Below are 280,549 nucleotides of genomic sequence, written 5' to 3'. Positions count from 1 at the left end.
TAAACTTCTGAACAGACATGTGACCAAGTCTGGTATGAAATAGTTCAAGAGAAACATCATGTTGAACAACATGAAAAGCATTGTTAATCAAACTAGAATGAGGTGTAATCATGAATTTATACAGTCCTCCATGTCTAGTTCCAGAAAGTTTAACAACAAGAGAATTCTTGTCTTTAAAGAAACAACAAGAAGGTTGAAAATCAGCAACCAAATCATGTTGATCTAAAAGTCTAGCAACAGACAACAAATTATGTTTAAACTCTGGAATGTAGAAAACCTTAGACAAAGTGATCTCAGAGTTTAGAAATACAGTACCAACAGTTTTAACCTGCTTAATAGTACCATCAGGTAAAGTAATATGCAAAGGTATAGCAAGCTGCTCAGTACTGAGAAACACATCCAGAGAAATTGCCATGTGATCACTTGCTCCTGTATCAATCACCCAAATACAACCATCTGAAGTGCTGCTGACAGAGTTAACTTGTGAATCAGACATAGTATCCACAAAATTCACATTAGAATCTGTAGAAGAATGTGATGCAGACTGATTCATCTGCATAAACCTCATAAAATCCTTGTATAATGCATAATGTGAATTATCAACTGGAAAGGAAGATTCCTGAACAGAAAAATCCAATGGAGATTCCTGGATATTTGCAGCAAAGCTCTGACTACTCTTATTGCCAGATGTGTTAGCAGATACATCACTTGTCTTGCCAGAGTTGCCTGTATTTCCTTTATACCATTCAGGATACCCTACCAGTTTGAAACATTGATCCTTCAAATGTCCTTTTATCTTACAATGCTCACAAAACCGATCAAGTTTATTTTTCTTAAGATCCTTCACATCTTTCTTAGAAGAAAACTTAGAATTCTGAGAATTGTTGTTACTGTTGACTACAGACATCAAGGCACTCATTTCTACAGATTGAGAAATAGCCAAAGCATTTTGCCTTTCAATCTGCTGTAGCATATGATATACTCGATTCACAGAAGGCAATGGATCCATACTCAAAATATTTATCTTAGCTTGATCATAAGACTTATTCAATCCAGCAATGAATTGAATCAATTGTTTCAATTGATCTCCTTCAACAATTTTCTTAAGAAATCCACAAGAACACTTAAGCAAAGCACCACAAGAACATTCAGGAATAGGATCTAAAACATGTAATTGATCCCAAACTTTCTTCAATTTGTTGTGATATTGAACAATTGAATCATCATTCTGTTTTACTGACATAAGATTCTTATGCAGATCATACAATTGAAGAGCATTAGAATGTCCGTACCTTTCAGCAAGTTCAAGCCACAATTCTCGAGCTGAAGCTGTAAAAATGAAGCTCTCTGCAATTGACTTGTCAATTGAATTAATCAACCAGCTGCACACCATATAATCATTTCTGATCCATTGTTGCAGTTCCTCAGAATCATCAGCCGGACGAACAAGAGATCCGTTCGTGAAACCGAGTTTGTTCTTGGCTCCAAGTGCGTTAGTTACACTGCGATGCCAATTAACATAGTTGTTTCCATTGAACAAAACATGACCTAATTGTGCGTTAGAATTATCATTCGATGATAGAAAATACGGATCATTGTAAACAAGAGCTGCGCTGACAGGCATTCCAGATAAAGCGGACTGTGAATTTGTTGTCATGACTCGATGTAGAAAAACTTGAAAACAAAGGTTAAATGGCGGAAATGATAGCGTGAAGAGGAGATAGCACCTGCGTGCTCTGATACCATTTGGAAATAATAGGAGAGCAACTCAGATTGTATTGCATAAAATGTATGTACAAAAACAGTATTTACAAGCATTAAAGTTGTCCACTACTTGCAGCATAACAGACTATATATAGACTTAAAGTCTAACTGATTTTCCCGCTCAAATTACTCTCAAAGAGTTGACTGAGTTGACTAAGACTATCCTTATAATCTTGATAGAAGCGATGAACTTAAATAACACGTAGATAGAGAAAACTTCAGGAACTGATATGGGATAGCTGATGCATCTTAAAAAGGATATGAATATATGTTCACACTTACCCAAAAAAACTTAATTAAGTCAAGCTACAGAACCTATTCAAATAGTAACAATAAAGAGATTAAAGAAGATGGTAAACGAAATTCTAAAGGATTAAAAACTCTGATCTATGTCCTTTCACTACACAAGAAGATGAAGCTGTCAGGACCTGTCCAGGACACCAGGCCTATTAAACACACACACACACACATATATGGGTCGCGCTCAAGAGAGAACTCATCCTTAAAACAGAACCATAGAACCACTCTGGTTCTGCTGCAGAACCCTAAATTTTAAATAGATTTTCAGAATCTAAATCTAAATAAATATTTTTTGCATCGTTGTATGTGTTCAAAAAAAAAATTAAAATAAAATACACAAAAACGACACTTTTTGCATGTGCAGTTCTGCTGCAGAACCCTTATTCATACCAGAAGGTTCTAAGGATTCTTAGCCTAAGGTTGTGTTCACTTGGAATGAATGGAATGGAGGGAGAATGGAATGAATTTTGTACTCTAAAATGGTGTTCATCAAACAAAATGTATATAATTTTCATTCCTTCAATTATTCCAACCTTACTATTTTAACTATAACTCTAACCCACATGTTTTAGAAGGAATGCTCATTCCATTTGAACATCATGTTTCTTCACAATCTTTCTCACAAACAAATTAACTACATTCATATTTTGTCATCATTATCTCATATTTTCTTCTTTCTTCTTAAAACTCCTATATAATTTTTCATTCCATTTTCCCCTCATTCCATTCCATGAAGTGAACACAGCCTAAGGGTTCTAAGAGGAACATGACCCATATATATAATCTAGTCATCTGAATTGATTTTTTTTAAATTTTAAGTATTATTTTTTTTCCCATTTTCTACTCCAATACTCCAATGTTTTTGTCTACTCTGTAGAACTTAACTCTCTCTCTCTCTATATATATATATATATTATATGTGTGTGTGTATATATATAAGCTGCCACAAGACTTTGTGGCTTTACTAACAAGAATAATTCTTTTATTGATGTATACACACACGCACCCGGTAATATTCGAGAGATCACCAACTCTCCACACATACACGTTGATACCTAATTCAAGCTACTCAATGTTAAGACCTTGTTTCTATTTATACTCATACTAAGATATTATTTTTCCCAACAAATCATCTCCTTGATTTGTAACTGATACAATGCACAAATAACTCGACCAAATTCTCCAAATATTCAAATTCAAGATATACTTCATCTTGAAATCTTTAATAAAGAGCTTTAATAAAGATATACTAGTCGTCGACTCAATAAGCATGAGCTTGATTATGTTTTACTTAAATGAAGGACCAAACATTACTGGCCCCCCAAACTCGAACCTTGTCCTCAAAGTTCAAATGAAGAAACTGTTCATAAATTCTTTCTTTTTTTTCTCTTTTCTTTATGATCAAAGTACCCCTGCATCTCCACCAATAGTATTCTAAATTCCTCCCAGTTGCAAAAACGTTGCCAACTTTCCCTGTGGCAGTACCAAAATACAGTATCATTTTTCAAGCTTGCTACAACAGACCAGACGTTGCTTTGTGGGGATGAGAGATTATTGAGTTCAACATAGTTTTCCGCAGACCAGCCTTCGGCGCTCTCACCTCTAAACGCAGACAATTCAAGTAGCCGCGGAACTGAATTCATAGATGTGCTTAATGGTGGCAATCTAGCAGACATTTTAGTCCTTTGTTCTTTATTTGTGCCACTGTGAAAGTCATCCGGAAGTTGCAAAATCCCAGAACTGCTTGTAGAGGGTCCTATAGTTTCACGAATACGGCTGTCTAATTTTTTGTAAGTATGAGAATCATACTTTCCTTGATGAAAGATATTACTGATTGAAACATTTCAATATCCAGCCTTCGAAAGTCTGAGCCTAGTCCCTCGATATCTGCTTGCATTGCTTCCACTTTCTTATCAAGATAATTGACTTGATTTTCAACCTGTTTCACGCCTTCCACTGGCCCAAGAACGGAGATGCTCTGATACAAATGTCAGGACCTGTCCAGGACACCAGGCATACTAAAGTCTAAACACATATAATATGTATGATAGTGTGTGTGTATATATATTAGCTGCCACAAGACTTTGTGCTTTACTAACAAAAATAATTTTTTTATTGGCGTACACACGCACGCACCAGGTGATTTTCGAGAGATCACCCTCTTTCCACACTCGATTAGGTGATACTCGAGATCACCCACTATCCACACAAACATTGATACCTAATTCAAGCCTACCTCAACCTTCGGACCTTGTTTCTATTTATACTTACACTAAAATATTATTTTTCCTAACAAATCCTCTCCTTGATATGTAACTGACAGAATGCACAAAAAACTCCACCAAATCCTCCAAATATTCAAATTCAAGATATACTTCATCTTGAAATCTAAAATCAAGAACTTTGATTATGTTTTACTTAAATGAAGGGCCTAAAAGAAGCTTAGCTTTTTTCCTATTTTTCTTCAGAAGCTTGGAATCCCAGAACATATTAAGCAGCTATCGACTTAGTATGCAATACACATACACTACATTTACAGGTTTTATTACGTTAACTGTATTAGGTCTTTCGGCTTATATTTCATTGAAAGAACATGTTGCAATTTAGAATCTTTAAAATCCAATACTCCATATGTAATTATCAACTTTGACGGGAACGTCTATATGACTTGTAAGTATTTAATCATATACTCGGTTTTTCTATCTTGGGCCACAATGGCACAGGTTAATTAGCAGTTACTCTCCAATTTTTGAAATGTTATTCAATAACTACCTTGTCCGTCCAACAATTAACAGTAAAATCGTATAAGGAAAATGTAAAGCTACTAGTTGGACTAATTTTGCTAAAATATTTTAAGAAAACTTCTTTAAAATACCTTTTCAGCAAAATTTAATTTTTATAAGTAAATACTTATTGTACATTACAAATATATTTTTTAAGAATAAGTCATAAATTATAGATAATATATATTTTACTGAAATCTGCATATGTTTCTTAGTAAATGAATGAAAAAAGAACTACACATTACAAAGAGCTAGACAAACACGATTTGGGGTAAATTTTAAAATCAAATACATAACAGATAGACTGACAGTAGTTAAATAACAACAAATCATTTAAGTAAGAACAATAAGTATCACTTAACCTTAAAAAAAGAGCGGTAACTACTTCTTCACCAGTTCACAGGATAGTCAAACCCTTAATTAATACATGTGATAGATTATAGTATACATTTTTGGTTCAGTATGTTATTTTGGAAAACCGAAACTTGATGAAAATTTTGGTTTCGGTTTTTCAAATTTTTTGATTTTGGCTCAGTACTAGTTTGGTCGCTCTCCCCTATCTGGTTATCTCTAGCTGAGGTATTAGTCTTCTACTAGGAGCAGATGACATACTATTTGTTTCTCATCGAGTGTCAAAACTAAAGATGTACCGAACTCATGATTTTAGATCATACACATCCAACAGTTCCCATATGAGCAACATCCATAGGTAAAAAAAAATCACAATAAACATGTAGCATTTGACTTCTTAAAGTGATTGGTAATATCAAGCACTTGTAATTGTAAGTGAAGAGTTAAACCAAGGAAGCTAAAATATATATGAAGCAAATTCAAGCTTTACGTTGGAGTCAGACTAACATTCATAATCATGATTATAGGAAGGCCTTCTATCATTATCACTAAGAAGTCGAGAAGTAAAAATATCATAAAACCTCCCTTTTTTACCCTTTTAATGTCTATTCGCTTCTCTCAATTCAAGTTTCTACTTCTCTTTCTCAATTCAATTTTCTACTTCTCATTCTCATCATCTAACTAGTTCCTACATAAATTTATTTTTGGACAACTTGCTTCTATGACAACAAACATAAACTTCCCAGCGCAAGAAATAAAACTCATCTTCAATAAGAAAAGTGACCACTTCCACTCACTCATTTCAGATTTCATGTACTCAAGACATGACCATACAAGTGAAAAACATTTCAGGATCAAATTGTAAACCGCATTAATCTTCAAAATCTAAGGTTGAGTCGAAGCAATTTCGAAAATTCAAGGGTAATGACATTTTCTTACAATGAGCTACTGGAATGTACTTCCTAATAGTTAAAGGCTGGTTTGTAATCTTACAGAAATCAAGGGACTGGCTTATACATTTTAGAAAGTAAGTTACAATTCGGATAAAAATTATAATGCTAAACTAACAGCAATCAGGGACAATAACATAGACATATAAGCTGAGCAAAGACTTAACCATACCTCCCTCTGGTGTCTTAATCACAATCGAAGCAACAATGCCCTGGCTCCGAGCAACTTCTTTCCATTCTTTGCTAGCGAGAGGGTATTTTAAAATTAATTTGGAGTTGAAATTAATCGAAGAAAGTAAAATTGGCATTACTAATATTACTGGCGACATGTTATTCTAAATCCCTGATAGGCTTCTCTTCCCTTTGGAATTTCCGGGTAATTGGGTGAAATTACAATTTGATATTACAGAATATCACTCCAATTGGAAAGGAGAGCCGGAAATTATATCAAAACTAATGAATGGTTTTGATGGGTTCAAGTATAATAGAGGGATGGGTTAATGGGAAATCAGGGTAGCTGGTGGTCAAGGAGAGTGAAAGCTAGTAGTAACTCTGGCGCCAAAGAAACACCGGAGCAGATGTGGCCGAGTGAGCGGGCCAGGCCCGGGTTAGAGTAATAAAGGAACTGAATTGTGAACAAATTTATACCGGAGAGAACACACCGTGTGTCACAAGAGCAACCCTGCCCACAAGAATGTCCTAAATTTTAAAATTTAAGACATTTCAAGCAAATGAGTACTCCAACAATGTTCTAGTGGTGCCTTAAAACACTAGGACACACTACATGTGCCTTATTTATAAGCCACTACCACACTTGTCCTAAACCATTTTAATCCATAAAATATTCACTTTCTCTCTCTTTCCACACCTTTTCATACTTGACTTATATATAGTTGTATTCAAATATATTAATATTTTAATATTAAGACATGAAGATAAGGCATATTGTTGGAGTAGATGTATGTGTATAGTGTCCTAAATCACTAGGACATTATATTTTATTATATATATAGGGCTTCTGCTAAGACACTGTTGGACTTGCTCTTAGTACCCTAAACTAAAATTCAAGGGCATTTTGTATAGATAAGTGCTCCAACAATGTCATAGTGGTGTCTTAAAACACCAAAACATCCGCCAAGTGCCTCATCTTTAGGGCATCACTAAGCATGCCCTATTTTACTCCTATCAATAAAAAATATATTTCCCTCACTTTTTACACATCTCTTCTCTCTCATCTTTTCTCTTCCCTCCAACTTTAATTCAAATATAATACTATTTTAATCATAAGACACACTTATAAGGCATACTGTTGGAGTGAATATACAAAAATCATGTCTCAAATCACTAGGACGCTATATTTTATTATATTTTTAAATCATCTAGTTGGACATTGTTGGACTTGCTCTTAAAACACGAGAATATCAAACAAGTGCCTTATTAACGAGGCACCATTGTGCATGCCCTGAACCATTTACTAGTTTCCTTTCATTTTTCTTCACCCTCATTTTCATTTCCCTTTAATAATGATTCAAATATATTATTATTATTTTAATAATAAAGCACAATAATGAGGCATATTGTTAGAGGTGATATATGAAGATGATGTCCTAAATCGCCAGGACACTATTTTTTATTATATCTATAAAACACACACTTATCATAATGTTATCCCTCGCAGATTGTATTTCTATTAAATCTGGTCTCATTATATTACATTAGATATTTTTTTTTTGTCAGGATTACATTAGATATTTTTAATCCAAAACAAATTAACAAATTATTTCCTTATTCCTTTTTTAGTTGTCAAATTTATATTTTTATTAGTCAAATTGACTAATTTTGCATCAAAGATTATAAGTCACTATATCATTATTTTAAAAATCCGAAAATTACATTTTAAAGTAGATTAAAAATTATTTCCAGTGATATATTTTTTTTATTTTATCAATTGATAAAAAATCAATAAATTTTTGGTCAAACTTTGTTCAATTTAACCGGTACAAAACCAAATGTGACAACTAAAAGGGACGGAGGAAGTATATTTTAATTGTAGAACCATATAAGTTTTCAGAAAAACAAATAAATTACATTAGATATTATAGTTCTAATATAAAACACATTTATAAATATAATCTGATAGAAATTTGTGTCAAATATATAAAATCATGTCATATGAATACTTTTTTTTTTTTGAAACTAACAGAGTCATTTTATTAACTCAAACAATCATAAGAAAGAGCCTCCAACAAACACGTAGGAGGAGATGTGAATAAATTGCGGGAATTTACTAAGCAAGGGATTCTAGCGATTTCATGTGCTACCCTGTTAGCATTCTTCCGGATAAAAACAACTGAAACTCTCTGCAAACTACTATTGCAATTATCGATGATAGTTCAAATTTTGACCGCAAATTGCATTGTCATATGAATACTTAAAATATAAATTCAGATGAGACGTGAAAAATAAAAATTGATATTACATATAAAACTATTTATATCACCTAGATCATTTCAATGAGACAAGAATTAATACAAATATATTCCTTAGATCATCAAAATGACTAGAAAATCCGTATAATGTTATCCCTCGCGGATTGTAACAGCTCTTCCCACTGCCGATAATAGCATGGTTGCCTTTTTCTTGTGCACGTACAGGAGTTTGTGTTGATGAATGCAAACATTAAAATGGCATTAATCATTTATCTAAAATGAATATTTGAGAAAGAGAAAATATCCGAAAATCCTGTGAATGCAGTTGCCGAGTGCCTCCATGAACCGGAACAAAAGTTGACCCGTGTACGTTTCAAGTAAACCTGCCGAAGCATACTTTCGAACAGCCTCACAATGACGCAAACATAACAAAATTGGGGTTAAATAATAAGGTAACTAAACATCTGTGAAGTCCTACTGGTAACAAGTACAATTAAACAACCTAGCTCTGCTGAAATATACATATTAAAACGATTGCAGAATTTATCCATAACCTATTTCCTTGCTCCCAAAATCAGTTAACACTCGTCTACATTTCAATGCATGCATCATTTTGCAGAAGCTCTGAGGTACACAGGAAGAGGAGGATTTCATAGGCTCAAAAGGGTTCTCGAAAAAACAAGGTTCATCAGGTTATCTGGATAGAAACAAAACAAAACTACAGATAGCTAACTTTTTCTTTGACAATTCAAATGAGTATCTGTTCTCATATTTCTCCGGTGGGTGAGAGTGGAACCCGGGTGTCCGGGGACAATACAACCTTCAGTTTTTGTGAACCTTTCATTAACGCACTTCAATATTGAACAGGGACTCTGGATTTCGTTTATATGTATTCAAGTGAATTACATCTTGTCATAAACAACAACGAAAAAGAAAGCCTCGTGCTAGTATGCAAACCATGCAAAGTGCTGAGACCTACATACTGCTATAGCAAAATAGAATGCTAATCATCACATAAATTCTCAACTCAAACACAAATTTCTTAAAAATAAAAATAAAAGAGGCCCTCTGTTTTCAAGGTGCATGATGATGAATGGGCAGATCAAGCAACAGCTTAATTGTTGATTTTTTCAACGATCTGGCGAGTTGCATACATTCCCACACGTCCCTGTCACAAGCAATTAAAACCCAATCCTCCTCGTCATCTTGGTATTTGATACTGAAACTTTTCCTCTCCAAGTGCAGCCTCTCAATCACATTGTTCTCTAATTCTGCCATTCCTGATGAACCAGGTAGTTTAAACCTTATGTTAATGCCATTATAAGTGACCTTTACGGTCATCTCATTCAACTCCTGGCCTGTACGAGCCACAATTGTATCCTGCACAGGAGTAGTGCCTGAATAAGAAAAGTTTCTTATACTTGGTTCCTCGTTCTTTAGTTTTGTTGTGAGCTTAGAAGATACGTCGCCATCCATCCTTCTCTTTCTATTTTGCCACCTCTTAATACCATAATCTCTACATAGGCGCTTGAATGTAGATCGACTAACTGCAAAAACTCATTAGAATAAGATACACTGCTATATACTTGTGTAATTATAGTTCAGCATTAGTTAAATTTTTACAAATAAATCCGAAATATAGAAGTGCAATAAGTTTATAGAATAAAAAATATAATATACCACCAAAGCTTGCTGCTGCGTCGTCTAGTGGTCTTCCAAAATGTTTACTAAGACTCTCAAAATTGATAGTTTTCTCGGATTTTCTCTCACTTTCTGATGTATGAGCCTCCATTGATGTTTTATTCTCGACATGGATGGTTGTATCGTCTTCCAACAATATAAATTTCTTTTTTGAGTTATCATCTGGTACTATAAATTCTTTTTGATGTTGAGCTAACAATTTCATGGTAGGCTGAGATGCGGTAGTCATGGCACGCCCAATGTGTTTGTTACTCATAGGTGATTCTTCTACCTGTTCGTTTACTGTAAAACAACCAGATAAATAAAAAGAAACAGCTTTCAATATGCTATCCTAAAAAACAAGGTACAAATTTTTATGCCAATATGTCATTCATCCTGTAAAACAAGTGGTAAGTAACCTCTATCAGCAGTCATAGCATGCTTTTTGAGCTTTGAAGCCTCTTCCAAAGTCATTTCCATAGCTGAAAGATCCATCTCTGCTGCATTCCAATTATGTTCCAAGATATTTTTAAGTTTCTTGTGTTGAGAAGAAAAAGATCGATGTTCAGTACACAAGATATCTGATTCTTGTTCTGATTCATCCACTGCAAAGTAACCAAAATAATAATCGGACAGATAATTTACCGTATGAAAAGAAGAAAAGAGGTTGAAATATGTTAAAAAAGACTAACAATGAACAATCTCTGGGACTTCACTCGGTGTTCTTTTCGACGTTTCCCCAGTGGCAGCTTCTTCATATGAAGTTAAGTTACTACTTTGTTCTGTACCATCTTTAAACAATTTCATAGTGTGAGTATACAGTAAGCCTTCATGCCGAGGAAGAGAGCTATCAGGTTGACCAATATCGAAAGACTTGGGGTTTTCAAGGGTCGAAATGTTGATAACTTTAACTGATGACACATGTACCAATTGTTCTCCTGAAGTGAGCATAAAATTTGGAAGATGTTCCTTCATTTCGACCAACAAAGAGTTCAACAAGGTTTGAGGGTGATAACTATCATTTCCTTGAGAGGGAAAAAGGAACTCAAGCACATAAGCTTTGGATGGCGGGTAAGGGCTATGCAGGCGTATTGTAAAAGAAGCAATTGACCCGCACTTTTGTGCATAGTGTTTGAAGGGGTAATCATCAATGCTGAGTTCTGTTATATCTCTGAAGAAACAGGATTCATGGGAGAAATATCTGGTGCCAACGAGACCTTCATACTTCTTCAAGGGCATGTGTAAACAAACATCTTTGAACTCCCACCAGGATGCTAAATTTTCAAACTCTCTACTGCTAAATTGATGTACCACTCTAAAGGTTTCAGACAGGTCACTGTAAATCCAGTATTGAGCGACAGGTACCTTGAATGTTTGAAATACCCTCTCCAACAAGTGATCTATTTCCGGGATTGCAAATGCTTGACTCTGATAGCAACATATAGATATGTTAGCAATTCGTTTTGTAGGAAAAAACAAATCATCTACAATCTTACATTCATTCTTCCACAAAATAGTAGGCTGCTCGACACATAGAATTTGTAACCCTGCAAGGAAACAATCGTATCGGCATATGTTGTAAACTCCATCTACTTATAACATAAACAGATAAAATGGATTAAATTACCTCGAGAGAGCGACAGTAACATGTAATTGTTTCAAGGTCTTGGTCAAGAGATGAGACAAATTCAACAACACCCTCTGGTAAGCCTAGACATCCAAAAGTATTATACCAAGGGAAACAGAAAGAAGTTCGAATGCCACAGCTTAGAGCAAAATCTCTTTGTGGGTATTCATCTGCAGAGTAATAAGATATATTAGGACTGATTTCAGCCCTGTTCTTCTTGAATACTCTGCTGATGACACCCTTCGGCTTCTCATCATATAATGAAATTCTACAACCGGCTGATTGAGTAGTGTAACGTAAAAGTTGTTCTCTATCGCCTTGTTCATTACAGCCAGTGATTTTACTTGGGTAGTTGGGATCAATCTTCAGCTCATAGAAACCGACCCCAGAAGTTGTCAAGCTTCTCTTCCAAACCTGGATCAGTGAGTTCCGTGGAACACGCTGCTCAATCTCTGCAACACATTCAGAATCTTCTGTTATAGTGTTGTCCTCCATTTCTATAGAATTCTACTGGGGATTCTGTTGCTTTTCTTGAGGTCATCTTTACATAAACCTGTGAACCTACTGTGGTCCATGCACCGAAAGCCCAAGAAATAAAGAAAGCCCAACAACACTAATGAGTCAGTCCAAGACCACCAATATGATTTTAATAGAAAGTGTATAAATATGAGAATGGATGACTCTTTTACCAAAACAATGGTAAAACAATTTAGGGCTGAAAGCTAAGCAAATTAATGTAAGTAGTTAGGCAAGAGAAAAAAAATAGACACAATACTGGTGACGCCGAAAACCTAACATAAGGTAAAAAATCACGGGGGCTGGTTACTCGGCCTAAAAAAAATTCCACTAAAAAAAAGTATCCGAATTGTGTTACAAAATTAGTTTGTAGAAGATAATTCTAGAGTGTGTAATTTTTCTCCCTTTGTTTAGTTGTGTTTATATATAACTCCACTGATAAGAGTCATATCCTCCTCTAACTCTTAGTAGGTTTTTCTCCTTTCTTTCTCCATGTGCATGTAACTTCCCCCACAACTGATGGCACTTCTCCAACTCTTATTTGAATTTTCCTCCTAAGAAGGTAGAATTGTTAGGACTTAGTCTCGATACTTATCTAATGTTAGACTACAATTGTTATCCTTAATTAATTGCACTCTTGTTCTGTCAGCTGGTCTTCAGTTGTGTCAAGATGGCGACCTTTTTCGTCATGTCAGCATTCTTCTCATCGTATCCCGACGACCCTGAAATCTGGACATAACAATAGTCCAGAAAGTATTGTACTTTTAGTAGGGGTGTTCGCGGTGCGGGCGGTGCGGTTTTTTCCTAAAACCGCAAACCAACCCGCGTATGCGGTTTGGGGAAATTCGTAAACCGCAACCGCACCGCGTAATATAAAAACCGCGTAAACCACACCACAAAATTGCGGTGCGGTGTGGTGCGGTTCATGCGGTTTGCGTGGTTTATACATTCAAAAAAATTATACTTTTGAATGACAATATAAATATAATTTTAAAATATATGTATTTAAAAATAATTTTTATAATACACACACACACAAATTTAGAGTTACGATACTCATTAAAAGAAATATAAACTAAAATATGAGTATGATAATGATGAAGATGAAAAGATTTCAACACTTACAAGTCATTTTATTGGAAAACAAATATAATTATAATATTTAATTTGTCGAATTAAAAATAACATTAATTTGTATTGTAAAAATATTAAAATTAAGTTAAGTAACTTGAACGTATATACACACATATAGGAGATAATATCATAATAAATAATCTATCTATATTCTATATAATATAAATATTTGTAATTATATATGATATATTTTTATATATTAGGCGGTGCGGTGCGGTTTGAACCGCGCATGTATAATGTCAAACCGCAACCCGCACCGCACCGCGCGGTTTGTTGAAATTTCAACCCGCAACCGCACCACGAAAAAGAAAAACCGCATTTTGCGGTGTGGTGCGGAGCGGTGCGGGCGGTTTATGCGGTGTGGGCGGTTTGATGAACACCCCTAACTTTTAGTGTAATAGATAGAGTTTGCTGTATAGTGAGAGAGAGAGAGAGTCAAATGTAGTATTCTTATATAATTATTAATAATATTTCGTGCCTTTTCTTTTTGCTAAAAATTTGACTTTATTACGGTTTTAAAAAATTATCAACGTCCCTAGTGAGAAATAGTCAAATTGTATGTAACAATCAGACGAGGTCACCTTCGCCCTTCCAGCCAAAGAGATAGAAACAGAAAAACAAGATGTCACAAGCACAAATCCTCAGAAATCCTACAACATCATGCCAACACGGCTATTTTAATTTCAAGACTGGAAATAAAGCCAACATCTAGTTGACCCTCTCGAGACCTTCTGAGGTCCCGACCTTTTAAGATTCCCAAGTTTCGTAGTAAACACATGTTCATTAACAACGCCTAGTTGCACTTCAAGAAAGTTTTTCTGTCATTTCTCAAACCCCTCTATTAAATCAGTAGTTCTTTAATATTTTTGTTGCTAGGATATTGTAACAATTATATTATTATTAATTAGATTTCCTATAAATAGAACATATTATGCAATACGGAAATAAATTGTATGAAATCTTATTAAAATTTCTAGATTTATTGAATGTAACTAATATGAAGGATTGCTAAACTTTAAGTAAAAGAAAATATATCCATCAAAATCTAGCAGATATGAAAAAATCAGCTAAATTTTAAGCTAAAAAAAATAGGGGTTTTTTTTTTTATAAATATCCAAGTCTAAATGAATTTTTGCAAAAATACAATCACTTTTTGAAACAAATTGCAAAATTACTATATTTCAGAAAATATTTGAAAAAACACGGAGGTTGCATATGCAACCATATCTGCAACTGTTAGCAACCATATATGTAATTTTTAAAAAAAATTGAAAATTATATTTAGTTGCATAATAAGTTGCAACTAGTTGTAAAATGTTAAAAATGAATTCTCGTGCGGAGTCAATAACAATAACACAAAAACAACCACAAAATTAACCAAAAAATCAACGATACTCGAATCTTAAACACCTGCAGCTCACCACCATCACCAACCCATAGCCTCAACTCTAATCTGCTTTTATCGCTCAAACTCAACACAACACAATCAATCATACTCTCTGCCCACCCCCAAATATCACAACACCATCCTCACCTCTTTCGAGCCATTCCTACAAACAATTATTCTCCCAGCCCCGCGCCATCTTTGACCGTCTGACTCCGACGAGCTCAACGTCCGAAAGTGCTGAGAAAGAATGTGAGAGAGAATTAACTTTAAAACGAGCATGATATAAATGAAAGAGATGAGAGAGAGACGGAGAGTGCGAGAGAGGTGATTGTGAGAGACAAAGTGAAAGGAAAGAAAGAGGGGACGGGAGTGAGAAGGAACGATGGAAATCGTATTTATGTAAAGTTTAAAGTTATGTTTTGAAGAAGATAGTAGGTTTGCAATGATTGAGGGGTTACCGTATTATTGGAATTTATATGCTAAAAAAGAGTATATTTCATAAATACTCAAAAAAAAAAAAAAATATCGTTGGACCAAGTTCTCTGAATTTTAGTTATTGATGTCACATAAAATTTTTAGTCATCATCCTCCTGGAGTCTATAAAGTTTATTGTTTCGGAACGGGACAGGGTATTAGTCATTGCAGGTGCTTGGCAAGAAATAAATTGCAAGGTCCAAAACTAATTTGCTAGCAATCACAATTAACATATGCGTAAAATAATATAATATACACATAAACTTATACATATCCCTCGTTAATTAAGCTTGCAACCTTTTTTTAGCCAGCTTTGAACTAATCCCACCCTCATAATCAAGTACATTTGCATAATTATTCCTACTTTGATTAATCCCCAGCTAATATTGCACATTGCAACTCTACTCTGCAAGACTATATAACCAAACCAACCCAATATATAAACAAAAATAATAACAAAGAAAACTCTAATTATACCAAGAGATCTCGTCGATTCTTCGTGCAAGCTTCTCCGTTTTCGGGTTTTTTAGATTTTTGACAAGCAATAGATGAAGATGATGTTTGATAATCCGGAGTGTGACGAGGAAATTCCGAGAGCATCTGAACCACCTCCCTCATTGTCGGCCTTTCGACACTGTTGTCTTGAATGCATAGTAGAGAGATGAAAAACAAGTGCATTGCTTCGTCATGAGGCACGGTCGTGAGCCTCGAGTCGAATATTTGGTTCACTTGTTCTTTGCGGAAATTTGTGGTTGTTTTCACCCACTGGACAATGTCGACCCCGTCCCCGAATTCTCCAACGGGACGACGTCCGGTGATGAGCTCAAGGAGAACCACTCCGAAGCTGTAGACATCACTTTTCTCGTCGACTCTTAAGGTGTACGCATACTCTGCAATACAAAATAATGAAATATTAGATCAACTTCCGACTTGTGTCATATTTTTTGTCATATTAGTAGAAAAAAAATACAATTGATTGGGACGGACGGAGTAGTAATTATCGGGTGAAGTGAAAAGAGGCACGTCAGTCGCCTTTCACGATACCCGACACAGCAACTTCCGACATTCATCCCATGTCAGATTCTGTCAGATCCACCCATCAGATTTTCTGATCATAAACAAATGAGTGGACCCCGCTGTTCAAGGGGGATGTGATCTGGTGTGCTTACCCATAAAATTCTATTATGTGATCCATCATTTCTCTCGAACCCGAAAAATGATGGGTGTTTGTTTGACCTGTCACTTTAGCTCAAAATAGAGTTGCCATCTATTCCTATAAATCAACCTGATAGCCTTACTGTGTGCTCCACTTGTGATGATCATGGATAGTCCACTGACTTCTCTTATTGTACTACTTTTGTCCTCGGAATATATCCGAGTGATAAGTAACTTATAAGTTGAAAAATACTCCGACTTCGGAGTCGGGTCTCATTCTCATGTGCATCTAATAGACTAATACGAGAGAGGCTAATATTCCTTAAATGAAACAACCTTAAATACACATGATCATACAAACCTAGCTATTCAATTATGTTGAAACAGTTGACTCATGAGAATCGTTTGTTTTTTTATAGTCACTAACAGCACAACTATACTCCACACTTGTGCAAAGACTATACTATCAAGTGGACAAAGTATTCGAGTGGTATAGAGCACTCATAAAACATAACTTGCATGCCTAACCCAACATTATCATTGCAGGCCGTTTCTTTTTCGCATTTTTGTATGGTGCGTTAAGTGATCTCCGCTGGCCTGAATCTGATACCATGTTAAGTGAAGAATTCTCGAGAACTCAAGATTAAGTGACCATATTAATTATGCATGATATCAAGTCCAAAAACCCAAGATTGTGATGCAAAACTGTAGAAACTAATTTAAGCAAGTTTGGAAGAAAAGAGGATGAGTTGTAAGATTTGGTATGTACCTGGAGCAATATAACCATAAGAACCAGCAATTGCAGACATGCACTGATCAGAAGCACCGCCATCGATTAAATACTTTGCTAATCCGAAATCTGCAACATGAGCTTCGTAGCTTGAATTCAGCAAAATATTGTTTGATTTCACATCGCGGTGGACGATTAATGGTGAACAATCATGGTGAAGATAACAGAGTCCTTTTGCAGCTTCGACCGCGACTTTGTACCTCAAATGCCAGCCCAAAATTGCGCTCTTTTTCCCATGCAAAGCCTCTCCTAAGCTCCCATTCCTCATGTACTCGTAGACAAGCAAATTCGTGTCCTTGTTTGAGCAAAAGGCTAGCAATTTGACGATGTTTCTGTGTCGAATGTTGCCTAAAGTACGAATTTCAGCTCTAAAGCCATGATCATGGCTGCTTGTACCAAATCCAACAAGCTTTTTTACTGCAATTTCGACCCCATTTGGCATTTTTCCGTGGTACACAATGCCAGCTCCTCCTCTTCCTATTACATTTCCATCTTTCATGCATTCCAGGACATCGAAAACTGTGAAATCGAGCTTTTGGAATGCTGTCATTTTCCAAGAATGAGAGCCATTTTTCTTGAATGACCTGGCCTTGAACATTGCTGCAACTGCAAAAACTAGAGAGCAGAACAACAGGCCTAACGCGAATATAAGCTTGAAGTTGCTGTGGGATTTTCCGGGCTGACTTGCCATATCACTGACATTACATGGATTGTTTAATAAGGATCCACAAAGTTGAGGATTACCCGCAAATGAGGTAGCATTGAAGAAAGAAAATTGGCCTAATTCGGGTAGCTTACCCGAGAGATCATTGAAAGAAAAATCAGCTGTTGTGAGGCTTTTCATAGAGCCTATTGATTTGGGAATGGTATCACTCAACTGATTTTTTGAGAGATTCAAGTAGTTGAGGATTCGAATATTGGAAACTTGAGGGGGAATTGGACCAGAAAGGTTGTTCTGGCTCAAGTCCAGGTAGGTCAAGTGAATACAATTTCCAATTTCTGGTGGGATCTGAAAAGACAGAGAATTTAACTTGAGGTCAAGCTTGGATAATTGTTGGAGTTCACCAATTGAGGAAGGAATTGGACCGGAGAATTTATTATCATCGAGTTGAAGTATTTGGAGGGATGAAAAGTTTGAGAAAGAAGCTGGTAAAGAACCTGAAAGCTGGTTGTTTGACAAATTCAGCTGTTCCATCTTTGATGGACTTGTCGAAAGATTTCCATTTTCAGACAATGTTCCAGACAAGTAGTTGTTTTGCAACTCAACTAAGTTGAGTTGAGGCAAGTAAATGAAGCCCCTTGGAATGCTACCATTCAAGTAATTATCCCCCAGTCTCACCCTTACGAGGGTTGAACAGGTGCCCAGGTCCTCCGGTATTGATCCAAAAAGAAAGTTTCGAAGCAGAATCAAGACAGTGAGCTGATTTGAAGCACATAAATCTGGAGGAATTGTACCAGTGAGTTTGTTTGTGGATAAATCAATATTTTTTAGCTTCCTGTTCTGGCCTAAATTCCGCGGTATTATGCCTGTGAAGTTGTTCATCCACAGCCCAAGAACCTCCAAATTTGAGTAGTCTGCAACGAAATCTGGAATTGACCCATGTAATCTGTTCATGAAAAGATTCAAAAGTTTAAGCTTCTGGAGGCGAATGAGCTCGTATGGAATTTGGCCAGATAATGCATTGGCTGAAAGATCAAGATTAACCAAGTTTGTTAAATTTCCAAGTTGTTTAGGAATTGAACCTGACAGTGCATTAATGTGCAAAAATAGTGTGTCAAGTAACTTCAAGTTCCCCAACTGAGGAGGAATTGGACCATCCAATCCACAGGAGGAAATATCCATGTGGACTAGATTCACCAAGTTGCCAAACACCTTTGGAATCCCACCTTCAAACTCATTGTAATATCCCAAGTATATTTCTTTTAAGTTGGTTAGATTTCCCAACTCATTTGGAATTTTACCGCGGAGATCATTCCCTGCAAGAGATAAGTACTCAAGCCGAATCAAACTTCCATAACCCTCTGGGATTTTTCCGAAGAAAAAGTTTCCTCCCAAGTCTAAGTACTTGAGTTTCTTGAGACCTGAAATCTCAGTAGGCAGTGGAGAAGTAAAATTGTTGTTGTAAACATCAAGAACTTCCAAGTTTGCTAGGCTTGAGTAGTCCCAATCCAAGCTCCCACTAAACATATTATTCGATATTCTTAAAACTCGAAGGCTACTCAAATTCAATATCCTGATTTCTCCAGTGAAGTTGTTTCCATCAAGTGAGAGCTCACTCAGCATGTCAAGACTTGACACAACTGGAGACACAGAGCCACCAAGACTCATATTCGACAATTCGAGGGAAATGACTCTCCCTTGGGAGCATTTGACACCAGCCCATGAACATAATGAGCTTGGTTTTGAAGAATCCCAACTACTTAAAACTGGAGAAGTGAACTCAAAGCCTTGTTTGAGAGTGATTAAAGCATGAAGGTCACTGTTAGCAGAGGATGAAACAGAGGTACTTACAGTAGATAGGAGTGCAAGTACATAAAAAGGTATCATTTTTAGTTGAAAAAAATTCATGGGAAATGAGTTTGGATGGACTTTGAGAAGAAACTAAGAGATACAAGTGTTTGGATGGTAATGGGGTTTCTAAAAAAGGAATCAAAAGTTGAAAGAACTTGAGAAACTTCAAGTGTGTAGAGAGTTAAAGAATCAAACATCTTCAAGAACAAAAGAAGTCTTCAAGTTCAAGGAAGAAGCTAAGCCTCTCCTTTTAATCTTCTTTGCTGTGCTTTTCTTTTGTATTTTATTTTTCTTCTTTATTTGATGATTAGATGTAAGGTTAATGAAAACTGGTGTAGAATGCTCATGTATAATATCTGTCAAGAAAGAAAGGAAAAGAAGAAAAAAAAAGTGAAAGGCAAAGTGAGGGAAAAATAGAAGAAACAGCCGTTGGATGAAAAAACAGAAATTTAAAGTTCAGATGAGAGGAAAATAAAAAAAAAAAAGTAAAGGTGGCCTCTCTCTCTCTCTCTCTCTCTCTCTCTCTCTCTCTCTCTCTCTCTCTCTCTCTCACTTTTCTTTTCATTTGTGCATCTTTATTCATATGTCAAAAATACCCTTTATCTTTAACTAAAGGTTGCTCAATAGTTTGAGTGAAAGAGGAAGGAATTCAACTTTGAGTAATGGTGAGCCAAGATTGGAGGAATGAATTGTCTACATAGCTGGATATATGACAATCATTTCAGGACAATGGAGATAAATATGGACACACATTATACATACAAGAGGAAAAGAAAAGAAGCTACATATAATCAATGAATGCCAAGTAATGCAAAGTCATTTTCTGTCACTGACTCCAGATCTGATAATGACTCTATATGGGGATCAGATGAAAAATACAAATCTTGGCTTCTTAAAAACCAACATTAAAGGAATTACTCATTATACTGTTGCTATGAATTCGTTTGAGGATGTGAATATTACATCTTATGCACATTTTGTGTGTCAAGCACATAAGTCTTGGTGTATCAGGTCTGTCTTCTATTACCCTCGTCTCACTTTATATGAATCATTGCGTACTTCAAAGTAGAAGTAGAAGGGGTTTTATAAAATGGAACGGATGAAGTATCATTTATATTCAGGATATTTAAGTGCATCCCGTATCAATATCAATATATTTAAGGGATTTTTCAGTTCTTAAATTAAGAAATCTGTGATTAAGTGTGGAGTGTGGCCAGGTACATGCATCATGTTCCTACAGACCTGCAATTCAACCTCGGACTCATATATAGAAAAGAACAAGAGTTACGAGACGAAATATAATGAACCACTATGCTAGACATATAACTATCGACAGGGGTGGTTCCACAATTACATCTTCTGAATTAATTGTATATAGCCCCCATGTTTCATAGCAGAAGAAAAATCTAGTTAAAAAGCCTTCTGCCACAATACATAGCGCAAACAGGAGGAAATATAGCGAAAACTCTAAATTTTAGCTAAATCCGCGGACACATAACATTTGAATTATAAAACAGTAAAAGTGAACTAAAAAAAATCTACTGGCCAAAATTGTGGTGCAATGATTTCTGCCACTAGGCCAATATAGAAATGATCAGCTGGGATCAGTAGAGATAACTAAATCATGAATGATATGAATTTTATATGGCAATTCTTTTGGTCTGGGATATGATCAAATGGCTAGCTGGTGCAGTTTTCATGAGTAGACAACTAGCTAGAATTATTATCATTGTTCATGGTTCATCATACCTAGATACTCCACCATGTATTTAACAAATTTATCTTGCATAGTTGCATGGGCGACATCATGTTGTGGATCTCACCCCTTAATAGGTTAAGCAGCTGGTTAGGAACCCTCTTGAACTACACAATCATCTGTGGACTGTGGTACCAAGTGAGTCAGTAGATTTTTTAATTTAAAAGTTGTCGAAGAATCAGGTTTTACTTAGCACTTAGCCGTTTAAAGAAACCAACTAAGATCGCGGTGTCAGTCAATAAGGAATTAGGATTGCCTTGAAATTAGAGTTCCTTTCATTATTTTCTTAGATTTAGGACAGTTTGACGAGAGCTAAATAGCTAATATAACGCATGAGCATGAGCGCAGGTCAGTTTCTGCATGCCTGAGTGACAGGTTAATGGGGGTGTTTGGCCGGGCTTAAAAATCCGGCTTCTGAATTTACAAGTTAGAAGCACTTATTTGTACCGTTTGTGTAAAAAATCAAACAGTCTTATAAAAAGCTGAAAATACTAGCTTTTATTTCATGAGTTCTACTTCTTTCCCAAACACTTTAATCACTTATAACTTCTAACTTCTACTTCACTTCTTTACTTTAAACAAGAAGCACTTATTTTAAATTCACCCAAACGGCCCCAATATATACATGAGGCTCGGGGCCAAGCTACAGGGGCTAACCTAGGTAAAAGTCTCGTCTCGACTGGCTTATGAAAATTAATGTTGTTTATAAGCTTTGAGTTTTAGTAAAAAATCGGTATAAACTGATTTTGAGCCCGACTGAACTTCAAAATTCAGCGATATATCTTTTTAGTCCCCACTATTTCGGAATACCGATTCTTAGGATAATAACAAGACATGCACACTTGAGGGTAATTTTTTACTTGACACATATTTAAGTGATGCAGATTCATATCTTGGGTATGTAAACATGTGCCTGCAACTTCCTGTGGATGTGTAAGAAGCAAGAAAGAAGATGATTATTAATATATGATTACAATGTTTTTGGTCCAATGATCAATATATAATTACAGAATAGACTGTAGTATTTCGATACATGGCATGGAAGGTAGGAACCAAAGAAACTTTTTCCCCTCTGTTTTTCTGCTTTATTCCTTCTCCTCCTCAGTTGGCCTACAGCTCTGTGTGGACTGGGACCAATTCTCCATGCAGTTGCATTGTCTAATGTAGCATTTGGGCTTTACTTTATGATCCAGAGAGAAGATGGAATAGTCTTAAAGAGATGGCTGATTAAAAGATAAAGGTATCCAAATACATTTGCTTTTGTTGTCCCAATTGAGAAAAAAGAGAGATAATTTCCATAGGGCGGATCCGTGATAAGTGATTGATGCAACATACTATCAGCGCAGGTATTAAGCCTATTTTGGTGTGAATGCATGGGGCTATAATATCTATCCGTAAAAAAATGACTCATTTTAGGATTTTTCGTATCAGCGGAACCGTTATTAGTTTGTTGCCAATAATCGACAGTTGTGGACCGGCTACCATTTTCAAATACTGCAATCTCTTCACATGGAAAAGAGTGCTATTGTTATATTAGCTTCAAGAACCTGCCTTTCTTTTTCTCAGTAAAGAACCAAATAAAGAAGGAAATTAAAATCTATATATGAGCCCAAATGCATGGGAAAGTGTGCTGCTGTTTTTGATACAGTACTTGCTTGTTCCAGCCTCTCTGTGTAGTGTGTTAAACTTTATGTGTTTGTGGTGGGGGTACTGGGGTCCACAGCTCTTGTTAATTTGAAGAACATATGGGGGGAGAGACTGTGTATTTTCATTTTTGAAGGTTGGGGGGCTCATTTGAAGTGTCCTTGTCTATATAATGGCCAAGCTTCTGACCATTTGAAGGGTCACGGTCCAGATCTCTTATGGATGCTTATGTACAAACTAACAAACATTTGATCACAAGATCTTAGATTATGTAAAAAACAATTGAAACAATAACATGAAATTTAATTATTATATATGATGTCCGGATCTTGCAAATGATTAATATAATTATCTCTGAAAACTGACAAGTATTGATCCCAAATTTTTTTTATGTGAATGCACTGGACTACGTCATTTATGATTAGTATCTGTTAGAATATAATATGATACTGGTAACCCCTCCTCCTAACACCTTGAGGTTTTAGGAGAATTAGTCACTTAACATGATATATGTTATAGTGTTTTTGTCTTCTACCAATAGAAAACAGCTAGAAGATGGTTACAGTCAATCGCTAGTTAAACCTGATATAAGGGTACTTTCAAAGTTGAATTGTAGCTGAGTAGCTCTCATCCACCTCAAAGTTCATCAAAACAGACAACAACTTGTCTGTGTGTTGGTTACCAGGCATCAACATGTTAAACATGTAAACTGGAGTTGCAAGTACAGCTTAAGAGGATCTCTAAAAAGAATAGCCCTGGTACAAGAATGTCATTTCCCAGATTACTAGGACTTAAAATTTACTGTGTATTAAAAGAATGACTGTAATAACAGAATTAGGTACAATGTAACTATGAGATTTTGAACAGGAAAATCTGAGGTTGAGTTCGAAGACATATAGTAAAACCAATCAGTACTATCAGATTGTGCACTGCATTCAATCTATAGTGTCTGCCTAGTACCAGTATTTCGTATCAGCCACAAATTTACCTGTTATGTCGTAAAGCTTTGGTCTCATTTGTTGTTTAGCCTGTGCATCCCATTTCAAAGATTCTTGTAGAAAATAAGGCCAAAATTCGCGGAATCAAATCGCATGAAATCAGCTATACTTAAACATATTTCATTTCGGAATGCATCCGAGCGAATGAGCATCTCCAACCATCTAAAACTTTTGGCTAAAAAGTGAGGTGGCATACCTAAAATAAAAAAATTTAGCCAACAGCTCCAAAAACCCAACTCCAACCATGCTCAGCTGTTGTCTATAAATTTAGCCAACCTCCTATGGATGGCTAAATTTGTCGAACATCTGCAGGTCTGTAAGAAAATCTATAAGAAGATTGTACATCATTTATTACCATATTGAACTGATATATTCTATTTTAACAATTTAAAATATTAATAACATACTATTTTTAAATTATAGCCAACTAATATAGTTAGTACCATTGAAGCAAAATGTCTTACTGGTTCAGCAAATTTTACATAATGTCTTACAGGTCCAATTTAGCCAACGATTATAGCCAATGCCGTTGGAGATGCTCTAAGCATCTCCAACAGTATTGGCTATAATCGTTGGCTAAATTTTACATAATGTCAAATTTGCTGAACCTGTTTCAATGGTATTGGCTATATTGGTTGGCTATAATTTAAAAATAGTATGTTATTAATATTTATATTGTTATAAATAGAATATATCAGTTTAATATGATAATAATTTATATGCGGGAAGGAAGAAAATAAATTGCGGGAAGCATCTTCAACGGCATTGGCTATAATCGTTGGCTAAATTGGACCTGTAAGACATTATGTAAAATTTGCTGAACCTGTTTCAATGGTATTGGCTATATTGGTTGGCTGTAATTTAAAAATAGTATGTTATTAATATTTATATTGTTATAAATAAAATATATCAGTTTAATATGATAATAATTTATATGTAATCAGCGGGAATGAAGAAAATAAATTGCGGGAAATGACGTGGAATTCACTACCATAAGAGGATAGCTATAATTATAGACAAGAGCTTGCTGTGGTTAAAGTGGTGAATCCTGTGGGCATTGGCTAAAATTTTTAATTTTGAAATGCCACCTAAACTTTTAGCTAAGAGTTTCTCCTGGTTGGAGATGCTCTAAACAAATCATGACAGTATGATATTGTTTGTTTTGGATCGAGCCCGCACAAAAAACACCCTAACAATCTGCCTCGTGTGCAACACATGTGAAACAATTTCTAACACTAAATTCATTCCGATCACTGAGTCTAACTCCAAATTATTCAGCTTATTAAATTTGATGAAAACGAGAACGAATCAGAAATGCATCGATTTTGGAAGACTTTGTAGAATTGTATCCTTCCCTGCTGCATAGTTGATAATAATCGAGCTGATATGTAATCAAAACCAAAAATAAAATGCACACGTGACATCAGCAGCATTTTAAATGTCACGTTTTTAGTAGAGACGGGAATAAAACCGAAATATTGACCTCTGTGATTAGTCAAATCGAAAAAAAGAAAGGCAAACCGGTAAAGATTAAAATATGTATATATAATTAGTGCTAAACATGATTAAGGAAATGCATCATCATCTTTAGCTGACTTCTTCTCCAAATGAAATGATCAATCTTCCACTAATGTAAATAGTTACACCTAAGATTACATGGAAATGATCTAATAACTAGTAGTAAGAGCATCTCCAACGGCGTTGGTTATAATCGTTGGCTAAATTGGATCTGTAAGATATTATGTAAAATTTTTTGAACCTGTAAGACATTTTGCTTCAATGGTACTGGCTATATTGGTTGACTATAATTTAAAAATCGTATGTTATTAATATTTTAAATTGTTAAAATAGAATATATCAGTTCAATATGGTAATAAATGATGTACAATCTTCCTACAGATTTTCTTACAGACCTGTAGATGTTCGACAAATTTAGCCATTCGTAGGAGATTGGCTAAATTTATAGACAATAGCTGAGCATGGTTGGAGTTGAATTTTTGGAACTGTTGGCTAAATTTTTTTATTTTAAGTATGCCAACTCATCTTTTTAGATGGTCGGAGATGCTCTAATACAGTATTGGAGTATTATGAAAAGAACATGCATGATCTTTTTGACTGGAGAAGCATCCGATACTTTCCTGATCAAAATGAGCTAGCAATTAGCCGAGTGTTTAACAATATAAGATCCGGTCTTTCTGTAACAAATCGAGATTTTAAACGATAAATGATCATATGTATATCTTCTTTAAATACGAAATAAAAATAAAAAGTCTCTGACAGTTTCATACATGTCTTGAAACCTTTCGGGATGCCGAAACAATAATACAGAAGCTTTTTTTAAAGAATATGGCATATTTTGTTAAAGAATTTGGAAGAATCGTTTTTCAAAGGAAGGCAGAAAGAAAAGAAACAGACAAGAGGCCGGATTAGACTAAAGCATGGAAAACTAAAGGAAAAGCTCCAAAATAAATCGCTAATAATCAATCGTCTCTTGGTCCAACGATATCTCTCTGGTTCCAGAAATGTTGACGATTTAAGTAATCGAGCTAGAACCGCAACACTAATCATATATCAATGATATATTCCACATCCTTTTTTCACGCTCCACAAATCTGCATACATGTATAGTATGTGTAAATTTGAGTATCTGAATGAATTTGGAAAGTGCAGAGTCAAGTATAGTGTCACATTGGCTCTCTCTTTTTCACTAGAAAGCTCCTCCACTTGCTTATATCGTCGTAGGTACACTGCTCCTCCTCCACTTCCACTTCTCTTCGTTGCGTGGTTGGGGACCCAGAAATCACACAATATCTTGCTCACCAACTTTACCTATGTTATCAGTAGGATATATTCACACATGCACACACATTTTGTTCCCAAAATGAGTCAGCGGGGAAACCCTTAGCGATATGCCGATATCCAACTTATGCAGCAGTTTGATCACAACAAATTGAAATATGAAGAATAATTTGTTGTTCAAATTTGTGACCGGACTTTATCTGTTTCGATCGGTCGTAATTTCAAATATGCAACAGGAGGATATTATTTTTATTCATTATGTAAAAATCAGTTTTTTCTTAGAACAATGATTATTAAATATTTCCTTAAAACATTGTTGTTATTTATTTTTATTTTTTGGAGAGAAAAAACATTGTTGTTATTATTTGTTAAGAAAATGCGTAAGAACATCTCCAGCAGCATCTTAACTCATTCCTTAAATATAATATAAAATATTGGATCCTAGTGACTTAAGATAATAATAGCTATTCTCACCTCCAACAATATTCCTTATATTCATTCCTTATATATTATTTTATTATTAAAAGTTACCATTATTGCAATAGGTGAAGAGAGAGAACATGTTTGTATTCAAAATATATTATAAAATAAGATTTAGGAGAGAAGAGAGGTTACCTAAAGATAAGGCATGGCTAGTGGATCTTAGTGATTTAGGGAATCACTAAGATACTGTTGGAGTGGATTATTTTCCCATATTCCTCATATTTTGGTTTAAGACTCCAAATAGGGAAGCTGCTGGAGTTGCTGTAAACGGGGAACCCTTAACTAAATCCAACTTATAAGGCTTTTGATCAAAACAATATTCAAATGCGATTATGTGAATAATAATTTGAACAAATTGAATAAAGAATAAGGAAATAATTGGTTGTCCGAATTTTCCATTATTATATTTTGATAGCCAAAATTTTAAATATGTGTGATTGGATATTTTTTTTGTTTTTGATTTGGACTCCTTAGAGTCTTGTTATGTTGGTTGTTGGAGTACTTGAACACCACATCTTACATCATTAAAATAATACATAGATCAACGATAGATGTGAAGATAACTGGCAAATTTTTTAAAATAGAAAAAAATCTGAGCAATCCTGTCCCGTATACAAAACTTCATCTCGACAGTTACCACCAAATCAGAAAACAAAGATTCCGGGAATAAAATTGGCACCGCAAAGATCTTGTAAAACAACCACAGTAGTCGGACAGTTATATTCAAGACAGAAAATACTCGGAAACTGCTGGATATGAGTTGAGGTCATTTGTGGATTCATCACAAAACAAAAGTTTCAACCGATAAATATACCAGTAAACAATATACTGCAAAACAACGAGCGGATGAACGGGGGGACAATTTGTGGGTACAGCTTTCAATTGTGATGAAATTAGCAGAAAAAATTCCATCCGTTAAAATAGCAACTCCTATAACTGTTGACGGTTATCAAGGATAAGAGCGAAATATTATTTTTTTTGATTTATAGAGTGAAAGAATGGCTAAATATCTTTTTTTTATAGAAAAACTATTAATTTTTCTCAGAAAATGGTACTTAGCCATTTTCTTTAAATATAACAATAATTTATGATCGTTCTGTTGCAAATTTGTATGAACTATTAAAATATATAGTAGCTCACACTTGCATGTTCGAGCACTAAAATTGTTCCGAAGACCCTGCTTGAATATGATGTATGTTTAAAGTACTTGTTAACAGTGTACCATTCACTAGATTAATCCATCAATTGCGGTATTTGACAATATCAGAAACCTTAATGGAAAAGATGATATTAAATCCAAAGTATTTACTCCACTAGAATTAAGTAATGAGACAAAGTTTCACACTTTAAGAATTGATCAAAAGAATTTCTGTCACTAGCACACTAACTAAGCAACACTTATCCAAATAATGACAAAAAAGTTGAGAATTAAAAGCAAGAAAGGCATAAACATAGAAATCTACGAAACCGTTGTCTCTATTCGGTGATGTTTACCAAAAATTATTTAAATTAGAATTGAAGTCGCTTTCAAATTTAAACGATCGTAGATTATGTGTTGTTGTCAGTCTGATTTTCTTTAACTTTAAAGATATGTCCTTAATCTGATAAAGTAAAGGAAGGGAAGCCACGAACACGAAACCTTCTATAATCCATATCTTGAGCATGCTGTAAAATGATCCGGGTAGGGTATCAGATCATCACAAAATTTGAGTTTGGAATTATTTTATTTAAATGTTAATTAATTTTAAAATTTTGAAATCTGAATTTAAATAAATGATTTTTCTATGATGTGCCCATTAGCACATACTAAACACTAAATATCATGTATTTAACTTATTTGATTGGCTCAAAATTTTAATAATGATAGACCCCCTACATATATAACAACCACACCAATTAAAATGAGTCAAATGCTTAAAATTTTGTTCTTAGCATGTGCCCATAGGCACACAGAAGGCAAATCGTTAATAAAATATGATTGAGTACGGTATTTTTAGTTTTTCAACCGGATAATTTATTATTTATCAAATATAAATTGATTTGTTAATATAATATATATTTCTATTTTTATTATCCAAATAAATAAAGAGTAGTGATTAAATAGACAAACTTGAATGCAAATTTTAAATACAAAACAAGATAAACTAGATTATATAAGGCATCACACACTCGTAGATGACATTAGACATGTTCAAAGCTAAAGAGTCAGGGGTGTTGGGTTTTTAAGCCCAGGTTATGGGCTTACAAGTGTGACGGGACTTATTTGTATCATATGTGTAAAAGTATTATAAATCAATTTTCAACTTTTAAATCAGAATTTGAGAAGTTGAAGGGTCCATTTGACTTAACTCAAAAGAAATTATTTGTTATATAAAGTAAAGAATTGGATAAATTTTTATTATATATAATCATACTATAATTTTTATTTAAATTAAAGCTAAAAACTAACCTCTTTTTTAAGAAAGCTAAAAACTAACTTATTGTTAAAGGGATTAATAATCAAGTGAGTCAATAAAGTGAACTCGATATATCAAGTTAGTCACCGAACTCAAAACGATCTCAAATTGGTCGCTTAGGTAAGTTATAGATATCTCTAAATATGAGTTCAAGGAGTAAAAATATTAGTTATAGAGTTTTACACATTATTATTGAATGTTACCACAACTAATTATAAGGTTATAATTTCTGATATTTATGATAATATATTTGATTTTACCAGGTTTATTTACTATTTTTTATTAAAACAAATAAAATAACTATATAATAATAAATAAATAGTAAATAAACTTAATAAAAATCTAAATATTATCATAAATACCAAAAGTCATAACCTTGTACTTAATTGTGGTAACATTGAAGAATGATTTGTAAACATCTATGAATAATATTTTTACTTCTTGAACTCATATTTTTAGATACATGTAATTAACTTGAGTGACCAATTTGAGACCGTTTTGAATTCGGTGACCAAATTCATATATCGAGCCCATTTTGATTACTCACTTGATTATTTACTGAATTTAAGTTATTAAATAATTTACTTATATATTGAAAATAAGGTTTAAAGAAAGAGAAAAAAGGTGGTTGGACATATAAATTTAGGATCTCTGTCTCCAGCATATGTATGTCAGGAAGCCTCTTTGCCGTGGATGAATATGCAGTGGCCAAGATTATAACCTAGTCCGCGGGACGATGACTTCCCCATTTTGTAGTTAAAAACGTTGAATATATTAAATTTTTTATTATAATCCTGATCCATTGAATATTTATCGAAAAGTCAAGGAATAGATTGTTTAATTGTGCCATATGTAGTCCAGGGATCTGGACCCATAGATTTATATACATGGCGTATTCCCGATATACTCACAGAGTCACAGGAATTGACTTTGGGTGTGGGGTTGAAAAATCTGGAAGTGGTGGTGGAAATCCAGTCATACTCGAATAGGGTTTGTCTCCCTTTCTTTGCATATATGTACATCATAGGTCCCTTTATATGTAATTTAGTAAAAAAACAAAAGATTTATAATTTTCAAATATATTTAGTTATAAAAATTTTAACTTTTTTTTGAACAGGAAATTTGTGATTAAAATTTTAACATATAAATTTAAATAAAAATAATAATTATTATTTAAATTCAAAATATGTGTAAAAAGCAAAGAGGTATATAAAAAATATAATAAAATCTAATATATTTTAGATCGCAAAATAGCCTTTTACTTTTTATAATATAGTGTTTATGATTTTCATACATAATTTTCACAAAAATATATAACCAGAATTTTAATTCATAAAAATTTTAAAATATTTATTTTCATTATAGACTCAAAATGAACAAATATGCGTGGGAAATTTTTGAATGTGACTGAGGAAAATAATTTTTCCTTCAGGAACATAATCAAAATTTTGGATTCTGAATAAATTCTGTATCAATAACCAATATTTGAGTTCCTTTGTGCAACTGACTGGGCTCTGCCGCTCCGGCCTTCCTTGGCGAATACATGTACCAGGCCCGAGCCCAGTACTTTACTGGGCAAGCAAGTTACATTTTTTTGAGCGCCACCTTACCTAAAGTTTCAACTTCCAACCTAGCTACATTTTCTGGACTGTAAACAAAACATCAGGAAGGGCTCCCATCTTACCTAAAATCATCAAATCATCGAGATGACAAGATGTCCCGTTTTATGGGTTAAGTGGATCCCACAAACTGTTCGGGTCAGGTACTTTCAAATGCTAGGGGGTAACCACCCACAACAAAGATTTTACAAATTTGACCACCTGATTTTTCACTCTGTAAGCACTGACCACCCAAAATCAGCACACCTCAGACGGACGCAGCTACATTTTCCACCGCCCCATGCAAGGGCGGACACAATATTCAGATACTGTTGTGAACGCTCCTTCCATGGGCGGACACAGTGTGTGGTGGCCCCTGGTCGGGGCGGTCACACACATATATTTTTTTTAAAATAAAAAATTGAGTTTATTTTATTTATTAAAAATTTAAAAAACTAAAAAATTTGCTTATTTTATTTATTAAAAAATAAAAACACTATAAACTGATTTTGTTATTTTGTAAATATTCAATTGAGAATATTTTATTAATTAAAAATGTCCTGATTTGAATTGATAATTGAGAAGATTAAGAATTTATATGGATCAAAAAAATATTAAAATTGATACTATATTATAAAGTAAGACATCTAATATTAATTAATATGTGGCTTTTTCCGGTAATTTGAATATTTTATTTATATTAATTGACATCTAATTTGAATATTTTTTTATATTAATTCTGACGGAAACTATGTTTACATATAGTTTGATTGGTTCTGAGTGTTAGAATTAAGCACATACACATACTCGGACTTCTCATCTGCTCATACTAAAAAGATCTGTATGGACAAGCAGAAAAAATCTCGAAAGCTTGACGACGGGATGGAAGAATGGAGTTGTACAAAAACTAGAAGACTTGTTTCACTTACTATGGAAAGGGATGCGGAGAAGATGAAGTTTGCTGCAGAGATGCAGTTGTTGGAGTACTGAGAAGCGAGACATGGCAAACAATGGGTGCCGACCAAGGATGAGACCCGCATTGAAGTTCTTCATGGAGTCGGTCGTCCGCTACGTGAATATCACTACAGAATACACAGGGATATAAATGATGCCTTCTTGAAAGGAAAGATTACGGAGGAAAAGTTGGGTTTGCTGAGCGAAAGTTCGGCGGAATACGATGCAAAAGTGAAAGATATTGAGAAATCAAATTTTGATGCTTATGCAAGGCAGTTGTAATGATGTTTGTGCTAAGTTTTAAAATTTTTATGTTGTGAAATGAAATAATAAGAATGCATTTATTTGTACCTATATTTATTGGAATAAAATACAAATGATATTTGTTAGTCAGAATCATCGTCACTGGTTGACTCTTCGTCGGATATGTGGAAATCGGAAGTGTAATTTAGATTTTGAAGTAGTTGACATTCTTCTTCAAAAGACACTTCTCTTCCACTAGCAGTTGCCGAGTCTCTAGCCAACTGATACATGTACATACGACATCGGCGCATCAACATTCTGTTGTTCTCTTCCTTTATTTGGTCCACTGCTCTAATCACTTTCATTCGATATTCACCCTAACTACCCTGGAACCTATACTCCGGATAATTACTAACGAATCACGGACCGAGAGCTTAGCACTAGAGCTATCAGATCATTTCTCAACTAGTCGGATTTTTCAAGACAATATGTCCACTCGCGCCGAACACCAACAAAATACTCTTTCGGTTCGCTGTATTTTAAACTCTGGTAATCATCATTTCTTTCTTGTAGCAACCACTTTCTACTTGGTGAGTACATCGTGGGTGTAAATATAGATTGAAAGTTTGAAGGCGTCTCTATGTACATAATTTCAGAATGTGGAAGTAAATATAGAGTTCAAAAGCACTGTAGCCATGTCAAGACTGTTTGGGCATGGTTGAAGCTATAGACTTTAGGGGACTGTGGCCATGTGAACTTTTCTAGGCTATGCAATGAAATAATGGCAAGGTGCAGAGATTCTGCCGCTGCATGTGATAACTTGGTTCGAGGCATGTGAAATTATGAAGGCCATGTGGAGGTGCAGAGGTTTGGGTACTGTATCCATGTGAAGTGTTTTTGGTTTTTTGCATTAATAGTATGTTGCATATAGATTCGTCCACTATAACCATGTGAAGTGTTTTTGGCTTTTGCAATGATAGTATGCTGCATATAGATTCGTCCACTGTAGCCATGTGAAGTGTTTTTGACTTTTGCAATGATAGTATGTTGTAGAGATTATGTGAGCTTGTTACAAAATATTGGTTATATAAATAGTGGAAAGCTCGTGTACACATCTTATGACATATCTTAATTACATGGAGGGAGTAAATGAGGTTAGTGAGGGAAATACGTGCTACTGTGAAAGGCTTGCCGCTCATAGTACGTATCGAGGGATTGGGCGAAACGCTGGAAGAAAGATGTCACGATGTCCATTGTGGTCGGACGGGTGCGGTTACATGTTTTGGATTGATGATCCACTTGAACCACGTTCAACAGCTGTGCTGACTCAGATAACTCGAGAGATGAGTGACCTTATATGGGAGCATTATTTTGCAAAGGAAAAAATTAGAGAGAAGCATGAGAAAGAATTTGAACGCCTTGAGGGAAAAATTAAAGGGGAGGGTTCTTCAACCAAAAAATGCTAGATTGACCTATGTGCAGTTATTGTTGTATTCCTTATTAAGTTTATTAAGTTGTGTATGTCTCAAATATAAATATTGTTTTAAAAGTTGCTACATGGAAGCTGTTGTCATTGTGCTCATTTTTTCACCTATAAATAAGTCCCTCAACACCTTGGTTGTATTCACAACTGAAAAACATCTACACACTTATGGAGCTTGTTGCTGTAGAGAAGTGCTACTGTGACAAAGTCATAGTCATGAGAGTTTGTCGGGACAACCGTCCCGACGCTGGGAGGCGGATGGTGCAATGTCCTGACGGGTCCAATGGTTACGGTTACTTATTTTGGCCAGAGGACCGTCATGAGAGCCGTGCTACCGAGGTCATCAGTAAGCTTTTAAATGAAATAAGTGACCTCAAATGGTCACAGACGGTGGAAGTGACAAATATGGAGACTAAGCATGCTGAGAAAGTTTAAAAAAATGAAAAAGACCATTAGGGGACATGGATCTAGATGAGATGAGGATATGTGATGTTATTTCAATCATGTTGTGTTTTTGTGTGTGTGTTTGTGTGAGAAACTAATTCATCATGTTGTGTGTTTGTGTTTTACTGTTTATCAAGTTCAATGTCATGTTATTTATTATGTTATGTTAGGTTCCCATTTATTTTTTTCCCTTATGAATTTCAAAGTAATAAATGAAATGTGTTATGTTATCATGTAAACGGGTCGTGCTAACATTATACAACATTATGAGAGAATAAAATACATAATACATAAACATAATCTATCAAATGCATAATAACATCACAACCATTCTACCCGAATAAAAATACATAAACATAAACAAAGTACATACGAGGAAAAGCCTACTTCTTCATATGCCCGAAGATGTGGCTTCCAGTATGACATTTTCGACCCTTCCCCTTCCTAGCTCTAGGTGGCCGCTGGCTCTGCTCATGCTGAGATGGCTCCTCAGGCTCGGACACCTCCTCAACCTCCGACGGCTGTGCTGCTGCTCTCGGTGGACGCACCGGTGCGTATGCTCAGGGGCTACTATCACCTACATATTGTAATAATATATTATTTATTGTAATAATATAATATTGTAATAAATTAATTACAATATTGTAATATTGAAATATTTCCCATCCGAATATTATAAAAATATTGTATTATTTTATTTCAGATCCAAATTTTATTAATAATAAAATAATTATATTGTAATTCCAAATATTGTACTATATTTATTATTTTTTATTATATTTTAATTTTAAATTCGAAATATTGTGCTTTAACTATTTTTACAAATCCGAATTTTTTTATTTATTGTAATAATATAACATTGTAATAATTTTAATTTTTATTGTAATAATATAATATTTATTGTAATTCCAAATATTGTACTATATTTATTATTTTATATTATATTTTAATTTTAAATTTGAAATATTGTGCTTTAACTATTTTTAAAAATCCGAATTTTTTTATTTATTGTAATAATATAACATGAAATTGTAATAATTTTAATTTTTATTGTAAAAATATAATATTTATTGTAATTCCAAATATTGTACTGTATTTATTAGTTTTTAATATATTTTAATTTTAAATTCGAAATATTGTGATTTCATTATTATTATATATCTAAAATTATTGTATTATTGTAATAATTTAATATTATATTTTAATTAAATTGATGAATTATAAGTCAAAATCTTGTAATCTAATTCTAATTTCTATTAATATTTTTTATTAAATTCAAAATATGAGGTTGATTATTTATATTTTATTTTTTACGTAAAACATTAAAATTTAATTCTCTATATAAAACAAGCTAATTACTCATTTTACCACACTAATTTTCCAAATTTAAAAGTGATCTAACCTAATTTCCAAAATTAACAATACTACTACCAAATACCAACTAACAAGAATCATAATAAATCATCATAAAACATTATTAATCAAGCAAGTCATATAATTTGTATACTAGCAAATAAGAAGAATCATTATAAATCTATCATCAAAAATTAATCAAGCAACCCATATAATTTATACAAATACATGCATGCATTTTAATGAGATTGAGAATGGTGAAAAGACCTTGAAAATGGATTAAAATGATTAATTGATCCGGTGAAAGTAGCAAAGCAAGCACCCCCTTTCCCCCTTTTCTCTGTCTCGGACCTCCCCTTTCTTGCTCAAATTGAATTTTGAAATGGTGTGTTTGTAAAAGTGAAGAAGCTCGGCGAAAATGAAGAATGAGCACGCTACAGTTGCTTTTTGTGGAGTTAACGAGCACACGTGACCGCCCCGGATTGGGTCGGACACGTCACTGTCGTCCAACTGTGTCTGCCTGAGCCTGGGTCGGACACACTATCAGACTCCAAGTGTGTCCGCCTGCGTATGAGGCTCTAAAAAAATATTTTCTGCCTTTTGTGTCCGCCCGAGGGCTGCTTAATTAGGGTGGTTATGCTTGCAAAGTGAAAAATCAGGTGGTCAGATTTGTAAAAAGTGTGTTCCGGGTGGTTAGAAAAGTGAAGGAGCCAATGCTAGGGAGTGCCAACTTTTTCTAAAAAATTAGATGAATAGTAGGTAAAGTGGTGGGACCCATTTATTTTTAATAATAGATTTGAGATAGTAGAGGAAAGTAGTGGGTGTAATAGTGTTTTTATTATTATCGAACGGAGATAGTGGAAGAAAGTAGTGGATGTAATAGTGTTTTATATTATAAAAAGTTACTATTTTTAGAATGTATACAAATGATGGGACTCCCACAAAGAAAACTGTATACAAATGAGTGGGACAGATGGAGTAAACAATAACCATATGTGCTAGCTAACCTGTGGGCACAGGTTAAGGTGTATTTAATGCACCACATTTTTGTTGACAGCTCATATGACTCATGCTTATGACTACTTTTCATTTATTCAAAATCTATTAATTTTTTTCTTTTTCAACAGCTTTCAACACTTTTACGTTTACTTCTCTAATTTTAGTTTTTTTGAACCACCACATTTAGTTTTACTTGTTGTTGGTCCCTGAATGTATTGCAGCCCGGGGGGGGGGGGGGGTTGAATGCAGTAATGATAAGAACAAGCTAAGTTAAGAACACCGTAGAGAATAAAACTAATACAAGATTTAAGTTATCAGTAGAGAATGATGCAAACAAGTTAAGAACACCGTAGTTTAACTTTACAAAATAAATGGTTTATTTATTTTGTTATTTTGCTACAACCTCAAGAAAAAGTTTCTCGAGCTTCATTTCTCTCAAGGAATAATCTTGTGTTTTACTTCCTTGGTGTTCTCTATGTTTGATACTCAGTTCATCTTGTGTTATGTCTCCTATATACTTATCAGAGTTTTACATAACTTGGTCACCATGGATTCTGCAAATCTACAAGTAGTCTTTGGCTTTTGCGGCTACTTTGTAGATTGCAGCCCATGTGACTTTCCTAAAATACTAATCAAACAGTTGTTACATTGTATGAAAAGCAATCTAGGAACATTTCATTTCTTAAGTAGGCCTGTAATTCGAGTCGATCCGAGCTGGTTACTAGTTAAACGAGTTCGAGCTAAATTTTTTTTAAACGAGTCGAGCCGAGCGAGTATTATAAACATGCAGAAAAATGCGTCCGAACCCGACTTATTTATTTAACGAGTCGGACTGAGTATACTCGCGAGTTTAACGAGTCGGGTACATACGATTTGGGTCGGATAGCTCGGATAACGCGATTAACTAAATTATATTACATAAAGCCCAAATCTAATATGAAGGCCCGTTACATCTCTAATTACAAGCCTAGCCTAAACAAAACATTTTAATCCAGTTTCACAAATAAAGTCAGGCAACAACCAAAGTTGAAACTATACCATTATCGATTAAATCACTTTAGAAGAAAAAAAACCCTAATCTATTACAAATCTTGTGGCTCGCCTGGGTTCTGATCTTTCTAAAGCTCGCCCTCCGCACTTCTACTTTCAAATCACTTCGAATCTTCCATCTAGTTTCAAGTAAGTTTCAACTAGTTTCAACTATTTCAAGACTTTTTTTTCTTTAAATTTTCTCCTTATGGTCTTTTACTCTTTTTTGTATGTAAGATGTTTGATGGAATGTCTGAAAGAGTATTTTTCCCTTTTTGTAATATTTGATAATAACTTTATTGTTTAATTGATGCAGGAAATGGATTCATCAAAAAATTAAAAGAAAGGGAAAGTGCAGAATATTGAGATTATCCCAGAGAATGAACCATATACGGAGGATAATCATATCACAGTTAGAAGTATGACAGATGAATCTTTATCCGAAAAATATGTTGAACAGGAAGAGTTACCACAACAAAGAAAAAATCATAAAGATGTTGCTGCAGATATGGGTTCGAATGGACCGGAAGAAGATCTATCACCAGAAAGTATTAACAAGCCTTTTCAGAGAAAACCTCGGAAAAAGACCTCATCAGTTTGGAACTATATGGAAACTTTTAAAGCTAATGGTGCGGAAGGTTCAAGGTGCAAGTTATATTCTCAGCAATTTATGAAAAGTGAGAGTACTTCAACTTCTTCGATGAAAAGACATTTAGACAAGTGTTTAAAAGCTCACGGTGCAACTCTGCAACCACAACTTCAGCTTCATAAAGGTCCTGGGAATGAGGTACAACTCTCAGCTTTCAAATATGATCATGCCATAATGAGGGAAAAGGTATCTTATTACATTATGATAAATGAACTACCTTTTGTGCATGTTATAAGTTTTATGTGGAATGAGATAATGAACACTGCCACTCCTCTTTACCAAAAAATAACTCGAGGAACATTAAAAGGCGATTGCAGAACTACATATGAAATTGAAAAGAAAAAGGCTAGTAGAGTTATTTAAATCTGCCCAGAGAATTAATATTACTACTGATATGTGGACTTCAACTTGTCAAAAGCTGGGATACATGGTTGTGACTGCCCATTGGATTGATGAAAATTGGAAACTAAATTCAAAGGTCATTAACTTTTGCAATATCCCCCTCCTCATTCTGGTTATGTAATTTCAGATGATGTGAATAAGTGATTAGTTGATTGGAAAATTCAAGATAAAATTGGAACAGTTTCAGTGGATAATGCTAAGCCAAATGATGTAGCAATCAGAATTTTAAAAGAGCCTTTTAGCATTAGAAATCCATCGTTACCAGTTGACGGTAAATTATTTCATGTCGGTTGTTGTGCCCACATATTAAATTTGTGTTCTGGATGGTCTAAAACCTATTGATGCAATTGTTAGTAGAGTGAGGGATGGAATTAAATATGTTGGTCTTTCAGAAGGTCGTCGACTCAAATGGGGGTGAAATAGCTAGCTTGTTGCAATTGAAACCAAAAAAGGTTAGTTTTAGATGTTTCTACACGATGGAATACTACTTACCATATGTTGCATTGTGCTCTTCAATATAAACAAGTGTTTCCTAGATTTGCCCAATGGGATCGAGCTTTTAACGAATATGTTCCAAGTGAGGCTGACTGGGTGAAAGCAGCCAATGTATGTTCTTTGTTGAAACCTTTTGATGATGCTACTAGGGTAGTTTCAGGAAGTGAGTACCCTACCTCTAATTTGTTCCTTTCTGAAATCAAAATGGTCAAAGCATTGATTGATACAAAAGTGATTGATGTAAACCATTACATGAGAGAAATGGCAAGTACAATGAAAGAGAAGTTTGATAAATATTGGGGTGAGAGTAATTTAATGATGTCTATTGGGGTAGTGATGGATCCAAGATTCAAGATGAAACTCATTTCTTATTGTTTTCCAATTATTTATCCTCTTGACGGTCAAAGTGAGATGAATCTTGTGCATTTAAAAACTGTCTCGCGTGATCCATATCAAGAATATGTTGCTGAAGATTTGAGAATTAAAGGCATGAGCTTGGAATCAACCCATATTTCTTCTTCGGATAATAATCTTTTATCGGAAGACTTAGAAACTCCAGCAGGTATGAGTGAATATGAAGCTTTCATTCGTGATAGTGGGGCAGCAACTGAACCAGTGAAGTCAGAATTGGATGAATACTTGACTGAAAATATATATTTATTCCGAATGAAACTTCAATAAAGAATTTTGATGTCCTGGCCTAGTGGAAAGGAAACAGCGGCAAATATCCAGTTTTATCGCGAATGGCACGTGATATGTTAGTTGTTCCTATGAGCACAGTTGCATCGGAAGCAACATTCAGTGTTGGTGGTAGAGTTATTGAGCCTCACCGCTCAAGTTTAAAAAAAATGAAACTGTGGAAATGCTGATATGTGGTGTAGATTGGGCTCGAGCATTATATGGACTAAAAAAAGCATGTCAGGTACATATCAATTGTTAGGAATCAATAATTTTGATGATAACATAAACACTCTGTAACATGTTTTATTTAGAATCTTTATCAAAATTTCAGTTGTAATTGTTATATTTCTTGTCCTTAAGAATTATCAACAGATGGATAGAATATGATGGCTAATTGTAAATATTCAATGCCATGTAATTTTATCTAAGTGAAGGATATTCAACCGATGGGATGTAACTATTCAACAGATGAAGACTGGATCATGTTTCAACTGATGAAAGCCAAGCATTCAACTGAAGACAAATTGTTTAACTGATGATGCTGAGAAATTCAATTGATGAGACTGGAACAGCTTTCAACTGATGAAGTCTGTAATCCGTTCAACTAATGAGGGTACTTTCAACTAATGAAGCAAAGAGTAGTTTAAAGTGACTAGAGCTTAAGTCTGACAAATCACATGGATCGAATTACACTAAAATAGACATTGAAGCCTAATTAGGACAATAAAGAAGAACCAGAATCATTCTTATCTTATGTAATGCAATCTGGATCAAATCAAGATGATGGTCAAAGATGAAGACAACACAGAAAGCATGCACAAGACAAAGATGTGCAGCATTGTTTAGATTAGAGTGCATGATTTGTATTCTAGTTAAAAGCTTTGTAAAACTTGGAGTATATAACCAAGTTAGTAGCATCAGTTGAATTGTTCGAATACTTGGGAGAAAATCTGAGAGTTGGAAACTATTCAAGTGATGAACCTGCAGCTGTGCGAATTGTAATCAATCCACAGATTCTTCAATATAAAATCTTACGGGTGGATCATTCAATCCACCCGTATTTTTTAATACTTGGTGTTTTTCTGTTTTATTGTTTTAAGTGCTCTTGTTCTTGAATCTTTTATTTTGTAAAAGATTGTATTCAACCCCCCTTCCACAATCTTTCTTATAGTTGGTGTAAAATAACATCAATTATAAATTTTGTCTTTTAAGTTTGATAATTTGAATTAATTTTTTTGTTTTACTTAATTTTCACTAATTTAAATGTTGTTTAATTTTTCCAGAAGAAACAAATAAAGCATGTCGAGATTAATTTGTATGAATAAGGTATATTTGGAATGCCAAAAGGTATGGAATGTGATCTGCATAAAATTTCAGATTTCTAATATAATGGATTTTTCCATATTGTTATCTTGTTTTTAATTTTTTCATATTATTTCTTAAATAGGTTTGATTTTGCTGTTTGTTTTTGCTGATGGAACACTTTGCTTATGGTCTGGAACACTAGATGTTAATTTTGGAAGTGATCCTGACATAGTTAATATATTTGCACACATCACTACTTCCTGATCAGTTAATATTTTGTAATTTGTAGTGACTATTTATATTTTAAGTCAGAAGTCCTAGTATTAGTATTATTCAGAAGTCCATGCAAGTGATGTAACCTATTGAAATCTAACTAGATCAAGAAATCAAGATGTTGTTGATATATAATTTTTGATTTCTGAACTATATTTGTAATCGAGCCCGAATCGAGTTCGAGTCGGGCTGGAGTCGAGTCGAGTTTCAGTTATCGATTCGGGTTTAATTCACGTTCGGCACATACTCGGTCCGGCTCGTTTATCTTAACGGGTATAATATCTTGTCCGAGCTCGGCTCGTATACGAGCTAGAGCCGAGTCGGGTATTAATAAATGAGTTCGAGCTCGAGCTGCTCGCGAGCAACCTGGCTCAAATTACAGGCCCAATTTTAAGCTTAACAGATCTGAGTGAATAGTGACTTGTCTTCTTTTCAGGTAGCTATCCACGACTTTTGTGTATCCTTGAGCTTCAGCTGTAGACTTGGTAGGTCTGCTACAAAACAACCTTTCTGCAGCATCCCTGAGATGTTGAACATCTTTATCTGCCACAAGGTTGACTTGATGGGGAATCAAATCTAATCCTAGATCTCCGATGACAGTTACATGGAGACACCAGAACTTGCTGTCAAACAATGATTGAGATAATAGTGGCTTCCTGAGTACGATTTTTGTAGGAACACCAAGTTCTGTTGTCATGCGAATGGAAACTTGTTGTCTGCGGAGTTTCAACCAATGTTGCTGTCAAATACAAACTTGCTGTCGTGACGTTGCAACTGTCTGCCTTGTGCAGTACTGCTGTCAACCATCTGACAGTAGCGGTCCTTTATTCTTGTTGTCATTCCTTTTTACGTCTTGGGGCATGAACAATATGAATTGAATTTCTTCCAAGCATACTTAGATTACATTTTAATAGTAATGAAAAAGACTCTACAAAGACATACTCTGGTTGTGACAATATGTTCTACTTTGATAAATCTAAGTACATAAAAGCGTTAAGTTGATTGCAGTCTATCACCTATAAATCCCAACAATCTCCCCCCAATTTGTTTTTATGGACAATAACAACAAATTTACAATCTAATCATGCTGTCAACTTAACTAACATAGATCAGAATAGTTAAAACTTTGTTTCCGAAAAATGTTAAGGGGTACTGAATCATTTGATCATGAGATATTGCAGTTGATCGAACAAATGACACAGTAGATATTGAAATATGCTTCTTTAGAATAAGCAGATTGGAAAAATTTGTACTTAGCTCATATTCGAGCTCTCCTTTTTTTTTTTTAGCTTTCCGTTCTCTTTCCTTCAGTTCATCAACCAAGAGATTGAGATCAGCAACCAAATCAGCTTCTTCTGGAGTTTCTACAAAGTCTTCAATTTCTTCAAATCTTAGCATACGAGCATGAGAACTGAGTTGTCTTGCTCCATCAATATTAAACCATAGTATGTGTCCACTGTTATAGCATCTGAATTCTATTTCATTTCTAATCTTTCGAAATTTCTTTCCAGGAACACCATACAAGGTTTCTCTTTTTTTCTCATCCAACCTTGGATCTTCATTTTTTCTGCTTTCCAGAATAGCTTCACATTCTTCATCAAAATGAGCTTCCAAGTTGTTCAAAGACACGATCACTCTAATATAAATTTCTTTCACAACAATAGTCTTCAATTTCGATAGACTATTGATATGAATTTCTTGATCAGTGTCCTTGTACCTTACGGGATTATCCAGAATTCGAGAAATGTAATAAGGTCTCCTTGAGTGATCTCTATTCACTTCTCTGTAGAGATTTAATATTTCTTTTCTTTGTTCTGGATAGCTGGATGGAGTGTGTTGATACCTTTAAGTTTCAGGTGGATTTCTCTGTGGGGGTTGATGAGGTTGCTCATCTTCATCATCAGCGATCAAATCAATGACTTCTTCTGGTTTTTCACCAACTTGATTTTCTTCTTTAGGACTGAGATAGTCTGAGTCATCATGAAATCTCCGATCTCCATATACCTCCTCATACTGTTTTCTTTTAAGATCATAGTAATCAAGAATTGGTTTCATTGTCTTAGTGGAGACAATATGATCGTCCTGCAGAATATCAATTAATCTTTCGAGCTCGAAGAAGTAAATTGATCGAGTATCAGCATCTCTCTGATTCTTGAAATTCTTATCAAAGATAGTTTGACACATACGACCACTGATCAAAGGATGAAATAACCTGTATAATTTAGCATTTCTATCGCCATCATAATCAATCCCTACTTCAATAACACTTTCCACTAAAAATCCCTTCATACCAACAAAGCTATTTTCCTCAGGCATTTGAAGTGGAGTTATATTAGCCTTGGTGAGAAGATTTCTTATACGGATTTTAGCTGGATTTTTACTATAGCTAGACTTTGCTAATATTTAGTATTTTATTAAAAAACACAAAAGGAGTAAAAGTTGGGGAAAGATTTTCAAGAACCTTAATAAACTATCTGAAAAAGTACAAGGAACGAAATTTGTAAAAATATACAAATCAAGAAATCATGAAAACACACCCAAACTAATATATATTAGGAATATATCTATTGAACTCAAACAATAACAATATTGTGACTAGTCACGAAAGAACAAGAGAAATTAATGTACATTTTTTGTACAAAGACTATACATGCATCACGAGCAAATAGTCCAACATTTTAATTTCAATAAAATCATAACAATGCACCTCCACGCACACTAAATCAAGAATATATACATCAAAACGAAGAAACGATCCAAAACTAATTTATGAACAACAAAGATTCACAAGAATTTTAAAAAAGACGATTCATAAGAAAAATGATACATACTAAATACAAAGATAAGAAAAATATACAAGTTTGATGATAATCGAGAACAAATATAGGATTGGAAGAGGTTTTAAAATACAAGGATACATTTCACGAAGACTAACCTGATAAAGATCCCCCTTGATTTTGATGTGATTTTACAACTTCAGAAAGGTAAAAACTTACTTAATATATAACTCAACCGAACACGTCGTCGTGATCTCAAATTTGTTGGCTTTCAGATGATGTGATGTTTTAAGTTTCTAAGCTTCGCTATCTCTCTTACCCCGCCAGAACTCCCCTTCTCTTGATTATTTACTTGAACTGATATGTAGATGGGTAGTAGCCTCGTTAAGATCGTCTTACTCACACAAAAACACAAGTTCTAGAAAGGGAGAGGGGCACAAGTCTAGAGAGAGAAAATGGATAGGATTTGATCTTTTGTTCTTTAAAGCCTTTTAATATATTGTATGAATATAAAATTCATTTATTAATTACATTACTCATCAAATTTCTAATTAGCATATCAAAAAATAAAGTTTCATCGTCTTACTCCAACAGAATCATCGAAAATAAATCATAATACTTCAACATGTTCTGCTTTAAAATTATCTATGAAATTTTAATGTAGAATCAAATAGTTCTCCATGGGACTCCATATAAGATGGTTCTTTATGGAACAATGGCACACACACACACACACACACACACATATATTCAAAATATCATAAACATGTGTATATATAACAAAAAAATAAGCAAACTAATATCTATTAAAGCAACATTAAGAAAACTGAATAAAAAGATTATTGAACACCTATCAAGTAGAAAAGGTATACTAAAGTTTGAAACACTTACTTAATTAGCATTCATGAAATACTTTCATAATATAATAATATTTCTAAATTTTTAGTTCACATCAAAATCAAATAAACCAAGAAGTAAAGGCTAGTAGTCCACATATCATATGACCATAGCAATGGAGGGGAATCCCTGTCACTAGAAATTTAAGGATACGCAGAGGCATACCCTCGGTCTTTAGTCCTTGTGCCCCTACTCTTTCATACTTCATATACAGTTTTCATTGAATATAAAGTTGATTATGCAATTAACCATCGCCCAGTTTTTAAACATAAAGTGTATATGTAAACACAATTTAGAACCCTAAAACGTAAAAATCAAATAAGTTGAAGATAACCTAATCAGAATAATTGATCATAAATCGAATCAAATAAAATAGAACTGAAACCCCTTGAACATACACACACTTAGGGTTGAGCAAAAAACCGAAACCGAATCGAAACCAGTAAAAATCAAGCCGAAAAAACCTATCGGAAACTGAAAAATAAAAAATAGAACCGATGTTATGGGTTCGGTTCCAGTTATTGGTTAAAATCGAACCGGAAAAAACGGAACCGAACCGATAATAATATTTTAACTTTAATTTAGTGATTATGTATAGAGTTCAGGGTTATTAACAAGGAAGTCATTTGTATGTTTAGAGCACGTCCAATAGGTTATTAACTTGCGACGGAATATTTACGACGGAAAAAAAGCATTTTATTTTCCTTTTTTTCCCATTCTGAAATACATACATTTATCTATATAATTTAACTTACGACGGAATACTTACGACGGAATTCAAAAACATTTTATTTTTCATTTATTTTTCATTCCGGAAATACATATATCTCTCTGAAAAATTTAACTTGCGACGGAATATTTACGACGGAACTAAACGCATTTTATTTTCCTTTTTTTCCCATTCTGAAATACATACATTTATCTATATAATTTAACTTATGACGGAATACTTACGACGGAATTCAAAAACATTTTATTTTTCATTTATTTTTCATTCCGGAAATACATATATCTCTCTGAAAAATTTAACTTGCGACGGAATATTTACGACGGAACTAAACGCATTTTATTTTCCTTTTTTTCCCATTCTGAAATACATACATTTATCTATATAATTTAACTTATGACGGAATACTTACGACGGAATTCAAAACATTTTATTTTTCATTTATTTTTCATTCCGAAAATACATATATCTCTCTGAAAAATTTAACTTGCGACGGAATATTTACGACGGAACTAAACGCGGGAAGAATTTAATTGGCTGCGCCAAAAAATGACCATATCTTACGACGGACATAGCTTTTCCGTCGTAAGTTCTGCGCGGAACAAAAACCGTCGTAAGTAATCCGTCGTAAAAGCCCCTGTTTGTTGTAGTGCTATATGTGCTCCTAAACTCATATTTAACTAATGTGTTAAAAAAAAGCTACTCCAACACTATCCTAGTGATTACTTAAATCATTAACACATCCTCAAATATTCTAGCCATTACCCATTTTTAGGTAACCACTAGCCATAACCTATTTAATATATATCAATAAAATATTCATCAATAAAATATTCATCTTCCTTCTTCTTTCTGTATCTTTTCCCTCCTTTTATTCCTTCTCTCTCAAATTTATTATTAAAATAATAATAGGGGAACAAATATAGGGATTGCTACTGGAGTTGACAATAAAAATAGATAACCTAAATCACTAAGACTCACTAGGATTCATTATTTTATATTATTAATAGGTAATGAGATAAGTAACCTATTGAACTTGCTCTTAGGGGAAATGCTAGTGACAATCCTAGAACCTGAAAGGCTGAAATGCTGATCAGTATTTGTAGTTCTTGACATGAAGGCTCTCTGCTGGTTCAATATACCCAATTTCAGATAGCTTCACCATAACTCCGACCTTGAGAAAAACAGAAACACACATGAACCCGCAATATAATCTCTACATGTCTATTTGTTACTAAAAACCTTCTCTATCACTCTGTTATGTCATTTCCTTAGGATGCACAGTAGTCTGGTATGAATTCCAAAAAAAGTTATGGCATTGTCTATCTCTTGTGTTTTATTGATATTTAAGAAAATTTTAAAATATCCATTTGTTTCGGTTATTAAATATGTATTCGAAGGTAAATTGATAGATAACTCTGGCCAATTTACATAGCTGGATTTTTTTTGGCATGATTTCTAACTATATTCTAAAGCTTTGATCGGTCACAAGTACTAGTCACTCACTTGAATAAAAGTAATCTGACTTTACATAAAATGCATGTTGAAATTAATTCAGATTCATGCATTCACATGAAAAGTGTCTCACATATATTAAAATGATGGAGTGATTCATATCCGTAGTGAAGAACCTAATATATTTCCATTTCCTGCCTTAGTATGACTTGACTTGTTATGTGTTTGTCCAAACAATACCAACTTCTCAGTGTATTCCTACATAACCAAAGGTTATTACTGGGCAATTATCACGAAGTTTGAGCTACTTGTAACCAGACTTCCGTAGAAGTTCTATTTTTCTTTGGCCATATTCAAGTTGTATTAATTATTATGTCTAGATTACGCGCATCAATTTGTCTCGTTGACATGCTATTTTTCATTTGTATATTTGTCAGTTTTATAACCGATATCGAGCCAATTACAACCGAACCAAGGTTTTTTAAACCGAATCCGAGCCGGTGGTTGTGGTTTTCGATTTTAAAAACCGAAGATATATGGTTGCGGTTCCGGTTTTATTCGGAAACCAAGCGGAACCGGCCCATGCTCTCCCATACACACATTTATATGTACACAAATGTTAGAACAATACCTAATTTCTTTGATGAATGAATTTGATTCAGCAATTGTAGACACGGAGGAGGGAAACTACAAAAATGGTTTTAGAAGTGCTATACAAGTATTGATAATTTAAAAATATATAATATAATATTACTTAAAATATGTGTGCTTGAATAGCATTTCCTGAAACGCTATTCCACTTCACAATGTTTATAAAAATGCTATTGTAGTATCTATAATATTACTTAAAATATACATCCTTCTATAGCGTTTATAGAACTATTATTGTAGTAATATTCCTTTATTATTATTATTTTTAATTCTTTCAAATAGTAGCTTATATACCGTTTTTTGTAAAAACGCTATACAAGTAATATACTTGAATAACGTATAAAGCAAAACACTATCCAAGTACCATCGCATAAGTTTAAATTTGTAGAAGTGAATAGTATTTTATATTATTAAAAGTTATTATTTTTGGAATGTATGGAAATGATGAGACATCTCAAAAAGAAAACTGTGTAGAAATGAACGGGACAAAGGGAGTAGGGGTGAGCAGAACAAAACTAGAACCGACAAACCGAACCGAATCATGCAAATTGTTCGGTCCTAATTTTCTGGAAATTCGGTCTATTCGGTCCGGACGGAATATACCAAAATAAAATTCGGTTCGGACAGGTCTGGTCGTTAAAAAAAAATTTCGACCCGGACCGAATAGTCCAAAGAATATTATATATGTTTATAGTTATATAATATATATTATATATATATATATATATATATATATATATATCTTATATACTATAATAATAATATATAATTTGTAAATTTAATTAAATTTATCATCGATGAAGTGTTGGTGATTAATAAATATTAATTTTTAAAATATTTCATAACATTTAGAATTATTTATAATATAATTTTTACTTTAGTTTTAAAATTTCAGTTTTTTTGGGCCGGACCGGACCGAACCGAATTATATTGCTTCGGTCCGATTTGGTCCATAACAGAATTTTGGTCCGGAAAAAATTTGAAATTTTGGTCCTCGATCTATTCGATTCGGTTCCGTTTTGGACCGAACCGACCGAATGCTCATCACTAGGAGGGAGGATAAAGTAGTGGAAAATAGGGAAAAAAAGTGAAGTTGTGGGGTTCATTAATATTTAATACGGTGTATATAAAAAGGAGATAAAAGGAAGAAAAATAGGGAAGTGATGGGTCCAATGAGTAATTGTACCAACAAATCATGATCTTTTGGGGGCCTGTGGTGGGCTTGTGGATTACCCAAGTTGTTGCAATTGGGCCAGTATATTTGGGCTTATTTTCGGATTCGGATTTCGGGACTTGACCCGATTTTCGAAAAAGACTCGGGATTTGACCCGGGTTGTCACATATGGTATTCAGAGCAGGCTCTCGAAAGCTTGATTCGTCAAGTTGCCGGAGGTGGGGACACGAAGGCTGGTGGTATTATCCCGCAATGGACAGAGATCCGGAGGCGGGGACACGAAGCCAGCCGGTATTATCCCACAATGGCTAGAGAGGTTCGATCTGGGCCTATGGGCTATCCGTTTCGGCCTGACGAGGACGTCAGGAATTTAAGTGGGAGAGTTTGTAACACCCCAGTCCCACATCGAGAAGTGTGTGGACTTTAGTTCAGTTTATAAGCATAAGTACTACTACCAATTGTACCAACAAATCATGATCTTTTGGGGGCCTGTGGTGGGCTTGTGGATTACCCAAGTTGTTGCAATTGGGCCAGTATATTTGGGCTTATTTTCGGATTCGGATTTCGGGACTTGACCCGATTTTCGAAAAAGACTCGGGATTTGACCCGGGTTGTTTCAGATATATTCAATATCAATAACATACTATTTTGTTCAACAAATTTTATAAAGTTAATTGCAAATTGCACCCCTGAACTTGGGCCCAAACGCACTTTGGTCAACATACTTTTATAAATTGCATTTTTCATCCCCTTGGTATTTAGCGCGCTGCAATGTACAATCTTTCCGTCCAAGTCCGTTAAATCTCAGTGTTTAAACTTACTTAAGTAAGGGTAGAACAGGAAAAATCCATTTTCAACGATCTTCTTCCCCAATTTTCTATATATGCCCTAAATTTGTTTGTATTAGCCCTAATTTCTTGGCTTAGTCTCTTCTCTTCTTTATAAAAGATATATTTGATCATCAAGATCCAATACGTCATATGCGTATAGATCAATTAAGCAGACATATAGTGAAATATATGGGGAAAAAATCATTCCAAGAACCTTGATATAACTAGCGTAGAAGCCCGTGCAAGGCACGGGCCAACATTTATAAAATATATATATTGTTTATTTTAATTACTAATTTTGTTTGATTTTATAATATAATTGTGTTTTTATTAGAATTTTAAGTATAATTTTATTTTGAAATCAATTAATAATATCAATAATATCTAATTCAAGATATTAAATATATTTTTATTTACTCAGACTAACACGAAATAATATGTATATGAGATATTTTTACAATAAGTGAAGTCTGGTGGGCTATTCAATCCAATTATAATGACATACGTAGAATTTTTTAACGCAAATTATATATTACAATTAATTAAATAGGTAAATAGCTGAAATTGATTTAATATGTTCAAAATTTATGATCACCCTTAATAATATGATGGAATATTCAAGCACATGATCATGTAAAAGTTTAACTATACGAATCGATCAAAGTTTATATTCACGTAATAGTTGTGATCTCCCTTTGTCTCCCTTTCTTTCTCTCTCTCTCGATCTTCTTATAACCGGTCTACACATATTTATATGTTGAACAATATCATGATCATTAGTCAGTCGAACGATCATTTGCTACCCTATTACTATCTTATCATAAAGTTTATCAATATTTAATAAGTTGATCTATTTTTTATAAAATTTTATGTGACAATTTTTTTTTGAGTAAAATGTACTTGCTTATATGTGACTATTTATTTAATAGTCAATTGTCTAAAACTCGACTGATTTGAGTTAAATCGGTTGAGTACCTGCACGCGAACTCGTTTCCAAGCTAATTTTATATTGTTTGGATGATAACTTAATTTTGAGTGCCACTCGAGTAAAACTCAATTTTTGTTTGTTTTTTATAAGATAATTGTGTTTTTATTAGACTCGTAAATATAATTTTATTTTGAAACCAACTAATAACATCAATAATATCTAACTCAGAATAGTAAATATATTTTTATTTACTCAGACTAACACAATATAATTTGTATATAAGAGATTTTTACAATCAGTGAAGTCTAGTGGACTATTCAATCCAATTATAATGACACATGCAGAATTTTTAGACGCAAATTATATATTTTAATTTATAAAATATATAAATAGTTGAAATTGATTTAATATGTTCACAAGTTACGATCACCCGTAATGATATGACCGAATTCAAGCACATGCACATATAAAAGTTTAACTATACGAGTCGATCAAAGTTCAGATACGCATAATAGTTGTTATCTTCCTTTGTCTCTCTTTCTCCCCTCCTCTCTCTCAGTCTTCTTAAAAGTAGTCAACACATATTTATATGTTGAATAATACTATGATCATCAGTCGGTCGAACGATCATTTGCTACCCTATTACTATCTTATCATGAAAGTTTATCAATATTTAACAAGTTGATTTATTTTTTATAAAATTATATGTGATTATTTTATTTAATAATCAGTTGTCTAAAACTCGACTGATTTGAGTTGTAATTCGGTTGATTACTTGCACTCGAACTCTTTTCCAAGCTAATTTTATATTGTTTGGATGATAACTGAATTTTAAGTGACACTCGAATAAAACTCGATACAAGCTTGGGCCAACTTGAATTAGACGTTAAGTAATTTAATAAATGGAAAAAATTTAAAACTAAAAAAATTGAATATAATGTAATAATTATCCAAGACTCGTGAAATTGGATATAGTATTATAATATATAATATAAGTTATCGTATAATATACATATGTTAATAATTTAATCTCTAAAATTAATTTATAAATAAATCCAATTTTTTCCCCGTACTTTTATATTTACCCGAGTACTACTTGATATAATCACCGAGTCAAATCATAATTTGGTTTTTAAAACAGTGGTTACATAATTTAATTAAGTTTTCACTTGAGTCCATTACATGTAAATAATTTTTAGTTTTTAATAAAATGAGAATTACAATATCTTAATTTAAATTTATAATTAATAAATGATAGTTTGATTAATTGTTCCAAAATCAGTTCGAATTAATATTTTTTTTGTAAATTAACCAACTATTAGCATTTAATATTTTTTGTATGAATATATTAGTTAAAAAAAACTTTTGTAAACGAGGGGTCATAAATAAGTGAAAAGCTAGTGTAATTAACCTTAATCAATAATATTTAATATGTTGAATATAATAAATGAACTATATTGGTATTCTTGTAATTATAGGTTAAGTAGGGATATAATGGACATTTCACGCTTAATTCTTTTGCTCTTTTGGCCCTTGGTTGCAATTTAGTATATAGAAGTAGATTCTTTCACAGATTTATCCAACTCCAACGTCTCCTAATGCACCAACTGGATATGACTCGATGCCTAGCCCACCAACATTTGATAATACAGATCCTACAGGCTTCGGTGGAGAACCAACAGAATCTCCAGACTCGGCAAATTACCCGGCCGCCTGTAGCACTTCACAGAGTTCCATGTGGGCATCAGTCAATGAACAATGAGATATACTCCCTCCGTCCCTTTTTATCTGTCCATTTTGAAAAAAAAAACACATACCAAAAAATAATTGATTGTATAAACTTTTTCATTAAATACCTCTAATTAATATCTTGAAAATGGTGGAATACCACTACTTTATGTCTTGAAAACATGAATTCAACCAAGTTTTAAATAAGTCAAGTCTTGAAAATTGAAATTATAGAGATATATTTGAAAAACTATCATTAAATTAGTTTTGAAAGTATAAATGGACAGATAAATAGGGACAAATTTTTATTTCCAAAGTGGACAGATAAATAGGGATGGAGGGAGTACATCTCAAGCCCTTTCCTTGTATCATCATTGTAATTTTCATAATTTGTGGTTGAAAATAAATACGGAGGCTCGCTCCGATGACTAGTTCGTGCGCGTTCTGGTGGGGTGGTTATGATTTGCGCAGGGTTTTATTAGATTTAGATGTTAATTTTGTAATTAACTGATGATTAGTGGTTTAGTGTTTAAAATTTTTTTAATTACCGTAACTGCCCTTGATTTTTAAACGGCTCCGTTATCTTTTGACGGAAAAGTTGCACATTGCAGCGCACTAAATACCGAGGGGATGCAAAATACAATTTATAAAAATATGTTGACCGCAGTGCGTTTGGGCCCAAATTTAGGGATGCAATTTGCAATTAACTCAATTTTATATAAGGGCTTATAGGTCCATTTAGCCAACGAACACACATGTTCTTACCTACAATTTAGATTATTTCTGCAGAAATTATTTATTTATAAACTGTCGTCGTTGTGCTTTATATTTACCGGATCTGATTCTCCGTTTAAATTGTGATTGTATGCAGGTCTGTTGAATTTGTAGCGGTCGATTTACGATTAGATCAAGATGGTAATTCTCTAAATTTAACTGTTTTACTGCCGCCGAATTATTATATTATTATTTTTATGTGAATCACGTTGTTAATTTGTTATGGATTGAAATGTCGAATTGGTTTCTGTTTAGGTTGTTGTGGCAGCTTCGATCATCAGTAAATCTGGAAAAGGTTAGGGTTCATTTGGTTCCCTTTTGATATTGTTTGTAGATAGATTTGCTTATTTAATTATGTAACGGATTTACGGATTAATGCTGTTTGGGCATTGTATCATCTTTCGATTGAGCCTAGGGATTATTAAGTGTATTTTCTGGACATGATTTGGAACCGAATTGGTGTGATAAGTATTTGTTTTTACCAACTTGTACATGGACATTGTGCACTGTCTATTGCACACTATTTCCCTTATATATCCATTGAGCAAAGAAGGGCCTTGTGGTTTGAACAATTTTTTCTGTCTTTAAACTTTGCCTATACGAGTAAGCATATCTGTATCTGCTTCTATGGAGATTTGTTAATTTTGTTCTCTGATTGGCATGTTTGACACTCTATTTTTTTCGATAGTGTGCTTTGTTTCTAGGGTCAGTATGTTCCATATATCATGTCACTTGTACTTTGTTTCACAATATTGGTGCCTTTGTATCACAGACTTTATTTTCCTCTGATATTTTCTAATATTGAATTGTCACAGCCCTTGTTTCGAGGCATTTTGTTGATATGTCTCGCATTAGAATTGAGGGGCTCCTGGCAGCTTTCCCCAAGCTTGTTGGAACTGGAAAGCAGCATACTTACATTGAGACGGAAAATGTGCGCTATGTTTACCAGCCGATTGAGTCTCTTTTCTTGCTGGTCGTGACAAACAAACAAAGCAATATTCTCGAAGATCTTGAGACGCTCAGGCTTTTGTCCAAACTTGTATCCTTTTTGTTCATGCTTTATAAGATTATTACCGACTTGCGCTTTCGTTATATTTCTCCTTCATTCATATGCATCCTATATCTTCATGCAGCTTCTCTCTAGTATACTTGTAAAAAAAACCTGAAAGCTCTTCTAGCTTCTTAAAGAGCACCTGTGTAAATTGTTGATGCAAGCGTGTTCACATAATCATATAGTCAAATAAGGACTGATGCTTATCATGTAGGGTAGTCTATAAGAAGAGGTACATGATGTGCAAATGCATGGTTGATTTCTTAACATCTATTAGGTACCTGAATATGCTTACTCTCTAGATGAAGAAGGCATTGGCAAGACGGCTTTCGAGTCAATTTTTGCTTTCGATGAAGCCATCTCAATGGGACACAAGGAAAATGTCACTGTTACGCAAGTCAAACAGTACTGTGAGATGGAGAGTCATGAAGAGAAGCTGCACAAGTTGGTTTTGCAGAGCAAGATTAATGAAACTAAGGATGTCATGAAGCGCAAAGCTAGTGAAATTGACAAAAGCAAGGTAGATATATTATTTTGAGTGGGTTAAGTTCTCCAATATTTCTCGTTTTTATCAGATCTATACCATTTTACCTTTGAATATATATTCCAAGCGAATCTTGTTCTCTCTCTGTAGATTGAGAAGAACAGAGGCGAGAAAGGAGGGTTTATGTCTTTACAATCAATGGGTTCTGGAAGCTTTGGTAGTGATCTAAATATATCTAGCAGTGGTAGTGGTTTTGGAAGTGGTGCTGGATTTGGATTGACCACTGATGTCGAAACCTTTTCCAGCAAATCTAAAGGTGTGTGGTTTTCACAATCTAATATCCCCTCGTTTTTTTTATTACCGTTTGTGCTTTGAAATTACTTAATGGTCTATTTGGAAACTTGGATTTCATTTGAAATCCTGGATTTGATCAAATGACATGTTTGGATACACAAAAAAAGTTGGATTTTAATTTCATTTGAAATCCAGGACATTCAAATAGTAATATAAAGCTAACAATTTGAAATGACATCTCAAATCATGTCATTTGGAATCTAAAATTTGAAATGAAATACATGTTCCCAAACACAATCTAATGGTATATGTGGTAACTTTGATTTCATTTGAAATTATGGATTTGATCAAATTGCATGTTTATATAAACAAAGGAATTTGGATTTGGATTTCATTTGAAATCCTAAGACATTCAAATACTAGTATAAGCTTGAGAATTTGAAATGACAACTCAAATCATGTCATTAACATTTCAAATACCTCATTTAAAATTACTTACAAGTGCCCAAACACAATCTAGAAGTTACTTTCGCCTTCTGGGTAGAGGTCTTCGTGTATGTAAACTGAAATTATAAAATCATTATAAACTGTAATTACAAATTCACTGTTTTTTGTATTATGTTTCTTGTATGCTCAAATTAGTAGCTGCGGCAAATGTTTTCTGAACCCAGCCACTGTAGCGTAGTTTGGTGTATGTCAAGTAGGTGAAGTTCATGTTCAACATGTAGGTGAAGATGGGTTTTTTTCTCAACATAAACGAGATAAATACAGCTAATAACCCTTTCCTAATGAAAGAAGTTTTTTTGTAAACCAGAGGTAGCATATTCAATCATCTTTACCCATTTATCTCTATATTTGGGCTAATCATTGTTCTTTGCATTGATAATTTATTGTTAGGAATTTGTATTTCTTTAATTCAGCATTAGCTGGTTGTAGTCACCATACCTGTTCTGATGCTCAATCTTTCTTCGAATATTACAAGCTACTTGATTGTGAATGTTTTGACGTGAGTGTCTTAATATATAAATCAGCGGGCCGTCCTCCTTCCTCTGCAACTGCTCCACCAAAGGGTCTTGGAATGAAGCTGGGTAAATCACAAAGGGCCAACCAGTTCCTGGAGTCTCTTAAAGCTGAAGGTGAAGTTATTTTGGAAGATGTTCGGCCAAGTGCTGGACCTGCTAAAGCTGCTGTGGTACCTCTAACCGATCCAGTTACATTGATCGTGGAAGAGAAACTAAACGTGACACTTAAAAGAGATGGTGGAGTTAGCAACTTTGATGTTCAGGGAACCTTGTCTCTCCAAATTCTCAACCAGGATGATGGGCTTATCCAAGTACAGGTTCGTACAATAAAGTCAAACTAATAAGTTGACAGTTCGCTAGTATATATATTTCTCAAAATTCCAATGTTTTGCCCTTCTTGAGCTCTATACTCAGATTTGAAGTTTAAACCATAAAAAAGATGCTGATGGTTGGGGGTGTAACCGAGCCGAGCCGAGTCGAACACTGTCAGGCTCGGCTGGAGCTCGATTAAAAAGTTTGGGGTTCGAGCTTGAGCTTGAGCTCGAACTGTTTGGCTCATTTACACCCCTACTGATGGTGTATAGATTGTATGGAGAAACAAATACTTGAAGAACAATAGGATGTGCAAATACTTCTATCAACTAGACTTTCAGAGGAAAAATTCATTAGCATAATGTACAAACTTATTTTCTGTTATTAGGGTTTTATTTTTTTTAAGCTGACCTGTTTGTTGGGTGGGTATTAAACTGCTCTCGTGTTACGACTAATGCTGAATAAATCTTGCCTGGAGAAACAAATACTCGTGGGACAATATGATTTGCAAATACCTCCATTAACTAGACTTCAGAAGAAAAATGGTCAGAATAGTGTACAAACTTATTTTCTTTTATTAGGGTTTTATTCTTTCAAGCTGACCCGTTCTTTTTGGGTGTTAAATTAATATAACTGTGTTACGACTATATCTGAGTGGATAGCACCCAGTGTGAGATTTGGATTTATATCTGGGGTTGGGTTGGATGTGTGCTGTGTCTTACAGTTACCGAATCAATTGCGGATGTTGTATAATATAGATCTTAAAAGACTGGTGTTTACTTTTTGTTTCCTTTTAGAATTAAGACAATGTTATTAGATCTTAAAGTAGCTTTTGATGTTTGGATTATTGTTTTGTTGAATCCATATAATAAGATTTTGCAGTAATTTATAGAAGGGAAAGCTATAATCTGGATGAGATCCAGAAGATTTCAAATACCTAACAGAAGCTGGTTCTACCAGTATTGAAGGGTTTATTTAGCGATTTCATTTCAAAAGTTCTATTTTGTAGCATAAAAGTATGGATTCAATGATATTTATGTAGTAGGTTATATTTTTCATCTGTAGGCTGCTAGCTCTACGTGTCTAATTATTTTTATCGTAATTTATACGACTTCCAGATAGAGGCTGCTGGTAATCAAGGAGTTGTTTTTAAAACACATCCTAACATCAACAAGGAGTTATTCAACAATGAGAATGTTCTAGGACTCAAAGATCCTCAGAGGCCATTTCCCACTGGTCAACCTGGTGATGGTGTTAGTCTTCTGAAGTGGAGAATGCAAACTGTCGATGAAGCAGTTGTGCCATTGACAAGTGAGTTTGCAGCTTACAAGGTGTTTTATTTTTTACCTTGTGATCAGATTCTGATAATGGTTCCAACTGCTATATATTTCAGTTAACTGTTGGCCATCTGTTTCTGGGAATGAAACATATGTCAGCATAGAGTATGAAGCCACTTCAACATTTGATTTACAAAATGTCGTGGTCTCCGTGCCTCTTCCTGCTCTTAGAGAAGCACCAAATGTGAGGCAGATTGATGGAGAGTGGAGGTAAAATCCCAAACATGTATTTCATTATCTATGCTGCTAAATATAGTTGGAAAAAAGGTGGTAATGTTTTCTCTTTTTTTGGTTGTGAGTATTGTGACTATCTTGGTAAGTTTTACCTTAAATTCATTAATATTACTAATTATTTCTTTATTTTTTGAAAATCAATTGGGCATATTATATACATCAGAAACAAAATCAGAGGTTGTGTGTCTTGTATGCAGTAGATCTCAGGCTGGTACATAATAAACCATCACTCTCAAGTATATGAGTTTCATATGTTATACAAGTGTTCAGTTATCTGTAATGTTGATTGAGTTCGTCATTTTCTGTTTTCAATGAAGCCTTCTAATATTGCTCGGCTTTATGTGGGGATATTCTGGAATTGTCTTTTAACCTGTATAGGGCATGATACTTGATCATGGAAAACCATCTTTGTTAAAGACTCTTTAAAAATGATTTATCTTATATTGCTCTTATTTATCTTCTGTTGTACCCTGTATTTGATACACTATTTACATACATTTTCTTGATCAGCATTGACCAATCCATGTACTTGGATTCATAATTGTGGTGATGAAAGTTTAAACAATTTTTCCAATTTTTTTTTTATTTTTACATTGGTTTTGAACATTAAAATTATATCTGGCTGATATTTTCTTTAATATACTGAATCGAGCTATTAATCATATGCATGCGTACTTAATTTGCAGGTATGACTCCAGAAATTCTATTCTGGAGTGGTCTATACTTCTTATTGATAATTCCAACCGCAGGTAATATCATGCAGAGCATCTTCAATGTTGTTATTATTTCACTTGATCTTTATGAGAATGCTGATCTGGTTTATGGTTTTTTGAAACACTGAGCAGTGGATCAATTGAATTTGTTGTACCTCCAGCAGATTCTTCAGCCTTTTTCCCAATTTCTGTACGCTTTACAGCTGCTAATACTTTCAGTGACTTGAAGGTTTGTAACCCCTGTTATCTTATTGCTTCACATCATAATCTTGATCAATATATTCCGTTATGTGTTTATAGTATTTGTGCATTTTATCTTGAACATTTCCACTCGTATAAATTATTGGCTTCAATTATAGATATGTCTATCATCCGGGTTTCTTTCAGAACACATAGTTTCTTTGTAGAATATTTTGTCAACAGTACACAACCGTGACAACTGGCTAGTTATGGGCTTTTGTAGTACATTACTGTTATAGTAGCCTAAACAATTTACAACTCAATTGTTGTGGTGGGATGCTTTTCTTTGTTGATAATAGTAAGTTATGGACAGGGTATGTAGTGTTCATTTGTTTTAATAATTTGAGGATATATCTGAGTTTGGCAAGAGGAACTGAGGTAGTGATGATGCCCAAAAGTTTAATGCATTTAGACACTGATATATTCCTTAATTTTGCTGGTCTATAGAAATGAAAAGGTCCACATTGAAAGCTGTAATTTTTGGTGTTTCCACTTTGCCAGTTATCCCGTCAACTCTTCTTTCTGACAAGTGTATTCTTCTTTGCTTTGCAAAATTTGATAGTTAAGAGTTATTTATGTGCATAATGTAATTGTAAACATTTTTGTAGGTCCTCAATACAATACCATTGAAAGGCGGAGCTCCTCCCAAGTTCTCTCAGAGAACACAGCTATCCACAGAAAATTACCAAGTTGTATGAAATTAGTTTGTTTTTGCCAACACTACTTACAAGTCTTTTCCGTAATCAATTTTCAAGATAAACTATTATTGCTTTATTACCGCTTGGAATATCCATTAGCATGAAGCTTGTGTGTTCCTTTTGTTGAGTAGATTTGAACAAGAAGTTACTGAAGTTCTGTGATGTTCACTCAGTTGATTTCATCTATAATAGACCAGTACTTATACATTTCTAATTTGATACATACTTCACTAGTCTAGCTTGAACTACATGGTCATACTAGTACGAGGATTTTCTTGTGAATAAATGAAATGTATAAAATATGTACACAAACTTCAATTATGTTCCTTCAACCAAGAGAAACTACTGAAGGAGTTTCAGAAAAAATTTTGGTTTTTAGTTGGTCTGAAACAGTATTTTCGTTTGCTGTACCGAGGAGTCTCATACTTGCGGTTGCGGAAAACCCAACGTGGTGAGCTACACAGTGAATAATATGTTTGGATATGAGGGTTGCTGAATAATATGTTTGGATATGAGTGTTGCGACGAGCATTTGGTCGGTACGTTTCAAAACTGAATAGACCGAGAATCACATTTTATAATTTTCCCGAAATGGATCGAAATTTTATTATGGACTGAATCAGATTGAATCAAAATAATTCAGTTAGGTCCAGTCCGGTTCAGAAAACCAAAATTATTTAAAAATAAATTATTATATAACTAAAGCTAAATTCATGATTTATTAAAAATAATATTGTTAATTAATCACCACCAATTCATCAAAAGATAGATTTATTAAAATTTACAAATTAGTTTTTTGAGATTTAATTAAATTAACAAATTAGAAGTTATAACTTATAAATTAACTAGCTTATAAGAGAGATATATAATATTAATATAAATTAATATTATGTATTATTTGGACTATTTGGTCTATTCATTCTGAACTGAATAGACCGAATTTTTAGAAAATTAGGACCGAACCAAATTGAATTAGCACGGTTCAGTTCCATTGTTTTTCAGTTCTAATTCGGTTTTGCTCACCCCAAAGTGAGTTAGAGCATCTTCAACGGGGTTGCCTATAATGGTTGGCTATATTGGATCGGTAGGACAATATGTAAAATTTGCTGAACATGTAAGAAATTTTGCTTCGATGGTATTGACAATATTGGTTTTTCTATAATTTAAAAATAATATGTTATTAATATTTTAGATCGTTATAAATAGAATCTATCACTTTAATATGGTAATAAGTGATGTGTAATCTTCTTACAGATTTCTTACAGACATGTAGTGGATCGATAAATATAGTCATCCATAAGAGTTTGGCTATAATTATAGACAATGGGTGGGTATGATTGGAGTGCCGTTTTTTGGAGGCGTTGACTATAATTTTTATTTTTTGTATGCCAACTAAGCTTGGTTGGAGATGCTCTTATATGGAGGATTTGGTTACCCCAACACCGAGTATACTAATCGCGTTTACATTTTTAAAAAAAATATGAACAAAACAAAATTTGAAAATACAAAATTACTCTATCAATCCACTATTTGAGTTATACAAATTCATTCTTCTTGTTCTTGTTCATGGATTACTGACGCGTTCGATTCCGTTGCACTGTTCATTGTCTCCAAACATCTCCCTCTCCTTCCAAGTCATCTTTTTTCCTTGTATTTTTGTGACTTTGAACCTAATTTTTTTACAAATACATATCTTTACAGGTAATCGTTACATAACGGGCGAGAGGGTGCCGAGACGAGTAGGCGAGACGGACGATACGGTGCCCGAGCCGAAGCGGGCGAGTTCTCGAGGCGATGTGCGATCCAACCTACCTGAGTTCGTGTGCGTTTCGGCTTATTTAACGAAACGAGTCGATTCAAACTCGCTCGTGTTAGATCAAGCCCTAATAATAGATTTTCCATATTATGGGGCTGTTTGGCTGAGCTTAAAATAAGTGCTTCTTGCTTAAAATAAATAAGTGGAGTAGAAGTTAGAAGCCAGACAAGACTTATAAGTGATTAAAGTGTTTGGCAAATAAGCAGAAGTCCTGAAACAAAAGCTAGCATTCCTAGCTTTTTATAAGTGCTTCTTGACTTATTACACAAACAGTACGAAATAAATGCTTCCAACTTATAAGCCCAGAAGTCGGCTTAAAAGCCGTAGCCAAACACCACCTATGTGTGCTTTTGTCAAACTTTGGTTAAAAGATTTTTAGTTCATGGCTTAGTCCACTTAATTTCTTCAAACCGCGACATTTGTCACTAGGTGCGGGTTCCAAGTCGGAAGCTACCCGTATTGAATACATAATAAAATAAGCTCCGTGTAGAATTTGTCATTTTTTTTCTTTTCTTAAATTTTTTTTTGGGGGGATTGTTAAATATACTTTCAATATGTGATATCTTGAAAAAAAGTTCAATATATATATAATTTTACTTTGTGTTACCAAATATGCATATGCAATAAACCATACCAAATCATCATTATTTTTGTCTTAATTCATATATATCAGTTATAAGTTTTAGCCTATATAAAGAGGGCCTGTAAACTCTTTAGATACACACAACTGAAAAGAAAAACTCATACAGTGCAGACCTCCTCTCTGTTTCTTGTTCTCACTGCTACACAATACTTCAGTTAACTGCAAACTTTTACCGCAGTAGTGCATTGCATATCATTATACTTACTTATATACATAAATTTTTGGGCGTTATTTGGAGCATCGGAAAACTCTAGTTGACATCCTTGATCGTTCGTGCGCGATAAAGGGAGAACTGAATTGGGTGTTGTACCGCTAAGGATTTGCCGATAAACCTTGCACAAGAAGGGGCACGATTCCTTAGGGGCAATGTTTTCACACGCCTCACCAGGCCACTCTCGAAACCATCTAAATTTATATGATAGATCATAAATTATTACATGTAAAGTGTTTGTTAGTTTGCTTGTTAAACATTGTTGATATTGCATATAAATAGTTGTTGTGCTATAGTAGTCATAGTTGTGATAATTGTGTTTGATCAAAATTTATACAGCTTACACAATTTGTTTGATTACACAGTTTATTCATCAAGCCTGTTTTGTTATTTTACTTGTCGCTAAACTAATACATTCATCAGGATTTTTTTTTGTTACTTATTAGTTTGAGTATATGATTAACTAATTTAACAACAATCTAAGGAATCGTGGAACTAAACTATAGGTTTTGTTTGATTAAAATTTGCCAGCAACAATTTTATGTTATAGTCAGGTTGTGGTTAATTTCTTTTGTAAACATATTATACATACTTTGTACTTGGCATTTCTTATTTTTATTTACTACTAGTCATATTACTAGTTTTCTGATTTTTAGCAACTTTCTTAACTACAGTCGATATATTGGTATGGTGGATACAAAAGACAACCTTCGCTCGGCTAAACCCGAAAATTTAGTGGATTAAATTTTAAGCATTGGAAAAAACATATGAGGTTTTGGTTAACCAGCTTAGGCCTTATAAGTGTTTTGGAATATTAAAATACTAGTAAAGAGACTCCAACTTCAACTCCACAAACCGAAACTTCAACACCCACATCTCTTCTACTCTAACAAAACCCACTAAAGATCAAGATTATATTTGCTTAAATAGTATTCTTAGTGCCTTGTCAGATAGCTTATATGATATATATTGTGAGTTTGATTCAGCTAAAGAATTATGGGAAGTTTTAGAAATTGAGTATGGCTTGGATGATGTTGGTGCCCATAGGTTTAGTGCATTTACCGTTTAAAATTTTAAAATGGTAAATGATAAACCTATAGGAGATCAATTACACACTTTTCAAGATCATGTTAGATATCTCGAGTCCAAAGGTTCTACAATTTCCGAAGAATTCAAAGTCACAAATCTCATTGATAACCTTCCTTCTAGTTGGTCTGATTTTGCTAGAGAGCTTCGCCACAATCAATCTCACTCTTAATAATGCTATTGTGAAAGTCCGTATTGAAAATGAACATAGGCAAAACGAAAAGTCCAAAACTAAAATTTCCCCTAAAGTCAATCTCATCGAGGAATCCAAAAATCCAAATCACCAGAAGGTTTCTTTTAAACCCAAGAATAGAAATTTCAAAAATAGTGGAAATAAATTTCATAATAAAGGCCTTTTAAAATATATCCAAAATCAAAATCAAAATCCTTATAAGTCTAATGGTGGTTCCAATAATAATCAAAGACGTTGTTATGTCTGTGGAAAAACAAATCATCTTACTTCTCAGTGCTTCTACAAGAAAACTCAACCTGTTCAAGCCAATAATCATTTCAAAGCGGCTCCAAAACATCAAGTCAACATGATCGACGGAACTCCTCCTAATAATTCATTTAGATTAGAAAATTCAAAACAGTCTCCATTCTTAAACAAAATCACAGATTGAAAAAAAAATAAACAGGAACTCAAAGATGAAATAGGTGTCGAAGTTATCTGACTCCCTTTCATTTCTAACAAGTTTGAACTCGTTCTTTTATAAAACAACCAGTTTTTTTTCGACTTTTCAAAAGTAACCAGTCTAATTAATTGGAACTTGGGCGGACCTTATTGGAGTTTGGACAACGCATGGGTCGCCCCCGCCATGGGCGACCCCCTGTGTGTTTTTTTTGCTGCATGGGTCGCCCTCTACACGGGCGACCCTTACTGGTAGTTTTTAAAAATTGAATAATTCGAAAAGTGTGCATATTCTTGAATTATGTGTGTTTTGTCAAATTTTTCAAAATTTGCATATCTTACTTATTTAAATTTATTAATATAGTACGTATTAAACTACATGAAATTTAATTATATGGCGAATTAAATTTATATTATAAATTTCCCCTAGATGTCATATAATTTTGTTTTGGTTGATTAATGTTAGGAATCAATAAGGTTGATGATAACATAAACACCTTTGTAACATGTTCAGTTAGAATCTTTATCAGTTTATCAGTTGTAATTGTTATTTTATTTGTCTAGAGAATCATCAACGGATGGATTGAATAGGATGGCTAATTGTAAATATCCAATGCCATGTAATTTTGTCTAAGTGAAGGATGTTTGATGGATGAGTCATAGTAATTCAACTGATGAAGGCTGTACAACTTTCGATGGATGACGATCAAGTATTCAACTGCTAAAGCTGGTACAGTGTTCGATCAATAAAGTTTGTAAATCTTTCAAAGGATGAAGGAACTTTCAACGGATGAAGCTAAAAGCCGTTGAAAGTGACCGATGCTTAATTCTGACAAGTCACATGGATCGATTACACTAAAATGGACATGGAAGCCTGTTTAGGACAATAAAGAAGAAGCAGAATCGTACTTATCTTATGAAATGCAATCTAGATCAAATCAAGAAGATGGTCAAAGATGAAGACATCACAGACGACATGCATAAGACAAAGTTGTGCAGCATAGTTTAGTTTAGAGTGCAATTTTTGTATTCTAGTTAAACTTGTAAACTTGGAGTATATAACCGAGTTAGTAGCATCAGTTGAACTAGTTCAAGTATTCTAGCAAAAACCTGAGTGTTTGAAAAGTTTGAGTGTTGAACCTACAGCTGTGAGAATTGTAACCAATCCACAGATTCTTCAATATAAAATCTCGCGGGTGGATCATTCAATCCACCTGTATTTTTAATACTTGGTGTTTTTACTGTTTTGCTATTTTAAGTTTTGTTTTTCTTGAATCTTTTAATTTGTAAAAGATTGTATTCAACCCCCCCTCTACGATCTTTCTTATAGTCAGTGTAAAATAACAATTAATTGTAAATGAAAATCAGAATTGATTGAAAATACAAACAGTTGATTGAAATTGCGAACATGAAATAGTTTGTCATATTGTAATACAGATAGTTAATTTGTTCTAGAATACGGCTAAAATGTTTTAGTAGCCACCATGTAGCTCGAATACCATTTTAATTCCCCTTAATATTCCTAGACGCGGTGAAATTTCTCGACGGAGTGCAAATTGAGAGGTGATATGGTAGAGTAGCAATACATTCCCAACTTTAACCGTATTGTGAATGAGTGGATATTTAGCTCTATCCATTTCAAGGTGGCGCTCTATTTCCACCGTACCATCATCTATGGTTACGACTTGAAGACGTCCGTGATCATACCTCCTTGTAATCCACCCCTTGGCATACCTAATACGTTCACTTCCAGAAGGTGCAGTGTCCCTCAAATCTCGAAGATAATCAATGTCACGCAGCTCATCGCATAAACACGAAATCTTCATCAGCAGAGAGTGTTGCGCAGCAACCTCGTCGGCAGATGTGTAAAGTAAAGACATTACCATTTATTCATTTTAGTATTTAAAACGAAAAAAATGAACTTATACTAATACTCACCACCGCTATCGATATACAACAAACAATCAGTCCATTTTTTGCTATTATACCTAACAAGGGGATGTTTTGGGTGTGGGGGCCGAACTTGTGTCGAGAATATGTCACGTATATTCCTGATGGGTGGAGCTGCCTCGGGAGGCTGATTCTTTCAGTTGTTGGTCATCCCTCCTAACATGAGCTTCGGCTGCCTTTTTTCTTTGTTGCCTTCACGTTCCTCCTCACCGGGACTCATTGGCTTCTTTCCCTTATCCATTTGTTTAAAAAGTGAACTTGCATATGAAGACGTGTTGGATGCCCTACTGATCCTCTCTTTATAGTGCCTTAGTATGCTCTCTGGTTATTGGGACTTGTATATTTTGAGAATTGTCCAAGGCACGTCAAGTTCAAACAGTGTTCAAAAGTAGACACGACCTCTCATCTTTAACTTTTTGTTTTTTTCAAGATGACTCTGAAATTCCAGTCACAGTTCACATAGGTACAATGTATCATAAATATATATTACTTTTCATTTGAAGTGACAATTGCACATAGCTGAAAATAAAAATACATTGCATTAAAGCTTCAAACATTATATAAATCGAGATTAGTCCTTAATCCAGCGTGATGTCTACATAAAAGTCTTCGTCGTCATCTCCGTCGTCGTCTCCATCGTCACCTCCGTTGTCATCGTTCCCAGGGTTTGCTTCTGTGTAGCATGGTAGTTATAATAAAAATTTGGTTGATCCTCCCAAACTTACCAGTATGTAGCCTCGTCGCGTGCATCAAGTTTAGCCTGCATTCGGGCACATTCCCTTTCCACTTTAGCCATCTGCTAATTGTAGTGGTCATCAAATTAAAAATGGGACTCCACGCATTTGATGAAATCTATCATAGTAATGTTTAATAACTTCAGAATAACGGTCGTCCTCGTCATCCACCTCATGCTTCGTCGGCACCCAGTCTTTGCCCTTCTTGATTCTCCCCGTAGTAAACTTGCGCATCTTGTAATTGAAATAATTCCATTTTGCCTCCTGGTCACGCTCTTCAGCCTGGCGATGTTTCTCTTGCAAGATCTCGTCTCTCAGGCTCATTGGAGCCCCCCCCCCCCCGGGGTGCGGATTATTCTGATTCTTCCCCATCCCTCCAAACATTTGGCGACACTTTCCCTGTAAGATCTCATTTTTCATGGTCATTGGAGCTTCCTCGAGGTGTTGACTCTTCTAGTTCTTGGCCATCCCACCCAACATCAGCTTCGGTTGGTCTCTTCTCGTCTCTTTTTTTCTTTGAGAATTTCTCAAAGTCGGGGGTCATTGGCCTTTTACCTTTATCAATTTCGGTGGAGTTGAAGTGATGAATGAAATATGTGTTTGTTTAATGTATTTTCGTAGTTAAAATGCGGAAAATGAGTTCAATGTATGTGTATCACGCATAATGGGGGACCTGTTTATAGGTTAGTCCGCCAATGGATTATTGTTGTCTTCAATTATTTTTAGGATATCATTCGATTTCGGAATTGACAAGTCCTATAACTGTACTCATGTGAATCTTTTCTTTAAATGCATGCTATAATTTGACAGTGCGTAGTCTAATTTATAAAGGGCAGGATGAGAACGTGGCTTTTCCATGAACCATAATCTCATAAACAACATATTTGTCCCTAATTCCAATAACTTCAATAATGTACATGTAAGTTTTTATATTTAAAATTTAAATTTTTAAATGAATTACAAATATTATATTATATATATAATATATTTTAAAGATCGGATCGGTTTGGGTTTTTTCGGATCGGTTCCTAACTATAACCGGAACCGAATATTTGGTTTCGGGTTTGGTTTTTAAATTTTCGGTTTCGGTTTTGGTTCGGTTTTATACGGTTCGGTTTTAACGGTTTTTAGCGGTTTCGGTTTCGGATTTATTCTGATTTTTGCTCACCCCTAACAAGTATTGATAATTTAGAAATATATAATATAGTATTACTTAAAATATGTGTGCTTGCATAGCATTTCCTGAAACGTTATTCCAGTTTTCCTAATATTACTTAAAATATGTATACTTTCACAGTGTTTATAAAAATGCTATTGTAGTATCTATAATATTACTTAAAATATACACCCTTCTATAGTGTTTATAGAATTATTATTGTAGTAATATTCCTTTTTTATTATTATTTTTAATTCTTTTAAATAGTAGCTTATATACCATTTTTTGTAAAAACGCTATACAAGTAATATACTTGAATAACGTATAAAGAAATACACTATCCAAGAACCATCACATAAGTTTAAATTTGTAGAAGTGAATAGTACTTTATATTATTAAAAGTTATTATTTTTGGAATGTATAGAAATGATGAGAAATCTCAAAAAGAAAACTGTGTAGAAATGAACGGGAAGGAGGGAGTAGGGGTGAGCAAAACAAAACTAGAACCGAAAAAACCGAACCAAATCATGCAAATTGTTCGGTCCTAATTTTCTGGAAATTCGGTCTATTCGGTCCGGACGGAATATACCATAATAAAAATCGGTTCGGTCAGGTCAGGTCCTTAAAAAAACATTTCGATCCGGACCGAATAGTGCAAAGAATATTATATATGTTTATAGTTATATAATATTATATATATATATATATATATATATATATATATATATATATATATATCTTCTATACTATAATAATAATAATATATACTTTGTAAATTTAATTAAATCTATCTTCGATGAAGTGTTTGTGATTAATAAATATTATTTTTAAAATTTTTCATAACATTTATTTATAATATAATTTTTATTTTAGTTTTAAAATTTCAGTTTTTTTGGGCCGGCCGGACCGAACCGAATAATTTTCGATTCGGTTCCGTTTTAGATCGAACCGACCGAATGCTCATCACTAGGAAGGAGTATAAAGTAGTGGAAAATAGGGAAAAAAAAAGGTGAAGTTGTGGTATCCATTAATTTTTAATACGATTTATATAAAAAGGAGATAATAGGAAGAAAAATAGGGAAGTGATGGGTCCGATGAGTAATTTTAGTAAGTTTTGAAATGTAAAAGAATTGGACGTAAACCGCAGAAAGGTTGGGGCAGTAGCCAGAATCACCCATTTCACATCGATCTCAAAAATCTATTTATCTCATAGGAGTATTAAGTAATGTTTGAGAGCTGGTATTTCAGGTAGGGCTGTCAAAAAAATCCGAAAGATCCAATATCCGTCCGAATAATCCGTTACCGTATTCAGGAAAAAGCGGATATAATCCCTATCCGGAATAAAACGGATATTATCCGTATTCGAATTCGGGGTTTGCGGATACGGATATGGATATAGGCGTATCCGTATCCGAAATTATTATTATATGTATATAATAATACTTATATAAATTTATTATTTACTTATATTTTTTATTTTATCATATAAATTTTGAAAAAGAATTAATATTTAAAATAAAAAAGAAACATTAAATATCTTGCAAATGGAGAAAATGGAACTATCTTCATCAAGTTTTTTCTTTTTAAAATTGTTGTAGATAGTGTTGTTTTGTGATTTTAAGTTGTTAAAATTAATATTTTGTTCGAAATATTTGGCCTGAATGTCCAAACTTCTGTTAAAGTATGTTATTAATTTCTGATTGGGTACACATTTGCTGTTGAACGGTTCAAAATGTTGTTTTTAATTAATCTCAGAATGTATATTTGATTTTTGGTGATGTTTAAAAAAGCGGATACGGATATTATCCGTATCCGGATAATATCCGTATCCGGATAATATCCGGCCAGATACGGATACAGATCTTTTTATTCTAAAATTTGTGTATCTGTATCCGGATCCGGATTCGATTTTGAGTAGGCGGATACGGATATGGGCAAATCCGTATCTGTTTTATCCGTTTGACACCCCTAATTTCAGGGCTTAAAAGCCTAGAATTAGAAGCGAGCTTCCTCTTTTTTTTGCCCGTTTGACAAACTGTCTGCGGTGCTTAATCGAAGAAAAAAAAAGCTCAGAAAAAAAAGCTACGAAACGTAGCTTCTTTTAGAACTCAGCTTCTTTCTAATAGACCATTTGTCTTTCGTCCATAAACCTCCTCCTTCTTCTTATTTACTGTTAAATACGAATATCTCTTTGTGACCATATATGAATAATTGTAAAATTTATGATATTGTAAATATATATTTGGTAATAAATAATTAATATATTAATAACTAAATATTAAATAATATTTTAATATTAAACTACATCCGGTTTTTAATCCGATTAATCCCCGATTTCCGATTAATCCTAAATCGGTAGTTCAACCGATTAGGTCTGATTCTTGATTTCCGATTTCTATAACACTGTTTGTGACAAAAAAATACAAATTATGAATATCTCCCATATTAGAGCATCTCCAACGGGATTGCCTATAATTGTTGTCTAAATTGGATCTGTAAGACATTATGTAAAATTTGCTGAACTTGTAAGACAAGTTTCTTCAATGATATTGGCTATATCGGTTGACTATAGTTTAAAAATAGTATGTTATTAATATTTTAGATTGTTAAAATAGGATATATCAGTTCAATATGGTAATAAATGCTGTGTAATTTTCCTACAGATTTCTTACAGACCTGTAGAGGTTCGACAAATTTAATCATCCATAAGAGGATTGTTAGGAATCAATAATTTTTGATGATAACATAAACATTTTTGTAACATGTCTTACTTAGAATCTTTATCAAATTTCAGTTGTAATTGTTACATTTCTTGTCTTTGGGAATTATCAACGGATGGGTAGAATAGGATGGCTAATTGTAAATATCCAATGCCATGTAATTTTATCTAAGTGAAGGATATTCAACTGATGAGATGTAACTGTTCAACTGATAAAGACTGGATGATGTTTCAACTGATGAAAATCAAGCATTCAACTGAAGACAAAGTGTTCAACGGATAATGCTGAGGAATTCAACTGATGAGACTGAAACAGCATTCAACTGATGGAGTTTGTAATTCATTCAACTGATGAGCCAGGCATTCAACTGATAAAGTCAATAGCAGTTGAAAGCAACCAGAACCTTCAACTGATGAAGCAAAGAGCAGTTGAAAGTGACTAGAGCTTAAGTCTGACAAATCACATGGATCGAATTACACTAAAATAGACATGGAAGCCTAATTAGGAAAATAAAGAAGAAGCAGAAACATACTTATCTCATGCAGTGCAATCTGGATCAAATCAAGATGATGGTCAAAGATGAAGACATCTCAGAAAGCATGCATAAGACAAAGTTGTGCAGCATTGTTTTTAGATTAGAGTGCATTTTGTAATCTAGCTAAAAGCTTTGTAAAACTTGGAGTATATAACCAAGTTAGTAGCATCAGTTGAACTTGTTCAAATTACTTGAGAGAAAAATCTAAGAGTTAGAACTTGTTTGAGTGATGAACCAGCAGCTGTGCGAATTGTAAAACAATCCACAGATTCTTCTATATAAAATCTCACGGGTGGATCATTCAATCCACCCGTATTTTTAATACTTGGTGTTTTCTGTTTATTGTGTTCTTAGTGTATTGTTCTTGAATCTTTTAAATTTGTAAAAGATTGTATTCAACCCCCCCCCCTTCTACAATCTTTCTCATAGTTGGTGTAAAATAACAATTGGTATCAGAGCGAGGTTCCCAACAAACAGGGAAAAAGATCAACACTGCTAGAGAAAGATGGGAAAGAAGGATGCTGGAGTGAAGATTCCTGTTCTTGACAAAGACAACTATTTTCACTGGAAAGTGAGAATGCATCTGCATCTGTTGTCCATTGATGAAAGCTATGTGAACTGTATTGAAAAAGGACCTCATGTCCCCATGAAGGTCTGCACAAGTATGGGAGCTGATGGTGAAGACATGGTAGGTAAGATGATTCCAAAACCTATCCATGAATATTCTCAAGAAGATACTGAAGAAGTGCACAAGGACAAGAAAACCATGAATCTTCTGTTCAATGGTTTGGATCAAGAAATGATTGATAGTGTTATTAGCTGCACAAGTGCCAAAGAAGTTTGGAACACCATCAGGACCATCTGTGAAGGGAATGAGCAAGTGAGAGAGAACAAGATGCAGCTTCTGATTCAACAATATGAGTCATTCCATTTCAAGGCTGGTGAAAGTTTGAGTGATACATTTAACAGATTTCAAAAACTGTTAAATGGTCTAAAGCTCTTTGGAAGAGTATATCAAGTTAAGGATTCAAACTTGAAATTCTTAAGAGCTCTTCCTAAAGAATGGAAGCCCATGACAGTCTCTCTCAGAAATACACAAGAGTTTAAAGACTATACTCTAGAGAGACTGTATGGAACCTTAAAGACTTATGAGCTTGAAATGGAACAAGATGAAGAGATTGAGAAAAGCCAAAAGAAAGGGCATTCATCTGTGGCTCTAGTTGCATCTCTGGAGGATACTGTCAAGGACAAGGGAAAGTCTCAAGTTGAAGAAACTGAGAAGTTGGTCAAAGAGGAGAGCTCAGAGTCAAGCAAAGGAAGAAGAAAGGAGAAAGAAGTAGCTGATTCTGGTGAAGAAAGTGATGGAATTGATGAACATCTAGCCTTCCTGTCAAGAAGATTCTCCAAACTGAAATTCAAAAAGAATTTTAATTCTGCAAAATCTTTTAAAGGCAATCCCAAGTCTGATAGAAGCATGGTAGACAGATCAAAATTCAAGTGCTTCAACTGTGGGAATGCAGGTCACTTTGCAAATGAGTGCAGAAAGCCTAAAGTTGAGAAGAAGTCAAGTGAAAACATTGACTACAAAAAGAAATATTATGAACTTCTCAAACAAAAAGAAAGAGCATTCATCACAAAGGATGATTGGGCAGCTGGAGATGATTCTGATGAAGAGGAGGAGTTTGTCAATCTAGCTCTAATGGCCAACTCCACAGATCAAGAAGAAAACACTGGAAGCAGTAGTCAGGTATTCACTACAAACCTAGTTGAGTTAACTAAGGATGAATGCAATGCTACTATTAATGAAATGTCTACAGAATTATATCATTTGCATGTTTCTTTAAAATCTCTTACTAAGGAAAATAGTAGAATTAAGGAAGCTAACACCTTTCTAAGTGATAGAAACAGTGCCTTAGAAGCTCAATTTATTGAGTTTGAGAAGCTGAAAATTGAGTGTCAGACAGCCAAGGATGATCTCTTGGTTGTTCTGAAAAGAGAAGAGATCATAAGAAAGCAGCTTGATAAGGAACAAGAGATTATTGCCAAATGGAAATCTGGTAGGGATGTTTCCACCAATATCATCAACATGCAAGGTAGAGAGACCTTTGTAGAGAATGAGTGGAAGAGGAATAAGAAAGTGCTTGAGATATCTGGGAACAGTTCAGGTGATGAGAATACTGATGATGATCATCAGTTGAAGAACAAAGTCTCAACTGATGAGAGTCATCAGTTGAACAAAAACTCATCAGTTGACAAGAGTGTTCTCAAGAAGCTTAACAAGAAATATGGTCCTGTTAAAAAGAATTTTGTTAAAGGTGAGAATAGTTCTTCTGAGACCAGTGATAGTGTTAATAACACTCTTCATTCCAGTAACAAGAACAAGAAGAAGTTGGATACTAGTGAGCATAAATCTGAGGAGACTAAAAAGAAGAAAGGAAATAGAAATGGCAAAATAGGAGTTAACAAGCACACCAATTACACTCCCAATGCTAGTGCTCTTAGGAAAACCTGTAGTAAGTGTGGTAGTGTAAATCATTTATCTGCTAATTGTAAAACTGTGGTTGCTCCTAATTTATCCTTGCCTATTCCTATGACATCTGTTCCTCACATGAATTTATCTGCTATGAATATGATGCCTGGTTTATTGCCTCACAATCCTTATTCTCAGCCTAACATGCCATATATGTTCAATCCTTATTTCAATGCCTTTAACATGCCTCAATTTCATTCAAACTTGCATGGAATGAACAATTTATGCATGTCTCAAAGGCCTGTGTTTGAAAACAGAGTTGATGTTCCAATTTCTCAACCAAAACCAAAGATTGAACCAATTCAATCCAAGGAAAAGGTTGAGAAAGTGGAAAAGGCTGCTAAGACTAACAAATCTGGACCCAAAGCAATTTGGGTACCAAAATCAACTTGATCTATTTGTAAAATGTGTGCAGGGAAACCACAAGAAGAATTTGTGGTACTTGGATAGTGGATGCTCCAGGCACATGACTGGTGATTCCTCCCTGCTCACAAAGTTTGTGGAGAAAGCTGGCCCTAGCATTACCTTTGGAGATGACAGCAAAGGATATACTATGGGATATGGCTTGATTGCAAAAGAGAATGTCATCATTGATGAAGTTGCATTGGTGTCTGGTCTTAAGCACAATTTGCTTAGCATCAGTCAGCTCTGTGACAAAGGTTACAAAGTTAATTTCACTCCTGCAGCCTGTGTTGTCACCAAAGGAGATGACAACAATGTGGTTCTGATTGGACAAAGGAAAGGAAATGTGTATGTGGCTGACTTCAATTCTGTCAAGTCTGAATCTATCACTTGCCTTCTCAGCAAAGCAAGCTCAGATGACAGTTGGCTATGGCATAAGAGATTGTCACATCTAAATTTCAAAACCTTGAATGAGTTACTAAAGAAGGACTTGGTTAGAGGTCTACCAAAGCTGGAATTCTCAAAAGATGGACTTTGTGGAGCCTGTCAGCTAGGAAAGCAAAAGAGAAGCTCTTTCAAAAGCAAGACTCTTTCATCAATTGTGAAGCCCCTTCAGCTCTTGCATATGGATTTATTTGGACCAGTCAACATAATGTCCATTTCAAAGAAGAAATATTGCTTAGTGATTGTTGATGATTTTTCAAAATTTTCTTGGACTTTCTTCCTACATTCTAAGGATGAAGCTGGGAAAATCATCATCAATCATATCAAGGCATTAAACAACAATCCAGATGTCAAAGTTGGTAGGATAAGAAGTGACAATGGAACAGAATTCAAGAACTCTGTGATGAAAGAATTTTGTGAAGAAGAGGGAATTATTCATGAGTTCTCTGCACCAAGAACTCCACAACAAAATGGTGTTGTTGAAAGAAAGAATAGAACTCTTATTGAGGCTGCAAGAACCATGATTAATGAAGCTCAACTTCCAACCTATTTTTGGGCTGAAGCTGTGAACACTGCTTGTTTCACTCAAAACATCTCACTAATTACCAAACCTCATAATTTAACTCCCTTTCAACTCTTCAAAGGAAAGAAGCCAACAATTAGCTTTCTTCATGTATTTGGATGCAAGTGTTATGTTCTAAGAAATCAAGGTGAAAATCTTGGAAAATTTGAGGCCAAGGCAGATGAAGCTATTTTTGTTGGATACTCTGATGGAAAATCATTTAGAGTATATAATCTGAGAACCAACATTGTTATGGAATCAATCCATGTAGTTTTTGATGATAAGAAGATTCAAGGATTCTCAGATGAAGGATTTCATGATAATCTCAGATTTGAGAATGAAGGTGAAGGTGATCTGTATGACAGTGATGATGATGATGACATTATTCAAAATGTTGGAATCAATCCTGGAATTAATATTCCAACTGATGACTCTCTGGTGCAAGAAACAACTGCTATTGGAAACTCAACTGAAGCATCAGTTGAAACTACATTGGAAGGATCAGTTGAAACACCTCAAGGATCATCAGTTGAAAGAATGTCTCAAAGTTTCAATCAGTCTAGAAATAATGAGATGTCAAATTTAGGGGGAGCTTTCCAACATGGAAACCTGAACTTCAATAATGAAGCCACATCATCAAGACAATCACTTCCACCACAAAGAAAGTGGACAAGGGATCATCCTTTTGAGCTAATTATTGGAGATGCAAATGCATCTGTACAAACAAGAAGAGCAACTCAAGATGAGTGTCTGTATAGTGCATTCCTTTCACGGGATGAACCCAAAGTCATAGAAGATGCTCTCAAAGATGCTGATTGGGTTCTTGCTATGCAAGAAGAATTAAATCAATTTGAGAGAAACAATGTATGGAAGCTGGTACCCAAACCTAAAAACAGAACTATTGTAGGAACAAGGTGGGTATTCAGAAACAAGGTGGATGAGAATGGAGTTGTCACCAGAAACAAGGCAAGGCTTGTTGCTAAAGGGTACTCTCAATCTGAAGGAATTGATTTTGATGAGACCTTTGCACCAGTTGCAAGACTGGAAGCAATAAGAATCTTCCTGGCCTATGCTGCTCATGCAAATTTTAAAGTTTATCAAATGGATGTCAAGAGTGCTTTTCTAAATGGTGAACTGGAAGAGGAGGTATATGTCAGTCAGCCTCCTGGTTTTGAAGATCCAGAATTTCCAGAGTATGTTTACTTTTTATTAAAAGCACTCTATGGACTAAAGCAAGCACCAAGGGCATGGTATGACACTCTGTCTCAATTCTTGTTAGATAATCATTTTTCTAGAGGAACTGTGGATAAAACACTATTTTACAGGAATGTAAATGATGCCTTTATTCTGGTTCAAATTTATGTAGATGATATAATTTTTGGTTCTACAGATGAGAAACTTTGCAAAAAGTTTGCTAATCTAATGAAAAGTCAGTATGAAATGAGCATGATGGGAGAGCTCACCTACTTTCTTGGTTTACAAGTTAAACAAGTAAAGGAAGGTATATTCATAAATCAAACTAAGTACATTCATGATCTACTTAAAAAGTTTGATTTATTGGATTGCAAAGAAGCTAAGACTCCCATGCCAACAGCCACTAAATTAGAATTAAGTCCTAATGAGAAATCTGTGGACATCTCTAATTATAGAGGCATGGTTGGTTCTCTTTTATATTTGACAGCTAGTAGACCAGATATTATGTTTTCTACATGTCTCTGTGCTAGATTTCAATTTGATCCTAAAGAATCACATCTTATTGCTATAAAAAGAATATTCAGATATCTTAAGGGAACACCAAATCTTGGTATTTGGTACCCTAAAGACTCTGGATTTGATCTAATTGGATATTCAGATGCTGATTTTGCAGGATGCAAAATTGATAGAAAAAGTACAACAGGCACCTGTCAATTTCTTGGTGACAGATTGATTTCTTGGTTTAGCAAAAAGCAAAATTCTGTATCAACCTCTACAGCTGAGGCTGAGTACATTGCAGCTGGAAGCTGTTGTGCACAATTATTGTGGATGAGAAATCAATTACTTGATTATGGATTAAATCTCTCAAAAATCCCAATATTTTGTGACAACACCAGTGCTATTGCTATAACTGAAAATCCAGTACAACACTCAAGAACCAAGCACATTGACATCAAATACCACTTCATAAGAGAACATGTGATGGCTGGTACTGTTGAAATGCATTTTGTTCCAAGTGAGGAACAGATTGCAGATATTTTCACAAAGCCTCTTGATGAATCCACATTCACAAGGTTGGTAAGTAAATTAGGTATGTTAAATTTCTCCTAATTTAGAGTGAATTTTTCTGTAATTTGGCAGCCAGAATTTGATTAATTTTGATTTATCAAAATTAAATTAATCATAACTCTGGATAAAGTCTATAATATTTCAACTGATGAACTAGTGAAATTGTTTCAACTGATGCTTGAAACAATATCCTCTTGCGCTGTTTTTCATTCAACTGATGACACCAGTTGAAGACGCCTTCAACTGATCTTCATCAGTTGAATAGGAAGTTTAAAGAGGCGCTTATTTCATCCGTTGAAAGTATTATCAGATCTGAGCCGTTGAAATTTCTTTTGTCTCTCACTTACTTTATACACACGATCGTGTGTGTAATTTTTGTAGAGATAAATAAGAGTAATTTCTTCTCAACGGTAATTTCTCAGCCAATCACAGCAATTTTCTGAGAAAGTATTTAAGTGTTTTGATTTATTTTCACTTCCTTTCATCTCACTCTTTCGAATTCTTCAAGTTCTCTTCTCTCTCTGTGCAAAAGCAAACTCTAATTTTTCCTCAAGCTCTCTCTGTAACTACAATGGCACCAATGAAGAAGTATACTGCTCCAAGTGGGTTTATTTATGAGAAGAACAACTTCGCGTCATTTGTGGATACCAAGGCTGTGGAGGAGAAGGAGTATCACAGGATGATGGAGTTCATCAAGTCAAGCCAGCTCTCTTATGCTATGCTTGAAGCTCCTATCATCTACCATGAAATAGTAGAAGAGATGTGGACCTCTGCAGAGTTTAATAGTGAGCATGAAACTCTAACTTTCTCTGTCAATAATAAAACTCACTCTATCAATGCTGATGTTATGAAAGCATGCTTTAAGATTCCTGAAGATACTGTTTTATCTTTGTCTAGTGATAATCAGTTGGTTAATTTACTTTATGCCATGAATTATGTTTTGCCAACTGATGCCTTAGGTAAAATAGAAAGAAGGGGTCTTAGGAGAGAATGGAGTTATTTATGTGATGCTTTTATTAAGGCATTTTCTGGTAAGATTAGTAATTTCAATGCTCTCACTTCCCAGATTTTACAAATGCTTTACATGTACCTGACTAATGAATATTTCAACTTTGGTGGTTTGATGATCCAAGAAATTGGGGAGAAACTAGGTGATAAAATTGGTAGACCTAGGAATATTTATTATGTCAGATTTCTCATGATGCTAGCTAATCATCTCAACAAAAAGCTAGTTATTACTAACAAGGAAGCCAAGCTTCCCAGTTTTGTGCAGGAAAAGAGAGTCTTTAAAGACCTCTTTAGGATGAATTTATATCCCTCCTTGGAGGTGGTGTACCTGCCAACAATGGAGGCTGGAAAGCACAAAGAGGTACATGGCTTTCCTACTACTCTTTCTCAACCCTCACCTTCTTTGCTTTCTGCCATCAGGGCTGTTGAAGAGGCCCATCAACAGTCCACACAAGTGGCAAAACCTTCTAAAGACAAGTCTTCTAAACCAACCTCAGATGCCTCCCAAAAGACATCTGTTGTAAAATCCAAGAAACACAAACCTGAGGGGAGTGTGATTGGAGGATGTGAGGGGGAGGGAAAGGGTGAACATAAAAGAAGCCCTAAGAATAAGGATGGAAAGGTGTGTGCTGTCCAGCCTGGCCACTCTGCAGTCTCCCAAAAGACTGTAGAGGTTAATATGGAATTAAACTCATCCCTAGCAGCATCCTCCCAAAAGGATGTTACTATTGAAAATAGTCCTCAACCAGGGACACAGTTAAAGAGGGGGAGGGACACCACTTCTTCACCAATAAAAGCTTATGGGAGAAAGAAGCTAAGAAGTGAAAAACTGAAGCACTCTGCACACACACAGGCATCCATTCTGGATTTCATGCCTTTAACTTCTCAAAGTCAGATTGATGTGACTCCAATAAATGTGGAGTCACAGCCCCCTTCTTCATCTCAACCAATCACCCATATTTATGATCTTACCATCTCTACTACTCAAACACAATCCCCAACCTCTTCTGTGGATGTGGAATTAATTCACACCACACTTGTAAATTCTCCATCTTTGGATTTCATGGAGAAGCCCCCATCTGAGATTGATCATCATCATTTTGATGATTTGTTGGATCTTTCTCTTCCATTTCCTTCCTCTGTGACAATGTGTTCTGTGGATTTTCCTTTAAAATCAATCACTACAGACTCAACTGTCACAGCCTCTAAACCTATTTCTTCATCTTCTTCAACTGATCTCCCTCATCAGTTGACAAGTGTTTGTCCTTCAACTGATATGCTTAACAGCTCTCATCAGTTGAATGCATCCTCTACCCATGTTTCAACTGATGTCCCTCATCAGTTGACAACTGCTGCTACTTCAATTAATTTACCTTTTTCTACAGCAGTTGATCACATGGTAGCACAAACACTTCTAGGATTGAGTGGAGTGAGCTATGGAGTGGAGAGGCAGCCTTGTGAGCTGGCAAAAGGAGAGGGTGTGGAGAGTCTGGCATTTTCTTCTAGCCAGGAAAAAGGAGAGGATAAGAGTGACCCTTTAGTAAGGGTAAGTGAGGGAGAGGTGAGTGGTGTGGTGAGCCAAGGGGAGCCCTTGATGCAAGAAAAGAGAGAAATTGAGAGAAATGCAGGTGTCAATGAAGGGTTTAGTGAACAAGAGTTTCAAGCTGAATACAGATCCATATTGGATGGTGTTTCACTAGACCCTGAGACTTTTACTCATGGGATGTCTTCCATTCAAGATTTTGCCAGATTGGACAATCAAGCAGCTGAGAGGCACCTCAATCTGATTCACACTACATCTTCCATGCTTAGAGCAAAGGAGGCATTCACAGCTCTGCCTGCCAATGCTGGAGATGATTTTCATTATGATGATAGTGATGAAGACCTCAATGATGCTCTTGAGGAATCTCTTATTGAACAACCTACAACTTCTCTACCTTCATGGCTCTCCATGCAGTCTGCCAATGCAACTGTTGTTAGCATGGAGCTGGAAAGGCAAGCCTCCACCATTCTTCAATCACAACCTGGAAGCTCATCCTCTTCTCCAGTCATCTCTGCCACCATTGCCAGTCAAGCACTAGACAATCTCAAGCTTCACAAGTTTCAATCTCTCCATTTTCAGCATGAGATAGAGCATCTCAATTCTCTTATTGCCTCTGTTAAGACTGATCTGACCAAGCAAATTGATGAAAAGCTTCCAGCTCAGGTCAAATCAGCTCTTTCTGAATCTGCACAAAAACAACTCCAATTGGAAAAGCAAGTGGAAGCTCTGGAAGGAAATGTCTATATCTTAAACTCTAGAATGGATGAGATGTTGCAGCATCAAAGAATTCAGACTAGACTGCTTCAACATCTTCTTCTTGCCTCTGGTGTTTCACTTCCCAGTTCATCCCCTACACTTGCTGCTAACAAAAAGGGGGAGAAAGAATTACCAACTCCTGCAGAATTGATCAGTCAAATTCCTCCCCCTTTCCACACTGAAAGGGAAAAGCAGAAGATTGCAAGGATGAAAGAATTGGACTCCATTGCAAAGAGAGTGGCTCAACTGGGCAAGAAATCATCTACATCTTCTACAGCCACCACAGCTCAAATCTCTTTTCCAACCACAACCACAATTCTCAGGGTAATTACACCTGAGATTGTTATTCCCTCCAAGACAGGAAAGGGTGAGCCATCATTTCTGAATGAGTTCAAGCCAATTCTGTTTCCAAACAATTGTGGTTACTCCAGGCCTGGAAAAGACTCAAGCTCAATCTACTTTCCACTAGCCAGGCCTGACAAAAATGAATACAAGCTTTTGGGCCAAGAAATCAAAAGTTATAAAGATTGTGCAGATGTGGCCTTAAAGGCTCATTTTGCCATCATCTACAGAGAAGGCCAGAAGTTGTTTATTGGAACTGGCCATCCTCATTACTCATTTGCAAAAGCTGAAGAGGTGGCCAGAGAATGTGAAAAAGAGGAGTTTGAATCCCAACTCTCTTTGAACCAAATAGAGGTGGATGAAAGGTATGCTATTGAGCTGGAAGAGGAGTTGGCAGCTGAGCTTGTAAATGAGAAAGGATTGCCTCTTGAATCTTCTCCAAAGAAAAAGAGAGTCAAATCTAAAACTAAGATGCCTGAGGCAGCCAAGAGAAGAGAAGAAGTGCCAGAAAAGCCTATCTCAAAGCCTTCTTCTCCAATCAAGGATACCACAGTAGTACATCCAGATGTCAACTTCCATGATGAGCCAATAATGCCAAAGGAGGAGCCAATTGACTTGGAAGATATTCCAATTCCAGCTTTTCTTGTCCAAGAATCTTCCAAGCCAAAGAAGAAAGTCAAGTCTGTGGCTAAAAGGATGGCTAACCCTCCTAAACCTCCAAAAGAACCTGAGAACCCTGATGACTATCTCATCATTGCTAACATTGAAGAAATTTCTGAGTTGGATCTGGAGCTGGATGATCTTCAAGAAGTAAGAGGAATAGAAGCAACTTCAAAGTTACCTGAAAGATTGGTATTCTCTTACAAAAACATGGGTGATGTCATCTGGCCTCTTCACAGAGTTCTGAATTCTGAGGGATTCAGTTCTCTAACAAAAATATATGGATCTATGAAGAGGACTGGAGGATTTACACCACCTGCAAAGCAAATGGTACTAAAGAGAATCCTTGAGATCAGGAAGGAATGGAATTCAGATGCTAGTCTACAAAGAAGGCTGAAAATTCCCTACACTGGAAAGAAAATTCATCATGAACCTACTCCAGTCATGGAATTTAGGGACAATCAAGGTGTTAGGAGATTTTTCAGACCTAAAGATCAACTCAAGGTTGCTAGCTTGAATACTCTGAAGACTCTCCAATCCAAGCTCAACAGACAAGACAGTGATGAAGAATGGTTCTACAGGATCTTTCAGAAACAGATCAATATTCTTGAAGAAAAACTTAAGTCCAGAAGAAGAAGATCTTCTAGGAACAAGTAACTGCTCAGTCTAGAGGAGCATAATCATCTGTAATCTTTTCTAACTCTAGTATTTAAATTCTGCATTTTATTTTATTAATGTTTTGTTATCATCAAGTGTAGAATTTATGTCTGCATCTTCTCCAGTCATAAATTGGGGGAGATTGTTAGGAATCAATAATTTTTGATGATAACATAAACATTTTTGTAACATGTCTTACTTAGAATCTTTATCAAATTTCAGTTGTAATTGTTACATTTCTTGTCTTTGGGAATTATCAACGGATGGGTAGAATAGGATGGCTAATTGTAAATATCCAATGCCATGTAATTTTATCTAAGTGAAGGATATTCAACTGATGAGATGTAACTGTTCAACTGATAAAGACTGGATGATGTTTCAACTGATGAAAATCAAGCATTCAACTGAAGACAAAGTGTTCAACGGATAATGCTGAGGAATTCAACTGATGAGACTGAAACAGCATTCAACTGATGGAGTTTGTAATTCATTCAACTGATGAGCCAGGCATTCAACTGATAAAGTCAATAGCAGTTGAAAGCAACCAGAACCTTCAACTGATGAAGCAAAGAGCAGTTGAAAGTGACTAGAGCTTAAGTCTGACAAATCACATGGATCGAATTACACTAAAATAGACATGGAAGCCTAATTAGGAAAATAAAGAAGAAGCAGAAACATACTTATCTCATGCAGTGCAATCTGGATCAAATCAAGATGATGGTCAAAGATGAAGACATCTCAGAAAGCATGCATAAGACAAAGTTGTGCAGCATTGTTTTTAGATTAGAGTGCATTTTGTAATCTAGCTAAAAGCTTTGTAAAACTTGGAGTATATAACCAAGTTAGTAGCATCAGTTGAACTTGTTCAAATTACTTGAGAGAAAAATCTAAGAGTTAGAACTTGTTTGAGTGATGAACCAGCAGCTGTGCGAATTGTAAAACAATCCACAGATTCTTCTATATAAAATCTCACGGGTGGATCATTCAATCCACCCGTATTTTTAATACTTGGTGTTTTCTGTTTATTGTGTTCTTAGTGTATTGTTCTTGAATCTTTTAAATTTGTAAAAGATTGTATTCAACCCCCCCCTTCTACAATCTTTCTCATAGTTGGTGTAAAATAACAAGGTTGGCTAAAATTATAGACAATGGATGACTACGGTTGGAGTTTGATTTTTTGAAGAGGTTATATTTTTTATTTTTGGCATGACAACTCACCTTTTAGCTAAGGGCTTGGTTGAAGATGATCTTATGCAGAAGAAAACAAATCTCTTTCAAATTTAGATTATTCCTGCAAAATCATTTATTTATAAATTAATTGAAAATAATAATTCTCATGCTAACTTATAAGTTAAATATCCAAACACTTAAAAAACTCATAAATCACGGTATCTAAACACTTGTAAGAGCAAGTCCAATGCTAGATGCTATATATCTATTGCTATTGCTATAATATAGCATCAAAAAGTGTTTTTTGGTGCTAAAATAAAATTTGCACTCCAATGCTAAGTTCTGTAACTAGTTTCAAATTTAACCAACTCATCAATTTTTACCTAACTTCTATATAGAACCAACTCATTAACTTTTACCTAACTCATTAACTCATTAAGAGCAAGTCCAATGGAGGTGTTAAAGTAGGTGCTATTGCTATAATATAGCATCCAAGCACAAAACTCAACTCCAATGGGATGCTAAACTTGAATGTAAAATAGCAAAATGCTATATTTGGTTCTAAATATAGAACCAAGTATAGATGGTGCTATAATTGCCACATAAGCATGCAAGTGACAAAATACATTAATAAAGTAATAGTGACAAATATAGTTATGTACTTTAAGATTATGTAATGAGAATATAGCTTTATTTGGATATGTTTGGTTCTATTTTACATTTACCATTGGATCATAAGTTCTATTTTAGCATCAAAAATCACTTTTTAGTTTCAAATTATAAAAATAGCTACATCTATTATAACATCACCATTGGACTTGCTCTAACTAGTTTCCAATTTCTAGTTATTGATGATGTGGCAACATGGATGGATCCATCCTTGGTTTCAAATATAGAATCAAGGATGCATCTAAGCATGGATGCATCCAAATATAACACCCCTTTGGAGTTGAGTTTTTTTACTTTTGATGCTATAATATAGCAATAGGATCAAGTATAGCATTACATTGGAGCTGCCCTAAGAGCTTATAAGTCCAAACCAATCTCTCGCTTATAATGTGCTTTTTATTTTAAGTAATAAATCATTTTTTAAGTGTAAGTAAACAGCCCCTGAAATTAACCGATTTGGTCAATTAAAAACTTTTTTTGGAAAATAATTTGGTCCATGTCACTGCAAGTATATATACAGGCACAGCAGATACAGTATTACAGTTTTGTTTCACTCCGTCTCCTCTTCGCGATTTCTATTGAAGTACATATTTCTCTTTCTCTCTCTCTATCTCTCTTTGTTGTGTTGATTTCTGTAAATTAGAGCTCAGATCCAGCTTATGTGATCCGATCTACATTTAATTTTGTAATCAACCAATCATCTTCTTGCTAAGATCCCAACATTAACCTCTCTCTGTTTCGTTTCTATCAATTCGTCGTCGTTTTGTTATATATTTACCGGATCTGATTCTCCGTTTAAATTGTGAGTGTATGCAGGTCTGTTGAATTTGTAGCGGTCGATTTACGATTAGATCAAGATGGTAATTTTCTTAATGTTATTATTATTGTTATGTGAATTACATTGTTAATTTGTTATTGATTGAAATGTCGAATTGGTTTCTGTTTAGGTTGTTCTCGCAGCTTCGATTATCAGTAAATCTGGAAAAGGTTAGGTTTCATTTGGTTCCCTTTTACTGTTGTTTGTAGATAGATTTGCTTTTTTAATTATGGAACGGATTTACGGATCAATGCCGTTTGGGCATTGTTTCATCTTTCAATTGAGCCTAGGGATTATTAAGTGTATTTTCTGGACATGATTTGGAACCGAATTGGTGTGATAAGTATTGGTTTTTACCAACTTAAATGTGCAATTTGATTCTTACCATTTACTTGTACATGTACATTGTGCACTGTCTATTACTCACTATTTCCCTTAGAGCATCTCCAACGGTTGAAAACCGTTAGCCAAAAATCTATGTGCCATCCTATGTGTCATCTAGGTGGCCCTTTTAGATAATATGTAAAAAAAGTTGCACTCCAACCATCACCCTTTAGCAGAAAAATTATAGATAACAAAGTATCATTCAATAGAATTGTTGAACCAAAAAGGCTATTAGGTATAATTTTAGCTTATAATAATTATACATAACACCATTGGAGTGAAAACCTTCACTGTCAGCAAAAAATTTGTATATTCTATTTAAATAAGCATTATAGCTAATGAGTTTAGATAATAGTCTTGGAGATGCTCTTATATATTATGCTTGATGCTTGGTTGTGCTTTCCTTTGAATATCCATTGCGTGAAGAAGGGCCTTTTGGTTTGAACTTTGGAGCTGTTATTTAGAACTTAAAAATCTATTATTATACTTGTGCATTTTCTGTATGATGCAGGCTAGAACATTTTTTCTGTCTTTAAACTTTGCCTATACGAGTAAGCATCTCTGTATCTGCTTTTATGGAGATTTATTAAATTTGTTCTCTGAGTGGCATGTTTGACACACTATTTTTTTGGATGGTGTGCTTTGTTTCTAGGGTCAGTATGTTCCATATATCATATGTCACTTGTAGTTTGTTTCACATTATTGGTGCCTTTGTATCACAGACTTTATTTTCCTCTGATATTTTCCAAAATTGAATTGTCACAGCCCTTGTTTCGAGGCAGTTTGTTGATATGTCTCGCATTAGAATTGAGGGGCTCCTAGCAGCTTTCCCCAAGCTTGTTGGAACCGGAAAGCAGCATACTTACATTGAGACAGAAAATGTGCGCTATGTTTACCAGCCAATAGAGTCTCTTTTCTTGCTGGTCGTGACAAACAAACAAAGCAATATTCTCGAAGATCTTGAGACGCTCAGGCTTTTGTCCAAACTTGTATCCTTTTTGTTCGTGCTTTATATGATTACTACCGACTTGCGCTTTCGTTATATTTCTCCTTCATTCATAATTCATATGCATCCTATATCTTCATGCAGCTTCTCTCTAGTATACTTGTAAGGAAAAGCTGAAAGCTCTTCTAGCTTCTTAAAGAGCACCTGTGTAAATTGATGATGCAAGCGTGTTTACATAATCATATAGTCAAATAGGGACTGATGCTTATCATGTAGGGTAGTCTATAAGAAGAGTTACATGATGTGCAAATGCGGGGTTGATTTCTTAACATCTATTAGGTACCTGAATATGCTTACTCTCTAGATGAAGAAGGCATTGGCAAGACGGCTTTCGAGTTAATTTTTGCTTTTGATGAAGTCATCTCATTGGGACACAAGGAAAATGTCACTGTTACGCAAGTCAAACAGTACTGTGAGATGGAGAGTCATGAAGAGAAGCTGCACAAGTTGGTTTTGCAGAGCAAGATTAATGAAACTAAGGATGTCATGAAACGCAAAGCTAGTGAAATTGACAAAAGCAAGGTAGATATATTATTTTGAGTGGGTTAAGTTCTCTAATATTTCTCATGTTTATCAGATCTATATCTATACTATTTTACCTTTGCATATATATTCCAAGCGAATCTTGTTCTCTCTCTGTAGATTGAGAAGAACAGAGGCGAGAAAGGAGGGTTTATGTCTTTACAATCAATGGGTTCTGGAAGCTTTGGTAGTGATCTAAATATATCTAGCAGTGGTAGTGGTTTTGGAAGTGGTGCTGGATTTGGATTGACCACTGATGTCGAAACCTTTTCCAGCAAATCTAAAGGTGTGTGGTTTTCACAATCTAATATCCCCTCGTTGGTTTTTTTATTACCGCATGTGCTTTGAAATTACTTAATGGTCTATTTGGAAACTTGGATTTCATTTGAAATCATGGATTTGATCAAATGACATGTTTGGATACACAAAAACAAGATAAATACAGCTAATAACCCTTTCCTAATGACAGAAGTTTTTTTTTCTAAACCAGAGGTAGCATATTCAATCATCTTTACCTATTTATCTCTATATTTGGGCTAATCAAGTAGTTGGTTTTGGACGTGATCTAGAAACGCATTGTTCTTTGCATTGATAATTTATTGTTAGGAATTTGTATTTCTTTAATTCAGCATTAGATGGTTGTAGTCTCCATACCTGTTCTGATGCTCAATCTTTCTTCGAATATTACAAGCTACTTGATTGTGAATGTTTTGACGTGAGTGTCTTAATATATAAATCAGTGGGCCGTCCTCCTTCCTCTGCAACTGCTCCACCAAAGGGTCTTGGAATGAAGCTAGGTAAATCACAAAGGGCCAACCAGTTCCTGGAGTCTCTTAAAGCTGAAGGTGAAGTTATTTTGGAAGATGTTCGGCCAAGTGCTGGACCTGCTAAAGCTGCTGTGGTACCTCTAACTGATCCAGTTACATTGATCGTGGAAGAGAAACTAAACGTGACACTTAAAAGAGATGGTGGAGTTAGCAACTTTGATGTTCAGGGAACCTTGTCTCTCCAAATTCTCAACCAGGATGATGGGCTTATCCAAGTACAGGTTCGTACAATAAAGTCAAACTAATAAGTTGACAGTTCGCTAGTATATATATATTTCTCAAAATTCCAATGTTTTACCCTTCTTGAGCTCTATACTCAGATTTGAAGTTTAAACCATAAAAAAGATGCTGATGGTTAGGGGTGTAATCGAGCGGAGTCGAACACTTTCAGGCTCGGCTCGAGCTTGATTAAAAATTAAGGGTTCAAGCTCGAGCTTGAGCTCGAACTGTTTGGCTTATTTACACCTCTACTGATGGTGTATTGATTGCATGGAGAAACAAATACGTGAAGAACAATAGGATGTGCAAATACTTTTATCAACTAGACTTTCAGAGGAAAAAATCATTAGCATAATGTACAAACTTATTTTCTGTTATTAGGTTTTTTTTTTTTAAGCTGACCTGTATGTTGGGTGGGTATTAAACTGCTCTCGTTGTGTTACGACTAATGCTGAATAGATCTTGCCTGGAGAAACAAATACCTCCGTTTACTAGACTTCAGAAGAAAAATGGTCAGAATAGTGTACAAACCTATTTTCTTTTATTAGGGTTTTATTCTTTTAAGCTGACCTGTTCTTTTTGGATGTGTGCTGTCTCTTACAGTTACCGAATCAATTGCGGATGTTGTATAATATAGATCTTAAAAGACTGGTGTATACTTTTTGTTTCCTTTTAGAATTAAGACAATGTTATTAGATCTTAAAGTAACTTTTGATGTTTGGATTATTGTTTTGTTGAATCCATATAAATAAGATTTTGCAATAATCTATAAAAGGGAAAGCTATAATCTGGATGAGCTCCAGAAGATTTCAAATACATAACAGAAGCTGGTTCTATCAGTATTAAAGGGTTTATTTAGCGACTTCATTTCAAAAGTTCTATTTTGTAGCATAAAAGTATGGATTCCATGATATTTATGTAGTAGGTTATATTTTTCATCTGTAGGCTACTAGCTCTATGTGTCTAATTATTTTTATCGTAATTTATACGACTTCCAGATAGAGGCTGCTGGTAATCAAGGAGTTGTTTTTAAAACACATCCTAACATCAACAAGGAGTTATTCAACAATGAGAATGTTCTAGGACTCAAAGATCCTCAGAGGCCATTTCCCACTGGTCAATCTGGTGATGGTGTTAGTCTTCTGAAGTGGAGAATGCAAACTGTCGATGAAGCAGTTGTGCCATTGACAAGTGAGTTTGCAGCTTACAAGGTGTTTTATTTTTTACCTTGTGATCAGATTTCGATAATGGTTCCAACTGCTATATATTTCAGTTAACTGTTGGCCATCTGTTTCTGGGAATGAAACATATGTCAGCATAGAGTATGAAGCCACTTCAACATTTGATTTACAAAATGTCGTGGTCTCCGTGCCTCTTCCTGCTCTTAGAGAAGCACCAAATGTGAGGCAGATTGATGGAGAGTGGAGGTAAAATCCCAAACATGTATTTCATTATCTATGCTGCTAAATATTGTTGGAAAAAAGGTGGTAATGTTTTCTCTTTTTTTGGTTGTGAGTCTTGTGACTATCTTGGTGAGTTTTACCTTGAAGTCATTAATATTATTACTTATTTCTTTATTTTTTGAAAATCAATTGGGCATATTATATACATCAGAAACAAAATCAGAGGTTGTGTGTCTTGTATGCAGTAGATCTCAGGCTGGTACATAATAAACCATCACTCTCAAGTATATGAGTTTCATATGTTATACAAGTGTTCAGTTATCTGTAATGTTGATTGAGTTCGTCATTTTCTGTTTTCAATGAAGCCTTCTAATATTGCTCGGCTTTATGTGGGGATATTCTGGAATTGTCTTTTAACCTGTATAGTGCATGATACTTGATCATGGAAAACCATCTTTGTTAAAGACTCTTTAAAAATGATTTATCTTATATTGCTCTTATTTATCTTCTGTTGCACCCTGTATTTGATACACTATTTACATACATTTTCTTGATCAGCATTGACCAATCCATGTACTTGGATTCATAATTGTGGTGATGAAAGTTTAAACAATTTTTCCAATTTTTATTTATTTTTACATTGGTTTTGAACATTAAAATTATATCTGGCTGATATTTTCTTTAATATACTGAATTGAGCTATTAATCATATGCATGCGTACTTAATTTGCAGGTATGACTCCAGAAATTCTATTCTGGAGTGGTCTATACTTCTTATTGATAATTCCAACCGCAGGTAAGATCATGCAGAGCATCTTCAATGTTGTTATTATTTCACTTGATCTTTATGAGAATGCTGATCTGGTTTATGGTTTTTTGAAACAATGAGCAGTGGATCAATGGAATTTGTTGTACCTCCAGCAGATTCTTCAGCCTTTTTCCCAATTTCTGTACGCTTTACAGCTGCTAATACTTTCAGTGACTTGAAGGTTTGTAACCCCCTGTTATCTTATTGCTTCACATCATAATCTTGATCAATATATTCCGTTATGTCTTTATAGTATTTGTGCACTTTATCTTGAACACTTCCACTCGTTTAAATTATTGGCTTCAATATATATGTCTATTGTTCGGGTTTCTTTCAGAACACATAGTTTCTTTGTAGAATATTTTGTCAACAGTACACAACCGTGACTACTGGCTAGTTATGGGCTTTTGTAGTACATTACTGTTATAGTAGCCTAAACAATTTACAACTCAATTGTTGTGGTGGGATGCTTTTCTTTGTTGATAATAGTAAGTTATGGACAGGCTATGTAGTGTTCATTCGTTTTAATAATTTGAGGATATATCTGAGTTTGGCAAGAGGAACTGAGGTAGTGATGATGCCCAAACGTTTAATGCATTTAGACACTGATATATTCCTTAATATTGCTGGTCTATAGAAATGCAAAGGTCCACATTGAAAGCTGTAATTTTTGGTGTTTCCACTTTGCCAGTTACAAACTTAAAAGCATGGTTTAGTATTTAGTTGGATTCTTTCAATTTCTCCATTAGTCTGTAAGTATGTACACGTATGACGTCTCTCTGGTTGTTACTTGCAATACACAATGTTTTCATAGTTTATTTTTAAAATTCTGTGAAGTTGGTGACCACTGACCTCCAAGTGTATTCTTCTTTGCTTTGCAAGATTTGATAGTTAAGATTTTTTTATGTGCATAATGTAATTGTAAACATTTTTGTAGGTTCTCAATATAATACCATTGAAAGGCGGAGCTCCTCCCAAGTTTTCTCAGAGAACACAGCTATCCACAGAAAACTACCAAGTTGTATGAATTTAGTTGGTTTTTGCCAACACTACTTACAAGTCTTTTCTGTAATCAATTTTCAAGATAAACTATTTTTGCTTTATTACCGCTTGGAAAATCCATTAGCATGAAGCTTGTGTTCCTTTTGTTGAGTAGATTTGTACAAGTTACTGAAGTTCTGTGATGTTCGCTCAGTTGATTTCATCTATAATACCAGTACTTATTCATTTCTAATTTGATATACTTCACTAGTCTAGCTTGAACTGCCTTGTCATACTAGTACGAGGATTTTCTTGTGAATGAATGAAATGTATAAAATGTGTACACAAACTTCAATTATGTTCCTTCAACCAAGAGAAACTACTTGAGGAGTTCAGAAAAAATTTGTTTTTTTTTTTTGACAAAATTTGGTTTTTAGTTTGTCTGAAACAATATTTTGGTTTGATGTACCGAGGAGTCTCATACATGCGAAAAACCTAACGTGGGTGAGCAACGCAGTGAATAATATATTTGGATACGAGTGAGTTGCCATGAGCATTCGGTACGTTTCAAAATCGTGAATAGACTGAGATTCAAATTTTATAATTTTCCCGAACCGGATCGAAATTTTATTATGGACTGAATAATAATAAATTTATTATTTTAGAACAGCTTATCTATTTGCGGGTTCGGTGCAGTTTTTGGATAAAACTGCAATCGCATGCTCTCGGTTTTTAAAATCAAAAACCGCAACCTCATCATTGATTTTGGTTTGGATTCCAAAACCTCGGACTTGGTTTCTATCGGTTCGGTTTCCGTTAAAAACCCAAAAACAAAACACACATGAACATTAAAAAAAAGAAAAAGAGAGTCCAGCTATGGTCATGAAGTTTCTAGTGTTTATAGTGTGCATGCATTTTATCTTGAACACTTCCACTCGGCTTCAATTATAGATACGTCTATCATTCGCGGTTCTTTCAGAACACATAGTTTCTTAGTAGAATATTTTGTCAACAATACACACTCAATACTCATGGAAGTGAATATGTCTCCAGCCCTTCGTTCTTTAACTAACTCGTTACTACTGACTAGTCTACATTACCGTTATAGCAGCCGAAACAATTTACGACTCAATTGTTATATTGGGACGCTTTCTTTGTTGGTATATGTAAGTTCTGGACATGCTATGTAATGTTTATCCGTTAGTAATTTGAAGATACTTTGAAGAGATTTACGACTTGCTGGACATGCTGTGTTCTCTGAGAAAACTTGGGAGGAGCTCCGCCTTTCAATGGTATTATATTGAGAACCTGCAAAAATGTTTACAATAACATTATGCACATAAATAACCTTAACTAGCAACTCTTGCAAAGCAAAGAACACACTTGGAGGTCAATGGTCACCAACTTTACAGACTTTAAAAAATAAAATATAAAATTATGTGTATTGCAGATAACGACCAGAGAGACATGTACATAGTTACAGACTAATGGAAGTTAAAAGATTCCAACTACAGAATGCTTTTAAGTTTGTGGATAACTGTCAAAATGAAATACCAAAGATTACAGCTTTCAATGTGGACCTTCTCATTTCTATAGACCAGCAAAGTTAAGGAAAATATAAGTGTCTAGATGCATTAAACTTTTGGGCATCATCACTACCTCAGTTCCTCTTGCTATCCACAGAAAATTACCAAGTTGTATGAATGTCATTGGTTTTTGCCACACTTCTTACATTTACAAGTCTTTTCTGTTATCAATTTTCAAGATAAACTATTTTTGCCTTATTACCGCTCGGAATTTTCAAGATAAACTATTTTTGCCTTATTACCGCTCGGAATATCCATATAGCACGAAGCTTGTGTGTTCCTTTTGTTGAGTAGGTTTGGTTGGATAATGTTGAGTTTAGTTGAAATAACTAATATTGTGTTTGATTGGGATAATGTGGAGTTTAGTTGACATGAATAATGATTGGTATATATATGGCGTTTGGTTGAGATAATATTGTCGCCCGAAAAACATAATCATACGAATGGAATTGAAATTGAATAAAATGAGATGAAACCTGCCACCATTATTTTTCTTTTGTTCATGGCATCAGTGTTGATCAAATATGAAAAGGTACTTACATTTCTAGACTAACAGAACTACTGTATACTTGTATTGTTTGAATATGAACATATATTTTATCTTTGTAAAATTTGGTAGATGGGAAATGTCAATCTGCCCCCATATGTCTGTCTTTTAGTCATTGGATTCTCTTCTCTAACAGCTGGTGATGATCAACTTCAAAATGGAATGGTATGTATTCTCCCATTTGTTATAAATTCCAACTTCAGTGCATTTCAGTAATCACTTGCTTCACATTACAATATTCGCACATCAATATTAAGCAAAAACTACTCATACTAGCACGTACACTCCAATCATGGAAAATCCGCTAAAAAGTGAGCTGGCATCGCAAAATTAAAAATCATAGATAATCTCTCAGAAAATGTCACATTCAAACATATCCTTCCCTTATCTATAATATAGTCAAATTTTTATGGATGATTATATTTGTCGAACATCTGGAGGCTCGTCAGAAATCTGTAGGAAGATTACCTATTAGTTATAAATCTTCGAAGCGCAATATCTTACAGACTCAACAAATTTTACATAATATTCTACATGTCCAATTTAGCCAACAGGTTAGAGATGTTCTGACTATAATATCTATGGGACTTGGAAATTGGAACATGATGTTCACGCTCTAATGGTATCTTCTTCGCATCTTTTATTCCTTTCTTCGAAAACTTGAGTCTATAAATTGTTAACAAAACAAGTTCGAGTGTATCAATTATTCAGAAAAAAACAACCTAACGTGGGTGAGCAACGCAGTGAAGAATTGTTTGAATATATGTGTTAGTATGAGTGAGTTATATGGAGGATGTGGTTGCCTTGACACCAAGTATGAATTGCACTGACAAGTCCAGATGAAGCTCGCCAACACTTTGGCATGGCTTCTATATTATTGCCACCCTTTTGTACGGTCTATGGCCCGGCAGATGCATTCTAATTTCATGGCACGTTTCACGTAGAACACTGCAATTCAATGATATGTGGAGTGGATCTAATTTAATACTTCATCCGTCCCCATTTCACATGTTCATTTTGATTTTTAAGATTAGTCGAATTTATTAGGAAATATACTGTATCACACATATAATACTCTAACAAGAATTATTTAAAAATTTATTATATAATATTACACGCGTACACCCGAAAAGAATACTATTTTTATAAATTTTTGTATTTAAATCTCAAGTATAAATCTTGTAACACCAATATATTCCAAAGTCCACTTCCCTTCCCTTTTACACACTCATCAAAATATTCAATACAATATCTATTATTTATAGATAGGAAGGATACCTTGAGTCTTTAACCATCAACTCTTTTATCCCCTTGTATATGTAGTGCAATACAAACTCCATTCTCCACTCCAAAACAAAACCACAAATTAAGAAACAAAATGAGCAGGTACTCAAAGATGAAGCTGGTCAACAACAGCACCAAATCAAGATCCATGGATTTCTCAGATCTCCAGTCTTTCCCACTCGAAACCAAAATCCCCACTGAACCTCAACACACCAAGATCAAAACCCAAGAACCCAAAACACAGATCAACAACACCCTGCAGAAACTCAATGAAGAAGAACATAACAACAATAGTAGTGAAGGGAGCTTTGGGATGGCCAAGTTGAGCAGAAACAGGTCAGTGTCAGTGAACACATCTTCATTGAACATGTTCAAGATTGAGAAACAGGGTTCAAGTGCAGTGAAGAGAGTGTTTTCGATGAGAAGATCTTCATCAGTCTCGGAAAGGTACTGCAGAATTCATGACCAGGCTGTGACTGTGGCATCTCCTCTGCATGATGATGAAGATGCACACTCAACATCTGTCAAGAAGAAGAAAAAGTATAGCAGTTCAAGTATCCTGAAAGCCTGTAAGCGCCTTCTTGGCATTTAGGTATGAATACTTCAAATAATATAAATACAGTGTAACAGTAATACGACCAGACACACACTCGACTATCACGTCAAACAGAATATCTATATATGATTTGTATAGTCAAATACTATACACGGGTGAGTAATGAATCCACATTTGCATTTTTTGGTACTCAAGGCAAGCAAAGTTATCAGTATCCTTTTGTTGGAAGAAAAGTGTAATCTATAATTTTTGTACTCATGTTTTTGGATGTTGATTAATAATGCAATAATTGTAATTTTGAATAATGGTTACTATAATTCATTTTTAGTTCTCAAATCTCAGACAGTCAGACTTGCATAGGGTCTAGCAGCTCAAGGTATAGTATACCTTGCTCATTTCAAACTCTGTCGGTCAGTAACAGTATACAAAGTGGTTAACAATACACATCAATCACTGTCCTCTGTCCAATTTTTAACGGAATATGAGAGAATCAAAATAACTCATAAAAATTTGGTAATACCTCCGTTTCAAATTATATGTCCAATTTAAAAAAATCACACAGTTTAAGAAAAGTAAATGTTCACTAATTAATTGCATTAAATGATCAAAATATGTGGAGTGAACTTGATCTAAGAAATATAAATAAGAGATATGTGGAGTAAAATTGACTTTGGAAATATAATTTTGCATTGAAAGTTGAAGTGGACGAATAATTTGAAACAATTTTTTTTCTAAAAGTGGACATGTAGATTGAAACGAAGGGAGTACGTCATTTTTTGGAATCTGTTACATTATTTTTTTAATAATACATGATGTTTTAGCTTCTAACTGTAAAAATTAATATTCTTAAATTTACATATCTTGACATATATATAAGTAATTAAACTTTTCATTCGGACAAAATTTAATCATAGCTAAAAGTCAAATGTCGTGTATTAAAGAAGGGAAAAGTATTTGCAGCACTGATGGCAGCACTGACTAGAAAAGATTGAAGTTATAGCCATTACAACCTAATGCATGTTAATTTCACCAACTGTGTATAATAATCTTGTGTACAGTTAACAGTATGGTATGATTATAGTTACTATTTTGAGTGAATTTGAGAAAGCTGATAGTCTGATAGCATTCCACAAAATCTGGGGTCTCATGTGACTCAATAATTCAAACTGAATTAGTCCATCAGCCTTCAGATTTGTGTTAAACTATGCTTAAATTTCTCATCACCGACTCTGACTTGTTGACTCCACATCATTTTATTCATACTGAAAACTTTTATTGGGTTAGGACTGAACGCATTGGACCGTCAGGATCGTGCCGAAAACTCAAAATGTAATGCAGTTGAAACTCAAAAAATGTTTCTCTCAAACATTTGACTTGGATGTCAGGGAGGAAGAAATGTGAGAACCGAACGCTGCGCACTTATTTATGTCCACACCCTTAGTCAATTGCAGTATTCTTCCCACTTTTGTTTATTTCCCACTCTTAGTTTCGATTGCATATCTTTTACGAGACTCAGTCGGGAAATTGACCGAACAAATTTTCTTAATCCTTTTAAATAACATTTTTTGTTGGGATAATGAGGTTATTATCAAATGCTTCTTCCATCCCGATCTTCTATTTTTATTTTCTTTTTTCTTTGTCTCAAAAATATATTCGAAAAATGGATATAATTTATTGACTAATTTGTACAAAGCATTTTCATAATTTCGACTAAATGCACCTATATATAAATTTAAAGAAATTTGATTTGGTGAGGCAAAGAATCTAAAAAATATCTTCCTTTTGATAATTACACATCGAATCTCTTTACGTGTTTGATCGTTGCATATTGGACTCTTTTAAGTACTTCTGTTAATTATAATTATGACCATAACGTCAAAATAGTGAGGATAAACTTGATAATTTTATATTTTAATGGTCTTATCCATATTGTCCCATGTTCCTTACCTGTATTTACCTCAATTTGTGTATATAATCTATGTGGGTGTTTGTTTAGAACTTATAATCCAGCTTCTGGATTATAAGTTAAGAGCACCTATTCGTATTATTTATGTAATAAGTCAAGAAGCACTTATAAAAAACTAGGAATGCTAGTTTTTGTTTCAGGGTTTCTACTTATTTCCCAAACACTTTAATCACTTATAAGTCTTATCTTATTTCTAACTTCTACTCCACTTATTTATTTTAAGCAAGAAGCACTTATTTTAAGTTCATCCGAACAGCTCCTATATCATTCCTATTTCTTTCCTATATTCAAAAACACAACAGTTTGTGGGAGCACTGGACCCTACTAGATTTTATAGTTTTGTTTTAATCTGTAGAATTGAAAATCCTCTCGGGACAAAAACTCAATAAAACAGAGAGGGAGATTGAGAGTCGAGAGATTCATCATCAGTGGCGCCTCATCATCCACTTTTAATCTTATCCTGGGCTTAATTTTTGGTTGTTCATTATCATTGCTCTATTTTCTTTCTGTCCAAAAAAACATAACATGGATGATTTCCTCCTTTTCATCAATTTCAATATCTCAAAATTTGACATGGATATTTGAATTCATATGTGAAGTCATTGCTTCTCTGTTTTTATGCTATTGAATACTTAAATATTTGAATTTATTGTTGTTTTTATTTTCCACTTATGTAGTATAAAACCTAATTTTTGGATGATCTAAATTATTAAATCACTAATTAATGTACCTATGCATTACAGTAATAGACATGGATAAATTTGTATGAACAAAACGGGCACGAGTCAAAACTCAGTCTGGTAATGCTCAAGAAACACATCAAAATCGGAATCATACACATTCACCCACGGAAGTCATTGAAGAAGATATTCCAGTTGTTAATAATGATGTTGATTCTGATCAAATAATAGCAGACCCTGCATTACGACTTTCTATATCTGTAATTGGTTTTAATTTTGTGGAGTGTGAAAGAATTCGTAGAGCTTATTTATATAAAGTCTCTTGTCGAACGAGACTAACACATTATCTTGTTACTTTATTTTTGGGCAAGCTTCGCATGTTTAATCCGGATTGGTATGGAAAATTTCATGATTGGTTGGAGTATAGTGAAAGTAAAGATGTTGTCTTTTGTCTATTTTGTTACCATTTTAATATCGAATTAGGTGATCATAAATTTAATCATGACTCATGATGATATCATGATAGCCAGAATTTCAACTTAAGCTAAGGTTGACTACCGAATTCGGCTTAATGCATCAATAGAATGTGTAAGATTGCTTTTAATGCAAGCATTGCCACTTCCCGTGGTGCATAATTGAGCATATTCTGGGCATTGTACATGTTTAAGAAACCACTTCCCGGGTTCTTAAAAAGGCTATTGAGTCACTTTTTGCTACACATGGATTAAGTATCTCGAGAATTCGTGGGCAAGGCTATAATGACGCAACTAATATGTGTGGCAACATTTAGGGTTGAGCAAATGGTCGGTTTGGTCAAAAACTGAACCGAAATAACCGAAAATCGAAATTTTATATTTTCGTAAATCGAACCAAACCGAACTCGTCTCTCAAACTGAACCGAAACTACACTGAAATACTTTGGTTTTTTCGGTTCGATTGCATAAAAACTGAACTTTTTATATAAAAAAATGTATTATACACATCACTGGAGGAAGCAGCAAATCGACACATTGATCAAATCCATGAATTCTAGAATTCACAAACTAATAGTTATGAAAAAAGGAGAGATTATGGGTCAGGTTTGTAGTGTCAGAGTTATCTGAGGCCGGTTGAGTATAGAGCACTCCTAATCTTTCATCCATTGGATTCACATGCAAGAGCACATTTAACTGACTACTTGAATGAACTGGAGTTTGGATTTTGGAAGTGGAGCCATGAAAGTGTGGAGGCGCTGTTCGTATCTGATTAGGTCTAGAAATTAGAATTATGTATGTGTAATTGTTTTAACAGTTGACGATAACTTTAATTTTATTCTAATGTATTACTAATAGTATATATATAAATATAATTTAAAAATCATATGCATATAACTTTGATTATTTCGTTAAACTGGAATTATATGTTTAGAAACCGGACCGAACCGGAGTTTTTGTTCGGTTATAACCGAACTAACCGGAGTTTTAGAAAATATCAAACCAAAACTGACCGAAATTGTACGGTTCGATTCGATTTTTCAAATACGGTTCGGTTTTGCTCAGCCCTGGCAACATTGGAGGGCTTAAAACTTAAATCCTAGAAGATAAAAAAAAATGCTCAATATGTTATTATTTTGCTCATCAACTACAATTGACTCTTGTAGCGGTTGCAAGAAAGAATGATAAGCTTTCTTCATTCTTTGATTACTTGACATCTTTGACCAATTTTGCCGGTGCTTCATGTAAAAGAAAAGAAATTCTTCTAGTAAAATAAATTGAGAAAGTAGTTGAAGGAATTTCTCAAGGCACTTTGGAAATCAGAAGAGGCATGAATCAAGAAGTTACTTTAAAACGTCCGGGAGAAACACGTTGGAGTTCACACTATAATACTATTATTAGTGTGATTTCTCTTTTTACTTCTACACTTGAAGTGCTTGAAGAAATGAAAACATTGTCATCATTTACAATCCAAATAAGTCGTCTTATTGAAATTATGGTGAGTTTGAATCTGTATTCTTGCTCTTTTTTATGAAAAAGGTGTTGGCAATTACTAGTGATCTTTCACAAGTATTGCAAAGAAAGGATCAAGACCTTCCAAATACTATGGGTTTGGATAAAGGGGCTAAAAGAAGGTTACAAGAACTAAGAGAAAATGGTTGGGGAAATTGGATAGTAGATATAAGTAGTTTTTGTGAAAAGAATGAGATTGATATTCTTGACATGAATGAGCCTTATGTCCCTCGTGGAAGATCAAAGTGTAACATTCACAAGATTACAAATCATCACCATTACAAAACACAATTAATTGTTGCGGTAGTTGATTTTCAACTTAGGGAGATGGATGAACGTTTTGATAATATTAATATCGAACTACTTACATGTATATCATGTCTTGACCCAGGGGATTCATTCATAGCTTTTGATAAACAAAGATTAACCCATTTTGCTAGATTTTATCCTCTTAAATTTAATGAAAAAAATCTTTTGACACTTGAGGATCAACTTGAAAACTATATCGAAGACTTGAGATATAACAACCAGGTTTTTATTATTTAATTAGTTATTAATATTATAAAATAATATTAAAACAATCTTTGGTTTATATTCTAAATATTATTGTGGATATGCATAATCGACTAATTAGTTGGTTAAGGATTAGGATGAAACTGTAACTAAACTTTAGATGAGGCATAATATTTTGAATATTTTGATGCTAATCTTTAAAGCATACTTATCTTTATTTACTATAAATTTCGAGAACACATCTAAGTCATCCACAACAGAGTTAAATATAATTATTCTACTGGTGGCAAGCGTGAGAGAGTATGCATGCGGTAGTAAAACACAGTACATGATTGGATAGATTTTGGTGCAATATACAAGGTGTAGCATATTATTAAGGAAGGTGCGACGAGAAAGTTACATACTGGTAATTCTTGGTAAATGGTGGAGGTTTGATTCAAATCTTCATACCCAAATATATTTGTTACACTTATAAAATTATATTAATTGTGTTGAATTTATTTCAGGTTCATAATTAGTATACTAATTATACGCTGTGCTGCATTCATCATTTTGAGAGCATTCTATTTCGGTAAGCAAAATACCTCTTGTGTATCTAATTACCAATTAATTTATTCATTTAGTTTTGTATTTTTTTTTACATCAAAATACATTTGTACATATTCTTCCTTTATTTGGGTTTTATATTAATTTATTTATTTATATAATTGAAATCTGGGTACATATATTTATGATATTTTAATATGGTGATTATTAATGTGAATTTCCTACTGTTGGTTATTTTCTTAAAGGTTTATATGTGGCGTTACATGTATTGTTTTTTGAAATACTCTGGCAATATCCTATTTTATTGGAACTGTAACTTTGTTACGTTTGGTACTTGTTGATAATTCAGTGTGGTTATAAGGTGTCCAGACTCATGTGTCGAACCCTATTACGTAGATACGGGAGTTTGGGCAGTGTACTAGTGTTTGGAGGATTGATTGTTTATAAAGTAGAGTTTGCCTTATTATATATTGGTAAATTAGATTTTGATAATGTGTTTTGCTAGTTATTTTAATTAAAAATAATTGAGAGTCTGATTTCAAAATCACTGCATCCTTTTATTGTGTTTTAAAATAGAGAGTTACTGTATTTATTATTTTTATTTGTAATAATTATGACTTAAATCCTCACCAAATTTCTTGTTTCATAACCATGTTCTCGAGCTTGTGTTCCGTTACTAAAACTAGTACCATTCTTTAAAACAATAATATTTCTTATGTTTATTATTAAAGTGTGAGATTATTTTATTTTTATTAAATTAAAGGTAAGTAAGTATAAGCATATGTGTATATGTGCATGCATCTGAACTTCAAGATGATTGTGTGTAGTTTATTCTCTTGCTATATTATATATTATATATAGATTTAATAACAATATTATCGAGTACTAAATATGCTTATATGTTATTATTATTATACGTTGTTATTATTATTATTATTTGTAGTTGTACCCTTCCGGCTGACGTTACTAGTTAATGCAGTAATAAGTGTTGGTTAAATTGAAGTAGTTTGATGGCTTATAAAGTCTGGTGATAGAACCAGGTGCCGCGCTGTGCTGCTTGAGTGCCTAAACGATGATTATGCTTTTTATTTGTTTATAATATTATTTATAACTAGTTGTAGTAACCAGGTTCTAGTATTGGCTTCATTGTTATTGTTTTACTTTATTCTTTATGCAATATGTCGCTCCTGGAATAATAGTTGGAAGACACCTAAATTATTTTGGTTAGTTGTATTTTACGTGATATATATATACTATTTATAGTGACAAGATTGAACTTGGAAATGCATAAAACTGATATGTTTGAATTAATTTAAATTGATTATAGATTCATAAGGAGGAGTAGCTTCAGTTTTGATCACAACTAAATTAGTGTTGTTATATCAGGTACGGATTCTATTCTTTTCTCTCTTTTACTTAAATAATAAATATTTATGATATTTATTATTTTGACATTCTTAAAATCTCTTTTGTTATTGCACATCACTCTTTTCACTTGGCCTTCATATATTTGAATTATTGTTGCCTTGACTCCTATTGTTTCCTTTCGTTTTATGATTGTACCACTGTATATATTTTGTTCATTGAGTCGGCAACTTTTGTAATTGTTTGGGCTCTTAAACTTATCCGTGTGGGTAAATCACGGACAATGTTCACATGGAGTTCGTAGTAAAGGTGAACTAGACACCAACTCGTATCGGTGATTTAAGCATACGAGCACGTTTCTGGGGTATGAGACGTGAGAAGATCATGATCGTTATTGTTTTGTGGAATGTTTCATACATTCTTTATTTCTTCTTGTGGATAACCGAAGAAGAAATCATTGTTCTGTATTTGCTCGGTGATTGGAGTTGAGCAAGTACAGTTTTGTGTAAGAGACCCGTATTGTGTCATTTATTCATCATTGAGTCTTATTTATAGTTCATTGTTTATCTCGATTATTGTGACTTGAGGTACTTATTTGTACCAATTTATTGTAATCATTGTTTCGAGATTATTGATACTCTTTGCACCTACACTATTTTTATATTCGTACTGGGCATTGGCTCACTCTCGTTTGCTTTCTTTCCGCAGGTAATCAGGGGTAGCGGGGATCGTGATGAGTGACACCCACCTTTAGTTGCTTTCGTTGTTAGGGGCTATAATAAGACTTTAGAGCTTATATTTCTATTGATTTCAGACTTTGTTGGATTTATTATCATGGAGTTTCAGACTTTATTATCCATATTGACATTTTGGTTGTTAAATTATTATATTATTTCTGAATGAATTTAGAATTATTTAATCGTTTAGCCCCATTGTAAAAGTGGGGTGTTACATGAGAGGTGATGAAGGTTTTAAAGATTTAAAGGGGGTTGGAGAACTTGCTCAAAGAATGGTTCAAAAGAAGAAGAATATTGGGTTTCTTTTGATATACATGTTGGTTAAGAGTTTTTTCAGAAATGAATCTAATGATTATCTTGTGACATAGATTGAAAGGCACATTTTCGAGACTATAAGTAATGAAGCAATCATGTAGAGATTTCAAGACATGAAGAATAAAAGAATGCTACTGTGTATTGTAAGATATGTAAAGTGTACTACTACTTTTGATTATAAACTATTATCTATTTTAATGTCTTAGAAAAATATTTTGACCCCCTCTAAAGCTTATCGCTGGCTCCGCCACTGTTTGTGCGAATATCTTATTTACTTCATTGTCTATATTAGTCTAAAAAAATCTTTTTCCGTCTTCAAAAACATACTTTATGCAATTTAGATGGATGAGAAACATGTATGTAGAAATTAGGTTGTAGCGAAAATAACGTGTACTAAATTTAATGTTGGATATCATTTTTTTTTATCAGTTTTGTGTCTATTACATGTTCTTCCTCGGGCCGCTTCTCCATGTTACTAGTTGTTACTTCTAATAGGTTTACGATTCGACTTTGATCTTCGAAATAGGAGCCATGTTTGAAAAAGGATCTCAGAGTGTATTGGATTGGATCAGGAGGATCTCTTGTGACTTTTTTTTCTCGCTAGATGAAAGAACAAGTCTCTGGTTTGTTTTGCCATCCCGATCAATGAGTCTGCGCGCTTTGCATTATAAAGATGAAAGCTCAGATAAAAAAAGAATCAACAGTTCCAAGTATTCCAAATTGCTTCTGTTTTTCATTAAAGAATAGTAGGGGTGACAAGCTAGGATCAAGGTGTTTTTTGATTAAAGAATGATAAATATTATATATTTAAGGACTTAGGAGGTATAAGTCCATTATGTCTTTTGATTTTCAACGATAATGATGAAAATGGACAGAAGTTTGATCAACAAGTTCCAACATATAATGTCCAAACATATAAAGACTTTATCTGTAATATTCCAAAATTTAGGTATAAATCAAAGTTTATCCCTACCAAGAAATATGTTTTACAAATTAGTCTAATTTATTTATTATAATTAAATAAAATGAAAATTTTAATAATGAGACCATAAAAGGAGACGGAACCGGTACTAAAATAAGGGCGGTCTAGAAAGACAAAAATAGAATGTAGTTACCATGAAGTGAGGACCATGTACATTAGTCATGTCCCCTTCTAAAAATTGGTGGAGTCAATTTGAGTATAGTCTTCAAGTTTATGATCCACATCCTTTCCCAACCAACAAATCAGGCTTGCATGAAGAAGCTGTGGTGCATGTAATTACATAACCTAGGATTATTTTCCTTGTCAGAAAATACCCTTGTTCCAAATCAACCTACCTTCTGATCTTTCTCTGCAGACACCACATACATATAACAAACGGATGAACAATTTTACGCGGTCATCGGAGAGAATTATGCCTATGAATGGTATTCGTGCTGAGGAGAAATTGACAAAGATAGCAGGGGAATCAGGGCCTGCATCTCCAAAGCATAAGGTGAAGTTTTTGTGCAGCTATGGTGGCAAGATTCTGCCTAGACCTTTCGATAACCACCTCAAATATGTCGGTGGCGAGACTCGTGTCATCTCTATTTCGCATGACAGTAGCTTTTCCGGTATCCACCATCCTCATTATTTACCTGAATATACTACAGAATGCATGTCAAGAATCTAAAACATTTTACCGAAATTTATATAAATTTGGGCGAGATTATTAGGACAATATGAATTACGATGATGATGACGAATCCATTGAATGTTAGAAGCTTAAGAGCCCGTTTGGCTAAACTTATTGCTTATGACATAACATGACTTATGACTTAACTTAACGTGACTCATTTGATAAGCTGAGAGTTTAAAATATCTGTTTAGGTAATTTTGATTTATTAATGACTTATGGGTTATTAAAAGTATAATAATAATAATAAAAATGATTTATGGATAATTTATAACTTATGGTTAATTTTTATCAAAAAAAAAAAATTTCAAAAAATTTAAGTCACTAAATAAAGTACCTCAAACCTGGCTTTAAGTAAGTCTCTGGCTTATTCTTGAATTTAAACCGACTTCTGACTTATTACATAAACAGACATTTTTCGGTCTTCAACTTAAAATTGGAAACAGCTTTAAGCCCTAGCTATTAGTTAAAACAAACAGGCTTGCATAATTTCATACATTGCAGAATTTCATACATTGCAGAATTTCAATTGTCAAACTATCAAGGAATTTAGTAAAAATGCTTACATATCTTGTAACAGACTTGTAACTTATGAAACTCCCATCTGCGTTCTGCTTCAGAACTTATGAAGAAGCTTGCCAGCTTAGTCGAAGGTGACATGATTCTCAAGTACCAACTCCTCCCTGAAGAATTTGATATCCTGGTTTCTGTGAAATCTGATGAAGATATTCGCCACATGTTTGAAGAATGTGAGCGCCATTCTACTGGTGGAACGCCAAGGCTCCGAGCATTCTTGTTCCCTGCCAATCCAACCATCATTGAAAATCGCAGCATGGAGCCACAAGCACTGGAGCAACGCTACATTGATGCAATAAATGGCATCGTCCGTGCACCAACACCTGTAAAGCCTGTGCCACTGATAACAAACTTCTCATCATTCAGCATCGCCTCTCCTTGCTCTTCCCCGAGGTCACCTGACAGTTACACAACTGAAACTATCCGGCCAATGCCAGTGCCAAGTGGTAGGCCGCTAATGACTAGAGTCCATAGTTCTCCCAGCATTAGCAACATGTCCACTCTTAGCCAAAATCTAGTTAATCCTCGACAACCTACCCAAAACCAGCACCACCATCACTATAAGCCCACGGCAATGGCACCACAATTTTCACACCCGCATCTCCACCACCAGCAGTACAACCAGACAAGTTATTTGCAACCAACAAAACCTCCTGTAGATGCTCCACGAAGCGGTCAAGTCCCAGAAAGGTTCAGTAAAGTGAGATCAATGGGAAGAGCAGAAACATCAAGGTACCATATGGATAACGTGCAAAACCACTACTACTCTACGATCAGACAACATAGAGGAAATATGAATAGCAGCAAATACATATACGACGATTATGTTGGTGGTTACGGGGAAGGTAGAACTGATACTCTTTCTATAAGTCCACATTCAAGAAGCCCTAGCCAAGGCTTGCTTGGAACGAAGACATGGGATAGTGCTCTGTAAATAACAGGTTTGGTATTACTGAACTTCAAAAACTTGTATAGTTTCAGAGTCCCTGATCCACATAGTTGAGATTTGTAGAGCTACTACTGCATAAAACCTCAAGCACCTAAATCAATAGGCCTTCTGCTATGATATTTTGTTCTGCTGTCTTGTAACTATTGTGTAAGAACATGACAGAAGTATATATTCACACAGCTTGAACAATCTTAGAGAACAAGTGCAAATTCCATAAGATACTAACATCATCTTAGTGCGGTTATCATCAACTCAAAGTGACTAATAAGGCAGTACTCGACAAATACTCGACAAATCTTGATACATAAAGGACTCGCAGATCCTTCGCAAAAGCATATCACTGGCTTTTAATCAGTTTAACAATTCAATGTTTGCCATTATCTTACTATTTGAGATATAGAAATAAATACTTATATTGAATTGATGTGATTCGGTTGTAATCAGTTCGCCTTAGTATAAGAACCAGAACCAAACCAATCAAATGCAGTTTAAAAAATTAAAAACTGCAACCATAACCAATGGCACTTTGCTATTTCATGAGAGGAAATACATATAACAGAAGCAGGTGTTCACTGATCGAAGATGTTACACCATCCATTTGGACACCGGGTCAGGATCCTTTGGACCTATAGTAACTATAAATTTGTTTCACACTGAAGGACCAGCAAACAAATAATCAAGCCAATCATATTTTACCGAATCCAAAAAATAATGTTTAATAAATCTATCTTATGTTGTTGTCTCTTACTTGCTATCTGTAAAATCTGCATCGATAACATCTCCTTCAGGACCATTGTTTCCTGTCGATTCTGATGAACCATCTGCGCCATTAGGTGTTGGACCAGCACCAGGTGCTGCACCTGGCTGGTTGTATAGTGACTGGCCAAGTTGCATGACTTCCTGATTCAGTGCAGTCATGGCATCCTTTATTGGTTGGGTTGAACCTCCAGCTATGGCTTCTTTTAGCTCCCCAAGTTTTGCCTCAACCTTCTCCTTCACAGGTGCAGGAACCTTGTCTCCCAGTTCCTTCAACTGCTTCTCGGTCTGGTAAACTACAGAATCAGCCTGATTCTTTGTATCGATAGCATCTCTCTTTTCCTTGTCTTCCTTTGAAAACCGCTCCGCTTCTGAAACCATTCTCTCTACCTGTATCATTGTAATGACTTCTTTTCATTTTTGATCAATATATATTTCTAAAACTTATTAAGAAGCATATTAGCAAGTGTTTCTCAAAACTTGGGAGAAAATTCATCCATGCAAGATGGGAAGTAGTTTCCTTTCCATTTATGTTAGTCCAAATATAATGCGGCAAAAGTTTTCTATGTAAAAACAATTTTATAAGGACAGCAACATAATATAAGAAAAGTGTGCAACTTGTGATCGCAAGAATTATTCATAAAAAATCCCAGTTGTAACCAAAGACTATCTACTTTTTTTCTAAAGGTACAGAGTGAAACTAATCCATACATATCAGCACATGACAAATGTGTGAGGCAGTGCCATACAGGTAGCAAATAAATCAAGAAACAATTATATTGAAGTGTTCATGAAAACATACCTCATCAGTAGGCAAGGTGCTAGCACCAGTTATAGTAATATCTTGCTTCTTGCCAGAACCCTTGTCAAGAGCAGTGACAGAAAGGATACCATTTGCATCAATATCAAACTTTACTTCGATCTGAGGAACCCCACGTGGAGCAGGAGGGATTCCATCTAGCCGGAAGCTGCCAAGAGACTTGTTGTCCCTAACAAACTCCCTCTCGCCTTGAAGAACATTAATCTCCACGCTCGTCTGTCCTTCAGCAGCCGTTGAAAATACCTCAGATTTTGAAGTGGGTAAAGTTGTGTTCCGGGGAATAATCTTTGTCATAACACCGCCAAGAGTTTCTAACCCAATGGATAGAGGCGTTACATCCAAAAGAACAATATCACTAACATCTCCAGCCAAAACACCAGCCTGAAGTGGAAAGTTTATCAGATTATCAGCTGACACACAGCTGCAACTAAAATTCATATTTTGACTATAACAGGACTTGATTATAGGCATCTAGAAGAGTGCCACATAGAATGTTAATAACCATAACAAGAACAAGGAGAGTAGATATACCTGAACAGCAGCTCCAAGTGCAACAACTTCATCGGGATTGACAGTGACATTAGGTTCCTTTCCTGTCAAAGATTTTACAACTCCCTGAACAGCTGGAATACGAGTTGACCCCCCAACAAGAATCACTTCATCAATATCACTAAAAGAGAGCTTTGCATCTCTCAGAGAATTTTGAACAGGTGTTTTAAGCCTACAAAAATCAAATTAGTCAGAACAGATAAACAAGCCAACAACGATATATATGTCTCCTTAAATTTTTAGCTAGAACCTCAGTTTCAAGAGTACAATGTACCTGTCAAGTAGATCTGAGCATAATTCTTCAAATTTCGCCCGTGTAAGGGTAGTCTCTATGTGTTTAGGACCGTCTGCTGTGGCTGTGATAAAGGGCAAACTACGGGAAAGAGTAAAGAGTTAAAAAAGCACCACTGAGATAGCTGCAGAAAACAGTATTGTTAAACTGTAAGCTTTCTAAAGGTAAAAGTACCTAATATTGGCCTGAGTCAGAGATGAAAGCTCCATCTTTGCTTTCTCTGCTGTCTCAGTCAGACGCTGAAGGGCTTGTTTGTCCTTCAAGAGATCAATGCCCTCATCATTCTTAAAGGATGAAGCCAGCCAATCTACAACTCTCTGCAAGATGCATATAATGGTAAGAGAATCAGCAAATTTAAACATACAAGATTAAAAAGCAAAAATATATTATGTTTACCTTATCAAAGTCATCCCCACCTAACTGTGTATCTCCAGATGTAGAAAGCACTTCAAACACTCCATCACCAACTTCAAGGACTGCAATGAAGGTTTGAGAAAGAAAATTAATCAATAGCTGCTACAAAATTTAACTTCAGAAACAAGTATACCTATAAAAGAAAGTACGTCTGTCGGAGGATGGATACGGGAAAAAATTATACAAGTGATGATGTCGGGTAGGCTCATCCTATATCAAATTTAATTTGGTGAACCATATTATATTATTAACTTTATAATTACAGTTTTTTGGTATCTATATTCTATTTTATCAATTATTTGTATTTGACACTGGCTACCATTGGATAACTATTTTCCATATTGGAACTATTGTTCCACAATAGGAAGGCAAGAGAGGTTAAATATATTGCAAAAACGAAATTTGAGTATATATACTGTGGAGAGATTCAGTATGAAGATAAAGGCATTCAGTATGAAGATAAACGCACCCTAGCTGGCTAGATATTAAGGTTACTGTCAATTTGAGGAAAATCCACCAATTTTTACTGGTATATATTACAAGCTGTAACCACTTCTAGTGGTATATAATAACAGGTCACAGTTTTATGCCAGCACATATAAGAATTGTTAAAAGAGACACCGCACTACGGCAAGAGGTTATTGGAATGGAATAAAACACAAACTTGCTGGCTCAAGTGGTCAGCGCTTACCCAAAAGATAATTGCATCGCCAGTAAGTAATATCATAAGAAATTAAACAAAACAATCATTCATTAGACTGAAAAACGAACATTGTTGACAAAATAGTGTCTATAGAGAATAGACAATTTTTTGCCATATCACTCTCCTATACAAATATATGGTTATTTTGCAGTGCCTTGAAGGTAGATTAAGTTACTTCGTATAAATTACAGGGAACAACACTGGTTCTGCATATTTATTCGCACAGTATGAACATATGAATCCTGTGAGAGGGAAGTTCCAAGAACAAGGATCAAATGTATGACGGCTACTATTTAATAACATGTAGATTAGGTAAAGGAGCACCAGTCTGACAGTCATGATTCTTAATAGCCGAAACAAATGTGGCATAAAAAATAAAAAACCGTCATTAAAATCACTTAAAATACTGATAAGAAGAAATCCAACACATTTTAACAGGAAAGTATGCAGATGTGTATTAATCTTAGTACCTGAGACATCAAAGGTGCCTCCTCCGAGGTCAAAAACAAGAATAGTCTCGTTGTTCTTCCTCTCAAAACCATATGCTAAAGAGGCTGCAGTAGGTTCATTGATAATTCGAAGAACTTCAAGGCCAGCAATGCGACCAGCATCCTTCGTTGCTGTCCTTTGGGAATCATTAAAGTAAGCAGGAACTGTGACAACAGCTTTAGTGACCTTATCATTTAAGAACTTAGACGCATCATCCACAAGCTTTCTTAAAACCTAAGCCAAGTCGAGAACGTTCAATTATGATCTCATAACAAGAAAGATTCTTTAATATAAATCCAACTGCACCAATTTAGAATTAATCACCATCCTTATCACCACTGCATGACATCCACACCTTTTTCCTCCAAATTCAAACCATGAACAAATCTTTATATTAAGTACAATCAAAACATAATATTTGAGCGACCGAGCCCCGAAAATACAGGAGCCCCTGAATTTATAACTCCATGTATATATACATATTTAAATTTAACAAAAAAAAGTAGTACTTATATGTATTTAAAGTGTCGTGGATGTTTCTGTTACAAAGTAAGCTTTTTGTTTATAATGTGTTTTAATAGTCCATTTCACTTGGATAAAAATTATTTATATATATATATATATGAGTTAAGTTCTATGGAGTACATAAAAACATTGGAGTATTGGAGTACGAATCATAATTTTTTAGTTTGATCCTATATAATATCTTTGATTATCCAAATTTTGATATAATCTATCATTTATAAGTTGTCTTGCACATAATTGTCAATTAATCATTAATATCTTTCAACTTTAACAAGTATTAAGATTATTGTTCTGCTTATTAGTTATATTGCAGAACATAGGTCCTATGATTTATAAAAATAATTATTCTACCATTTGATCACGATGTTTATGTTGCAGAACATAATGTGCAGGTTGTCAAATATTTACAAATATTATTGGACAAAAAAAATTGAAATTTAGATGACTAGATTACATTTTATCAAACTTTGTACTCCAATACTCCAATTTTTTTTGTACTCCATAGAACTTAACTCTCTCTCTCTCTCTCTATATATATATATATATATATATATATATATATATATATTGAAGTAAAATCAAGGGCCTGATTTTAAATTTCTCAAAAACTCCCAATTATTTAACACAGCTTTCGCATGACATTCTTTTTCCTACTTGACTAATTAACTTATTTAATTAATGGTGACATCAATCCAATTAAAATGTCATTGCATAAATGAAACTAAAACCAATACCTACTAAGAAACTCGACAATCAATTAACACAAACAGTATACGAAACAATTTAAGAGATGACATCGGTATACCTGAGCAGAAATCTCCTCAGCAGCAAACTGCTTCCCAATAGCGGGACAATCGAGCTTAACATTCCCATTCTCATCCCTAACCACATTATAACTAACTTGCTTGGACTCGGCATTGACCTCAGACATCTTCCTCCCAATAAACCTCTTCACCGAAAAAAACGTGTTTTCGGGGTTCACCACCGCCTGCCTCTTGGCAATCTGGCCCACCAGTCTATCCCCATTCTTCGTATACGCCACCACAGACGGCGTCGTCCTCTGCCCCTCCACATTCGTCACAATTACCGGCTTGCCCCCCTCCATGGCCCCCACCGCAGAGTTCGTTGTGCCTAGGTCAATCCCAACCACCTTCTCCGCAAAAACCGTGAACGGCTTTCGGTTTCTGTAGCGCGGGGTTTCCAATTTGGGGAAAGAGGGCCTGGGGTTTAGGAAAGTGAGGGAGTGGGAGTTGAGGCCTCGGCCGAAGAAGATGGTTTTGGAGGGGCGGTGGATTGGGCCGGTGGGTCTCAGGCCGTGGGTTTGGGAAGCTGTGTGTGCCATTTGTGGTGAGATGAAACCCTAGGAAATGGAGGAGGAGGAGGAGGAGGAGAGGGGAAGATAAGAGAGGAGAGAGGGGGGGTTTTATAGAGAGTTGAAATTTAGGTGGGGGCGACGTGGCGGGATTGTATTGGCTGCGAGGGTTTGTTCTCGGTTTTGTTGTTTGTTGAACGAAGGAGGATGTACTGTTGGGCTGCTCTGGACTTCAGATTCTTTCTGCAAATTTTATTATGTTTATTTTTATAATAAACTAGTTCACAAGACGCGCAACAGCGGCCCATAAAAATTATATTAACGATTCAAAATTAGTGTTCGTAAGATAAAATAAATCTGTGGTAGTTGATAGAAATTATATTAATGATTCAAAATTAATATTTGTAAAATAAAATAAATTTTATATTATAAACATCTCGATGCAATATCAATATTAATATAAATATTATTATCTTTTATGTGGTATATATACCACATAAATATTATTTTCTTTTAAATTAATTTAAATTTTAAAATAAGAAAAACGTCTAAAAAACATACATTGTCTAAGTAGCATTTTATATTTTTGTCAAATAAATTAAATTTAAATATATTTTATATAACACAAAAAATAAATAATACTTATAATATATAATATGTGACAAGAATAAAAATTATATATTAATTATTCACAAAAAAAATTAGTCAATCAATAAAAAAACTTAAAAAATAACGATTAAATTTATAATAAAATACTAATATTAGAATGTATAGGTAATAATGATAATTTTAATAATAATCTACTAACTATTAAAAATATATAAACAAAGAATTCTAAACATACAATATAAAATAAAATTAATTGTTATCTATTCAAAACAAAATTAGTTTAATCATAATAATCATCTAAATCCATAAATTTAAAAAGAAGAGTATAATTTCATTTTTATGTAGAAGGAGAGACCTAGGTTGTGACATTTAATACATGTGTCTATGTTAAGAGCAGATATTCCAGTGTGTCCGCGTAAAAAACACGCGGAAAGACCTAGTGTCCGTGGTTATTTACAGCGGATACCCAAAAAGTTTTCTTTTTGTCCCAGCCGTTGTATCGTCGATCCAACGGCTGGGACACAGTGTGTTGTGTAAATGTTCCCTAACAATCAATTGTCAGGGAACAGGACCCAAAAATAAATGCATAAAAGTCAAAGAGATATTGAGATGCAACTCCAAAACCATCCCCGGTCATAAACATTATATTCTAGTTATATGAATATTAATCATGTCGGGACGTATGAATTTCAATCCATTCCGGTGTATATTAATAGTGACTACTTTTTTTCAATTTCTTTGGATTGGTTGTCCGCAAAACATCAATTTAAATTTATGAGATAGCAGTCTTTTCTCATATCCAACAAAGTCTTACTCTTGTCAATCAATATCTCTATTGCCATTCACTGTCTACTCCCACATCCGACAAACTCATACTCTTGTCAATCAATCATCTCTATCGTCATTCAATCAATCAAAACATTTGTCACAGTGTAACTTATTGTTGTATTAGATGGAGAAGATAAATAGGCAAAAAAAATTGTTTATAAAGCATATTCGCCCCCTCACCGTATGTGTAGGACGATAGCTTCCCAGGATAAAACGGGTTACGGCACCGCCAGCCCGTAGGGTTGTGGTATTGAGAGATAGAGTAGATTGTGTTTAGATGATCCAAAACCCTACAACCTATAGAGAGTATTTATGGGTGCATAGAGACTTGTGTGATAATCTTTCCATAATTAAATAATTTGAAACAAGATCAGATTAAAAAATTTGCAAGCTACTATATTCCATAAATAATTTGAAACAGAATCAGATTAATTTATGCCAAGATATATACCATATCAATATTTTTGATAATTTTCATTCAAAAATTTCAAAAAATTTGAAAAATCGAACGGAGCTATGTGCTACTCTTTTCCATTATTAAATAACTAGGTGTATAACCCGCGCTTCGCGCGGTTGGTGAGAATATTACAAGATAAAATCTAAAAAAATGTTGGGACATCTTTTAAAAAACTCTTCAAATATGATATCACTCCATGAGAATCAAGGTATATCAAAAATTTATACACATATATTCTTGATCATATCACTTGCGTTAGGTTATATAAATTTTTCACGCACAAACTATTTCTTCTTGTTGGTAGAGAAGTTGAATCTTTTCAATATATCCTTTTTATTTATTTATAACATTGCATAGGTTATTATTTTTTTAGTTATCAAATCATTTTGACCAACATAATTCTTTTAAAAAAAAATACTTTTTTGACCTTTTTATATTTTTCTAAAATTGTTAAATCTAAAATTTATGCAATAAACTTATTCTTTACCACTTGTGTAATATTATATAAATATCTCAGTATCTCACACATTAATTATTTTTTCTTCCATCCCTATTTTTTTGGTGGAGAGTTGGTAAAAATTATTTTTTCTTTCATCCCTAATTTCTTTTTGTGAAGAGGTAGAATCTTTTCAATATATATTTATTTTGAATTTTGTAACATTACAGTACCCCTAGCATGATCTGCAAGATGATGCCTTGCATGCCTTTCATCATTTTCTGCACCGTCGGCACGTGCTATATAGTTAAGCCCAAACTACAATATGAACGATACAACACAGCCTTCTGAGTTGTGAGCTACTGTATATAAACTAATGCTCATTACAAACTACAAAGACAATCCGGTCTTTGGAACACAGCTCACAAGTCACAACATTTTGTTGGCCGGCCAGGGAAAAATATAAGCATTCTGCTTATTACAAAAATTGTCTGAGCTTGCTACTTACAAGTTACAACATCAAGACTTCCACTTTCCGAAGTTTGCCTATGCTTGTGTGATTGCAAACTCCTGGCTCAGCCCGGCTATCATAATTCACAATGAATGACAATTTGTTTCCAAGTAGATCATAAACAAAAAAAATGATTTGAATGAAGTTTTGTTAAGCTCGGATATGGCCAGCATAGCCATAATGTCTTAAAAGTCCTGCATCCAGCCTCCAGAGCAAAGATACCAATAAAGAGATTAATGATTCAAGCACTCGCAGAGATTTGTGTGAGACAAAAAGCAGCAGGAAGTTACATTGCATGGCTAGAAATGACATCAGATAACAATAACACAATCTTGTATACCTGGAATCTCAATTTCACCAAGACTGCCCTCAGAAGAAGGAGGATCAGCTTTATATGCCGCCTCATTTAGGCTCCTGCACATTGTCAGTATAACTCTCATACTAAATATTACCTAAGAGGTAACAATTTTTGCAGACATCCCAGTTCCGATATATGTGCATACATCTGTATTTGTGAGTTGTTTTCAAGAATCATGACCCCCACACGGCATCTACAGGCCTTCCAAGACGTCGACATGTACGGTAATAAGAGGATTCAGTGCAAGGGTATATCGTATATATCAATATAATAGAAATGTATGTTTGATGATATGCATAATAACGCCTTACTTCTTAGTTCTTAACAGAAATGTATGTTTGATGATATGCATAATAACTCCTTACTTCTTAGTTCTTAACATAACAAACAAACACTTCATCAAAGTTAAAATCAAAGACATAACTTAATCATTCAACACAAAAAAGTTTGACCTGAATTTTCAATGGTAATTTCATGATAGAAACTACACATGAGTGGTAAGAAAAAATAAAACAGTTAATTCCTGAGAAATGGGATTAGAAACAGACCTTAACAGCAGCCCACCAATCAATCAGCCAAAAGAGTTCCAGCCACAACAACTCCTCAACCATCCTGTTAATCTTTTGGTAAGTAGTCTTCGAAAAAGTAAAATATACATGACAGACATAGACATGAGGAAAAGCCTAAAGATGTTTAGATTAGCAATACATAAGAAGCAAATAAGAATCAAACAACATCAAATAAGACTCCCCAATGGATCAGAGGTATCACAAGACTAAGTGTTCAATTTCTAAAATCACTGAATAGGCATCAAAAGACCAAGCCTTCAATTTCTAAAATCACTAAATACCGAATTCGTAGAGAAGCAGAGATAAAGAATGTTAGTAAAATATACATGACAGGCATAATATGAGCAAAACTTAAAGATGTTTAGATTAACATAAGAAGCAGATAAGAATCAAACAACATCTAATAAGACTCCCCAACGGAACAGAGGTATCAAAAGACCAAGGCTGCAGCTTCTAAAATCAATAAATAGATTTCAAGAGACCAAGGCCTCAACTTCTAAAATGACTAAATACCAAAATCGCAGAAAAGCAGGGATAAAGATTGAGAGGCTGAGAAGGAGGCATACTTATCACCTTTTCATAGCTGGTTCTGAAATAGCAAACCGATGTGGAAGGATTGCCCAAGGAAGGCCATTTATAAGAAACTCCGAGGAGGCACAGAGACTTCAGTTACGATTTGGGGAAATCTGCGGAGCCTGTCCAAGTTCCAGCCAGAAAATAACTGCAAGGCAAGCGAAGGGCCATCAGGTTTGATCAGCACTGCATACATCAATCAATTAAAGGAGAGCTGATTTAGCTGAGCGAAGTTCGCTCAGAGAGCAAAGATTTGAGTTTAAGAGTTTAGGGAGCGACACGTCAGCCGCCCGGGATTTTACTTTATATAGATATATAGATGCATAATAACTCCTTACTTCTTAGTTCTTAACATAACAAACAAACACTTCATCAAAGTTAAAATCAAAGACATAACTTAATCATTCAACACAAAAAAGTTTGACCTGAATTTTCAATGGTAATTTCATGATAGAAACTACACATGAGTGGTAAGAAAAAATAAAACAGTTAATTCCTGAGAAATGGGATTAGAAACAGACCTTAACAGCAGCCCACCAATCAATCAGCCAAAAGAGTTCCAGCCACAACAACTCCTCAACCATCCTGTTAATCTTTTGGTAAGTAGTCTTCGAAAAAGTAAAATATACATGACAGACATAGACATGAGGAAAAGCCTAAAGATGTTTAGATTAGCAATACATAAGAAGCAAATAAGAATCAAACAACATCAAATAAGACTCCCCAATGGATCAGAGGTATCACAAGACTAAGTGTTCAATTTCTAAAATCACTGAATAGGCATCAAAAGACCAAGCCTTCAATTTCTAAAATCACTAAATACCGAATTCGTAGAGAAGCAGAGATAAAGAATGTTAGTAAAATATACATGACAGGCATAATATGAGCAAAACTTAAAGATGTTTAGATTAACATAAGAAGCAGATAAGAATCAAACAACATCTAATAAGACTCCCCAACGGAACAGAGGTATCAAAAGACCAAGGCTGCAGCTTCTAAAATCAATAAATAGATTTCAAGAGACCAAGGCCTCAACTTCTAAAATGACTAAATACCAAAATCGCAGAAAAGCAGGGATAAAGATTGAGAGGCTGAGAAGGAGGCATACTTATCACCTTTTCATAGCTGGTTCTGAAATAGCAAACCGATGTGGAAGGATTGCCCAAGGAAGGCCATTTATAAGAAACTCCGAGGAGGCACAGAGACTTCAGTTACGATTTGGGGAAATCTGCGGAGCCTGTCCAAGTTCCAGCCAGAAAATAACTGCAAGGCAAGCGAAGGGCCATCAGGTTTGATCAGCACTGCATACATCAATCAATTAAAGGAGAGCTGATTTAGCTGAGCGAAGTTCGCTCAGAGAGCAAAGATTTGAGTTTAAGAGTTTAGGGAGCGACACGTCAGCCGCCCGGGATTTTACTTTATATAGATATATAGATGCATAATAACTCCTTACTTCTTAGTTCTTAACATAACAAACAAACACTTCATCAAAGTTAAAATCAAAGACATAACTTAATCATTCAACACAAAAAAGTTTGACCTGAATTTTCAATGGTAATTTCATGATAGAAACTACACATGAGTGGTAAGAAAAAATAAAACAGTTAATTCCTGAGAAATGGGATTAGAAACAGACCTTAACAGCAGCCCACCAATCAATCAGCCAAAAGAGTTCCAGCCACAACAACTCCTCAACCATCCTGTTAATCTTTTGGTAAGTAGTCTTCGAAAAAGTAAAATATACATGACAGACATAGACATGAGGAAAAGCCTAAAGATGTTTAGATTAGCAATACATAAGAAGCAAATAAGAATCAAACAACATCAAATAAGACTCCCCAATGGATCAGAGGTATCACAAGACTAAGTGTTCAATTTCTAAAATCACTGAATAGGCATCAAAAGACCAAGCCTTCAATTTCTAAAATCACTAAATACCGAATTCGTAGAGAAGCAGAGATAAAGAATGTTAGTAAAATATACATGACAGGCATAATATGAGCAAAACTTAAAGATGTTTAGATTAACATAAGAAGCAGATAAGAATCAAACAACATCTAATAAGACTCCCCAACGGAACAGAGGTATCAAAAGACCAAGGCTGCAGCTTCTAAAATCAATAAATAGATTTCAAGAGACCAAGGCCTCAACTTCTAAAATGACTAAATACCAAAATCGCAGAAAAGCAGGGATAAAGATTGAGAGGCTGAGAAGGAGGCATACTTATCACCTTTTCATAGCTGGTTCTGAAATAGCAAACCGATGTGGAAGGATTGCCCAAGGAAGGCCATTTATAAGAAACTCCGAGGAGGCACAGAGACTTCAGTTACGATTTGGGGAAATCTGCGGAGCCTGTCCAAGTTCCAGCCAGAAAATAACTGCAAGGCAAGCGAAGGGCCATCAGGTTTGATCAGCACTGCATACATCAATCAATTAAAGGAGAGCTGATTTAGCTGAGCGAAGTTCGCTCAGAGAGCAAAGATTTGAGTTTAAGAGTTTAGGGAGCGACACGTCAGCCGCCCGGGATTTTACTTTATATAGATATATAGATTTGAAACAGAATCAGATTAAAAAACTTGCAAGCTACTATATTCCATAAATAATCTGAAACAGAATCAGATTAATTTATGTCAAGGTATATACCATATCAATATTTTTTATATTTTTCATCCAAAAATAATAATTTGAAGCAGAATCAGATTAAAAAACTTGCAAACTATTATATTTCATAAATAATCTGAAATAGAATCAGATTAATTTGTGTCAAGATATATACCATATCAATATTTTTTATATTTTTCATCCAAAAATTTTAAAAAATTAGAAAAATAGAACGAAGCTATCTGAGAGGAGCCACCTACACGCCCCTTGCTTCTCCTTTATATAAGTATATTGAATTGAATGGATAGTAAAAATATGATAGTTGAAATTCTTTTTTTATTTAAAGCTTTTAAATTATCAGTATTATTGATAAATAGTCTTTTTGTCCCAATCATTTCTTTACAATTTTTCTTTTAGGTAACCTATCTAATTTTTTGAATTTCAAAATTTATTAAAAATAATTAATAAATTTTGAAATTGAAAAAATTAGATGGCACACCTAAAAGAAAAATCGTAAAGAAATGGTCGGGACAAAAAGAGTATTTATCAATAATACGGATAATTTAAAAAATGTGTGTCAAGCTCTGTTGTTCCCCAGAATAAAGAACCTTGTGAGACGGAAGGAGTACATATTAGATATTTCAAAGTAAGTTGTAAAATAATTATTGAAATTTATTCTTCATATATTTTAGTGGATAAAATTTAAACTTTATAACTAAATATATTTCTATGTTTTAAAAAAGGGGTAAATTAAATGTGAAAAAATACAATTTTTTTAATAAATTAAAATAATATACAATCATCTTGTTAGAGAGGAGTCCCATTCGGCCTCTGTTCAATTCTTTATTATGTTTATGTAATAATAATATTATTTCCTTTTTCTCCTTCGTTGACCAAATTCTCAAGCACTCGGGTGACAGCTTGCAGCATCAGTCTCACTACAAAAAATCGATGAAATTCCCCAGTCTTGGGAATCCTATTGGCAAGAGATGAAACAAGGAAGCTTTGCAGAACGGAGCAATGTCACTCACCGTCACTCACCCTTGTTTATAGTACTCGGGAAACATACCGGCACCGTTTGGATAAACTTAATAAAAATGTTTATGGTTTAAAGTAAGAAAATGGACTAAACGTGAAAAGTAAATTAAGACTTATAAATGATTAGACTGTTTGGAAAATAAGTAAAAGTCGTGAAATAAAAGTTAGCATTCTCGACTTCGCATAACTTTTTGTGATTTTTTACATAAACAGCTGAAGAAAAGTAGAAGTCGATTTTTTAGAAAAAAAGCAAGAAGCCTCGTTGCCCAAAGAGGCACATAAACTCAATACATGAATGATTCTTTCGCTACAACTTGAATAAAGCTTTACTATGATCATTTGACCTACACAGCTTGAAATGGTTTTACCTAATAAAACCCAACTGCAACAGGCACAATGATTAGTAATGCTGAAGCCTGATAACAAACACCTAAACTAAAGAATGCAGAATGCCCTGGTTTTTGCTGTTCTTTCAATCGAGTTTGTTCAAATTCCTTCTTATAGTACTAGATTTTCTGCAAAAAGCACTGGTCCAAATTGAAGGTGAAGGGGTCTACATACTTGAAGTTAAAATACAAGCTTAGAAACAACTTCAAGCTAAACTAAAGTTCATGTGACAGATACAGCCGTTTTACCAAAATAATTATGTTCATGATCCAAATTGAAGGTTAAAGTATTTGTTCTCCATACCGTACAATGTGTCGACTTGAGTACCCGAATAACAGAGATTACATATAGAACTCGAATGAATAGCACAGTGGAAGAGAAAAAGCTTTTACTAAACACATATAGTGCTCAAATTACTAATGAAAGCAAAAGAACACCAAGTGAGCATCTGTTTCAATTAACCAGCGGCTATAAAAGCAAAAATACGATTTCCTCATGCTGCTGTCGTGCCTCGTTCTTGTATATCTTTGATAGAAACCAGACTTTCCATGTATGCAAACACTCCTTCACACAAATTTTCCGTCTGAAACCTAAGATCCTGTGTTTCAAGAGTCTCGGGATCGAATAAGACTAGTCCATGATTAAATTGTAGTAAGAGCCATTTACCCTTCCAGTGACCGACAGGACACCAAACACCAGGAAGCGGTCCATAAGTAAATTTCTTAGTCCAACACCCCTCGCTCCAGGTCCAAATATCAAGATTATTTTCATTATCATGGAGAGACAGAAACACAAGAGAATCATCATATACCGCAAGACACTTAGAACTTGGCTGTGCATAGTCCGGAACATCAATCTCTTTGAATGAATCATTAGCCATATCAAAAGAAATGATCACTTCAGAGCCATATTCTAGTGATCCGAGCCAATAACAACATCCATTGACATATATGTAACACTTGTTCTGTTTCAAGCTATAAGCTTGAGCCAGATCTCCACAATACCTCCACGAATCAGTCTTTAATGAGTACACAAGGACTGACACAGGATGCTTGAGATGAATATCAGCATTAGCATTCCAATAACCTTTCATAACAACCACCTTATAATCGCCTGTAACATGATCAAACCCGAAACCAAAAACTTCATTCGTAGCATATATGAACTCAGCCGGAAAATCAGGCTTACAAATTATCTCAGGCAAAGTTTTGAACTCATTAATAGCCGGATTCCACAAAGCACGACCACTTCTATCGTAATGATACACATAATACAATCCATCACAGGGACCAGAAACATAAGAGCAATACATCGGCATATCATACAACACTTCAGAAGCTAATACTCGAGGAGTTTCATCTAAAAACAACTCATACAATACAATTTCAGCTTGTGAAACATAAGATTGAACAAGGAGACAACCGCGCCACTCGTCATTTGTTTTATAGTAATTATTCAGATGTTTTGATACAAAATTCGGGCTCGAAATAATCTCACACCATAATTTGCACACACTCTTAAACTGCAACAGATCTTTTACCGGCAGCCTTGACAAAATCTCAATAATCAGATTTTCAGGCAAATAATCAATCTTCTCTAATGCAATTAACATGGATCTCTCTTTTTCCTTCTCAATTCTGAAATAATAAATATAATGATTACCAAATCAAATCAGCGAAACAGATACTATCGAAAACATAAATTGAAAAAAAAAAAAAAGTGGATCAGGAAGCTCTTATTTGGCCATCAATTTCTTATCAAGTCCGAGACTAAAAATTTTGTTCCCCTAAAAAATTATCACGGGAAGGAAATATGTATTCTGATAGAAAAAGTTACTCGAAAGAGATATGTCTTCCGAAAAAAATTTATCATCAATCCGAGGACCCGGATCAGCCAAAAAAAAACAGAGAAATAGAGAAATGTTACCTTTGTTTCATGAATTGAGTGAAAGGGTCGGTCTCATGTGCCCAAGTGTAGCGTTGCAAGGAGAGAGCCATTGCTGCAACGGAAGTGAAATCTTAAAGAACAAATGTGAGTTAAATCAAAGGGGACTTCAAATCAGAAAACAGGCTGTACGAATAATATAAAACGAATTCTTAACGTCCCAATTGATGGGAAAAAGTGACCACAACGGCAACAACTAAGTGCGGAATTAACCTTCGTTGGACAATACTTATCCCTACTTGTATGAACTTTTGATGAAACAAACAAGTAAAGCAACAATAAACAATAAACAAGACACCAAGAATTATACGTGGAAACCCCCCTCAATGAAAGGAGTAAAAACCACGGGACCGTAGTCCACCCAAACAATTCACTATGACAAATTATATGGGTAATACACCAAGTTCTTCTCTAGAGAGAACTAGAGGAATACAATCACCTTCACACTCTTGGAATAACTCGTCAAGAAGTATGGAACCAAATAAGCAACAAAAGAACAAAGACCCACGGCTAGGTTCAGCCTCTCTACGGCTCTTTAGCTACTGCCCAGCCCCTCAAATACACCTCCGAATCCGATCTCCACCGTTCAGAATTTAGATATCGGTGTTAGGAAGACGCTGTCCGAAATTCAGGACGATCCGACCGTTGGAACTCCGGGAAACGCAAAAACAAGACAGGCAGCGCAACCAGAAAATTACCTACGAATTTTCACCCAATTTCTCTCCTTTGCCTATTTTCTCTCTTACTTATTTTCACAAATATCCTCCTATATTTATATATAGGGTTCCCTTTATTTTTATCTCCTTGTGGGCCAAAACAAGGGTAATCCTATTGGGCTTTTAATCTCATAGATAGAAACTAAAACCCAACAAATCTCCCCCTTTCTAACTATGAGAAAGAGTTCGCCATTCCGGCGATCGAACAACATACCTTTAGCTTCCCTTTAGCTAAAGACTTTGTCAACATATCAGAACCATTATCATCGGTGTGTACCTTTTCCACTTCAAACAACCCTTCTTCAAGAGCGTCTCTAATCCAATGATACCTCATATCGATATGTTTGGTCCTTGCATGAAATGTTGGATGCTTAGCTATATCGATAGCTGCTTGATTATCACAAAGAACAACATAGCGTTGTTGCGGGAAGCCAAGCTCCTGCATCAACCGCTTTAACCACAACAACTCTTTACAAGCTTCAGTTGTTGCTACATACTCTGCCTCCCCCGTAGAAAGTGAAACACCCTTTTGCAACCTAGATTGCCATGAGACTGCTCCCCCTGCAAAAGTCATCAAATATCCAGAAGTGGATTTCAATGTATCCTTATCACCTGCCAAGTCAGAATCTGTATATCCAATAAGCACTGGTTTATCATTCCCAAATGTAAGACCCAATTTGGAAGTACCTCTAAGATATCGCATAATCCACTTAACTGCTTCCCAATGCTTCTTACCCGGATTTGTAAGATAACGACTGACAACCCCAACTGCAAAGGCAATATCAGGTCTCGTAGATACCATAGCATACATCAAACTTCCTACTGCTGAGGCATATGGAACTCCATCCATCTCTGCAATTTCTTCCTTCGTAGAAGGAGAATCCTTTTCAGTTAACTTAAAGTTGGTAGTAAGAGGAGAACTAACAACTTTAGCTTTATCCATGTTGAACCTGCAAAGCACCTTCTCAATATATTGCTCTTGTGATATATGCAACTTCTTGGCCACTCTATCTCGATGAATACGAATGCCAAGAATCTGTTTCGCTGGCCCCAAGTCCTTCATGGCAAAGGACTTACTCAACTGTTGCTTCAGTTGGGAAATTCTTTCAGTATTTTTGCCAACAATAAGCATGTCATCCACATAAAGCAATAATATGATAAAATCATCATCTGAAAATCTCTGAACAAAAACACAATGGTCAGAAATAGTCTTACGGTAGCCTTGCTTCTTCATAAATGACTCGAACTTTTTATACCATCGCCTTGGTGCTTGCTTCAAACCATATAGACTTTTTAGAAGTCTACAAACATACCCCTCTTTACCTTTAACCTCAAAACCTTCAGGCTGCTCCATATAGATTTCTTTGTCCAATTCACCATGTAGAAAAGCTGTCTTGACATCCATTTGTTCAACCTCCAAATCAAGACTAGCTGTTAAACCAAGCACCGTACGAATTGATGTCATCTTAACAACGGGAGAAAAAATCTCATCAAAATCAATACCCTTTTTCTGACTGAATCCCTTGACGACCAACCTAGCTTTGTACCGTGGTTGTGAAGTATGCTCATCTTGCTTCACTCTGTAAACCCACCTGTTTTTCAAAGCTCGTTTTCCCTTAGGTAGCTTCACCAACTCAAAAGTATTATTCTCATGCAAGGATTTCATCTCATCTTGCATGGCATAAACCCACTCCTTCTTGTGCTCATCTTCCATAGCTTCTGCATAAGATTCAGGTTCACCACTATCAGTCAATAGAACATACTCATCAGCAGAATACCTGTTGGAGGGATGACGATCTCTGTTAGACCGCCTGAGTGGAACGAATGGTGGAACATTTTGTACCGGTGACTCCTCATGGGCATCATCATCCATGTCACTATTTTCTGGAGTATCGGTATTAGTGTCATGTTGGTCATTATCATGAGCATCGTCTCCAACCTGCGAGTCCACATGTCTTGGAGGAACTGGATCCAAATCAACCAGATCATTGTTATGTTGAGGAACTGACTCTGCCTTCCCAACATCTTTCAAACTCTGATCTTCAACAAAGATAACATCTCGGCTTCTCACAATCTTCTTTGAAACTGGATCATAGAGCCTATAACCGAACTCATCTTGGCTATAACCAAGGAATATACACTCTTTAGTCTTCACATCTAGTTTAGACCTTTCATCTTTGGGAATATGCACAAAAGCCTTGCATCCAAAGACACGCAAATGATCATAAGAAACATCTTTACCACTCCAAACTCTATCTGGAATATCAAACTGTAAAGGAACACAAGGTGAGAGATTTAATACATTTACCGCAGTATTCAGTGCCTCACCCCAGAAAGACATCGGCAACTCAGCATGTGAAAGTAAACATCTGACCCGCTCCACTAGTGTTCTGTTCATCCTCTCTGCCAAACCATTAAGCTGAGGTGTCTTTGGTGGAGTCTTTTGATGCCGAATACCCTGCTGTCTGCAATACACATCAAAGGGACCTGTATACTCCCCTCCATTATCTGTCCGGATACATTTCAGTTTCTTCCCAGTCTGTCTCTCAACTAAAGCCTGAAAATGCTTAAACACGTCTAATACTTGATCTTTAGTCTTCAAGGTATAAACCCACAACTTCCTTGAATGATCATCGATGAATGTAACAAAATATAATGAACCACCATTGGTTCGGGTTTTCATGGGACCACAAACATCGGAATGCACCAAGTCAAGTATATGCTCTCTACGAGTGGGAGGACGACTCTTAAAAGAAACTCTGTTTTGCTTGCCAGCAACACAGTGAGAACACCTTTTCAAATGTATATCAGTCAGACCAGATAGTACCTTTTTCTTCGACAGCATATTCATTCCTTTTTCAGTCATGTGAGCAAGTCTCTTATGCCATAAATCAATCATATCAACATTCTCCACAGCGTTAACAATGCCGGTAGAGACTTTAGGTTGTGTCATATATAATTTCGGACACCTCTTTCCTCTTGCAACAATTAAAGAACCCCGAGTGAGCTTCCATTGACCTTTACCAAAGCTGCTAACATACCCTTCATCATCAAGAAGGCCTGTTGAAATTAAATTCATTCGCATATCTGGAACGTGCTTCACATCATGAAGAAATAACTCCATGCCCGTGTCAAACTTCAGACATACCTCACCGACGCCAACAACTTTTGATATGTCACTATTACCCATTTTAACATCTCCATAATCACCAGAAGTATAAGATGTAAAGAAGTCCCTTCGTGACGTTACATGACACGAAGCACCACTATCAATAGCCCAACTCATATCATCTTGTGCAAGGTTAACAATGTCTCCATCACAACAGATCAGGTGCTCATCAGTAGTAGCAATCACCACAGAATTATCATTACTACTGTCAGTTTTCGTCTGATCGTTGTTTGAGCTCTTTTTATTTTCTCGCTTCAACTTTCTGCAGAACTTTTTCGTATGTCCCTTCTTACCACAATGATAGCACTCAACATTAGAATACTTACCTCTAGAACTACTCCGTTGATTACCTCTATTGGCTGGACCTCTGCTTTGAGCTCTCCCCTTCCTTTCGGTGACTAGGACTTCTGACTGTGAAGAGGAACCCTGTGACTTTCTTCTCATCTCTTCATTCAGAATACTGCTCTTAGCTAGTTCCATACTGATAATACCATCCGGAGCTGAGTTCGACAAAGACATCCTGAATGTCTCCCAAGAATCTGGTAAAGTACCCAAAAGACACAATCCCTGTATCTCATCTTCAAACTTGATACCCATTCCAGCAAGCTGATTCATAATTCCTTGGAATGCATTCAAGTGATCAGAAATTGTAGTGCCATCTTGATATCGTAGAGACATCAACTGTTTAATCAGATACAACTTATTATTTCCCGTCTTTCGAGCATAGAGTTGCTCGAGCTTGTTCCACAAAGTACGCGCATGTGTCTCTCCACTAATATGGTTCAAAACATTATCATCCACCCATTGCCGTATATACCCACAAACCTGTCGATGCAAAATAGTCCATTCTTGCTCGGTTTTATTTGCAGGCTTCTCCGTAGTAAACACGTGAAGATAATATTCCTTCACATAAAGAAGATCCTCCATCTTCCCTTTCCAAACATGATAATTAGAACCATTCAAATTAACCATTCTACTCGTATTCGTTTCCATCGTTCAAACAAGTTCAAAAACAATAACCTGGCTCTGATACCAATCTGATGGGAAAAAGTGACCACAACGGCAACAACTAAGTGCGGAATTAACCTTCGTTGGACAATACTTATCCCTACTTGTATGAACTTTTGATGAAACAAACAAGTAAAGCAACAATAAACAATAAACAAGACACCAAGAATTATACGTGGAAAACCCCCTCAATGAAAGGAGTAAAAACCACGGGACCGTAGTCCACTTAAACAATTCACTATGACAAATTATATGGGTAATACACCAAGTTCTTCTCTAGAGAGAACTAGAGGAATACAATCACCTTCACACTCTTGGAATAACTCGTCAAGAAGTATGGAACCAAATAAGCAACAAAAGAACAAAGACCCACGGCTAGGTTCAGCCTCTCTACGGCTCTTTAGCTACTGCCCAGCCCCTCAAATACACCTCCGAATCCGATCTCCACCGTTCAGAATTTAGATATCGGTGTTAGGAAGACGCTGTCCGAAATTCAGGACGATCCGACCGTTGGAACTCCGGGAAACGCAAAAACAAGACAGGCAGCGCAACCAGAAAATTACCTACGAATTTTCACCCAATTTCTCTCCTTTGCCTATTTTCTCTCTTACTTATTTTCACAAATATCCTCCTATATTTATATATAGGGTTCCCTTTATTTTTATCTCCTTGTGGGCCAAAACAAGGGTAATCCTATTGGGCTTTTAATCTCATAGATAGAAACTAAAACCCAACACCAATGGGAGAGTTGTGTGCACAACTATAATTCTACCAACTAACCTGCATCCCTGAGACTTGTTCCCCAAGTTTCAACAACTTGCTCAAATAAATTTCAAATAATTTGATGGCTATTCAGTTTTCGAATAATTTTAAAAAGGGCTGCTACATAGAAATCTGTAGCATACCATGTCTCAGATAACTGAACAGGCTTTGTCCCAATGCATTTGGAATTCAATGAAATTTTATTTGACGCAATTTAGAATTGAACCGAAACATATGTTAGAAAATATTAAGCGAATATCACAAAAATAATGCACAGAGCAGTTATATTATATAAACAAGAACCGGTTAACGAATTGATCAACAAAGCTAACATGAAGATCGTATACATAATAATCAATTACCGTGATGACAGAGATAAAAAGAAGAGCGCATAACCCCAAAATATTTGGGTTATACATTTTTGTTCCTTATATAACAAAAACATAACCCCAAAATATATGGATAATTAAAAATAATTTTTTTGATTAATTAATTTTAATACAGAATATTCATCCGTATCTGTTACGATCTTATGTAATGGAACAATTTTTGTATATATAATATCACAAAATTCTGATTAATATTAACATTAAAATAATATTAAATCAATAATTACTTTAATTCCATTTGATAATAAAATTTATCGACCATGTCGCCTCGCGTATATCATGCATGCACATTAACAGATGCACCTAGGGATGGCAGAAAAAACCGATCCGAATGGATACCCGACCGTTTCGACCCGAATGGATTTTACCGAACCCGATATTTTGGATTTGGATTTGATTTTTAGACCCGAACGAGTTTGGATTTGGATTTGGATACTAGGTATTCCGTATCGAAACCCGACCCGAAATCCGAATCCAATCCAAACCCGATCCAAACCCGAAACCCGAAAAAAAATCCATATATATATATATATATATATATATATATATATATATGTGTGTGTGTGTATGTATGTATATGTATATGTATATGTATATTAATATATTTTTTTTTCAATTTTAAATCTACTAAATTTTGTTTATATATATATATATATAGGTAGACTGTGAATGTGTATATTCTTAGGTTATAGTGACTTTTTTTGTTTAACTAATAAGTTACTTTAAAATTTCATACTCCATATAGTGAAGATTTGTGTTTAGAAATTATTAAATACGCTTCAAGATTTTATTAATGTGTAATACTTTATTATTAAAGTAGTTTAGCTTTAAATATAATGAAATTTAAGGGCGAAAAAATCAAAAATAATATTTTTACAATACTATATAAATTTCGGAATTCAGGTTTTGGATAAACCCGAACAAACCCGAACCCGATCCGAAACCCGTGGATTTGGATTTGGATTTGGATTTGATATGTGAAACCCGATTGGATTTGGATTTGGATTTTAAAAATAATTTGGATTTGGATTTGGATATCTCAAATATCCGAACCGATCCAACCCGTTGCCATCCCTAGATGCACCCTCACATATAGTTGTGCACTACACTTGCATGTGAGGTTATATAAAGCCACCAAACACGCATTATCAAATCCGTGAGATTCAAGTTTCTATATTTTGCATGTGAGGTTATATAAAGCCACCAAACACGCATTATCAAATCCACGTGAGATTCAAGTTTCTATATTTCAAGCAACTACATAACTCACATGAAGCAAGTCTTTTCAACTCAATTTATTTATGGATTACACAGAAAATGTCTTAACATGAAAGTTTAAGTCCTTATAACAAGTATAACTTCCAACTATTAGTTTTCGGATATTAGTTTTCGGAAATTACATGAAGAACAAATTAATAATATGCCTCAAACTTTTCTTTCTCTAACAACATATTTACGGACTCTCGATTTTCGGATATTTGTAAAGGGTTTATTAGACGAAAATTGTCAAAAATTGAAGCCGCTTTCTTGTGTAAAAGGGTAGCAAGTGGAATCAACTACTTACATAGAGGTTGTGACATTCAAATTTTGCATTTCGACATCAAACCTCACAATATTCTTCCTGATAAAATCTCGATCCAGTCATTTTCGATTTTGGACTTGCAAGATCGGTACTGATGACAACAGTGTGATTTTAACTGCAACAAGGGCAACAATGGGCTACATGGCTCCTTGGCTCCTGAGATGTTCAACAAAAACATCGGAGAAATTTCTTCGAACATCAAAAACATCGGAGAAATTTCATACGAAGATGTTTATGGTTTTGGAATGTTGCTGATGGAAATGGCTGGCGAAGGAAAATTTTGAATCCATTTGTCAATCATGTTAGCCAAATTCACTTCCCATCTTGGGTACAAGACCAGTTCAGTGAAGGAAAAGAGCTTGACATCGAAGATGTAACAGAGCAATAAAGGAAGTTGGTAAAGAAAATGATAATAGCAGCATCATGATGTATACAAATGAAGCCTAGCTAGTGTCCTTCAATGAACAAAATTATTGATGTTTGACAGAAATATTGAACAATTGGTAATGCATGCTAAGCCTTTTCTTTATCCACGGCATGGGGATCCAGATGAGAAAAACTACCTAACTCATTCTTCCCTGAATTTACTGCAAGCAGAGGAATAAACGCTTTAATCAAGTTTCATTTTTCAAAATGATGTTTGTGTGCCTAACCAATACCAGATATTAGTGATTCGTGGTACATAAAATTATCAGCGCTCTCGCCCCTGGAACATAACTTGGACAATACTTGAAGCAAGTCCGACAATGTGTAGTTTCTTTACAAATATTATTAAGAGCTCCGTGCAGTACCAGACATCAAATAAAATTCTGAATAAACATCATATTCCTATTTGCAAGGATTCATTATAGTAGCTGGGCCTGCAAACCCCCTCTTCATCCACAGGAATGCAACCCCTGCATCTGAGCTCATACCATTTTTCAATTTCATGAGAGTTAAACATAAGATTTTTGGTCTCAGTTGTCGTTTTTAATACCAAGGCGATGAGCAGGAGACTTTTAACAAGTCTGTTCTTCTACTACTTTTCTTGTGCTTATATGAATGCCTTACAAAAAAGTATTCTAACTGAGATATTCATGACCTATGTAGGCGCTGGCCATGATTTGAATGTCATAGCCGAGACATTGAAAAGTGAGTTTTCCAGTTTTCGCTTAATTAAACCTAGACATTGGAAGTGGCATCTTTATGTGTTTGTTAACTCTGTTTTTCTTCATGTTGCTAACAGGCACCCGGACCCAAGTATATGGTAAGACACCTCTCTTTCATTTCTTGTTTTTCTTTTTTCAACTCAAAGTTTTACGGATTACATGTAACTGCTGTCTGTCATACATGATTCAAATAAAGATTCAGTGGCCACAGACATTGCACCATGGAGAACATATTAGATTGTGCAATTGTTACTGACCACTGCAGGTGAAGAAGAGATAAAAAAAAATTCAATTTGAAAAGCATTTTTAGTATTGCCAACTTGAATCATCTGTTTTTTTTTTAACTCTCAAAATAATCTGTAAAAATTGCAGGAATATTTTTGCTGCAAGATTTTTGTTAGGGATACCAATTTTGCTCGCTTTGTTGGTTTATAGAGCTAGGAAAAGGCATCTGCCGATGTATGACACCATTGAGGATTTTCTGCAAGCACGAAACGACTTGATGCCTATAAGGCATGCGTACTCAGATATTAAGATCACCAATAATTTTAGAGATAAACTGGGGGAATTTCAATCCAGTCATTTCCGATTTTGGACTTGCAAAATCATACGACACTGATGACAACACTGTGACTCACTACAGCAAGAGGAACAATGGGCTACATACATGGCTCCTGAGATGTTCTGCAAAAGCATTGGAGGGATTTCGTACAGAGCAGATGTTTATAGTTTTGGAATGTTGCTAATGGAAATGGCTGGCCGAAGGAAAATTTTGAATCCATTTGGTGATCAGTTTAGCCAAGTTCACTTCCCGTCTTGGGTATACGACCAATTCAGTGAAGGAAAAGAGCTTGAGATTGAAGATGCAACGGAGGAAAAAAAGAAGTTGGTGAAGAAAATGATTATGGGAGCACTGTGTATACCAATGAAGCCTAGCTATGGAACAATTGGTAATGCCTCCTAAGCCTTTTCTTTATCCGCCGCAAGAGGATCCAGCTGAGGGAAACTACACAACTAATCCTTCTCTCAATAAACTGCAAGCTGAGGAATGAATGCTTCACTGAAGTTTTATTCGTTATATAATATGCAATACAAGACTATCGTCAAAATAAGCATGTAGATGTAGTGCATCTGTGCATGTCTTCGAGTAAACTCTAGTATTATTCTACCTTGTATGCAACTGCGTTTTGAGAAGATTAAACTTTGTTGTTTCTAAAAAGAAAACTTCAATAAAAAAATAAGGGTTTGCAGTTTTGAGAGTCGACTTCCAAAATTCTAGCCGCCACTTCTCCGCTCTTCATCCTTCATCCCTCTTTCTGATTAATCATCTTCGATCTTCCATCTTCTCTTATATTTATCAGTTTTTTCAATAAAACCAAGATCTAATCCTTTTGGGTGAGTTCTTGTTGAGTACCTTGTCATCAAGGTTGTGCCCATCTTTTTGGGATGTTTGTGTTTGTTTTGATGTTTTTGTGTGTCTTGTTATGGGTTTCGGTAACGTTTTCAAGAAGGTGTTACATGATATTTTGGGTGATCCGTATGGCTTGTATCAAATATGGCATGGTGGTAAATATCGCAAGAGCTCACCTTTCACGACATAATATTGTTCATGTTTTGGGGTCATTTTTTGATCCAATATCAGTGGATGTAACTGATAATTCTGAACATTGGGCTACAGATGCTGCTGCTTATGTGAAGGTCGATTGTGATGCTACTATGTTCACAACTGATGTAGGTTGGATTGTTCGAGATTTGATTGTAATTCTTATTGGTTCAAAGAATTTAAATATTCTACTTGTTAAACGATCTGAAAACAAAGCGGCTATATGTTTAGCTCGTTTTTTGTTTCTTAATCAGGTTGTAATTGACAGTTCGAGGGTTTGTCTCGGCTGGGTTTCAGTTATTTATTAAATTCTTCGCATTTCGTCAAAAAAAAAAAAAAAACTTTGTTGTTTCTAAATTGTGTGTGCGGCTTAGAGATAGTTTCCTCATAGATGCAATCATGCAAGTATCATCTCAAGCAATGACAAGTGAATCATTTAGTTTAATTTATACGACTAGACCAAATGCCCCCAACAGAGTTCTAAACCAACAGCAAAGGCATGAACAGAATTCTAAACTAACAGCCAAAGAAGGCATGAACAAAAAGAATATCTGTATATGTCAGTGGGGCATTCCGAGAATCGAACTCGGGACCTCTCGCACCCAAAGCGAGAATCATACCACTAGACCAAATGCCCGATGTTCAAAGTTTTGTTATGACGAATTTTATTCTAATACTTTTATGAGTTATACGTCTAAAATTTGTGCCAAAAGAAGAAATTATGGGGCATTCCGAGAATCGAACTCGGGACCTCTCGCACCCGAAGCGAGAATCATACCACTAGACCAAATGCCCAGTTCTTGAGAGTAATTTTCTCAACTAGTACATATTTGCAATTAGGTAATCCGTCTGGTTTGGTTGACTCTCCTCGCGGAAACCTTCTTCTGATCAGTACTGCTGCTGCATTTCTCTATGACGCAGATAGTTCAGAAACTTTACGTTTTTCTTACAACATCAAATTAAAGCCAAAGTGTGTGTTCTTTCTTCAGTATCTGTATGTAAATACTAGAACGTTGATGTCCCGAGTTCGATTGAGGCTAAAACCAAATGCCTAAATCTCATCACACAAAATCTTTCAACCCTCAGAAACATAATCTCATCACACAAAATCTTTCAACCCTCAGAAACATAGAGGCGAAATCCAACTTTCAACTTTCAATTCACTCGTGGGATCAGATCGGAACAAGTATAAAAGTAAACATTTGAACAATTGCTATAAAATTTTGACTTATAAGGAGGCAGCAATATCAAGCCATTACAAGTTACAACCCAGCATTTGATAAATTCTCAAACGTTCCAACTGTTACAAACATTCTTGACATTGAGTCACTGTCACCACCAGCTTCAACTCCATTAGTTCACATCACTGAACATGCTATCTACTCCATCAAGCAAACATATCTCAACAGACTTGGCCCATTCATAATATTCCTCAGCACTTGGTTTCAAGATGAAGCCAAAAACTAAGAACAAAGCTTTCAAGAGCTCAATGCTCCATTTAGCACAAAGGTATCAAGAAGGCTAAAACAAAAGCCTAAAGCTAAGCAGAGATCCGCTTGATATTAAGCTAGCCAATATTCGTTTCATATATTAGTCGTTAAAAATAACAAACAAAGCACAAGTCTTGTAGCCTTGGCACAACCGTAGCAAGGATCTGTTTTGGAAAAAAATTGTTGTCAAGAAAAGAAGAGTAACCTAAAAAAAAAAACTTTCTTTAGAAGAAGCATCGATCGATCAACATTCTTAAAATCAAACACTCAACAATAGGAATATAGAAATTGCAGCAAGTGCACTTCCATATTAAAAAAAGTAACCTTTGATCATTTACAAATCTATATCAATCCAAGGGAGAGACAACTCAAACTGAAAGCAGGTACCAACATACGAATTATATCACCGAGATACATTTTTGAAATCTAAGTCCAAATTATTTATCAAGATAAAGATCAAGACAGAGAGGCCACTGCCACACGAACAAATTTTCCGATCAATTAAAGCTTGCCCACTGCAGATTCCCATCAAAAGCAAGCATCGAGGAGACAGCAACAGCAAAGTGCAGCCAAACTGCATAATAGTTTATTAGGTTAATTAGAACAGAACATCAAAGCTTCATATAATGGCATATGCGAATACAACTATTAAATTCCAAAAGATCCTTGCAATGAACCTTTAGTTCACAAGGCAATGGTCCAAATCATTAAAGATGCTTTAACTGTGGCATAAAACAATTTACAAGAAATGAAACAATATATTTTTATAAAGGTTTAAATCAGATATACATTATTTAACACATTGACAATAAGATGTTGTCTATACCAAAGTAAAATTATAGTTTAACTCAATTTATACAAACAAGTTAAAGTGAACTGGCTTCTATATATGCAAATATCTGAAAAGACAACACTTTAATTATAAATAATCTAGAGTGAAGTGTAAGCTTGAGACTATAAAAACACCGACACTTGTGTAAAATCTAAAAAACCACATTGACAATCTTATTTAAGCTCTTCATACTATAACATCTTGAAAGTTAAAAGTACAAGGTACTATTGCAGTAATAATATCAGATAAAAGGAGCAGATATTCCAACATACTATTTGCATTCTAGTTATAAATTTATAAGTACATGAGACCTATTCTTAGTCAAAATACATGTATATGTATCATCAAAAAAGACCAAAGTGAGCTCTAAATCTTTGGGCTATGCAAGTGAGCGTTTTTCATATAGCTAGTGTCAGGAAAACCCACTTTTAGGGAAAACAAAAAAACCAAAACAAATCAAACATGCACAATTCCTCTGCGTATATCTCCCTTTTAGAGTCTTAGATATGGAGGATAAATTGTGTGCAACCCCTTAAGAGCAGAGATGAACATAACATAAACAAATCACATGACACGTCAATAAAATTATCAACAATGTACAATATTAGAATATTAATCAAAATCCATGAAAACTCAAGGCAAAACAATGAGACAGCAGTCAACATCTAGAAGACTTCAACACCTCATAGTCCACACCCACTCAGTATATAATTAATACATACTAACACAGCGTTTCAACTAAAATAAACTACTGTACACAATAAAGTAGTTGTCGTAAAGACCACAAAAGCACATCTGAGCACAAAATAACCAAGATTCCACTATGGCACTATCCACACAATATGCCATTAAAACAATAATTGAAATCCAACATGTAAACCAATGCACATCACTAATTACGCAAAAATAACACAAATCAAAAATTGCTATCATCAACAATCGAGTTCTTCAGTGAGCTAAATTGCCCACAACCAAGATCAGATCAGATCACTCATCATGCATTCATAAACACAGACATTAATAAAGGAGTGTAAAGAATCTCGAAAAGTACCATCCTTCCAAGCACCCACTGCTGGAATTCTGCTGCTGCTGCTGGTGAGTAGGTGGGGGAGCATACTGAGGTGGTGGGTATTGCTGGGGATAGCCCTGAGGAGGATACCCTCCTTGAGGATACCCCTGTGGTGGATACCCTGGTTGAGGGTATCCTTGTGGAGGGTACCCCTGTGGAGGATACCCCTGTGGTGGATACGCATCTTTAGCCTGATCTTGTGGAGGATAACCTACAAACACATTGACATATATCAAAATTCAAACAATACCCATTACAATTAATCACCCGAATCACAAGAAATCGAATCAATTTCAACAAAAAAACTCAAAATCAAGAAAACCCAGATCCAATACATAAGCAAGAATTGAAAAAGATGGTACCTTGAGGAGGAGGATTGCCAACAGGAGGGTAACTCATGATTTTCTTGGAAGATATTAGGTGGGTTTTGTTGGTTCTCAAAGGGTTGTGAGAAATATTTGTGTGTGTATATAACGGGGGTTGGGGTGGTTTATGCTTTAGTAGGGTGCGCAAGAATAGATAAAGAATGTAGTTGTATCCAACTCAGCAGGGTGTTATTTTTGTGAATTGCGTAGCACATTCTCGTTTTCAACTCTTTTACGGGAAAGGGGTACCAAATTTATTACTACTAGTTTTATTTTCTGGATTTTCCATAAATGTAACATGGTTAATTTTGGCTTATTTTTTATGGTCAAGAGTATATTTGGCGGATCAGTTTTTAATTTTTTATGTTTAAGAATGGATCCGGTGATATATATCAGTTTCAAATCACTTTACATCATTCATAAAGTATTATTTTGGATCGGATCACCTCAGATATAAACTACGAATAAGAGAAAGTAGGGGTATTCGATTGCGATTTTAAAGAATGTTCTCATTCATTTCATTCATGAAATCTGAGGATATTCAATTGTGATTGTTTAAAATTCATTAAAATCTTGGAATATTAAATTGAGATTTCAAATTATGCTACAAATATTGTGGTATTCAATCAGGATTTTATATTATATTTTAAAATCTGACGGCATTCAATTGGCATTGTTTAAAATCCATTAAAATCCAATGGTATTCAGATGCTGATGGATTTTTTTGGACTTCATGAAATGATAGATTTTGTGGTATTTTTTAGTGTATTTTAAGTTTTCTAAAATTCGTCAAAATCCATGAGATTTTGAAGCATTGTGCTTAATTCCTAAAGAATCTATATCAACTCGACGACATTTTATCAATAATCCGCACAAAATCAAAATCACATACAATCCATTAAATCATAGATAAAAACAATTTATTAATTTCAATCGATACACCCCTCAAGATCATGTCATCACTCAGCCTAAATATCTTCACCCACCCGGGGTCACGTCAGACACCACATAATCCACTTTAGGCCCATTAAAACCTCACTAAGGTTTGGGACAGGATCTAGAGGGGCTCCACACAAGTTGAAGAGCCAATACTTTACCCCCACCCCTTCCCACTAGGATCCATCCCCGTCCACTAGAGAGAGAGTGTGTTAAGTTCTATGGAGTAGTTTTAAAACGGAGTATTTGGAGTACATTGTTAGAGCCGTTGGATTGCTTTCCATCCTGCGGCTATCATCAATGACACGTCTCGAATCTAAAATGTATTATATTTAACAAAAAAATATACCGCAGGCTGTATGGACATATATAGTATACATATCCGTAGAGTACAAAGCATTCAAATTCCGTAAACAAAGCCCGAAAACTGCAGTTACTGTAACATCCCAGATTTTCAGAATTAGTTTATTAATATAGAAATAAGTTTTTGAATATTATTATTGGTTTTAATTGATTTTTTTCTGATGAGTTGAAGGGTCTTTGTAGTATGAGTATAATTGTGACGTGAATTATAAGGTTTAAACAGATTATGCATTCTTCTTCTGTGATTTCGTATATTTTAGCGACCCGGATTTTTCAAAATTCGTCTATTTTTATAAAAGTATTTTTCTTAGAAAGAAAGGAATAAAGTTTAATATTTCATTCCAGTCTAACGTGTTTTCAAAATTTCATATTTGAATTCCGGGTTATTGTATTATTGACACAGGGTCGTCTTTTCAAACTATATTTCATATAATTGATTTTAAAGATTTAAAAGATTGCTATGTGAGTATAATTGTTACATGGCTAAGTGTTGCATGTGAATTGCGAGTTTAATTAGTTATAATAAGTAAATGTGAATATTGCATGAATTTTGGTGTAAATGGATTTTCTGTAATTGTTATTTATACATGCCAGAACTGTATGTTTAATTATTGATATTATCAGAATGAGTCATATGTTATTTAGATATTTTCAAATAATTTATATATGGATATATGAATGTTCTTTCAAAAACTCATTTCAAATATTATTTCTGAAAATACAAAGATTTGTCATGCAAAAGTTAGATGGTTAATATGTGAATAAATGTATTACTTGATTAAGTGATACGTGTGTAATGGTCGCGTACTTAGTTATGGTTATTTCTGAATATTATATGAATATTTGGTAAATTATATGATAACTAGTTTTCCATTTTGATTGCTTATATATGTTGCAATCACGAGTTTTCAATTTTTATATTTTCAGAATAAAATATGGAACATTTGGGTATTTTCCTGATAATTTATGAATAGTATGTGATATTTATATAAATTGTTGTGAGATTTGTGTTATCTGGTTTATTGAATTGACTGCTCATATGTTCGGATTTGAGATATTTCAATTTCTATATGATCAGGATAAAATATAGTTTATTTAGATATGTTCATATCGATTTTTGGATTGCTACGTGATTTTATAGTCGATTTGTGAATTTAATTTTTGTTTAATTATTATTTATATTAAAATAGTTATTTAGCATTTTAAACCCGTGGGCGTTCGGGAAATTTCGCCATTAGGCTATTTGGGACATTCTGAGCATTTCTCGTGTTTTAACTTTTTCAATCTGGAGTACGGTTTGCCCCGTAAATGGTCCGGTATGATTTTGCTAATATTCTTAAAGTTAATAATTATCTGGTTGTCTCGTAATGCGTGAAGCATATTCCAGGAATATTCCAAAGCATATTCAAGGAATATTCTCTTATCTTCCTCTATAAATATCCCTTACCAGTTTATTTCGCGCGTATAATCATTTTCACCGGTTTCTCTGCACGAATACTGAGAGAAAACGAACGGGTGTTCTTCGTGTTCTTCACACTCAAACGAGGATTTGAAGGCGTTATTGGAATCCGATGGAGGCGTATAAATAGTCAGAACGAAGCTCTCGACGCGTAGAATCAAGTTTAATCATTCGTTTGTGTGCAGATTCAACAGGATTTGGACGAGACGTATACGATCGAAGACATTCAAAAGGTCAAACGATGATGCAAAGCGAATGAGAAATGAATCGAAGAGACGAAGTCGTATTACGAATAGAGTATATACAGAGATGGTCGGGAGGTTATGATATGCATAGATTGTGAGATGGAAAGATAAGATTAAGCTATGTGTGGAGTCGGATTTAAGGCAAGTTTTCCTAAATCCTTCCTCATATATATATTGCATGCTCTGATTATTCTGTCAAGATTATGATATTGTTTATTGATAGTGGTTGATTCTAATTTCAATACTGTAACCTGGATGCGATCCTGTTTTTAGGGGGTTAAAGTGTGTTCTTTAAAATCTTTTACTAAAGTTTTCAAGTTTTAAATCCTTTGATTTTTATTACCTTTTCAAAAATACAGGTTTTCAAAAGTGTTTTAAAATGATTTTGTGTAGTGACGTCAGAATCCAGACCCCCGGATTCTCGGACTGTCACAGTTACAGACTCTGCGGGATATTCATAACCACGATTGTAATTTCAACCTGCAATAATTGTAATTCCTTATACATGTTTTAAGCTGAAAATTAAATGGAAAATGAAGATGAACAAACAAGTAGAGAATTGGCTAAAGATAAAAAAAAGTCGAATGATCCCGGTTTGAAGTTTGCATATTTCCCGTATCCGGATACTATTAATAGATTTAAGCAACATTAGATGGGTGTATTTAGGGATACCGTTAAATGTCAAAAAATAACAAAAAAGATTGCGAAGGAGATGTATGATTATGTGAAGAGCAAGAAGAAATCTAAATTTGTGCAGCAAGAGTAGGAGGACTACGACGAAGATGTTGGAGGGATACCATCCACATCAGCCTCTAATACAATTGGTAGTTCAAAATCAAATGCAAAAAAGCAAAGGTAAGGGTGTTGCCTCCCCATTTTACTTCAAAAAATCACGAGCTAGTAGCAAGTCGGTTGCTTCAATGATTAGGACACCGGAACAAGTAATTGAAGGGAGGCATATGAATGGTCCTAGTCAAACAATTTTGGAAAGCAAGCTAAGAACAAAAGAAGAGAAAGAAAGGGTTTTTAAGAACATTGTTGATTTCTTCTCCGAGAATGGTATTCCTTTTAATGCCGCAAATTCTAGGAGCTACGAGATAATGTTGGAGTCTATTGGCAAACGTTTAGATGATTTGATGTATGTTTAATACAATTAAAAGATAGATTCATGATTCAAAAAGATTTGTGAACTTGGAGAAATATATGATCCACTCATATTTGAAAACTTGGAGTGGACTAATGATTAGATGAATGATGTTCAAGATAGGTTTTGGAGTGCAGTAGATATCGCATCGGGTGCCTCACAAGGACTCGACAGAAGCACCTTTCCAAGAAAAGTTAAAGATGGTTCAGTTAGTGATGTGCGTACATACATTCGACATAGCATTGGTTCGACCCTACATGATGATGATAATGATGGATTTTGGGGGGGAGGGGGGGCGGATCAGGACCATATTCCTGATGCTGATGAGGATGTGGAAGATGACTATAGTGTACCTCCCGATCCATCCTCGAAGAATACTCAAGAAGGAGATGAAGATTTCCATGACTTCATGTTTGATTAGTTTATTTCACTAATCTATTATGTTTTTATTTGCTTAAGGATGCTTGACTTTTGGTATTTGAACTTATTGTCTATTACTTTTTATTTTATATATAATACTATTTATCATATCTGTTTGTGTATCACGACTTGATGACTTTTTTCGAGTAGTCACGTGACTTGTCGATTCCAAGATATCCGGGCGCCGAGGCTAGTCAAGAAAGTCCGAAAAATATGATATTCGTCCGAAAAATCGACATTCATATCCGAGATAAAACGGATATTATCCATATCAGAAATAAAGCGGATATTATCCGCATCCGAATCCGACAATTCCGGATACAGATACGGATACAGACATATTCGTATCCGATTATATCGGAATCCAAAATTAAATATATATGATATTTAAATATTATATATATATAAAGAGTTAAGTTCTATGGAGTACATAAAATATTGGAGTACAAATCATAATTTTTTAGTTTGATCCTATATAATATCTTTGATTATCCAAATTTTGATATAATCTATCATTTATAAGTTGTCTTGCACATAATTGTCAATTAATCATTAATATCTTTCAACTTTAACAAGTATTAAGATTATTGTTCTGCTTATTAGTCATATTGCAGAACATAGAGTCCTATGATTTATAAAAGTAATTATTCTAACATTTGATCACGATGTTTATGTTGCAGAACATAATGTGCAGGTTGTTAAATATTTACAAATATTATTGAACAAAAAAAATTGAAATTTAGATGATTAGATTACATTTTATCAAACTTTGTACTCCAATACTCCAATTTTTTTTGTACTCCATTGAACTTAACTATATATATATAGGCAAGTGCTCAAATACAAACTCCTTAGTGTACAAACGTACAAACAATCACAAAATGACTTGAACAGAATCACAAAATGATTGAACAGAATCACTAAATCTACTAGGGGGTCTGAGGAGAGATAAGGAGAGGAGAGCACTTACGGGGCGGCATAGCCGAGTGGTGGTGCAGCGTGGCCGGCGCAGCCGCGACGCCGGCGCGAGGGTAGTGCTAGAAACACGATTGAGGGAGATGAGAAAAGCAGTGGTGAATGTGTGTGTGTATAGCACTAATCGGTGAGCAAACAACCAGAGAGGGAGAGCCGCTGGCAATGGTGGTGGTGGTTGGTGGTGGTGAGATAGAAAGAGAGGCGCTGGGCAGTGGTGGTTGGTGGTGGATGGTGGAGAGAGAGAGAGAGAGAGATAGAGTGGCGCTGGGCAGTCGTGGTGGGTGGTGGTAGTGGTGGTAGTGGTGGTGGTGGGTGGGGTGGTGGTGGTGGAGGTGATTGGAGGTGGTGGTGATTGATGTATGTATGTATTTGATAAATTAAAATCTGCTAATCACTAAATTTTAGTGTCATAATCACTGGTTTGTACGTTTGTACAGTAAGGAGTTTGTACTGGAGTAAGACCCTATATATATATATATATATATATATATATATGTATATATATATTATATAGATAGATATATTATTATATAAATTTTCGAATTCGGATTCGGATACAAATACAGATCCGTATCCGAATTATCTGTTTGACACCCCTACTTGAGTGTGCCTAAATTGTTGAGCTGGGAAGCAAGCACCAACATATTGTGGGCCGTTTGGCTTATTTTAAAAGTACTTATTTCTTGTAGGTGAGAAATTATTTACAAGTAAAATTTAATGCCTTACTCTCGAGTTTTTTTGGGAGAGAAAGCAAGTGAATGTAAGTGAAAGCAAGTGTGCTTTCACTTTCATGCCACTTTTGGAGTGAAAGTTTTGGAATGAAACTATGATATATTTGCACTCACTTTCACTTGCTTTCGTCCTTTTAAAGAACTCGGGAGTACGAATAGGAGTGAAAATTAGATAACTTTACTTCCTCTTCACTTGTTTAAAACGCGGGAGCAGGGTGTAAGTTTTGTTTTATCTGTTTGGAATTTCTGAAATTTACGACTTATTAGGTGTAAAAATTACTCCATTAATGAAATAATAAATATTATAAACTATCTAATAACATGATCATATACATTCTGTAAAGTCATTTTTTTTTTAAAATGTAAATAAAAAAAGAGTTATTTACACTTTGCACCCCAGAAGTTTAGGCACTTTTTTGATTTGGTCTCAAACAATTTTTTTTCCAACACGCACCCGAATTTTTAAAAAGCATTTCGATATGCACCCCTTTGACCATATTTCGTCAAGTTGACCGTTAAAGTTAATAGATGCGGGGTTTACACTTTGCACCCCACAAGTTTAATTTTTTTCATGAATATTTTGAAACAGAGTATATATTTGTTTAATACGATATGTTTATTTTGTTCTCATCTAAACTTTCGGGTAACAAGATTAGCAAATGGATGAAGTGAAAATATCGCATTAACAATTGGTTATGGTGGAAATGATAATAGTTAAAGAGACTGATATTTTCAAGAGGCTTATATTGTTGTTGGCAGGGAATGAAAGCCCAGAATATTTCTACAATTTTTTAGCAAATACTTGTCTGGTGCTAAATTTGACGACAAAATGAGGGCATCAGAGCAGCTACAGCGGAGGTCCATTTTCTGTCTCGAGCCGCGTGAAGTGGTCTCCACATGCAAAACTGAGGGTCACTTACCGTTGGAGTAAATCGAGAGAAAGTGGGCAGGCCCTCCAACTTGGTCCCGTCCCACTTTATTATTTTTATGTTTTAAAATGTGAAAGTTGATAAAGCTGCTACTGTGTTACTCTGCCAGGTTGGTTTTATATACGTTATAATCTGAACGTAAACATTTTAAAACGGTCACATTTTATTATAAATACTCAATTCTCTCTTCTTTTTGTTCACACTTATTATTTCTACAAAAAAAATCCTACAAAAAAAGATGAATCCAATAATCTTCCATATTCAAATCAACAAAATTCAAATTCTCAAAATCCAAGCCCTCAATTTGCATTTCCATATCCAAGTCCCTATTTTCCAAATCCGCAAAATTTTACTAATTCTCAAAATCCAAATTTTCAATATCAATTTTCACATTCTCAGAATTCTCAATTTCCATTTTCATATCCTCAAAATTCTTCGTATCAAATTCCATTTCCTCCATTTTCAAATCCACAATTTGAAACCCAACAAACACCAATCAATATCCAAAATTCTCCGAAAACGCAAGTGCCGACTTTTGGTCACGAAAACATTATTGATCTAAATGATGATTGTGAGGAAACCGAAGATTTACAAGAAATTACCGGTCAGTGGAAGTGGGTTGAAGATAAACTCTTAATACTGTAAGTGCATGGTTGAATGTATCAATTGATCCACTTATCGGTACTGATCAAAAAGCTGAAGCATTTCGGGAACGAATTCATCAATATTGTGAAGAAGATAATCCCGGTGTCATTAAAAGAGGAGTTGTGACAATGAAAAAAAGTGGCAAAGAATAAACGAAGGTGCTCAGAATTTAATTCGTGTTATGATGAGGCTCAGCCGAACTAAAATGACGTGCAACGCCTATTACAAATGGGTGAGGCTCGTGGTTTTCCTGGTATGATGAGAAGTATTGATTGCATGCACTGGCAATGGAAAAATTGTCCAAAAGCATGAAAGGGGATGTTCATGAGTGGTCACAAAGGAGCTGCAACAATTATATTGGAAGCGGCTGCTTCATCTGATCTATGGATCTGACATGCATTTATTGGAATTGTTAGGTCTAATAATGACATAAATGTTTTAGATCGATCACCAGTATTTGATGATGTGCTACAAGGTCGTGCTACAAGGTCGTGCTCCAGAGATAAATTTCATTATCAATGAAAACAATTATAATATGGGATATTACTTAACTAATGGAATATATCCTGAATGGTCAACATTTGTTAAAACAATACCACGTCCACAAACTGAGAATAGGAAATTATTTTCAAAATATCAAGAAAGTCAGTGAAAAGACGTTGAACGAGCATTTGGTGTGTTACAGTCCCGTTTCGCAATTGTACATGGTCCGACACGCTTTTGGGATAGAGCAGATCTTGGGAGAATCATGAGAGCGTGCATCATAATACATAATATGATTGTTGAAGACGAGAGGCACACATATGCTACTGAATTTCGTCCACTACCAACTTATGATGATGCAACACACGGCTTACCGGAACCCAACCTAGGTTAAGAACCTTTTGTCCCGTATGAAACATATATTCAAAATAGTATACAAATGCGGGAAAAACGGATACGTCAGCTACAAAATGATTTGGTTGAGCATATCTTTCAATTTCATGATAATCGTTGATTTTTTTCATATTGTAATGTTTAATTTATTATTTTCTCATGTAACGTTTTTTTATTTAATGTTTTTGAATAATTTGGTGCATTTTATTACAGGTTTTTTTCCAATAGTATTTTAAAAATTTAATCAGTTTAATCTAATCATTATAATTTATATTTTATTTTAGATTTTAAAAGAAAAATTAATTTATTAATAAATTGCATAAATTAAATTAATTTATGTTACCAGATTCTACCCAAACTAAGTTTAGTAATCAACATAAAAAGACCTGCACATAATATAAAATGTTTTTGAAAAGCACGAAATGGGCTGCACGTTGGGGTAGCCTGGCCACTTCTTTTTTTAAACCCATTTTTTCTTACGTGGACGATACGTGGGGTCTAAAAAAGCAAAAACTGGTCCGTGTCGCTGTGGATGCTCTCACAGGCACAATCAACTTTTAATTGTAAGGTTAACTTTGTATGTAAGAGCAAGTGCAACACAAGCCCGACTATCTGATGTGGCGGAGAGAGAGAGAAGCAGTCAGGCCTTGCACATGCGTTGGAGTGAAATTAGAAAGTTGGTCAAGGCCCGCCTACTTGGGCTTGGCCAACTCTTGCCTGTTGATTGCTTTTTTATTTTTTAATTATATTTTATCTTTCCTCTATTATAAACTTGGATATGCAGAACATACAGAAGTTGGGTGTTGCATTGGAATAAGAGGTAATTGCATATCGCACCCCCTAACTATCGTTCAAAAACGATATTGTACCCATATTTTGGGAAACTCAACTCGCACCCCCTAACTATCGTTCAAAAACGATATTGTACCCATATTTTGGGAAACTCAACTCGCACCCCCTATCTTTACATTTCAATAACGATACGTACCCCTTCCGTTAAATTCCGTTAACTTCCGCTAAAATACTCCCTCCTCTCAATTTACATGTCCCTTTTGCTTTTCGATGAGTCAAATTGACTAATTTTTGACCAATTATTAGAAAATATTTATGTATTATTTTAGGAAATAGAAGTTACATTTAAAAGAGACTAGATTTACTTTTTGATAATATTTTTTTAAAATATTTGTTTAATTAAGCTATCCTCAATTCAAAATGATTAAATATTAGAGCACGATTGGATAGCCCAGTGGTGGGTTTATCCTCTGTTGACCCGGGACACCCGGGTTCGACTCTGGCTCACCCCGAAAATTATTAGAACAGATATTAAGTTGTAAGGCATATAAGCCTGCATTGTCAAAAAAAAAAGCTATCCCCAATTCAAAATGATTTTACATATTAAATATTTTAAATTTTTAGTGATATGTGTATTAAGTACTTAAAATATACACTATTTTAAATATAAAAAATAAATATTATGTGATATTTATTATAAATAATACATAAATTTATATATTGATAGAATATATAAATTTTAATTATTTTTTTAGAAAAATTGATCACAAAAATTTTTTAAAAATCATCAAAAAGTAAATCTAGTCTATTTTAATATTTAACTTACTATTTCCTAAAATAATAAATAAATAGTTTCTAATAGTTGGTTAAAAATTAGTCAATTTGACTATTTGAAAAGTAAAAATGACATGTAAATTGAGACGGATGGTGTATATTAACGAAAGTTAACAGAATTTAACAGAGGGGGTGCGTATTGTTATTGAAATGTAAAGATAAGAAGTGCGAGTTGAGTTTCTCAAAGTATGAGTACAATATCATTTTTGAACGATAGTTAGGGGGTGCGATATGCAATTACCTCCTGAAATAATATGACAAACTTTTTTGTTGAACCCGCTGCTGCTTATGTGGCACACAAAATACAGAATTTGACAGAGGACTTGGGTTTATGCACTGCACATGCTCTAATACCTCTGTTCTCTTTTTTGGGCCTCGAGTGGCAAACCCTCAACTCAACAAGCGACTTTCTAATACCTCTATTCTCTTTTTTGGGCCTCGACTGGCAAACCGTCAACTCAACATGCGACATTCAAATAATTTATAAGCAGGGGATTCCAAGTCTTGATCTTATGAAACACATGGTTTCTTCTGACCGCTTGAACTATCCAATCATTTTAACCAACAAATTGATGTTATGATTTCGCTTTTATCACTAAAATCAAACTGGAAAATTGAATTGTTTATATTTTTGTATTATTAATTTATAAAATATATTCATAAATTATATATAATAATTCTAATAACTAGCTCATGTTGTTTCAAATAAAAAAATCTCTGCATTTTAACGAGTCAAATTAATCATGCGCTCAATTGCATGTCTACGTGAGCGTGCTGCCTATTTTTTACAAGAATTTGGTTGGGAACTGATTAGCTTGTAATCAAATTTTAATATATTAGTAATTAGTTATTATAAACAATATTCATGAAAAAAAAACTTGTGGGGTGCAAAGTACAAACTCCGTATATGTTAACTTTAACGGTCAATTTGACGGAAGATGATCAAATGGGTGCATTTCGAAGCGCTTTTTAAACATTCAGGTGCGTATTGAAAATCGAATTTGTTTGAGACCAAATCGAAAAAACCCCTAAACTTCTAAGGTGCAAACGGTAAATTACTCTAAAAAAATTAGGATTTTCAACTTCTTTACAAATTAGCTCTTAACTTCTTTAGAAGAATAAGCTCATAACTTCTTTTCAAACAAGTTAGGATTTTCAAAATCAAAAAATTGGCTCTTAACTTCTTTACATGAATAAGCTCATAACTTCATGACACAAAGAGTGTGAATAAGCTGATTATGAAACTTTGCCAAACAGGCACTCTGTAACATGTTGCAGCAGAGTGGAAACTGGTTCCAGTGATGAGAATTCATCAACATACACAAGGACTGCAATGAGCTATCACCAGTAGATAGAGAAAAGAAGCTATTGTCATCATGAGACTGAATGGAATTGTATATCTTCAGAGCTGTATTGGAAATGAAGAACCTGTATCTTGGAGAGCAACTTGCAAGTTGCAAGTGTAAGCACAAGGGTCTGAAGTATCTGAATTCTGAGGTGTCAAAGAAGAGGTAAACAGGAGGTAACTTCATATGGACCTCTTGTGCAAGATCACCATGCAGAAAGGCATTGGTAACATCTGCTTTAACAATTTCACGGCGTTCATCTTGGCTATTCGTACAAATGTTTCAAAATAATCAAAATTTGGGTGAACCTTTCAGTAACAAGCCTTGCTTTATATGTTTCTACACTACCATCTACTTTATATTTGACCTTGAAAACCCATTTACAAGCAACTAGAAGATGCTTGGCTGTAGTTGTGTAAGGGATAAAGGGAAGTACCTTGTCCCCGCGGATGTTCTGAATAATAAGAACTTGAGGATGTTCTGACACTCCGGCTCAGTGAAAAAAATCCTGAATTTTATTTTAATGATCAGTTGTTCTTCCAAATCAGTAGATTTTCCTGGATCATTTAAATCCTCGTTCCGTCCCTGGTTAATTAATTTCTTGTTCTCTAGAAGTGTTCTGATAAGGTTGTTGCCTGTTAGTTGTATGGTGCAACTCAAAGTGGGTGGGTATACTTACCTGCCAAGTCCTAATTCTACACTCAAACAAATTCTATGGAAGTTCTTATCGTGCCAGAAATGTAAAATTCATTTAAGTCGCAACAAATTTTTGGCTGCTAGCTTGATAAGTGCATGATCGTGATCGTCACACCAAGAGTTTTTCAAAAAGTTATCAAAGCTATGCAAGTATTTCGCATCATCAAAGTTGGTTTTGCATCCGGTAAAATAAAATGATTTATCACGACAAATTAATTAGCGGAACTGAATTTGTAGATTTTCTAAAAGGAAAATGCTAGGTATCCCAAAAAGTTTTACCAATATTTTTTCTCAAATCTGACACGAATTTATTTTTTGACTCCTTCCAGAAGGCCTCATGTTGGTGTAGTTTTATGACTCTTTACATTGAAGACAAGTCTTGTTTATCTTCGTGACCTGAGATTTGGATTGACACTCACTTAACAATTAGGATATCGAGAATTAAAACAAAGAAGATGAATGTATGTCCGTGTTCAATCGGGAGTGAGCGAGAGTCGAATCAGATAAGACCCGCTCCTTGGACTATCCAATAGTATTCTGAGACTAAAAAAAAAATTCCTTTTGGCTAAACACGAAAGAAGTGAATGAAGGCAAGTCAGAGGTAGTCACAACTTCACTGCCTAACATCGACATTATACTTTCTTGTCTCCTTAATTTATCCACCATTTTTTCTTCTCTCATCCTTCACCTCATTCCCAAACCTACTACTACCATTTGTGCTTACATATTTCTATATATATCCACATGCATGCAAGTTCACTAAAAATTTCTTCACCTGCTGTACCTGCAATATAAATTCAAGAAACTAGCTAGCAGCAACGAGAGAGAGGGAGGGAGAGAGAGAGAGAGAGTAACAGAGAGAGGGAGAGAGACAGAGAGTAACAGAGAGAGAGAGAGGGAGAGGGACAGAGAGTAACAGAGAGAGGGAGAGAGACGGACAGAGAGAAAGAGAGAGATGACAATAACAGTGATCAAGGTAGATGAATTGGTGGCACATCCGGCTAAAGATCAGCTTCACGGCGTCGATTATTGTCTCAACAGTAATCCTTCATGGCGTACGTTACATAACCTCTTTTTTATCCTCGTTTCTCTGAGCTAAGGGGGCTAGCCTAGACTACAATCCTGACCCCTTCCAAAAAATTTATAATTTTGTTTCGAATTTGATGCAGCTGAAGCTATTATACTTGGTTTTCAACACTATCTTGTTATGCTTGGGACTACTGTAATCATATCCACAACTGTAGTTCCTCTAATGGGTGGTGGCAATGTAGGTTCCCTGATGACACATTGATAAAACTATTTGTACATTTTTGCACATTCTTTTTTTCGTTTCTCGAAATCTTACAAATTTGATATCTGCCAGGTGGAGAAGGCTCAAGTAGTACAGAGTTTACTCTTTGCCTCTGGAATGAACACACTATTGCAGACATTTTTCGGAACACGGCTTCCAGTGGTGATAGGGGGTTCTTTCAGATTCATCCTTCCAGCCCTTACGGTTGCATTTTCCAACAGATATAGTATATATATCAATCCTCGTGATGTTAGTATTTACGTGATTTTGGTTACTCTTTTTATGCATGATCTTGAATTGCAGTGCTTAATTTTGTATGCATTCTTCTCTTTAGAGGTTTCATAGAACAATGAGAGGGATACAAGGGGCTCTGCTCATCGCGTCCTTGCTTCCAGCTATACTTGGTTTTCTCGGTATCTGGAGAATTGTTGTGAGGTGGGATTGACAGATAAATAGGTCACATTTAGTCTAACAACTTCTGTATTTCAATAATGAATGTTAAACTTCACTTTATTTTGATAAATTAGGTTCTTGAGCCCTCTTTCTGCAGTTCCTCTAGTAACGCTTGTCGGACTTGGACTATACCAGCAAGGATTCCCACTTGTAAGAGTTCTTAAAATCATATGTTGTTGAAAGTCTCAGATATATCATTGTTTTGTCCAGATTTAAATCAAACTCACAACCAGATGGAGCAACTTTTGTTTAGTGCTGGATGTATTGTTCTCTGAACCCTTTTAGTCAAACTGCTATTCTTTGTATGAACTGTTATTATATTCAGGTAAATCGTGCATGTACCAACTTATTTTCCTGATTCTTGTAGCTTGCGCAATGTGTTGAGGTTGGACTTCCTGAATTAATCATATTAATTCTCTTATCACAGGTGATATTTCATCCTGTTTGCTTTTCTTCCCAACTCTGTACCATTTGATTTTTTTTCCTTATATCAAAGGAGTCTATTATTAGCGGACCTAAGAGAAAGACTAATTAACAGTTCTCTCTACCCAAGGCAGGTGTAGATGAGAATCAGATGGTTAGGAATGATATTTTTTTTAAATGTTCTTTTCTTGAAGACATTTACCTCTTAAACAAAAATTGGGAATCAGGTCTAAATAGTTTGCCAAGTTTGGCTGCAATAAGTAATAACTATGAAAATGATGATCGTTTACGTTTAGGGATATATCCTAAGCAACTAACATGCACTTTGATTGCACATTTGATATTAGATTGACATTGTGGCCTGCTTTTGTATATGCAGTACATTCCTCACGTATGGAAATCAAGTCGATTTGATCGCTATGCAATCTTATTCTCTGTAGCATTAGTGTGGGCATATGCCTCCCTTCTAACAGCTGCTGGTGCATACAAAAATAAATCTCCAAGTACCCAGTTCAGTTGTCGTGTTGATAGATCTGGGCTTATTGGCGGTGCTTCTTGGTAAGGGGAGATGCTGCTAGTTGAAGTTTCCATTTTCTTTCCTGTAGTAAATTTTTTATAAAATCAAAAGATGGTAAATATCATGATATTTGAGTTTATTGTTGTTTTAGCATGCTGATTGGTTTGTCTGGTTATGTGGCCAAAACAAATACTATATGCATGTCTTTAAAAGTAGATCTCAGTTAAGCTTTTTCAGTTTGATTTCTAGTTAAGCTTACAAGGAAAGTCGACCAAGCTAGATCTTACGGTATTCCAACATTATTAGGCCTGTAACTTGAGATAGGACTTCAAGATGTCTTGTAAAGTAATTCCTGGAAGAAAAATCCGCGAGAGCTTGAGATAATGGTCATTAGATATTTCGATCTTAAAAAGTTCAAGTTTGTTTGATCTAAACTTTAAGAAGATCCATCAGCCCTGTAATATGCAAATTCTGGATGGAATGCTTGAACATTATGCAATTTTTACAAGACAGGGGAAAGGGTTGAGATAACTGGTATAAGCTAGATATCAAATTTCTCATGCTGAATATCTTAAATGCCATGATTTATAGTAGCTCATCATGTATTATTCAAGAAGGATGGCAGGACTTCTCCGTAATTATTCTGCCATCTAATATTTTTTTATAGTTGTTATGTGTTGATTATGACTAATTGCCTAATACCCATTGGTCATTTATTGTCATAGCTTTCAAATTCCTTAGTATTCCTATTAGATTAATGAATCATCTTCTCTGTACAAAGCAACCATGTGCAGTTGACATATTCCTTCATATTAACCGTAAATATCAATCTGCAGATGTCTAGTACTGTTTATTCAAATTGATCTGGAAGAAGTGTCCTCTCTAATACTCTATATAGCAATTAGAGGCTTTCCCATGTATTTCTAATATGATTTTAAGTTGCTTCTAAACATGCAGGATTAGATTTCCATATCCCTTTCAATGGGGTCGTCCGACTGTAAATGCTAGTGATGTCTTAATCATGTCTGCAGCAGCTTTTGTAGCTCTTGTAGAGGTTTGTACCATCATTAGTTCAAGTTCCCCAAGAAAAAACTTAAGTTGTTTGTTTTAAGATAAGCTTCTTTCTTTGCACCAGTGTAATAAAAAAAAAAGGTTATTGATTAAAATTTTCATGTTCTTCAATCAGTGGCACCCATACCTTTCTTATAGTTGAGATGTTTACTAAAACTTTGTCCTTTTAAGCTCTTAAAGTTTGGTCCCTTTTGACAGTCTACAGGTACATTTATTGCAGCATCAAGATATGGGAGTGCCACGCCTGCGCCACCTTCTGTTCTCAGCCGCGGTGCTGCCTGGCTGGTAGGAAGCAATTTTTAATAGTTTGTTCTCTTGTTTCCTGGATTCTCTATACTCCAAATTGAATTTTTTTTTTTCCCCTCAATTTTCGATTGATATCAGGGAGTAGCCATGTTTCTGGATGGCTTGTGGGGCACAGCAAGTGGCTCGACAGCATCAGTGTTAGTAACTCTATTGAGTAAAATGAGATGAGCATTTATGGTCATTAATTAGGACAAATATTCTTCTGGCAAACCTTGATTTACCTTTCATCTAAGTGATATAAATAATATAATGGAAATCAAATATCTGATTCTCTGTGCTTATCTAGCTAGCTGAAGTTGAAATTAAGTAGATATACTCAAACTTCATTGTTCATTATATATTTTTGTTTCACACTTTTGGAGGGCTGGTTGAGGAAGGAAAATTTGAAAAATAACATACTGCTGTTTATTTGCCAATTTGAGTTCTCAATGGTGTATAATGTTGTTTCCTTTTAACGTCTTATAGTAGAGTTTATGCAAACATCCGATTGTAGTCATTCCCCAAGCATATTTCTTTTCCAATCATACATTTCTTATAGTAGTCTTCTTTGATTAGTGAAAATGCAGGTCTTTTGGCTTTGACAAGAGTTGGAAGCCGGAGAGTGGTTCAAATTTCAGCTATATTCATGTTGCTCTTTTCTGTAGTAGGTATGTAGGAGCATTAGATGTACCTAATATTGAACTGGTTTTTCAACACTTAAATATTGGTACATGGTTCAGACTTCAGAACACTTCCTTTTCAGCTCGAAAATAAGGCTATACAGGTTTTAGCTGTCTGCAATTATATTGTTTTATTAGTAATTGTATTTTATTTGATGTCATTCACCAGGAAAGTTCGGGGCTGTTGTTGCTTCTATACCTCTCCCTATCTTTGGAGCAATATACTGCGTCTTATTTGGTTATATGTGTATGTCTTTCAGTCTTTCGCTATCTACTTGTTATGTAAATTTGCGGAACTTCCAGCTATGGCTACTTTCAGAAATAGTGCTTCTCAATCTTTTTATTAAACTAGATGGATTAGTCTACCTAAAACCAACAAAACCTGTTCACTCTTATTTTTAAATAATACTGTGGCATCTAGTTCATAGTTCTGCTCTATAATATGCTTTTATTTAGATTAGCTTAAAAAATTTTGTTTTGGGTTCATTTGTATCGTTTTAGTTCATGTGTTTATGTCTACACTTGTTTACAACTGCTATAATCAACTCATTCAATTTCCATTAGAGTTTCTTTCGGAGTTCAGTTTTTAAATATATTTCTTAATTTTTTCCACACAAATTTGCAGCATCTGCTGGTCTTGGATTGCTGCAATTCTGCAATCTCAACAGCTATAGAACAAAGTTCATACTAGGCATATCGCTCTTCATGGGTCTTTCTGTGCCACAATACTTCAATAACTATGTCGTCACCACAGGTCGTGGTCCTGTGAACACTCCATCATTCTGGGTATGAATAAGATCTAAATTTCTATAGAATCCATCTTTTTGACATATTTAAGTTTCAAATTTTCTATAGATTGATAACGTGAAATTACAAAAAAGGAAAAATATTATTGTTTTCAGTTTAACAACATGCTGCTAGTGGTATTCACATCCCCAGCGACAGTTGCATTTATCATTGCTTTATTTCTGGATTCCACATTGGGTCGTAATCACAGCTCTACCCGGAAGGACAGTGGTAGGCACTGGTGGGGGAAGTTCAGGCACTTCGATGATGATCCCAGAAGTGCAGAGTTCTATTCACTCCCTTATGGCCTTTCAAAGTATTTTCCTTCGATTTAACTGATGGACATGTATGTTGCCTAGTTGCTTCTTGAGTAGTCACAAAAAAAAAAGTAAAACAATTTATAATATATCATAGCACATACTGAGATTTGATTGGTATACTATCATAGTACAGCACTGAAATGATTCTACCAAAACATATTCACAACAAAAAAAGATATAAATCGATGTCTTCTTATACAATTATTGATTACCAATTACCCTCTGATACTGAATTTAAAAAGCTTGAGCCGCAGAGCTCATACACGCTTTTGTAACTATATTCTCTTTTCCATAGTATAAACTGCTCAAACTAGATTCTTACGAAATAGTAGATGATTCCTTCAGATCACAATTTTTTTATTATCTGATCATTGAGTTTGGATGGGTTGTTTTTCTTGTTTTTAGTAAATCTGTATATACAATTTACAACTTTGAAGCATGACTGATGGTAATCTCCAAGTATAGATATTCTTTATTTTTTGTAATTTAAATTTAATCACTGTCTATTTTCCAGGCAGTTAAAGATAAGTATTATTTTGCTATCGAGTTTTACAGTTTGTTGCCTGATTTGTTCCCATCATGGAGTATAAAAATTGGATTACAGAAAGTAGTCAGCATCATAAATCCATTGCTGCTTTTAAAAAGTATTTTCTGTGGTGTAGTGTTAGTTATTCAATATTCTCTCTGAGTTTCCAAGCCATTTGAAGGTATCTATCTTCATGCATCATGGGCAATTCTTATAGCTCAGTACAGCTACTTGTACTTCATGATAAGGTCCATATGTGACTTGTACTTCTTCATGGCCTCCTGACTACTTCCTGACTGCCACTTTAACTCTATTATGAAGGCCAGCTAGCTGCCTTAATGGGGAGTAGATTCTAGATCTGGTACAAGGCTTCTGAGGTTCATGAATATGTGCTTACCTTAAAAAATGAACTTGGATTATGTTCAGAGTTCAAAATTCTGAAACAGTAATGCATGATCATATGATAGATTACTACCAGAAAGATGCAGAAATATGCTTCGTCTTTCACATTCCTAATCTGGCTATCTACGTTCAAATCCGGACTTGTGCCCGTTTAGTAGTTGATCCCGTTTAATCCAAAGGTGCAGAAAGAACGCGAGGGTAGATTAGATCCTAGCACACATACTACTATTACACTATGTATTTTAACACTCATCTCTGTGTTGTGCCACATGCACTGTGGGCCTCTATTGGCTTTATATATACTGATTCAGAAGAGGAGCATGGCTCAAAGGTAATGACAGGAAGCCATTTACATTTTCTTTAGAAGAAGAAAGAGGCTTGTCATGAGAATTGGGAACAGTCCTAGGTGAAATTTTGCATTACACAATGAATGATGTTAATTTATTACAAGGACACCAGAGTCCCTACCCTTCCCTTGTGTGTGTTACAGGGATAGAAAGGCTTTGTTTTGGTGGTGGGTGGTGGGACAAAAATGTCTCTTCCCATGCTCATATAGATTTTATCCTAGCATCATTGATTGCTATGAAGCAATTGCATATTTCATTCTTCATTTTTTGCTTATCACTAAGAATCGCTTCTTATTTCTTCCGATCATGTTTAGTTAGATGTAAATCACTTTCCAATCTAGATAGCATTCTAAAAATCACCCGACAGACATGGTTGTTCAGCCGAAGTGCAGACACTGAGATGATTGATAACAGGCTAGCTTTTAAGCAAGATTACTTGAAACTTAGCAATCAGAGCAGTAATGCTATGTAAACAATGTTTTTGGTTATTTGAATAGTAATACTTCCAGATGAGATAAAGAGGTCAATATTTAATAAGTAGCATGTTGCACTGGGTCAGGAAGATCTGAGGCAGGATCTGCAAACTTATAATAGACTAAAAAAGATGCATATGAAATATTCCAACAGTAATTTTGGCATTTCTTTCCCCTTCTCTGTACACTGATAAGACTTGCCATCATCTATTTCATTTTTATGATTGAGCTAATTTTACACCTAACTTTGTTTCATTAGACAAACAAAACAATTAGGTTGTTTCATTCCTTGTCTGGAACTTATGAGACATTGAGGTCTTGTCTATATTAAAGCTAAAACCTTTACAAGATCATCAATTTGTTTTACTTACTACATTTCAGACTTTCCAACTAAGAATTTCAAGAATCCTACCAAAACCAAGCTTAAACTAAGATTTGCCTTTTGTGATCCTCTTCTTAACCTCAGTAGTCAAAGAATGAGCTGTACTGCTGAATCAGGTAGTTGTACTACTTGTCATGTTTTTGTTGGAAAAGAGAATTAAACTCCACTTAAATATGCAGAGGAATCTTAGTCTTTACAACTCCAAAGCTATTTTCATATAATCTATACTTATTTTTCTCTTATTTTATGCATGGTTGATGATAATTTTTAGTCTACTTTACTTCCCTTTTCATAATGTGGTGCAGGAGTTTGAAAATTTGAATTTACACATGGATCACGATTTTCTCATACCCTCCTGATGCGAAAGCCTTGTGCACAGGACTAATGGATTACGGTTTATATCATGTTTTTATTTAACTCCTGTTGCTCAGAGAGTGAGAGTATTTCTAAATTCTACCATTGTCCTACATCTTGCACTGTGTGTGTTAATTTTTCGATTTAAATGAAGATTTCGGAATGTTAGAATTTGAGAGAGCATGTGGCTCCATTAGAACAAGAAAAATGCATTATTGCACAAAGAGATTGCTCACAAAGAACTTAAATATTCTTATGCAGAAACTATTCATCGACAAGAAAATTGAATTCGGAAAAACAGGAAATTTATTTCCCTACTTTTTCTCCTCTCGGATTGTTTCCTACCACATTAACAGAAACTCTGAAGGAAAATTTAACAAGATAAAAGATTGAGCTTTTACATCCAAATCCTTCTATCTTTGACAAGCCTCTTTATGCTGCAGCAGCAACTGCAGATGTGTTGCGGATTTTAGCTTCATCTCATCCCCACCCTATTCCTCTCGATCCAACTGTTAGGAGACAAATCCAAAAACTAATATCTTGTTAAAAACTTATCATTTTTGATATAATAATATGGTGCAATCTTTTAACAACAGATACTTTAAAAACTCTCACTCAACTGATTCTGCTGCAGTTTTGTTCCGGATACAGGAGACTTGCAGAAACCATAATGCTCGCGGAAACTAGTTTTGCCCTACAAGAACTTACTTCTGTCAGCTTGCGAATACACCACATTTATTCGGATAAAAAAAAACAATAATGTTCATACTAGATATAAATGAGAAAAGCTACATAAATCTGAGTACCTCATATTGAGTCGAAGAGTGAGCCTGTGAGAAGTCCAACATATTCTCCGTGGAAGCTTGATTGTTGGAGAGTGCTATGTTGTTCTGTTAATATACGGGAAAAAAAAACAATGGTTAATGAATACACTGATATTTGATGCAGTGAATATATCATAAAAGCTTAGAGACATGAACTTATTTGAAACTTACACTGGAAACATCGAAGATTGGAGAACTAGCCGTGTCATCAAGAAAAGAAAGCTGTTGTTCCTGAACTCTCTGTCGCCGCTTTTCACTGTTTTTCTTCCTCTTGCCATTGTTCTTAGGCAATGCAGCATCACTATGTGTCTGAACAAAGAAGCCATTGTTGCTCAAATCATTCCCATAGTACTCCTCATCGCGGAAATGAGGTGGCCCTGAGGATGCATCAGACAGCATCGACATATCTTCCTCGTCGTAATCATCTTCATCCTGTTTGACAGAATCATCTCCACTCTTTCGAGATGGAAATGGAGAAAGAAAAGAATCTTCATGGTCTAAATACAAAGTCCAACCAGATTCACATCCACTACTACATTCCCTATCAAACATTGGATTCATTTCTCTGTGAATGAAGTTGGTAATGTAGGTTCTTGGTTCTTTATAGTAGAGGTGATGCCTTGTGGTGAGTTTATATTGTGTAGGGCTAAAGTAGAAGAAAGAATATAGAGGGAGGAAGAAAAATCTAAAAGGGGATCACACTAGAATCCAAAACTACACTTATTTTGTCCCGGTTCACCCGTTCGGCTCTCCATGCTAATAAATCGAAAATTGCTCAATTATGTCAGGTCTCGCGGTGAAACCAATTTTCAGCTGTCACGCATTTTTCGGCCTACATTCTCATAATCCGAAAAATAATCTGAAATGTTACAGAGATCTCTTGTAGTCGAGGATAATAAGTATCCTCGCACATCATACCCCGGACATGGTAAACGTATTTAAAACCTGCAATGCGCGATAATTTCCCCAGAAACAGCAGAAATTTGACAGGAGCAAGCACATTGTTTACAGTAAACTCTGAATTTCCATAATGTACATAGATTTATGCAGTGTTAACTGTCAAGTTTAAGAAAAGGTAAATGATCCATAAGAATCGATTATTAGCAAACATACTATCAACAGTTTTTCTGCTAGACGATAAAAATCCTAGGACAGGCAATTTTTCCGCTATAAGACACTATAGCACCCCTGTATTTTCATATAAAATATAGGATTAATGCTTTTCGGTCGGAAAAAACCCGCCGAAAATATGTTCCATCATACGTCTATCAGGAACCGGACCGGGCGAAAAATATGTTCCATCATACGTCTATCAGGAACCGGACCGGGCGAAAAGGGAGATGGGAAGGAGAGGAGCCAAGGCAAAATGGCCTCACATGCTAGACAGCTATGCACTGAGTACTCCCGTAACCAAAAGGGTACACGTCCATCCTTCCTTCCTCAGTATTTGGACACCTATCACTCTCCAAGCACACGATATCAGCTCTAGATACACACATTCTCATTAAATTATTGCAGCTCCCAGTTGAAACCACCTTATCTATACAGCCTCAGTGTGTTCAATGACTCAAATTTTCTTTTTACTACTATTTTTTTCACTTTTGAATGAACAAGATATTGAAAAAATTTCGATACGTAACCTCGTAATTAATGATACGGGTCTTCCCGGTTTCCACACAAAAAAACATTTCGCGCAGAAGCACTGATGTGGATTATTCAAGAATCGAAGTATAATGGTTGTACCGAATGAGTGAATGATCCATGTTCCTGTGTTATTGAAAATATACGATAATGGAAGAGTATGTTATATGAACATGTATCCTATTAATTTTGATTCCAGAAAAGGAAACTTTGCAAGTAGGCTGCAGTGAGCAACTCGTGAGCATTAAGTTCTGAGTTGTCAAGCCTGAAAATACAGAACTAGTATTGCCAGGGGCCACTCTTTTCCAGTTTTCAATTCCTTGATGCAATTCAATATTGCACCAATTATCTCGTCAACTCCTGACCTCTCGAAAGGGATATCAGAACTCAAACACCACACCAACATCTTATTGGTCATGACTTTGTAGCGAACACTTAACCTACGCCTAAAACCATTTTAGGCGTCGATAATTTGGTACTGATCACGAAAAACAAGTGAACACTTTGAAAACCGAATGTTGAATATAGTAAAAAGGAATTAAGGAATAAAATGTTCAAAAATGTTTTGTTTTAATTGAAAAGCTGATGCATGTGGTGTGATGTGATCTGACTAATGTAATTGGTATTGAAACTGTATTTATCTTCAAGTTGGGAGGGGGTTGCTAAGAAAGTCGCAGTACATGTGTGCTGGACACTGCAGACATTACTCAGACTCTCACTCTTACTGCATCTGTAATTTACATCCCACATGCTCCTGTATATTTCACGTCCGATATATTCATACGATCAAATTCACGACATACGTATGTTATAATAAATCGTATTTCTTTGTCTTAGCAGGTTTTTTTTTTACGTTACTTTTTGATACGTATTTGAGGATCCTATTAAGTATAGTTTCATAATATTTTTTAAAATTTCGTTTCCCTGAATAAAAGTTTGACGTTTAAACCTTTATTAAAAAAATTAGAAAACATTATGAAACTATATTCTATAGGAGACTCAAAATGCGTACAAACAGTGAACATAAACAACCTGCTAGGACGGAAAGAGAATTATCGTGCTAATAAAATATATATCAACATTTACATCAAAACATAACAATGTAACAACGCATTATATCATACATCAAAACATAACAATGTAACAATACATATATCATCATGATAATAAAATACTACACATTAGAGCAATATGGACAGGGATTATATAAGAGAACCAACAGGTTGATCCGTGAATGTACAGAGATTAGTGTGTGTTTTGGGCAGTAATTGTAAATTAAAAACCCCATGAGTGTACCAACTTTTGACCACTGATAAATACTACTGCAAGGTATTTATATATATATGCACACGCACTCACAGACACATGTTTGCACGTGTGGATATATGGGAACTTCATTCAACAGAAATACACACATGTCTGCACGTGCGCACAGACTTCAACCTAATTTTTGGTGATTTTCTCGAAATTAGTATGAGGCACTACAATTGCTTCTGCTCATTAGCTGCTTACTCCTTGCTCTGTTAAATATAAAATTCCAATTTATTACAGAACATACAACCTAATTATTCTTGTTCTTCTGCCTCACAGTTTTTTATAACTATAGTAAGATTATATGATTATTATCAAAGATATATTACAACAATTATAACCACATAGTATATGTATGCCACAAATTATGATAGTTAGGATAAAATACTTAATTATTTACATGCATCTTATTCTGTTCGGAACGTTTTCTAAACGGGACACCCAGAACGTGTTCTAGATGAGATATAGATCGTTCTCTAGAATATAGACCGTTCTCTAAACGGGATATGTTACGTACGTTTCTTGGGTTTCCATTAAAAGCAAATGATGTTTAGAATGTAAGAAATGATACATATTGAAATGAAAAGAATAAGAAGACACATGAAGATTTGTGGATAGAAGTGTAGAAACACACACACATGCACACACTGATCTAAACAGTTTCGAGTCTCACACCAAGAATGGATTAATTTAAGTAATAACCCTTTATTATAAAGTTTGAACATGATCAGCATAATTAAATTCACTTGCTACAACCCAAAAAAGGACATTGTACTGTAGATACATACATACATACATGTATATAATAATTAATTATCAATTATATTATATATGAGGGAAGCTTTGGTTCCTTCATAAACACATCTCAGTCAATCTTACACTTAAAAAGCTTCAATATTCCATGTGCTCTTTTTTCTCTCTTGGATCACTACTCTCTGCTTCACTGATATATTACTAGCTTAATATAGAACAGACTCAAATGCCCAACTTTACCTGTTGCCATCAACTATGGTAAAAAGGGCTTAGTTTTTTAGTCTGGTTTGCTGCAGGTTCAATTTTTTTAATCCTGTTTCACACATGACACAGAGTAACACTCCAAGTCGAGACACTAATCGAATTTACATGTTTTCGGATGTACACATACAACGCGTGCAAACCAAAGCTATATTTACACTTATGCATGCTCTAGTAAAAGGTTCCAGGGATCCAGAAAACCTATATTTATGTACAAGGGGATGTCATATATAACAGAGAAACAAAGATAAACATGTCTTGTAAGTCGCAGTTTTATTCATTCTGAGGACTTTTTAAAGAGGTAATGCATTTCATGCTTGTAATTTAGCTTTTTATAGATTATATAGACAACATAAAGAAACCTGGAGGCCCAGCCGTCTACTCAGTACAATGTCTTCAGAGATTGAACATACTCCGCAAAACTGATACCATTGAGATGGTTACTCCAGCACAGAATTGCTTAGTGTGAATTTGCAGATTTTTGTTATGTACAGAGCCTCAACAAACCGAGCGCGCAGTTTAGAATCTTCATCAGATGCAATATTAAAGTCAATCCAGTAAGCGTTTGCGCTTGTACCAGCTGATTGCAGTGACATATAAGAAAATGCTACCAGCAGTACCGCCAAAAATAGTAAAGAGAAACTCTTTCTGACCATGCCTTTTGCCAGTGGGATCAAATAGATCAATGGTGATATTCATTCCGAAAACACCAGCAACCACCACAAAGGCATTCACCACCAAAGTTGCTGTAGTTAACATGACCCCCATTTGCAACAGATGATTCTGTTTGTCATCCAACATGATGTTGATGTAGTCTTCTGTGTCATCCACATACTCTCTCAGCTTGCAACAACCACCATAAGATATAAAATGTCAGTAAAGTCGGTGCAAGTTTATCAAAATTTATTAGTATATATGTAAAGCTGGATATGTATCTGCATTTCCAACACAACAATAGACAATTTCGTCCTCGACACTCATATGTTCACTATTCAGCCAGTTGGATTTACAGATCCATAATTTGAAATAAGCATGGCAACCATTCCACATAATGTGGGAGTTCAAGACCTTTACAAAAAACATTGACAATACCCCCATGCTTTGAGGTTTAACAGGGTACAGCAAGTATCGATGCATCAATAAAAACCATATAAATGAACAGCGAGTAACAAACCTCAGTATTATTTTGTCTACTTGTATGGATTGCATCAATTAGTAATAAGCTTAGTTTAGACTGTTCATTAAATTTTCGATACAACCCCATAAACTGATTGTTACAACTTATAAGACCTTTTGGTAGCTTCTTACCAGTTTCAAGTCAATTCACATAAAATCGAAGTGCAACTACTTCCAAATGGTTCATGAGAACATCTAAAGGACTACGTATAAGATTACAATCTGAGCATAACTGTACCATTAAGAATCTTACCTCAACTTTTATTTTCTGGAAACAAATATATCTCAAGAGAACACATTAAATCGTAGAAGCTTGCACAATTCAACATGCCAGACATGCATGCATCAACTTTATGAGATTTTATAAATTATCAGGGCATGTCAAGAATATTTTGAAGGGGGAATCTGAAAATCTTTAAGCAGGGCAGGCATGTATTTGTTTTAGTAACCAGTGTGACTTCCAGCCGAAGGACAATGAACACCATAAGCTCACTTTTAACGGTCCAGTGATTTCCAAAAAGTCAAAAACTATAAAGCGCTGCACAGACTGTGGGGGGGGGGGGGGGAGGGGGGATTGGTCAATTAAGAAGAGAACACCCTTCATGATAAGCAATAATGGCAATTACATTAATCATAAAAAATAATAGTTACTATAATAATAAAATAATAATAATGGCAACAGCATAATTTACTAAGTTGTAATCTAAAATAAGGACACATCAACTTTATATGATATCATTAATATAGGTTTTTTTGACATACTGTGGATAGTTTATTCAGTGTACCATCAATCTGCACAAAATATGCTTCCAAAAGCATTTCCAGCTCTTCTACATCAAGTTGTTTACTGATAGCACTGTGAGCGGTACTGGTACGGGTCCCATGGCTGTCTCTTCCAGGTACATTAGACGCACCAAACAGATGATTCTGTTGGTTGTCAATATGTTGAGAATCACCTTCAACATAGACATCATCAGGGATCCTAATTCACGAAAAAGTCAGCATGTATATATTAAAATGCAAGAGAGAAAATTATATTTAAAAAAACAATAATTGCTTCATATTGCATACGTGCCATCAATGTCTGACCCATCTTCGACACCAGCTTCGTCATTCATAGAGGAAATTGTTGAGTTTTCAAGACGTTGCAACATTTTTTCTGTCAGATACATCTCAGCCATATCTTCATCATCATCCAGCAACTGCTCCAATTCATCCCTTACCTGATAATCAAGTACACTTTCAAAAAAAATAGTTGCAAGAAAATCGATCAAACTGCTCGTGCTACATATGTAAAGCGCGTTAAGAAGCAGTAAATCATTGTAACATCAACCTTGATGAATCATACTCAGCACATATATATAACAATCAAAACTAGAAATGCAACTCTTTCTTATTGACTTCCATAATAAATCGACAGCCGACAGGGATGATAAGCAAATGATTACACTATGATTAGCAATTTACATCTCTCTTAAGATTATTCAAGTACTCCTTGTATTCAAACATACAACAGTCTGCAAATTAAGTCCATAGCGCACTTATATACCAAACTCAAATTGTAGTGAGATTTGTGAATGCATGACCAGAGTATATAGAGCACTGATGCATCTGCTAAAACATGGCAAGACTCTGTCGGTAAGTACATGTAAGATGATTCAATTGCATTCTAGAATATAACAGCCGAAGTAGCACTTTAAAAGAACTTAAAAGCTAAAGCCACTACCTTCTGAACTCGTCCAGTTATTGCTACCAAACGACTTTTGATTTGACGGACACGATCCAAATTAAGTGTACTGATATGTGAAGTCAGCTTGTCCAAGGCTGGATGAGCTTCTTGCTCCAAAGTCTTTGCCTAATTCATCATAAGAAAAGAAAAACTATTATAAAAGGGATGAAGTATCGACGATAGGGATTATAATAATATGAATTTAAAAAAGATATTGACATCTTTTAATAGACTGCTTAACCATAAAAAATTTACAAAAGCTAATAAGCAGGACTGTTTATATGGCATACTTCATTATCCAAGCAACTACAGGCAGCTTCAAGGCAGGCCTCTAAAGCTATAAACTCAAAGGGAAGCAGTTTCAACCCATCTCGATTATCGAGAGCTTGTTTTTCATCTTTCTCACTGTCCTCGTCCATCTTTGGGAAGCTTCTAGACAGTTTTGAAGGACTAGCTGGCCTTGATTGTGAATCGTCTAGATCATACAAACTGGTCCAGTCTGTAATTTCAGAATTGGCCCCACCTTCCTGCAATACCAAAACTTAACTATCAGTAAATACTCAGAAATGGTAACATCCTCGTAGAACTGGTGTAATGAGATACAAATAAAAATTTCCTAAATATATATGGACATGGTAACTAGCTCAAATCTTTGAGAAGTATGACAATGAAGAACAGAAATTCAAAGCAAGTACATTAACATTCGAAATGAATGGCACTTTCTCAAAATATATCTATTAAATGCAAGTTCCAATCTATGAGATACAAATGAAAATTTCCTAAATATATATGGACATGGTAACTAGCTCAAATCTTTGAGAAGTATGACAATGAAGAACAGAAATTCAAAGCAAGTACGTAAACATTTGAATGAATCGCACTTTCTCAGAATATATCTATTGAATGCAAGTCCCAATCTAAGATAATGAGGAGCATTACATATAGCATGTATCAGAAGTTTCCTAATGAGTTATATGAACCCAAGACTTAGACAATTAAATTCAATCTCCAATAAGAGACACCTGCGGCTAAGATTAAGTTCAGGAAAAACTGAACAGACTACAGAGACCATACTTGATTCTGGACCAAAGTTACAACTTCAAACTTGAATGTATGAATTAACATGTCAAACTACAAACAACTAAAAGTTTCAGATAACATGATTACAAATATGTTCTCATATTACGTATGGAATACTAATACTCTCAGGAGTTTGTCACTCAAGTATACAAGGAAAAATTTGTAGTAGTATGCTCAAATAACTTTCACAACAGTTGGTTCAGACCCGATTCTAAATCAGTAATCCAAGTACATCCTTACTTTAATTTCAATATAACACTAAGACCTTCCACAATATGATCCACATAATATCCTTACTTCAAATTCACTATAAGTCCGCATCCTCTTGAATATATAACCAAAATGTAATCCACAAAACTTATGTCAGTCTACTAAAAGATCATAAAAAAATATTCGAAGATCCCAGTTTTACAGGTAGCAGAAACATAAACTCACCTTTTCAATAAAATTTCAACATAAACTCACAATTCTTCTGCTCCCGAATTTTAAATAAAGGTGAAAGCAGATGAAGAGGAGAGCAAATAACAAGATTTGCACTCATGTTTGTGCTCCCGAGTTTTTTTTACGAACAAAAGCAAGTGAAGAGGGAAATAAGTTTATTAAAATTTCATCCCGAAACTTTCACTCCAAAGGTCAGATGAAGAGGAAAGAACGTGGTTCGAGCATCAAAAAAGTGTTAAAATGACAAACATGTCCTTATTAATTAAATTGTATTCGTAATTTTTAAATAAAAGGGTAAAATTGTAACAAACAATCAATTAAATGTTTTCCATCCAACACGGGAGCACATTATGAATCTAGTCCACTCTTCAATTTTTAAACTCGGAAGCAAGTGAGTGATCTCTAGTAAGGTCCCATTCCACTTACTTCCACTTACATTCCTTTGCTTTCCATCCTTAAAAAACTCAGGAGCAAGGCATTAAAATTAAATTACAAACAAAAAGCTTGAGTCACAGCATAGACCTAGCATTAAGAATAAGATTTTTTACAATCTACATACACAAAGTGCAAAACTAATCACAATCTGTCACATAAGAACCTAAAAGACAAAATTCATTACATTATACCTAAATTCCACAAATAAAGCCCACAATTCCCTAAAACCAAACTACCAACTTCAAATCACACCATTATACCGAGGATCACGAATAAGATGCTTACACTTCACATATCCAAAACTAATCAAAATCGTCGCATAAGCACTGAAATTCCAGTTTAAAGACTCTAGCATCGCACTCCCCAAATTTCAAAGATCACAACTTTACAAAAACATTGCAACGATCAAAACTCTACGAAAAACATTTCGAAATCAAAACCCCTAACATGAGCAAAAAGCAAACCAAAACCACAGAACAGAATCATACCCGAGATTTAACAGCCTGATAGTGGCGCGCTACACGGCGCTGAAGATGTTCGACAAAAGTCCCTACAGAAGGGTCCTTGAAATTGAGCAAAAACACTTCCTGGGCAGTAATAATAGCCTTGATATGTTCAAGATTGATGACGATTGCGCGCTCTCGGCCCAAAATAGTAGAAGGGTAAGAGAGTAATGGATCAAGAATCCGAAGATCACGAGCAGGCAAGAAAGTGAGGCGCATTAAAGCGTGCTTCCCAGCTTCCATGACTTGGGTTTGGCCTGTTGAGTCGAGGACTAGCCAGGGGCGTTTGCTGGTGGGTTTTTTACGGTGGTTGGGGATGGTGGTTCGTGTGGGGTCCACTTCATTTTCCGGCGGTGGGACGATGGGTTTCGGAAGAAAGGGAGGGTACGAGGTTCTCATGATCACCTAGTGAGAGCTGGGGATTCGGGGCTTCTGACACTGACAGAGTTACAACTTACAATCTCGTCAAAAGAAGTTACTGTACTTTCACTTACTAGTTACTCCCTCCGTCCCCCTCAATTGTTTACATTGGAGGGGGACACGGAGACCAAGACAATGTATGAAAAATGGGTAAAGTTAGATGAAAAGTGGGTAAAGTGGTGGGACCTATCAATATTTAATAATAGATTTGAGATAGTGGAGGAAAGTAGTGGGTGTAATAGTAGTTTTTATTATTAAATTAGAGATAGTAGGGGAAGATAGTGGGTGTAATGATGTAAAAACTTACTATTTATAATAACGTAAAGAAATGAGAAGGACATCCCAAAATAGTAACGGTAAAGAAATGAGAGGGACAGAGGAGTACACTTACAAGTGTTCTATGCTGAAAAAGAAAAGGGAAATACTCCCTCCGTCCCTATTTATCTGTCGATTTTGGAAGTGAAAATTTGTCCCTATTTATCTGTCCATTTATACTTTCAAAACTAATTTAATGATAGTTTTTCAAATATATCTCCATAATTTCAATTTTCAAGGCTTGACTTATTTAAAACTTGGTTGAATTCATGTTTTCAAGACATAAAGTAGGGGTATTCCACCATTTTCAAGATATTAATTAGAGTTATTTAATGAAAAAGTTTATACAATCAAGTATTTCTTGGTATGTGTTTTTTTTCCAAAATGGACAGATAAAAAGGGACGGAGGGAGTAATAAATTTCAATTAATAAATTGTGATTTTAAATAGTTTAGCAAATAAACTATAAGTAAAAATTCAGTGTCACTATTTATTCGGCTATTTTAAATTTGAAATGATTTAAACGTAAAAGTCGAAATAAATTTTTTTTAAAACTTAATATATGTTTGATAATTTTATATAAATAAGAAAGTTATAATAAATAATAATAAAATTAAAGATGATAGATTGTGTATTTAAATGATAATATCATCTTTTATCATATAAAATTGAAAAATAATATAAATTGTCAAAAATATATTTTTAACTCTCTTTTTTAATATAATATTTTGATCAATTTCTTTATTATAAAATCACTTTAAATAATATTTGGAGTGTTACGAGAATCAAATTCTAATGCAAAGTCATACATAAATAATATATGATGCAAAAAATCCATGTTTCCCGTTATCGATACAATCAATCGAACTTAATACTAAAATAATACTGGTTCACAAGTGATACATAAATCTATATCTTAAGCACGTCTATCAAACATAATATAATTATGTATGTATATACAGTCATCTCAAACTTCGACAATTCAAAATCTAATTTTGAAATACCTAAGCGCAATTACAATCCAATTCTGAAATATTAAACTCAAATCAGAATCTTATTCCAACTAGGTTAATACCAACAATCTTGTTCTAATTTTGTGACCAATAAATATATTTTATAATAATGATCATTATTCTCTTTTATTCTCATTCTATATTTTGTATCACCAAATTTCATGGTACCATACCTAACAATCACCCCCTTGAGCCCAATACAATTTCAAAACTGAATCAACAATGGCAAAGACGTCCACACACCGTTCCAATGCGCCCCCTCAAACAAGAATCTCCTTGTTTAATTCTTTCAGACTTTACTCATCAACAAAATCCTTGCATCAACCACGAGTGCCCTTCCATCTGACGAGTCACCTTCCATCTGACGAGTCACCCGATCCTTACCTTCACAATCTTTAAGCCTTTAGATGAACTATTGGTATCATCCGAATTATCCACCTGGTTGATCAAATCATTGAAACAATGATCATTAACACTAGTATCATCCGAACAATTCATCTGGTTGATCAAACCATTGAAACAATTGCGATGATCCTTTTCATCTTCTTCCATCTCGAGTCCATTATGATTAATCCACGATATAAGTTAGCCGTCATACCGCATGTAACTTTGTCTCTTCCTGCTAGAAAAACCTTCATCGTATCATGTATTCTTTATTGAATTATGAGTTTTCCTCCAACCTCATCAATCACTTTGATCCTGACCTTGACTCTTGATATCACTTGTTATGGATAAAATACGAGATTCAGCTTTTTAACGCAAAGCACATACATAAACAATATATGACACACGTCCCAACTTGGATAAAATGACGGTGGAAGAGATGGGTTATGAAAGATCCTAATAATTCATATACACCCATTTTTTGAAAGTGGAAATTCAATTAATCGTGCTTGCATAATTTCAATACCCTACTATGACCCTGTTTGGAAGTTAGAGTTTTGGGGTGGTTTAGAGATTTTGGGTGGTTTAGAGGTTTGACTACTAGAACCCGCTAATATAAGTGTTTGGTAGTTAGCGGATTGAAATAGAGGTTTGGACCCAAAAAGCTAATTTTGAAAAAGCTACTTTAAAGAGTTTTTTGGGTTAGAAGTTTTGGGTTTTGTCAGAAAAAACTAATCAATCAGCTATTAACCAAACAGTTTTACGAGAAACAGCTAATTCAATCCGTTAGTCAAAACATCTATTTCAATCCGCTAGTCAAAACATCTAATTCAATCTGCTAACATCTAACAGCTAATCCATCCCAAACAGGGCCTATGTTAAAAACTTTAAGTAACACCTCTCAAACTATCAATTTGTTTCCAAATTTAATGTTTTATTTTTAAAATTTTAAATGCTCTTTCTGGAAACAATGTTTCAAATGAGATTGAAAATTTGAGAATGATCCGGATAATATATTGGTGCGAAATTATTATATAATTAACCTATTGTATAATTGTGTAACAATCTGGACCGAATTCAAATGTTTCATGATCTTTATTATTTTTAGCCGGAGCAAATATTTTATGAGAAAGAGATCGAAGCTCGACAATTTAGACAATTTAATTTATCGGTAACCTGAACAAAAAATGTGAGACAACTTAAGTCTCAGCAAACAAAGGTATAATAGATATGCTATGTATACTATTTTGGACATTTCGCTTCAAATTGTGCCGAAAAAAGAACTTTTCGCCTCAACCTGTTCGTTGAGACTTGAGTCCATGTCCGAACTCTAAATTTCTGATCTACCAACAATATTTTGGATCCCTGTTCCTGAAATACTAGCTCTTGCATCCTGGCTACTTATTCTTGTTACTTGGATCAGTTTCCACAAAATCACAAGGGCCATCTTCATCAATTCTTCCAATCTGACCCACACCAATACTATAACTCCTCTGGCAGCTGCCATTCTCAGTCGCAGCACTCAGCCTACTCCTGCCACCACCGTTGCTCTCCGACGTATTTCCCTCAGCATTCCTTGTCGCTATCACTCTGATGAGCTCACTACTTCTCTTCTCCTTGGTTGAACCACTACTATTATATTTTCCAGGCACTGGATACACTTGCGGCATTATGACAACGCACATCATAACAGCACTACCTTCGCCTATCCTCCCAGCACAAGCGCAGAATGTGCTTATGGTAAAATCTCTGGCACCGCAAAGAAGCACTTTCACTGGTGCCAACATGAAACGGGCAAATTTCAGCTTCTTCTTTTCGTAGGATCTGTCCTTTAATACCATTTCTAACGTATTCAACGACAGAAGATGAAAATGTTGAACAACAAGATATCTCGAAAATGGGAAGTTGTGAATTGTGATAAATAGCTGCCAGTATATTTGTCAGAGGTATAGGTGCATGTAATATATAGTAGGTGCTCACCTGGGAGGCTGGGACGGCAATCGAAGCTGGAGCTCAGACTACTTTACTATTGGAAAGAAAGAAATTAATGAAGCTGAGTATCAAAACAAGCGGCCATATCAGTTTATTTAAGCACAGACAATACTTGGAAACAGTACAAATATACTTCACGACATTACGGACATAATTATAGGACATGCAAATAAAAAAACACCAAATCATATTCAAATGCAGAGTCAATGTAATATAGCTCTAAATTCCTCAGTAGAGTATCAGGGTTAATCAGAACAAACAGATGTATACAAGAAGAAAACAACAAACTACAGGTGCCACAGACATTTACAATGAATTGTAACGTTGCATCCGATCTCTGGAAGAACAGACCTTCTATGTGCATTGACATTAACACCATTGAGCTCTGGAACTTGAACCGAATTTTAGGTTTCTATTTTTATTAGTTTGTCCAGGAATGAGATAAATGGAATTTTAGATTTCTATCCTTATTAGTTTGTCCAGGAATGAGAGATCTAACCTGCAGAACACTGACTGGTTTTTCTTTCAAGAACAATGATAAACAACATCAGATCGAAGAGCAAAAATCACACATATCTTGAGAGATAAACCTGCGACAAACTTTAACTAACAAGGTTTGAAATCAACATATTTCGAATAGCTTGCCAAGATGTGAGCCGTATTCCATCATAAGCATTAATTTTATTTTTTTTTGAATCACCTTAATAAGTCTCAAGTCCAAATAAATCACCAGATAACAAATTTGATGAGAATCAGAGCAACCAATATATAGGTGCAAATCAGACTCCAAGTTTTCGTTGCATGGTAAACAGATATTATTAGCTTTAGTTTGTTTATTACATAGGTTGGATCCTGTAGCTAATGCAAGAGTTTAGGTATTTAATTTTTTTGCAATTAAATTATAATAATTATTGCAATTAACCATTTACAATACATTTATATATAAATGTACTTAAAATAACTCTGCTCAGCAAAAAATAAAACTGATAACTCTGAATAACACACACTACAAGTCTATAACTGATAACTCTGCTCAACATAAAATATAAATGATAATTGTCAGTATGACTTTAGGATACTAAAAAAAAGGCTACAAAAACATTACTGTCAAACTCACTTGTATCTCTCAAGAAAACAAGATGGAAGTTGTAATATTACAATTAATACAACAATTATAATCTACAAAAATTCCCATCTGATTTGAACATCAAGTTTTCTCAACAAGGAGCTAAAATATCCAACTGCCATCTACCGTAATTTAAGAATCTCTTCATAGTACAAAAACCTTTCGGCAGGGAGCATGACGTACCGCTGAGGGCAATGATAGTAAAAAAATATAATGGATACATCTAACTAGTGAGTAAGATAGATGGAAAACCAGCAGAGTTACTGACAAGGTATATGTTGAGCATCAGACCACAACATCAGAGTTGCCAGAAGACTCATTGTAGCAGTTTCAACTCGAAGGCGATGTGGACCAAGACCCACAGTTGTTGCTCCAGCCCCTACAATCATATTTAATTCTTTCTCCGTGAAGTCTGAAATAAAAAATTACCAGTATCAGATCATTCATAATCTTATCATTGAGATGTAATACCAACATTGATCTTTTCAAACCAAATTGTACTAATCATGATGGATAAATTGCCAGACTCATAATTAACCTCAACGTCCGGGCTTTACGAGAATCAAACACTACATGATAAGAGTCTCATATGTAGAGAAGTCGTTAAAGCTCATTTTTTTTCCTTTAGTTATCTTTTAAATTAAGGTGGATGGGTGACCCTAAACTGCAAGAAAAGAATTTCAATACTAAACTATGTCACTGGATCCAATGGCTATAAAGCGTAGAGCAATTAAAACCATGGCAAGTAGTTGAGAACTAACCCCCTTCTGGTCCAATTATGATTAGACCAGGGAATTCCAATTTGGAGGAAGTTAACACATTGATAACAGGAGTAGCCTCGGCTACAGCCACCAAAGATAGCTTTGACTGTGCAACCTGGTGCAGACAAGAAGGCACATTTAACTTTATTATAGGCAAACAACACTTTTTTACTAACGTCGAAGAAATGTAGTTTGGGCAAGGGAGGTAGACTACATTTATTCTGGTGTTTATTTCAATTGCAAAAGAGATATTGACAAGCCTATAAAAGTATACTCACAATAGGTAGAAGGCCTTTGATATTTGCAGGACGATTTATGGTCATTTCATGCAGACGTTGACCTGCCAGAAATTGTAGTCTTCGTAATAAATTTATATACCAAAACTCCAACACTAAAATAAAGATAATGATAGTATTATTGCCATAAAGATCAGATTAATCTTTAAGTAAGCCGGATTACGTCTGAGTGCTCGGATGAATTGCAGAATTGGCGAGAAAATTTTTAAACTTACATTGTTTTGTCGCAGAAAGAATTACACGTTGCATTCTGTTAATGCGATTTTCTGAAATAGAACTTGAACGCTCAGTCAGCAGTGGAGTTAAGCTTTTGGCACCAAGCTCCTATTGTTAAGATAATTAAAAAAAAAAACAGATTAGAGCATTTACCTGTAGCTAACGCTAAGTCTATGTTTGTTTGAAAGGATTTCAATTCCCTAAGTATGACCTTACTTATTTCAAATTCAGCGGATTATTATCCCAGAGATCTAGACTTCAATCATTTTTTTGGTTCATGTTAATGATATTATTATAACTAGTGACTGAAAGTAGTGCAATCCCATAGAAATAGATCAAAAGATGTGCGAAATCTAGTTTCAAGGGATAGTCCTTTAAATTTACAGTAATAATATAATTGTCTGGGGATTACAATCCCTTGAAACGAAAATAGCCTAAATGTCTAAATCAGAATCTTACTGTAAAAGTAACTGACAGAGATATCATACTGTGCATTTCTCTACAAGCCAATCAGCACGACCACCCTTTAAAGTGCCTGCACAATGAGCATTCTTGCATTTTTAGCTAAGGCACATAGCTACAAAGGTAAAGATATACATTTAAGCTACTAAAAAACAACACTTAATCTGACTTTTGACTCTGTTACACACAAAAATATACATCGTATAGCCTTCCTGATTTTTGACTTTGAAAGTTGAGAAAAGTAGCTGGAACCTCTCACAATTTTTTCCAATTTACAGGCCAAAGAAGAAATTATAAGTCCAAAGACTCATCATAAGATTTTGAAACTCAATTACAATAAATTGCTGAGGTATTTTAGGCAGTGGGAGTATATCAGATCTACACGTGATCTAGAAAACTCACCAAAAGCAGCACACACGTGCCATTCGCTAGTGGGAGGAGACACTACCCTCGGGTCCTCCAAAGCCACAAAGTCTAGTCCACCGCGGTCAACGCTTTTTATGAAGCCTTTAATTATGCCTCCTTTCCCATTGAACAGCTCTATCCTTAAGTTTCAAACCAAGAATTCAGTTAAAACCAATAAAATTAAATTTGTGAATGAATTTATTTATTTGGTCCATGGCACAGACTAATCCCGGTGTTAATGATTCTGAAACTAAAGGAACTTTACTGCATCATTTTGTAGGTAATCTATGCTTGCTCGGACTCATTATATCATCTTCCATACATCTTTCAGATCCTTGGACATAAACAAACTCCATATAAAATCCTTCGACTGAAATTCAGACATTCTGACCAACCAAAAGAGCCCTTACATATGCAACAAGCCTAGAATGCTAAAGAAAGTGGAAAAAGGAGAAGATGCCTCCCCCGTGTCGATATAAAGTTGTGTGCTATCTAACTGCATTCAAAACTCAATTTAATAAATTCAAGAAAGTGAGAAATAAAAAACCTCTAATCTAGCATCATTCTCTATAAAATCAAGTTTACGTCAAGTAGCCGAATCAATTTCTGCTCCAAAATATATCTAACACATTTTCATTTAATATTCACGAAGCGCGTCTTCGTCCGCCTCATTCTAATAACACATACCACGAACTCAATATCATGTCCAACACTCCTCCGTACCCGAATCCAAACAAGACGGGGTTATATAAATTTATAAAAACACACAAACTAGCATCGACTAAAAATACGAGTAGGCAAGTTACCTATCATCGGTACTAAGCCTCAGAACCTTAGTCATATGCCAAAACTCATCGCCTACAACGCGAAGAATATTACCCTGCACCACACAACTACATTACAATTCAAAATTATAATCCAATACTACAGTAAAGTCTACAATTGTATAAGAATATTAATTTATCGAGATGATTAATTTACGGAAAGGGAGGTGTACCTGGGAATGAGGGAGGAGTGGGGAGTGGAAGCGAGGGAGGCCTCCACGAGCTTGGTTAGTGTAAACATCATCGTTATTCTTAGAATTATTGTTGTTATGATCAGATAGAGAACAAAATGAGGTTGTCAAGTTGAGACTTCTCGGCCATGAGGAGCAGCAGCGTGATGTCAGTAGACGAGGGTTCCAAATTAGGGCTTGCATTTCGGCGATGCTTAACCTCAATCTTCTGTACTTGTACAAATGCTGGTTTTCAATTGAGCTATTTTGACTTTAAGATTTTTTTATTTTTAAATAAATTATATAATTAATATTATAATTCACAAAAAAGGAATTTTATAAATAATAATTATAGTATATGTCAAAAAAAGGAAACAACCTATGCAAAAAATGGAGTAAATATTAGTAGTTAATAACAAGAAAGATAAATAATTAAGTGCATCCATTTTATTTTTCTTTTTTCATACTGTATTTGTTTTATAAATTATATGAGTGAGTTTTATAAAGGGAGCAATTATTTTAAGTATGTGCCGATTAGCCACGAATGAGCTGCACTGCTTCTTGGCCTCATGAACATAACATGTCATATCTCCACTTCTTTAGAGCATTGTAGATATCATGTATCAGAATTCCCTCAACTTCTGTTAGTTTGACACCTTACCTGTTACTACAATTTTCACTGCCCAATAACCAATTTGGTCCCGAGGTAAGGAATAACCAGTTACACCAAAAGATGCAGTCAATACAGCTAGAACCACACCTGTAACCCAAGTTAACTCACGATCTCCTTGTGCAACTGCAGTTGTATGAAAACTGGGGAAATGGTGGAAAGCAGGAACAAGTGTTTGTATTTTAATCGCCCTTCTGATACGTCTGCATTTTCTGGGAGGAGTCCTTCTCAATAGCTTCTAGTCCAGCCTCGGACAGCTCTAACTTGCCTGGCTGCTGAGGGCCTTAAAATATTCCACCCTATGCAACCCTACTAAAAACTGCAGGATAATATGCAAAATTATGAACTGTTCGGTCTGTTGTGGACCAGCTTGATGATTCACGCAATCTGCACGGGTTGAGGGAAGGAGAGTCGACGTGATAAACAGTCTGCTCACCTGACTAAACCTTTTGAACTAGTTGACATTGCAGCCCCTAATTCAAAAGTGAGGGAAAATGATATTACAACCTTTTGAGCTGGTTGTTCAATTCTGCAATAAATCTCCAGTTCTAGAAATTATGTTCTGTGTTCATATCGCATACTCCTACTAAGTTTCTCTGTAACTTATATTGGTGACATTCGTTTTATTATGTGTTAAGTTCTAATGGCCCTTGTAATCTTTAATTCCTTAACATATCCAAGATCGGACACCATGGCCTCATGGCTGGGAAAGAAGCTTCTGCACAAGAAGGGTTCAATCCATGACGATATGTTCAACAGTGTTAGAGTAACGAAAGGATGATCCCATGCCTACTTCACACAAGGAAGAAGCGCAGACTCCAGGTTCAAGTGACAATCTTCTACAAGCATATTATCAAAGATATACATGCACTTGGTTTTGACTCTCCTGTAATACTTTCATTGTATAAGCCTGAGCTCCTATATAGTATTCTTAATTGCTCTATACTTGCACTCTAAACAGTGGCGGCGTAGGGTGAAACTCTGTTGTATTTGAATATCTTTATACAAGGAAAAGTTAGTCAAATGTTGCAAGTTCGTCTACTGCATATGGATATTTTTTATCTTTTTTTTTAAAATCCAGCTGCAAACATCTTTGGTCTGCTCCAATACAGAATTCTAGTAATGTTGTAAAAAAAATCCAGTCTGTGAATCATTTTGTGTTGCACCTGTATGATGTGTTTGTTTACTTAATCTGATTAAAATGCATAGAACTTGGTTCATCGATAAATAATTCTGTCACAACAGATTAGTACCTCTGATTCAAATGCATTATTCTCTTGATACTCTTAAGAGTTCTGCTAAGATCATTTTACAGCTTGATTCGGGTGATATTCTTTCACCTCTTTCACCTTTTGATTCGGGTGAAATCACCAGCCATGCTTCCTTCTGATAAGATAAAAATGAAAGAGATGGATGTTAAAACCACTGTTTTATAAGGTGCTAACAGGGTTCAGATAGTTTTATGTAAAAAATACTACATGCACTTTCTCACAATGTCTGGTTGGTCTGAACTCTGAAGCTAGTAAATTTTCTCCTGAAACTGTAAATGCAAAACAATTATCGATAAGATAGGCATAAAGGATACTATCACAACCATAATGATTTAATACAAATTAGAAAAATGAAAGGAGTCATTTCATGAGTCCTGTCTATTGGATAAAAGTGAAATCGTAGCAATTGATATAATATTTTCTTGAAGGTCTTAAGTTTGAATTCGTAATGGTCATATGATCTACTAAAGTGGATAACAGCAAATGATAAATTAAAGGAGGAGCATTTGATCCAATCCGAGTTATATATAAACACTTGGAGTTGGATAAACAAAAGGTCGATTATCATAAGCTACTAAATGAATCAGGGTCTGCATGAACATCAACAAAAACCTGTAAGAAACCGAAAAATAAATTAAGCTGGGAACCTCTGGAGAGTGAAATCTCAATTGGGCTCAAACATACAAGAGATAAGATTATGAAACCTGATCAGATACCCACCAACTGGCTAGTAACAAATTTGGAAGTTCACACGCTGGGAAAGTCTGTGGTGAAAGACAGAAGATGTATAGAAAATTAGAAATATCAGCAATGCAAAGCACATGATGATAACATTAACAGCGAATACTAGATTAATCAAACCTGTCACCAAGTACATAATATAGTTAAACTGGAAAAAAAAAAAATTGCCTACAAGATTAGTTTCTCAGCTGGAGGCTGAGATTGAAGATGATGAGTAATAATATAATAGCTAAAGGAAAGAATTAAAGTTTTAAAACTTAAAACCCTTCTTCTTTGATTTGCTAACTTTTTCCTTCATCTTGCGTTGTCTCTTCTTTGCATTCTCAGCAACCATGTCACTGAAATCTTCCTGCTTGTTAAGGAGCTTCTTCTCGTCACAGGCTTCCTCGTACTTGGCTGGTAGAACATTCTCCATACCTTCCAACTCTTCTGGGTTTAGTGACACTTCAACGTCGGAGCTTTGACCTCTATGAAAATCAGCAGTTTTCTTTGCTGGCTTATCTTCTGTAGCATCACTTAAGCATACGTGTGACTTGTTCCAAGCAAAGTCCCTGGAGCTATCTTTGCATCTTTCAGTTCAAGCACTTGGTAAAGAGGCTTTTCAGGTTCCTTCCTCTGCTGCTTGCGTAGTTCAAAAACATCTGGAGTCTCCAAACCAGTAGGAGTGCTTGAAACACTATCCACCGACTGAACATCATCTTCTACTTCTTTCTCGTCTGGCACTTCCACTTCCTCTTCATCTTCCTCCACCTCTTCCTCCTCTGGATCAAAATCTCCCCAATGTTTAGTCTTATCTTCTGCTTCCTCCTCGTAGTTTGGTTCCTCTAATTGCAGACCAAATACATCTCCATACAGAGGATGACCATGCTGATCAACAGGTGGTTTACCCCAGCCTCCGGTATGATAACCAAAAAGAGCTCCACGTGGAATAGGAGCATTTAGTCCAGGAATTCTCAAATGTGGATAAGAGGGGGAGGACCATATCTTTGCATATTAAGGAGCCACGGAGGCGGCACACCTTTTTCCATACCAAGAGCATCCTTCAGTTGTTGTGACAGCATTCCAGGCTTCCTCTCCTTCAATTTAGCCTCAAACTCCTTCCCTTCATAATACAGATCACCATGTGATGTCAACGGTGGTTTTTTCATGTGCTTAAAAAACGCGTCATGAAGAATCACGTAATCAATGTCCAATTCCCCCTTCTTACCTTTAACCCTATCACGCTGCTTCTGTTTAACTTTCTTATTATTCTCCTTCTCAATATAGGCTTGTCTAAGTTTTGCAATGCCTGTTTCCGCAATATAATCAGGTAGCTCATAAGGTTTCTTGTCCATCCCGCGCTTTCCCTGCAGAAACTTCCTTTTCTGACTCCAATGCCTCGGCACAGGAACAGTATTCCTATACGATTTCAAAAACACAAGTAATTTAGGATCCGCTGCAGTAGCATCCCACACCTCTACCACATCAGGCCTCGAACAAATTTTCTTCAACTCTGCAATTTTCATCCTCCGCTGAAGTTTTTTCTGCTTGTTCGACAGATCAGGGGCCTTCTCTTTCTCCTCCACTTCCTCATCAGAATCAACTCTCTTCCCACCAGCCTCATCGACATCCGCCTCATCTTTCTTGACATCCTCTTCCGAACCACCAGGCCTAATGAAGTTAAATTTCACGAAAACCTTCCTGACTCCTCATCCATAAGGCCATCAAATTCAGCCTGATCAGGAACATACTCAACTTCAACAGCCTCAGCCTCAGCATTGTCACAACCATCAATAACAGTGGACGCATCACTTTCATCTCCAGTAGCATCGCTTGCCTTGTTTTTCTTCTGCTTCCGACACCTCCTGCTTCTCTTACTCTCCCTTGCCTTCTTCACAATTTCCGTCGCCAAACCACCGTCATGATGCACTTCTGATGTCATAGTAGTACAAAATCACTACCCACTTAAATAATTTTACGAGTAAAACAATAAATTAGACGATAAAAAAAAAAGATACCTTGAAATAACAGCAGCGTCTGAACTCTAGAGAAAATATTAGAATTCAACAACCAATATACTCAAGATCCAAAATTTAAAGGGATGGACGACCCTTTATATAGAAACTAGTTGGCGAGTTTTAGAATCTCTGTAGAATTAGGATACTTCGAGACCAAGCAACATCAGAATAAATTGAAAATTTTCAGATTTAGATTTTCATTAGGATTTTCAGATTTAGATTTTATATTAAAATATAATTAATTCTATTCTATATTTGCTTTTACATCTAACTGGGCAAAAACAGTCAGACAAAAACCAAGTTTTTACATAACAGTCTAGTTTTGGGTTACATATCTGACATCTCAAACAAGCCTATTAACAAACACACTGCGAGCAACCATAACACGATTTAACGAACCCGACCGAAAACTCGAAATTACATGAATCTATTCAAACATCTTGATTCCCATCCCCCTCATACCCACCGCCAATCTCACAAACCCTCTCCCAAACGCTCTCCTCCACCGGCACAACCGACAATCTCGGCTGCCTAAACAACTCGAACCCCTTAATCCCATCATCTCTCTTCATCTCTTTCAAATCAACACGTCTCCTCATCTCACCCACAGCCTGAACATCCACAGCCCCATTCTCCTTGTCATCACAATACCACTCACGAACAACGGAGACGACGCCGACTACGCAGCGTGACTTGGCGCCGGAGTGGTAGAAGAAGCAGAGGTCGTTGAGCTTCATGGACTTGAGGTTCTTTTTGGCTTGGTTGTTCTTCACTCCGTCCCAGTTGGATAGGCCGTTGTTTGAGGCTTGGTCCTCCCATGACCACTCTCCTGGCTCTGTTTTTAGGAGCCAGTAGTGTTTCTTCTGGCTCTTTTTGGCTGCCATTTTGTTGGTGGTTTGGAATTTATTGTGTAGTTTGGAAATTGAGGGGTATATAGGGAGGTCGAGTGGCGGGAGAAATGAGCCCATTTTGGCGCTAGTTGATTCGAATGAGGGTGCTCGGATTTTATGTTGTTTGGCCAAAAAAAGAAAAGAAATAGCACTCCTCCGTATCTTTTTTATTTTATTATTTGAATTAATTATATTTCAATTGAATTTATACCTGTAATTCGTATTATAAGTTAGTCCTCCATACAAATTAGAAGGAGAAAAATAATAATATTTAGATTAGCTAATCATTTAGAAATTCAACTTGTCTGGTGATCGGATTTAACAAATGATATCGAAATCTAACAATTTTGTTTAATATGTGATCACGAGCTATCATTTCGTACTCTCACAAAAAATATATATATAGTTTAACATATTGAGATTCCAATAAAGTTATTTACACAACAGCTTTTAATGCTAAAATTTAGAACTCAATTTACTCATGGATAAGTTTTTCATATAGAGGGGGGAATTTTCTTAGGGAATACGAGAAAACAAAAATATTTTTATTTTCTTTATTATTTTCACCTTTATTTATGTAATAAAACATATAATATGTTTGAAAATATATATTTTATTTAAAATTTCAGATAACATGATCTGAAATCAATTTTAAATTTTCAATTTGATACTAGTGTTTGAATTTTTTGTACTTCAAATAAAATTCAAATCCAATTTTTTTCCTTTACTTTTTTATAAGTATTTATAAGTTATCTTGAAAATTATAAATAAACTATATCTTAATAAATAAAACAACTTAGGTAAATAGAAGTTGGTTATCGTATATTATAATCATTATTATTTTCATCACCGAAACACTTCTAAATGCATAACTAATTTTAATTTCAATATTTTTCTAACCGTCCAAAACTAAATATTGATTTTCTCTTTCTCAATTAGTCATAATATTTGAATTTAAATAATCAAATTGATTTTAATTCATTAATATATTAAATCGATTAAGGTAAACTAATTATTAAAATTAAACATTTAAATATTTATAATTTATCTAAAACAAGTAGTGTTGTAAAAGTCGGCGATTAATCGGGATTAATCGCCGATTAATCACTAGTCGGACAGAAAACGTCTCGATTAATCGTTAATCAGACAAAAAATAGTGTTTTGAAAAAATCGGTGAAAATCAGTCAAAAATCGGTAAAATCGGTTATGAGATATTATCAATACTATTCAATTAAATTTTTATTAGTTATGAGATATTATACTTTAAAATAAAATTATGCATGATATATAATATTTTTATTAGATTATACCATGTAATTATGCAAAATATTTAAAATTATATTTTTTTTGTGCTAATCTATGTACATGTGTGTGGTTTTTTATTTGTGATATATAAATATTGTCTATTTTGATTATATAAATTTATATAATATATATATATATATATATAATTAAAAAATAATATTAAATTGATTTCGATTAATTCTGGACAATGCTTCCACCAACTAAGTCTGATTTCCGCTTTTTATAACACCGAAAACAGAAAACAGGACACAAACTCAAGAAAAGTGTAACCCCGAAATTACCTCCCATACGTTGGGATTGCTAAAACGCGGCCAACCCGATACGTTCGGACCCGACATACAATACCTGGTTTTCCCACAAAACAGTAAAATCAGAAAATTAGGTTAGCAAAATTCGATACACAAATCAATTCTCCCCTCATCGAAAATGGCAGCATCTACTAGTGGCGGTGCTTACAGATCCAGGTAACACATACTTGCACAGCATCTATCTCTTTTTATATCACGATTTCATACTTTTGCGTTTAATTAGGTTTAATATCCATGTATAGACAAGGATTATCAACGAGATCAGTAGCGAGCAGTTCCGATGAGATTCAATTGCGTATCGATCCTATGCAAGCTGATTTCGATGACGAGATCTCTGGCCTTCGTGGCCAAGTTAGACAGCTCAGAAATGTATGCGTATATTCTATGTTTCGTGCCTGTCTAGTTTGAACCGAATGTAGCCAAAGAATTAGAGATCGAAATTATGTAATTTGATGAGAGGAGGTAGAACAACGGTGAAAGATCAGAATTTTGTTGAATTTAATGCATTATTATATTACTAAATGCTGCAATATACTCGCTTCGCTCCTTTACTTGACTGTTTCGATTTACAAGATCTTTGACTCTATAGTTAAAACTAATATTTTTTTAGTTTTTCTTAATGAATAAAAATGTACATATAAAATTTTTATTCAATAAGGAGATTTTCAAAAATATCAATTTTAAGTTCTTAACTATAGAATCAAAGCTCTTGAAACTACTTGAAAAAGTAAGCGAATTGTATAACGAACTAGAGGGAGCCTGTTGTGGTTATTTATAAAGTAACTTGGCATTAGGCACAATTTGCAAATATATCATCATAAGAAGAAGTTAAATTGTAATAGCTGGTCTGAATTTTTATGGCCTGTTTTGGATATATTATATATGGGATCTGGTATGTTTTGCAGTGCTAGTTGGGATTAGTGCATGCTTATGCTTTTTTAGTCACTTGTTTTTCATTTTAAAGCTTGGACTGAGCATTTCTGCATCTGTGGAGTATAAAGTAGTTGTTTCCTGAATTTGCAACTGACCAGAATAGTTGGTTATATATGTTTTCCACTTGAGTAAGTTGAATGCCGCTTTATAATAAATTAGAAAAAACTTTATTTTTTCGCATGTCTCGTATTCTTTTTTCGGACAAAATCACAAACAGTGGCTGGCATGTACATGTATATTTGTCTTTATGTTCTCTTATATTGTCTAGATAAAGAAGAGGTATTTTTCGCATGAACCTCTTGATTGAAGTATATTATGCAGGTTGCTCAGGAGATCCATTCAGAAGCAAAATTTCAGAATGATGCTATTAACCAGCTGGTATGCCTTTGACTCTAAATTCCATTTTCATGAAAATTTCTAATTTGATTTGCATCACTTGGCACCTGTCTCTTGTTTATTCCTATGTATTAAAACATTATCATCATGTTCTATTGTTAAATAATAAAAGGACTTCTTAATTTATAGAACTGCGTGTATTAGACAATAAAGTGATTCAGCTAGTAATGGTTCTATGGCACTTAATTAAAAAGTTTTTGCTATTCTTTTGCGGCCAGAAATATGATCTACAACTTCATATTAAGAATCTTTAGATAGTTATGTCCTAGTGTCTCTTGTGCCCAATCTCTATGTTACTAGGACTCGGGTATGGAGTGTCGGACACGACACATATCCGAGTATCGGACTTGGGAAGGGACATAGGGACACTTTCCTATTTTTGTTCACGGGTACGGGGACACATCACAGTATACTAATAAACAAGTATGGTAAGTTAGACATCTTTTCAAAAAGTAACAATAAAACTCATATTAGACATGATTTTGTAAGGGATTTTGCAAATTAGGCGTCTTTTGTACTTCAATCCCATTCTTGCTTCTTTCTTTTTTCTCACATATTTCTTTTGAATTATAGGTTTTACTCATATTTGATTTTTTAAATTGGTCAAAGTGTCCACATTTTAGTCAAAGGACCCAACACGAAATAAGTGTCGTGTCCGAGTGTTCAAGTGTCCGACACGGTACGGTAACCTAAATAGAAGAGTCAGAGTAACATAGCCCAATCTATGATGTGTAAAAATTATCTAGATTTTTATCTTCTTTTCTTTTCGACTTATTAGTTTCCATTTTGTGTACGCTGCCGGCTGCACCATAAAAAGAAATTACTTAAATTGTAGGGTCAATTTGTTATATAAACGAATGTATGGTATATTTTTGTTTCCGTCTCTGAATTTCTTGACTTTAGCTAGTGTCTTTTTATCTCAACCAACCCCATCGCTTAATTTAAGTTATGATGTTGACTGAAGATCCCATTTCATTACAAGAGCAACTCCTAAACAAGCTATGTGCTTTGTTAGTCTCGTTTGATAGATGATTTTATTACTCCCTCTGCCCCTCAATACATGTCAATTTGACTAGTCAAATTAACTATAGTTTCACTGAAATTTATATATATTATCCATATTATACAATTGGAAAAAAATTAAAAAATTATACCATTGTAAAGTACATCTAGTCTATTTTAAAAGTCATCTTTCTATTTTTTGAAATAGATGAACATTTGTTAATGTTTAGTCAAAATTGGTCAATTTGACTTCTTGAAAATTAAAATGTATATATAATCGGGGCTGGAAGGAGTAAGTCTTTTGGAGTGTTGAACAGGATATCTCCTGAGACAATTTGATTGTCAGAATACCAATTGGTTCCTGGGAAGAGTCAAGAGTCTACTAGAGCATATTATTCATGTTACTGTTGTGAATATGCATTTGCCCGATGATATTGCTGTGCTATTACGGTCTTCCCCTATACATCCTGATTAAAAACAGAGTTAATAATTGCTTGCTAATGGTACCGTTTTTTCTTTTTTAAACAGCAAATGCTTCTTATTAAAGCTCAAGCCGGAGTGAAGAACAATGTGAGGAAATTGAACAAGAGTATTGTCCAGAGCGGGTCTAGTCATGTTGTGCATGTGATTCTCTTCGCCCTAGTTTTGTTTTTTGTAGTCTACATGATATCCAAAGTTTCACGTAAATGAGATAAAGTGAATCAAACATAATGTACTTCTGCTGCTGAAACTTCTGTAAATAGATACAAGAAGATTACAATTTCAAAACTTTACTAAGGAGGTGAAGCTGATGTAGTTGAGCTTCATGACCTTTGTTCTCTTTGGCTTGATTGTTCTTGAGTCTGTCCCAGTTTGAGACTCCATTGTTTGAGGCTTGGTCCTCCCATGACCACTCTCGTGGCTCTGTTTTTAGGAGCCAGGAGTGTTTGTTCTGGGTATTTTTTGCTACCATTTTGGTAGTTGTTGAAGCACTTGTGATGTGATCTTGTGGGAATTTATTGTGTCTGGAAATTGAGGGGTATATAGTGGCAGGTGATGAGAAGCCAGGTGTAGAGCATGTCGAACGGAAAACTAAATTTAGTAACAAAATCCAGGTGTGGTATAATGTAAATAAAGATTCAGTAAGCGTGTGCGCTTGTACCAGCTTATTGCAGTGACATACAAATGGAGTATGTCACTGAGTGTGTGACTCCATAACTAACAAGAAGCATTGATATATTTGAAAAATAACTTTTCTTTTATATAATATTAATATAATAAAATAAAAATAAATGTCATAATATATTTTGAAGATAAGATGAATGAGAGAAATAGAACCGAAACTAAATTAAGGTAAAGTAAATAAACAGTGGTCCATAAAATTATCAATCCTAATTTCTTATGTCTGTGTCTCAGCTTATGTCTTGTGTGCGTAAAGATTTTATTTGGCCTATCATTACACAAGTAATACCATAAGTTGTCACTAGGATAAAAAAAAATATCTGTAAATATTTATCTTTTTATACAAAATTTAGCAGTTGAATATTATTTAAATTTTTATTATTTTATATGATTGTTGGGTGATATAAAGTTAAAATGTAAAATTAAATAGATAGCATAATATTTATGACTAATAAGGAAGGAAAGACGAATAAAAGTGTGGAGTAGCATGGTTAGCACATGAGAAACAGCAAGTAAAACACTTATTTCAACTACTACAGTCAAGATAAATTTATTTTGAATAACAAAGTTTCTGACTGGCAGCAGCTTATCACTCCCGGCCGCGATAATATATCACGAAGAGTAAGGTTAAGATTAATAATAGGATAGTTACGCTGCCTGGAAACAAAATCTTCCATCCCCAAACTCTTACGAACTCACAGATCGACATTTCAATCTGCACATTCGAAAAGGTTGTTAATAGTCGTATAACTCTATAGGAGCTCCTGAGAACAATGAAGTATAAAAACAAAACAAAATCTGTTATATGAATACATATCACGTTACTGTGTGTTTGAGTTGAAGGAAAATGAGTTGGAACAGAGTTTTGAGTGACTGTTAAAACTTAAATTTAGCTTACAATTGGTTTGACATGCACTCGAGTGGTTGTGCCTCCCCCTTCCTTTGTCTTTGAGGTGTTAAACTCTGCCTGTAAGGATTATATTCGAAAAATGAAGATTTTAAGAATATATATACCAAACATAGTATATATTTCTCAATCTTTATGTACTAATATAATTACCATAAATGAATACCAAGGAGGAAAAGATTAAAAAAAGACCTCTAAACTGTCCAACTTTCCCAGTAGACGATCTATGTTGATCATTAAATTTAATCCCGGAGAATATGCTTGGCTAAGTGGTGGTAAAGCTACAATCCATAGCGTGTTTTCTTCTGTGTAGTTTATATAATCATCTGCAAACTTATAGAGAAGAAACCATGAAAACTTATTCTTGAGGAATGAAATACAAGGGTAAAATGTATATTAGACTCGTCCCACGTACCGTTCCATTTTTACAATTAGAATGTTTTACCATGTAATCATCTTAACAAATCCACCAGTGTATATATATACTCTGCACAATTACAATTTCTCCACCGGTGTTTTTAAATATGGATTGTAGTATATATGATTTTGATTGCAGATTCTGGGATTCAGAGCACAAGGCACGATTTGGTTACTCACGTCCCCGTTGTCACACAGGCTGCAGGAGTGCCTTATCACTCAGAACCATTGGGTTCCCTCGCCTAATAGTTTTTGCACAACTGTTATGAAATTTAACACATATAGACAAAAAATCTTACCATTTCAGGTGAAACATCATCTTGAGTTGTCCGAAAAGGTAAAATTTTGCTCTGAATCAAAATTTTGTCTTTGCACCTCATAAAATCTATGTATGAACTTTGAGCTTGGATTATAACTGAAAGTAAAAAAAAAAAAGTATAGAGTTAGGAAAAACCCAACACAATGTTGCACAGTGAGGGTTTTATGATTGAAATGCAAGCTAGGTTTTCATTTATAATGCAATGAGACATTATACATATCCCTCCCTGCTCATGCACACACGTCACTATGTACTGAGCCATGGACTTTGGATTAAAGGACATGTTTATGTAAATATCATGATAATAAGCAAGTAAACTCTTGAAGTAGGAGTCCAAGAATTCCACCAGTCAGATATACCTACCTGTGAGTTTACATGTTGAATTTGGCTTCATGATGCCTGTTTCAGGAAAAGTTAATGGCCATGGTGTGATTACCTGCAACACGGACGTATTCATTAGCGTATGAGCACACACTAACAATCACTTTTTAATAGGTGTTGGATTCTTATTGGCTGCCATCCCATTCATAAATGATGGCCTACCTGCATACACAAAAATCTATACCAATCAAAACCTCCCACCTAAGGAGAAAGTGGTTGTCAGTGTGTGCCCATTCGCACACGCTAGAAAGACCCGAAGTTTACTCTCATCTTGATTAAAAGTGAGGATTGACTCTACCTGAAATGCTACATGATCATCATCACTTGTATTTGTGAGGGTAAAGGCACACTTATTTTGTTTCTCCAACTCAACTATCAAGTACAAAAGACATATTAATGCGGAACATAGACATCTATTAGCTCAATTGCATAAAATCATACATTGCACAACATATTTAAGATCTTGATATTAATATAGAACTCACATGTGAAATTGAGCTCAAGTGGTTGAATTCTCAAAACTCGTGCGCCCTTGTTTTTTCTTTACCATGATGCAGAAGATGATTATATACTTGGTAAATCAAATTTGAAGATTGTTAAATGAAGCGAAATCAGTAAAATTCTTACATATTTTTTGTGGTATCTTCAAGAAGAAACATGAAAAAGCCCATAAGGAAATCCTAAATCCCACATACAGTGTTGGAACACCTGCTGTGTATGAGAAGAAATGCCAAGGATGATGAATAGATTTAACTAAAAGCCCGCAAAATAGTGGAACACTACACCCACGATACCTTTTCATCTAACCAATCTTATCTCCTCTCGTGGACCCATAATTTGCGCCCGCTATCTCTATCATAAAAATAACTAATACTTCTTATGTCCCTCTCATTTCTTTACCGTTATTATTTTGGATGTGCCTCTCATTTCTTTACGTTACTATAAATAGTAAGTTTTTCCCATCATTACATCCAATATCTCCCCCCACTATCTCATACTTTAACAATAAAAACTACTATTACACTCATTACTTTTCTCCACAATCTCAAATCTATTATTAAATATTGGTAGGTCCCACCACTTTACCCCTTTTTCATCTAACTTTACTCATTTTTCATACATTGTCTTGGAGAAAAGTGAGATAGGATAGAATTAGCAAACAAAATCTGTTGAGCACAGTTAAGAAAGGGTATAGACAGTTGCACCTTTTTCTCCGTGTAGAACATATCAACATCTCACGTTTTCTCTTCCTGACTTGTAAGATAAGATAAAGTTGTATTTAAACTCAGATGAAATTTGTTATTTTTCAGATTCATGGCTTTTTTCATCTCCATTTTTGAAGATCCCACAAAATACAAGTAAGATATTTTCTCATTTTTTTTACCCGTTAATATCTGCTAGCTATATAAATTGTTTTGTTTTATTCGTTAGAATCAAGCTGAATAAATTTTTTTGCACCACGTGAGAGAAGAAACATCACTAAGCGATTATTGAAGATTCAACCACTGGATATCAAGATCTTAAGTGAGTCTCTTCCATATTTATGTCAATTAATAATAACTTATAAATTATAATATCCAAATTTAGAAGCATGAGAGTAAGATTTGTGTTACAAGATTTTGCTAAACTAAGAGAATAAGCGCTCAAGTTTTTGTATGATTTGATAAATTTGAGGCTGCCTTATTACTTGACAGATGAGTTTGGGAAACAAAGTGCTTGTGTCATTAAGCTTTTCAATGTATCTGATCGTAATCATGTAGCGTTCAAGGTGCGGTCGATTCTTATATATGATTATCAACGGTTTTTCTAGTGTGTGCTCATGGGCACACACTAAGCACGGAATTTAATAAGTTTGGAAGATTTCCGCGCTTAGCATGTGCCCATGGGCACACACTAGACAAACCCTATTATCAATATCATAATAATTTTTCGTGCCATGTTAAATATTATTATTATTATTGGATATTTCTTACAATGGCGATGCAAGTAATATATATGCCACAGATAAACATTGAGGAGTCACCAGAAAGACAATACTGTCTGCAACCCAGCGAAGGCCTCATTAAGCCAAAGTCAGCATGTTATTTGTCAGGTATGTAATCACTTTCAATGTTTAATCAATTTCTTTTGTATTTGTTTAAAGTCTAAAACTCTGTTGCATCGGGTTTACTTTACTTTTTCTTTCCAGTTAAAAATCAGGCTCTTAGCTTAGAAACAGCTGATATCAAGTGCAAACACAAAATTTTGATTCAGAGCAGAATTGTACCTTCAAGTACAAATCAAGATGATGTTACTCCTATCATGGTAAGAGCGAGATCGTGGACTATATTTTATTCATCCTTGTTTTGAAGATTTCTTACGAAATTTTGTTAGCAGTTCGCAGATAATAGTTTCATCAGCATACAAGAGAACATGCTCTGGCTTTTTATGTTTAGCCCGCGTCATTCTTCGGAACTAAATTTTAACAAAAATTTAGAGCTTGTTAAGGCAATGGTGACTGATATAAAGGTCAGTATCTTTACCAAAATAAAACTGGTATTATGTAATAGGAAATTTGCAGTTTTCCGATATCACTTCTTCTATCAGTTATCCCGAACCAAACATTGCTATATTATATTTTCAGATTTTTGCGGTTCCAAGTAAAAGGGTCGTTCTCAACATAATTAGAATCAGTCAACATAATTTGTTTTGAATTAAGAAAAACAATTATAAATAAGCAAGCAGAAGGTAGAATTTGTTTTGGATTTAAGGAAGGTTATGTGTCCGTTCATTACATAAATTCGGCTTATTAATTTTAATATTGTGCAAAATAATATTTTTGTTTAATATGTTATTTAAGAAAATATATTAGAAAAAATTAATTTTGTGACAATGCGATTTTTATGCTTCTACAATAAGAATATTCGGTAGAAAACATTTATTTTGAATTAAAAAATTCATAAACATGTGGAAGGTAGAATTTGTTTTGAAGTAAGCTAAAGAATAATAGGCATGCAAGCAGATTTCAGTTCCCTTATAGAATTTATAGAACATAATTTTGTTCTAATGTAACGGTGCATATTTATTCTCTGTACGATCCGTTATCTAACGGATGATAAGATTTTGATAGTATGGACCATGCAAACATGCAACCAAATTATATGTATAATATGTTTTGATATGTTTATTCTCTGTATAATATGTTTTGATAAATATTTTTATTATAACTAATGTATATGGAAACATCTTCTCTAAATGATATATCTTCGTGCCAATTTTTGATTAATCTTTTGAGCTGGATTTAATTATTAATAATTTATTCAAGATGTTACATAAAAAAAATTTATTTAACTCACTCGAAATATATTACCCCAAATAAATTTATTAATTATTAAAAAAATGTAACTAAATTTAAAACTATGTATTATTCTAAAACAATTTTATTTTAATGGTAAAACCAAATATTAAAATATACACACTAAAAAAGTTTTATAGATCATAATCGCACATGACATAGGTTATAGACTTATAGTATTAGGTTAGTTATTTTAAATTGAGCACCAAAAAAAAATGCTTCCACTTTTTCATACTATAAACAAAATTATATGACAAAAAAATGAGGGAGGTGATTCAGGTGAATTTTCCATTGATGCAAACTGACAGATATTTGCTGCAGGAAGAATTTGGCAGTTTCAAGCCAAGCGATGAGGAGGAATACATGATTATTCAAAAACCAGCTAAAACTCCGGTCAGATTCCTAACACCCTCCCTCACTCACGTCTCATCCCATTCCGCTTCGGCCATGTTCGATGTTCCCCTTTCATGTTTTAAAAGAAAATTTTATAATTTTGTTTCCCCGAACCTTGAAATTTAAGGGAATAAATTCAATAAAAATTTTAATGAATTATTTTTAGTTTATGAATTTAAAGGATTGCATCTGATTTTAATTTTGTGAAGATTTTTTGATAAAACATCGCAGAGTTGATATAGATTTTTTAGGATTTAAGCACAATACATCTAATTCTTATAGATTTTGGTGGTATTTTAAAAAAGGTCCTGTTAAACATAGCCCTTGGAGCTATAGATTAGAATTTAGGCCTCGTTTGTTAACCCCTGGATGAAATCTAAAGAACTGGACGAGGCATATTCCTATCATTCAGATTGTTTGTTATGAGTGTTACATCTGAACGACACTTAAATTGTCTGAATGAGCCACTTCAAAAAATGTAGCCTCTCTCGTCCAGGAACTCTCTCGCCCCGCCTTCGCATGTGTTGTACTGAATAAACCGTGTTATGCATTATGTAATTTCAATATTCTTTAAATTTTTGATTTATTATATTTCTTACTCTACTTTATATTTTAATTTTTATTAAATAACATAAGGTAGTTCTTAATTTGAACTATAAATTATAAATTAAAATTTTTATAAATTCTTTTCAACTGCAAAAAATTTTTTGTCTTATAAAAAAATATATTATACTTTATCATTAAAAATTAATTTTTTTAGCAAACGTCACCATTCATTCAAGTATCATATTTATAATTTATCCAGATTTTCAATTATTCAGAAAATATTGTTCAGATTTATCATTGGTTCAGAATTTCACTCATCCAGCAAATACCGTTAAGATTTAATAAATGACCCCTTAATATATTATTATATTTAGTCAAATAACTACTCCTTCCGTCCCAAATTAACTATCGTGTTTGACTTTTTGGTGGTCAATTTGACTCGAATTTGACCGGGAAAAATGTATATTAAATAACTAAATAAAATTATGAAAAATATATCATTGAAATATTATCAAATCTATTTTAATATATATTTTTCAGTTTTGTAAAATTGTGCAAGAATAATTTTTAATTTTCAGTCAAAATTGAGTCAAATTGACCACCAAAAAATCAAGCAGGACAGTTAATTTGGGACGGAGGGAGTACAATAATGAGTTTATTAGCTGCCACAAATAAGGTGCCCCTGTTGGGGCCGATCCGAAATAAATGTACAACACGAGTATTAAAGGAAATTTTGATAGTTAAATTTAAAGCTTAAATTAATAGACTAAATAGTTTCCTTGGGAAATTTAATATCCCAAGATTTCATTTCAAATTTACATGTACTATCCTTTATTGTTAAATAGTACATATACCGGTTAAAAAGTACATAATCTAGTCTAGGCCATAAGATTTGAAGGAAATTAATGGTTAGATGTACCGTCTCTTAATTATCTCTCAAAACTTGGGTGTGTGTGTATATATATATATATATATATACATATGTATATATATATATATGTATATATATATATATGTATATATATGGTCAGGTTCCACATAGAACCGCTTAAAGTTAGAACTTTAGAACCACATTAATAGTCATTAAATGAAAGATATTATAATGTGTTTTAAATTAGTACATATTTAAATATACATATCTTCAATCAATGCACATTCTTATTTTACTAATACTAACCATATTTGATCATTCTAGCAAAAAAATTACATTTGATCCTTAACTCATATATCTCCATAGTGTGATAAAGTGATATATATACAAATTAATTTATATACTGCTGCACTTTCGTGATAAATGAATAAATCGAAAATATCTGTTATGATTTTATAACATTATTATCTACATATACTGCAACGGAACTCCAACATACGAAGAGCCGGGGTGTATATGTTTTGATTTTATTTATAATTAGTTATATGTGCTTCAGCGGAATCTCGTGTTTTGTAATATAATATGAGTTCGATATGTACTGCAGCAGAATCTCATGTTTTATAATATCATATGAGTTAGATATGTACCGCAACAGAAATCACGTGTTTTATAATATTACATAATCAAGAAATGTACCGTAGCAGAATCTCGTGTTTTGTAATATTATATGAGTTAGATATGTACTGCAGCAGAATCTCGTGTTTTGTAATTTTATATGTACTGCAACAAAAACTCGTGTTTTGTAATATTATATTATTAAAATTGATTGAGAATCACAAGTTGTAGGTTTGATTTGCATGCATATATATTAATTAATTATTAGAGGAAGTAGGGAGTAGTTGATGATTATTATGATTTGTAATAATGATCAATATATAAGGTAAGGTATCTTAAATAGCATGTAGTTTTAATTTATATTTATATAACTAGGTAGATCATGACCTTTAAATTTTTATTCATCTAACGGATGTGTGTGGTCCTAAGTTCTAATTATAATATTGGTTCTAATTTGAACCTCACCCTATATATATATATATATATATATATGCCAACATTCAAAAGAGGGACTCCTTATATGGAGTTACATAGTGCGCCACTATAAATCATCAATTTTATTAAATTCTGTTATAGAATACATATAAAACGTGATTCTAATATAAAATACTATAAAATAAATCTATTTTAAGTAATTTAACACTTAAAATTTGATTAAAAAAAGTATATTTTCGAAACTGATTCTACAACAGAATAATTCTGGATGATTATTATTCTGTTATAGAATCATGTTAAGATATTGCATAATTTTAGATGATCTTTGGAATAAAAAAATTGTATAACTTCGTTTTCGGTTTAATAATCAAAATTTGCAATTATATTTCATAAAAAATATAATAGAATATATATTATGTATATATTTATAATGGTGTGCTACGTAACTCCATATAAGAGGGTATGCTATGGAGTGCTACCCTATATATATATATATATATATATATATATATATATATATATATATATATATATATATATATATATATATATATATATATATATATATATATATATATATATATATAGACACGCACACAAATGTGTGTGTGTGTTTGTGAGTTATAGTCAATGGAAAACTACTTTATGTACAGTATGATAGAAAACACTAATATATACCAAATTACATGTATCAATCTCATTTTTCGTCAAATATATAATTAGTAAATCAAAAAAATAATTTTTGTCATTCTTTCTTCAAAAAATATTGAAAATTATTCATAATATCCAAACTAGTTCTATAATAGAACTCTAATCGTCCAACATGGTTCTACGGTAGAACCAAATTTAAGTATCAATTTTTTTGCTGAGATTGCTCGTGTTAAATTGTTTGTGCATATTATGTTTGATTAATATTAAACACTAGAATCAAATTTTATACATAAGTATGACTAATGATAAAATCACTGACGATTTTAAAATAAATAAAAATGGTTCTCTACGAGACTCTAAATAAGATGATTCTTTATGAATAATATTTTTTTGTAGGATGGGTGATGTGGGTGCTGCGGGACAGGTTTTCTTGCTTCTGATTTAAATTATTTATATGAATTACACAAAGATATCAAGATTTCAATTCTTGCTAATGATCTTGAAAAGTTTGTTTTGCATAAGATGCATGCATTTGACTTTGAGTTTGTTAAATATCACATTCATTTTTCTTTCTATTCAATTTTGCAGGAAGAAATGTCATTTTGTGAATATACAAGAACGTATACGTGGCTATTCTGGTTAGCAATAAGCATAACTTTGGTGACAGTAATCTTGTTGATTACATTTATAAGATGAACCGTTCAACACTGAAAGAAAGACTTTTGGATACAAAATCTTTTAATTCCAGTGATTACATTTCATTGAAAATGATTGATTCTCTTAAAATTTTAATTTTACATGTACTTTGTTACATTATCAGTTGATAGCTTGTCTTCACTAGCCGTTGACAAATTGAATAGCAGTTGATGAAATTTTATTTTTCATTCATTGATAGCTTGGATTTAGTCATTTATCTTCACTTCACTTGAGTATTTTACATGACTTAAAACATTTACATTTTGACATCTCTTACATCGGTTGATTGTTAAAAAAAATATCAATTGATGAACCTATTCTATCAACAGCTAACTTCTAAACCACATATTGTTACAATACCTCATCAATTGATGGGTAACATGATTAACAGATAATTCAGATAGTCTGTTATCCGTTGATCAACTACAATTATTTAAGCGAAATTAAATTGTTATTTAACAATTCAATTATATGAAAAAATTGTAGGAGGATGATTGAATACAATTTTTTTAAATTATCTTGCAAATAAATAAATGTATTTAACAAAGAATTCTTCAAAACAAAAATAAAATCAAGTGTTAAAATAAAAAATGAAATAAATGATAGGTTTCGAGTTCTTCAATGACTAAGATTTTTATAGCTTAACTTCCAAAATAGTTAAGCTATAAAATAAATAGATTTTTATACGTTGATGTCTTCTTGAATTTACAGTGATACTTCATCCTTCACTAGCCGTTATGGGTTGAATAGTTGTTAATAAATCTTTTATTTCTCATCCGTTAATAGTATGATTTAGCAGTTGATCTTCATTTCACTTGTGCAATTTACTTGAATTATAATATTTACAATTGGCATCCTAACTACACGTGACGTCTCTCAAATCCGAGGTCTGAATCTGACCACTGCACAAAAACCCTACACACACACATATATATGTAATTATACTTTGTAGTGGCCCCAGTTGACATAAAGATTATTTGTCTAAGACTAACTTGTAAGTTGCGTCATGCTGTGAACACTGTAGGCACAACTCAACCTTTGGATAAATTATATACTAACTTCTTGGCGTAACTTAAATCACTTTGGTTTAAACTCACGGTCAACTGATCCGCACAACTGATGTACTCAGCACAACTAATGGTCAATGTTTAGTCAAGCGCAAATTCAAAAATTAGATAAAGCGGAACTTGTGTTTATTGTCGCCATAAAATAAGTGGCGCTAATCAGCAGACTTGACTGAAATGAGAATTAAAAAGTGACGCAACTCCGAAAAACTTAATTAATTTTTTGAAGGAGAAGCGCAACTGAATAGTGAGCAAAGTGGAACAGTTTGCTTAATCAATCCTGGTTAACTTGCGAAATTTGTGTTTATTGTACACTACGACTACTCACAAGTGCTCTTATGTAATGTCTTTTTTTAAATGCTATCTTATTTTCGTTAGGGAAAATAGATTTTTTTGCCACCCAACTTATTATTTGTTTAGAAACCTACCACTGAACTATAATTTTTTTCTTTTTTGTCACTAATGTTAGGTTCGGATTTTTTTTTTGTCACTAACGTTAGGTTCGGATTTGATTATTAACACTGTGTTATTCTTTTTAGAGTTAATTGCATTTGGCACCCTTTTGATTTCAGCATGTTGCACATTGCACCTAATAGTTTTGGAATAAACACTATGCAGCCCCTTACTTTTAACCCGTAGACACTTTGCACCCTTTCCGTTATCTTCTGCCGTTACCGTTAATTTTTGAAGGGGTATTTTGGGAAATTTTATTATATTTAATTAAAATCAGACCTTTATTTAAATTTCCTGACCATCTAAACGATATTTTTCGAAAATTTATTTTTTGGTAGTCTGCAATATAATAGTGATCTGTGTCTATATCTTTATATGTAGTACTCCATATGTGTCCTAGTTAGTTTATCTTAGAGGATGTGTCCTAGGTAGTTTATCTTAGAGGACGAGAGTACGGATTTTTTTACTCAGAAAGGAAATCTCAAAATTAACTTATGAAACTATATTTATAAAAAGTGGGAACCTTAAAATACGTGACAAGTAGTGGTAAATAACTATAAAGTCAAGTGATACTATATATTTGTGAAGTCTTAAAATAATTCATAAAACTAAATTTTTTAGGTTCTTAAAATGCCTGTTAAACTCTCATACTTCAAGGTAAACTAGCTAAAGGACATATAGATGACTGTATATAATGTTATAGACACATATCATATCACCATAATATTGCAGACTACCACTATGTTTTTATAATGCTTAAAAAATAACATATTGTTAATAATCAAATCAAAACATAACGTTAGTGACAAAAAAAAATCCAACGTTTTTTTAAGGAAAAAAAAACCAACATTAAATTTTATACAAAAAAAATAAAATAAAATAATTTTTAAAATTTTTTGGAGTCTCAAAATGCGTGTCCAACTCTCGTCCTCCAAGGTAAACTACCTAGGACACTAAGATATAAACACATATCAGATCGCCATTATATTGCAGACTAACACCATATTTTAATAATACCAAAAAAAATAACATAGTGTTAATAATCAAATCCGAACCTAACGTTAGTGACAAAAAAAAGTCCGAACCTAACATTAGTGACAAAAAAGAAAAAAATTATAGTTCAGTGGTAGGTTTCTAAACAAATAATAAGTTGGGTGGCAAAAAAATCTATTTTCCCTTTTCGTTACAATAGTTATATTGTTTTAGTTTAGTACAACACAACTTAAAAAGTATTATATTTTATATAAGACGCATGTTACGTTAAAATTACGGTGTTGCAACCTGCAACACTAGTGGAAAAATATTATAATATAGATACTTGAATTTTATAATTAATTAATTTTATGTATAAATCAAATAAAATTATTATATATAGAATATGAGAATTTTTATTATAATATATTGTTATATATAAAATACTACAGAATTTACTATACATATGAATAATGTTTTATAATTTTGTTAAGTTAAAAAATATTTGAATGATTAAAAAAATTAAAAAAAATTATAACACGGTTTCTAGAGAAAAAATGCCTAGAATGTCATTAATTTAATAATAAATTGTACAATATATCATATATCGGTAATGGTGCCCATTCTATCTATTGTCACTCACAGGTCTGTGATGCGTGTACTCTTGATTATCTCAAAGTCATGTTATTGTCTTTTTCTTGATACATACACAGCTTTTATTCAGGACACATCATCCTCCGTTTAATATGTTGCCGGTAAAATCATGCACATGTCCAGTAGAAAGTCGAAACAAATATAGTTGTATATATATTGTATACGCAGCTACCATGTGCGTAGCTCGATTACCACATACTGAACTTAAGATGCGCATTCTTTGAATGCGAGTAGAAAGTAAATTTTGGTATACATAAAATTTAAAGATAATGACAACAGTTTTAAAACTAAACCCTATGAGCATCTCCAATAAACTCTTAGAATCACTCTTAAATATAATATAAATTATTAGCTCTTAACAATTTAGTGTACATGTACTCCAATAATGTTCTTTATATCCGCTCTTTATTTATTTTTATATTATTAAAAGTACATTGAACTCATTAAAAAAAAAGTGGAAAGAAAGAGAGTAAGTGGAACAAACTTATAATAAAATACTCCCTCCGTCTCATTTTAGTTGTCACATTTCTATTTTTGTTAGTCAAATTGACCAAGTTTTGACCAAAGATTATAAGTCACTCTTTCAATATTTTAAAAAACTGAAAATTACATCTTAAAATAGATTAAAAAAATATTTCCGATGATATATTTTTTCTATTTTTTCAATTGATAAAATATTAATAAATTTCAGTTAAACTTTGGTCAATTTGACCGACACAAAACCAAATGTGACGGAGAGAGTATTAGTTAAGAGCTATCTGGTGGCTCCTATAATTGAGGAGAGAGAAGAGACTCTTAAATTTTTAAAAAGCCTCTAAAAATCTCTCGGAGATCAAAATTTGACATGCCTCTTTATTTTTTAATTTAAGAGCTCAAATAAAGATATTATTGGAGTTGCAGCAAACAGCACACAAGTAGAGTTTTCTAAACCAGAGTGAGAGACGCAGTTTGTATATGCGTATTGCGTGGTATTCTGGTGAATTGGGCGTTATTTCGGGGAATTTGATTCAAAATTGGGTTGTTTTGGACTTTTCATCCCGGTGAAAATTAAAGAAAAGAAAAACAGAAGCTCTCGAGTCTGAAGTTACGCTCTCCGCTCTCTTCTCACCTCGCTTCACTTTGACCACTTTCTCTTGCTAATTGATTGTGCATCTCAATTGTAAAATTGGGTTCATCTGTTACGATTGGCCCAAACCAATTTATCTATCATAAAAGGCGGGAATACAATAGAGGTCATTTGCAGCTTAGTGGAGGGAATCTGTTAGTTTATTAAACTACATCGTTTTGCTTGTTTAATTCTAACGGGCCAATGCACAGCCTGTTGGTGTATGGTCCTGTGTCAGTAATAGTACTAGGTTGTTATTTATGCCTCCACCCTGGTTGTAATTCTCAGACTTGGTACAATCTTGTTTTTTGCTGAATGAATTTTCCTCTTCCTGCTCTCATTTTCTTGTTAAAGTAGATCTATTACTTTTCTCTTCTTAACAATTGGTATCAGAGCCAATCCTTCCTTGAAAATTCTAAATCATGGCTGAGAAGCAATCTTTACAGAAGTATGATCAAGCTCTTTCTGCAATAGCGAAAAAAATAGATTCGATGGAGGATTTTCAGCTTTCTACCTCTGACCAACTTCAACAAATCAGAGAGCAATTCTCTACTGAGAACAAAGACATCAAGCAAAGCTTATCTGACCTCATGGAATTGATGAAAAACCAAGCCAGGATTTCAACACCAGTCCATGAAGCAGGCAGTTCTAGCAAACCCTCTCCTCCACAACCTAATCTGGTAATCTCTGCTTGCTCTACACCTAGTACTTATGCTGTTGTTGGTAATTCTTTGCGAATCCATGATGTTAATACCACCCAGAAACACCCAAAACATACATCAACCACTTTATCCTCCTCTATAGATACTCCTATTAGACCACCAGACCCTGTTGCCACCACTGACCTTCGAAACTTCAACATATCTAATGTTCCTCCAGGATTTTTTCCCTTTAACCTTCCCCAAATACAACCACATCTTTACCCCTCCACTTTAAACCCATTTGCACCTCCTGTCTACCCACAAATTACTCAAAACTCTTACACCCCTCCTTTCCCAAACTATCATATTCCAGTTACACAGCCTACAGTTACCCATTCTGGTCCATCAACTTGGACACCAGCCCAACCACATCCTAACTCTGCTCCTTTTCCTACTACACACAACTTGAAGACCCCAAAGTTTGATTTTCCTAGATTTGAGGGCAAGGATCCACGTAGTTGGGTCACTAAGTGTGAAAAATACTTTCACTTGATGCCTAATATTGATCTCAGATCTAGAGTTTTATGTGCTGCTTTGCATATGGATGGTGACGCAGACATCTGGTATAGAACTATTGAGGAAGAGAAAACCAATTTGTTGTGGCCTGAATTTACCAGACTTGTCTGCCAAAGGTTCAATAAAGGTGGCTATGAAAATATTGTGGGGCAGTTCAACAAATTGGTCCAAAAGGGCACTGTCGATGAATATATCAACCAATTTGATGAATTAAGAAATTTTGTCATGCTTCAAGAAGGGTTTCACAGAGAATCCTATTATATTGATAACTTCATTAGTGGACTCAAGGAGGAGATTTCACAGAACCTTTATAACCAGAAACCGCAAACCTTACAAGAAGCAAGGGATAGAGCCAGGGGACAAGAATTCTATCTTACTGTGTTGGATAAAAGATACAGACCACAGAAGTACTCTTCTTCTGTTTCCAACACCAATGCCGGTAATACCTATCCTAAGCCCAACGCCGAGAAAACCTCACCTGCTACTAGCTCAAAGGGGCCTGAATCCTACAGAAAATTATCTCTAGATGAGATCAACGAGAGGAAACTTAAGGGTCTGTGCTTTCACTGTGACCAAAAATATGAGCGGGGTCATGATTGTAGAAAAAAGAAGATTTATGTTATGATGGGAGATGAATCCTCAAGCGGCGACAACTCTACTGATGATCTGGCTGTTATTTGGGAAGATGACAATGTTTTTCCAATATCAGACCCTCCTGAACAAGCAAAAATATCTCTCCATGCTATGACTGGATCATCTAGCAACTGCACCTTGAAATTGCAGGGTCAGCTTAAGGGAAGGAGTATTTCGATGCTAGTTGATAGTGGTTCTACTCACAACTACATTTCTCAAGGCTTGGTTAAACAGCTGGGTCTACAAACCTCACCTTGCAACAAATTTCAGATCACTGTCGCTAATGGTGAAATTATGGAGTGTTCCACCATGATTAACAGGGTAGATTGGACAGTTTCAGGCCACCAATTCTACACCCCCATGAATGTGATACCCCTGAAAGGCTACGACATCATTCTCGGAGTCAACTGGATGTCTATGGTGAGTCCAGTTACCTTTGACTACCATTCACATAACATTACAGTTAACTGGCAAGGTAACAAAGTCAAATTACAACAATCTCAGCAGAAACCCCTCATTCAATTAACTACAGATTCTGATCCGGCCATCAAATACCACCAAGAGGATGCTTATTTCTTAGTTCAGCTCTGTGCTCTCAACTCTGAACCTGTCGTTACTGATGAACTTACACCTGCTATTAGTTCCCTGTTAGCACAATATGCTGATATATTCCAGACTCCGGACCATCTGCCTCCTCAAAGATCACAAGACCACAACATTCCCTTGAAACCTGGTAGCCAACCGACTACATCTAACCCCTATAGATGTCCAATTGCTCATAAGGAAGAAATCGAAAAAATCACAAATGAGATGCTTGCTGCAGGCATAATCAGGAACAGTTGCTCCCCCTTTGCTGCACCTGTCCTTCTGGTCAGAAAAAAGGACAATTCCTGGAGGTTAGTAGTTGATTACAGAGCTCTCAATTCAATAACTGTTAAAAATAAGTTTCCCATACCAGTTATTGAAGAATTACTAGCTGAATTGAAGGGTAGTAAAGTGTACACCAAACTGGATTTACGAAGTGGTTATCATCAAATTCGGGTCAATGAGACGGACATTTTTAAAACCGCTTTCAAAACACATCAAGGCCATTTTGAGTTTATGGTTATGCCTTTTGGGCTTACAAATGCCCCTGCCACTTTTCAAGCTCTTATGAATGATGTTTTCAGCCCCTATTTAAGAAAGTTTGTGCTTGTTTTTTTTGATGATATACTGATTTACAGTTCTAGTGAGCAAGAACACATATCCCACCTTAAACAAGTTTTTGACATACTTCGAGCTCACCAGTTGTTTGTCAAAAGCAGTAAGTGTGTCTTTGCTAGGCCACAGATTGAATATCTTGGTCATATAATATCCTCCCAGGGAGTTTCTGCAGACGAGAGCAAGATTGCGGCCATGCTTAATTGGCCAAAACCTAAGACCATTAAGGGTTTGAGAGGTTTCCTCGGATTAACCGGGTATTACAGAAGATTTGTGCAACATTATGGTATTATCAGCAGGCCATTAACTCAAATGTTGAAGAAGGGAAATTTTTGTTGGACCATTGAGGCAGAAGCTGCTTTTATCAAACTGAAGGAGATCATGTCATGTACACCGGTCTTAGCACTTCCGGACTTCTCAAAACCACTAGTAGTTGAAACCGATGCTTGTCAAAGTGGAGTTGGGGCTGTCTTAATGCAAGAAGGCCAACCAATAGCCTATATGAGTAAAGCACTCTGCCCTAAACATCTAGGCCTGTCTACTTATGAAAAAGAGTTGTTGGCTGTCATTATGGCCACTCAGAAGTGGAGATCATACCTACTGGGTCATTCCTTCATTGTCAAGACTGACCAGGAGGCTCTTAAGCACATCATGGAGCAGAAGATCACTACAAGTCTCCAACAAAAGTGGTTATCTAAACTAATGGGGTTTGATTACACGGTGGTTTATAAGAAGGGCAAAGAAAATTGTGCTGCTGATGCCCTATCTAGGGTTTTTGAGGACTCTGAACTCAATATGATAATGCAACAGGTCATTCCCCAATGGAAACAAGAGTTGCAAGATAGTATCACTAATGATATCATTGCTGAAGACATACTAACTCAGTTGGCTATTAACCCCACCAATCCTGATGGCTACTCTGCAACTGATGGGATTCTTAAAAAAGATGGGAAGTACTATGTAGGCACTGGAGGTGACTTAAGAGCCAAGATTTGTGCTACCATCCACAGCAATGCTGAGGGAGGCCATTCAGGCATCACAGCAACCTTCAAGAGAGCAGAAAGAATCTTCTATTGGCCTGGAATGAAGAATGACATTACCAACCACATCAAAGCATGTGAAATCTGCCAAAGAAATAAGCCTGAACATATCGCTACTCCTGGATTACTCCAACTGATTGAAATACCTCAGCATGCTTGGGAGGTTATATCAATGGATTTTATTGAAGGTTTACCTAAATCCAAGGGAAAAAATGTCATTCTTGTGGTGGTGGACAAGTTAACCAGGTATTGCCATCTAATCCCTCTATCTCACCTTACACCGCATTATCAGTTGCTCAGGAACTATTATCTTCTGTGATAAAATTGCATGGCGCTCCCCAAGCTATTATATCAGATAGAGATCCGATATTTGTTAGTCAATTCTGGAAAGCCCTTTTCGCTGCTCTTGGAACCAAGCTTAAACTCAGCTCAGCTTACCATCCTCAAACTGATGGTCAAACTGAACGAGTCAACCAATGCATTGAGATGTACCTCAGATGCATGACTGGACAAAAACCCCATGACTGGGTTAATTGGTTAGCACTTGCAGAATGGTGGTATAATACTAACCACCACAGTGCTTTGGGAATGTCTCCTTACCAGGCATTATACTCAACCCCCCCCTCCCTCCATCAGTTACCAGTACACAAAAACAAATGATGCAAGTGTTAATGAGCTTTTGCAGAAGAGACGGGAAACTCAGCAATTAGTCAAGGAAAACTTGGTTAAATCTCAGGAAAGGATGCGGTGGTATGCTAATAAAAAGAGGACAGAAAGAGAATTTTCCGTCGGTGATGAAGTCTTCTTAAAACTGCAGCCTTATAGGCAACACTCTCTGGTCACAAGGAGGAATCACAAACTGTCGGCCAAATTTTTTGGTCCATACAAAGTTACTGAAAGAATTGGGAAAGTTGCATATCGGCTACTACTGCCAGCAGGGAGCAAGTTACACAATGTCTTCCACGTCTCGCAGCTGAAGAAAAAAATTGGAACTCACAAATTGGTGCAGACTACCTTGCCAGGCATGAATGAAGATGGTGCACTACATCCCCAGCCAACTGCAATTCTGGACAGGAAGCTGATTAAACATGGTAATTCTCCGGTTGTCATGATTCAAGTGCAATGGGAGAATGGAGATGCTGAAAATGCCACCTGGTAGCGCTGGGACAGATTCTCTAAGAAGTTTCCTGACTTCCATCCTTGAGGACAAGGATGAATTTAAGAAGAGGGCAGCTGTTACGATTGGCCCAAACCAATTTATCTATCATAAAAGGCGGGAATACAATAGAGGTCATTTGCAGCTTAGTGGAGGGAATCTGTTAGTTTATTAAACTACATCGTTTTGCTTGTTTAATTCTAACGGGCCAATGCACAGCCTGTTGGTGTATGGTCCTGTGTCAGTAATAGTACTAGGTTGTTATTTATGCCTCCACCCTGGTTGTAATTCTCAGACTTGGTACAATCTTGTTTTTTGCTGAATGAATTTTCCTCTTCCTGCTCTCATTTTCTTGTTAAAGTAGATCTATTACTTTTCTCTTCTTAACATCATCACCTTAGTTGGGTTCAGCCTTCGCTCTCTTTCATTCTCGCCAACTGAAATAGCCAATTGAAAGATCGAATTCAGGGGTCTTCATAAGTTTCATGCGTTTCCAAGAGTTTCTTCTGATTGGTATATATTTTAATTATTTCATCGATTTTGTACTAACTATGATCGACAATCTACATTTTTCAGATGATTTGAGCTTTTTCTCGAAGCTTGGAATTGGGGCTTTTACATGGAATTTCATTTGGGAATTATCCAACTGGAGTTTGTTTATGGCGCTTATCTCTCTCATTAAGTTAATTACTGTTAATTTGCTTTTTGTTTCATTCGTTTTTAGAATTGCTTAGATATCAGTAATCTGAATTGGTCGATTCTGACAGTTGGGTATGTTGTGTGTGTTTGTGTACGCTTCGGTAGATTATTAATCATTCTGTTTGAAATTTTTTGAATGAGAATCGAATCTAGTTTTGTGTACATCATCGTGTTCTGTTTCCGATAGTTGCTTGATTATGAATCTGTTGGTTACAAATTTTCTGTCTAAATCCATTGATGTGTACAGCTGTGTGAGTGTGATTTGTGCACAGATATCCTTGATTAGTGATTCTATTTACGGACTAACAAATCAGAACTAGATCTATGAAAGGTTTCGTGTGTATGATACGTAAGCTGAATCTATTGGATATTATCGAAATTTGTTCTCGTGTTTCAGTGGTTAATTTCTGATAATTGTAGGATTTTGTTGAAACTGTTCGCCGCGTGCTTAGGAATTACAAAGACTAATTGACTATATGGAACCGAACCTAGTTTTGTGTGTAGGATTTTGATTTGATTCTACTATCTGCACAAGTACGACTAATGATTACTAGTACTCTGTATATTTCAATGTGCTGTGTGTGATTGTTTATGATTACTAGAACTCAGTATATTTCAAATATTCACCTCTCTGTGTCTCTGTGTTTTGTGTGTAGCATTTTTTTTGTATACTACCTTCAGTGCCAACATGATCTTTAAATTTATATATTGCATTTTTCCAATTTTGAAATCCTTTCTTTGTAAATGCTTGATCTCCTGGCCTTTTATCTCCAAAAAGATAGCACCAAAAACAGAAAGCTGCATCTTTGGAGACTGTATATTCCAACCAGTCCCATTTGTTCAACCAAGTAGCTTGAAAGCTTTTTCTTCTGTCACCAAAAATGCTTCCAGGAAAAGTATGAGAAATCGGTTTACAAGGCCCCATTTGCACATATTTTCTTCTCACGCCGTCTCTTACTTTTGGCTCATATTCGTTGATAGATATACGCTTTGCAGGATCACTAACAATATCATCATCTGGCAAATCAGTATCAAGCCTAGCTCTTTTTCCACTCGATTCCCCAATATTTACAGTGTTGTTTTGAGGCTCATTAGGAGTATTATTACTCGCACCTCGAATAATATATTTATCCATGGAACTGCAGATGAGAAAATATCCCAATAGCAATAAGGATACATAATTACAGATTATAGCAGAACAGATTGAATTGATCATCAAAATATATACATATTATACATAATTCAATTGAGTGTAATTAGGTTTTAGAAATTAGGAATTTACCTCTTCAGTTTATATCAAAGTTTGATGGAGTCTAGATTCTAGTGATCTAGTTTCTTCTTGTTCCTTTTTTCTCCTTTTAGAAATTGGAATGATGAAATCGAGAGAGTCGATACATAAGCTCAAGCTTGTGTTTTCTGGGACTTGGAGATGACTCAGACGAGTAAAACTTAAATTTCGGCTCATGGGTTTGTTAATAATAGGCTTATGGGCTTACTTAATTTGGGCTTGAGTCTTTCAATTTAAAAAGAAAATTATTTTTTTTTAAAAAAAACTCAGAGAGGGTCGGGGCACCCCCTGGCCACCCCCCCTCTCCGTCTCTACCCATACGGGCAGATTTGCGGCGGCGATGGGATGGAGATGGAGATGAAAGTTGAGGTATGATAGATGTGTGTATGACAGAGGTGGAGATGGTAGAGATGGTGGCGGTGGACATGGAATGAGCGGAGGTGAAGCTACCGGAAGTGGGTTGAGGCAGAGGCTGCTTAGAGAAGGAGAAGGTGGGGTTGTTGGAGAATTTAGTGATATTCTCTTAGCAATTTAGTGATGATTTTTAGTTTTTAGAATAAGGAGGTTTGTATTAGAGTAACACACTATATATATATATATATATATATATATATATATATATATATATATATATATATAGTCTTGTTCATATACAAAGCATCTTAATCTACAAACTAAAAATTACAGCCCAACCCACAATTATAAGCCCAGCCCATTACTATTTCAACTGGTGCACATCGCGATTACATAGCTCATAGCACCTGAAATATACACGAATTACATACAAACTCTTACATATAAACACAAACCCACTTTCTCTCCATTCATCATCTTCTTCGATTCAAGACATAATTACATCATGTTATTGGTGTTTTGAGCAAAATTTATATGTTTTAAAGTATGATATTCTCGTTTACAGGTGTTTTTTGTTTTGAAACACAACAAGTCTGAGTTTCGGCGCTAGAGTTCACAAGATATCACTAATTTATAAAGCGAATATCACTAATTTTTAAAGCGAATATCACTAATTTGCACAACATAAATCATCGATTTCTATAACTATATCAACAGCCACCCCACCTCCACCTCTTCCACCAGCTTCATCTCGACCTCTGCCACCACCACCTCCACCTCGACTCCTACCAACACCACCTTCACCTCCGCGCGTTATCTCAGCCCCTACCTCTGCCATACATCCACCTCGACCTCCCCCTCCGCCATCTCAACCCCGCCCACACATCCTCCATGCCCCCGCCCCCTCCATGTCTACCACCTCCATCTCCACCACCGCCACCAACACCACAATCAACAAACAAGAACAGATCTGGAAGTTTTCATCAAGTTCTGGAGACTATAACGAATATCACTAATTTCTACAGCGAATATCACTAATTTCTACAACGAATATCACTAATTTCTAAAGCGAATATCACTAAAATGTACAACAGTTGGTGATGGCGGAGAGACGACGAGGATAGTGATGACGGGGAGAGGGAGGGACAGAGTTGGTGAAGATGATGGTGAAGTCAGGACGGTGAGGTAGGTGGTAGTGTTGGTCTGGGTGTGACAGCAGAGGTGGAAGGAGGGGAGAGATATGTGGTAGATCTGAGTGGGGTTGTTATGCTTGATTAGGTGAGTGTGCCTTTAGTAATTAAAGGAGTTTGAATAGTGGTTTTTAGTTTTTATTTTAAGATTGGTTTGTATTTGATCATGAGCCTATATATATATATATATGATTGTCAAAGGCTCCCCCCCACCCCCTGGCTCTAAGGAGTATTTTCGTCTTATAGTGCATATCTCGAGTTCGGGAAGAAGCTCGAGGACTGGATTAGGGGTGAGCGAATCGATTAGAGGCTGCGCCATCCGAATCATGATCAAAACTCTCGTGTGGTATTTCTCTTTCTTTGCTCCTTAATTCCACACACTAACTGCTTACACTCTCGATAAAAGCTTTCAAAAGGAAGGATAAATTTATTATACACCTTGTCAAATTTTGAATAGGTGATTAAGCTATGCAATCCCCTTCTACCCAATTAACTCTATATCGGGACCTAACACAATCTAAATTGCTAGTTTGCTTCGGTTTTAAGGTTTGAGACAAGAGAAACGATACATGTCCCATATGACTCAAAGGAATCAACATGACAATTTAGTGCCATTACAGAGTTGTGTCCTTATTCGGATTAATTCTGGTGCTTGTTGCTTTGTGAAGGCTCTATTAGCATAAGCTGTTTCATCCTGTGTCTAGCCATTCCAGTTTCTCTGTCAAGACTCCATTAGCATAAGCTTCCCCTGTGAGATGTCAAGCATTTACTTGTTCCATAACTGGACTCTTGTTGTTATTGCTTTGGGACCATCTGCACAAGGTCCTTGGTACATTATCCATTTATGTATCAATCATTGTCTCACTTTCATGTCGGTTCAATCATAATTTCTGTTTGTATGTTAGCCATTTGAATGCATCTGTTCCTCAAAGTAGAAGATTGCTGCTGTAGAGCAGTATTTTACAAATACTATGGTAGACTTGTGCTAGCAAGATGGATCTCAAATTATTGCAATATAACTTTTAAAACTTTCGGGATATGGATTATATACGGAGCAAAGTTTATCATTTAACCGAAAAAATTTACCGCGATGTCAGTATTTTAAAACTTTCTGTAGTGTCATGTGTAAACAGATGTTGACAAGAAATGAATAATAATTGTGTGCATGTAATTGCTTGTGAATGGACTTAACTAGGCATTCTTTGCTGTTTGTGGCAGCATCTGGTTGGCCTGCCTTATCTTCTCCAGATCGTTAACACTTGATCACATGTTTTTATTTTTTATTGTTTGATTTGATGCACAACAGACCAAACCTTCATGTTGTATATATTCTCTCCATTCATCACATATATACTACTAATTCACTGATCCAAGTATATTAAATCATTTGTTAAAGTTAAGGACTCGAGTTTCATTATAATTTGTTCAACCGAATTTTATTTTTTTCTAAATTAAAGAAAGATATGATTTTTTATATAAAGAGTTTTTTTTAAAGCAATTTTTTTGTGTATTAAAGAACTTCAGTTGCAGGAGAAACACACTCACGCATGGACTTAAAAAAAAATAGTACATGTTTGTTATAAAGTATCGGATGTTTGGGCTTTGTTGATTAATATTTTCTTTTAGTAGTGATTTTTCAGAGAGTAACAATGGATTCGAGATCTTGATCGTGGAGCGAAAAGGAGATTAATCTATTGAATGAGGATCAATTTCACGGTGTCTGATGATGTAACTTACTGTAATACGGCCAAAATCATGTAGATACAAGAACATGAGTTCTGGACGGGACGAAAATCAGAATAGAAATAATTTGATACTAATAAAAAATGCGGAAAGAATGATTTGTCAAGAAAATGATTTTTTATTGTTTATAATACTGGTTTTTCTTTTCTTTTATTTTTTTTAATACTGGTTGTTGAAACAATTGAACCAATACAAAAATATATATCTTCACAAAAAAAAAAAAAATAGTATATCCGAAATAAGCCAGATATAATATATGTATTTTTTAGATTTTGAATTTTCCACGAAAAAAATTGCCCAACAATACCTTATTAATATCAGTATGATTTTTAGCATAATTAAGGGAAGCTGATTGCTTAAATAAATATTTCCCACTTTAGTGTAAGAATATTCCATTCATTATTATTCACATTTAAACAGAAAAACAAATTTGACATATAATCCCACCAAATATGGAACATAATTGGAAATTCATGCAATCATAAAGAGAAATAACACAAGTGAAAACATGAAAGCAGTAAATAGGATTACACAACATTCTATTACTACAAGACAGCATTTTTTGAGCCTTGAAAGTATCCTTTTTAGAGCCTGCTTTGGAGGGAGATTACTCTCTCTCTCTCTCTCTCAACTTAAACCCTAGTTTGCTTCCAAACTAGTTTCACATTCTTGCATTGCACACTCCTCCTCTTCTCTTTGTAATTGATATCATTTGCGCACACACAGATATATCTCAATGTTATATACTGATTCTACAAAGCAACCTAGTTCAGATCTGTTCCTCACTTGCCACCTCCTCAAAATCATAGCTTTTTACTATATGCATCATAATATGATCTGGGTATAATTTAATTAAAGGGGTTGCTGATTTCTTGATTTTTGAACTGATTTTCAAGAATTTTCAAGATTGGATTTTTATGTCGAAAATGAGTGGGGGGGTTATTGGGAATGGAAGAAATGGTGGGTTTGATCCGAGCAATCTTCATTTGAAGAAGGAGCTTACTCAAATCAGGAAAGCTTCTAAGACACTTAAAGATCCTGGCACAACTTCAACTTGGAGGTCTCCTTTGAGCTCAGGTAGATCTTTGTCTGTTGTCGCGAATACGAGTTCTTTGTCTACTGGAAATAATCATTATTATCATCATTATAGGAATAATAGTAATGGGAATGTAATTAATGGAGATGATAATAATTTTGAGGTGCCTTTGGAAGCTGGAACTAGTAATGGTAGTAGTGGTAAGGGGAAGGAAAAAGGGATTTTTTTGTATAATTGGAAAGCTCAGAAATCGGAGCATGAAGATAGTATCGAATCTAGAAATAAAAAAGTTAGGCATAGGGGAGATAGTGAGGTTACTGCAGATGATGATGAGACTGAGGATGGGGATGGGTTGTCTTCGTTGTTAGGAGAGAGTGTTGATAATAGCATGAGTGATGCTCGGAATGGTGGGGGTGACTCAAAAAGTGATACTTATATAGGGGATAAGTATGCTTCAATATTGCACAAGTATAGAAACACAAATCTAACACCATCCGGTAAGAGGAATTCGGTGAAGAAAAAAGTGAAGAATGCACATTCTGCCGCTTTATGGAAACGCCAGCGGCAGCAGAATGTGCTTAGTAGGAGTTCAAAGCCGGGATCAGGACCAGTGCCTTTGAATCTGAGGCGGGAAGACTCATTAGATTTAGTTGACCAGTCTGATGATACAGGTGAATACTTTAATTCTGAGGATTTACGACGCTACTCAGCAGAATCACCATTGCTGGCACGGCTTAAGTCGTCGAAATTGTTGAGAGGCAGTCGGAAAGAGGACTCCGTCTACTCATATAGTACACCGGCAATGTCTACACGTTCTTTAAATTTGTATGGTATTAGGAATCCAAGCACTGTTGGGTCTTGGGATGGTACTACAGCATCTTTTAATGATGGGGATGATGAGCTCGATGATCATTTCGACTCAGCAGGTCAGCAGGGATGTGGGATACCATGTTATTGGTCTAGAAGGAGCACACCAAAGCAAAGAGGGACGTGTAGGAGCTGTTATTCACCATCACTTTCTGATACTCTTCGAAGAAAAGGAAACAACATTTTGCGTGGAAGCCAAAGCATGTATAGTAGGCGACGTCATGGATTCTCTTTAAGTTCCAGCAAGAAGAGAGGATCTAGGACTGCTCAAGGCCTGGTTCCTTTGTTAAGTAGTAGTGGTGAGGGCATGGGTGGATCATCACTAGGAAATAGCAATGATGAGCTCTCAACAAACTATGGAGAGCTTGATTTAGAGGCATTAAGTCGTTTGGATGGAAGAAGGTGGTCAGCAAGCTGCAGGAGTGAAGAAGGGTTGGAACTAGTAGCTCTAAATGGGGAAAGGGATTCAGAAAGCACTCCCGAGAATCTAAGAAGCCTAAGCCAGAAGTACAGGCCAGTATTTTTTGAAGAATTGATTGGCCAGAATATTGTTGTTCAATCCCTGATGAATGCGATTCCGAGGGGGAGGATTGCTCCTATTTATATTTTTCAAGGTCCTCGTGGAACGGGAAAAACGTCGACTGCAAGGATTTTTTCTGCTGCTCTAAATTGCCTTGCCAAGGATGAAACTAAGCCTTGTGGGGTCTGCAGGAGTTGTGCGGACTTTGTTTCTGGAAAGAGTAAGAATCTTATAGAAGTTGATAGCTCCAATAAGAAAGGCATTGGAAAAGTTAGGTATCTCTTGAAAACCTTGTTTGCCGGCCCACCATCAACCTTTTCCCTTTATAAAATTTTTGTTATTGATGAGTGTCACTTATTACCTGCAAAGACATGGTTAACTTTTCTAAAGTTTCTTGAAGAACCACCTCCACGTGTCGTGTTAATATTTATAACAACTGATATTGACAATGTTCCGCGTGCTGTTCTGTCGCGGAGTCAAAAGTACATTTTTAACAAAATCAAAGATGGTGACATTGTGTCAAGGTTGAGAAAGATTGCAGCTGAAGAGGATTTAGATGTTGAAACAGATGCATTAGATCTGATTGCTGTAAATGCAGATGGTTCTCTTCGAGATGCAGAAACTATGTTAGACCAGTTGACTTTGTTAGGGAGAAGAATTACCACATCTCTGGTCAATGAGCTTGTGAGTTTGTACTTTTTATCTCTCTTTCTCCCTCTGTGTGTTTGATCTTTATCTTACTTGTTGAATTTATGTCCAATAGATATGCTTCTGTTATTTAATTGCTTGGTATACTTGGTATTAATTACATTATGGGCATTATAGCTTACATGATGGTAAAGTGTAAATTTTTCTTAATTAGTGGATAACACAGAAGATTTAGTATTTACCGATTCAAGTGTTTACTTGTGTAATCCTTTGTTTTATAGGTGGGTGTTGTATCTGATGAGAAACTCCTTGAATTATTGGAGTTAGCCATGTCCTCCGATACAGCAGAAACAGTGAAAAGAGCGAGAGAGATGATGGACTCGGGGATCGATCCGATGCTATTAATGTCCCAGCTGGCAGCCCTTATTATGGATATAATAGCTGGAACTTACCACATTGTTGATGCTAAAGGCATTGATTCGTTCATTGGTGGAAGAAGTTGTAAGTAACATGCACTTTATAAGCTCTATGATGTTCTAAAATTGATACTGTTTCCTGCCTAAATGATGCATTGACAATGTGTAAAGTGTACATTGTGTACTACCGAATTGATCTGTATACGTGCTCTCTTTTAAAGAAATTGTTTGGATGAGCAAGAATTTTTCTTTTTGATAAATTTATTGCTACTACTGCCACTGTTTTGCCTTGATACATGGAGAATATATTCTATAGTAGTTACCATTGATGGTCACATAATAAATTCTTTGATCCATGAAATTTAGAGAACAAGGCCTTATTACTTTAATTTTTTCTGGAATACACTCCTTTCCTAAAAAGCTGCTGTAATTTATTGTTCATATCAGCTAAATATATAGAAGCTATGTTACTGGGACCTGGGTATGGGTGTCAGACACTGGTACGAATTTAAGTGTCAGATTCTTGGTTAAAAAAATTAGGGAAATCGCGGATATGGATACAGAACTGCACAGTCTAGGCATGTGTATCTATCACATAGAATTATATAAGATTGTGTTTTGGAACATGAATTTCATTTCAAATTTTGGATTTCAAATGAAATGATTTGGGGTTTCATTTCAAATTCTCAGCTTCATACTAGTATTTGAATTTTCTAAATGAAATTTAAATCCAATTTTTTTGTATATCCAAACATGTCATTTGATAAAATCCAGGATTTCAAATGAAATCCAAGTTCCCAAACAGACCAATTCATTGTAGACCTAAAGTTAGTTTCTACTACCACTAAATTGTATGCACTTGATTGCATGTTTTAAATTTGTAGCATAAAGTAGAGATAACACGTAAAATATGTCTCCCATGGACCCTACTCTCTACAAAAAGCTGTTGGGAGGCCTTAGATTATCTCACACTAAATTATACCAAGTGTCCGAACACATTATGAAGGGTGGACTCATGTCGCATACTTAAATGGTTAAACTGATACCCACGCCCACTTAAAGTACGGTGAACACAGGTTTTCAGACAAAATGGATAGTTTGGGTAATGGAGAATATAAAGTAACAGTATCACAAGGAATGTGTCGCTAGCTGTATGAATTGTGTATAGTGGAATTATCTGGGTTTGTGAATTAACGGTCCTCGCATTGTTAGTATGTTGAGTTTATTTTCTTAGTTTCCAAATGTGATGTGCATAGATGAAATGGCTATGCAATATCTAATTCATTTGTTTACATATTCTAAAATTATTCTAATGTTATGTAGTTTGGTAATACTAACCATTTCTGCACAAAGATACCTTTCATCCTTCCACGAGATTATTTTCTGTTAAAAAATGATACATATGCTTGAGAACACTTCTGCAGTGAATGAAGCTGAACTGGAAAGATTGAAAAATGCTTTAAAACTTCTCTCTGAGGCTGAGAAGCATTTGAGGGTTTCAAGTGAAAGATCAACATGGTTCACTGCAACCCTTTTGCAGCTAGGATCTGTACCTTCACCAGAGCCCACTCAGTCAGTAAGCAGTAGGAGACAGAGCTCTAGAACAACTGATGAGGATCCATCCAGCACTTCTAAAGAAGTTATTACCCAAAAGCTGAAGCCTGATAGTCAGTACACATCACGGAGGTCAACCTCTCCAATGTCCTTACATAATAAAGCTACTCACCGAAATTCAGCCAGTCAAGATGATCCACTTGATTTAAATTCAAAGCCAGCTTACAGCCAATATCTGAATGGCAATTCATTGAGTACCTCACATGGAAAGTTTGGGGCTGAAACGACAAAGTCAAATATGTTGGATGATATCTGGATCCGATGCATTGAAAGGTGCCATTCGAAGACGCTGAGACAATTACTCCATAATTATGGCAAGCTTGTATCTATTTCCGAAGTTGAAGGTACTTATACATTGATACAAAATTATTCCCTTGATGTAAGAGAAAATTTAGTTCTTTAGTTGATTACTAACTTTTTTAGTCATGATAAAGAGTTTCCCTGACATTGGCATTAGTCACTAAAAGTTTGTTTTAACTGTTAGGCTGTAAGCTGTCTAATTGCAATTTAATGTCTTGTGGTATGTTGTTACCATTCTTTATTGAGTAGATACGGTTTAATACACTAAGTTATAATAGTATATATGTTTTCATGGCTAAACAATGTGCCAAATTTTTCTCTGTTTGCCTATAGCGTAAGAACTTATAGCTTTAGTGTTTATTTATTGATTTTTTCCTCAATATATTGGCCAAGTTAGCTAGTATAATACACTAAATGCATTGATTATGACCACACTTTGATGCACAGCATGATTCGATAACAATAAATGTATGAGATAAACACAGTAAAAGACATACTTTGGTGGATTAGCCGCAGAAAATCCACTACCCTAAGGGTTTCCCAGCCGCAGATGGGAAAATAATGATGGATTGCAACCCTTGAAAAGACTCTATACAAGAATCTATATTATTCCATAATTAAGTCTATTACATCATTATTTAGAAAATAGAATACCTAATACTAAGCTACATACTTAATGAACTTCCAATGCCACATAAAATATTAAAGTAATAAAGCACTAGTTTCTCTACTAACTATATGTATTTTCAGGTATCTTGTATAGTTCATGTGATAAAAACAGCTAAAATAAGCAGGGATTTAGAGAGAATAAGAGTGTCTCAGATAGAATCAGAGTACAAATGAGAGGGATAGAGTTCAGCACAGCAAATTAGCTTAAGAAACCCTAGAAAGAGAAAGTTGATTCAGTTATAGAGAGAAAAAGAAGCGGTTAAAAACATTACCTTTCATATATTCAACATAACAAAAAATACAACTGGCGACAAGTATTTTTATAGACTTCTCCCAGTCTAACTACCTGACATGACTGAAATGACACTACTGCCCATTCTAACACTTATACCTTTTCTGTTAGCTGCAGCACTCTACTAATTCTTATACTACTATCCTGACAGCAAACTATATACTAAAATAAAGATATTCCCGGTTTCTTGTCACTTCCGTTCCTCATCACATCTGCTTATTACATAATCTGAGGTCCCAACTTTATAATAGTAAAGTATATTATCTTTCCTTCTGAGCCTTGGTATCTTTTAATTGCAGGTGCTTTTGTCGCATATATTGCATTCACCAATAGTAATATTAAACTCAGAGCTGAAAGATTTCTTAGCAGCATTACAAATTCATTGGAAATTGTTCTCCGACGCAATGTAGAGGTTAGAATTGTACTTTTACCAGAGGATGATCCGTGCATAAATAGTGAAAGACAAGTGGCTTTAGTTGATCCAATGGTCAAGCAGCACGAAGCACAGGTAATTAATAAGCAGAATTAAATTATTTGCTCCAATAATCTGGATCATCATTCTGACCTCAGTTCATACTAGGTCCCGTTAAATCTGCCAAGAGGAAGCTTCAACGATCCTGATGTTATGCTGGTTAGAAAATTACACTCAAATTCAGAATCAGCATCCCTGCAAGTTGAGAATGTTGAATTAAATGGACCAAAAGACAGAGAGCCTGAAATTCCTGCAAAGAGAATAGAGTCAATTATCCATGAACAGAGATTAGAAACGGCATGGCTGCAGACTGCAGAAAAAGGCACTCCTGGAACGCTGAATCGTTCAAAACCAGAGAGGAATCAAGTCCTGCCTCAAGATGGCGTCTACCATCAAAATCAGATGGATTTTACGGATCCTGCAAGCTTGACCTCCCAGCATTGGGAAGATGAGTTGAAAGATGAAATTAGTGCTTTGAAGATTTATAATGGAAAAGATGCTACCCAGAAAGGTCAAGTTGGGAAAAAAAGTGATCATTATCCGATGTCGCCAAGCTTATTGCACAATAGCAGCTACGCCAGCAATTTCAGTAAGGAAGCCATGTAAGTAAAAACAATTAATTGTCTTTCACTCGATATGCTTGATAATGCAGTTGTTTGATTTAGATGATTTGCCCGGCCATATTAAATATTAAGCGGTATTATACAGACGTCAGAGTTGATTATTGTGGGTCTAAGGCAACTTCCTTTGGTATAAATGTTCGTGTAAATGTTTGTAAACCAGTGCTGGACTTGGCTATCGTTAATATTAAAGTGCAGATTTAAGTATAGCTGGTATTCAGATAACATAGGCCAAAACCTAAAGCCAGTAAACTTCAGAAAAAAAATGACCTGAAAGTGTTACTCTAAATCCATTCCAATGACCAAGTACAATCTTGATTTAAAGTTGGTAGTTGAACATATTGACTTGCCTGAAAGAAATTTACTCTGTGATATATAGCACTATTAATTTTCCAATGATTTAGAAGATAAAATTAATTTCGATCTGGGCTTCTATGATATTATCCTAGGGGGTATGAATCAAGCTCAGGAGCTGGAGGTTGCAGTGGGCTTTTCTGTTGGAATAACCACAAACATCATATGAAGGGGAAGGTTGGTGACATAATTTATTTTGCATTCCTCAGAACTTCCTCTATGGTTGACATTATGTTGACCAGTCCAAGTTTTGTTTATGTCAACAGATTAAGCAAAGAGCTCCTGTGAGAAAGCATAAAGGTGGTCGATTTTTGTGTTTAGGAGAGTGTGCAAAGTCCTCAAAATCAGATGAAAACATTAGAAGATAATATAGAAGAGCTTAATATGATATTCAGGAATTTACTGTCAGTTATCTTGAATTTCATGTTCATCCTCCCCCCTTGTGTATGTATGTTATGTGCTAGACATTTTATGGATATGAGAAGATGAAGACTAATACAGTGTAAAGTTTTATGAGCTTCTGCAATTTGTTTGTTCAGTGAGTGTTTATCAGATGAACAAAGTGCATTTGTTTCCAAACCATTTCGGAACAGTTTTTAAAAACCCTGGTGTAGACAAAGTGTTGTTATGCTTATGAGTCTATGACTAGGTTTAAGATCTGTGTCGTACTCATCTTTCCCTTGTAGAACCGGAACTTGGCAAAAATTGAAGAGCCGTACATGTATTTTTATTCGAACCGAATAAACAAGTCAAGTTTCCATGTGTTTCATGTTTCGTTTGCTTATAATCTTTGATCTTTCCCGCTTCTGCAATGCAAGCAACTACATGGCGGAGCTCAGACGCTATCTGGAAAAAATATAAACAGCTTCTGAGCTTTGTATAAATATCTTCTTAAGCCAGTACTTGTGAGTCCAGCAAATCAGTCGATGGATACAGGAAATGAAGTATGGAATACAAAAGGAGTCTTGCCTAGGAACCATTTATGATTTAACAATTAAATCATTTAACCAGCAATCAAATTTATTGTTTGATCCACCATCTCATGATTTATATTATTTCTATGTTAAGGCAGGCCAAATGCTAATATAAGGTAGGAACGAAAGACTATGGTGCTATAGTTTCTGAATATATATACCTGTACAATGGTACAAATCTCATTCTATCCTTGTCACTCTTCTCCAACCAAGTGGATTATAACCAAATAGATGTATAAAGTCTTGATATTCCAAAGTTTGATTCATTACAAGTCCTCTTACCAACTCACAAGTGAGATAGTTTGACAGAAGTTTGAAAAAACACTACTCCAGATGCATCAAATCCCGCATCTCAAGTCACACATGTTTTATTATACAATCAAATGGGAAACAAAATGCTGTAATTGACTTGAAGCTTCTTCCATGTTCAGCAGTCACCTGCATAGTACACTATTGTTCAGTAAAGTAAATGAGTACCCAGTATGAAGTTCTGTTGGACAGCAAACAAACCACCAGAAAATAAACAATATTATATTATAAGAACACACACGATCAAGCAACAAGAAAATTGATAATACTTAGGTATATTAACTTGACCAGCTGATTTTACACTTTGCACATGAAAACCTGGAATTTGATATATTAAAGCACGGTAAAACCAACACATTTTCCTTCCATGTTAACAGGGTTGCAATGACAGCTACAGGCATACCGCATACAATGGTCCACTAAACTCCTAACAGTGCCCAAATAGGGCAGCTTCAGAATCACTTCAATTCTCTTAATACCTTATACATGTTGTAAAATATCAACAGATTAATGTTATAGACTAACCTTGATTATTACATTATAGGGACAAGCTCAGTATATCATAAAACTATATATATAAAACAATTCACTCCAAAAATTAGAACTATAAATTTATAATCAGTAACTATTAAGAACACCATTAGTCTATGTTTACGACCACAAGTACGAGCAGGCAGTATATACTAATGTCGACAATACACAATTTTGCTCATAAATAAAATGGTAAATGTGAAAAAAATTTAATAGAGTTCCTATCTGAGTAAGAGGTGCATATACAGGCAGATGGAAAACAATTAAATAAAAACACACGGCCTATGTTACTCGGACTTGGCTAGAACTGTCCTACATGGATACGTGTCCATGTGTCGGACTCGGTAATATTATAAAAAATGTGCATTTTTTGGCCTAAAATAAGTGTCCTAGTCCGAGTGTCTGACACAGGTACTTCAGGTACTTCGAGGCAAAATAAAGTGTCCATGTAACATAGCACATTGGTCACTGCATATAAGCAGTCATTCACAAACAATTGAACAGGGTGGTGACTTACACCTAAAGTCAGTTCAATAAGAGACTTTCAGAAACCCAGAGGCTGATTAAAAAAATGCAATGCAAAGACAGGTTTTCGAACACGGGGTGAAACAATTTTGTTTAATAAACACTGAAAAATCACCAATAAACCTTGGGAGGAGAAGATCAATTAATAGCGTTTATGTATATGCCACAAGTTCAACTCACAATTGATGCAACCACAAAGAATTAACACAAAGAAAAAGTTAAGTTTGCAGATTAACTGCAAGAAAACTCACAAGCCCTAAGGTGACCCAAGCAAAAAAGAATTCATACTAGGATTTCTCAACTGCATGAGAAGATAAAAATTTGGCAGAATTATAAGCCATTACACAACAAACAATTTTCATTTTCAATAATTAATCGAAGACTTCAACCAATAAGTGATGACATTTCTGCAAAGTCATAAAAGTAGGTGAAATCCTAATAACAAGGACACTAGTAGTAAAGGGAAAAACTCCTTTTCATTATTCACTACTAAAATTTTGGAATGTTTTCAAGTACCTATTTATCCAATATACTTCTGTTATATAATAAATTACAATCAACTGTTTCTTGAAAAATATTAAATCTGCCACAGCTCAAAAATAACAATCTTATGTATATTTCTGTGATCCATAGATGATAGAACCAGTCTCCACAATTAGTACGGCACAACCCTGAGCTTCAGGTGGACATGAAAAAGGAATTCATATAACAAGAACTATCGTAGAAAAATTACAGGACAATCACTTGCTGCTAGAGCTTAAGAAAGAAGTGACAGATATTTTAGGCTAAAATTAATTCCCTGCTGACAGAAGCGGGATATCAAGGGCATAAGGAAAAAAAATCTTCAAGTGTCCATTAGTCCTCATCTAAACTTTGGCCGTGTTTGGAAGTTAGAGGTTTGGGTGTTTTTAAATGTTTGACCATTTCAATCTGCTAATGTTAGTGTTTGATAGTTAGCGGATTGAAATAGAGATTTGGGCTCAAAAAGCTAATTTTCAAAAAGCTACTTTGAGGAGCTTTTGGGGCTAGAGGTTTTGGTGTGTGTCATAAAAAACTAATCAAACAGCTATTTACCAAACAGTTTTACAAGAGACTGCTAATTCAATCCGCTAGTCAAAACATCTATTTCAATCAGCTAGTCAAAACATCTAATTCAATTCGCTAACCGCAAACTGCTAATTCCCAAACACGGCCTTTATCATCCTAAAAATAGGTTATAGCTGAATGTAGCATACATAACTGAAATAACAAACCTCACTGTTACCGCTACCAAGGAAAAGGAAAAATCAACAGATAATGACATGACATCCTTAAACCTCTAACTCAAGTACTTCACCTAAGAGGGGTATTTACCCGCAGGATCAAATACAGTGGACAACAAGTGCAAAACAACCTATTCTGTTTTGAAAGTTAAATTCTAGTATGGAATGAAAGACATTATGATACCATCCAAACAAATAACCTCTAAGGCTGTGTTCACTTGGATGGAATGGAATGAGGGGAGAATGGAATGAAAAATTATATAGAAATTTTATGGAGAAAGAAGAAAGTGTGAGCTAATAGTGACTAAATATGAATGAGTTTAATTTTTTTGTGATAAAGATTGTAAAGAAATATGATGTAAGAGATGGAATGAGCATTCCTTCCAAAACATGTGGGATAGAATTCTAGTTAAAATACTCCCTCCGTTTTGAAATATAGGTCGTTTGACTTTTTTGCACGTATTTTTAAGTCTTTTGACCGCACGCTTAAAATCATTATTTTTAAAATTTTCTTTTTTTGAATAATAATATCAATCATATATTTTTATTCAAAAAAGAAAAATATCAAAAATAATGAAATTTAGTGTGCGGTCAAAAGACTTAGAAATGCGTGCAAAAAAATCAAACGACCTATATTTCAAAACAGAGGGAGTAGTAGGAATGGAATGATTGAAGGAATGAAAATTGTATACATTTTCTTTGATCAACACCATTTTTTAGTACAAAATTCATTCCATTCTCACTCCATTCCATTCACTCCAAGTGAACACAACCTAAGTTGTGAAAGCATTAGTACTGCACAGTTTTTGTTCCTCGTTTGAGCACAGAGGAACAAATCTAAACAATCTATTTAGTCACATATATAAATACAACAAAACAAATCAGTTAAAGGTCGCACAATTAACCAAAAATACGAAAACCCGCATTGACCCACAAAAAACCCACTTAATAAAACTCAATCCCAAACCAAAAAACGCACAAAGGGGGAAAACAACAAATCAACATCGAAAATCAAGAAATCAGCAAAATTAAACAAGAGGGGTTGTCGAAAATGACCTAATTAGTGAGAATGAGATTCGGAAGCAGCAGAATGAGCGTGAGAAGGGGCATAGATCTTGTCATAAGCCATTTCTCCCACGACGTATATACCGAAGGCGACAAGGGCGATGCCCAGCCCAGGTGTTGCGTGACGGAACTGATTCGATAGCATGGGGTGCTTTCTCCATGCGTCTCTTCTCTTGAAGAACTCTCCTGTGGGCCCCAGTTCTTTCGCCATTTTTGCAGAGAGCTTGTGTTTGTTCCGAGCGATAAAAGTGGTGGTGATTTTGGAAAAGCGACTGACTGTGAAATGGTCTGTTAAAGGCCCAAAGTATTGTCACAGCACCTCTGGTCCTGGAGCAAGTCCAGTGGACCAGCCCGAGTCCGCTGGCAAATTAACTTTACTGCAGCCAACTCACCAAAAGGTGGGCTGGGCTCTTTAAATATGTGGACAACCAAATCCAATACAAAACCTAAGTCCATTAATTTTAAATAGTTTATATATTATATTTAAGTAGTAAATATTATTTTAAATGATTGTTTTAAATAGTTTATATATTATCTTTAAGTAGTGATATAATTTTGACATTTTTTTAATTTTTAATAAAAAATTAATAAAAACTAAAAATTAAATTATAATAAACATGACTTACAAATTAAATGCATTACATAATAAAAATATATTACATTCAAACAAATTAACGACTATCATGGAACCTTGCAATATCCTCAACCAAATCAGATTATAGCTGACGATGTTTTTGTTTGTCGCGAATTTGGATAGTTCTTTCAATATATCTTTCATAAGGGGCTAAAGGTTCTTCGCCCAAGTTTGGAGGTGGTAAGCCATTTGTTGCATCATCGTAAGTTGGTAGAGGGCCAAATGGAGTGGCATATGTGTCTCTCTCGTCCTCGACAATCATATTGTGTAGTGTGATACATGCTCTCATTATTTTAGCAAGATCCGCTTTATCCCAAAATCGTGCAGGACCGCGCACAATTGTAAATCGAGACTGCAACACATTGAACGCTCTTTCAACATTTTTTGTTGGCCTTCTTGGTATTTTGAATAAAATTTTCTCTTCTCACCTTGTGGTCGAGGAATTGTTTTCACGAATGTAGCCCATTCAGGATAGATTCCATCTGTGAGATAGTATCCCATATTATAGTTATTACCATTTATATTATAATTTACCTCAGGATCACAACCTTTTAATACATCATCAAATATCTGTGACCGATCTAACACATTTATGTTGTTATTAGAACCTGCAACTCCGAAAAATGCATGACATATCCATAAGTTTGATGATGCAACGACTTTTAGTAATATTGTCGGAACCCCTTTATGACCACTCATGAACATTCAAGGCGACGATCCTCCATTGAATTATCAACAACTTTAGAATTTCTCTTTCATTTTCCCTTCCTCTTCCTCTTAGTGGCTTTTGTTCTTTTAGGACGAACCGGAGATTCAACAACATTTTCATATTTTGGTGTCTCGTTCATTGATGATGAGTAGGTCCCGGAACTACTTAATTTAGTTCTCTTTGTACTTCTACTATTTGTTGAAGGAGTCCTCCATTTGGGCTGTCTTCGGAGCTCACTCCAGTGCTTGTCAAAGTTGGACTTTTTCTTGTATTCAGCTTTATGGATGTCATGAGCTAGCTCAATTATGTTGTCCAAGTTTGAACCATTCTCTGCTCTTCGTTCAGCTTGCTCATAGCATGATCCATATAGCGTTGCACACCTTCATTAATTCGTTTCCATCTCTTCTTGAAGCTACTAGCCCTCTCTTAATAAGTCCCAGATTGTTTTTTCACAATAAGTATGGATTCGATCCCAAAATGCCTCACCTTTTTTATCAATACCGACCATAGAGTCAATCTATACATTCAACCATGCGCTAATTGAGAGCTTGTCTTCACTCCAATTCCATTGAGTTATACCTCCCCGAGTGTCGTCAAATTCATTGAAATCGTCGTTCAGATCCACAATATTTGTGGTATCGAAATTGGAAGTTTGTGAATGTGGAGAATTTTGATTATTGGTAGGTGTTTGTTGGCTTCCAAAATGTGGTGGTATTGTTTGAAAATTTGGAACGCATGAAAATTGTGAATTTTGAGGATACGGAAAAAATGGATTAGAAAAAGGGAATTGAGAATTTGGAGTCGGAGGATTGTAACACAAATTTTGGGGGTTCGAAAACTGAGAATTATTGATATTTATATTTTGAACAAATGGATAATAAGAATTTAGAAATGAATGCGGAAATTCGGTATTCGGGGATTGAGAATTCGGGTTTGTATTTTGAGGATTTGAAGGTGAATATTGACGGGGATTCATTTTTTTGCTCTCTAGATTTTTTTAACAAGATGAGAAGTGTAAAAAAAATATACATAAATCATTGTATTTATAGTGTAAAAATATAAACGTCATATTTACAATGTTCATAATTTCAGTCTGATTTTATAACGTTAATATTAACGTTATACATTCAAGCAGCAGAGTAGATAAAATAAAACATATAAAATTAAAAAGTAACATAAGTGCAGCAGAGTTGGCCAGCCCACCCTGCCGGCCTGACCAACTTTCTTGTATTGCTCCGATGCATGAAGCATAACCAACTCTCATTCTCTTTCCTCCATGTCACCATTCGGGCCCTGCATTGGACCTGCTCTAAGAGTAGCCCCAACGCCCCCTGCCCATTTTCCTTTTTCCCCAACCCCACTGCTTGCCACGTACACCAAACCAGGCGGTGAAAGAAAATCGGACAAGTTTGTCCAACGGTAAGCCCATTTACCATTTTGCAAGATCCATTATTTCCTTCTTATATTATATTTATAATAGAATAGTAGTTTATAATATAAAAAATATGCACCATAATTAATCATATTCTTAAAAAATAATTTCAAGGAAAAATATTACATTTTTAAAAAAAACACGAGAAAGCGTTGAATCAAAAACATTACAATAAAAATATTAACAATTAATATGAAATTGCGAGATATGCTCAACCAAGCCATTCTATAGGTGATGATGTGTCCGTTAATCACGCATCTGTATAGTGTTTTGAATATACGTTTCATACGCGACAAAAGGTTCTCCGCCTAAGTTTGATTGCGATAAACCATTTGTTGCATCATCATAACTTGACAGGGGAACAATGTGAGTGGCGTACGTGTCTCTCTTGTCTTTAACAATCATATTATGTATTATGATGCATGCTCTCATGATTCTCCCAGGATCGTCTTCGTCCCAAAAGCGTGTCGGACCATGTACAATTGCGAAACGAGACTGTGATACACCGAATGCTCGTTCAACATCTTTTCGTTGGCTTTCTTAATATTTTGAAAATAATTTTTTCTCTCACTTTTGTGGACGTGGTATTGTTTTAACGAATGTTGCCCATTCAGGATATATTCATTTGTTAAATAATATCCCACATTATAATTATTTCCATTGATAATATAATTTACCTCTGGAGCACGACCTTGTAGCACTTCATCAAATATTGGTAACCGATCTAAAACATTTATGTCATTGTTTGATCCAGCAACTCCAAAAAATGCATGTCATACCCATAGTTCAGTTTAAGCAACCGCTTCTAGTATAATTGTGCAACTCCTTTGTGACCACTCATGAACATTTCCTTCCATGCTTTTGGACAATTTTTCTAATACCAGTTCATGCAATCAATACTCCCCATCATACTAGGAAAGCTACGACCCTCACCCATTTGTAGCAGACGTTGCACTTCATTTGAGTTCGGCTTTCGTAAAAATTCACCTTCAAATAACATAATTATATTGGAGACAAATTTTTTCAAGGCTTCAATCACAGAACTCTCTCCAATATGAACGTAATCATCAACAACATCAGCAGATATAACATCATCAGATATACCATAAGCCAACATAGGCATTGTCGCAGTGCATTTTTGTAAAGGTGATAAACCTTTTCTTCCCACTACATCAATTCTTTGTTAAAAGTATGGATCAAAATTTGAGACAGCATCCACAATATGAAGAAAGACATGTCTTCCCATACAGAATCTTCGTCAAAATATATTTTCTGGATATACTGGATTCGGTGAAAAATAATCATTCACTAGACGCTGATGACCTGTTTCACGATCTCTGTAAATACATCTTCGAGGCATGGATTTGAGCTCTGTCCATATATTTTTTGAAAGAGCTCGAGTCGACGATTACTTTTAGTGTCATCGCAAAACTCTTCAATAAAGAGTGAATTGTTCTGTGAAGCTTTCTATTGTGGGTGTTTGATTCATGTTGATGTGAATTGAAAGAATTGATACATCTAGTTTATATAGAAGATAAAAATGAATATATTCTAACTTCCAACGGCTAGTTTACAAACAAATAAAAACAAGGACTAGCTTCCCACGGTTAGTTTACAAACAAATAAAAACAAACAAGAAAAGACAAGCACTAGCTTCCAACGGCTAGTTTACAAACAAATAAAAGCAAACAAGAAAAGACAAGAACTAGCTTCCAACGGTTAGTTTCTTGCCATAATTTTATCAAGCATTTTTGCACGAATCTTCCGTTGATCATCATTCATTTTAGTAGTATCCGCCAAAACGATTTGTAAATCGGGCTCAGTTTGCTTCATCTCAAGTTCTCTTTATCGAGTCTCAATTTCTTTTTGCTTCATTTCATTTATTGTATCCATTATGTTCATTTTTCTCAAGCCATTAGCTTGAATACCTTCATATTCTTCAATTTCCGCAGTTATTGCCCTCCCCTTGCCCTTCCGTTTAGCAGCTTTTATACCTTTTGGACGAACCGGTTCAAATTCCTCAGATGTTGGCGTATAGTTATTTTCCTCTGATGAGTAAGTTCCAAAACTATTTAATTTAGTTCTTTTAGAAATTGCACTAGTTGTAGGAGTTTGGGATGTCTACGTTCCAAAACTATTTAATTTAGTTCTTTTAGAACTTGCACTAGTTGTAGGAGTTTGGGATGTCTATGAAGCTCACGCCAATGATTATAAAAATTCATTTTTTCTTGTATTGAGCCAAATGGAGTTCATGAGCTTTTTCAATTATGTTGTCCAAGTTTGAACCACTCCCAATCATTCATTGAGCCTCATCATAACATGACCTAAATTTCCGAGAACCTTCATTTATTCGTTGCCACCTTTTTCTCATAGCCACAACTCCTCTTTTGATGACGCCGGGATTGTCCTCTTCACAATATTGCTTAATTTTGTCCAAAAGGCTTCGACTTTTTGATCAATATCGATTAGTGGATCACTTGACATATTCAACCATGCACTTATTAAGAGCTTATCTTCAACTAACGTCTAGTTGGCAGTATTTTCACGTACATCTTCCATTTCCTCAAAATCATCATTTAGATCAACAAAGTTTCTGTTACCAAAGGCTGGCACTTGCAAATCTAGGGAATTCTAGATATTGACAGGTGATTGTTGGGTTTCAAATTGCGAATTTGAAAATGGAGGAAATGGGAAAAGGAGAATTTTGAGGATACAGAAATGGAAATTTTGAAGCTTGAGAATGTGAAAGTGAGGGTTGAGAATTTGGGCTTTGAGCAGTAAAATTAAAATTTTGTGGATTTGGAAAATAAGAATTTGAATATGGATATGGATATTGGAAATTGAGGGTTTGGAGGAGGGGGATGATTTGGATTTATTTTTTTAGAGAGAAAAATTAAAATTTTTGTGAAGTAGAAAATATGAATAATGAGGTGATTGTATATAGGGTTAAAATTATAACTGTTAAAAATATATACGTTACCTTTTTATATGTAACGTTCAAATAATAACGTTCATATGGCAGGCAATAGTGAAAAAGTAATAAAAAGTAAAAATAAGCTAATGAAAATAGAGTAATTGGCCACAGCCAGCTTAGTGGGCTTGTCCACTTTCTTCAATCTGTTCTAGCGCTTGATTTTTCATATGGCCAAGCCATCTTACCTTTAACGTGGATCGAGGCACTCAAACGGGCAGCGTTGGAGGTGCTCTAAGACCATATGCAATGGGAAGCCTAAGTCCTAGTTTTATGGGGCCCCATTTTTGATCCATGTAAGCAAAATTGGTTTTTACCATGAACTTGTTTCAATTGCTCCAACGCAAAAGCCTACGTCCACATTTTAATAGGCCACATCCATTTACTTTATATACTATTATATTTAATAAACACTAGATTTTAAATAATTTTTATTATAATAATAACAAAATAAATTAAATGACAAACGATTATTTTAAAAACAAAATACATAATTAAAAAAACTCACAACTTATGGAAAATGTATGATAAAAAAACACCTTACAAGAATAAGAAAAAGATAACATTGAAAACATCACATATTACATAAATTAATGATTATTATGAAATTGCGAGATATGCTCAATTAAATCAGCTTGTAGTAGGCGATGTTTCTGTCCGTCACGAATTTGAACATTATTTTGGATATACTTTCATAAGGGGCAAAAGGTTCTTCCTCTAGGTTTGGTTGTGATAAACCGTATGTTGCATCATCAAAAGTTGGCAAAGGACCGAATGGGGTAGCATATGTGTCTCTCTCATTTTTGACAATCATATTATGTAATATGAGACACGCTCTCATTATTTTAGCAAGATCTCCTTTGTCCCCAAATCATGCTTGATCACGTATAATTGTAAATCGTGATTGTAGTGCACCAAATGTCAGTTCTACATCTTTTCTGTTTGTCTTCTTGATATTTCGAGAATAATCTTCTTTTATCACCTTGGGGACGTGGAATCGTTTTAACAAATGTTGCCCATTGATGATATATTCCATCTGTTAAATTATATCCCATATTATAGTCGTTACCGTTAACATTGTAGTGTACTTTAAGAGCACAACCTTCTAGCACTTCATCGAATACTGGTGACCGATCTAACACAATTATATCATTGTTAGAACCAACAACTCCGAAAAATGCATGCCAAATCCATAGATTCGATGAAACAACTGCTTTAAACAAAATTGTCGGAACCCCTTTGTGACCACTCATGAACATTCTTTTCCATGCTTTAGGATAATTTTTCTATTGCCAATGCATGCAATCAATACTTCCCATAATACCAGGAAATTCACGATCTTCACCCATCTTTAGTAGACGCTGAACATCATTTGAGTTTGGCTTTCGCAAGTACTCGCTCTCAAATATAAAGTTAACACCCGTCACAAATTTTTTCAAGCACTCAATCGCGGTTGATTCACCGATACACACATAATCATCAACAACATCTGCAGATACTCCATATGCCAACATACACATGGCCGCCGTACATTTTTGTAAAGGTGAAAGCCCTTTTCTTCCCAGTGCATCAACTCTTTGCTGAAAATATGGATCTGAATTTGAAAGAGAATCCACAATACGAAGAAAAATATGTCTTCCCATTTGAAACCTTCTTTGGAATATCTCAAGAGGATACACTGGATTTTCTGAAAAATAATCCTTTACAAAATGATTGTGGGCTGATTCACGATCTCTGTTTAGCACCCTTCGTTCTGTGGATGATGAGCCTTCTCCATAAAATTGTTGAAAGAGTTGTAACCGACGTTCTTCCATTGAATTGTCTTGTAACAACTCTTCAACAATTTCTTCAGCATTTACACAATTGCAATCCATATTGTATACTTTTATGATGATTGTGAATTTTGGAAATGAGTTGTAAGATGATGTTGAAAGAAATATGTAATATAGAGGGGAAAAAGAATACATTCCAACGTTCAGTACAACGGCTCCATTCCAATGAAGAAAAAACAAACACTAGAATTAAACAACTACATTATAATAAGAAAAAAAATACTAGGTTCCAACGCCTACATTACAAGAAGAAAATGACAAAGACTAGTTGACAATAAGAAAAAGACACATATGACGGCTACATCATTCTTGATTCCACTTCACCAAGCATCCTAGCATAAATCTCCCGTTGATCATGATTCATTATAGTTGTATCGGTCATCAGGAGACGTGAATCTATATCCCTTTGTCGAATATCATTAATTTTTTCTATTAGATTCAATTTACTAGTTGTATCCGCTTTCAACTCTCCATATTCATCCTCCATATTTTTTTCCCTTTGGCATTCCCTTTTTAGCCGCTTTTGTACCTTTAGGACGAACAGGAGATTCTACGATATTTTTATGCTTGTCGTCATTTCTAGATGTTGAATAAGCTCCAGAATCATTTAATTTTGTTCGTTTTCCACTTCCACAACTTGAAGTTGGAGTTCCCCAATTTGGTTGTCTCCGAAGCTCGTTCCAGTGCAACTCAAAATTTGACTTCTTTTTGTATAGTTTTGTGGAGGCCGAGCTGCTTCGAGTATGTTGTTCGAGTTTGAACCACCTCCAGCTCTTCGTTCAGCTTGTTCGTAACACGATCCGAGTTTTTGAGACATTTATTCGTTGTCATCTTCTTTTTTTAGCTATAACACCTCTTTTGATAAGTCCAGAGTTACTCTCTCCACAATATTTATGAATTAGATCCCAAAATGCTTCACTTTTTTATCGGCACCGGTTAATTGATCAGTAGACACATTTAAGCATGCACTGATTTGGAGTTTATCTTCACTCCATTGCCACTGAGTTATCCCTTCTCGCATATTTTCAACTTCGATAACATCATCATTAAGATCGACAATGTTATTAGCATCGAAACCAGAAGCTTGTGAGTGTGGAGAATTTTCATTAGTAGCAGGATTTTGTTGGGTTCCGAATTGTGGATGTATATTCTGAAAATTTTGGACGAAAAGAAATTGAGAATTCTGGGGAAACGGAAAATACGGATTTGGAAAAGGAAACTGAGGATTTGGAGTTTGAGAATTATAATTTGGATTTTGAGGGTTTGGAAATTGAGCATTTTCGATATTTGGATTTTGGGGATATGAATAATATGAATTCGGGAATAAATATGGATGTTGAGTATTCAGAAACTGAGAATTTTGTGGGGTTGAGTTTTGCGAATTTGAAGGTGAATAATTGTTGGGGTTCATATTTGCTGGAAAAAATTAAGCTTACTTGTAGAAGAGAAAGTGATAGAATGTGAACTATTTTCTTTACAAAGCTAATATATATAGTACTGGAATCAAAGAACGTTGGAATTTAAAAGAATTAACATTCATATGAACGTTAATATTTATAACGTTAATATTTCAGTCTATGCTTGCTTGCTTTTACAGTAACGGAAACAAAACAAATTACTTTCTGTGTGTTTGTTTTAGTAAAATAATACAATAAAGCAAAAGAAAATGAAAAGGCTGCCACACTTGGCCAGCCTAGCTACTCGGGCCTAGCCAAGTCCATCCACCAACTGCAGTACAAAAAAAAAACCGGGTACCTTTTCACGTTCTCCAGCGCGAGACGCAGCACTTGGGCTCGCGCTGGAGATGGTCTAAAGCCCATTTCACCCCTATTCTGTATCTCATTGTATGCCATCTCATTTTCACCTGAAATAGGCTAATAAAGAAAGCGACAATTTCATACAATGTCAAGTCCCTTACAATATTTTGTAGTACCCATTTTATTATTATTATATTATATTTGTATTGAAATAATATTCATTATTGAATTTTAGTTAATTAAATTATATTAAAATTGTAATAATCAAATTAAAGTGATTGAAAATTTTAAAAATATTATTAAAATAAAAGACATGTCTCGTAATTAAAATATATTATATTATTAGAAAACAATCATCAACAGTATCATTACTTCCTGATGATTATTAAAAAGATGTTATATGAATGCATGAACGCTATCCATTCTTTTATATCCGTGGAATGATTATTTTCTTTATAGTAAAATCATCATTTATTATATAGTAAAATGCATTTTGCACTCTTTGATTTTAATTAAATATACTTTGCACCAATGATTTTATGATAAACACTTTGTATCTTTTGACTTCATAATCGGTCACATGTTGGATTGTTAGACACTTTTCCGTCATCCTTTGACCATTTCCGTTAGTTAACCGATGGTATTTTAGATATTTTATCTTATTCTTTTTATCGGTTGTTTTAATCTTATTTTATGTGTGTATTTAATTATAAACATTATTATAATATAATTTTAATTTATTTTTCAAAAATTGAAATTAAAGCATCTCCAATTCTATAGAATTCTTAGCTGATATTGGATAAATGATACCATTAATAAAAATTATAGAGAACATTTTTTTTTAAAAACCCTTCTACATGCTCTCCTAAAAATCCAGCTAATCATATTGACTACATTTATCAAAGCTCTCAAGATGGGTAGCAAAAATCAATTTCATTTGTTATGATAGTAAAATAATGTGCTCTGTGTGTAAGAATTTAAAATAATTATAACATTCTAATTTATAGTCAACTATTATAGTCAATATATTATCAAAATTAGGGTAGAGCGGGTGTGGGTTCGCTTCGGTTTTGATAAAATCGCAACTAGAATCGCGTGCCCTCCATTTTAAAAATCAAAAACCGCAATCGTAACTTTACTGTTGGATTTGATTTCGATTTCAAAATCTCATATTTGATTTCTATCAGCTCGGTTTCGGTTAAAAAAACCACATGAAAAAGAAGGAAAGAATTGTCATACATGAACAATCAAATCTTGATTAAGAATTATACATCCAACCAAAGTTTAAACAAAACGGAATAAGTAATTAGATTTAAGTTCTATGTAGACCACATAATACTTGAAGTACTCGAGACCAACATCACCATCGTCCATTTGATTTTCATCCAACGGTCCTAGTTTCTTGGTAGTTATCTTTATGTTTTATACATGTATTATACTAACGTATATACGGGTGGTTTTGCTTTATTTCTTTTACGTTTTTAAAAACTACTTGGCAGTTATATTGTCAACAACATCTGAGCACTTGATTTATTTTGTACCCTATTGTTGATTACGTGTCCTTGGAACTTGCTTGTTCTGCATGCTTCATATTGGTAACTAAGATATTTTGGACAGATTACAAATGTACAGAACAATCACTTAAATTTTATTTATAAAATATATTATATGCAGAACAAGAAGAGTAGTTATAGAAATATATTTGAATTACTGAACTCATGTCGACGGTCCGGCAAAATTAAAATCCTCCATCAAACCATTATTCTTGGAAGTTATAATGTTCTGCATTGGTAGTTTAGAAGAAATGCAAGGTAGCAAAAACAACGTGTTTCTGTATGTATAAGTGTTTGTTTGTATGTACAGGATAGTTTTTGAATTTTGTAATACAGTTATATTATCCCTTAATCTTGACCATTAGTTGCTAATTAATTTTAATGGTGGATATTGTGGTCTTTAAGGACTTCAAAAAATTTGGGTCTTCATAGAACCCAACTCTAAGTAATTATGCACAGAAAACAAGTATAAACTGAATCTTGCACGACGTAACTATCCAAACTGAGAGCATCTCCAATGGCGTTGGTTATAATCGTTGGCTAGATTGGACATGCAATACATTGTGTAAAATTTGCTGAATCTGTAGGACATTGTGCTTCAATGGTATTGGCTATATTGGTTGGCTATAATTTAAAAATAGTATGTTATTAATATTTTAGATTGTTAAAATAGAATATATCAGTTTAATATAGTAATAAATGATGTGCAATCTTCCTACAGATTTCTTACAGACCTGTAGAGGTTCGACAAATATAGTCATCCATAGGAGGTTGGCTAAAATTATAGACAACAGATAGGTGTGATTGGAGCGTGAGTTTTTCGATAAGTTGGCTATATTTTTTATTTATGGTATGCCTACTCAAATTTTAGCTAAGGGTTTCTTATGGTTGGAGATGCTCTGGCCTCGATATCTTGTTAGGATTTACAAATTATTAACATTATGCAAATAATCTAATTCAGATATATCAACAACATATACATATAATCTTGTATGGAGATATAACAAAAATGCCAATGAATTATGATTACATCTGAAGCAGGAAAATATCCTTCATGTAACAGACAACAAATAATATATAAATATTTAAAGGCTTCAGTAATAGCCAAAAAATAGTAAAATTAAAAAGAAATACGAATTGCCCGACTTACACAGACTACTCAATCAATCAATATACTTATATAAAGGAGAAGCGAGGGGCGTGTATGTGGCGTCTCTCACATCGCTCTGTTCTATTATTCTAATTTTCTCGAATTTTTGAATGAAAAATATCAAAAATTAGAACTACCTTTTTTAGTTTTGGGTATATTAGAAGCAAGTTTCAGAATCTGATTTTGTTTCAGATTATTTATGGAATATAATAGCTTGAAAATTTGAATCTAATTTTGTTTCAGATTATTTAATTATGGGAAAGAGTAGCATACAAGTCTTTCTACACCTATAAATACCCCGTAGATTGTAGGGTTTTGAATCATCTAAACACAGCCTCCACCACAACCCTACCTCTATCTGGTGATAGCGATTTCTAACACGATGGTGCCCTTCTTCTGCAATGATAAGTGAAGGTTGTTTATACAGTATTAAAAAAATAAAGGTTGTTGAAAGCAAAGGTAGTTATAGACCGCTACGTTGAAGTCGACAAATCCAAACACAGGAAAAGAATATAGTGTTGACATGATATTGATAAATGATATCAATAAATTAACTAACAGCGATGTATGTTTGTTGGTTAAAATTTTATAATATTTGTTTTGTTCATCGGACATGTTTGTTGTTGTTAGTTTTTATATGATTTACTTTGTATGTAGGAAAAAATTATTCATGCATTATCTGTTTGCTCCGTTCAAGCAACTTTCAAGTGAAGGCTGTTTATACAGTATTAAAAAATAAAGGTTGTTACAAGTAAGGATAGTTATAGAACACTATCTCACGGATTTAAGTTAGATGTTTTTGTGCACAATCAATCCAAAAAAATTGGAGGAAGGTGACAATGCAAGAACATGATTACTTTAAAAAAAAACACAAATAAAATTAAGATTCGTCGAACTTTAAATTGTTAATTACGTGTATAAATTTATTTTCATTTTTTCACCATGAATTATAGTCCAATTTTGCAATTTTATATATTATTATTGGTATTACATCAAGATTTTTATAATTGATTCAAAAAAAAAAGATTTTTATAATATAAAATTTATTTTATCCTACAAATAATAATTTTGAATCATTAATATACTTTTTATAGACAGCCACAAAATTATTTTATTTTACAAATATTAATATTAAATCATTAATATAATTTTTATAATCCGCCGCAACGCGCGGCTTCTCAACTAGTATACTTATATAAAGGAGAAGCGAGGGGCGTGTAGGTGGCGCCTCTCACATCGCTCCATTCTATTTTTCTAATTTTCTGGAATTTTTAGATGAAAAATATCAAAAATTAGAACTACCTTTTTTAATCTCAGGTATATTAGAAGCAAGTTTCAGAATCTGATTTTGTTCTTAATTATTTATGGAATATAGTAGCTTAAAAGTTTTAATTTGATTTTGTTTCAGATTATTTAATTATGGGAAAGAGTAACACACAAGTCTCTGTGCACCTATAAATACACCTATAGATTGTAGGGTTTTGGATCATCTAAACACAACCTCCTCTATTTCAATTTCAATCCGATTTTGTTTCAGATTGTTTAATTAGGGGAAAAAGTAGCACACAAGTCTCATTGTACCTATAAATACCCATACAAGATTGTAGGGTTTTGGATCATCTAAACACAACCTCCTCTTTTTCAATACCACAACCCTACCTCTCTATGGTGATAATCTATTGCTCGATTTCTAACTCGGTGGTGCCGTTCTTCTGCAACGATAAGTGAAGGATGTTTATACAGTATTAAAAAAAATAAAGGTTGTTGCAAGGAAAGGTAGTCATAGACCGCTATGTGGGAGTCGACAAATCCAAACATGGGAAAAGAATATAGTCTTGACATGATATTGATGGATGATATCAATAAATTAACTATTAGTGATGTATGTTTGTTGGTTATTTTTTTTATAATATTTGTTTTGTTCATCGGACATGTTTGTTGCTGTTAATCTTTATATGATTTACTTTGTATGTAGTAAAAAATTATTCAGGCATAATCTGTTTGCTCCGTTGAAGCAACTCTTAAGTGAAGGCTATTTATACAACATTAAAAAATAAAGATCATTACAAGCAAGAGGTAGTTGTAGACCGCTATCTCACGGATTTCAGTTAGATGTTTTTGTGCACAAGCAATCCAAAAAAATTGGAGGAAGGTGACAATGTAAGAACATGATTACTTTAAAAAAAACACAAATAAAATTAAGATTCGTCGCGCTTTAAATTGTTAATTCGTGTATAAATTTATTTTCATTTTTTCACCATGAATTATATATATTCCAATTTTGCAATTTTATATATTAGTATTGGTATTACATCAAAATTTTATAATATTAAAATTTATTTTATCCTACAAATATTAATTTCAAGACATTAAAATACATTTTATAGACAGCCATAATATTTTTTTATTGTACAAATATTAATATTAAATTATTAATATAATTTTTATAAGCCGCCGCAACGTGCGGCTTCTCAACTAGTTCAAATATAAAAAACTAGTAGAGGAGTGAGGGAACTAACTAAATATAAGACAGATAGTGAAATTTTTAATTCAAATAACTAATGATTTGATTAATATATATGTAATTTCTTATTCAAAAATTTAACTTTTATATTAATTATAAATTATATATATTCAATATTTATTTTTAAATTCGGATAGGTTCTTTTTTTTAGATCAGTTGCTAACCAAAACTAGAACCGAATAATTAATTTCGGGTTCGTTTTTAAGTTTTCGATTTCAATTTTATACGATTCGATTTTTAGTAATTCCAATTTCAATTTGGGTTAATTCGGTTTTTAGCTCGCCCCCTAATCAAAATACACTCACAAATTTTAATCATTATTGTATATAATTTTATCGATTGTTTTAACTAAAACTGCTCCTAGTCTTAGAGCATGTTTGCCTGGCCTTAAATTTGGATTTTAAGTCATTTTCGACTTTAAGCTGAAAAATGACTGTTTGTGTAAAAAGTCAAAAAAATCGGTTTAAAAATAGAAATAAACTATAAACTAACTTAGAGGCTGTTTGCTTGGCTTAAAACCCGGACTTTAAGTCATCTCTGACTTTAAGCTGAAAAATGACTGTTGTTGTAATAAGTCAGAAATTAGTTTAAAGTCCTGACAAAAAAAAAAAGAAGACATTATATAGCTTAAAGTCAGAAACTGACTTACAGTCAGAATTTAGGGGTTGTTTGGCTGAACTTAAAATAAGTGCTTCTTGATTAAAGTTAAAAAGTGAAATAGAAGTTAGAAATTTATAAGTGATTGAAGTGTTTGAGAAATAAGGAGAAGATCTGAGATAGAAACTAGCATTTGTAACTTCTAAAAAGTGCTTCTATTTTTTTACACAAACGGGTCAAGAAAAGTAGGAGTCAGTTTCTTCGAAAAAGAAGCACTTCCCGTGCCTTCCCAAACACGCACTTAGTTTAAGGTACTTTTTTCGGCGATTAATTTTTTTTTGAACATTTTTTGGATAAATATTACTCCTAAGTCATAAATTACTAATAAATCACTTTTCTCTTTATTATTATATTTTTAATAACTCATAAGTCATTAATATGTCAAAATTACCTGAACAGACATTTTAAATTCTCAGCTTATCAGATAAGTCATGTTAAGTCATAAACTCAGCCGAACGGGCTGTTAGACCAGTTTGACTAACGAGCTTCTGACTTCTTTTAGCACTTCTACTTCTTACACACTATTTGGCAAAATAAACAGATGTGCTTTTGAAGATGCTAGTTATTTTTGTTGAACTTTTTAGTGATTTGCATTTATTATGAAGTTTTAAAATTTTTAATGTGTAATAAGTTTCTTGTATCTTAATTATTTCAATTTTTTTTCAATTTATAAATTTAAATTACTGAACACCTAATTGAGTTATAAGTAAAATTATCCAAACACTTTAATAATTTATAAGTCAAGTTCACTTATCACTTATAATCATCTTTTTTGCTTTAAACAAAAAGTCACTAAATTAAGCTAGACGGCCCCTTAAAGCCCAAAGTTAGTTTGAGGTATTTTTTTCTGTCATTAATTTTTTAAAATTTTTTTGAATAAAAATTACTCATAAGATATAAGTTACTTATAAATCACTTTTTTTATTATTATATTTTTAATGACTCATAAATCATAAATGGTTGAAATTGTTTGACCCAACAACCAGTGTTCTAAAAGACGGCGATTAATCGGGATTAATCTCTGTTCGGTCGGCCACCGTCTCGATTAGGCGTTACTCGATGAAAAAAATGTTCTTCCGGAAAAATCGGTCAAATACGGGATTAATCAGTCAAAAGATGGTATAATCGGCAAAAATCGGTAAAAAAATCAGTAAATTTAAAATTTTAAAAATCATAGTAAAAAAATTTTAAAATTTAAAAATTAATTTAGAAAATGGATATTTTGTGGATAAAATCATTATTTTTTTAATTTATAAAATTATATGATTATAAATCTATTGTAAATATAAATATATTTATATTTATATTACTCTAGTTTAAAAAATAATATTAAATTGATTCCAATTAATGATCCGATTAATCACTCCGATTAATCCCCGATTATCTGATTAATCGCTAGACGGTGCCTTTACCGATTAAGTCTGATTCCCGATTTTTACAACACTGCAGCAACCCATAACGTGAGTTTGCTTCTTCGTGAATTGCGAGATATAGTTGCTTGTTGACTTTATGTAAAAATATAATCGTCTTTAGAATTAAAAGTTCAACTAAATTATGTATATGTTTCACGTTGATACGGCTGACAAAGAAAATAGAAGGTCCTGTGACACGTGCATCGTGCAATACATGCTATTCATGGTTTCTTCTCTTTGTCAAATATATGCTACTACCGCATATAAATCCTTGGCTGTATACTGCAAACTTTTACTAGTGCTTTATTTAAAAACTCTTTTTAAGTAAATTATTTCTATCTCAGTGAAAATTCTAAAAATTTATTTAATAAAAGAAATATAATTTTATGAATTCTAAAAAGATTGATCTAATTACAAAATTTTAAAACCTCATGAACATTAGAACTTCTTTATTTTAATATAAAACTAAAACCAAATAACATAAAATTAATGAGACGCGCAAATTAAATTGTGTATTTATCATATCAAATTACTAAAGGTCGTTTGGTTCAAACAGTGATATGAGATTGGAATGAGAAATCGAGTTAAACTCGTATGAGTTTAAGGTATCATATCTGATATCATTTGTTTGTTTGACTGCGAGAATCAACATATACAAATTTTTTAAAAAATAAGTTATTAATTTATATTAATTAAAAATATTAATAAAATTATTATGATTATATATTTTTGCATCATTGATTTAATTTTGTATCAAACGTTAATATTTCATTATTTAGATAAAGATAAAAAAATGCATCTCATACATCTATCTCATGACCACCTTCCCCCTTGGGTATCAAAAACCCATACTTGGGGGTTTAAGGTATGAGTTTGACATTTAGTTTTTTCCAACCAAACATCATGTGTGGGTTGGGGATGGACAAATCACATACCAGATTCCAGGTACCTACGATCCAAACGACCAAAAACATATTCAATGGAGCTCCTAAATCATTTTTTAACAATAATATAAAATATAAATTTTAGCGAGTTAATAGATTTCAAAACTTTCTCAAAATCGTATATTTTTATGATATAAAAATATCATCGCCGACTACTTTCATCGACTTTTCCAAATCTATCTTTTAAATATCCCACCACTTTACCCAATTTCATTTCTTTTTCTTAATATTTTATACTATTTTATATATTTTTTAATTTTCGTGTCTACTCTTTTAAGTATATAATCGAAATATTAATGAGAGCCACTGTTTTATCCCCTTTCTTACTTTCAATTCTCTTTCTTATTACTCCCTCTGATATGGTATAACCCGGGTAGGTAGGCCCGGGCTCAAACAAGAACCCTGATCCCTGGGAAGCCGCCAGACACAGCATGCAATCTATCAAACCTACCCAGATACACCACCCGGGTAGGACTCCGGACCCGGACATTACCCGAACACCCTCCTCGACCAGGGTCCATATAGTACCAACCGACACTCGCTGAACAAGGCGCAGACTGACACGATAAAGACAAACATAACGGTCAACTACTGGCGATAGAGACAATCCAGGGAACATTCCAAAATACTACTTCTACGCTGACACCTGGACACGTGTAGAGGATCAAACCCTTACACGTGTAGGACCAGGATCCAGGTACGCACCCTTAAACCCTAATCCTTGGCCTATAAATAGACCAAGGATCAAGAGCTTAAGGGTTACTCTCTCTTTACACTCATTTTTACACACACACATTTCATTCAGCATATATTCAAACACTCTAAGCCACCAGCCACCAGCAACCACCATACACCACCTTCACCCACCACATATAGATAGCTTATTTCCCGTTCATATATTCCAATACCTGCACTCATTCTCACGCCGGAGGCGCCGCGGGGCTCAAACCCCCCTCCGGTGTTGTTTTGCAGACACCCTACCAGCAGCTACACCGCAAGACACCAGTGCACGGCGGAGGAACCATCGGAACGGGATCTGGGGTTATCACCCTCCGTCCCTCTCAATTCTTAACATTGGGGGACGGAAGCGTGACACGCACTTTAATGCGTCTAAAAAACATAATTCTATAACTTTTTTTCCAATTTTTTTTATTTTGAAGAGAAATTTAGTGTCTAAATTTTTATTTAGAAAAAAAAAATTTAGAAAAAAGTTGTAGAACTATATTTTATAAGCGCATTAAAGTGCGTGTCAAGCAGTGAAAGAGAAATGTTAAGAAATGAAAGAGACAGAAGGATTATTTTATACATTTTTTAATCATCGTGCCTATTCTTTTCAAGTAATCGAGAGGGAACGGAATGAGTAAAACTTGTGAGATTTTTTATTTTTATTTTTTTTTTTGTCAGGAAACTTGTGAGATTTTTGATTCTCACTTTGTACCCTTTCGCCCGTTTGCAGATTTCACAACCGGTGTGTTGACCAATAGTATACTACAGTTTCTTACCAAGCGTCCCAGTCCCCTCTGTCAGGCGCCCACGCCCACTCTCTACTTTTTAAGTGACACCAACAACTACATTCAACTCCCTGTCTGTTTCTTGTTATTTTTATTTTTTCAGACACAGAGAGACACAGAGAGATGAGTATTCTTGGTTTCTCCTCTTCTTCTTCTTGTTCTTCTTATCTCTTACACCCATCTCTCCCTAATCTTCAAACCCCTTTTCAATCTTTCCCTTCTCTTTCATTCTCCAAGATTTCCAGTTTTAAAGCCACCCAGTACCCCAAATTCACCAATGCTGTTCACTCAACAATCAACTGTTCTGCCACTGCTTCCCAGCTCACCAAGGTACATACTTTTTTTATTTATTTTACTACTATGTTTTTGTTGAAATGTGGGCTTGTCTGATTACTCATGTTCTGGTTGTACACATAATAAAGATTCTCTTTTTATTCTAGTAAGTTCATGTAAAGATACCTTTTGTCTGTTTGTCAATGTTTGGTATTGAGCAATGTGCTCAAGTTATGAACTAATGATGTCATTTTTTCATTGGCATGCCATTGTTTAGTATTGAATTGGTAAACCAAGAAGACCCTTTTGTGGAACAAAGAAAGTATTGTTATTGTTGAATTATAGAGTGAGACTTGTTTCAAGTTTGAATCAAATTATGCTTAAAATTCTAATTTGGACAATGAGGTTGAATTTTTCCCTAAAAGTGGGCTCTTATAGGGATCCACTTTGTGAACTCAAAAATTAGCATTCGGGTGATCAACGTATGAAAACAAACACAGCATCATATAAATATTAAGCCTTTCTCCTTTCTACAGGGCTCTGATGAATCTCTGGAAGAGAAGGGCGTGGAAGCGAAAAGTGTATCAGTAATTCTTTTGGCCGGAGGAAAGGGAACAAGAATGGGTGTTAGTCTCTCTCTCTCTCTCTCACACACACACACACACTGTTAGATTATTATGGTTTCCGTGTCCACTTTCATGGGTGTATAATCTATAAAAATTCTGGTGAAATTTGGTGAAATTCTGGTGAAATTTGGTGGTTTTATGGTTTGTTATATTTTGGTTTACTAACCAGTCCTTAGATGTTGAGATGATTCTTTATTTTTTTGCCTCTTGTCCATGGTATGTCACAATATCTATTTAGTACATCATTATTTCCAGCAAATTGCTTTTAATCTAATAGATGATAGTTTTGTTATGATTTGTGATGCAGGCGAGCATGCCAAAGCAGTACCTTCCACTTTTAGGGCAACCAATCGCTTTATATAGGTATATTTAATTATCTATATGTGCAACTCTACTTATAATAATCTTCAACCAGCTTTGTAAATAAACTTAAATCACTTTACATTTTGACAATCTTAACAATCCAGTCTCCTTTGATGTAAGTGAAATGAAGGTCATGTATAGTCAAAAAGTATAAATTCATGTACTTGATAAAAATAGAGTTTTCCCATTATTATCACATGTTTATAATGTCCTCTGTTTTGCTAATTATTGGTCTGTATTAGTTATAAAAGCATTCCACTAAACTACGAATGTAAATGCTCTTGTATAAGTTCTCTCTCTCTTTTATAAGATATATCATGCAAGAGGGAAGGATATTTTTGTGTCAATAGGAGATTGAAAACTTCTATTATCATCTTTTCATACAATAGTAAGAGGAGAGATCACAATAAAGGATTACTAAGCAGAAAACTGCCCCTTTGTAGTTTCTGCATTTAATTCTTTAGCTCTTACTGTAAGAGGTTATGTTTCCTCTTTGCAATTAAAACTTAAAAGTGACTTGTAATTCTTCAGGATAGTCAGCTGATTACATATAGGTCTAAGACTGCTAAGATTTATTGACCGCTATACTACAAAAATGGAAGGCAGATCTACAGAAAGCATATCAGTATTCTGACCCTGATATGATGTTTCTTGTGCAGTTTCTATACCTTCTCGCTAATGCCAGAAGTAAGGGAAATTATTGTGGTTTGTGATCCTTCTTACCGAGACATCTTTGAAGGTCAAAAAATTAAATTATATCCAACTAGTGTATATCTTCACATACATCTGAATTTACTAATGCCCTATTCTTCCATTAGCATGCTTTATATTTTTAATGACATCCCAAATGATCTGTTTTGGCTGGTTTGTCTCCTGTCAGCGTGTAATATCTATATAACAAGCTTCTTCTCTTTCAGATGCAAAAGAAAAGATTCAGGTGAACCTAAAATTTGCATTGCCTGGGAAGGAAAGACAAGATTCTGTTTATAGTGGATTTCAGGTGTGTGAATGTTGTTTTAATGATGCATCAGATCCTTTAAATTTGGTGATAAAATGCTATATAGATATAAGTATCAGAGAAGGTGTTTCTGGGAAATTCTACATAGGTTGTAGAGTAGGCATATTCTGATCCAAGTAACAGCTTCTCTGGTTGTTTCCGAATCAATGTACTTGTGTGCATCATTGATATTGATGCTTGTCAATGCATTATGTGTAATCATTAACTTGAGCAAAAATTATAGTGAGTGAGAAAATTTTCGAACTAAAGTAGACCCTTGAAATTAAATCATTTGCCTTGTCGTGTAAAATTGTAGAAAAGATGAATCTGCTGTACTTACTAACTCAAGAATGACAAAAGATTGATCCATGAGATAAACCATCTGCCTTGTCGTACAAAATAGATGAAGAGATGAATATGCTATACTTACCGCTACAAAAACATACTATGAATACAAACTTGTGTTACCAAACAGTATGTATATAATTATTTAATTTGATAAATCAGCTACTTTACCATCTTGAGAACTGGTGATATAATTATTCCCTCCAAAATTATAATGACCATCTAATAAAAAGAACTCTAGTGTATATGCAGTTTCAAATAATTAACCTGATAAATTAGTTACTAATATCAGATTTCTGATCACCAAATGTAACAAAGATATCTGCAAGCTTTGAGTGTTATACAAAGTAGATTAAAGGAAAACAGCTTGGTTAAAAAAATATATGGTAAAGCAACATATCTTTGACTTATTGTAAGTTTCCACCCCATAATTATGACGGATATATATTCCTGCATCTTCTCTAATTTCAAATAGTAAAAGACTACCGACAATGTTGATTTTGTACATCTTTTATCGGCTCTATAATATTCTTTGGCAATTCAACTAGGTATACAGATCGCACAGGTCAAATCATTCAAAGTTATATATCGATCAACTTCACTAGGTTTACAAATCGTACGGGTAAAATGATTCAAAGTTATTTATGGATGCATGATGCATGATTGTCCTGGAATATTTTTAAACATGATCTGACATAGTTTGAATCTACACCCCTCTTCAGCACAAATATTTTGTGAGCAAGGGACATAATGCATATAGACAGATGATTAATCTGTGTCAAGCGCAGCCTATATTAAATGTTTTAGTAGTGAGTAAATTTAATTTTGTTGGGATCTGCCTTGTAAAAGGACAAAAATATGTAGTGGCTATTAATGATACTTGCAATTTACATTATACTTGGATTATCTGGAAGATGTGTAATATTATATACATCATTTCTGGTGGTGGTACTTGGTTCTTTTTCCTTGTAAATTTTGAGTGGCAAGGTAAGTGATACACCATATATATTCTGCAGGCAGTTGATTCAAATTCTACACTTTTGTGCATCCATGATTCTGCAAGACCTCTGGTGTCATCAATTGATACAAAAAAGGTTTTTTTTTCTTATCAAATGTTATATTAATGCTTTGTTTTTGTTATCAAATTTCTCTCGTAAGTTAAATACTTCAAAAAGAAAGGGGAGCAGTTGATATGTTCGTTACTTAATGGAAATGGGCAAAAGTCAAAAAGCAAAAAATGCAGTAATATCTCATGTTCCTCGTGGTATATTCTTGCATCACATTTTATCAATATAGCTGTAAAACGTATGCATCTTCTGAAATAATTTCAATAAAAATATGGTACTCAAAAAGTTCTAGAAGAATAAACTACCAAGTTTTTTTAATCTAAATTTTCATTAGCGAGTCGTAATTATAATAAGGTTTCAGACACATTAAAATTGACAATTAACCTATGGCAGAAAGAAGTACCAGTGAAATAAGAGCATCTTAATTTTCTTTAACTGGTTTCCTCTCAGGTTCTGATAGATGGTTGGCTGATTGGAGCAGCTGTTCTTGGTGTACATGCAAAAGCTACAATAAAAGAGGTGCTAGTAGTAATCATATGTTACTATTCTGTACACAAACTTCAGTCTGAAAATTTTTATCTAGTGGTCCTTAACTATCAAACTCTGGTAGAGAGGCAAAGCAAAAAACCACCGACCCTTGTACATAATGTAGTTCATTATTTGAAAAAATATTTAAGGTGACACGACATTCCAGATTCTCGGTTAGTGACCAGTGGTTAACCTATTTTGCTTTATTCTTTTATATCATTATTATGCATTCGGGAGGTTACAGTAGTTCATAGTGACATCTTACATTTAGATGCCCGTTTCTCTTTTCAACGACATGACAATAGCAGGATTCTGTTTTTGACACTTAAGAGACTAAAGAAAGATAATCACTTATACTAACATTGAGTTGTTTTTTCCTTCAAGAATTGTACTTGCACAGTTTGTTTATTTGTTGCAGGAAACTTTTTTTAGATAATATAAAAGTATATACTATTTACCTTGTTCTAAATATTATTCGAAGAAGTGTCATGTGAGTTGGACATTCACATTCACTGTGCCATATGGTTACGGAATCGGCCTAAATTTATTTTTAACTTGCCCTGTTAATCATTGATATTTGTCTGTTACGTATCTACATCTGATATAGTTATCAACTTTCCTGGCGCTCTTTGTTCTAGTGCCTATAGTAGTTTTGAGAGACATGAAAAGCAAATTATAACATTAGCAATAGATGGTGTTTATTCTAAAATTATCTTATAAATACATATACACATAAGAGAGATATTATATGGATTAGGTCATGTACAAAGAGATTAGGCCAAAAATAGAAACAATTGATCTATTGTAGACACATTTGAGTCTTTATTTCTTATACGATACATAAAATGAGAATAAGTGAGTGGTTTACATTCATTCACCCCAATATTAAGTAAACAGGATTTTCGTTGGACCTTGCTGAGGTTGACAGATGATAATGTTTGCCATATATAGTTCTTGGCTTTTTGTTTATTTTTCCTGACAAAATGGTAAAAATCATCTTAAAGTTCGATTTTTCTGCTTTGTATATGTTGAGGCATTTTTCCTCTCAATGTTTGCAATTTTATGTAAGCTGGTCACTGCTGCTTATGAGTACATTAATTTTTCATAGTGTCTGGTTCGGTAAACTTGCAACTAATTTTCGCGCTTTCCACTACCTAGGAGTTCATGAAGCATTTTTGTCGCTGTCTACTTTGAGATTTACTGAATAGAAAAGATTGCTTCTTAGATCATGTCAAATTTTGTGTTTCGTGTAGCTGAGCTGCCGTATTCGCAGGTTTTCTCATGATTCATTCTTCCATGAATTGCTGAAAGCAAAAAGAGGTTCATCGAAATTTAAGCTGGTGTCTAGGTCACTGTAGGTGGTTCATATTATACTGAATCTACTTGTTTTGAGAACTTCTCCTGATAAGTCATAATGGAAGCTAGATCAGTTCTCTCTAGAACTTATGCAAGCGACTTGTGTTTCTTTTTGCAATGTACACAATGTGTTCTTCTCCATCAATTGCTTATTTTTTATATAAAAACAGAGAGCACAGCATGCCCTACTAGTCTCGGAGACCAAAATTTGTATCATCCCGTGACCATATAGCAATATTTTAGTTTTATCAATTCTACACAATAGACTTTACTTTAGGATGTTTCTACAGCTTATTTCCATCTCATAATACTTTGCAGGCAAATACCGCATCTTTTGTAGTAAAAACTCTGGATCGGAAAACACTATGGGAAATGCAAACCCCTCAGGTTTTGTGACTGATAATTAGCAAACTTAGACAATTATTTGCTTACGAGGGTTTGTGAACATCTTTGATGTTTTTTGTTTCCCAGGTGATCAAGCCTGAGATACTAAGAAGAGGGTTTGAGCTTGTTAACAGGTACTGCATATATATGTTAGGTCGAGCATCACTAGAGTTCTACATCTAAATAAAGTACTATTTATAGTTTTATACATAACTTTGTTGCATTGATAGTAATGAATATATATGTTGATTATTAAAGCTAGATGTTAATGTGTTCAAGCAACCTAGCCAGTAGTTAACTTCACAGAGCAGCGTATTGGCTCAGTAGAGCTAACAGTAGCTATGAAAAGCAAAATGCTGCACTAAGTGTGTCAATGTTACCCAGAAAATTGAGATTTGCATATGGACCTTCGTTTAGATGCGGCTGTGATTTGCAATAAAACAAACTGATTTTGGTTAGAGAATTTATGAATTGACTATCTCACAGTAATGAGCATACGATGGTTTGGACCTTTATATTAGTCAAATATTTAGTACCTTCGCAAACTGGCGACTGGATAGGCAACTACAATATCGACTAGTGGAGTTTTAAGAATATATATTCTTTTATTTTATCCGCAAGTGAAAAATGGATGTACCAAGTTGAGATAACATACTCTGTCAATGTCCTTACAGGTATGAATTGGTTTCTCCAAATAATAGTCAACATAACATAAAATGCTCTTCATGTTTATAATCGTTAATTAAAGAGATAATATGTTAATGTCCAAAAATGATTAAAAGATTTTGCATTACAGGGAAGGCTTGGAAGTCACTGATGATGTGTCGATCGTGGAGCACCTTAAACTTCCAGTTTACATCACAGAAGGCTCTTACACCAACATCAAGGTAAAAAACTATCGTATATACTAGTGTCAGTATTGAATGCTTTTGTGGTCTAGCCAGATTCCATTTTTCGTTTGTAACACATCTGGATGTGTGTCGCGTTGTATTCAGTTTCTTTGACTCATTATTGTAATGGCCATCATGACGTCTTGTGCTTTACAGGTTACAACCCCAGATGATTTGTTGCTGGCCGAAAGAATATTGAATACCACCTCATCTTGATATACGTTCTGGTAAAACCTTGCCATTCGGTGTTATAGTAGTGTTAGTTCTAGCTAGAGGTTACAAAATACTTCAAACATGCACTTTTGTTCTATTTTCTTGCGTGTTTTTTCATTAACCTTGTCAGATACATTTCAAGGAATAATAAGATGATGTTATTTTGAAAAATGTTTTTAAGATGATGTTATATGGAAAAAATGTCCGCCACTGGTTCGATTCTATCTTGTCAATCGTCCTTATTAGAACATGCACTAATTTGTAAAGCATATGGCCTTATTATTCAAAAAGAGAGAAGAATAGTGCCATAAACAATGGAGATGGGATCACGATATTGTTTGAGTGCAACAATTATAAGACTGCAGGCTTGTTCCCTGGCATTAATATTTCAGAGGAAATGGCAATTAGTTCATACTTGAAACCAAGTAAAATTACCAAGTGCACCAGAATTAATCATGTTCGATTCAGGACCTATGTTGCCTGGCATACAAATAGAAAGAGGATATTATAACCTCAATATCTTTGCCTGAAGAAATAGAACAAATGACCATTTCCAACCATCGAGGTATTTTGATTAAGATCTACAATCATTTGTTTCTGATTAATGATACTGAATTATGAAACTACTTCAGACATTCATGTTCAACTATAAACTTGCTTTCATAGAATGGTAATGAAGAAATGTCGGAGGGAAATGTCATGAACATATTGTTACACACGTCAACGATTAAAAGATAGCTCTAAATTATTTTACACAAGACTACAAGATTCGTCTGAAATGGCTGCTAGAAACTTTGAAAGAGAGTCCACGACTCTAAACAAAGACGGGCAAACAACCAAAACTTTATGCTCGCGAGATTTAGGTTATCATCCTAAAGCTGTTGTGCTGGTAACTGAAAAAGCTGCCAACCTTCCTACACAATCACAAAAATAACAATCATATATTCTCAAATTAACTTGTTGTCAAACATGCCCACACAAAAGTGGCTAAAGGAGAGATGAAGAGGAATGATTGAACATAACAGAGACCTCAAATTGAGCAGAAATAACTAAATAAGTGAAAGCAGAAAGGTAGACGCTAGTCACTGGCACAAAGGTAACTTGTGCAATTTCATTGAGACCTAAATATCTACACATCTTATTCCTTAGACTAAAGTGAAATATTAAACAAAAAGTTGTCATATATCTCATGCATTAAGAGTTTCTCTTGAATCCAGGTGCATGATTTAGAAAGTAATCATAGATCTTGGAAGAAAATACTAGTACACTGGAAAATAGTGCTGGCCAAACGAGCAGGCTGTACGAGTCAGGCCAGTTCACAGCCGGACTTGGCTCGTCACAGTGAGGATCCTTAGAAATACAGCCGTGCCAGGCTTGGGAGAACGAGACTCATGAACGGCATGCGAACCGAACGAGCCGGTCCAGGCGGGCCAGTTCATATCATCGTTTTCTAAACAATGCAACATGTCCACATCTGAATCATTTGTTCTCTATGAGATTTTAGTGGCCACCGACAGCTAGACAATTGATCTCCTTGAGGTTTAAACTTTCTAGTCCTGGAAGGTAGGACCTAGGACTCAACCTGGTGGTGGTGGTGGTACATGGGTTTGGGGGGGGGGGGGGGGGGGGGGGCTAGGAGCAAAAAGATGACTGAAGGTGTGAATTCAGATATTGTTGCAGCTGAAGGTCCAGGCCATGCCGGTTCCTGCGGGCGGTTTGGTCCTTTCAGCAAATTCTTTTTCCTTTTACTAATTGCTTTATTCATTTTAAATTTTAAAATTTTACATTCTTGAATACTATTGAAAACACAAATGGTCAAATGGAATATATAATATTACTTTTTATACGATATTTAAATTATTACACATATAAAACATATTTTAATCGGCTCGCGTCACTTTTACAAGCTGTGCGATTCACGAACCAGTTCAATTCAGGCCGAGTTTGGCGAATAAGTTAACGAGCCGGGCTCAGTTGTGCGGTCCAAACCCGCACAACTGGCCAGCTCTACTGGGAAATAATGCATATGACTTTTTTAAGAGAAAATGTAAAACTATGTTGAAGAGACACAGTATATTCCAAACCAACAATTCAATGATAATTTATCAAAGGAAAAAATTGAAGACTAAAGCACCAACTTACACTCACCAGCAACAGAGAATAGATTACCACTCATTTGTACTCAAATGATGGTGGGGTTGGAGCATCAAAGCTCTCTAGAACCTCTGTCTTGCTTCCACTGCTTGTACCTGCCTCCTGCTTCTTTTCACCACCAAATAACCCGCCGAACCATGAAGAAGAAGATGATGATGGTGATGTTGCAGCCGTCGATGATGCTCCACTCCCCATGCCCTCTATATTAATTGGCGCTTGACCAGGAAGTTGTCCCATTTGATATCCAGGAATACCTGGCATGTTAGGTAAAGGCTCTTCCATTGGAGGAAAATTTTGCTGCGCACTCATAACTTTGTTTAGCATTATTCCAGCACCTTCAATCAGAGCAAGCAATACTCCACCAAACGCTGCAGATCTAGACGCAGCACCAAAACCCTGGCGCATCTGCAGGAAACCGCCAGTGGCCGCGCCAGCAATAATGGAATTCCACGGATCCTCTTTTTGACGTACGTAGACCATCGTGCAATCAAAAGTGGAGAAGAGGCCACCCCACACAGCAAAACTACCACCGACACGAGGTGCATTCATGCGCACTGCTTGAGTGCCTCCAAAGAAGCGCTCACCTTTTGGCGAGTTATAGATTCCTTTCAAGAAGTGGAAAGCTGCACCTCCAACAGCTCCCATGCCAAAAGCTCCACCAATGTCATCGAGTATACGATCAGGACAAGGTTCCCGCGAGGTCTCTGGAGTGCCCATGAATCACTGAAGTAAAAAACAAGAGAAGAAGCTTGATGAGAACAGAAGTTTGATAGTGTTAACATAAAAGCAGCACTGGATGGCTAAAGTCTAAACAATGCAGATTGCGCTATCAAAATACTGGTCCCATTTAAAGTGCTGACCAAATAATTTTTTTGCAATGAAATAAACATATTTATCACAGTGGGTCCATAAGGAATTATGTTTCTATTAAGATTCTGATGATCTTTTATCTGAACTTTCTTAGTAATATTTTGTTATTGTATCACAACAGGGATTCCATTTGACTTTTAACGTCTGCTTCTACCTCACAATTATGACTCGCACATCCCTTTGATCTCCATTTTTCCAATTTAATCTTCAATTAAAACCATCCTAATGTCTTCTTCATATCTCAATTAAACTTTTATCTTTAACTCCTATCTTCAACAATAAACTTCAATTGCACATATGTAACTCTAGATTCAAATTATTTAACATTTAGCTGAAAACTTTAATAATAACAGCCAATGTCATTAATGCATACCCTTAACAGCAAGATGTTCTTCTCTTTTTTATTTATATTTTTGTCCACTTACAAGGTAATTCAAGAAACAACAAAAATGCAACAAACTCTATTGCAAAAAACTCTATAATCACTATCAATTGTTTTGACAAGTACCGAAGTACCCACCGAACACGTATACAGGAGTAAATTTTTCGTTCCCCAGTATGATTATGTGATGAGGAACACAGAAGATTAAATTTCTTGATGAACTTTTATACTGTTGTGTAGATATATAGGATATGTAATGAAAGTTCAATACAATATTTTTGACAATTCTTCATTATAAACACAGAACCACCAAAAAACTGTCATCAAACATCAAGAGAACCAATCAAGTATCAATCTTTTTCAGAAATATAACTTGATACCATAGCAAAATCAGCTCATCCATCCGAAACATAACATTTGCAAGAGTTCTTAGCTTGCTTATATAAAAAAGTTCTCACCCTACCTCCTAGTTCAATTGGCCTAATATTTTAATCTGTAAACCCTCGTGTAACTATACTTACACAACTTTTATATACCATCACACCATCTATACGACCTCTCCAGGCCAAATACTCGCAAACACACACTGGGGGGGGGGGGGGGGGGGGGGGGGGGGGGGAGGGAGAGAGACTATGAAATATTAAGCCAGATTCAAGATATCCCTGTTGATTAGCTCAAAGAAAAAACCCTTACAAAACATATGCTCATACTACTAAAACTGCTAAAACCCTTCTAAACTAAACCAACAAAACATGATCTCCCATCTCCCCAATCATAAACATGACTACACACAAATTCATATCTACTAAAAACGCATACCCAATAAGATCAATAAAGACTGTAAATCAACGATAAACAAATCAAATCTTTAATACAAACATTAAAAAAGAACAAGTAAGGATTAAAGAAACATACCAAATTGCAAATCTTGCGGGACAAAACAGAGAAGTGTAATGGGTTTGTGAAAACCAGAAGAGAGAAGAAAAAGAGAGTTAATTTGAGGTTGGTTGTTATGCGACTGGCTGCGCATGAGCCATGTCTTTTGTTGAAACTAGGTTTCTCTGTTGGTTGGTTTTATTTAGCTGCCGCTCTTCTTTGCCTTTTCTCTCGCTATGTATTAGGTAAAGTTTTTTTTCCCAAGTTTTCATCATTTTCATAATAATATATTATATAGTTATCTAACAGGGGTGTATTGGATTGGGATTTTAAAGCATTTTTTTGCATTCATGAAATCCGATGGTATTCGATTGGGATTGTTTGAAATGCATTAAAATCTTGAGGTATTCAATTGGGATTTTAAATTATGCTACAGAATCTGGTGGTATTCAATTGAGATTGTTTAAAATCCATTAAAATCTGATGGTATTCAATTGGGATTGTTTAAAATCTGATGGTATTCAAATGCTGATGGATTTTTTTGCATTTCATAAAATGATGGATTTTGTGACATTCTCCAGTGTATTTTAAGTTTTTTGAAATCCCACCAAAATCCATCGGATTTTGAAGCATAGTGCTTAAATCCTATCAACTCTGCGACATTATTTCAAGAATCCGCACAAAATCAAAATCACATACAATCCATTAAAATCCATAGGTTAAAAACAATCCATTAAAATCCCAATCGAATACACCCCCCTAAATTTATTCATTAAAATAGTAATCCACTAAAAGTTATTAATTGTGCCACCAGGATGGTTATAATGACATATTATTATATTTTGAAAATCTTATCTATCATTTATATTTATTATATTATTAAATTAAAATTATATTAATCTTACATATTATATATTTATATATAAATAGATAAATGTTGATAGGAAAAAGCATGGTTTTTTACATCGACTGTCTCTCAAGAGCCTTCTATTTACTTTGGATATCATTCCCGGTATCTTCCTTCTGCACATGACGTGATGACCTCTTCACCCCGTAACTACCTTTTTCCACTTTTTTGTTTGAATTCAATTATTTCACAAGCTTCATTATTTCCTCAAAAACTGCGTCTTCCTCTTCTCTCCGAATCTGCTCCTTCATCGTTGCTTCTACTTTCTTCGTCTGAACTTCGTTCTTAATATAAACGAGCACAAGTTCTAATGGATTGGGTGAATCTTCTACCGCGTATAACGTTACTTTTGTTTTGTTTATTTATGTGTTGGTGATATGTGTTATGTCTGTTGTCAGCCTACAGAATCTTCGGACGCGGATGGGTTGTACAATGGTTGGAGGAGTGAACAGTATACTTTTGAATCGTCTATTATGTCGGGTGAGAGTTTTTTTATGTGGATGTATTTAAAATGTACTGTGTTTATAGGATTCGTGTTATTTCTGTGGCATCTCTATAGTTTTCATGACCACGTACCATGTAGGTACCCTAGTTTCGGCACTTAAAGTTGATCGGACTGGTCTCGCCGCCGGTTGTGGCAAGTGTACAGGCAGTACCCAGTGTAGATCTCCTCTGTTGGATATTTCCAATCAGTCTTTCTTGGGAAGTAGGCAGGTAAATCTGTCGATTCCAGTTCATCTACTCCTCTTTATGGTATTATTAAGATTCTTTTATTTTTCACTTATGACATTGTATATTCCCATAGAAAGCCACTGCGCTCCCTCCTCAAAAGTTGTCTCAACGTTTGGCTCATCTTCTTTCTGATGAAAACTGTGAGTTGATATATCTTTCAAATTAAGTGTTTGCTGAGATGCATGTGAATATCCTCTTGTTGAAAACATGCGTCGTGATCAGATAATGGCCAATATAACGCCAACTTTGAAAGTTTTTTTACTTGAATAAGTTTATATCATGTATCTCATCTGAATGATTGTATATTTTTAATGGATATAATATTTATGTAGGTATTGCCCGGCTACCTACATAACTTTGGGTGCTGATTGTGGTTTGTCCATTGACATTGAACTGAATGATGTCGGAAATAATGTTCCTTACTTTTGAATTTTGATTGTTTTGTTCAGACTTTTGTTAGATTTTTCAGAGATCTACCTCCTGATTCTGTGCAATATTGGTTTGGTTTGATTTTTGAACAATTATCCTCTATATCAAAGTGGTCTACTATTTTCTTAATTTTTTTTGAGGTTGGTTTGATGTTTATGATGCTTGTGGTGCATACTGCATACAGTATTTTTTCAGTTTCTTTAAAAGTTGTAATTCGACTTTATACCTCGATCTCACCATGTACATATCTTCTATCTTCACATTACAGGAAAAAATAAAGTTGTGGTTTACTTTAGCTAATTTTCATTTTCTTGGTGGGTGTTTTTTTTTGGTTATCAATTTACTGAAATAAATTTATTCTACAGACAAGTTGTTTTCTCATTAATGTAATTGTTTGCTCCAAATTTTTGGGAATAATTTGGGTTGGATAGTAAAATTTATTTATGATGAGATGGTTGTGTAACAAAGTTGTCAATCTTCTGTCATGCTCCGCTCTCCATCTTTTTCTTCAACGATCATTGTGAGCAAGTAAACCTACACAGTTTAACTAAGATATAGCGGTGTAAGGATAAGATAGCAATGAGATTCAAGTAAACATTAGTATCCACTATGCTGCCGAAGTACAACTATGTATGATCCATGCGCAGGTTCTCAGACCTCAGCAGATGGATATGAGTCTTTGGAGGATGGACAACTTTTAACTACAATTTCAACCTCTTTTCACTTTGAAGAATTGAGAATACTGACGCCTTCATTAGCGTGGATGAAATATTGCTGCATTGTTTCGAGATACAAAAGCCTGCACTCAGTAGAATGGATCTCGCCATAAAATTAATTATTAATTTATACTTTTATGTAAATTTGAAATGTTAAAATCATGATAATATTTAATATATATACATACTTAAAAATCGAGGCATGGCCTCTTGACCATGCCGAGAACCTTTGTATAATAATTATGCAAGAATTATCAATTTTACACTACATTATAATATTTTTAACTATTTGTTATGTTGACTTGCTTATTTGAAATTTTTAAGTCTTTTCAAATTATTTCACAGATATTAGATTTTTAAGAAAATATAGTTAAAAATATCATTTATAGAATTATATTATTCTGAATAACATATATTAATTAATTAATTTCTGTCGTATGCTTAAATTTTTATTTGTTTCATTTTCTCAAACAAATGTAGAAAACATTTAATGTACGGAAGAAAACAACAAATTTTTCTTATTATTGTTGTTGACAGAAGATTCACATGAAATAATGAGCACTTGTGAATGATGTTGTAATTAATGTTTGATGGGTGACTTCCACTCATATCCATTTTCTCACTTAATACTCATTACACTTACTCCTTCCTCCCAGTAGTTGTTGAAAATAAGAGCAAGATAAATAGTTTGGTACATATTTGGATTTTTTTTTAAATTATGTTAAATGCAAGGACACATATTTGTATAGTATGGGAGAAATAATTGTAATGATGTGTTGTACAGAAGATATAATAAATTTGAATTTTAGAAATTGAATTTTTGAAGATTAATATTTTCTCGATTGAAACGAAATTTGGATCTCGTTGTCTGAAATTGAATCAGAATTTTGATCAGTTAGTCCTCTGTGACTGAGATTAGTTTGTAGTTTTCAATTTACTTTTAATGCTTCTATAAAGTATAGCTGTGTAATTTATTTTTAAGATTTTATTTTTTGGAATTAAAGTTTGGATGTTATATTTTTATTCAGAAAAAAAATCTTCAAAATAAGTTACGGAAGTATATTTTATAAGAGCATTTTAATGCGTGTCGAGCAGTTGAAAAGAAACGTATAGTACAAAACCATCAAGCTATGTACTGCAGTGTGGAAGTAGAACAAGGTGTGTACTGTGTAGTAGACTCATTAAGTACTACTATACTATATTTGTTGAAATCGGGTGTATCTATCTATATTATAAAGCCTGTTGCAAAAATACCTTTGAAATGACCATTTCACCCAATTGATACTCCCATATTCTCACTTCTGCCATTGAACCATACACTACGTATACGTTCAAACGATCCAAGCCACTCATTCCCTCTCTATGCTCCCACGTGTTGCTCATCCCTTTCACCCTTTTTTTATCAGTCAAAATCATGTATCTACGTTCAAAATCTATATTCAAAATCAGCTCCTACGACCGGAGGTAAAACTTCCCCCACCACCGCTTTGTTCGTTTCCCCTTTTCGATCATGTCTTAATATATTATCACGAAATATGAGTGAACTTTGAGCATCTGTGCATCTTTATATATGTTCTAGTTTTGGAGAGAAAAAAGAAAATTGTGTTTTACAGGAATCATAAAAATGACAAACACGTTTATTTCTTTACTAAGCGACGACACATATAATGAAGTCGAGGAGATTTCTTACTCCGCAACACCCCCTTTAACACAGGAGCATAGTCAACAAGTGCCAAACAAACCGAAAAAAGGACGATCAAAGAACTTTTTGATTGAGGACATGTTATTGTTATCCGGTTCGCTAAACATTAGCTTGGACCCGATTCAAGGCAAAAATCAGACACAAACAACCAATTTGAATAGAATTTGCAACTACTTTCATGAAAACAAGACATTTGCAGGTGATCGGACGCCTACTTCATTGTGTAATAGATGGTCCGCAATTAACACTTTTGTAAGCAAATTTATCGGTTTTTACAACTAAATCACCACCATGAATCTGCCAAAGATGATCTACAAGATCATTTTGCAGCTGAATATGAGTGAGTTTGTCTCGAATTTGTTGATGTATTTGTATGAATTCTCTTAGATACCTTGGATGATTTCTAGACGGGGTGACTGTTGGTATTTCAGCATTTGTATCAAAGTGTTATTCTTCCATATGGATATCCCTCTTATCGTCGATGATCTTGTTGTACAAAATTATACAAGATGTCATAATATACTTCATTGTGCTCACATCCCAAAATCGTGATGGGCCATGAACCATTTCAAATCTAGACTGCAACACACCAAATGCTCTTTCAACATCTTTTCTCATAGATTCTTGTGCAGACGCAAAAAACTTTCTTTTATTACCTTGAGGCCTTGGAATAGTTTTAACAAATGTTGGCCAAGAAGGATATGTACCATCAGCAAGATAATAGCCCATGTTATATTCATTTCCGTTAATAGTATCCTTCACTTTAGGGTCACGACCTTCTGCCAAGTCCTCAAATAGATGCGATCGATCTAATACATTGATGTCGTTTAGAGATCCTTGGTAATCCAAAAAAAGAATGTCAAATCCACAAGTCTTTTGAAGCTATTGTATCTAATGTAATAGTTGGTTCACGAACATGACCTGGATACATACCTTGCCAAGCAGTAGGAAAATTTTTCCACTTCCAATGCATATAATCGATACTTCCCAACATTCCGAGAAAGCCACGTCGTTCGGTCTCTGCCATTAATCTAGACGCATCTTCCGCATTTGGTCGTCTCAAATATTCAGCTGCAAATACCTCGACAATTGCTTTAACAAACCTTTTTAAACTCTCTATTACCATGCTCTCGCCAATACGTACATAATCATCAACAGCATCAGCTGCCGTTTCCATATGCAAGCATCCTAACTGCAGCTGTCACCTTTTGAAGTGATGATAATCCACGAACTCCCACGGCATCGGTTCTTTGAGTAAAATAATTATCGTGAGTTGTAACTGCCTCGTGGATTCGTAAAAATAGTGATCTGCGCATTCGAAATCTTCGACAGAAACCGTGTATGTAAGTGTACTAGAAAAATAATCATAATATAGTCTAGCATGACCTTCTTCTCTGTTGCGATCAATTACACGATGATTCATTATAGAACCACCGTGTTGTGAGAGAGAGTTCGCTCTTTGACGCCGATGATGAAGGTGGACAGCAGCAATTCTCATTCTTTCTTGACTTCTTCGGTTTGCATGATGTCGAGAATTATTTGTGTGGTGTTATTCATCGAAATAGAGGAATTCTAGAGTGAGAATGAATTTGAATTTGTGTCTTACTTAGTCTCATGTTCTATCAACTATTTATAGAAAGTTGAAATATAGCCGTTGGAATATGACCGTTGGAAATATAGCCGTTGGAATATGGCCGTTGGAAATATAGCCGTTGTAAATTAAATTTAAAAATTATTCAAAATAACAATAAACTACTAGTTTCAAAATATAGCCAACTATTATGGCCAACCCAATTGGAGTCCCACACCTTATAGGTTCAGCAAATTTTTAGCCAACCATTATTTTATACTATTATAGCCAACCCCATTGGAGATGCTCTTACTGCGGTTATCATACAAGTATTCCGTAATTAACATGTGGTTCACATACGCATGGAGTAAAGTAAACCTGATACAGTACTACTTATGCAATTAATGCTTCATACTCATAACACCCACTTATGTTTTTACTTTATGGAAAATATATTTATAAAACGATTTTTCTAGTGTGTGCCCATGGGCACATGCTAAGCGAAAATTTTATAAGTTTGACTCATTTCTATTGGTTCTCATATTTTAATAATGGTGGACCCCCTGCATATACAACCACCACACCGATCAAAATCTCTCAAACATAAAAAATTCCGCGCTTAGCGTGTGCCCATGGGCACACACAAGACAAATCCTTTATAAAATTCTATTGTCAATAATACGAGATGAAGCTTTGGTAAATTTTTTCTCACAAGTACTGTGAGATGTAGTGGAGGACAGAAACACTATCACATTAATTCGTCGACTTTGATTGAAAGGACTGCAAGTTGCAGAGAGTTCTTAAATTCAAATCCAATTGTGTTTTGGTTTATACACTGATGTTGCACCACTATTATTTTGTTCCCGCCGTTATGTTTTTGTGTATATAGTGATAATGAAATCCACTTGAGTGGCCCTGTGTCTGTAATGTAATTATGTCTCTTTGCATTATTTCAAGATTCTGCACACTAGGGATGTGCGTGGTGCGGTTTGCACCCAAAACCGCAACTGGAACCACAAAGGTGCAGTTTCCAAAATTGAAAACCGAAACCAAACCAAACACCATTGGTGCGGTTCGGTTCATAATAGAGCGGTTCCGGTTTCATATGGTGCGGTTCGGTTATCAAACCATTAAGAGTCCGAGAAACTTAAAAATCATGATATGAATACTTATAAAGGGTGGACTTGCAACAAAAAAGAATGAATTCTCCGGAGCTTAAACTTCAGAGGATCTACTGATCTAGAAACTACACAAAACCAAAGCCTTTGGCACAACAGGAGTTCACAACGAAATCCATGATAACACATTGTCCATTTCTCACATTTATGTGATTGCCTACTGATCAGAAACTCATCTGAGGGCAATAAAAAAAAGTTTCTGGAATAAATCATTCTTGTGAGTGGACCATAGGTGCAACTATCAAACAAAATAACAAACTCTTTATTGTAATTATAAGAGTGTTTAAGAAATAGAGCTAAACATCTTTACCTTCGAGAGTAAACATCCAACAGAGAATCTTTATCATCCACAACATAATTTTATATTTTATAAATAGATATAGTTTATATATTATATTTAAATATAATAAATAAATAAATAAATAAAAATATTTTTGCGGCGCGGTTCGGTTTGTATTCGGTTTTAAAATTTTCGAAAACCAAAACCGAAACCAAAGCATCGGTGCGGTTTTTATTCGGTTCGATTTTTATTCGATGCGGTTTTATTTGGTGCGGTTTCATGCGGTTTTTGGTTCGGTTTCAGTTTTCGGTTCAATTTATGCTCATCCCTACTGCACACAATAACTAACAACAAACAAAAAATATATTATTATAAAACCTATCATTTACAAAACAAAAAAAAAAGATTTTCTTTTCTTTGCTAATCAAATGCAAATTTAAGCAAACATAAGAATTTTAAAAAAAAAATACAGGCCTATGCGGAGCGGGCTGACAATATAATTTAATAACTAACCCATGCCTAAGTATTTTTATAAATTTTTTTGAAGCAGAAGAAAAGTGGTCATGAAGGGGAAGTTGCTCTTAAGCTTGACATCAGTAAAGCTTATGACCGTGTGAATTGGGACTATTTAAGAGCCCGTTTATCGGCAATGGGGTTTGATCAGAAATGGATTAACTGGGTGATGTTATGTGTTACGACGGTGTCATATTCCATATCTTTTCAAAGCTCTATGATTGGTCCTATTATTCCGAAAAGAGGTCTCCGGCAAGGTGATCCTCTGTCACCTTACCTCTTTTTGCTTTGTGTGGAAGGCTTGTCTTTAGAGTTGAAATCAGCTGCTCAAAATGGTTCTATCAGAGGTTGTTGCATTAGTCCCTCAGCTCCCTCGATTACACATCTCTTGTTTGCGGATGATAGCTTTCTGTTTTTTAAAGCTACAACTGATGAGGCGCACTCAATTAAGGGAATTCTGAATTCATATGCATCTCTTTCTGGGCAGGCTGTAAACTACCAAAAATCAGCAGTGTTTTTTAGCTCTAACGTTCGCAGAGACAAGCAACTAGAGCTTAAGCAGGTCCTGGGGGTGTTTAATGATGTGGGAGACAGCAAATATTTGGGGCTTCCTTCCTTGATTGGTCGTTCAAAGAAAACTGTATTCCGATACTTGAAAGACAAGATTTTTCAGAAAATACAGGGGTGGAGTTCAAAGTTATTGTCGAGAGCTGGAAAAGCAGTTATGATAAGAAATGTCGCTCAAACCATTCCGTCGTATGCTATGTCTTGTTTTCTAATTCCCAAAACTCTATGTCAAGAGATTGAGAGACTGATGAATGCTTTCTGGTGGAAATCTAATTCGAGCAATAGTAAGGGGATAAAGTGGCTGGCATGGGACAAAATGAGTATGTCGAAAAAAAGAGGAGGGCTTGGTTTTCGCAATCTTCATGGTTTCAATCTAGCTCTGCTAGGAAAACAATGTTGGAATTTAATTACCAAACCAGATGCTCTAATCTCCAGGGTGCTAAAAGCCAGATATTTTCCGGACTGTCATTTGCTTCAAGCTCGCAGAATGGGAGGCTCTAGTTATACTTGGTCTGGTCTCTGGGAAGCGAAAGAAGAATTAAAGCAGGGGCTAAGGTGGGTGCTTGGAGATGGTCAGTCAATAAATATATGTTCAGATAAATGGTTACGAAGTAAGGAAAGTGCAACAGTGAGCCAAGAGATGCCGTACACAGACCAAAACTTAAAGGTCTGCGACTTCTTTATGGAAAACAGAAAGGAGTGGAATGTTATGAAAATTAGAGGCTATTTCAATGAGGAAGATGCTGAAGCTATTATCAACACTCGAGTTCCGCAAACGTGTATTAAAGACAGGATCGCCTGGAACCATTCTTTTAATGGGCAATACACAGTGAAGTCGGGGTACCAACAATGGCATAAAAGTCATATTGGAGATGTAGATTTGCAGCAGTCAAAAGGTTGGAACAGACTCTGGAACCTAAAGATCCCTCACAAGATTAAAATATTCCTCTGGCGTCTTTGTAGAAACAACGTCCCTGTTCGTCATCGCCTCAGAAGTAAAGGTGTTTTAGTCCCTATTGGATGTGCTATGTGTGTTGGAGACGTAGAACATTTACTTCATCTGTTCTTTGACTGCAACTTTGCTCGTGAGTGTTGGCAGCAAATGAACCTTCAATACAATACGTGGGAAGTAGAAAATTTACCGGAGTGGATTCTTGACAAGCTAAGCAGCGAGGTAGAGGATAAACTAGTGAAGATCTCAGTAGTGTTGTGGGGAATATGGTATGCACGGAATAAAAAGATCTTTGAAGGCAAAACATTAACCTCAGCAGGTGTTCTGAACTGGAGTATGAGACAAGTTCAAGAGTGGCAAAATGTGAACAACAGGAAGACAAAAATAATACATCATCCGCGTTTTGATCCCCAGCAGCAAGATCAAAAATGGAAACGTCCTGAGTTGGGTACCCTTAAGCTAAATGTGGATGCATCTGTTAAGCAAGGCCAGAATTCTTTCGCTATAGGAATGGTGCTAAGGAATCATGAAGGACAATATATCTCAGGGAAGACAGCGAGATTCCAGGGCTCTTCGAGTGTTTTAGAAGCAGAGGTAGTGGCAATTTATGAAGGTCTGCAATGGGTAGAAGATCTGCGTGTGACTGAAGTAGTTATTGAGAGTGACTCGCTTCTAGGAGTTACTGCTGTAAACAAGGACTTCCTGAACTACATGGAGCTCGGAACTTTAGTGCAGCAATGCAAGGATCTGCTTAGAAATCGAGGGGATATCTCGGTTAAGTTTATTAGAAAACAAGCAAATAAGGTAGCTCATGAATTGGCTAAAATTTCATGTGTACCTAATAGCTATGTTGTTATCTCGTCTCCTCCATCCTATTTGTTGGAGACAATCTTGTCGGATGCTTTGATTATTGAATGAAATCAACCTTTTATTTCAAAAAAAAAAAAAAAAAAAAAATAACAAGACTTTAATTCTTTGACCGTACATTTTTTCAAGAATTAAATATATATCAACTTAATTTCAAATTAACTTGAAATTTTATATTAAACGTATGTAAATACTGCCTCCATCCTCTTTTACATGTCCATTTTGAAAAAATCATACATACCAAGAAAAAATATATTCTATAAACTTTTTCCTTTAATACCTCTAACTAATATCTTCAAAATGGTGGGATACCCCTAATTAATGCATTGAAAACGTGAATTCGACTCAATTAGCACTATCTGATAAGTGGATAAGTGGCTACGTGATGAGGTAGTTGCTAATAGGACGGAAATAAGGTTGTGAATAGTTTCAATAAATAGCTGATGCACGAGTTTAGAAGAAAACAACAAAATCAGTATACAATCTTCTTGGAGTCCTAAAAGCAATATACATATATCTATCTGGTTTACATAAATAGTATTCTTGCCCGCTACACTTCGCAATTTTTATTTTTATATAATAAAATGTTTGAAGACATAACATTATTGTTAAATATTTAATTTATAATGAAGGTGACACAAAATTATTGTTCCTTTCTTCTTCTCCCAAAATTTACAAACATTGTGTAATAAAAAAAATGTCTTTTTTGAGTCATAAATTTATTGTTTGTTAGATGTATGGTGTTTGTTTATTTGAAGTTGCATTTGTCCATGTTAAATGTTTTAATAATTGAGTTTAATAAATAAAAGAGGTATTTTTATGAGAATATAAAACAGTTAATGAATAATTCTTTTGCTTATAAGTTGCATTTTTGAAATTTTAAATGATTGAAACAAAAACGGAAGATGAATAAAATATATTTTCTAAAAGAGGTCAGTATTACATTAATTACTTGCCCGCTACGCTTGGCAATTTTAATTTTTATATAATAATAATTTTTGAAGAATATTACAGGAACTTATTTGTTTTTTATTAATTAAAAATATTTAATTTATAATATTATCTTGAAGATGGTAGAAGTTGCTATAAGAATCTTGTTTTCTGTTTATTTTTTGTTTTTTATTCTTTACTTTAAATTTTCTTAGGAATTTCTTAATTTTTTTATATTTAATATTCTAAACTTGCATTAATAAATGTTTAATATTTTTGAATGCAGTACGACATTTTAATAAAATAATAATATTACCATAACACATCTAACTCTCACATATTTTTTTTGAATATAATTTATTGGCCATTTTTAGAAAAAGCCGAGTAAAGTGAAAGCCATATCAATTCTATTGGAGTAGAAGTTCTTCTGGGCTGGGATGACAGTTTTACCATGATACCCAAATTGTTCCACCTGATTGGATCTAACCGAAATCGATTTATTTGGTGTGGATCTTATTTTCAAACCCGAAAAGTTTGAATCTAGGTCTGGATCTCAAGTAATTTAAACCGAGAGTGACCCAAAACCTTATCCGAACCCGAAACCCGATAAAATCCGATTTAAAATAGTTGTATATTATTTTATACAATAAAAGACATATTTTATATTTTATATTATTAAAATACTTCATATTTTATATCATTTGATACATATATATTTTTTAAAAATTGAATGCAGGATCGTTATTCATAAGGGCTCCTTATTGTACTTGGTAACCAATTACATCTAATTGCAATTTAATTAGAAGTTAAGTTCTCTTTATAACCATTATTGCTCTCATTCTTTTAACTGCTTCTCCGGTATACTCCTTTATCATTCATTTGAAAGACCTATACACCTATACCTGTTTTTGCATCAAAAACAAATTTTTGATGATTTCTCAAATATATGTTAATAGAATTTTAATCAAATTTTCTAATTATTTTAAAAATACGTGGAAAAATAGTGTAATTTTTTGTAGACTTATAAATGTAATATTATAAACTGTTTATAATAATAAATGAAGTTAAAAATTAAAGATAATAATTTGTTTTAAATTTTGTAAACATTATGAGGACAATCTGATTCCTGTCTACAAAAACAAAACTCTCCTCTTTACAGAGCTTATTATTTGTTAGAGTTCCTTGACGAAATCTTTTTGAAGTTTATGATTTAATAGAAAAAACAAATGCCTTTAACAACTAACAACGAATATAAGAGAAGCCTCAGAAAAAAAATTGGATAACTTTTCATTTAAAAAAACTGATTTAATTATATATTGAAATAAGTAAAAGTGGATACATGTGTAGAGCAAAATTAAGTAAAAGTGCATAGTCTAACTAAAACCAACAGAACACCAAGGTTTTGATTTGATCCACATTACTCTAGAGACATGTATGGTATATTCTTGGAAGTAACGAATATAAGAGAAACCTCTTAAATAAATTTGGATAACTTTTCTTGTTACTAATTGATACATGTGTAGAGCAAACTTAAGTAAAAATGCATAGTCTAACTTAAACCAACAGAACACGAAGGTTTTGATTTGATCCTCATTACTCTGGAGACGTGTATGGTATATCTAAATAACATGCCAAGGACTTATAAAACAGGTGACCGCGTTGCTTCTTGGAAGTAACTAAAATCTCCGAAAGTACCCAACATATCCAGAGCAAAATATTATGCTCTTTATAATAACCACATCATTGTTTGTCAACATACTTTTTCTTATTAAAAATATTAGCAGAGGGAAGTGAAGATTGATAATACATAATACTTCCAAGAAATAGAACAAAGAACTATAAATGTAGATGTACCAGCTGCTGCCCCGTTTCTTCTTTGATTCCAGCAGCTACAGATGCATAATTCACACCCCTGACTATGTCTTGACCCCTTGCTTGTGAAAAAGTTGTAATGTAATCATCGAACCCTAAAACTTCAGTTGTCATGTAAGGAAGAAAGTTATAATTTCAGTTTCATATACAATTAGTACGTGAATGCAGTTAAGAAATTATATGATTATTCAATTGTAATAATCAAGTATGCGTGCTGTGATTATGAAAATGAAGCTACATATGTTGGAATTATAAGATGAATCGAAATTGCATGATGACTACCATGTTCTTTCATTCTCTGCAAAGCCTCTATTGTATACCAACTGATAGGAGCATCTCTAGGAGGTCGAATCTAAAGCAAAATGACACAACTATAGTTTAAGCTTCTATAAGCAATATATTGGAGGGAAAAGGCTGAGCTTTGTTACCAGGAAAGCTTTTATATTCTTTGTCTTTAGTATGTGAGTGCAGTTAAGAAATTATATGATTATTCAATTATGATAATCAAGTATGCGTGCTGTGATTATGAATGAAGCTACATATGTTGGAATTATAAGATGAATTGAAATTGCATGATGACTGCCATGTTCTTTCATCCTCTGCAAAGCCTCTATTGTATACCAAATTACCAACTGACAGGAGCATCTCTAGGAGGTCAAATCTAAACCAAAATGACACAGCTATAGTTTAATATTCTATAAGCAATATATTGGAGGCAAAAGGCAAAGCTTTGTTACCAGGAAAGCTTTTATATTCTTCATCTTCCCATTTTTTTCGAATTTCAGGAATCCTCTTCATAATTTGTAGATCATACCTTAGCGCATTGACAAAATGCTCGACATCATATATACCATGGAAATCATTGGGCAAACAGAGGAATCATTATTGTAACTACTATTAAATTCTGGTATTAGTAAATACTAAAACAAGAATATATTCTGCCTTTTTATTGCAGAATTCTATATTTCTACATAAATAGTTGCTCCCATGCTCCTGCTAAAACCCAACATCGTGATCATCTGATCTCTAAATTGAGCAAAGAATTTTACAATTCTTTCTTGTTTAACTTCTCATACTTAGAAGCATTATTCTAGTTGAAATTTGCAAGCATTATTCTCTTGTCATATATATTCAAACGTCTTCGCATGATTAGTTTTCATAATATTTACCTAAAAGTAAAATTATAAATACTGAAAATCAAACTCAGTTATCAAGGTTAGAAACCCACTGTTGGATGAGAGTTCACCCAGTCTGTAAGAGACCTCTTGTCAGTAGCTCTAATAAGAGACCATCACTAAGATGGAGACTCGAAGATCAAATCACAATTCTAGCTTTGATTACAAATAATGGCAGAGATGAATTAAACTCATATATTATTTACAATTTTAAAGAAATTTTGAACAATATCATCACTTAATCAGTACTATCCTTCAACTCCTCCCATCATTAAGTTAATAAACTATACCATTCATTCCAAGAAGTATTATCCATAATAAAAGTATCACAATCATTCAATCTTTTTGTACTTGTCAAACTCGTTAAAAAGATCTTCATAGCAATTTTGAATGATACAAAAAAAATCAAGCTACAGACATATTCACAATAAATAAATGAAAAGTCGTATATAATTCATCAAGGTCTCATATCAAATACATGGTGAGTACAATAGATTAAATCAGCAGAGAATAGAAATGTTTAGAAATGTCACCAGTTTACTATATGCTTCTGATTCTGTTCCTTTATGATTTAGGAAGAGATATAAATTCTTTAGATCATCTTTATTCCCTGAAAATGCTGGATCTCATCGCGAGTGTATTTCAGGAAAAAAATAATAGATAAATTAATTATAATCAAGCCTGTGGGGTGCTATGGCATACCTGTGAAAGTGCAGCAAAGAGAAAAGCTCTAATTTTTAGAAGAAATATGTTTCTAGCTTGAATTAGAGCTTTATTATTGTGCACTTGAGAGAATCTATAATATCAAATCATGCAAACAAAACTTAAGGACAAATGTACATATAAGATGACTGAAAGACTGACCTTGCAGATGGACATGAAATCATGATCAGATTCTTGATCTTCGAGGCCTAAGTCGGGTAAATTATTGCCAAATTGTTTAAGAACAACCGCTTTTTTATGTTCCCGACCAAACTCTGACCTTTAAGCTCAACGGAGATGACTTTCTGGTATTTGACACCACATTTAACTCCAGGCCATTGACAAAAATATATGGGATCATTCCAAGAGTTGAGAACTCCTCAAGGGTCTTCGCTTATATGTGACTTGAAATCAAGCAATGCAACTATGTCTGTTGCGTTTTCAAGAATAGCTGAAGAAGTGCAGTTTGATAATTAGCTACATGTATAAAACAATTAGCCAAAACCCAGAGATCCACATGTCATTACGCACATCCATGTTCTCAGAAAGTGTTGTAGAGAGATTGCAGTAACATTGAACCATGCAAATGCTTCCTAGGAATTATAGACCTCACGCAATTTTCTATTCAGTTTATTTGCTTCTGTGAGAGAACAGGAGCATAAACCAAGTCCAGTCAACTCCTTTCCTGAAATTGCCATTGAAGTTGGACTGTTATAATATTGATAGCTGCTATAACGAAATCTTTAGAGCTCAGAAACACCAAATGCTATACAAAATGACTATGGTCTTTTTCCAGTACTTAAGTGCTCAATACATAATTAGGTAACAAAATACGTTAGTAAGCATAACATGCTGAAAAGCATGGTCTTAATTATTTATTTTGTAAAAAGAGATGATTGTGTTTTGACAAACTGAAAGTAGTATATGTTGAAATAGCTTCCAGATGCAATTTAAGCTAAATTAAAAACTCCTCGTCTTCTATCACCTCTAGTATTTAACTTTCCAACTTGTATCATCTATAGCGTTATGTTTATAACTCAAGGTTTGACACATAAACTAAACTTACCCGCAGTTTCAATCATGTCATCTAACAATACTGCAACTTTTCCTTTAGCATCACCAATCAAATTCATCACATGCAATATAACATGATGCCATTTAGCATTGATCAGGACATTCGATTTCATATAATAGTAACAAAAAAAATGGATGCGTCTTGCAGGTATAAGAATTCTCCGGGAGGCATTAGCAAGTGAAGTGTATTATATATAAAAAAATAATATATAGAAATATTTCTTTTATAACTCAAATTATGTTTAAAATATGTAAATGACTCTTATCTTGAGACAGAGGAGTATCATACTCTGGAGAAACCACTGTGTTCACACTAATGGATGTTATAACCAAAGTGACAAATAAAAAGACAACTGATTGATGTAGATTAGAAATTAGCAGCTACCAAAAGAAATCATGTTCTGAAAATGTCAAAATATTAAATGGTGACTACTCGCAATACCTAAACAAAGATATTAATCTAAAACTTCTATATGCAGAATAATAAAATTGTTCAATCTGAATCGATAGATATAATGACATGCAAATACACTAATGAATGTTCCTAAACATGTCAGAGTTGAATTGATAAAACCTATTAGCGTATCAACTCAATTAGATAAGACCTGAAATTAAAAGAATAAAAAAAAATTGCCAAAAAAACAATAAAAAATACCTAAAAAGACGAACAACGATGTTCAAAATAATCTCGTTCTCTGGTGCGAATCATCAAACATTTAGATTACAACAATTTACAAAGATATTAAATTGAATGTATCATAATATATTAGATGATGTAATACCAACAAACAGTTTTTTAATTCAAACATAAATACAACAAACATACAAAACAAATCACCGATCCAATTATACGATTCAAACCACTAAAAAACAATCAATCAATTATAACACAGCTTTTTGAATATATTCATCGAAAAACACATAACAAAGCTGTAATTACCACCTCAACTAATAACGAAAAGTACAAATCGGACCAAAAGAGCATTGTATTCGACAGTAAAAAGCAGTGGGCAGAGAGATTACCAGCTCCGGAGAGAGAGATATTTAATCGGAGAATTGGTTCCCAGCGGCGAACCAGCGCTTGAAACCCTAGAAAAAGGGGCACACAGCAAAGATAGAAGCACGAATCGGATCAAAAGAGCATTTGATCTGACAGTAAAAAGGACTTATAAAATCCTAATTAAATGTAATTAAAGTAAATCGAATTAAGAAACGAAGAGAGGTAGAGAGATTACCAGCGCCATAGAGAGAGAGAGAGAGAGATTTAATTGGAGGACTGATTTCCCAACAGCGAAGCGGCGCTTGAAACCCTAGAAAAGGGGGGACACAGCAGAGAGAGAATTTGAGGTTTGAGTTTGGGTCGAAGAAGAGGAACTGGGTTTGGCTCGTATGGTTTGAATTCAAAATTGAATACACCTACAAATGTTCAGTTTAGGTAAGATAAGAAGAGTATGAAGACATGGCTGGGGATGAGCCACGTGTTTAATTTATAGGGAGGAATTGAGCAGAACCGTATAAAGCAGATTGTATAGTGGTAAAATACAGTAAAAAGAAGAAATGTAGAGGGACAAAGTGGACTTTTCCAGGGTAAATAAACAACAGGATTTATATATGTAATAGATAATCACTGGTGGGGTGTTAATCTTCTTTCATTGGTATCAGAGCTAGGGTTTTAAGGTGAGAGAATTGAAGGTGTCGCTAGGGTTTCAAGTAGCTTGGTGTTTTGAGGCGTGTTGTTTACTCGCGTCCACTCATATTCTTTTATTTATTTCTCCTAGCTAATTCTTTTCATTTATGTGATCTGGTATGTGTCTGGTACACTTTACAATAATTAATTTTTATAAAACATGTGTGTATAGTATCCAGATAATTTTATGTTATATATATAATTGTTGATCTATTTTTTTGACAAGATGAATTATTTTTTTGTAAGTTGCATGATAATTTATTATTATTTGCAATCTTTAATATTTGTGACATGTTGTTATGTTTTTAAATTTTATTATATAAATTGTTGGCATGTTATATAATTTATATGTATGTGTCATGTTGTTTATTAGTTGAAAGAAATTGTTTTTGTAATTAAAATGCCATATTTATATCTTGTTGACATGTTTAATTTATGATAGTGATATAAATTTTTTTGTTGGTAAAATTTATATATTTAAGTCTCTATTGTTTTTAGGATAGATCAATTTTTGCATGATATCTATCTTTTATAAATGTGGTAATTATATGTTGATGTGCTAATCTTTCTTGTTTAGGATTTATATAATTAATATGCATGATTTATTATTTTTATAACATATGGATGCTTTTATGTTGTTGACAATTTAATTGCCTTGTATGTGTCACTAGATTAATTAATTGTATAACATGACATGTTGATTGTTAGTTTAGTTTTAATTATTTACTTGTTTTAATTGTTTGGAGTATAATTATAGTAGGTTTTGTCCATATATTAATTTATTTATTTTCTATAGTTTTTGTATCTAGCATGCTTTGTTAAATATTTGTTTTAATTAACTGTGTTTATTTTTTTATGTGGCTCAAGTATTATTGTTTATGTGATTTATTGTAATTTTTTTTGATTATATGTTATACATGTTAACTCTATATATTATTTGTTAATTATATAATTTTGTATTCACGTGTTTTTAATCTAACCTCTATGTTAATATCTGTTTTTATCAATCTGACAATTTTTTTTAAAATTAGTTTGTTTATACTTTAGGTGTTATAACATGTTTATACAAAAACTATACTTACGTATATTGTATCTCTTTGGTAGATACAAAGAACTGGCGAGCAAATTGATAGCATCAGAACTGGCCAAAACAGAGAGGCTCAATGGTACCAACTATGTTAGTGGTTGGTGGATTGACTCCGATGCTACGCACCATATTTTGAAAACCAAAGATGGGCTCGCTGAATTCACTGAATTAAAAAAAGGGGGAAAGAGAGTTTCCAGGGGCATCAACACTTATTTTGAAGTGGTTGGAATTGGCACATATAAACTAGATGTAGGGAACCGTATCATGGTACTCAAGAATGTGTTGTATGCTCCGGGAATGAGAAGAAATTTGATTTCAGTTCATGCACTAACAAAGAATGGCTTGGAAGTCCATTGGCAGGGATAAGAAAGTGTTTGCCATGAAATGAATAAGAATGCTATTTCCGATTACTCTTTGTCTTATAATATATGCATGTATGACATGTGACATTATAGATTGGGACATCATGAATAAATATAATGGAACAACTAATAAAAGAAAATTTGTTACCAAGAATGGAAGTGAATAAATCACCTTGTGAACATTGCATAAAAGGAAAAATAATAAGAAAACCTTTTAAAGAAGAACAAAGAGCTACAAAATTCTTGGGTTTGATACATTCAGACATTTGTGGTACATTGAGTTACAAAACTCATGCTAATAAAGAATATTATGTAACATTCATTGATAATTGTTCAAAATATGTTATGTGTATCTCATATCGAGAAAATCTGAAGCTTTTGAATGCTTTAAGAGATATATGACAAAGTTGAAAAACAACTTGGAAAAGACATTAAAGTCTTAAGAACTGATAGAGGGGAAGGATACAATTCTATAGAATTTGACAATTATTGTCAAGAACACGGAATAATAAGACATAAGACTATGTCATTTACACCACAACAAAATGCGGTGGTAGAAAGAAAAAATAGAACATTATCAAATGTGTTCAGATGTTTGTTGTCTCATTCGGGACTAACAAAAAGATTTTGAGGAAATGCATTGCTTACTGCAAATTATACATTAAATAGAATTCCCACAAAATCAGTTGAGTCAACCCCTTATGAAATATGGACCGGAAGAAAACCAGATCTAAGTGAAATGAGAAAATGGGGATGCATTGCACATGTAATGATCCCTATCAAAATAGAGACAAGATGGATTTCAAAACTTTGAAGTGTAACTTTATTGATTATTTGGAACCATCTAAAGGTTATGTATTTTATTAAAAAAAAAAAAAAAAAGGTAGAAAGTAGAGATGCTACTTTCTTGTGGAAAATTCTATGGAACAAGAGGATATTATAGAAGAACAATATCATTTGTCAATAATAGATGATGATCATGATAAAGAAGAGTTGCCTCAAGATAATACGATTGGTGGAAAATGAGCCAAATAGTATCATTGGTATTAAGAGAATAAGAGAACCACCTGCTTGGATGGATGACTGTTATGTGTACAATATTGAGGCGTCTTAGGGATGGGCATTCACCCCGTCCCGCTCGACCCCGATCCGATCCCCTCCCCGTTCGGGTCGGGGATTCGGGGAATTTTTCGGGGTCGGGGTGGGGATCGGGGAAAGTTTTATAAAAAATTCGGGGATCGGGGCGGGGTCGGGTTTCGTGTCTCCCCGCCCCGATCCCCGACCCCGATTGTGTATATATATAAAAATAATAATATGTTTGTATTTATTATACTAATAAATAATTAAAAATAGATACCTTTTAGAATATTTTTAAAATTAAAAAATAATCTTTATTTATTGGTCGATTATAATTATATTGTAATATAACATATTTTATAATTTTAAAATTATCTTTTATTTATATTATAAATCAATTTTAATATGATTTGATGTTGAAACTATGAGATAATATCATTTTATTAGTATATTAGGAGTCAATATTTTGTTTTTTTTAAAAGGTATATTATGAAATCATTATTTTTTTATTAAAAAATGAAATTCCCCGAATCCCCGCGGGGATCCCCTTTCCCTGTTCGGGGTGGGGATCGGGGAGGAAAAGAATCCTCGTTCGGGGTTCGGGTCGGGGTCGGGGATGTGTTTGGAATTCGGGGATCGGGGGCGGGGATAGCACTCCCGTCTCCCCGACCCCGAAGTGCCCCGCGCCCATCCCTAAGGCGTCTTGTTTCTCAGAAGACATGGAAATTGGGATAGATCCTAAAACAATTACTAAAGCAATGAAATCACCAGAATCCACATTATGGTTGAATGCCATGAGAGATGAACTTGATTCAATCGAAAAGAATAATATGTAGGAACCATTTGATTTTCCTAAAGACAGAAAATCTATTGGATGTAAATGGAATTTAAAAAGAAAATATTTGGCTGATGGATCTATTAATAAATACAAGGCTATATTGGTTACAAAGGGGTTTACCTAAAAATCGAGAATTAATTATCACGAAACATATTCTCCAGTGGCTAAGTTTGCATCAATACGTATGATATTGTCTATAGTCTCTTGTCTTGGTTTGTAACTCTTCCAAATGGGTGTAAAGACTGCTTTCCTTAATGGAGACTTAAGGGAAGAGATTTACATGGATCATCCTGAAGGTTTTCAGGTTGAGGGTTGTGAAGACAAAGTTTATAAGTTGAAAAAGATATTATATAGACTTAGACAATCGTCTACAGAATGTAATCTCAAATTTATTAATACTATGATTCAACTTGGTTTCATATCTAACAAATACATAAATGTGTTTACACTTTGAAAAGTGGGAGCTCATTTGCGATATTGTCATTGTATGTGGATGACATATTATTGGCTGGAAATGACATAGAGATGTTGAATAAAATTAAGTGGGAACTTGGTAGTGAATTTGAGATAAAAGACAAGGATGAGGCGTCCTATGTTCTAGGAATTGAAATCATAAGAGAAAGAAAAAAATAGAACATTGAGCCTAAATCAAGAAAAGGTATCTTCGTAAAGTGCTTAATCGTTTTGGGATGCAAAATTGCACTCCGGCGCCAACTCTATTGGTAATGGGGAAACGATTGACAAAGAATAAAGATCCCGAAGAGGGACAAGAATTACTAGACAAACCATATGCAGAAGCAGGTGGAAGCTTAATGTATGCTATGTTGTGCACAAGACCTGATTTGGTATATCCGGTTAGTTTAGTTAGCAGATACCAAAGTAATCCTAGTCAAGCTCATTGGGAAGATGTTAAGAGAATTATGAAGTATTTGAAAGGCACATTGCATCACAAGTTGGTTTATAGAGCGGACACACTTGATATTATTGGTTACTCCGATGATGATTCAGATGGAGATAAAGATGATGGAAAGTTGACTTCTGATCACCTATTTATTTTAGGAGGAGCTGTTACATGTTGAGGCATCAAGAAACAAGGGTGTGTTGCAAGATACACAGAAGAAGCTGAGTATATAACTTGTAGTATGGTTGCTACTCATGTTGTCTGGATAAGACGTTTCTTATTGGATTTAAATCTCAATTTGATGAATGGGCCCATTGAGATTTATTGTGATAATACATCAGCGATCGATTTGATTTATAGTGGTGCAAACTGTTCGAAAGGACAACATATAGAAATACAATATCATTATATTCATGATATAATAGTGGAAAAGGAAGGGGTCAAAGTGACTTATATTCCTACTACTGATATGCTTACGGATTCTTTGATAAAAGCAATTCTAGCCGAGACATTTATCAAACATTTTAGTTTGATAGGATTGAGAAATATTTGTGATAGATCGCACGAAAAGTGGGAGTATAATAAGATGTGTGTATACATTTCAAAATCTTGGCTAAGCAGCCAAGTGGAGATGTTAGTTGTGACTTTGACTTAGCCATGTACATTTTTGAATGTACATATAAAATAGGTTTACGTTATTAAAACAAGAATGTACATATAAAATAGGTTTACGTTAAAACAATTAGATAATACTATCTGATAAGTGGATAGGTGGCTACGTGATGAGGCAGTTGCTAAAAGGACGGAAAGGGGGTTGCGAATAGCCTCAATAAATAGCTGATGCGTGAGATTCAGAAGAAAACAACAAAATCAGTATACAATCTTCTTGGAGTTCTAAAACCAATATACATATATCTATATGGTTTATATAAATATTTACTGGCGGGGTGTTAATCTTCTTTCAGTGACTTTAGTGCATCATTTGGGCACGAAAAAAAGGCCTCATATTTTCACAAATAATATCCAAAATAAGAGTTGTGAGATTCGACTCGAAAATCACTTATTAGCGTCGGAATCAGCGTTTTGATGTGTGGATGAAAGTGTTACACTGTATTACATTTAGGTCTGAAAATCACTAGAATATGACAATGTCTAAATTTTTAGAAATATGACATAAAATAGCAGGGCTTCCAATCGCTAATAATCTGGAGAAGTGAAAGATGGATGAACACTAAACGACCACAATTGAACATTTTAAATTATAATATGATATTTAGAGTTATCTAATTCTATTATAATTATATCTAAGACCTTGTCACTAACAAAAATATAGATCTGATCAAGAGAATATTGGTGCATCACAACATTAAAAATATGCCTCATTACTTGTTTATCACCGACTATTTTCTAATAGTGGACATGTAAATTGAGACGGAGGAGTATTTTAACGGAAGGTAACGGAATTCAACGGAGGAGGTGCGTATCGTTGTAAAGATAGGTGGTGAGATTTGGATTTCCAAAGTACAAGTATAATATCGTTTTTGAACGTAAGTTAGGTATAATGTGCTTTTTATATAAGCCTCTTGTCGTTTAATCAAAAAGTAAATCTAGCCTATTTTAATAGAGGTAAATAGTAGGGGGTCCGAATTGCAATTACCTCTATTATTTGTGAAATTCGGACCCTCTATTATTTGCGAAAACAAATAGACTAGATTTACTTTTTGATGATATTTTTTTAAAAATTTTTTGTTTAATTAAGTTATCCCCAAGTCAAAATGATTTTATATATCGAATGATTTTAAATTTTTAGTGACATGTGTATTAGGTACTTAAAATATACACTATTTTAAATATAAAAAATAAATATCATGTGATATTTATTATATAATACATAAATTTATCTATTGATTAAAATATATAAATTTTAATTATTTTGTTTGGAAAAATTGATAAAAAAAATTTAAAAAAATATTATCAAAAATTAAATCTAGTCTATTTTAATATGTAACTTTCTATTTTCTAAAATAATAAATACATATTTTCAAATAGTTAGTAAAAAATTAGTCAATTTAACTCCTCAAAAAGCAAAAGGGACTTGTCAATTGAGACGGGGGAGAATTTTAACGAAGGTAGCGGAATTTAACGGAGGGGGTGCGTATCGTTCCTGAGATGTAAAAATAGGTGGTGCGATTCGAGTTTTCAAAAATATGGATAGCATATCGTTTTTGAACGTAAGTTAGGGGGTCCGAATTGCAATTATATATATATACTGACTTAACGGAGTGCACTGAGTTAACGGAAGTTAACGGCAGGGGGTGCATCTCGGTTTTGAAAAGTAAAGATAAGGGGTGCGAGTTGAGTTTTTTAAAGTATCGGTACTCTATCGTTTTTGAACGATACTTAGGGGGTGCGATATGCAATTACCTCTAATCTAAATGGAAAAGCTTGGTTAACGAATGTGATAGACATTTCTTTTACTAAAGTAGTCCCTGCTTCCTAACATGGTCCTTGAAACTTCATAATCAACGGTCACATATTTAATCTAAAGAAAAGTATGCAGAACTTGCAAGTGGTAGGGTTCATTTCATCATACAAAGTCAGTTATACTTCTTTTCTTTTAACTATTTTATTAGATGGTATTTTTGCTAAATTTATGGACCACGTGGTTTATTTCGCACAGCTTTTTCTAAAAAATAATATAACTTGAAATTTCTTGAATTATAAATTAGCAAGCACGTTACGACTGGTATCCCAAAAGAAATATGAGTTTATTTCTAAAAAAAGTATATTAAACATTGTTTTTTTCTGAAATAAACCTTTAGTTTTTTTGTCGAACGAATATAAAACTCCTCTTTAATATTTCTATTCAAAAAATTATAAAAAATGCATGTTTTATACATAAGTTGTTGCCAAATAGACATATAAAGATACATAAGTTGTTGCCAAATAGACATATAAAGATTAATAATTTCTTATCTCGATTGGGAATTCGATTCTTTCTCATTTTACAATTATTGATAAATTAGATATTGATTTGTAAATTTTTTTAATATTAGTAAACGTCTTAAAAAAAGAAATATTTAACAAATAGTGTATCAATATTCTATAGGGTGGTTTAAGTGGAAGTTTATTCAAAATGTCTTCCATATTTCTTACTTTTAACCAACTAGCAATGGCCTCATATGCTTTGCCCAATAAAGCGAGTCGAAAAGAATGATCACAAGCATTGGGTTAAGAAAAGCACTCTAATCATGTTTAGTGCTTGATTTAGTTTGATTCCTCTACACTAATAAAGAATAAATTATTACTACTCGTGCCATTATACTAATCTCACTTCAAGCTAATATCCAGAACTTTTTTAAGGTCAAATTAATCAAATTCTAGCTAAAATATACATACAGTGTCATGTGTAACATAAAACCATAGTCATAGAACCGTTAGAATCTTTAGCTTATTTTTGGTATTAGTTAGGGTTCTACCGCATAAATGCACATGAAAAAATTGTCTTATTTATATATTATATTTTGAAATTATTTTTGAACACACCTTTCGTGTCCCTGCCTCCACAAATTGTTCCATCACGTTCTTTATGGCCTTCTGCCACTCTAACTCGTAATTTTCTTCCTTCGGGCTTCTCCGGCGTGGTCTCATTTTTCTCGGCGGCCTCATACTACACATGCATTCCATACTACACATGCAGCGTTGTCACCTTCATGTTACTGCCTGCAGTAGTTTTTTTAATTGCAGCACAGCCACCACGAGCATCGCCTCCACCAGCAGTGGCTTCACCACCGTCAGCGGCTTCACCACCGCCGGTGGCGGAGCAACCTCGTTCTGATACCATGTTGAAAATAAAAAACACTAGAATAATAAATATAGAGTAAAATAAGATGGAAGAGAGATATTTATAAGCGCGAATTGATCTCAAGCGTATTACATTATATTGTCTCTCTTAATAAAAAAACATGTATTTAGATTTAGATCTCGAAAATTTATGTAAAAAACAAGGTTCTGCGACAGATGCTTAGTGGTTCTATGGTTCTATGATTTTATTTTAAATAAC

General features: G+C 34.4%; 23 protein-coding genes, 3 long non-coding RNA genes, 2 other non-coding genes and 2 pseudogenes across 40 annotated transcripts; 12 read left to right on the top strand and 18 right to left on the bottom strand.

Annotated features, from left to right (window-relative positions):
- Positions 1-9,436: 9,436 nt before the first annotated feature.
- On the bottom strand, positions 9,437-12,500 carry LOC108206352 (protein NLP7). Of its 2 annotated transcripts, XM_017376628.2 has the most exons (6): positions 11,885-12,500; positions 11,754-11,804; positions 10,950-11,685; positions 10,677-10,862; positions 10,258-10,560; positions 9,437-10,124 (listed from the first exon to the last, which is right to left on the bottom strand). In XM_017376628.2, exons 1-6 carry the CDS (start codon positions 12,377-12,379, stop codon positions 9,652-9,654), a joined length of 2,244 nt encoding a protein of 747 aa, XP_017232117.1. In that variant the 5' UTR covers positions 12,380-12,500; the 3' UTR covers positions 9,437-9,651. The 2 variants fall into 2 exon arrangements, with proteins under 2 accessions (XP_017232117.1, XP_017232123.1); XM_017376634.2 differs by lacking the exon at positions 11,754-11,804.
- Positions 12,501-15,629: 3,129 nt separating this feature from the next.
- On the bottom strand, positions 15,630-20,072 carry LOC108205442 (leucine-rich repeat receptor-like serine/threonine-protein kinase BAM1). The gene is made up of 2 exons (XM_017375402.2): positions 17,320-20,072; positions 15,630-16,285 (listed from the first exon to the last, which is right to left on the bottom strand). Exons 1-2 carry the CDS (start codon positions 19,907-19,909, stop codon positions 15,867-15,869), a joined length of 3,009 nt encoding a protein of 1,002 aa, XP_017230891.1. The 5' UTR covers positions 19,910-20,072; the 3' UTR covers positions 15,630-15,866.
- Positions 20,073-49,593: 29,521 nt separating this feature from the next.
- Positions 49,594-50,153, top strand: LOC135150835 (uncharacterized). The gene is made up of 2 exons (XR_010289225.1): positions 49,594-49,795; positions 49,848-50,153. It is a non-coding gene; the product is annotated as an uncharacterized LOC135150835 (long non-coding RNA).
- Positions 50,154-53,807: 3,654 nt separating this feature from the next.
- LOC108205384 (coatomer subunit delta) lies at positions 53,808-60,436 on the top strand. 2 transcript variants are annotated; one of them, XM_017375327.2, is made up of 11 exons: positions 53,808-53,978; positions 54,093-54,132; positions 54,653-54,876; positions 55,166-55,408; positions 55,523-55,688; positions 56,698-57,005; positions 58,119-58,311; positions 58,394-58,547; positions 59,258-59,320; positions 59,417-59,513; positions 60,133-60,436. In XM_017375327.2, exons 1-11 carry the CDS (start codon positions 53,976-53,978, stop codon positions 60,220-60,222), a joined length of 1,581 nt encoding a protein of 526 aa, XP_017230816.1. In that variant the 5' UTR covers positions 53,808-53,975; the 3' UTR covers positions 60,223-60,436. The 2 variants fall into 2 exon arrangements, with proteins under 2 accessions (XP_017230816.1, XP_063950118.1); XM_064094048.1 differs by lacking the exons at positions 53,808-53,978; positions 54,093-54,132 and adding an exon at positions 54,263-54,440.
- A 24,745-nt stretch (positions 60,437-85,181) lies between these two features.
- LOC108204815 (coatomer subunit delta) lies at positions 85,182-91,928 on the top strand. 2 transcript variants are annotated; one of them, XM_017374441.2, is made up of 12 exons: positions 85,182-85,291; positions 85,525-85,568; positions 85,656-85,695; positions 86,675-86,898; positions 87,195-87,437; positions 87,558-87,723; positions 88,178-88,485; positions 89,482-89,674; positions 89,757-89,910; positions 90,620-90,682; positions 90,779-90,875; positions 91,632-91,928. In XM_017374441.2, the coding sequence occupies exons 2-12, from the start codon at positions 85,566-85,568 to the stop codon at positions 91,719-91,721; spliced, it is 1,581 nt and encodes a 526-aa protein (XP_017229930.2). In that variant the 5' UTR covers positions 85,182-85,291; positions 85,525-85,565; the 3' UTR covers positions 91,722-91,928. The 2 variants fall into 2 exon arrangements, with proteins under 2 accessions (XP_017229930.2, XP_063950115.1); XM_064094045.1 differs by having other exon boundaries at positions 85,284-85,393.
- An 8,915-nt stretch (positions 91,929-100,843) lies between these two features.
- On the top strand, positions 100,844-103,607 carry LOC108196015 (uncharacterized). Its single transcript, XR_001801702.2, has 3 exons — positions 100,844-101,363; positions 102,666-102,724; positions 103,412-103,607. It is a non-coding gene; the product is annotated as an uncharacterized LOC108196015 (long non-coding RNA).
- A 1,383-nt stretch (positions 103,608-104,990) lies between these two features.
- On the top strand, positions 104,991-107,064 carry LOC108204338 (uncharacterized). Its single transcript, XM_017373720.2, has 2 exons — positions 104,991-105,348; positions 106,031-107,064. The coding sequence occupies exons 1-2, from the start codon at positions 105,117-105,119 to the stop codon at positions 106,918-106,920; spliced, it is 1,122 nt and encodes a 373-aa protein (XP_017229209.1). The 5' UTR covers positions 104,991-105,116; the 3' UTR covers positions 106,921-107,064.
- A 383-nt stretch (positions 107,065-107,447) lies between these two features.
- On the bottom strand, positions 107,448-113,014 carry LOC108204337 (stromal 70 kDa heat shock-related protein, chloroplastic). Its single transcript, XM_017373719.2, has 8 exons — positions 112,289-113,014; positions 110,940-111,192; positions 109,749-109,828; positions 109,527-109,669; positions 109,335-109,433; positions 109,043-109,232; positions 108,494-108,892; positions 107,448-108,081 (listed from the first exon to the last, which is right to left on the bottom strand). The coding sequence occupies exons 1-8, from the start codon at positions 112,823-112,825 to the stop codon at positions 107,680-107,682; spliced, it is 2,103 nt and encodes a 700-aa protein (XP_017229208.1). The 5' UTR covers positions 112,826-113,014; the 3' UTR covers positions 107,448-107,679.
- Positions 113,015-121,311: 8,297 nt separating this feature from the next.
- LOC108214455 (F-box/kelch-repeat protein At3g23880-like) lies at positions 121,312-123,294 on the bottom strand. Its single transcript, XM_017386457.2, has 2 exons — positions 123,089-123,294; positions 121,312-122,799 (listed from the first exon to the last, which is right to left on the bottom strand). Exons 1-2 carry the CDS (start codon positions 123,157-123,159, stop codon positions 121,656-121,658), a joined length of 1,215 nt encoding a protein of 404 aa, XP_017241946.1. The 5' UTR covers positions 123,160-123,294; the 3' UTR covers positions 121,312-121,655.
- A 10,754-nt stretch (positions 123,295-134,048) lies between these two features.
- Positions 134,049-134,120, bottom strand: TRNAP-UGG (transfer RNA proline (anticodon UGG)). The gene has a single exon. It is a non-coding gene; the product is annotated as a tRNA-Pro (tRNA).
- Positions 134,121-134,206: 86 nt separating this feature from the next.
- TRNAP-CGG (transfer RNA proline (anticodon CGG)) lies at positions 134,207-134,278 on the bottom strand. Its single transcript has one exon. It is a non-coding gene; the product is annotated as a tRNA-Pro (tRNA).
- Positions 134,279-135,176: 898 nt separating this feature from the next.
- LOC108209155 (cysteine-rich and transmembrane domain-containing protein WIH2) lies at positions 135,177-137,468 on the bottom strand. Its single transcript, XM_017379931.2, has 3 exons — positions 137,237-137,468; positions 136,857-137,085; positions 135,177-135,547 (listed from the first exon to the last, which is right to left on the bottom strand). Exons 1-3 carry the CDS (start codon positions 137,271-137,273, stop codon positions 135,502-135,504), a joined length of 312 nt encoding a protein of 103 aa, XP_017235420.1. The 5' UTR covers positions 137,274-137,468; the 3' UTR covers positions 135,177-135,501.
- Positions 137,469-145,290: 7,822 nt separating this feature from the next.
- Positions 145,291-145,963, top strand: LOC135149766 (uncharacterized; annotated as a pseudogene).
- A 4,349-nt stretch (positions 145,964-150,312) lies between these two features.
- On the top strand, positions 150,313-156,834 carry LOC108213729 (nucleobase-ascorbate transporter 4). Of its 2 annotated transcripts, XM_017385523.2 has the most exons (15): positions 150,324-150,463; positions 150,498-150,685; positions 150,800-150,897; positions 150,994-151,170; positions 151,256-151,356; positions 151,449-151,524; positions 151,742-151,801; positions 152,177-152,355; positions 153,272-153,368; positions 153,584-153,670; positions 153,770-153,828; positions 154,247-154,338; positions 154,520-154,597; positions 154,976-155,136; positions 155,253-156,834. In XM_017385523.2, the coding sequence occupies exons 2-15, from the start codon at positions 150,586-150,588 to the stop codon at positions 155,469-155,471; spliced, it is 1,584 nt and encodes a 527-aa protein (XP_017241012.1). In that variant the 5' UTR covers positions 150,324-150,463; positions 150,498-150,585; the 3' UTR covers positions 155,472-156,834. The 2 variants fall into 2 exon arrangements, with proteins under 2 accessions (XP_063950093.1, XP_017241012.1); XM_064094023.1 differs by lacking the exon at positions 154,520-154,597 and having other exon boundaries at positions 150,313-150,685.
- A 1,301-nt stretch (positions 156,835-158,135) lies between these two features.
- Positions 158,136-159,467, bottom strand: LOC108198509 (protein SOB FIVE-LIKE 5). Its single transcript, XM_017366266.2, has 4 exons — positions 158,936-159,467; positions 158,747-158,830; positions 158,561-158,634; positions 158,136-158,449 (listed from the first exon to the last, which is right to left on the bottom strand). Exons 1-4 carry the CDS (start codon positions 159,323-159,325, stop codon positions 158,416-158,418), a joined length of 582 nt encoding a protein of 193 aa, XP_017221755.1. The 5' UTR covers positions 159,326-159,467; the 3' UTR covers positions 158,136-158,415.
- A 3,435-nt stretch (positions 159,468-162,902) lies between these two features.
- On the bottom strand, positions 162,903-168,620 carry LOC108206607 (magnesium transporter MRS2-3). Its single transcript, XM_017376965.2, has 6 exons — positions 168,080-168,620; positions 165,926-166,162; positions 165,633-165,761; positions 164,978-165,129; positions 164,669-164,888; positions 162,903-163,573 (listed from the first exon to the last, which is right to left on the bottom strand). Exons 1-6 carry the CDS (start codon positions 168,491-168,493, stop codon positions 163,280-163,282), a joined length of 1,446 nt encoding a protein of 481 aa, XP_017232454.1. The 5' UTR covers positions 168,494-168,620; the 3' UTR covers positions 162,903-163,279.
- Positions 168,621-173,359: 4,739 nt separating this feature from the next.
- LOC108212668 (uncharacterized) lies at positions 173,360-176,728 on the bottom strand. 2 transcript variants are annotated; one of them, XM_017384392.2, is made up of 8 exons: positions 176,481-176,728; positions 176,290-176,363; positions 175,481-175,623; positions 175,105-175,151; positions 174,616-174,724; positions 174,383-174,444; positions 174,105-174,219; positions 173,360-173,755 (listed from the first exon to the last, which is right to left on the bottom strand). In XM_017384392.2, the coding sequence occupies exons 1-8, from the start codon at positions 176,679-176,681 to the stop codon at positions 173,604-173,606; spliced, it is 903 nt and encodes a 300-aa protein (XP_017239881.1). In that variant the 5' UTR covers positions 176,682-176,728; the 3' UTR covers positions 173,360-173,603. The 2 variants fall into 2 exon arrangements, with proteins under 2 accessions (XP_017239881.1, XP_017239886.1); XM_017384397.2 differs by having other exon boundaries at positions 176,290-176,376; positions 176,481-176,702.
- Positions 176,729-178,645: 1,917 nt separating this feature from the next.
- LOC108219961 (uncharacterized) lies at positions 178,646-181,080 on the bottom strand (annotated as a pseudogene).
- Positions 181,081-181,441: 361 nt separating this feature from the next.
- LOC108214463 (uncharacterized) lies at positions 181,442-182,169 on the bottom strand. The gene has a single exon (XM_017386470.2). The coding sequence runs from the start codon at positions 182,122-182,124 to the stop codon at positions 181,588-181,590; it is 537 nt and encodes a 178-aa protein (XP_017241959.1). The 5' UTR covers positions 182,125-182,169; the 3' UTR covers positions 181,442-181,587.
- Positions 182,170-183,640: 1,471 nt separating this feature from the next.
- On the top strand, positions 183,641-186,853 carry LOC108227405 (bet1-like protein At4g14600). 2 transcript variants are annotated; one of them, XM_017402567.2, is made up of 4 exons: positions 183,641-183,815; positions 183,902-184,028; positions 184,914-184,970; positions 186,519-186,853. In XM_017402567.2, exons 1-4 carry the CDS (start codon positions 183,778-183,780, stop codon positions 186,678-186,680), a joined length of 384 nt encoding a protein of 127 aa, XP_017258056.1. In that variant the 5' UTR covers positions 183,641-183,777; the 3' UTR covers positions 186,681-186,853. The 2 variants fall into 2 exon arrangements, with proteins under 2 accessions (XP_017258056.1, XP_017258131.1); XM_017402642.2 differs by having other exon boundaries at positions 183,647-183,815; positions 183,883-184,028.
- A 797-nt stretch (positions 186,854-187,650) lies between these two features.
- Positions 187,651-190,009, bottom strand: LOC108227326 (vesicle-associated protein 1-1-like). Its single transcript, XM_017402445.2, has 8 exons — positions 189,803-190,009; positions 189,661-189,716; positions 189,474-189,547; positions 189,158-189,230; positions 188,775-188,890; positions 188,251-188,391; positions 188,050-188,118; positions 187,651-187,866 (listed from the first exon to the last, which is right to left on the bottom strand). The coding sequence occupies exons 1-8, from the start codon at positions 189,844-189,846 to the stop codon at positions 187,741-187,743; spliced, it is 699 nt and encodes a 232-aa protein (XP_017257934.1). The 5' UTR covers positions 189,847-190,009; the 3' UTR covers positions 187,651-187,740.
- Positions 190,010-190,386: 377 nt separating this feature from the next.
- Positions 190,387-196,939, top strand: LOC108198619 (vesicle-associated protein 2-2-like). Its single transcript, XM_017366384.2, has 8 exons — positions 190,387-190,533; positions 190,647-190,699; positions 190,870-190,943; positions 191,180-191,267; positions 191,364-191,479; positions 191,552-191,683; positions 192,831-192,902; positions 196,609-196,939. Exons 1-8 carry the CDS (start codon positions 190,490-190,492, stop codon positions 196,714-196,716), a joined length of 687 nt encoding a protein of 228 aa, XP_017221873.1. The 5' UTR covers positions 190,387-190,489; the 3' UTR covers positions 196,717-196,939.
- A 15,077-nt stretch (positions 196,940-212,016) lies between these two features.
- LOC108204264 (protein STICHEL) lies at positions 212,017-219,818 on the top strand. Its single transcript, XM_017373616.2, has 7 exons — positions 212,017-214,591; positions 214,837-215,056; positions 216,396-216,929; positions 218,146-218,354; positions 218,427-218,920; positions 219,388-219,469; positions 219,559-219,818. The coding sequence occupies exons 1-7, from the start codon at positions 212,402-212,404 to the stop codon at positions 219,658-219,660; spliced, it is 3,831 nt and encodes a 1,276-aa protein (XP_017229105.1). The 5' UTR covers positions 212,017-212,401; the 3' UTR covers positions 219,661-219,818.
- Positions 219,819-220,479: 661 nt separating this feature from the next.
- Positions 220,480-224,235, bottom strand: LOC108210446 (NADH dehydrogenase [ubiquinone] 1 beta subcomplex subunit 3-B). Of its 2 annotated transcripts, none has more exons than XM_017381742.2 (2): positions 223,950-224,235; positions 220,480-220,716 (listed from the first exon to the last, which is right to left on the bottom strand). In XM_017381742.2, exon 1 carries the CDS (start codon positions 224,167-224,169, stop codon positions 223,954-223,956), a length of 216 nt encoding a protein of 71 aa, XP_017237231.1. In that variant the 5' UTR covers positions 224,170-224,235; the 3' UTR covers positions 220,480-220,716; positions 223,950-223,953. The 2 variants fall into 2 exon arrangements, with proteins under 2 accessions (XP_017237231.1, XP_017237223.1); XM_017381734.2 differs by having other exon boundaries at positions 220,480-220,704; positions 223,950-224,232.
- Positions 224,236-230,990: 6,755 nt separating this feature from the next.
- Positions 230,991-231,578, bottom strand: LOC108219943 (uncharacterized). The gene has a single exon (XM_017393548.1). It carries the CDS (start codon positions 231,576-231,578, stop codon positions 230,991-230,993), a length of 588 nt encoding a protein of 195 aa, XP_017249037.1.
- Positions 231,579-242,985: 11,407 nt separating this feature from the next.
- On the top strand, positions 242,986-250,261 carry LOC108214287 (2-C-methyl-D-erythritol 4-phosphate cytidylyltransferase, chloroplastic). The gene is made up of 11 exons (XM_017386249.2): positions 242,986-243,374; positions 243,854-243,943; positions 244,251-244,306; positions 244,966-245,045; positions 245,224-245,306; positions 246,665-246,742; positions 247,166-247,234; positions 248,918-248,986; positions 249,071-249,117; positions 249,780-249,870; positions 250,030-250,261. Exons 1-11 carry the CDS (start codon positions 243,168-243,170, stop codon positions 250,087-250,089), a joined length of 930 nt encoding a protein of 309 aa, XP_017241738.1. The 5' UTR covers positions 242,986-243,167; the 3' UTR covers positions 250,090-250,261.
- A 466-nt stretch (positions 250,262-250,727) lies between these two features.
- Positions 250,728-254,630, bottom strand: LOC108205528 (mitochondrial import inner membrane translocase subunit TIM17-2). 2 transcript variants are annotated; one of them, XM_017375521.2, is made up of 3 exons: positions 254,408-254,630; positions 252,235-252,963; positions 250,728-251,000 (listed from the first exon to the last, which is right to left on the bottom strand). In XM_017375521.2, exon 2 carries the CDS (start codon positions 252,955-252,957, stop codon positions 252,259-252,261), a length of 699 nt encoding a protein of 232 aa, XP_017231010.1. In that variant the 5' UTR covers positions 252,958-252,963; positions 254,408-254,630; the 3' UTR covers positions 250,728-251,000; positions 252,235-252,258. The 2 variants fall into 2 exon arrangements, with proteins under 2 accessions (XP_017231010.1, XP_017231011.1); XM_017375522.2 differs by having other exon boundaries at positions 250,755-250,996; positions 254,408-254,606.
- Positions 254,631-255,386: 756 nt separating this feature from the next.
- LOC108200458 (uncharacterized) lies at positions 255,387-256,793 on the top strand. 2 transcript variants are annotated; one of them, XM_017368616.2, is made up of 5 exons: positions 255,387-255,594; positions 255,674-255,755; positions 255,859-255,989; positions 256,081-256,147; positions 256,340-256,793. In XM_017368616.2, exons 1-5 carry the CDS (start codon positions 255,586-255,588, stop codon positions 256,360-256,362), a joined length of 312 nt encoding a protein of 103 aa, XP_017224105.1. In that variant the 5' UTR covers positions 255,387-255,585; the 3' UTR covers positions 256,363-256,793. The 2 variants fall into 2 exon arrangements, with proteins under 2 accessions (XP_017224105.1, XP_063944245.1); XM_064088175.1 differs by lacking the exon at positions 256,340-256,793 and having other exon boundaries at positions 256,081-256,330.
- Positions 256,794-259,301: 2,508 nt separating this feature from the next.
- LOC108219935 (uncharacterized) lies at positions 259,302-260,031 on the bottom strand. The gene is made up of 2 exons (XM_017393536.1): positions 259,788-260,031; positions 259,302-259,690 (listed from the first exon to the last, which is right to left on the bottom strand). The coding sequence occupies exons 1-2, from the start codon at positions 260,029-260,031 to the stop codon at positions 259,302-259,304; spliced, it is 633 nt and encodes a 210-aa protein (XP_017249025.1).
- Positions 260,032-267,312: 7,281 nt separating this feature from the next.
- Positions 267,313-271,695, bottom strand: LOC108196423 (uncharacterized). Of its 4 annotated transcripts, none has more exons than XR_010292173.1 (5): positions 271,558-271,695; positions 269,992-270,145; positions 269,623-269,911; positions 267,866-269,460; positions 267,313-267,684 (listed from the first exon to the last, which is right to left on the bottom strand). It is a non-coding gene; the product is annotated as an uncharacterized LOC108196423 (long non-coding RNA). The 4 variants fall into 4 exon arrangements; XR_001801792.2 differs by having other exon boundaries at positions 267,329-267,684; positions 267,866-269,377; positions 271,558-271,691; XR_010292174.1 differs by lacking the exon at positions 271,558-271,695 and adding an exon at positions 270,527-270,692 and having other exon boundaries at positions 267,335-267,684; positions 267,866-269,368.
- Between the last annotated feature and the right edge of the window lie 8,854 nt (positions 271,696-280,549).

The sequence above is a fragment of the Daucus carota genome, chromosome 1 (assembly GCF_001625215.2).
Source record: "Daucus carota subsp. sativus chromosome 1, DH1 v3.0, whole genome shotgun sequence".
NCBI lineage: Eukaryota > Viridiplantae > Streptophyta > Magnoliopsida > Apiales > Apiaceae > Daucus > Daucus carota.
This window is presented reverse-complemented; position numbering and strand designations above follow the sequence as displayed.

What these genes read in the sequence shown, in the direction of transcription:
- LOC108209155 (XM_017379931.2), bottom strand. Translation starts at nt 137,273, where the DNA reads ATGAGTTACCCTCCTGTTGGCAATCCTCCTCCTCAAG. An exon ending in TGGCAATCCTCCTCCTCAAG is followed by an intron (nt 137,086 to 137,236) that starts GTACCATCTTTT and finishes ATGTGTTTGTAG; the next exon opens with GTTATCCTCCACAAGATCAG. An exon ending in AGTGGGTGCTTGGAAGGATG is followed by an intron (nt 135,548 to 136,856) that starts GTACTTTTCGAG and finishes ACTATTATGCAG; the next exon opens with TTTGGCTGCACTTTGCTGTT.
- LOC108212668 (XM_017384392.2), bottom strand. Translation starts at nt 176,681, where the DNA reads ATGCAAGCCCTAATTTGGAACCCTCGTCTACTGACATCACGCTGCTGC. An exon ending in TCTTTCTGCGACAAAACAAT is followed by an intron (nt 174,445 to 174,615) that starts GTAAGTTTAAAA and finishes AATTTCTGGCAG; the next exon opens with GTCAACGTCTGCATGAAATG. An exon ending in TCAAAGGCCTTCTACCTATT is followed by an intron (nt 174,220 to 174,382) that starts GTGAGTATACTT and finishes TGTCTGCACCAG; the next exon opens with GTTGCACAGTCAAAGCTATC.
- LOC108204264 (XM_017373616.2), top strand. Translation starts at nt 212,402, where the DNA reads ATGTCGAAAATGAGTGGGGGGGTTATTGGGAATGGAAGAAATGGTGGG. An exon ending in AATTTCAGTAAGGAAGCCAT is followed by an intron (nt 218,921 to 219,387) that starts GTAAGTAAAAAC and finishes ATATTATCCTAG; the next exon opens with GGGGTATGAATCAAGCTCAG. An exon ending in AACATCATATGAAGGGGAAG is followed by an intron (nt 219,470 to 219,558) that starts GTTGGTGACATA and finishes TTATGTCAACAG; the next exon opens with ATTAAGCAAAGAGCTCCTGT.
- LOC108205442 (XM_017375402.2), bottom strand. Translation starts at nt 19,909, where the DNA reads ATGAATTTTTTTCAACTAAAAATGATACCTTTTTATGTACTTGCACTC. An exon ending in TTATGGTTATATTGCTCCAG is followed by an intron (nt 16,286 to 17,319) that starts GTACATACCAAA and finishes TTTGTATTGCAG; the next exon opens with AGTATGCGTACACCTTAAGA.
- LOC108204338 (XM_017373720.2), top strand. Translation starts at nt 105,117, where the DNA reads ATGAACAATTTTACGCGGTCATCGGAGAGAATTATGCCTATGAATGGT. An exon ending in GCATGACAGTAGCTTTTCCG is followed by an intron (nt 105,349 to 106,030) that starts GTATCCACCATC and finishes GTTCTGCTTCAG; the next exon opens with AACTTATGAAGAAGCTTGCC.
- LOC108205528 (XM_017375521.2), bottom strand. Translation starts at nt 252,957, where the DNA reads ATGGGCACTCCAGAGACCTCGCGGGAACCTTGTCCTGATCGTATACTC.
- LOC108198509 (XM_017366266.2), bottom strand. Translation starts at nt 159,325, where the DNA reads ATGAATCCAATGTTTGATAGGGAATGTAGTAGTGGATGTGAATCTGGT. An exon ending in CAATCTTCGATGTTTCCAGT is followed by an intron (nt 158,831 to 158,935) that starts GTAAGTTTCAAA and finishes GTATATTAACAG; the next exon opens with AACAACATAGCACTCTCCAA. An exon ending in ACAAAACTGCAGCAGAATCA is followed by an intron (nt 158,450 to 158,560) that starts GTTGAGTGAGAG and finishes GTCTCCTAACAG; the next exon opens with TTGGATCGAGAGGAATAGGG.
- LOC108200458 (XM_064088175.1), top strand. An exon ending in TGAATCGTCTATTATGTCGG is followed by an intron (nt 255,756 to 255,858) that starts GTGAGAGTTTTT and finishes CGTACCATGTAG; the next exon opens with GTACCCTAGTTTCGGCACTT. An exon ending in CTTTCTTGGGAAGTAGGCAG is followed by an intron (nt 255,990 to 256,080) that starts GTAAATCTGTCG and finishes ATATTCCCATAG; the next exon opens with AAAGCCACTGCGCTCCCTCC.
- LOC108198619 (XM_017366384.2), top strand. Translation starts at nt 190,490, where the DNA reads ATGGCTTTTTTCATCTCCATTTTTGAAGATCCCACAAAATACAA. An exon ending in GAAGATCCCACAAAATACAA is followed by an intron (nt 190,534 to 190,646) that starts GTAAGATATTTT and finishes ACGTGAGAGAAG; the next exon opens with AAACATCACTAAGCGATTAT. An exon ending in AAAAACCAGCTAAAACTCCG is followed by an intron (nt 192,903 to 196,608) that starts GTCAGATTCCTA and finishes TCAATTTTGCAG; the next exon opens with GAAGAAATGTCATTTTGTGA.
- LOC108206352 (XM_017376628.2), bottom strand. Translation starts at nt 12,379, where the DNA reads ATGGAGGACAACACTATAACAGAAGATTCTGAATGTGTTGCAGAGATT. An exon ending in GTTACTGTCGCTCTCTCGAG is followed by an intron (nt 11,805 to 11,884) that starts GTAATTTAATCC and finishes GTTTCCTTGCAG; the next exon opens with GGTTACAAATTCTATGTGTC. An exon ending in CGCAGCAGCAAGCTTTGGTG is followed by an intron (nt 10,125 to 10,257) that starts GTATATTATATT and finishes GAGTTTTTGCAG; the next exon opens with TTAGTCGATCTACATTCAAG.
- LOC108219935 (XM_017393536.1), bottom strand. Translation starts at nt 260,031, where the DNA reads ATGGAAACGGCAGCTGATGCTGTTGATGATTATGTACGTATTGGCGAG. An exon ending in TTTTCCTACTGCTTGGCAAG is followed by an intron (nt 259,691 to 259,787) that starts GTATGTATCCAG and finishes TGGATTACCAAG; the next exon opens with GATCTCTAAACGACATCAAT.
- LOC108213729 (XM_017385523.2), top strand. Translation starts at nt 150,586, where the DNA reads ATGACAATAACAGTGATCAAGGTAGATGAATTGGTGGCACATCCGGCT. An exon ending in TATATATCAATCCTCGTGAT is followed by an intron (nt 151,171 to 151,255) that starts GTTAGTATTTAC and finishes TCTTCTCTTTAG; the next exon opens with AGGTTTCATAGAACAATGAG. An exon ending in GTTGCTCTTTTCTGTAGTAG is followed by an intron (nt 154,339 to 154,519) that starts GTATGTAGGAGC and finishes GTCATTCACCAG; the next exon opens with GAAAGTTCGGGGCTGTTGTT.
- LOC108219943 (XM_017393548.1), bottom strand. Translation starts at nt 231,578, where the DNA reads ATGGATTGCAATTGTGTAAATGCTGAAGAAATTGTTGAAGAGTTGTTA.
- LOC108214463 (XM_017386470.2), bottom strand. Translation starts at nt 182,124, where the DNA reads ATGGGCTCATTTCTCCCGCCACTCGACCTCCCTATATACCCCTCAATT.
- LOC108205384 (XM_064094048.1), top strand. Translation starts at nt 54,278, where the DNA reads ATGATTTGGAACCGAATTGGTGTGATAAGTATTTGTTTTTACCAACTT. An exon ending in TTTAAACTTTGCCTATACGA is followed by an intron (nt 54,441 to 54,652) that starts GTAAGCATATCT and finishes GAATTGTCACAG; the next exon opens with CCCTTGTTTCGAGGCATTTT. An exon ending in AGCAGTTGTGCCATTGACAA is followed by an intron (nt 58,312 to 58,393) that starts GTGAGTTTGCAG and finishes TATATATTTCAG; the next exon opens with TTAACTGTTGGCCATCTGTT.
- LOC108206607 (XM_017376965.2), bottom strand. Translation starts at nt 168,493, where the DNA reads ATGAGAACCTCGTACCCTCCCTTTCTTCCGAAACCCATCGTCCCACCG. An exon ending in ATCAGGCTGTTAAATCTCGG is followed by an intron (nt 166,163 to 168,079) that starts GTATGATTCTGT and finishes TTGGTATTGCAG; the next exon opens with GAAGGTGGGGCCAATTCTGA. An exon ending in GGGTCAGACATTGATGGCAC is followed by an intron (nt 164,889 to 164,977) that starts GTATGCAATATG and finishes TTCGTGAATTAG; the next exon opens with GATCCCTGATGATGTCTATG.
- LOC108210446 (XM_017381742.2), bottom strand. Translation starts at nt 224,169, where the DNA reads ATGGCGAAAGAACTGGGGCCCACAGGAGAGTTCTTCAAGAGAAGAGAC.
- LOC108227326 (XM_017402445.2), bottom strand. Translation starts at nt 189,846, where the DNA reads ATGGGCTTTTTCATGTTTCTTCTTGAAGATACCACAAAAAATAT. An exon ending in ACTTGAGCTCAATTTCACAT is followed by an intron (nt 189,548 to 189,660) that starts GTGAGTTCTATA and finishes TGTACTTGATAG; the next exon opens with TTGAGTTGGAGAAACAAAAT. An exon ending in GAAAGTTGGACAGTTTAGAG is followed by an intron (nt 188,119 to 188,250) that starts GTCTTTTTTTAA and finishes TAATCCTTACAG; the next exon opens with GCAGAGTTTAACACCTCAAA.
- LOC108214287 (XM_017386249.2), top strand. Translation starts at nt 243,168, where the DNA reads ATGAGTATTCTTGGTTTCTCCTCTTCTTCTTCTTGTTCTTCTTATCTC. An exon ending in CAAAAGCTACAATAAAAGAG is followed by an intron (nt 247,235 to 248,917) that starts GTGCTAGTAGTA and finishes AATACTTTGCAG; the next exon opens with GCAAATACCGCATCTTTTGT. An exon ending in GGGAAATGCAAACCCCTCAG is followed by an intron (nt 248,987 to 249,070) that starts GTTTTGTGACTG and finishes TTTGTTTCCCAG; the next exon opens with GTGATCAAGCCTGAGATACT.
- LOC108204337 (XM_017373719.2), bottom strand. Translation starts at nt 112,825, where the DNA reads ATGGCACACACAGCTTCCCAAACCCACGGCCTGAGACCCACCGGCCCA. An exon ending in GTGGGGATGACTTTGATAAG is followed by an intron (nt 109,670 to 109,748) that starts GTAAACATAATA and finishes TGCATCTTGCAG; the next exon opens with AGAGTTGTAGATTGGCTGGC. An exon ending in GCACCTTGCCTACTGATGAG is followed by an intron (nt 108,082 to 108,493) that starts GTATGTTTTCAT and finishes ACAATGATACAG; the next exon opens with GTAGAGAGAATGGTTTCAGA.
- LOC108204815 (XM_017374441.2), top strand. An exon ending in CTTTTCCAGCAAATCTAAAG is followed by an intron (nt 87,724 to 88,177) that starts GTGTGTGGTTTT and finishes TATATAAATCAG; the next exon opens with TGGGCCGTCCTCCTTCCTCT. An exon ending in ATTGATAATTCCAACCGCAG is followed by an intron (nt 90,683 to 90,778) that starts GTAAGATCATGC and finishes AACAATGAGCAG; the next exon opens with TGGATCAATGGAATTTGTTG.
- LOC108227405 (XM_017402567.2), top strand. Translation starts at nt 183,778, where the DNA reads ATGGCAGCATCTACTAGTGGCGGTGCTTACAGATCCAG. An exon ending in AAGTTAGACAGCTCAGAAAT is followed by an intron (nt 184,029 to 184,913) that starts GTATGCGTATAT and finishes TATATTATGCAG; the next exon opens with GTTGCTCAGGAGATCCATTC. An exon ending in ATGATGCTATTAACCAGCTG is followed by an intron (nt 184,971 to 186,518) that starts GTATGCCTTTGA and finishes TTTTTTAAACAG; the next exon opens with CAAATGCTTCTTATTAAAGC.
- LOC108214455 (XM_017386457.2), bottom strand. Translation starts at nt 123,159, where the DNA reads ATGGCTCTCTCCTTGCAACGCTACACTTGGGCACATGAGACCGACCCT. An exon ending in ACTCAATTCATGAAACAAAG is followed by an intron (nt 122,800 to 123,088) that starts GTAACATTTCTC and finishes TTATTATTTCAG; the next exon opens with AATTGAGAAGGAAAAAGAGA.